At 42.8% G+C, this 288,358-nt stretch overlaps 3 protein-coding genes and 2 long non-coding RNA genes across 20 annotated transcripts in view; 1 reads left to right on the top strand and 4 right to left on the bottom strand.

Annotated features, from left to right (window-relative positions):
- Window positions 1-3,357: 3,357 nt before the first annotated feature.
- Window positions 3,358-59,530, bottom strand: UBL3 (ubiquitin like 3). The gene is made up of 5 exons (XM_032678759.1): window positions 58,529-59,530; window positions 13,485-13,593; window positions 9,853-9,939; window positions 5,506-5,583; window positions 3,358-5,115 (listed from the first exon to the last, which is right to left on the bottom strand). The coding sequence occupies exons 1-5, from the start codon at window positions 58,553-58,555 to the stop codon at window positions 5,063-5,065; spliced, it is 354 nt and encodes a 117-aa protein (XP_032534650.1). The 5' UTR covers window positions 58,556-59,530; the 3' UTR covers window positions 3,358-5,062.
- An 80,381-nt stretch (window positions 59,531-139,911) lies between these two features.
- On the bottom strand, window positions 139,912-183,500 carry KATNAL1 (katanin catalytic subunit A1 like 1). 2 transcript variants are annotated; one of them, XM_032678256.1, is made up of 12 exons: window positions 183,428-183,500; window positions 175,340-175,423; window positions 174,210-174,385; window positions 163,838-163,998; window positions 161,335-161,503; window positions 154,508-154,632; window positions 153,893-153,998; window positions 149,164-149,322; window positions 148,170-148,296; window positions 147,064-147,196; window positions 144,637-144,763; window positions 139,912-143,199 (listed from the first exon to the last, which is right to left on the bottom strand). In XM_032678256.1, exons 3-11 carry the CDS (start codon window positions 174,369-174,371, stop codon window positions 144,739-144,741), a joined length of 1,167 nt encoding a protein of 388 aa, XP_032534147.1. In that variant the 5' UTR covers window positions 174,372-174,385; window positions 175,340-175,423; window positions 183,428-183,500; the 3' UTR covers window positions 139,912-143,199; window positions 144,637-144,738. The 2 variants fall into 2 exon arrangements, with proteins under 2 accessions (XP_032534147.1, XP_032534146.1); XM_032678255.1 differs by lacking the exon at window positions 175,340-175,423 and having other exon boundaries at window positions 147,064-147,198; window positions 148,172-148,296; window positions 183,428-183,478.
- On the top strand, window positions 183,302-260,162 carry LOC116782122. 5 transcript variants are annotated; one of them, XR_004355140.1, is made up of 9 exons: window positions 183,302-183,442; window positions 198,606-198,886; window positions 212,864-212,931; window positions 225,762-225,854; window positions 237,568-239,453; window positions 239,722-239,861; window positions 240,717-240,890; window positions 251,687-251,939; window positions 257,116-260,162. It is a non-coding gene; the product is annotated as an uncharacterized LOC116782122 (long non-coding RNA). The 5 variants fall into 5 exon arrangements; XR_004355142.1 differs by lacking the exon at window positions 257,116-260,162 and having other exon boundaries at window positions 239,294-239,453; window positions 251,687-252,200; XR_004355138.1 differs by lacking the exons at window positions 239,722-239,861; window positions 257,116-260,162 and having other exon boundaries at window positions 251,687-252,200.
- Window positions 260,163-261,601: 1,439 nt separating this feature from the next.
- HMGB1 (high mobility group box 1) lies at window positions 261,602-270,395 on the bottom strand. The gene is made up of 5 exons (XM_032678257.1): window positions 270,196-270,395; window positions 267,193-267,355; window positions 266,768-266,913; window positions 265,613-265,787; window positions 261,602-263,577 (listed from the first exon to the last, which is right to left on the bottom strand). Exons 2-5 carry the CDS (start codon window positions 267,340-267,342, stop codon window positions 263,401-263,403), a joined length of 648 nt encoding a protein of 215 aa, XP_032534148.1. The 5' UTR covers window positions 267,343-267,355; window positions 270,196-270,395; the 3' UTR covers window positions 261,602-263,400.
- A 9,382-nt stretch (window positions 270,396-279,777) lies between these two features.
- LOC116782121 overlaps window positions 279,778-288,358 on the bottom strand; it is a 33,357-nt gene continuing 24,776 nt past the window's right edge. For 10 of the 11 annotated variants that reach the window (XR_004355137.1, XR_004355134.1, XR_004355128.1 and 7 more), the window contains 3 exons: window positions 285,853-285,958; window positions 285,129-285,174; window positions 279,778-280,622 (listed from right to left, as the gene is read on the bottom strand). This is a non-coding gene — a long non-coding RNA (uncharacterized LOC116782121). Of the gene's footprint in view, window positions 280,623-284,604; window positions 284,739-285,128; window positions 285,175-285,852; window positions 285,959-288,358 lie in introns of all 11 variants that reach the window. The other variant, XR_004355135.1, reaches the window with a different exon arrangement.

The raw sequence follows: 288,358 nt of genomic DNA, 5'->3' as shown, positions 1-288,358 counted from the left end.
CTGCAACTTCATTTGTCATTGTGATCCACTCCATGAGCTTGATAAGGTATCATTACATTTTCATTTTTTGTGAGCTTGACTTTAATAATCTTCACTATTTTCTGTCTCATTGGTCATTTCTTTTCCAGATTAATTTAAAAAACCAAAACCAAACCCTTATCAATTTTAAAAAAAACCAAACAGCAGAAGTCAATCATAACTACCGAAAAAACCCAGAGCATAATAAGAGTTTTTTAATTATACAGTCTAGTGCAATAAATTGGTAAGCAAATTAGCTATTACCTTTTAAACCTCTTCACAGGTATGTACATGTGGCACAGGACAAACATGCCTCTACTTTATTAGGATTGTTAACAGCTTATTATTATGAACCATATCTTATTGTCAGCCTCTTGAATAACAACAAACCTTTCATTGTGCAAATAAGCTTGAAACTGAGAAGCTTTGGCAAGACAGAATATCTAGGAAGACCCTAAGAACTTCAGAAGAAATAAAAGGGGTAGGAAATCTCCTTTAAGAATCTTAACAAATCTTGGCATCTTTGCTGATTTAAGCACAGAATTCTCCTCATTTTCAATAGTGCAACTGTTATTAATCATCTAAATGCCGATTTACACAGGACATATAACTCCAAATCTCCTTAAGCTGACCCACTTAATTAGCATAAAGTTAGCATGAGAGCTTTAGATGAAGTATATCCATCCCCCTATTTGCTTCTTGAAGCAAGATTTGTGTAACAAATCTTATGGGAGCACACACAGAACCATAAAATACACAAGCTTTACTTCCCCGGAGAGCAATGGCAGACACTCCTGATTTCTGGCTAGCCCTGGAAAACCTGCCTGCCTTCTTACCTGTGAGACAGGAAGGAAGTTTTTTCAGAGTGCTGCATGTTTCTCTTCTAAATTAAATCACCGTTCCTCCTGTTGCAAATGCAGTGTTCTAATGAAAGGTAGTCAGAAACTGCAGAGATCAGCACTAGATTAATATTGATGCAGCTCCTTAGCAAAGCCTTTAACATTACAGTGGCCACAAAATTTTATTTCTCCAGCAGCTGAGCTGATCTCCAAGACTGTTTCAACAGTTGTATTTCTGCTATCATTTAAGAAAAACAGAAGTTGCAGAGTACTTTCATTGCTACCAGATAATATGGAATCACAGAATGCGTAAGGCTGGAAGGAACCACAGTTTATCTGGTCCAACCTCCCTGCTCAAGAAGGATCATCCTAGAGTACATTGCACAGTATTTCATCCAATGATTCTTGAGTATCTCCAGTGAGGAAGACTCCACAACCTCTCCAGGCAACCTGCTCCAGTGCACAGTCACCTACACAGTAAGGAAGTTCTTCCTCATACTCAGGTGGAACTTCCTGTGCATCAGTTTCTGCCCGTTGCCTCTCGTCCTATTGCTCGGCCCCACTGTCAGGAGAGTCTGGCTCCTTCCTTTTGACACCCTTCCTTCAGATACTTATAGACATTGATGAGGTCCCCTCTAAGTTGTCTCTTCTCAAGGCTGAACAGGCCCAGATACCTCAGCCTTTCCTCGTAAGAGAAATGTTCCAGCATCTTAATTATCTTTGTCACCCTCCCCTAGACCTGCTCCAGGAGTGCCACGTTTCTCTTGTGCTGAGGAGCCCAGAACTGGACATAATCTTACAAAAACTGACAGCAATCCAGATGTGGCCTCACTAGGGCTGAGTAGAGGGGCAGAATCACCTCCCTTGACAAGCTGGTAATGCTCTTCCATCCTAAGGCATCCCAGCATACCACTGGCCTTCTTGGCCACAAGGAACCACTTGTTGTCCACCACAACCCCCAGGTCCTTCTCCACAGAGCTCCTTTCCAGCAGGTCAGCTCCCAGCCCGTACTGGTGCAGGGGGTTGTTCCTCCCCAGGTGCAGGACCTTGCATTTGCCTTTGTTGAATTACAGGCAGTTCCTCTCTGCCCATCTCTCCAACCTGTCAAGGTCCTTCTGAAGGGCTGCACAGCACTCTGGGTACTGGCCACAATATGTGTGATTATTAGTTTATGACTGATAACACACACACAATGATATGGGAAACAGATATAGTCCCTTCATATTTCAGAATAAGAAGGACTCCAATTCATCCTCTCCTTCCCTTTCTCCATGACATCTATTAACTCATCCAAAGGGAAAAGATTGTTTCTATCTAACAGTGAAAAATCAAATGTCAAACTCTTCAGTGTATTATCAGAGCACCCAACAGCCTGACTGATGCTGCAAAGACTAAGCTTTAATCATTTTGGGCTGCAAGTATCCACCTGACTCCAATCAAAACAGAAGAGAAGCATATGCATGAGCTTTAGCAAGGCTGAGAAATGTAGGATTAAGAGCTACTGCTTTTGTTTTGGCAAATAATCAATCCACAATACAAAGCATACAAGGAAAAAAGCACAAATCTTTTAGCGATCTCCCCCCAGTTTTCCACCTGCCTCACATCACAACAGAAATGCTCTTCCATGGGCAAAATTCTGACAATTTGTGGGAAAATTCAGGCAAGCAGTTCTATCCTCTTTCTGGAGGAGTTATTCTGGCAAGCTCATGTTTTAAGTGCCAGGCAGCATTTAAAGATTTGCTTGGACATGTGCATACATGCATCTTATTCATCTCACCAAAAGGGAACTCCAGTTTGCTACAGAACCTCACCAAATACTTTAACTAGAAGCCACTGGATTTTCATATATTTATTCTGTATTAAGTACCCGGCTACTTTTTCAAATCAGGATTACATCTCATACATTTGTTTTTCAAAATCAATGCATTTGAAAGACCTGTGTAACTAACAAAGCATGTCCCATCTCAGCCCATTTGTTTTCTTGTACTGTCATTTCTCATCTGACTCTGTATTACTTAGGTGGTCAGCTTTTTGGAAAAAAGAAGTCTATCATACCTTTTTCTTCTGAAATAAGTAGGTTTGCGTCCCTGTAGTTTCTTAGCAACTGCACGGCAGAGTACAAGGAAATGCCCTCATCTGAGAACATAACACTGTCGTCTCAGTTCCCAGCACCCTGAGAGGTGTGTGTGTGTGTATGCTCTTTGCATCAGTAAATGAAGACTACAAAAACTTACAGTACGAGCACATGGCTCCCGTGAGAGACACCACGGGCAACTGCCCATGCTCGCATTGCTCCCCGACAGAAAAAAGCTTCTAGGTCACTTGTGAGGTGAAAGAAAAACAAACCTGAAGTGATAAATCCCATTAGCAGCTTTCAGCAGGTTTTGTGCCTCCCCTTTTTTAAAATAAATAAAATGGAGCCCTTACCTAACTTGCAGATAAGGAGGTATTATTAAAAGCAGTTACAGACCCAATTACAACTCTAGAAACACCACCAAAATGCACTACAATATTCTTTTATTTAGTTTACAGAAGAGTCTATCAGTACAGGTTGCAGAAAGAAAATGTTTAGTGCTATTTACAATTTGTTTTAAAACTCTGCTCTATACAAATTTAATTCTGATCAGTATGAACAATATTTTTGTAAATCTACTGCATATAAAGCATTTCATCAAAGCAGTAACAATGAATAAAATAACCTGTTTACATTTGAATGATGCCAATCATTCGAAAAAACGATTACACAGAACATCTGTAAGAGTTGTGGACACGTAAGTACAGAACACAATGTCAACCTGTGACTCATTTTTTTAAAGGCTAAAGCTATTTATATGGAATATTGTTCTATTATACTACACGCCAATCTATATTTAACTTCTATAGTTATGTATTTTATAAGTTTTTTATTAAATATATTCTACATATATTTGTAATTTCACCCAGGAAGAGTTCCTCCCCAGTGAAAAAATATAAAATCTTTTATATTTTTTTTAATTTTTATTTTTTACAGGTTTAGATGAAACTAGCTCATGCTTTAGTGCTGTGCAAATTTCTTTAGCATATCAACATTTAAAGTATTGATATGAAATAAAAGAATGGCATCCTTTTGAATTATGTACGCCTTCAAAAACCAGCTTCTGATTTTAATACCCTTGCAAGCACTAATACCAAACGCAGATTACGTAAAGAAACAAAACTAGTATTATGGTAGAAGTTTTTCTTTTTGCTTTTTAAATTTTAATAATTCTTTTGAAGTCTCTAATGAGTAAGCATGACACCGGAGTCTAAGGTACAGATGAGAAAAATGACTGAAAAACACCCATTGCCAATATTCAAATACATAAAATTGATTAGTAAATTATGTTTTCTAACATTTATGCACAATAATAAAAGCCTATGAACTACAGGAAACTACCCCTCCCATATTAAGGCTAGGAAACGCACTCTCTGCACTTGTTTGTGCTGTCTCAATAAGCACTCAACTAACACACGAGATCCGAGCGCACGCAGTAACGAAAGAATCGGTTTCATCAGCCCTCTACAGAGTGCTTTTAAATTACAGGCACATAGTTTTTTTTGTTTGTTGCAGTGAAAATATATATAGTTAGACTTGGTTTAGTTAGTATTCTGTGCCAGTTTGGCCACCAAGGTTGACTTACGTAGAATTGACTTAACAGTTTTTCCTTTGATTTGGCCATAAGTGAGATTTGTTTTAATTATTAATATACTATTTTCCAGTGTTGCATTACACATTGCAGGTTATTACTAAATGTCTCAAATATCGTTAGAGATTGTTGATGAGAATTTACTGTCAACCATATTTAGTGCAAATTGCATCTAGAAAGCTTGACTGGTTAGATCCAGTTAATGGAGATTTTTGTGGTAGCAAAATGATTCCTGCTATGGAAAAGAACACAAACCTTCCTGGAGATTGAATTCTTTCAAAAAGTGATGTACTGTAAGATTATTCAACAAACAAAAGGGAGGAATTGAAAAAAAATAAACAATGAAAGTGTTCATAGATCTTTCATCTTTTTTCAAAAAAAAGACTAATGAGACAGTGTTCGTGTAATATTTCAGTTCCATGGATTTACAGACAGGCTCTTCCTATAGGTGTTTGAAGCAAGGTAGGGCCTCTTCTATTCCAGCAGCATGAAAGACAAAGACTATATTACATCACACTTAGCAGGTAAAGCTAACAGGGTTTACAGGATTACACAGCAATTGCTTTCTCCAGTTTTTTCACGGTTCCTTTGACCTGCAAAGCAAGAAGAAAGCTTTGCTTACATGCCATTTCTAAAGCAATTCTGTGTGAAAGTATGCTTAATACAAGTCTATTCTGTATTATTTTTAGTTAAAAAATTATTTATTATTATACACATGCATACTACATAACCGAAAAATAATTCAGGACTAGTTTTTCACAATTAAAAAAAAAAGAGCTTTTAAGATTTGAGTGAATTTTTGCAGTCTACAAAAATACAAAACCAGAAAGTTAATTTCTTAGTTTTCTACAAAGAAGTACAAAAGCATTCCATTACTTCCTTCACAAAAAGGCACAAGGACTTGACTTTTCTCTCTTATAAAACACTCAAAAAGCCTGTAAGAGATCTGACCACTTTGCCACTTACTCGAGTACACAGCCTACCTTGAGAGTTTGGCTCTGGCAATGTCTCTCTAGCCACCAAATGCATCACTGTTGTTTTGCCAAATGGAAGTTTTAATGCTGCAAAAGAAAAAAGGGAGAATTATTAACACATTACAGCAGCCTTTTTTTCTTCAAAATACCCAACTGAAACTAACTATAACTGGATTAGCATCTCTTCAAAAGTTCATACTGTTAGGTTTGAACAGCTTACTGGTTGAAGTTCTATAAATCAGGGCCTTGGGGCATTATAATAGTCACTTAAAACACTGCATTCTTAGAGATATGATATTCCTGCTAGGAAACTTAGCATTCCTCTTTTGAGTAAAAGCAGAAGTGGGCATTCATACCAAGACTTAGGTGTTAAGCATTCTTTAGTGATAAGGATGCAAAAAAGTGGCTAATTCAGCCACTAAATTGTTATTCCTGAGATATCAGAACACTGAGCTACTACTGTAAAAAAGATTTTCCCAAAACATACTTCGATCCGTGACACAGATTTTTCAAAATAGAAAGTGTTTACATCTTGCCTTTCAATATTAACCTGTAACATCAGCTGCATGGGAAAAACATCAAATTTAAAACACCTTAAATCAGATACAGTAATACTCACAATGCTGCCTTTGTGAGTTTAGCAACACAAAATAAAAAAAAATAGTGCTTTCCACAAAGCTTGTCTCTGAAACTGAAATGATAATTTTCACATTCTGATTTAACTATACGAACACAGTGTATACTTAAAGTATTTCCCTTGATTGTTTTTCTGAAAACTATAAGGTAAAGATGCTTTAAGTTTTGTCCTTCGTGGCTTATAGAGGAAAAAAGTTAGTGATAAATTTAACAAGAACTTAATCCTAAATACACAAATCATTCTGACTTGAGTAGAATTTGTCCTATCAAACTCTAGTTACATCTTTTATTTTCCCATATGGTGCATCATGGCATTTTAAGTGAATAAATGAATAATGAGTGGCAAACAAACCTGAAGGTAACAGAAGACAAAAATGTCTCTTTATTTTAATTACTATAGCATAGATTAAAGATTCACTAATGAAAAAATAAACCTAGTATTTGGTAATTAGATGTATTCAATACAAGCCTCACTAAAACATTGTTACTAAATCATGTTTATTGCCTACGTATTTGTGTGAAAAAATGCAAGTTATGATTGAAACACAGGTTAAAACACAGGTGTAAGCATACAAAGGGATGCAGAACTCCACTGCTTCTTTGAAGCAGCTGTACTTCGGGAAAAGCCATCTCCATAGAAAGGCAAATCTGAAAGTTGCTTAGTTTACTTGAAGCAGTGCTTGTGCCTGAAACTAGAAGCTATTGATAGCTTAAAGTCTGACAATGACATATTTTGGGTACTTGGTACAACCAAAAACTCTAACAGACTCTTAATATGCTCTTGGCAAACAAAACTATTGTCTTCATAACATAAACTCTTGAAAAGCTATTACAGAGAGCAAAATATTACAAACTAATCACATGAGGGACATCTTTCATTATATCAAGACACTTCAGGAGACTTCATTAGTGAGTTGTGGAGATTAACTGTTTGCAGTAATCAAGTAGAATATGCTAATATTTCAATTAACTCATTTTAGCTACTAGTTTGCATAGTTCTTGCTAGCAATTTCTAGCTTCTTTCTTGGAGCACCATGACAGCATCTGAGCACCCTAACCTATGCTCAATAATCCTTTCTTGCTGTTTTCTTTGTTCTCTCACTCCTTTCTCTCACTTAAACTAAAATCATATTTAATTCCTTTCCCATCTGTTCAATTCTACTGTTTTTTCATATTTTCTGTTCTCAGAATTAACTTCTCTCTGCCTTTTGCAATATGGATGGTACGTGGTGGGTTGACTTCCCTTCCACCCTTCCCTATAAATAAGCAAGCAGAATGCTGTCTATTACCATTTTCTACCAAGAAATGGAGAACTGTTGATTATGTATTACTTCCCTAATTAATATTATTTGAAATACAAACTGCAGAACAAATATTTAGCTAAAGGATGAAATTTCCTGTTGGAAGCTGAACAACAGACTCTGCCTTGCTAGCCAACTCCCCAACCCTTAGCACAGGCAGGACACTACCAAACAGTGTGGCTCAAGCGCTACAGGCAAGAGCAGCACAGCAAGCTTTACAGAGTGGTCCATTTTTCTTTATTGCTTCCAGTGCCATTAGCTCTACTGTTCTTGTAGTGACAGTCCATTCAAAGAAGGTAACAAAAGGGATGATTTCTTTAAAATAAAATTTTGCACTCAAAAGCATTTTTTCCCATCAATTTCTCACTGTTTGAGGCCTCTTAGTTTATAGGAGTCTCAAATTCAGAAGTCACTGCACAGATACGAGGTTACAATTAGAACATTAAAATGTAATTTTTAAATGTGAACAAAACCGGACTCCCATTAAAAAAGAAAACATCAAACTGTTTCCTTGGAAACTTTCACTGGATGATAAAGTGACTTTCAGAAGGTCCAAATTCCAGTCAATATTTCCTTATCACCTAAAGCAAATATAACACTAAGTGCTATAACTCAGTTATAGAGAACTGCAGCTAGAAAAGCTTCATGAAACTGTATTATAACAGCATAAGAAATTAAATATTGTGTTTAGCAAGAAACTTCCTCCCCCCTCCATCTCCCTTTTAAAGGTAACTAGTTCACTTAGGGTTACCTCTGATGAACACCACAAACTGAAGTAAGAGTCTTTTCAGGCTGCTTTATGAATTCCTGTTCCCCTTTTAGCTGTATAATCTTACTCCAGATAACTTCATTAGTACTGAAGTTAAGCCAATGGTTTAGGGATCCTTTTTCTTAAAACAATACAGCAACAAAAGGATTTTTGAAAAATACTAATATACATGTAAGATTCTTGGGATAAAAACATGATTAAATCACAACGCATGAATGATTAAGAATGAACTGAAATGCCCTGAGCCAAAGTAAATGTTCAAAATTCATAGACCTAAGGTAATGGAAGAGTCATCAGCATGAAGTTATTATTTTTCAGCTTAACTCATTAAATAATATGTTAAACATATTAAACAAATATTCAAAGTTGTTTCAGATTTAGACAGATGTCACTAAAGGAACAAATATTGGTGGTAAAAAGCAACACCTAGAGATGAATGGCAAAGAAAATCCCATTTAGCTATCCTTGCCTGGAAATGTAGGGTAAGACTAGCATCTTTAATTGCAGAGATGATCCAAGACTTAACATTTGTTTTTCAACTCTACTCCAACTGCTACTAGCTGCACTCATTGTCACCTGGTAAAAATACAAATTAAAGAGTGAATAAAAATTTCAGGTTCTTCCAGCTGAGCTGACAATGATCTCGTTTGTATATATAGCAGCATTAAAAATTTATATATGTGGAGAATAAATCTATTCTAAAAGTACATCCCTAGCCAACACTCGAAATGGTAGAAAGTGAATCAATGGTTATATCATCCCCATCACTTCTTCATGAAAAATCACCATAAGCAGTCCAGAAATATTATTTTCAGGTTCATCTTAACTTCAGAAACATTTCACTGGTGACTTTGTATTATATTCTTTTTTCTGTACTGCATTCGAGTACCAAATCATGAACAATCATATAGACGAAGTAGTATTACTATTTTTTTTTTAATTGGCACAGAAAAGAGAGTCTCATTTTGTTTAGTCATTGATACAGTTGATATTCACACTGGCAAATGTTACCTACAAAAGGAAAGCTTACTGTTACAAATGTGTGTCACACCTCTAGCAAAGATTTCCACCAAAATACGTAATTGTGAGGAAACACTTGCCACGAGGGGGCAGAGTTGAACAGCATTTCCTCAGCACAAGAACTGAAGCCATTTACTGTTGTTTTCGCATAACTATGCAATTGTGTCCCTGGGAGAGCACTGGACAGCAAGAATGCTTCCCTTCATTCTCATTCATAGGATGTCTTCCTGCGTTGCAGTTAGATTTAAAGTATTGTCTGACAAATTATTATAAAGTTTATCAAACACTTTAAAATACTTCAGATACTTATAAAGTATCTGAAGGTAAGCGCAGTGTAAGAGAGGTAGAACAAAATATTGCATTTAGAAAGACAACAAATAAAAGCAGCATTACAGTTTCTTTGTGCAAGAGAAGACTTGACTTAGCAGGTGGTACCTCCCAAAGTTTAACTAGCGGTAACAACATGGAAAAATACACAATAAGGTACAATGTCACTCTACACAGAGGAAAATAGTATAAAGCAAGCCATACTGTGATTTTGAACACAGTAGTAAAGTAGTATTCACTGCCCTGTAAATAAATATCCCTTTTGCCTGACTGTAACATGTATAATGAAAAGTATTTTCATACCTCCTAATGTCACATTGCCATGAAGAAACCTCCCTTGATAAATAAGCCGTAAGATATTTGGACTGCTGACTTGTTCTTCTTCCCAATCTGAAGAGAGAGAGAATTTACACAGTTACATTGTAATAAAAACATCTTTTGTTATTTCTGTCACCTTTACCAGGAAGAAAACTAAGAACAGGGTTCTTTTGCATGAAACACTAAAAAGAACATATAGGCTGAAGATACAGGAAGATGATTCAAGGGCAGCACACCTGAAGTCTATTCTTAAATTTATTATTTGACACTGGGCACTGAAACACACAACATTACTGACTTCACAGACTGCAGGATATATTTAGCCCATATACAAGTCCTAAACAAAATATTTCATATATGCAAGTTGCTTCCTGATTCTTAATATCCGGGCAAAAAGTGCCTTAATTTCTTCCCATTCAGAAGTTTCTCAAGCCATACTCCTCCTCATCAGCTAATTGACTAAGTGGAGGCGTTCTCCAGCAATGGGAAGCAGCCACACACAGAGCAAAAGCACATGTGATGGGTCATTTGAAACAGGACTCTGAAATCACAGCACTGAAAAAAAGCTCTGGAGGCAGCTCAGCACCATTCAATGATGGCCAGATCCAACCAGATACGTGTCCAGAGGGGGCAGTGATCTGAGCAGCCCCGAACAGCCATTGCGCAGAGCTGGAACAGAAGCTCTCTCAGAGCAGGCAGCCACCAGTATATTTTAAGGAATATCTCAATGGCCAATCTATGGATATTTTTATGTGGCAAAGAGTGGTTCTGGAAAAGAGAGCATGCATTTTCCTATAATGCTTAAGTTATCATGAATAAATTATAACCTTAAATGATCCTCTACCGTTCCCTGTCACAATGTGAAGAACAAATAAATATGCACTTTGCTTTCAGAACAAGTATCATAAAGCCTTGAAATGTTGAATTTAAATGGGCTCTCTGGGAATTCAGTGTCTTCTGTTTCTTAGCTGACCAGCTATCTGGCAACAGTTGTTCACAAATGTTCAGTATTTCTGCTTTGGTAGTGTTTATATACCAAAATGAATATTCAGCAAGGGATCCCAACAAGCCACAAAAACCAACCCGTTCACTGGGAACGTACAATTAACATATAGGCAGTATCAACTGGCACCACAAAAGAAGAAGAACTGAAAAGGGAGGAAGAGGAAGCATTTAAAACAAAAGCCATGGCTGCAGATTGTATGGAGAGGCATCTGGTACAAAAAGCAAGCAGGCAGAGATGCAGGCAGCAGGAGCCATCAGCCCCAGAATACAGAGGAGGCAAGGCTGGTACCAACAGCAGAGGCTGCAACATTCCCAGGTGCTGCCATGTGCCTAGTTCACAAGATTAGATCAAATTAGGGGGGGTAAAGCAATTTGAATTTCAAGTATTGCCACTCATTCAATTGTCTTGCAATTCAAGCACGTGCCCCTTCTGCTATGCTTTGGGCTATGTAAAGGATCTGAATTATCACACTGCTAGAATACCAGTTTTTATTTTTTGACTCCATACAGTCTGAACTCCACTATACCGTGGCTGTAAGGAGGAGAAATTCAGTCAGTTTACAGTGACATAATGATGTAAAATCACAACCAAAAGAAGACAGACTATATTTTGGCACAGGTATTTTCTCACTGTTAAAACTGCCAAGTTACCCATCCTTTCTTCTTGGCTGGCAGTCTGAAACATTTCTTTCTGACATCAATTCAAATTTTAATTTCCACGGATGACTAAATGAGCCAAGGACTCTCTGAATCTACTTTTTTTTTTTTAAGTTCAGATAATTGCTGTACAACAAAAAAAGTTATTATTTAGAAGAAAGGGGGAGGGGAAGAAGAGAATAGGTAACCTACCTAGATGATATGCATTAAAATAAATTCAGCATTTTCTATTAGAAGTCAAGAGATCTTTAATTAACAACTGTATTGCCAAAAGAGGTGTGGAGAGGTTTGCCTTAACCCTGCCAGCATGCGACTGAGGATATTTTGTGACTATTTTCCCCATGAGATCGTGACAAGTCAAAATGGTGGTAAAACAACCATATTATCTCAATTTCAAGGAAACTTTAGTCCTCATCAAGATTTCTCAGTTCTGTGGCAAAGAGGAGCCCTCTCAGTCTGAAAATAGGTAGTGGGCTAATGTTTGTGCAAATCTACATGCTATTCTGATACGGATTTTTTTCTGTCTTTTAAATTGAGAGTATTCTTTTTTGCAAAGGCAATTAAATATTCAAGATTTAGAGCACTCCCTCAGGACAGCAGGTATTTGAACTGAGGGTTCCATGTCTGGTTCTACTTTTTTTTTAAAGAAGAGACTTAAAAGTCTGGGTTTCTTCCCATCTCTAAAATCAGAATCTGCAACTTTCAAGCTCTTCACAAGACTGGGAACATGACATCACATGTTCAGGCATAAACTTGAGCAAAAAAAAAAATGCAGTTCTGCCTCTATTAATTCAGATAAAAGTACACAAAGAACGTTTGGTTATGACTACTATGTTGAAAGCACACATTAAAATATGAACAGCAGCTACACAGATGCTATGTCAACCATATTTCTTGGTGCTAAAGTGTTTTACATCTGTATTCAGTACTTCAGAGGACTTAAACCCTACTCCTTCATTACATATATACTAAATACATAATACTGCATCCCAGCAAATCAAACAACAAACAAGTCCCCTGGAACTCTGTTTTTCCTGACCTTAAAGACCAGTTTAAGGCCTAAAATACAGATTAGCAACACTAACTTTTTGGCATGAATTATCATTCACCATATGTCTTTGACAAAGGCACCACAAAAACAGATAGGGCAATGTTTTAGTTTGTCTAAATAGTAGTCTTTTTAACATCAAAACAGTAACCCAAATGAAGTCCTGTACCAAAAGAAGCATTTTCTTTCATCGTATGTAATGCTATGTCTGTGTTTTGGCTATTTTCCCATGAAATCATAGTCGGGCAAAACAGAAGCACTTTGTTTTGGGAAACTATTCACATACATGAATACACGTCTTAAGTTCTCAAGTCTATTTTCTGAAGCCAGTATTCCTGCATAACAGCAAATATATTCACACAACCAACCTCCAGTTTTTTAATGTTCCGTAAAATGTGCTTTTAGTTTTGGTTTTTTTCCTGGAAAAATATCAGTATTACCAATCCTTTCCAAGATAAGGGCAGTAAGGAAGAAGTACTTGGACTCAATTTTACTAATGTGTTCATGTGACATGCTATATGTTATCTTAGCTTATATTAGTCCTCATATAAGAGGTTTTATATCTCTAACATTTCCTCACACTTACTAGATCCTCTAACATGATTGACCAAGAAAAGTGTCTAAAGATAGGGGGAAAGAAGTATTTCAATTTGGGGAAGCAAATTTTAGAAAGCAGGAAACAGTGCAGACATCTAAAAATCTACCCAACCAAAGAAACTGGGAAAAAGAAGGCAAGACAACTGTATCTCTATATAAATCCATAGATTTATAACCAGTCCAGATACAGAGTAAACATACTTAAATTTGAATGTTGAGCACAGATATTAATTTATTGATCCTTTAGTCTGACAATACAGGGAAGCTTCTTGCTCACCAGTTAAAAAGCCAAAGCCACACGGCTACTCACCCATTGGCCAGTTGTCATACACATGTTTTGCAATATCTGCAGCAGAGTCATTCGGTGAAAATAGGAACTCTTTTGTTTTCCCACTTACCAAGATGAGGCGCAAATTTATCTGGTAAAAAAAAGACCAAACCAATATTAAGAAAGTCTACAGAGAAGACTTAAATTATTTAATTTTTTTATGGTTACTAAAAAGTTGTAATTGATTTTGGATGAAGACTGATCCAAATGATTTGAGAAAACAGTTTAAGACAGTGTTAAAAAGAGGGTCAAAGAGGTCAACAAAATTTTGTTTGCTTACACATAATCTAGGAACATTAAATTCTAATAGCTGGCATTTCTGATTATAAACACCAGAAGATTAGGATAGTTACTGATTGAATCAACTGCGCTATCAAAAAAAGCTTTCAACAGAGTAGAAAAAAATTCTAGCAAGAACATGCTGGCAACACGGCTTCTTGAATGAAGAGGTAAAATATAAACCTGAAAAATTCACTTAGAGAACATTAAAAATATCAAAATCTGCTCCTGAATAGCCTGTCAGCCGAAATAAAAGCTCTAGCATGCTCCCTCCAGCCCTAATCTCAGCCAGACATCTCCTACAAAACACCAGGGAGTCAGCACGCTTCCCTGGTCCCAACTGAGCTTGAATCCCTCTGCCAGTCTTCTGAATCCAAAACTTTGTCCCACCACTGTCTTTCACTACAAGCAAAGTGGTTGAGGTCCACATGCAACACAGTAATAACATCACATAGTCATTTTTCTTTCATTAATATCTTATATGAATATGATCAGCACCTTCGGCCATAATTTTCCTCTTTTCTATTTGCAAATTAGAGAATATTATTCCTTTCCCATATAGCATTAAAATAACACATATAATGAACTGACTGTGACATTATTTACAATGCAAACAAGATAAAATTTTGGCTCCTCAAGCAACTGCTAGCAGGGTCATAAAAGATGTTTGGGTAGCTAGCACTTACCAATGCCCATGGCAAGCAGGACTCTAGCTGCTATTGTGCTTTGACCCATAAGCCCACATTTCATCAACTTTTAGCCAGACTTTAGGTATGCTAACTGCTTGGATACTTCTTTCTAAGTCACACTCTCAAACTGTGCCTCGCACTTCAGGGTAAGTTGCAACAAAGCTTTCTTTGTTGGAATTCAGTAAACTGTTTTCTACATCAAATACGAAGGGAAAAATTTACAGTGATGCACAAGTTTTCAAGACTTTAAGGTCAAAAATCTCAGTGCATCATGTCCACTGAACATGACAGCCCAGCCGCAGTTACCTACTCTCCACTTGCTTTCAGAAACTCTCTGAAGAGGTTGTCTATTCCCTCTTGAATGCTTTGGCTTGGATTCATCTTTAAGTACCTAATGGAGGTATCAAAATTAAAATATCATCCAGAACACTTCAAGGTCAATGAAGAAAACGACCCCTCCTAAAAGCAATTCAGTCTCTGCTTCAAAGTGTAGCAAGTATAAAAGAGTGAGCACAAAAGGTCTAGGTTGCCTTCACTGTCCTCCTGCTAACACCCTTTGGAAAATATAAGTTCTACCATTAGACCAGGAAAGCAGCCAAGCAGTTGCTGTCTCTGAGAAAGCACCACAGCCACTGTAAGAGTATCGCTGTATACCAGGAAACAGAGAAAAAACTTAAAGGAGAGAAACTGCAGGAATGCTGTTTAGTCAAAGACAATTCTTCATAAAATTCAGAACATGTTTAGCTATACATATTAAAGTTTTGTTTTCTTTGATAGTTCCACAATGATTAGAGAATTACTTTCAAATCTCACCAACATTTAGCAAAAAGCAGACCAAGTTCCACTGTTCCTGTTTACTCCAAAAACCTGACTACTGTAATGAATTACAACTTAAACAAGTTGGACTATGTCCATTTATTATTTTGCTAATATTGTCTTTTAATTTAAGTATTTCCCCTCCCTTAATTGTCTCCACCTGTGTATGTATAGACAACACTTACATATACGATTTCTTTAGCTGGACTACCTCAGACAAACTCTTCAAGCTTTCTCTAGTAAGGTATCTATTTTCCCATTCATCCTAGGAGCCTGTCTTTGCACCTTTCAATTTCTTCAATTTTCTCCTCAAACAGATGACTATTTCTGAAGCATACTAAATGATGTCTCACCAGATGTTTGTATAACACCAGTAATTTCCTCTGTCTACTGGAAACACCTTCTGTGACTGTGTCCCAGCAGCACATATACCTTCTTCACCACACTGTTTGCTTGGTTACTTTGTACCCCTGTCTACTTTGATCCTTTCAATTATTCGGCTTCCAAGCTTTTAACTTGGCTGTATCACCCTAAAGCACATGGCTCCAAATTTCATTCCACTTCTAGTACTCCATCCCTCAGAGGGAAATGAGGCTAGGTATAAAGAAGTATTCTGCATCACAAAGACATTTCATATTTCCCCCATGTCTGGGCCCATGGCCTAAGAAATACCCCCCAAAATTCTGTATAAGACTTCTTTCTCTTTACATTACAAGCATTTTTTGAAGTTCATGTCATCAACAAATTCTAGCAGCAAGTCCTCTTTACACTTAGCTTTGTCATTAAATCAATCAGGAAACATTAAGATTGATCCAACAATTGTTTCATAATGATTCTAATAATGAGCTCTCTCTGAGCTGACTTCCCCCCTTTCAGCTAGGTCCTTTATGTTAGGCCCTTAGACACACACACAATTTCTCTAATACATTTTAATTTCTGCTATTTAACCAACAGTTTGCAATACAGCACCACATCCGTTAGTAAGTACATACTCAGATGTCACTATAAAAATATCTTTGTAGAAAATAAGTTCTTTTCATCAGCTTGCCATGCTCTAGCTTTTGGAGGTGGGATGTACTGCATTCGATTCCATTTTCTCTATACTTCATTATCTTTAATTATTTTTTAAGCATTAATGCGTCTCATTACAACACAAACATACTGCCAAAAATGTAGGAAGTTAAGACTGCATCACAAACTGTTACTGTACGTGAAACGGGCTGCCTGTTTAAAAGAACAAACAAACCAACCCCAAATTCTTGGTACCAGTGCCTGCTGTAGACACTAGAGGTGACGTGCTTTTTGACCAGCAGCCCTCCTGCCTCTCACTCCAATTCCCCATATCCATTTCCTATACTCTAAATCGCTCATGAGATACCCCCCTCCCTCTGGCCAAGCAGTCCCCAAACTCTGAATTTGTGCAGGTTATCTAAGGATTTTTTTTTTTTCATCTGTGTGTAGTTTAGCTGTGGTGGGGGTTACCTGTTTTGAAGATCATAGCACTTTCCTAGGCAGCAGGCATAACACCAAACCATCAGCTCCCTAGAACTCTCTGATTTGCATCCTACAAGGAGGTGACTAAAACAGCCTCAGAAGATTAGCCCTGCTTAGCACTTAAAATATGATTATAGCACAGCCTTAACATAGAACTGAAGCTATTTTTCAGCTAGCATAACATTAGGGACACACATTTCTTTTTATTCTTTTTACTGAGTTTTGAGATTACCAGGCACACTATACACTGAATACAGAGAAGAGATGAGTATCACTGAAAAATAAACAAAACCAACTTTGCTTCCTGGAAAATCATATTTTTGCAGTTAATAGGCAACATAAAATCAATACAAAGCAACAGGAGGGGGGAAAGAAAGAATGAAAAATGTTAGATCCTTATTTCTCCCCACCTCCCCAAGATGGATAAGTTTTTTGTTGCTGAAGAACAATTCTTATAGTCTTACTACGAAATAGAAAAGACACATCAAAATAAGCTAATAATTTTATAGGGTATATTACAAAGTAATGCAGGATATTTTCATTAAAAAAAAAATAATTCGCCAAATATCAGCAGAAGCCCAAAATAAATTCTTAAGTCAGTCAAGCAGATGTTGCATCAAGTGCAAGGAAACAGCTGTTCTAATGAAAGGTTAAAGTATTTTCTTATTTATAGTACGGCATGCCACTGACACATTTAGTTTGCATGTTTTTCTCTCTCTCTATATATATGTAAGATATATATATATTTATGTTTCTTAACCTTAGCTTGAAGGAATCTTAGCCTTGAGTTCCACATCACACTACCCCAAAGGGTTTGAGGCAAAGAACCCCAAAACTTGCCTTTAAATTTAGAGTCTAATCTCATTCCCCTCAAGAGCATTGGGAAATTTAACAGCTTGTAACTGCTGTGCTACTTAATCTTGCAAACAAAGTATAGGGGATCTGAAACAAATATTTTTGCCAAAATTCTACTAATGACAGCTCAGAACTAAAAGAAAAAGGAAGAAAAAATAAGAGCATATGTGTATACACATTTACTCAAAATGCAGAAAAAAATCTTGGTTAGGTAGAGAAGGTTTGACACAAAAGCAGCAAATTTTAATTTTTCAAGTTAAGAAAGGATTCTTAGTGGTCTTAGCTACCCTGTATCCTATTTCCTATGTTAAAAGTTAGCAAGGAGGTTGTATGGGTATCCCTTGTATGCTTGAAGCCCATCCACCCATTCTTCTCAAAAGTGCCTTGGTCCCAAGACACTCTTGCAATTCTTATGGCCCTGACAAGTTTGCTCTTCCACTGGGGAAGTAAAAACAACCATCCTGATTATGTGTTTTTTGGTTTTTTTTCTCAGGCTACCAATGGGAATTCCAGCCTTTTGCTACAGGAAAGTGATATAGATCATATCCTCACATTTCTGCATTATAGTACCAACTGCAACATTACTGGTGAAAGCAGCCAAGAACAGCCACAGCATCAGAAGTAGGATTAAATACAATTTGCAGACTATAACTCCTCTGCACAGTTATGTAATGGCACATTCTGTTTGTGATCTCAAGCATGCAAACCTTGCCCTCTCCCCTCCCCCAATCTCATAATCAGAGCTCCAGTGACTACTCCATCAGTTGCACTGCATACACAATAAAAATTTTCATTGTAGATTATATTCTGTAAACAACAACAATCCCCTCCAAATAAAAAAAAAAACACCAAAAGCAAATAAAAACACCAAACAGAATAAACGCATAAATTAAAATTATGTCTATGCAAAGATTGTAGTAACAACTGTGACCACAACTTCTGGAAGAGAAATTTGGGTCACATATATGCAGATGTAGAATGAGTTGTGTTTTCTTTGTTAAAGGCATCCGCAAAGTTTGTTCATTCTTTAAGGCATAACTACAAAATGTCTTAAGTGCCACAGTGCTAAATGGGAAGTCACTTAAACATCAAGACACACTGTGTAGGTTGTAAATCTCATTTCTTAATGTTTAAGTGACTTCCCATCTATTCAGTTAAACAATTTAGTTTGTTATCAATTTTATGCTCCAGTAGCAGGCTGAGATTGCTCCCATCTTACAACCGAAATGCAGAGGAGGAGAAGTGTCATATCACCACATGCTATACAGCCCCAAGTTTAAACTAACTGCTTTTCTTCAGCTGTTTTAAGATTAAAATATAGACACAAAATGATTTTATCCTCAACATCCAATACACTTACTTCCTAGTTCAAGTTCATAATTATAAGAAATAACTTTGTTCTCCAAAGACACATCAATGTTTCTTAATGGCTCTAGGCCAAAGAGAAACCTCCCAGCCCCACGCTGTAAACTTAGCTGACTGGATTCCACCAGACTCATGTACGGTTGAACCAGACCCAAATAACTAAGTGAAACAGCAGCATCAAACATAGGCCAGGTCAGCAGGGACCTGCAGGTTCTAGAAGCCAGGTCACTCCTGGAAATGCATCCAGCTAAACATAACGAAGAACTTCAGTTTTTACACTCCTGGGAAGGCTGCTGTAGAAGCTGAGAGTTCCACCGAGGGCTTTCTTCCCATTCCCAGTTTATGTTTATTCTTGGACAGGTTACACTCACCTACTTTGCACTGTAGCAAAAAAACCTTAGGGTTTCAAGGGCTTTCTTCCACATCTGCAGACAAGGACACACTTTGCTAAGATAAACAAGCAAAAGCTTTCCTCATTAAAAAGCTGACACTTGGTGGGATCACTGTCTTCAAAGTTCTGAAGCACATCAACAGAGATCAAAGAAACTGGGCTCAGGTAGGCCTGGAGGCCTAGTGGGCACCTATTAGCAGCCTTCCTATGCCTAAATTACCACAACAATGACCTCTTTGCTGAGGTCCAAGACAGAAATCTTGTTTCACATATGGAAACAAGAGGATTTGAACTGTGATAAGGTAAAAAGTTTTCACCCTGAAGACACCAAAACAGTAGTCTCCCAGAGATGCTTTGGAAGCTCTGCCCTAGTGGATTTTCAAGATCCAACCGACAAAGCCCCAAGCAATCAGTTCTGAATTCAGAGGTGACCCTGCTTCCAGCAGGAGGTTGGGCTACAAAATTTCTCAAGGTCCTTTCCAAAGTGAATGATTCTACAATTCACTTTAACCCATATCTGCTTTAGTCTTGACGGATCTTTCTTAAGTATGTATAATTAGAATTCTACATGGTATTTCAGGAATTTATAAAATTATACTAGAACCTCCTTAAATTGACTGCAAAAGCCTCTCTGTTTTCTGTATAAACATCACAACTGTTTCACATTTGCAATGCAGTAATCTTGCAATGCTCTGCTCTAGTCCAGTTGTTTCCATGACATAAGCCTTCAAAGTTTGCATTACAAAATATAGCATTTAACCACTCATGATGCACAAGATTTTTTATATTAATACAATTAATTTTGTTCCTATTAATTCAGTCTTTGAGATAATCCAGTCTTTTCTATACTACACCGTGATCATCTTCTGTACTACCGGTGGCTCTAAATTTTCATCATCCACAAATTTCATGGGCATACTGATTTTCCTTATGTCAGTGGCATAAAAGAAAATATCAGAAAGACAGCTGGTCCCAAAATTATCTTTAAAGAATTCCACTAAGCATAACAGTGCCAGCCTGACACTTCCACATTGAACACTGTACCTTACCATCTTCTCCAGCCAAGTCACATGCTTTATCAACCCCTGCCTTCCCAAATGGATCCCTTCCTACTCAACATCAACTACTCACTGAAGTCCAGGGAGAGCACACTTCTGCATTTCCCTCATCTGGAAAACACTTTCCTTCCAAAGAAAATCGGCTAATGAATCTGTCTGTCATAATCTAACTTGGGTAAATATATATTGTGAATTTTATTCCATTATTTCTGCTCTGCTCCTTCTCAACATCCTTCCTGAGATGGTTATACAACTGTCAAATTCAAAGTCTCTCTTCACATCTTTCCACTCATTTAGCATGCAGATGTTTTATAACTGTAATGTCTTTGATCTGAAGAAATACCAAACACGTAAATTCTTCATATACTCTCCCTATTACTATCCCAGTACATTTAGTTTAATCAGCATCTTCCTCCTTGACATCCAAGGCTTTATGTACACTCCTACTTTGTTTATTCTTCCATTTGATTTTAGCTGTATCAGCTCATGATCATTGAATCTAACTCATTTCCCCAAGCAGCCTTCTAAAGATTTCCAGAACTTTCTGGGAATTGAACATGTAGAATAATAACATTAGCTCCTTCTCGACCAAGAAACTAGCTGGTAGAGGGACTAAGGTGCATAAGGTAAGGAAGCAAGTGAGCAAAAGTATGAATTTGTAGCCCAACAGGGCAAGCATTCTCAATGAGAGAGATCTTTGATCCTGGACTCTTGTTCCAGAGTCACTTGGTAAAATAAATAAAACTATATTTCTTAAGAATCACACTTCTAGACACCTATTTTCACCAGATACTTTATAAGAAATACAGGTAAGTTAACCACACTTGCTCAACTGAACCCCTAAAATTTACACTTGGCAACAGTCAGAACTCCTGTATTTACCTTTAGATGCAAAAAGGGGCTTTACTCTACCCTTATAGTGCCTTGCATCCATTATAAATTTACTTTGTATCATGACAAAACAATTGTCATGGAACACGAGAAGAAACATAAATTGTCCCTGCGAATGAATACAAGTTCCACGCCCTGCTGGTTGGCAGAGCTGTGTCACTCATTCAAAGCCACATCACTTGTGAAAGCAGGGCAATCCCAACATGACACCAGGAAACTGTGACAGCACCTGCATCACTCTATTCAGGACTGAGGTGAACTTCATAGCCTGTTCTGAAGACACATTCACCTTTAGATTACTACCACATGAAACAAATGTGTTACTATATGCAACTGCTTTCTCAAACAAGGAACACCTAAGGCAACACTGCACTGCTAAAAATTAGGTTAGCAAATTTCAGAAGTTTGAAGTGAAGGAAAAGAGAAAACCAAAATAAAGCAAATTTTATTTAGAGGTGGAAAAAAGGCAAAATCCTATAAAGCATTTAACTCGGTAGCTATGATAGAACTAGCTGTTTCTATGGAAACCATGACATTCTTGAACTTAAAATCCTAGTGCTTGGTCACACTTCATCCATTTCCTCACTTCAGTTCAAAGAACACAGGAACAATGGCAATATCCTCCTATGAGTTCCAGGTTTATCTTTTAAGAAGAAATCTCTAGGAAGTACTGTTCTTCAAAATAAATTAATACAGATACTATGAAAAATAACCAGTAAAATACAATGGATTTCAGTGAAGTTTACATATCTTTTCCTTCACTATCCTGACTGTTTGTATTCCTGGAATGAGGCTGGGGTTTTTTTTAGTTGTTCAGTTTGGGTTTTTGGGGTTATTTTGAAGAGGAGAGAGGTGAATACAACATACCAAAGTGTTTGCTGGAGCTAATTAAGAACTAAGAATTTTTGCTGAAAATCAGTTCTAATATGACAGTAAAATCAGAATAATAACTTTTTTTTGAGGTTTTATCAGTAAAATATTTTTCCATGATTTAATGAAATAAATGTCCACCCAGGAATAATTTCTCTCCCAGCAGTACAAGAAAACAGATGCAATCCATTAACTGAAATAATGCAAGTACTCAAGTATCTGGTCTTCTCAGGTCAAATGGAATTTTGGCTACTGTATCCCAAGTACATCCTTTAATCATAGGGTACAGAATTAACTTGTCTCCTGCTGGCTCCCAGGAGAATCCACTCTGACAGGGAAGATTCAGAGAAAGACCTTCTCTGATTACTCATTAGCCACAGACAGGGCAGTTTCACCCTGTACAGGTTATAATTGTCTAAGTCCATCAGGATCATAATGTGCAAATTGCAACACACAGAAGACTATGTCTTCAACACATTCCAGAAGACCATGAAACTTAACACAAACAGGTAGCCAAAAAAAGCAGAAAGTAAACCACGTGGCATTCAAGCTTGCTATTTTCAAAGATCATCCTTTCATCCCAGTGCTGGAGTAAGTGTATTTTCACTGAGAACTAAAGTGAATAAAACACAGAGAAATTGATATACTTAGATTAACATAAAATTTTGGTACAGACCATTTTAGCAAGCAGCATACCATGCTGAGCCAGTTATTTCCAAACACAAGAGTGGAAATAATAGTAAAACTGCATCAAATGTCAATGCATACATGAGAAGTCTGTGCTTGCAGGCCAAACCAATTAGCTCCGCTGCAAATGGCCACACTGAGGTGGTTCAATAACTACGGAGCCTCTGCTCTCAGGAGGGACTCCCAGTAACACTGGAACCAGGCCATCCTGGTGCGATATATGCTGGGGGTCCCTGCCTGGCGTGTAGCACATGGAGTTAGTGGTGAAGCACCAACACAGGCTTTTGTATGACTTCTTTGGAACTTACATAAAATAATAGCAGAGAAGAGCATTCCACATTTTCTTTCTGAAGTGGGAAAGAGTGTGAGTAGGAGAGAGAAAAGAAAGTGTCTGTTTCTATATTTTTGATCTCTGTCTATCTAAAAATATCGTTTAATGACACATATCCCAACATTTGACTCCAGAATTTAAAAGGGAAATTAGCATGTACCATCTCTGTTACCATCCTGCCACCTCTTCTCAAGAACTGTCCCTGGATAAGCCCATCACCTTATTTTCACCCTCTCCTATCAGTTGGTATTTAAAGCTTAGAAGTTCATCACACAAACATGAATAATGATACTTTCAGGCACTTACTTAAATTTGGATTTAATTCTGATATAACTCAACATTTGTTCTAATGTATTCTGTAGAGACTATTTACATAGCGTTTAAAAATATTATTTAGGAGAGTTCAATGTCATCTTTGAAAAGACTGATGCAAGACCATCAAGAATACTTATTTTGTGAAATGCCTAAAATCTCCAATTTGAAAGTGAAGACTTACTGCTGCTGCTAACAAAGGAGAACATACAATTCCATATATATGGAACCAGTTCCATACATAGCTACTTTTTCCAAGTCCAAGGGGTAAGCAGATACCCTCCATCCCTTCATAATCCCCAATCAATTATTTCTTTTTACCTTTAACCAATTTTTGTAAGGCTCAATTTGATTTAACCCACATTCCTAGAATATTACCTAGACTGGGAGGTATTACAATTTTATAACCCAAACAGGTCAGTAAGACCGTATGTAAAGCTGAAAATAATCTTCCAGTTATAGGCTGGATGAAAACAAACATCACCTTTAATTTGACAAAAACTGAAGTTCACTGAAGAAAAAAAAATTGAAAACAAAGAAAACATTGAAAATACGTGGGAAAAAGAGGACATTTAAAGGGAGCTGCTATTTACTGGAACAATCAAAACAATTATAATTGCAAGCAGCATATGTTCATGGATATCATATAGTTTCACATACTAATTTTCAGGGGAAAAGTGGGATTTTGTTTTTGAATGTTGGGGGGTGTTAATGTTTTTGTTAGTTTTTAAATGGAGTTTTTAAAAAGTGATTTTTCATATTAAGTTACCTAAACATAATAAAAATGCATTGAGCTCTCTGCATTCCTGTGCTAATCTTTACTGCAGAAGTCCAACTGCCCTTCCCTCTGTTTCTGCTTTCTACCAGGTGAGACAGGAACAGCAATTAAGGATCACTCGAAAGTCAGTGTATATATTTATGTATATGAATGTGTAAGTGCCAAGACACAAGTAACTAGCCAATTCAGAAAACTTGGAAAATCTTTAAATAAGGAAAAAATGCATTTATATAAAAAGGGGAAAAAAACCCACAAAACAAAACAAACCCAATAAAACACAAACAAACAAAAAAACTCCACCAAAAAAATCACTCCACTGTCCTGGAAATAAAAGATCTAACCCTTAGTTAGGAGAGCATAAGGATTCATGAGATCTTACTCATGAAGAGTATAGCATGAAATTATACTTTTTCTCAGAAACAAATTAATCTCCAACGCAAAGCCTATTTTTAAAATGTGCTACTCCTCAGGCCCTCAGAAAGGGACAATGACAATCACGCATAAAAAGAGCCTGATTTGGAGCAGAAGAAAAATAATACAAGAGCAACGAAACAACCTTCTGAATACAATTTTGTCTTCTCTTTTCTCTTGCAGTAACTGTTGCATTATAAGGTTTTTAATACAGTTTACCATACAAAAAACATACTGTGACTAAGTAGAAGATTATAGCTAATATAAATACTGTTTGCCATTTAAACTAGACACAGCTTGAGAAGTTCTTAGGAAAAAAAGCCACTCCCTAAAAGCAAATAAAGAGTCACATGGTCCCCCTGGAAGTCCCCTCATATCAACTCTGAGCTACTAAGAACACCATATGAATAAAAAAAAACTTCCCTAAGATTTTTCAGGACCTATATCCCAATAGAAATACCAGCAATAGGAGGTTAAGTTTTCAGTGTCTCATTCTAGGACTCTGCTGACAGGTCCTTCATCTTATATGATTCTGTAACGTGGTCAGCACCAAAGTATTCAATTTTTAAGGCGTTGAGAATACATGTCAAAAACAAAATGGAAAAAAATCTTAATTATCTTTTAAAACATGAAAGAGGCAAAGAGTTGCACTTTGACTTAGAGATGTATTTTGCTTCACTTACGGTATTTAGGGAACACCATAAAATTAAATTTTTATTAATAGCTACCACTTCCTAGCTTCTCTGGGCTTACTGTGTATCATGGCAGTCAGCCAAAGTTTTGCCACTCCAAAATGCTATCTAAATCACTGAGCTGTGATAATTAAAGGCAAGAGACAGGGCATTATATATAAATATATATTTCTTTTTTGTCTCTGATGCAGAATATAGTTCACATTTTAATCAAAATGGATGTTTCAATGACCAGAGCTAATTTACTCTAGCAAAAGTAACCAACTCAGATATGAATGAGAATGCAACCTTTTCTAATTGTTTTCATCCTAAAATAGCCCAGAGAAAACACTGAATTATGTGATAAAAGATCAAGGATTTTGATGCTGATCCAATTTATTCAGAATACAACTCTTCAAGAGCAAACAGCTTGACCTATGCCTGTGCTTCTCAGTACACAATAATGAACACTCTTTACCTTCCATTTTTTCTTTCCTCAGTGAGTTACCCTTAATGTTCAACAAAAATGTAAGCCATGTTTACAGAAAGCTTACATGTTTTTCTTCTATTTAAACATTATGGCACTAATGCATCCCCAAGCTAAGCCTGCTGAAGTCAACTGACTGAAGTTAATGGAATGATATCACAAATAAGATCTGATCCAGTTATTTGCTATGCTTTACATTCACTGTTGAACACTAAAAGGCACAGCTTATTAACCTTTCTTTTACTGCATGCCAGCAAAGTGCTTGTGTTCTTCCAACCAGCTGGCAGCCTAATAGTAATTCTTATCCTATCTCCACCATGAAGAGCACTAGCACGTCCAGATTGCCTACTAATGACCAAAGGAGTTAAAGCTGCCTTTTCATTTTGGTCTCCTCCTTCTCCAGGATTGTTAAGCCTTCTACAGAGTCAGAAACATACAATGTAACAGTTGTTAACTTGCTGCTCACCTTCCTCGGATGATCTAGTTCCTGCTGCACTATCCCTGTATGATTACCGCACGGTTTTGTGAAGTACTTGCCACCAGAGTAGTCAAGTCCTTCCAAAACAGACTGTGTCTGCCTGGCAAGGTACCTTAACCTTTTTCATCCACAAAAGAGTTTTCTTCGAAGAAAATTAGATTATAGTGAAGAGGAAGTAAAAAAAATGAATTGGTAAGAAAAGCTTTTTTAGAGAACACACATTTAGTATCATTTTCCTATCTTATCTTGTACTCCCGGAGTCTACACAAAAAGCATTGAATTACATAAAAATGCTTCATTCCAGCCCTCTAGAAAAATCTATCTTCATACAAATACAAAAAGCACAGATTTAAGATCCAATTGATATTCAGGTATCTTCTAAGCATAAACATCCTCTTGGTCTAGGATGTCACTAAACCCTTACCAGGAGGAGAGAACAGTGTTGCCTTCTTGAAGGCAATACTGTCTTTTAATCAGTAGTGATTATAGGCAACACCAGTCATGGCTGTCAGTTCTTACTGCATCAACAACTACATGATAACAAGCCATCTGCTCTGTGTCCAAGTAGTGAGTAAGGCTGGTTTCTGTGAATCTGGGGCAACATGTGTGCTAGCTTGCACCTTAATTATGGTTTACAAAACACTATGTATGGACAACCACAGAGGTATGTCATTGAAAGCTCCCCAAAGTATCCACGATTCTTACCTTTAAAGCAAAAAGGAATTTGTATTACTTCCCTGAACTAATTTTTTTGAATCTACATACATAGGCAACAGGAGAATACATTATTTAACAGGCTTTTCTCCTCATACATTGGACTTTTGCCGGAATAAAATCATTTTAGACTTAAGTCATATTCCAAATCCTAAACTTTCCTGTCCTCATGTTTTCAGCACATGTGGTCAATACAGCAAGTAGTTACTACTCACCACCTTCACATGTCTGAGTTCTCCAAGACGTGGAGATGACCCGTCTCTTTTCTCCTCTTTGTTTCTTGTGTACTCAGACTGTCATTTTTTAGGATAGCTGCTTCTTATGCTTTACATATAATATTACTTCCAGGCTACAGTTCTTTTACAGGACAGATGTTGATTTAAAACTAAGAGTGCTTTATTAATAGTTCCACAAATATTAACAATGGGTTTTAAAGACCCTCTCATCCTATTTTCACTAATGAAAAAGGCACGACAGTCTAGAAAGATAGCATCAACTAACTGTGTTGTGAAAAATCTCACTGGTACCACTGGTTATAAATAACTATAGTTAAAGGACAATTATTTCACAGATGATTACTAAACCTTTGTATTTATCTCAATCGAAGCATTACTTTGGTGTTATGAGAAATGGCAACCTCTCAGAAAAACAAGCCAGAAGGTTGTCTTTCCTATTAGGATTCAACATGCTCAACTCAAGAGTTGCGGATAGATGTCCATGCCAGCTATGATGACCAAGTTATAACAAAAATCATTATGTAAAAACAAAGAAATCATCTTTTTGTTACAGAAAAGAAAGATGCCATAGCTTTGCATTTCCTGTCATGACATAATGAAAGTTAATGGAGCTATGCTTTTGGAGAGAAGAGGATAAGAACAGAATTTAGCAAGCTGCCAGGAGACACAACATTCCTTAGTATGAATCTTTTTTTGGGGAAATATGTATGCATATATTGATTGAATGACAGTTCTGTGCATACAACTTGATGTTAATGGTCGCATGGTTCAAAAGTTTCTAGTTTTCAGCCAACTCGTTTTCTAGCTAATTATCAATTCAAAATTACAGCACAGTAGTAGAACCGTAGATACATATAACCCTTTCTTACAAAGGGTCTAGCACTTATACACAAGACAGTATAGAAAAATACAGCTGCTCCATAGGAAGAGAATGAAAATCCACATAGTCTGATCTATTTCATTCTTCCCTAACAGTTTGGGAGACAAATAATTATGCAAAGTTGAAAGGGGAATGTGGCATTTAGAAAGAAGAGTGCGTTTGCCATACAAAACAGCTATCAAGAAAACTATTGTCTTAAGGTACCCACGGCTTGGGCGACTATTCAGCAGAGAGTCAATCAGCATCAACCTGCGAGTGATACTGTCCCTTAGTGGTGCCAGACACAACTATGGCATCATCTGCTTTTCATAGTAACATTCTCATTCAGAAATTACTTTTCAACAAACACAATGAATTCTCATGCGCATATTACTATTTCACTGATTACTTCAACAGACTGTTTACTTATAATAAACAGCCCACCAAATTATACAAAATAAGTGTTTCATGAACACTGTGTAGTGTTTACATGACAAATCAAGGATCTGAGTAGCTGGTTAAGTGTACACTGCCACATACTGTCTAGGATGTAAACATCACCACATTATGGGAACATTTAATCTTGTCCTCTGGGGAATACATGTAGAGTGTCAGCTATAACAGGTGAGTACCACCCGGGACAGTTCAGTTTTGCTTTAGTCTAAACTTTAAGTGATGCTCAAAAAACTTTTTTTTTTTTTTAAATTTAAGATTTTTTAATCAAGTTTGAAACCAACACAAAGCAACTAGACAAGGCAGTACAGAGAGGAACAACAAAGGAAATGCAGAAGTGGGACAAGATGACAGGCTACAAAAACTTACAGAACCCGGAAACTGTCTCCCTGGGGAAAAAACAAACAAATCCAAAGCAAAACGCAAACAGAAAAAAATAAAAACAAAAAACCCACAAAAAACTGAGTCTACCCCAGTTCCAGACTGCAAAGAACACAGGAATAACATCAGCAAAGGAAACAGACCAGCAGCAAAAGGAAGAAAATCAAGTACAACAGTGATGGACATGGCATGGAACGAAACTGATGGCCATTAGCTACAAACTTTGCAAAGCTACATGAAGCCTATGAGGCTCTAGGCCATGAAAAGTAACTGTCCACAAATATTCATTACACGAATATTCCATTAAAAATAAGTAAAATGGTATTAATCAACTGAGCCTCTTGCGTTGCAAACCTTTCACAGAAAGAGCAGTTAAATATACCTAACATGATATGTCCCCAATAAAAGCTTGCCCCAAGTACCTCTGAGCCAAAAACTTTAAATCAGAAACTTTAAAGCAAGTATCAAAGATTATATTCTATCCTGGTAAAAACTTGTTTCACATTTTAAAAACTGCAGCACAGAGAATTGTAACAGACTCCTCTTGTAAGAAGAACTCCTTTCTTCAAAACCCATGGTATTTTGGACCTCAAAGGTAGGATTAAAAAGTTTATTAGCTTTATATGCAAGCACTGAATCAGATGATCATATTCACCTTCCTCCCCAAGTGCGTCAGTAAAGTCATCAGGGTACTATTTGCTCTCTGAAGAAACCATTATCTTGATTACCTGCCAACAGTCAAATCTCAAAAGCCTTGGTGTCATCTTCTCAAAACAATGCAGGAAAGGTCACATGTATGCTCTGTGTTAAGCAGCACAGACCTCACAATCTTGTATCCATCCACACCCTGGAACTGAGAACACATCTGTTCTCCACAATCCATTTCTCTTTCTTTAAATGTGAAGAGAATAGACTTCATCTATAATAATAAACTAAAATCCTTACATTATTGAATGTAATATCACTTATCTTTTTACACACTTATATACATTATATTGGGAAATAGAACAGATTAACATAACAGAACCAACCTTCAACACACTAAATATCAAAACAATAATAAGTCTTCATAAAAAAAAGTCTCCATAAGGATATTCTATAAAAATCAGTGCAAGAGAAAGGTAAATTATCTGAAACTCCAAAACAGTGAACAAACAGAAGTGCATGTAAGAAAACAGATTAAGTAATAAAAAAGTGACTAGTGTTGCTAAAAACCAGGTTTTTTAAGCATCATACATATACATACATATGTTTTCCTGCCTTCTGTGACTGGTTTTGGCTCTTGAAAATTAACAGCTCTGTTTGACGTAAGTCATGTCAATAATTTTCACAATTATTCTTACTAAATTACATCTTTTGTGTCATTAAAACAAACTAGTAAATTCTACTGAAGGCTTACCTTGCACATCCTCTGTGCCCTTTAAATCTTACCATTAACCTGCCTCACTGTACATAGACAATGTATACAGTTATTAACTCCTACAGCATTTTCCCCATCCTTTTTCTTACCTCAAACAAACGATTAAGCGTGATTTTCAGGTCCAAAAAGGAAGTAATTCAGCACGTGGCCCACTCAACTTTGGTCTATTTTGAAACATCGTATTTCATCAAGAAAAAGTAATCCTTTATCCCCAAAACAGCATTTTTACCCTTGCATACACCTGAACTTCTCAAATCTTGAATTTAAGGGTTAATAACAATTCATAGCTACTTAGAACCCATTATTTTCTCAGTCAATGTTTAATAGTAAACATAGTTCATAATATGATATTTCTGTGTATGGATAAAATTTCAGTCAAATACAAGTGCACTAAGTCTAAGGTGCACTGGGAAGTTTAAAAGAGCATAACTTTGATCAATCTTTAAATACTGATAATCATTACTATAAAACACATGCACATACATACAGAGAAAACACATTTCTTCAGAACTTTGCAAATTGCAACACAAACCCAAATGTTTCTTGCCTTCTAATTATTTCTTTTGTGGTTTGGTAACAGCACTTGCACGGAGGGAAGGTGCTTGCAGTAGGCTAAATTACTATAGAGACATAAATCAAAAGTGTATTTCATCCTACTTCTCTGCTTCACAAGCTACATTCACAGACACTCATCAGTTAAAGACTTCCAAGCTTTCCAAAGGAAAATACAATGGTACTCCCTTGTTATTATACTGTTTGTTTCATCAAGGAAGGAAATATAACTGACATTAAAACCACATGAGACAAAGTCATAATTATTTTTAATTATTATTTTTTCCCCTCTCTCAACAAACTAAGCTCCGAATGGATGTTGAGTGTCCAACTAAAACTGATTCAATAGAAGAAGGTGCACGTGAGGCCTCTGTATCATTTCCATGTGCTTGTGAGGAGAATCTGGAAGTTTGACTTGCAGCTCCCCAGGCTGCTGGTTCTGCTGCTTCCTAACAACAGGCTGGAGCCAAACAGATTCTCCTAAAGAGCTATTATTGCTTTGTAGAAAAGCATTAAGAAGAAAACTAAAAAGATTAAAGATGACAAGGTGCTAAATGGATCCCCTTCCATCCCCTTCTGTCTCTCCAAAAACACACACATGCTGTCAATAAGATTGGTCTCCTGCACAAAAACCAGTGCAGACAGAAACACTGGGAAATACATATGGGGAAAAAATTATCCTGTAAGCAAAGCAGCAAGATTAACAGATGGAAGCATAAGTTCATGACAACAGGTCAAAGGCATAAGCCTCAACCTGAGAAAGCTTTCCATTTCCACTTTGAAAGCTGTGCTGTACCTATGCACACTTCAAACAGTTGTAGTTAGACATATTGTCCCTGGAAAGGGGTGTAAAAGCACTATCCTAAGTACATGCTCTGAGTTTGAGCTTAAGAAAAAGAACAAATATTTTTCAGCAGTGGCTTCCACAGGCAATGGTTCTCTGTGCAGAGAACAAAACTTCTGAACCACCAGTTTCCAAAATTAGCGTATTTTAAAGACCTTACAAGAACAAAACTTCTGAACCACCAGTTTCCAAAATTAGCGTATTTTAAAGACCTTACAACTTGTGATCTAGACTGCTTAGTAAGGAGAACAACTTTCAGTCATTCCAACAGTACCTCGGGAATTTTAATATATTTTTTATGCTAGCTTCTTTAGCTTTTTTTTTGGTAACACTTGAGGTATGCTCTAACATACAACTGTTTTACTAACCAAAATGTTTTCCCCTTTGCCCACATTCAAGTATGAAAGCAGCACAAAACACAGAACAAATATTTAACTTCTTGAAATAACACTGATTGCTTCTCCTTTCCATAAAAGCATTAAGTGCTTCTGAATTATAAATACATATCTTTTAAGAGATTAGATATTTGTATGTAAAATAAAGGGTTTGTAGAGTTGTTTGGGTTTTTAAACAGTCACAAGTATTTTAATTGCTCATGAAACCATACAATTACATTTTTGATGCATAAAACTGCAGGTTGTATATACAACTCAAATATGTCCAGAAAAACATTTTTAGAGAAAGATGGACCCATATTCACTTCATTATTAATACATAAAATTATGAGAAATAAAAATATGGGGTTTTTTATAAATAGGTGTATCGTGAAGTTGTAAGATATCCAAGTTCCAAGAGCTGAACTTGGGTATCAGGGTCTCTTTTGGTAGGATAAGGAAAATGAGAAAATTCTTAAAAATTAAATCTTTTAGGGCCATTTTTTACACGAGGTTCCTTTTCTCCTTGGGCTAAGAACAAAGGAAGATCCATCACCTTTGACAGGGAATGGCTTGCAGCCAACTGGGATAAAGGGAAAGCCCCTTTTCAGAGAAAAGAAACCTTTTTAGGTAAAACGGAATACATTAAAACTTATCTGAGAAGGGTGGGATTTTGGAAAACTATAAAAGGTATAAGTTGTACGCCCACAGGGTCTTTCTCCCCGAAAAACCTGGTGAGAGAAGGACCCAGTGCGCCAAATAAATTCTTTGTTTCTTTGTTCCCTGAATTATGCCATCTTTCTAAATTTAAAAGAGGGATATTACCCACACAATGTTAGCAGGAAAGAGATAGCTAATGTTGGCCCAGGTTTTCTATTGAAGCCTTCTACACTGATCACATTTAATATTCTGAGACTTACACTGTATGACACTGATATTTTTTACACTGGTTTTCACTTAAGAAAGGACTTGCTCTGTTTGTCCAAAAGGAGGGATAGAATGAAATGACTGCTTCTGAGAAAAATGAAGAGACAGGCAAAAAGGAGAAGCACTTCCATGTATTTTTTAAAAGCAACTTTTTAAATTTAAAGTTTGAAAGAATTGTATCAAGACAAATGGAAATAAATGTAAAGGTCCACTGGTAATGTTTGAGTGATGTACCATGTATTCGACATTAACTGATTATCTATACATAACTACCTTCTAACTTAAGAGAAGAAAATCCATCTATTTACACTTATCTTGGAAACTGTATGAGAACACAATACTTACTCTTTCCTGAAAGACTTAGCTCTTGAAGAGAAGGTTTGCAACAAGTCATTCTTTGCAGAAGTCATTTTAGCTGATAGCTTTCTGGTAATTAATTCATTGGCCCACATTACTGTCTCTAAGGTTCACTTCCTACTTCACACTGAACTAAATGCAACTACATGAGGAAGTAAATACAATTGAAGAAACCAACCATCCACAGCAATACATGTTAAATACACAACGCTGGGGAAATCTTGCTATAAGCATATCATATTCAGCTTCCCCCATGAATCATCCTACACAATTAACTTTACTCTTTCTAGGTGGGTGAGTTCTTGTTCCTAGGGGAAAAAATTCAAATCCCAAAAAAACACCTTTCCTGTTTGACTGCAACTTGTCAAGAAACCAAAAACCAATTTATTTTCAGAAGGTGAACAAAAACTGCAATAAACTACTCTGATGACTCTGTTTAATCCCTAGTCATCTATGAACTCCTGTGATCCTGGATGCTCTTTGCCCTTCCTGCCTCTTACAACATTCTGCTTCCTATCAATTTTCTTCTCTATTTTCCTAATTTTTCCTCCTTTCAGTAGTGTTTTCTAATTACCTGCACCCAGTCCAAGTGACTCATTTGTGTTCACACATTTATGTGACATTATACACTTTCTCCCAGTTTAGTCTCTTATATATCTGACCATTCATTTCACCTGCAGGTAGCTCAGTGTCTGCACAATCCAAAGTACACTTACATTTTGCCTTCAAACTTTTGTCTTACCTGTACTTGTTACTATTGCACCATTTTTCAGACTGCTGTGCCTAGCTGCTGGCCAGGACTTTTGTCACTCCAGGAGTGACACCTTACAACTTTCAGTTTGCCTTAAATCTTGTATTTCCCAGTTTATAAGCACACACTGTCGCCATCGTCCTTACTGATCTGTATGACAATATTGCCCAGAACTGAAGTCCGACACACTTAACTGTCACCAGAATAAAAAAGCTGTCCCTTATAACTCAAGGAAATACAAAAGCTCAACAAACAAACCACAAAGACAGCGCTGCGGACTATTATTATGGTCCCTAGCCTTAGAATATTACCTTTGTGTTGTCAAAATTCTTGCAGAAACTTACACAAGAAATTTAAGGGATGTAAAAAGAAGGAAAATGTTAAGTTTGCAATAGACATACACAACACTCTTTCTGGACAGAATGGACAGTATGGGATAAAGGTCAAGATGTACTCACTGGATCATTAAGTGCACATGCAGTTGCCACTGTGAGCCAAACAACCCAGCAGAAAACAGAAGTGTGTGATACAAAGATAAGTAACCTATTTTTCATGAACTAGGGAAGAAAGAGATAGTGAACAGATATAGTAAGAATGCAAACATAACATTTATATCTTTGCAGATCATTCTGGAAGTTCATAAAATGGGTCAGAGAAAAGAATACTGCAGTCACTGGAAAAAAAAAAAGACATGAGGAGAACCTGGACAGTACTAGCTGTAGGGACAAGACAACTTAAGTTACTTAGAGTTGTTATGAAACAAGAATCTGAAAGCTTTGGATAAAGATCCCATTAAGGCCTGTGAATCACACCATTCAAAAATGGCACCCAGATTATAGACCCAAGTGACGATCAGAAAGTCGATACTGCCCGTGTAACCAGAACAGAGCTAAAGCAGACAGCTTTAGGCCTAGTTCTGCTTGAGCTAATAAAAGATGTATCAGAGGGACAGATATTTTAGCTGGACCAGAACACAAGCCTGGACTAGAGGCTTTCATACAAATCTGGCATCAGATGGTTCTGCCTGTGAACAAGGAAGTGTTTGGGAAAGTCATAGCAGGGAGAGACTGAGCAAAAGACAAGTACACAAATGCAACTGAGCAAAGTACAGTCAGGAGTAAAAGAGAGTCAGGTCATATAAAGTAATAAAAACACTGCAGAAAAAAAAAATGTTACAGTATCCCTGTATTCCTGAGCGACAGATTACCTCAGATCCATTATCACCCCAAAGCTGTAATATACAAAGATACATACAAAGATATGTATATCTCTCACTATTATTGTTATTTGTGAGATACATACATATACACATATATCTCATTGAGATGTTAGTAACAAGTGTGTTGTTTAATGAATATTGGACAGAGATAGATGATGTAGTTGAAGATAACATTTCTTTCAAAGATTTATAAGCATTAGAGCAGGCACAGAAACTAGAGCAAGACCTTTCAAGCCTTTTTTAGTTGTTACTACCAAGACAAAAACAATTGAAAATTACACCAGACAAAACAAAACTGCAATTCCATCTTCAAGAAAGTAAGACAGTACTTGTGTTAGCACAGTGGAAGACATTCTCTGAAGTATAAATTAAGAAGTTTCAAGGAAGTGAGTCAAAGCATTCACAGCCTTTCAGGATTTAAAAGCCAGTGATGAAAAAAAAATAAAATAAAGAGGTTCCAGGAAAAGCAACTACCTATGGAACACAACACAAAAAGACAGAATCCCTGTCAAGGTGGGTTTCGAGAAATAAAATATGGCAAACTATCTGGAAACAAGAGGGAGGTATTCCAGATTCAATCTTAAAGTAAATCAATTAACTATAACCTCTCTTACATTTCTGTAGTTGTGTTTTTTATATCATTTATGTTTTCTGTTTGCAATATTGTATATAGAGTGTGTTTTTAAACTTTATCTTAACCTAGATTTAATCAAAAATCATTTCAAGGTAGTTTCCTAACAATAAAACTGCCATTTAACCTAAAGATTCGGGCAATTTATGAAGCATCTTCACTTCCAAGCATATTCTGCTGGCTATACAATAAAGATAAAAATATATACGCTCAGAAGTTGTGTGGGGTGGTCTGGTTCACCACAGATTAGGAAAAGAAGAAAGCTCTTTTACTAACTGCTATGACCAGAAGACTTCTCTAGCAAGCAGCAAGATAAAGAAAAGTAAACCTGAACACTAAAGATCCCCCTCCACAATGCAAAACCTCTCTTGTTCCCATTTGTGACCGCTGTCCTTCATTCTCCCACCTTTTTCAGTCAGTAAAGACCCTGGCTCCAGCTTTTAGACAGCCTCCTTGTAGATACTAGGAGGCTGGCGTTAGGTGCCCCCAAAGCCAGCTCTTCTCCAGGCTGAAGACTGTTCCCTCAGTCTTTCCTCACAGAAGTGCTCCACCTCAGTGCCCTCTGCTGAACATGCTGCAGCTCATCAACACATTTCCTCTTTCAGTGAGGTACAGGAAAAAATGTTCAAAGCTGGACACTGTATCCCTGATGCAGTCTACTGAGAGCCAAGTGAAAGTGAACAGTCACTTCCCCTAATTCCCAGGTTTGTGTTCTTCCTGGTATCAGCTGGGTGCTGTCAGCCTTCACTGCTGCCAAGACACACTAGCAGTTTGTGTTTGACTCCCCAGCCAGTCAGCCCCGAGCAAGCCTCATTTCTGGAGGTTAGTCCGTCCCAGGGGCAAGACATTTGTTCTTGCTGAATTTTCTGATTTTCCTGCTGGTCCCTTCCCTAGGCTGCCTGGGTCTGTCTGCATGGCAGCCTTGCCCTCACACAGGTCAACTGCACCTGCAGTTTGGTGTTCACAGGAGCGAGTTCACAAGACAAGTGTCTGTCTCCTCTTCCAGGTCACTGAAAGAAGATATTAAATAATCTGGTCCTACAACAGACCCCTGCAGGTCTGCTTGTAACCAACCTGCAGGTAGAAAACCAACTGTTAGGCACAACCTCCTTAAGCTTAATGATCCAACCATGAGCTCCTTGTTTAACCAAGCCAGTCTACTGGTTCATCCACTCATTTTGCCCATTTTGGGATGGACTGTCTCTGTGCTCAGAGGAACTGGAATTTGTAAAAAGCCCTGATGAAGAAAGCTCACACAAGGGAAGCATCAGCAGTTTGGCAAAGGGCATGGCACAGTTTCCAGCTGGCACAGTAAGATGCTGCAGTCTACAGTATCTCCACCATTATCTAATTAAAAAAAAAAAAAAATCCTTGTGTTTCTTCTCCTACCATATGGTTGACTACATAATACCTGAATTAACATAGTTTTTCCCACAACCATACCAGGGATTTTAGGACTTTCGGGTCAGACAGAAGTTCAGGAAAGAAAGGCATCTCTTACAATATTTTCAATTGTTGGTGTATAAACCTACTTAAAATTATTCTCATTTAACTCATAATCCTCTCCTGGCACAGAATTAAATATACCAACTATCGGATCTCTTTAGAAAGACAAACATATTGCAGGGCATAAATATCTGTTCAGAAAGTAATTTGGGAATTGAAATTATTTTCTGTTCTTTTTTATGATATCCTCCTGTAACTCCTAAGATTATGAAAAGGTCATTTTAAAATTCATTAAAACAGCATGAACTTTTCTCTTCATGGCTCATATTTGAAGGGAGGAAAAACATCCCACAGTGTCATTTTCATTAAAATTAAGATCTTCTGAAGCATCACTTGCCTGGAAAACTACCCAAACCCTTTACTGAGTCTAAAAAGCTTTATAGGTGATTTTGGCGCTTTCTTATGTCATAATTTTATTTCCAGTATTGAAATTCTTTCTTTGAGTGACAGGCATGGATATTTTTTTTCCTGTATCCAAAAGGATCAAAAAAGTCACCAAGTATAATCAGTCCCTTGATATGTAAATACTATAAACTCCTTCACTGAGTCATTGCCTGTTTACACCTGGTACTAGAATGAGATAGCAAAAGGGATACACATGAGCACTCACAGCACAAAAACCAGTATCCAAAATATTGTCACATCACCTAAAATACTACAAAACCTGCTGCAAGGATGACACTGCTTGACAGCATACAGAGGGAGGTATTGGTCACATTTAATGTGACATTATCCTGAGGCGCACAGGTCCCAGTGGCCTTGCAGGATTAAACTAAGAACATTAGTTGTGTTTTATCATGCTTCAGAAAATGGAAGGGGGTTTCATAAATAAAGCCAGGGGAACAGATATTCAAATAAAAGAGTTTTTGTTTTATAGGTACAGCGACAGTGTGAACATTCAAGTGAAATACAGGAGAGTGAAACACACATCACATTTGTCAAGACACGGACAAGATCATCACTAACTGAGGCCCCTTTCCTCTTTGATAACAAAAGCAAAGAGCAATATTCTGTTCCAGACCTTCCTCTTTTCCAGCACCAAATTCCAACAGGATGCATATTTCACAGATGAGAACTTCTCTTGCAATATCTCTTTTCAAAAATTTATGAAACATATGTAATGCAGCATTTCAGAGAACTACTTAAAACATAATTTCCACATCTTTTAGTATCACTGACACCATTCAGATTAAGTAAGATATTTGCTGGTTTCTTTTCCCCCTCTTTGTATTTATTTCTTTCAGTAGCCTGATGCAGATGTTAAAATAAAGTCTAAAACAAAAACCAATGAAACAAAAAAAACCCCAAACACATTAAACAAAGTATATAAGTGAACAAAACATGGGTTACTATACATGCAAGGAACAAAAGGTTAACTGCTGACCCAAAAAGATGGATGGGAGAACATAACATTGTTCAGACATTTTTAAAGCACTTTTTCCCATTACAAACAGCAAAGAAGAGAGTAAACTTTTCTCTGTTTATTGTCTTTTGCCTTACAAAAATCTGATCAACTGCTCCTCTCCAAAGCTTCACACACACAATGGCCTGTTTAGCATTTGGGAAGAATTTTTTTCTTTGCTCCTATTTAGCTATCTAGCTTCAATTGAAGTGTCTTGCTATTTTTAAGTCCCTCTTAACCCAAAATATAAATTTACTTTCCTACTTCCACCTAAGAAACTGAGATGGACCTTTTTGTTGATATTTCATGTAAGCCTGATTTTCAATACAAATCTATACAATCATAACCATTCTATCTATCGATAAGGGCAAACACCTCAATGTAGAGAAGTCAGTTATTTTGATAAAACCTTACAGGTGTCTCTTCAAACTCCTATGCACAGGCAAACTCCCTATTTGCTACAGATGCCAAATCAATCACTTACAGAGTTTAAAATACAAGGAATTCTGATGTAGGTTGGTTTCAAAGAGCTAAAGTATCTAACGGTATTCTGTAGCATTTTGATAGTCACAAGCTGCAGCAAGGAAAATTCCCACTGCACGTGCAGATACACCCTCCCAGTGAAGGTGGGTTAAGCTCTGGCCCTGAGAGGCAGCAGAATTGGCATCTTTGACACAGACAGAACTCAAATGAACAAGGCTCAAGCAGCGTGATCGAAGTGTGAGGTTAGCCCTGCTCTGAGCCACCATCACAGGTAGTTCTGCTTTGGGCAACACACCTTCAGAGGTCTTTTCTAACCTTAAGAGCCAACGATCTATAAATATGAATTTTCTTACTTTTAAATACCATTTGTATTAAACACATTCCATATACCAAAGTACTCGTAAAACTGAGTAGAGCTTCAAAGACCTTATTTTCCAGCCTCACCGACAGGTTTAAGCCCTACCAATAAGTTCTGGAAAAGTGATTTATTATGGGTCTAGGACTATATCCCTGCATAACAACCTCTGACTCACAAATTTTCTATGAGACTCCAAGACTTAAAAAGAAAAAATCTTCTACCCTACCTTAACAGTTTATACCATTACTTCACTACTACAACCTATAGCTGAAGGGCTAAACAAAACAAAAAAACATCTTACAGGAATAGATGAACACCTCCAATGCCTCCCACACACATGCATATTATAGCTTTATTAAAACTCATGTCCTCTGTCAGACCAACAGATTTTTATTGCTACAGATTTCTCACCATTCCTCTGATTTATTTTCCCACACGCAGAAAACACCATCAGTAGGGAGATTAATGTCTGATAAATACGGCACTCAGAATATGAGAAGGAAGTGAGTAAATAGTGTATCAAAAAGGCGTTAAAATGAAAGAAATTTATTTCCTTAATTCTCTTCTTGGTAATTCAATTCCATCAGAAGTTTATAACAGCAATAACTACTTAAAATGAAGACTATTTAGGTATTCATGTACCTTTCACTATTCAAACTCAGTTCACGAAATAAATAAAAAAAAAAATTAAAAGAGTGCTTCTGTTTTGCCTGACAAGCAACTAATCCTTTAAGCTATGTTCATTGCTATGATCCTGCTTGGAGATTGGCATTGTCTCAGTACAGTGGTGGTTACATAAATGTAAGCACGCTTGGATCTCTAACACTCAGCTAGCTGGTCTTTTCATAAGGAGTGTGCATTTCCTGTTACATCTGGACTTCTGTGAATGCAGGCTATGGATGAAAGGGATGGTCCCACTCTCCCCCCTCTGCTGGGGTTAGATCTAGTAAAACTACTATCATCAGAAGAGTGGTTTTAAGCTGGACATATGGAAAAGCTTTGGGGAAATTTCTGGTAGATTACTTCTCCCTCAAATCACCCAGTGGCCAATTCTTCTTTGGGCAGCAGGACCACTAACTAGATCCTACTATAAGGACATGGTGGAAGCATGGCCAGTGGAGGGCAAGTATTACATGGTTAATCCTGTCCAGACATAATGACTAGATGAGAAAGTAGAAGGAGACACCGAATTGCCAAAACAGAGCTTACAGCACTATTTTGTCTACTGGTTCAACAAAACATTTGAATGAAGGCATTTAGTGCTTGGTTCAGCTGTCCACTTGCCAGGAACACAGATAAATGAACTGTCTTGCGATCACCTTATATATTCTGGGTTTAGCTACAAAGCTTCCAGTGAGATTTTGAAGACAAGGGCTGGGGCAAAGGAGATTTTAAAAGCCTAGATTTGAGGCCCTTGATCTTCCTAGAATAAGCCTCTGATGAGCTGGGCCAATAAAGTTAAGCCAAAGCAAACTATGTACAAACGGCAGAGACTGGATGCAATTAATTCTCACGTTCAGTTTATCCAACTGACACATGCACATAAGGAAAGCAAACATTTCATGTATTTTGATACCATAGCTTGATTAGTAATCCAGATCTACTCCATACAATAGCAACAAATTCGTGTTTCTGTTTCATAGGCATATCTACACTTCAGAGACACAGCAAATGCTACTTCATCAAGCTGTACCAAAACAGTGCTGATGTTCTGAGAAGATCAGAAAATGTAGTTGGACAGGACAAGAATATACTGGGGTATTCATACACAACACTGAATTCAGAGGTTTCATGCTTTTAAGTGCTGCAGACACCTCTAGCTAACACAGTGATGAAGAACAGGCAAACACACGAAGTGAAGCCAAACCCTTTCCCAGCCCGACAGTCTCGACCTGACAGAATAGAGTGAGCCAACAAAATGAGCTCTGCTATTCTACGAGTGAGCGATCATACACAGAACACAATGTATTTCACAGAAATCCAAATCACAAAATACAGTGCGCTGCCTCAGGTAGCTTCTTCAACTGACTTCTCCTAGATTTTACTAAGGCATTATTTTACAATTTCAAAAAAAGCAAAATTCCCACAGAGGTCAGAAAATTAATTCCTAAAACTATGTTTTAAAATTAAAGCCAGTGCTAAATTGCAGTCAGCAAAGAGCTGGTTGCTGTATCATCTCACAGGGTCAGATAAAGCAAGGAGAGTGTCTGACAGATTAACTGAATGCCACGTGGGCTGGATGTCAATAGGATTAAATGGACTTTGGGTTGCCACTAGCAAATACATCCACATGCCTTGCAGAGGGTTCGCTGGGATGGCACATGTCTCGCCCTGTGGAGCAGCTCCAGACCTAAGTGGGAGAAGATGACAGCACAGACTACAGGAGTGCAACAGGGGAATGGTTTCAAATACATTCCTCAGCCAGAGACTAAATATAAGGAAGTGTCAGACAAGCTAAAGGAGTCTCAGATCAAAATAAAAAAGCTTTTTGTCAACTGACAGAAAGCCTACTGTGTTATTCTTAAATGCACGCCTCCATCCGGGCAACAGTGCAAAATGGACAGCTGGCTAAACCCATCCAGAAAAAAAAAATAAGCTTCTGGTGTATTTAGCAGATGGTCGTACAGGTTATGAAATTGGTCTTTGCTTCAGTCTCCAAATATAATTTTTTAATATAATTGAGATACAATATTTAAAACCCCTTAGAATCATTCTCAAATGAAACAAAACCAAGCATTTATTGGAGGGCACATACGTATGCTTAGAACAAAAACCACATTTCTGAAGATTATATCCCATTCTGTATTTTTGTTATCTGAAAAAAAAAAAATTCCATGCTCAGAGAAGTAAGGAGTTTTAAGGATACTTCCCTGTACCTTAAGCAAAAAAGTTAGAGGCATACCAAGCAAAAAAAGCTTAAATAATATATTCCTTAAGAAAAAAAACCTCCAAACAATAAAAAATTTCCCCATATTCACATAGCTACAAAGTTGCCTTCTACATATATGCTTTGGAATGTCAAGCCATGCAACCAAAGAAAAGAGTAATGCTGTTATCTCTGTTTTATATCAGGGTTTGAGGGAAAAAAAGATTTGTTTGTTATAAATAACAAGTATCATTCCCTACTATTATTTCATAAATCAAAGTCTTAACCTCTTCACATGGCACAGGAAGAAGTGAAGGTATCATCTAAAAAAACCATTGGTTTATATTAGAGACTTTTCTTAAACTTGGAAATAATAGTCTGTCAGTCCTGTGAACTCTTAAGCAGCAAGTTTAATGACACAAAAAAGCAAGCTCAGCATGGGCTCAAGCTAAAGTAGCATAGCGCTGTCTTTCATCAATTTAAAAAAGAAAGCGAAACACAAACACAACTACTTAACTGCAGTTCTTCATTCTAATTTTTAAAACCTATCATATTTCTACATGTCTGAATAATACATTTGCTCATTTACAGAGACTTGACCATTCCCAAAACAGAAATGTGAACACATATCAGGGGAGGTGTAGGCTGGATATTAGGAAGAAATTCTTCACAAACGGATTGTCAAACACTGGAACAGGTTGTCCAGGGATGTGGTTGAGTCACCATCCCTGGAGGTATTTAAAAGATGTGTACATGTTGTGCTTAGGGACATGGTTTAGATGGTGGACTTGGCAGTGCTGGGTTAACAGTTCGACTTGATGATCTCGCAGGTCTTTTCCAATCTAAACTATTCTATGATTCTATAATTATTAAACTTACAAAATTCAAATACCTATCACTACAGATTAGGCAGTCAATTCTCCCTAAATAAGTAGCATACTGATGCTACAAATGTGCATGTTACTTACTTCAGGGCCCACAAGAGTTATGTAGACTGACCTCTTTAATACATTACATTGGGTGGAAATTCTCTTCCTATCTAAATTAAACCCTAAAATTTAATATTTAATAGAATATTGTGCATGTTCTATTAATCGATATGTAATTTATTAACCATCAATCTTCAAAGGAAAGGAAATATAATTAAACAAAGACATGTGTGCAGATTTGGCAATGTAATGCTTTCCAAAGCATGGAAATCCAGAACTATGGTACAGCTTTATCCTACAGATCATTTTCAGCTTAGTTTGAACAATAAAAGTCTTCTGAACAAACTGCCTGCATTCAACAATCGTGATACACTCATCCACAAATAGAGGTTGCATTATAAAGTGTAACAGCCCATGTATCCACAGCAGAAAATGGAGTTGAACAAATATACTTGTGGACTGCTAGTTCTTTGCTTCTTTATACTTTAAAATGATTTTTAAAAAGAAAAATAATCTGACTCTTCAGGTCAAGTGTTACTTCCAAGGTTCCCAATACTTCTTTGTCAATTTTTCATTAATCCCTCAGTAATGGAATCTAGCCATCCAAAAGAAGTCTGCTAAAAGCAAAACTGCAAAGACTATTCTTGTCAAAGGAATGAAGACTATATTTAGATATAAATACCATATAAAGATTCCTCTACATGAAATTCTTCAACACATGAAGCAAAATAACTTGCACAACAATTTCACAACAATTTATGCTGGAAAGGTTTAATTTTATGACCATTAGATTTCTACCTTGAATTTAAAAAAACCCAAAAAAACCAAAACTAGCAACAACAAAGATCCAATAAAGAAGCACCATACACACAAAACTAATGTTTCAAAACTCAAGACAAAAGTGCTACTATGAAACACAGCACAAAGGCTTCATTCAATTCATAATTCAATTCATAACACAATACACAAGTATCAAAAGCTGCCCTCCAAACTATAAACATAAAATGTATTTATCAAAATACAGGCAAGAAATTTACTCCAGTATACAGCAGAAACCTTGCTAGGGCAATGATAACAAGCTTCTCTACATTTATACCTTATATAATACCAAAGAATCTTCATTATCTAATTATGTAAGCACAATTTTTCAACCCACTCATCCATTTCTTCTCTGTGGATATGAAATATCTTCAGGCCAAGATTTCAGGCAAAATTTCAGGCAAATATATCAGGCCAAATGTCAAGAGAAACCTGTCAAGCTTAAAGTAGTAAGCCTCTTTCTTTTAATCCAATATAAAAAAACCTCAAACCCAAACAATCCATATCTTTCTTTACAAGATTCTACTATAAAAATTCAGTATTATCAACATAGCATATGTACAGACAGTATTCTTTCTCTCCTGCTCCACAGATGTGATTACACACCTAGGTAAAAACACACCACCATTTCTGCTGTGATTTTTAAAACAGACCATTCAAATCCAACTTTACACAACAGATTATGATGAAGATGGATAGTGTGTTTAAAAATGTTCAAAATTAACTAAATTGTCATTTGTTTGATAACTTAAATTACTTTTAAATTTACAGTGATAATGTGCATAAACTTCCATTTTCTTCTTCTTAACAGGCTGTGTGCAACAGCTTGGACTGGGTCGTGCTTGGCAAAGATCTGCAATCACATTGTACCTACTTCACCACTACAAGCAGTTTTACACTGCTATTCCCATACAGTTGTAATTAGAAAATCTGGTACACTAAAATGACAGAAATGTATTTTGAATGCCAGAAAATTTTCTTTCCTTTGCAGTGTTCACAACTGCAGATGTGAGAGTGTTCTGTAGAAAATAACAAAGCTGTCAGAACCATGATTTACTGTAAATTAAATAATGTAATGATTTTTGAAGTACTACTTAATGAATTTCAGCTAAGAAACGACAACCTAACAAAAACCAGTATGAAAGGATAGGAAATGAGGTTTTACAAAACTCTTAACAGCTCAAAAGAATTACCTAAATATATATGTCTAGTGCTATTTTCAGGCACCGTGAAATATTCCCTTCATATAGAGTAGTTGCATCTCCTGTAGGGCGTGGTTCTCCTGTAACTCTTGTATTATTGCTGCCAGTCCTCTCTGGACATCCTGGACATGTTGGCATGTGCACACTGGCATTAGATGCCATGTTCAAGGCAACTGAATTAAGTGTTTGAAGCCTTACTGCTTTAAAGCCTGTATTTGGTAATGTAAGACTTACTTTTGCCAAAAGGTGAGATAATGTTTACACAGACACATCTCAATAGTTTTTCCACCCAGCAAAGCAACACACACTGCTTTTCTAACTACATTCTGCAGCAATACTGAAAATACAAATATTAAGAGATGGATTTGGATACGTTTGTGTCTGGCAGGCAGAGGAAGGGCAAGGGTGTCCATCAGAAATGTGTTATCAATTGACACATTAAAAACTTAATTAAATGACATTTAATCACTCCAAGTACAAAACCTATGCAAGGTAAGAGAAAATTATGATGAATTCTTGACTGTTTCTTGCAGCCCATTGTGCTTGTACAGCAAATTACTGTTCATAAATAAGCCTGATGGCTTTGACACTTGATATGTTCAGGATCTGTACCTTTTGACACTTGATATGTTCAGGATCTGTACCTTTGTCACTAGATGGTTGTGTAATCATTATTTGTCTTCTCCCTGTACTCCTTTCAGTTGCTACCACCACAAACTGCTGCAGTAGTCCAAAATGCCTACATTGGAAAGTTGATGTCATCTTTTTCAGCCACCCAGCAAGAACTACTTTGAAACAATTCAAAAGATTTCTCTTCCCTATCCCAACAGCTCCACAGACACCCTACAGTGAGGCAATACAGCTTCCAACAGAGCACCCCAAAAAAACAGCTGGCTTTACCCAAAAGTTAAAGACAGAGCAAAAATACAAGATTACTATATTTTTTGATTCTGAGTAAGTGATTTTTGTATAGGACATTTCAAACTCACAAGAAAGAGCTATGGTTCTTCCTAAAAACTGTATCCCATTTTTTGGAACATTACAATCTGATTTTACAAAAAAAACTATGATGTGACATAAGACGGGAAAAAATGCTTAGTCTATTCAAGTATAATTCTCCATCTTCCATTTCCTGAAAAAAAAGTCTAGTCAAAGAAAAAAAAAAGAAAACCAAATTCAAAACTGTACTAACTACACCAATTTTCATTACCTCTGGTATTCATTTCTATATGCTAAGAGCTACAAGATAAACCAAGAAGTTTCTTTTTTCTGCTTTCCCGAAGAAAGCAATTAAAGGGAACAAAATCACCTCCTAACCACACATTCATTATAAATAAAATTCATAACCTATGACACCTAAGCATCAAAGTCAGGCCTGACATGCAGCAGCAGAATCAACTATGAAAGGCAGGAAACTACCTACACTCTGCCTTATCTGGCACTCGTCAGCACTCTGAATTATTCACTTTGTTACTTGTCTGTTGAGTTGGGTTTTTTTCAAAGCTGACTTTGAAATTTACCAAGCAGCACATTTGCATTGACTGAAAATCATTCTGTGCTCTACGAATAGGACAAGTTGTCTTTCTTACATTTCATTTCCTAAAAAAAAAAAAAAAATTAAGACAGAATTTAAGCAAGATAATTTAAGAATAAAACTAAATCCCCACATCCTTGAACATGAGAAATTGCTGTGAATTTGTTCCCTTCTCATAAGATTGTTTCAGATTTAAACTGAGAGCATGCTATTTGAAAAGTAGGCAAATGAAAACTGACAGCTACATTAAGGCAATAATTTATAATAAAGTGCTCAGATTCTCAGGCTGTTTGCAAGATCAACAAAAGCACTTCGACAAAACCATGTGATTCTCAAACAATAATAAGAGTGGAAAGAAATACTAACATAACCCTAAATAAAGTGGGTATGAAAACCGGCTTCCCCTAAAGCATTAGCCTCAAAACTTGCTATTTACAACTCGTTAATATAGTTACAACCTTTCTCCAAATGTTCTTGGAGCACAGCTCAGTGTATAAATATTTTATTGACTTTTGCCTCATTATAATTAACTCACTGTCCACAAGAACTCTTTTGGAATAAACCCTTCAGATCAGCAAAGAGCACACTGGTTTAACAAATGCTAGTACAGTCATGCTCTGAACAATCTAGATTGACAGGCATAGAAGATGCACCAGAGCAGCACTGGCTTGAGAAATATCAACAAAATTTAGCTAAAATATAAAATGTCATTAAAAAACCAACCAACCAACCAAAACCACCACAAAAAAACCCCAAACCAAACCACCCACACCAAACAAAAATAAAAACAAACAAACAAAGCAAAACCCAAAACAACACAACAAGAAAGTCTTGATCTTGTTTGAATTTTGTTTGGCTAACTGCACTTGAAACTGTTGGATTTTATTCCCTGCAACTCTGCTGCAGAGTTATCTAGCATAAGGAGTATATTTAAGTGAAACTATATTTACACAATATCCACAATTTTTTATAAATAATAAACTCTTCTCCCACAGATTTTCCAAAAGTAATGGATTTTTATTAAATACTTATTAAGGAGACTAGTATCACGGGAAGGCTGAAGATTAAGACTCATCTTCCAAGAAACTTTTGAGCAGTACAGGAAGGTAAGACACTGATCCAGCCTCTGAACAATGAGGATGTGCTGAATAAGGTGAGGGGGAAGAGCACCTGGTTCTGGACGAAAAGACAATTAAGCATTTATACCATAGGATGGATAAATACTGTTGAACAGTCAGGTATTTAGGACTGGTTTTGTACTTCATTTTACAAGTGGAAGGAGTTCCCTCTTAATATGAGTTTTCCATGTATGACATACGTAGTGCTATGGCACATACACCATACTCACAATAGCAAAACATACAAGATAAACTGTATTTGCTTAAAAGCCACAAAATCTGTACTGAAAGACAAGTTCAGCTTAAAAATACCGCCAGGTTTGATAAAGAGAGATTTCCCATTCTTCACAGTTAATTCGAGGAAAGTTACAGCTGTGGCTCTGGAGTCCATCCACATCGAAACTTCCCCATCAAAAGCTTTCCAACTCCTACTTACCTCCTGCAGCTAAGTGCAAGGAGCACATAAGCTAGGATCATCAAGTGCCTGCCTGAGAATGCTCGAACAAGAAATAGGCTGCAACTGCACTGCATCCCTCCAGAGGGATTTCCCTGGCTAACCCCTGAACCACCTTCTCCCTTCCTAGTGAGAAGAAACAAGCCCAACATGACCTTCTCCAAACTAAGACAATTTGGCAATTACCCATGGCCACTTCCACCAGAGCCCTCATTACAACCCCACTTACAGTCTACCCAGCATTCCACCCACTACAGTGGTTATTTTGAAACTCCAAATAATTTTAAATATATGTAATTAAAAAAAAAAAAAAAATTACTCATTTTCAGGTTTGCACGAAATCCTGATTCTCATGGAAATATACTGGCCAGAGGCAGTAAGTAGACAGAAACCAAATCCAGTAGCGGTTCCTGTTTAATAAGAGCTCCTAGTCATCTTGCCATTAGTTATGAAAATGAGATGCTCAAGACAAAGTCAAATATCTCGGTAACAAGCTGTTCCCTTAGTGCCAGACCTAATACATTGTACCTTAAAACCCCAGTCTTCTGTCTAGACAACTAGAAATACTCACTAGCATATTTCTTTTTTTTTTTTGAGATAAAAGCTTTCCTTCCTTTGGATGTGAGCTTGAAGTGAACTAGCACAGAACTGACCTTGCATAAAATACTTAATGTATCTTTGAATTATACAGGTGGTCTTTAAAACAGCTTTTCTTGGAAATCCACAGCATAAAGAATAGACATTAGAGCATATTTTGGTACAAAACCCATGATGCTTTCCCATAACGAGTACTGCTAAGTATAGGACACTGCAGTCCAGCAGGTAAAATCCAGAAAATTAATGCAAGCAAAAACAAAGGAAGTTCTGATAAGAGAGAGTACACAACTCTATTGACAGAACAGCTTTTTAATTATTCTAATAAACATACACTACATCCTCATCTGGGTACTGGAATTCTGTGTGTGATTTCATGTTAACTTCATTATCACTGAATCATATGGAGTTAGCAAATGGGGATTTATTCCACATTCCTAAAACATTTTAATAAAGCTTTCTAAGAGTTTAGGGTTTATTGCCAAAAATAGCTATATAAGCTTGCAAAGTATAAATCAGTAAAACATGCAAGTCCAATCAAGTTTGTTTCCATCACAGATCAATAACCTGGATTCAGAAGTGACTGCACAGCTGTTATGATGTGTAACTCATTTGCACAGATTAAAAGCATATTCATTCACAGGAAAAATGCCATAAATATTCACATTTAATATGCCCTAAGTAATGTGTTGTGCATCAAACACAAACACACAACACTATTTCAAAAACTGACTTTATTTTGATGTTACTGCCCATAAAATATGAATTCTATAATTAAAAGAAAACACTGCAACTAGGTACTTCAGACTTTAAAAGCATACAAAGCCTTCTAGTTACTCTCTTACAGTATATAAAAGGTAAGCATGTCTAAAACGTGTAAGACAATATTTAATTTTAAAATAAATACTGAAAGGGACTGCTATTTTAGAAGAACTATTTTATAGTAATGTAACTCATAATAAGTTTCCTGAGACTTACTAGTATATGCCACATATATTCACATGCAGATTGGCACTAATCTACTTCTAAGAAGAGAATCCTCAATTTACAACTTCAGCTATGAAAGATATTTGATTAACACTGCACTTCACTATTTTATCACTATTCCATTATTTCTCTATATTAAAAACATATGTTAGATTCTGGGGACAGATTAAGTAGTACCATCTAGAGTATATGTTAAGTATCAGAAACAGATTATGGTGATGTGGATCTCTGCCAGACCACAAAGCATTACAATATCCTAACATAGCTGAGGAGATACGAACCAATACTACAGTATACGGCTTTGAAGTACTATTCTTTTTGAGATGAAACATACTCTTCTTTTCAATCTCAAAGAAAAACACATATAGCTTCCTTGTGTTTATTTTGAAATTGGTCTCCCACTTTTATCAAGTGCTTGAGATAACTTCTTATGCAACATGAAACAGTTAATATTGCATAATGAAGATCACAGAGCTTACAGAAGAGCTCAGGACCACCCTTAAAAAAAAAAAAAAAAAGGAGCTAAGCTTTCATTCCCATTCAAATGGCCAGTAGATTCACAGATCAAAATCCAGATCCTCAGCTGCAGCTAAAGAGCACTCCACAATAAGACCACCTTTGCTCCTCAGCAGTGGCCCAAGCTACTGACATAAATTAGACTGGCCTGAACAGTAACCTGTGCCCACCCTCAAGAGAGACTGAAAGCGTCACAGTAGGCAGACACCAACACAAACATCTCCAGATCCCTGCAGTTGAACAGGAAGTATCATTTTGGTACCTGCATCCCACTAAGGCACAGATTTCTTGTTCAGTAGCAGTAAAACAAACCTACCAAAGCCTTAGACAGAATCTCAAGTTTTACTTGGTTAGTCTGTATCAGATACATAAAACTCAAAAGAGTTTTTTGTTTATTTTTGTCTCCATAACAACAGTATCATGGAATAAAGTCTCAGCTAAACTGTGCCACAAGCTTTCCATTTAACTGCAAACTGAATCACCCAAATAATTTTAAGTGAGTAGCCAAACCAAAATAAACCCACAAATGTAATCCTGCCACTGGCAAACTATTTTCACATTTCTTTACAGAAAGTAGAAAAAAACCCCTATAAGACACCGACGGCAGTATCACAGTTGTGCAATCTGCCAAATCTTCATTTTATACACAGTTGCTATTTGTAGAAAATGTACACTATTTTTTAAATCAGATTTCTAATATACTTGCAGAGTTTTACTAGAAATTGAGAGCAGGCCTTCACTATGTATGGTTTACAAGTAGCAATAAACTCATCCTCTGTCAAGCAGCTAAACACATTTCCAGTTAGTGACCACAAAATACACTAAATTTCCACAAATATATGAGTTGTAACCTGCAACATTTAAGTATTTTTTCAGAACTATACTTTTGAGGCCCAGTAGACCTACAAATGAGAAGGTCTTAACTTTTTCTTTAAGTATTGCTCTCAAAAACAAACAGACCTCCTACATAATTTATCTACATTATTAGAAAGTTTGTTTAGCAACTTTTCTCCCCCTTTAAATTTCTTTTCAGATACAAAAAATCCCATAATATTGAAGTGCACAATGCTGTTTGCAGAACCTCAACTGATATCTCAGTAACCTCTTCTTCTACCAGTTCTTGCAGGGTCTTGATTATTCATGCTTTTCTTCTCTCAGTCTTTCCTCACCATCAGTGCTTGCAACACTTAGAGGTACATCTGTGACTTTCTATTTGTCTAGAGGTATACCAAGTGAAAAATGTTCCAGTCATTGCTTTAAGATGTTCTGCAACATATGTATAACAGAAGCTGTCAAAAATTAAAGGCTGTCCTTCTAGAAGAACTTACAGGATAATTTTTAACAGTAACTGAATATAAAAAGACAGATCTCTAAATTATGTCAAAACTGTTGAAGAGCTGGGGTCTCAAAGTTTAGATTTGACATGAGAATAATGACATTAAAATTTCTCATTGACATTCTGCTCATTTTCAACAACTTCTAAAATGAAATCAGCGTACTCAGTCATAATACCTTAATAATTATGATGAGCTAAAGTTTATGCATGCAAAATTGTGGTAGGGAAGGCTTGCTACTTCAGTAGGCTCAATTAATTGCTGTGAAAACAGACTTAATGTGAGAAAGAGTACTGCTCAGCAGCAACACCTTTCACCATACTTAGAATAACCAAGCCAGTGGATCCAATACTGTACTCAGAAGAGACTGAAAATAAGCTGTACTATCTCTTTTACATAAAACCACAAGAATGATTAGTCACTTTCCAGATATTTCTGGATTTCTGCAAGCTAGTGTAGCACTCACAGGCTGAGTCAGATCTGAGGTCTCCATTCTGCTCACTACTGTATATGCAGATATACAGACATCACCAAAAGTTTACATTCTGACTTCTACTGAGTAGCAAATCTGACCAGAAATATAAAACAAGTAAATCCCACTGACTGCAAATACCATGATCATGGCTTTCAACAGAAGTTGCACTTAGGAAGAACTCTCAAAAAAAAACCAGCAAAGCATGCCCATAGTCATTTTGTTTACAGTATCATGAAAGCATTGCTTACCAAGTCTGTTGCAAGTTAGCCAGGCTAACTTCCTACTACTGCCTTATGCCAAGCCAAGGAAGTGAGATGTGGGCCTTGAATGATCTAAAATTTAGGTTTATATATGCACAAACAGCAGTCACAAGCTCCAAGCTTGAAACACAGACTACACATACCTGAAGTTGTCCCTAATTCCACATCTAAGAAGTGCAATTTGTCCCCATTCAGGCCCTGACTGACCTGTCCATTTACCACAGATGATGTTTGTAAATTTTTTAACGTGCAGAATTGAGTTCCTGCTGTACATGTGATCGTTTTACCACACTCAGATATACTCAGCATTTGGTTTTTGTCTCTCAGTCCTGACGGAACCTGCCAGCAGCTACTGCTGGCTTCCCAGCATTCCCAACAAGGGAGGAGTTGAATGTCCTTCAGTATATGTGCCCTCCAGTATTTCATGGAGTGAGACAACAAAAGCAAAGAGAAACCAATTCAGGTAACAACAACAACAAGGGTGGGTGGCAGGAAGGAAGGAACAGTTTACACCACCAGCCTACGCTTCCATCTGAAGTATAGAGCTGCACCAAGGCCCAGCCTCTCATCCACAGGTTGCAGCTGCTCAGTCCCAAAGTAAATGAGATGAAGGACAAGCAAACACTGTTTCAGAGTACCTTTAATGTGTTAGTATGTTACAAAGTTTCTACTACAATACCATAAATAAAAAGTCAGTAGTTACTAAGATGTTTCTTTTTGGTTTTTAGATAAATAGGTATGACTTTTTTTAATCTGTGAAACAAAAACACGTGGGTGGGGGAAATGATAAAAACAAATCATTTTGGAGTATACCCAACTATATACACAAAACATCAGCTTTGCTAAGTTTATCCCTGGCCACTGCTGCAGATAAGAAGAAGGAGGTTCTTCATTTTGTTACAAGAAGCACTGCAATATGCTACACAACGGCTCAACTGGTTTATATATTGGCTCAATATACACGCAGTCAGGAAGAAGCTTCTTCAAGCTGTTCATTCTAACACAGATCCCACCAATTCCTTCTCCAAGAATAGGCAAACAACGCAAAACAAACACTTGAAAATGGCAAAAAATAGGCTACTCCTATCTGTTACAATCAGCAAACAATTGTGAAAAATCAAAAAGGGGAAGGAAAAAATATCCATACAGAAAAACTCGATAAGCTATTTTTATCATAGAATGTAATGAACTTTCAACATGTGGGGGTTTACAAAAATACAGAGAAATAATTAGACTTTTATTATTAAAAAAAGTAGGGGACTAACTTATGACTATTATGCACAGAGGCTACAGGAATACATTAATTTTCAAAACCAGAAAAAGGATCTACTGAAGGCAAAATGAAAAGCAGCTAAAACAGAAGAACAGAGATGTATGACTTCTCACATTTTGTTCCAATACATTAAAATGCTATCAGTGAACAAAGTACATGTATTATTCCTAAATGAGTGTTTAGACTGAATGGTGGACAACAAAATTCAGCTGCCATACAACCAGCTACTCCTTTGAATCTTTCCTGTCTCAGCCTTATTCTTGGATGCTAAGATTCCCCTACTGATGCAGCATCAGTTACAAGTCCAACCTTTTCCACCATTAGCCTCCATTAATATGGATGAAAAAGCAAGTCCCTATATATGTTAAACTATTCATCACCATTCTATATTAAATTTCCTAAAAAAGAACATGCACCTACACATTTCCATTAAAGATGCTGACACTAACAAGGAGTGAACTGAGCAGGGTTTCTATTTGTCGTTCTTCCACCTATTACCCCCCTTTAATATTGCCCAAACATATAAGTATTTTAGACCATTTTCATCCTCTTGTATGTCTGCAACTGTTTCGCACCAAACATTCAGTTTTCTTAAAAATAATCTCTCCCATACCACCTACATCTCTTAAGTATAGCATATGGATTCAATAGCTGTGCACATAAAAAATTAAAACTTTTCATTGTTTGACAGATTCTGGCACTCTGCTGTTTATCAAATGCAAAAAAAAAAAAACAAAACAAAACAAAAAAAAACAAACCTGACAGCAAAACAAACAAACAATAAAAACCCCACCACAAGCCAAAAGCATCACCCTCTGTTACTACTCACACAGAAAAAGAACTGGATATCTTAGACAGAATGCAAAGAACTGCCCAGAGAGCGCTGGCAGAGCCTTTTCATACCTACATAAAATGCACCAAATACAGGAAACAGTCGACACTGTTAATACTTTTCAGTCATGCAGACTTAAATTCTAAGACTGTGCAATTCTAAGATCTCTGAAGAATTGTAACTAGAAGGAGAAGTATCTTAGGCACACAGAATACAGAGATGCAGCTTGCCAGATTCTTGTGATGACTCCATTCAAATAACGGGGATTATTCAACTGAGGAATAACTTCTTGACTGAACTGAGTTTTTCATAGCTATAAATAGTCAGCTACAGTGTTTTAACAAATATCAAACCGTTTTCATTTGGTCCACTCAAAAAAACAGCGTGATTAATTTCACGAGTCCATAAACCACCTCATGTCTATGTATCATTACAAAAGAAATACAACTTGCAAACAACCCTGCTGTTATTCACAGTCAAATTCTAACTGCTACCAAATGGTAAAACTGATAAATTACCTGATGAAATTACTGAACATATCAAAGATGCCCTGCTGCCACTACAGTCACCAGTGAAAAATTGAACCAAATTAGGCTCTAAATATGCAGTATGATCTTCAAGTACTGCCCCATACATGTTTAGTCCTAATGAAGGTAATGAAACTACTCAGGTAGAGAGGTCAATATTAGCAGGTTTTATTTCAGGAGTGGAGTTTTAACCTGTAAGTAGCACACATTGCCAAGGAATAATGCACCACAAACTTACAATACCGGAATGTGGTGTGTCACTATCCAATTTATTAGTGGAATGCAAATTATAAAGTACTGTGTTAATTATTTAAGAAGTGATGTTGAAATGGTTAGCTGGTAAAATCTGCTGCAGTTCTGGAAAGAAGTCAACTAAATGTCAGAGAACAGGAGACTGGGTCAAATTATGCCTACTTACAAATACAAAGCTTGCTGAAGATCAGATAATTTACTACAAATTTATGTAGAGCACATCATTCTCAAAGGTGGGACAGGAAGACAAATGAACACATTTTTAAGAAGCAGCAATTACAATATTATTATTATGAGAGGGTTAGTTCATGAATCTGACATAAACAGTCAGATTACTAATAATATATATATATATAATATATATAATAATATATATATATAATATATATATATAATAATATAATTATTATAATACTTATGTAATTCACAGCAGATTTACTAAGTGTAATGGAGTCTTCATAACATGACACTCCATCACACTGATGCCAACTCCTGAAGAAATGGGAAATCAGTTTTTTGCAAATGCAAATTACACAGTGGGTGGATAAGAGAAATGCAAACTTCAAAATCCTACATTAAATAAAAACATATATAAACAACGTGACAGCCTGGTAAGTGCTCATCTCTAAAGAGCAAACAAACGGCAATTTCATTTTCTTTCTTGAACAAGCTCCTTTGAAATATGGAGGATGGTGACAAAAGGAGACCCAAAGTGAGTTTTCAAGCACTCTTTTTATAAAGTAATATTTGTTAGTTGTAATTAATAACTGGAATTTCCACAACACACATCAAACTTTCATAGAGAAAGTGCAGTTAATAATGCAGAAAATAAAGGACAAATGATCCCAAGACAGGGCAGAATACATCCAGAGCAGAATATATCTATTTATTCAGTTAAATTCTATCGTCATTGGTAACATCTTCATTCAAGTGTTTTTGTAGTGACTCAGTATTTAAACATCACTATGTATAACAAGCTTCTTCCTGATTTGAATAAACAGAGCAGCACTAGGCCCAGCTATTCCCGGCAGTGGTATTCTCATTACACTGTAACAACAGAAGGAAATAGTTTTCATAAAATCAAAATTGTATTTTACCTATTTTAACATCTGTATCTTTTGCAGAAAATGTAAAACATCACAGGCCTAGTGGCAGCCAGGACCTAGTAGGAGTGTGGAGGTGGCAGCTCAGCCCAGGGTGAGAGAGGAGTGCGCTTCATGTCACAGTCAAGGGACTCCTCCAGGCAACTTAAAAAGCAGCACTGAGATTTGCATCTAATCCTCCACAGCCAAGGCGAGGATTTCTGTGATATAACGCTAGACAGCCACGCGCAAGCAAGAAGGGGGTTCAGAAGGCTTTAACAGTCAGAGAGAGAGACCAAAAAGAAATATGCGAGAACTGACAGCTGAGGAGATTATTGCCTCTGACTTTAAATCCTTTGATCGCTCTTTTCGTCCAGGGGAAGCAAAATTTATTTACAGTATTTGAGAAAGGCAGGCGGAAGAAAAGAGAAAAAAAAGGTAAGCTTATAAAGGTGTTTGATCATCCCCAATATCTTACTGGTTTGGGTTTTTTTTGGTCAAAATTTACTCATTGTGACTGCTGTACAAAAGCTGCGAAGGAAACACTTAAAGTAAGCAACAAACAGGATACCATTATTTCAACAGCCCACTTGCCATAAGTATGACTGAAACAAGGGCTACTCGGTTTTACTGTTATCACTACCGGGGCAGGTTTACACTCAAAACAGAACTTCACCCTCAAAGGAAAAAAAAATACATAGACAAGTCTTCTGCTTTCGGGGGGGGGGGGGAAGTACCTTTAAATGTGAACAGTCATGTGGAGAAACATGAAAATATTCTGCCCTAAGAATAAAGAACTAACATACCTAACTGTAGCTACAAGTTTGGGGTTTTATTTTCCCCAATTAAGTGATTTGTGGAAATGTATCCTGATTCACGGAACTATATACAAACGGAGAAAGTCGTGCTGAACGGACGATTACCTAGCAGACCTGATTCACCCTACCTCCCCATGCCCAGCTATCCCTTCCTATTTTAAATGTACGGAGCCGAGTATCCAATACAAGCTGAAGTACAGTCCGCCATAAGAAGTACTAGGAGTGCCCTTGAAAAACGTCCAGATTGCAGCTAGTGCACAAAGAACCTCGCCATGAAAATAAAGCCCACGAGAATTTCTCTCTCGCTCTTGACCCGGCAGCAAGTGAACAGATTAACTTCCCACCAACATCAGACGACAAAGCGTCGGCAAGATACAAGTCAAGTTTAAGAAGTATTTAAAGAAAGAAAAAAAAAAAAAAAAAAAAGGACAAAACCGTGTCGAGCAATTCATCCCAAATGTTCTACTTCGATTTATCTTCCCCCAAAAAATGCTCAACGGTGTTGAAGAGCAGTGCTACACGAGACAAGCGTGAGCAGTCAGGTACTGACGGCCATAGGGAAGGGAGCGCTGGTATCCCCCTTTCCTTGCTACACAGGAGGCGACGCTGCAGATCTCCCACTCCGCTACCAAAAAGCGAAGCAGAACCAGCATCTGGGGCGGGAGGGGGGGTTATTAACTGGGAACTTAATGTTCCTTAAATACGCAACGGAGACTTTTTTGGTTTTTTCTTCCCACACCCTTCTTTCCATCTTCTCTGCCAAAAACAGGTCGAAATAAACGTTATTCTATAATAATACCACTAATAAAGAGTCCAAGACTCACCATATCAGCTGGAACACTGCTGGACATTTTGATGTTACCCTAAATGGCTTAAAATGAACTTTAAAAATAATAATAAAAAAAAAAAAAAAGGCAGCACCAAGAGCAGCCCGCCGGAGATCTTCAAGAAACAAAACCGGTGTCAGTGTCGGAGGCAGCAGCTTCCACGTCCCCTACGCGAAATAGGTGCCCGGCAAGCAGCGGGGAAGGCGGCTGGCTGAGGAGCAGGGATATCCAGGGGCAGCGGTGCCAGGCTGTACCGGAGGAGCCAGCGGGAGACCAGAGATGGCAGCAGATCCCTGTCAGCAGCAGCGGCGGCGGCGGCAGCAGCACCAGCGGTGCCAGGTAGACCAGGCAGCAGGACTACACCGCCACATGAGCTGCGTGCGGGCTTTTTCCCCCCTTCTCTCCCTCTGCCTTCTCTCCCAGCCTCGGCAAATGACGACGGGATGATTCACGCGGGATAATAGTGCGTCCAAGTCACCTCCTCAGCCGGCGCAGGCGACCCGGGCGTGCAGGCAGGACCTGGCTCCTGCCCTGGTCGGCAGAGCAGGGAGGCGGGAGGGCCGGGGTGGGCCCGGGGCCGCTGGGGAGGACGCCGGGCTGCGGCCCCCCCTAGGCGCTGTGCGGCATCCAACAGCGCCGGCGGGGACACGGGCCGGGGAGGGAGGGCGGCCGGAGGGGAGAGCCCTCCCCCGCGGCACTCGGAGGGGGGCCGGGGGGCGTTCGACGGCGGCCGCCTCCCGCAGCCTCAGCTCTCCGCTCGCATCGCCGCCGCCTCCTCAGCCCGCCCTCCCTCCCTCTCCCGCCTCGTCCGCCGGCCGCTCCGGGCGCCCCCCAAGAGCCGCGCTAGCCGCGCCACGAGCCGAAGGTGCCGCTCCTTCAGCGCGATCCTCGCCCGCAGCCGCCCCCTGTCATCTTCGGCTCAAGCCAACATGGCGCCCGCCGAGCCGAGCGAGGGGACGCGGCAGGGGAGACACGACCCTCCGCTGCCCGCCGCCGCCACCGCCCCCCTCTCCCGGCGCGTCAACACGCCGCCGCCCCGCGCGGCACCATGGGGCTTGTAGGCGGCCGGGCTCCGATCGCCGCCGGGGCGGGGCCGCCCGCCCTCCGCGGGGGCCCCGTCCCGCCCCGCCGGGCGCGCCCCCCCGACCCTCGCCGCGCTCCCTCAGTGTCGGCGGGGCGGCACTGCGGGGGCTCCGCGGCAGCGGCGACGGTTCCCCCGGCGGGCAGCGGGGACGCCCCGACCGCCACGGAAATCGGCGTTTTCCCAAGGGCGCTGCAGCTTCCTTGGGGGCGTTCACGGGTGCGCCCTTCGCAGTCCCCTTCTCCCGCAGCGGGTCCCGTTCCCAGCGCGTGACCCGCGCTGTCCTCTTGGACGGCTTCCAAAAAAAAAGAAAAGGAATTTCCGTAGAACCATTAAATGTTAAGGGGTTGGAATTTACCATAGAGATCATCTAGTCTGAATCCCCCCCACCGCCATGGGCCGGGACACCTTCCACTAGACTAGGTTGCTTTGTCCAACCTTACGTTGGTTCAGGCATCCAAAACTTCCCTGGGCAACATGTTCCATTGTCTAACCACCCTCACAGAAAAAAACTTCTTCCTAATATCTAACCTAAATTTCCCCTCTTTCAGTTTGTACTTGTTACTCCTTGTCCTATTGCTATGGTTCCTGACAAAGAGTCCTTCTCCATCCACCCTGTAGGCCTCCTTCAGGTCCTGGAAGTTTGCTATATTTCACGTCATTGGTTTGGGGTTTTTTGCATCCCAGATCTGCAAGTCTGGGTCTGTACATCACTTCTTTGTATTTCTCATTTCTCACATTATTCTTCAGGGTTTCTTGGGTGGTTTGTTTTTTTTTTTTTTTGGTGTTTGGTTCTTTTTTTCCCCCAAAATATGTAGTTTTAATAACGAAAAAAAGCTCCAGTAAGCTTCACAGTGCAAACAATGACGTCCAGCTTGGAAGCACCTGGAGAAAGAGCACTCCCTTCAGCATGTCAAACGCCCCTTCAAAAGCCAGCCCACTTCCTGAAGAGCTCCATGTTTTTAGGGATCCAAGTAACCTGAGCTGGTGTGTGCGTTAAGTGTTTTGTTCCTTATTCCATCCAGCTCCCGGAGACCAGCATTCAACAAAGAAAGGCAGTGCCTGATGAAAAGTACACTCCACCTCAAAGACACAAAAATCCACACAAGGTGCAAATCTATTGAAGAAACGAGTTGACCTTTTGAGAGGGGTGTGGAGAGGCACATTCACATACCAATACTGTGAAACTGTCCAAGAAAAAAAGATAAATCAAGAAAATCAAACAGACAGTGACAGATGGTTCCTTTGTGGACAAATCTCATGTAAAACCACAGGAAATTAAGGACAGAGTTGTTCCCTTTAATACTAAAAGTTTGAGTTTGCCTTTCTTCTTTAAGACTTCATGCTGCAAAGGCAACTCCTGGTGAGACACCGTCCCTTGTAGAGGTTATAATTCTTTATTTTGTACTCTGACCCAAAATAGCACAAAACCACTTACCTCAGAAGACAGATCGGACAGCAAGCAGCCCGGTCTGATGCCTGGGAGAAGATTTGGGGCCAGCAGAAGTGACCCTACATGTGTGATCTCTGTGAGGATTCTGTACTGTCATGCATCATATGACTTTAGTACGTCACTCCCTCTTTTGCCAGCCTAATTGCTTAGATGGTACATTTTTGGGAGTCAGTGACATCCCCAATGTCGGTCAGGCCTTGTAGACACCCTGCAGATCACGTCTGTCTCCTACCGTAAACTGAAATTGGTGGCAACTCAAAATTTGTCCTTGGCCACACTGTGACAGCTGAGGTACATGGCCCCTTCCCACCTGCTCTGCTGTGAGGAGGCAAGGCAGACCGTGTAATCCTTACAGTTCACAGGATGAATTGCCAAAGGTTATGTGGAAATACCCTTCAGCTGAACATCAAGAAGTCCATGTGCCCGAGCAAGTCAGGCAAGTAAGGACAGCAAACAAGCACAGGCAAACTGAATGAGCGGTCAGCAAGGCAAGAAGGCAGCAGCAGGGCACATCTGCTGCACTGGAGATGATTCTTTTTAATTATTTAGATGGAAGAACTCATCTGTGGTGCATAAAGACAAGTACATCCATAGGAATCACCATAGGAAAGAAACCAGCATGATTCTCCAGGTTTTGCTTTTTGCATCTGTTTTAGCAGTCCATCAAGAGGAAGGATCACACATTTGAGTTGATGAAGAAGTGGGGTACAGGAGAAGTCAGAAGTCCTGACAATTTCAGGTCCTTGATGCTTTGTGCATACAGTCGAGTTGGTCACTTTTCTGTCAAATGTTGCATAAATGAGAATCGGCTCCTCTCTTTGACATATAGCTGTACTGACCAAGAGATGTCAATTATCTTTTTGATTTATTATTTATTATTATCTCTAAACTAATCTACAGTTAAGACTGCTGACCAGAATTACACAGTATTAGGCACAGCATGGTCTACGTAATATCATGTTCTGTCCTAAATGGTTCATAGTATTTGGTCTACTCAACAGGTGATATTTATATCACATTTGAATGCTTTTTTTTCCTCCCCAGCTCTCACCCAGATGACCAAAACAAATGAATGGAGGATCTGGCACAATTGGTACATGCTAGAGATCATTTTAGGGTGATTGTGCTGGACAAATGAATAAAAAGAGGTGTTGCATGATGATCCTGGTAGAAGTTGTACTGCATATGATGATAGGGGTAAATCCCACCAGTTTTGTAATTTGAAATGCAGGATAGTCAAATATAAAACAGAAAAAAGACCTTTTCTCTTTGGCACATACTAAGAAAGGCTGTTATGATAGTATTCTTTCACATTTGCAGAGAGAGGAAATGAGAGTTGTGGTCAGCAGTAGTTGGCTGGAACAAGGGACCCTGCAAAAGTGTAAATGCGGGCTGAGTCTGGGATCAGCTTGCAGATAAACCCCTAAGCAAGTGTTACAGGCATACACATCAGAAAACAAATACTTTCTGCATCTGAGGATCAAGCAAAAAAGGGGAAATGCTGTTCAAGAGGAATGCTAGCAACATAGAGAGCTTAAAAGGCTATTCTGCTTTTGGAGCTTAATCCTGTAGTCAGATGCACAAATCTTATTTCTATTAAGTCTCCTTTGCAGAACCGTCATGTGAATTTAGCCCTCCAGGTACAAAATCATTCATCATCATTGCTTTTTCAATTTCTGGGAGAAAATTATAAAGTATACAACTTGTTTTTTACTTCTTGTTTGAAAATATGACATGGCGTAAGTTGAATTGGCCACGCTCTATTCCCTTTGAGAAGAATTGTACCAGGTGTCTACAAGTAGACTGGGCTGTGGATTTAGCATTTCATGGCCATCAGTACTAGTTTGAAACCTGACTCTGTACTGAGATGTGCTAATAGGAATAAAAGGTCTGGTTATACTAAATCAGATTAGTAGTCCAGCAATGTCTAGTCCAGATATCCTGTCTCCGGCAGTGGCCAGCATCGAATGCTTCAGAGAAAGACACCAAACCCCCACAATGGACAATCAAGTTATAATCATCTTATTTGCTAAGTTTCCACTGCTGCCAAGGCTGACAGAGAGGCTGGTTTATGCACGAAGCACAAAACTTCATATCCTTTATAGCCTTAATGACAGCATAACCCACTGTTAACATGTTAGACTGTCTGTCATTTTTCAGAAGAGCAGCATTCTCTCCCAACAGTTTTATTGGCGGGGTTGGTGACCCTTCGAACATACATCCCTAGACTGACACTGAAAGCTTCTAGTCCAAGTACTGTTCTCTAGTGTTTTCCCTTTGATGCAGCTGTGAACAGTATCATCTTCAGGAGAGGGAACACACCACCACAAAATTTCTTTCAAGGTAATTTCTGATTTGTCTCCAGATTTCAGAGCAGCCCAAGAAGGTGAAAGGCTCCTGAGAAAAAGGGTTTATTCTCCGGGGTTTGGCCGTGGGACAGATCAGGATTCTTTCCCTCTCTGGCAGCCACAGAGGCAACAAAGTATCCTCAACAGGATACTTTTAATACCTTTGCAGAAACATGTGACCTTTTTTTTTTTTTTAATTCTTACAGAGCCAAGTTTGCATTTAACTTGGTGTGACTCAGTTCAAACTGAATTCAGGCCCCTTACTAAGAAGCGTTTAGGCAAAAAGCTACCCTGGAAGCAAGGGCCAGCCACCCCCTGTCTGCTCCTATACACTATTGGTTTCTCATTCTGGCCTCTGGAAAAAAATCATATTTTGTGTTTCAGATTTTTCTTTTTTTTTTTTACTAAACTGATTCCTTTCACCTTGGAAGAACATTGATTTTTGCCTGTTTGCTGCTTCTGTGTCAGCCAAACCAGCATGTGGGTCCTATCAGCCTCTCTGTCTATGCCAGCAGGCTTCTGGGAATGGCATTCCTCAGGTCCTCACCTTTCTGCAAAGCCAGCAAGAAGGCAACAAAAGGACCTCTGAATTTTGTAGAGTTTATAATACACGCTGCCAGCAAGAATCATGATTTTTTACTTGTAAGTTACTCATCAGACTGATATTGCTGGAAAATAAAACCACGCAGCTGTTTAAAACTATTTGCATTGTTCCTCTGAATGCCCCAATATGCTTTAAGGATTTATTTTTGGCCCCTCACATTTGGCAGTAACTGAGTATAACACAAGACGATAGGAAACAGCCAAGTGATTACTGAGTGCCCGAGGTTATTCCTAACCTTCCTGATGCAGCTGAACCAGCAGGGTCCGTGCTCTGCCAATCTAATGGGTGTTGCAGAGATAGGACATAGTGGTGTCACAGTTACTGTGTCATATATTATGACAGTAACTCCTAAGAGCAAGGGTGAAGATTGATAGAAGAGGTACAAGGTGGAATAAGGAGAAGGAAAGAATAATGTGAATAAGGAGTCACGGAGCCTGTTTTAGAGAGTACTCAATCACCAGTGCTCTTGAGGTGGTTTAACTATCTGTACATCTAGGAATTAACAGATCTATCTATCCAGTTCATACAGAAAAATCACCCTGAAAACAATTAGACGAACTCCCTCATTTTATAATTGATAAGAAACAGGAAGAAGTTTTAGCAGAAAAGCATTCATCCTGGATCAGCTTCCTGACAACAAGGTGGAACTAGGGGAAGCACTGAAGTTATGCTCAAGATCTGAACTTGAAACTTGAATTTAACAAAACATAGCAGTAAAATACTCTTTACTATCAGGAAATCAAATATATGGAAATCAGGAAGTCCTATATAACTGATTGTAAGGGTTATGGTGGCAAAAATTATTAAAATTTGCCAGAGAAGAGGGAGAACAAAGGTCAGGAAAAGTGCCGTATCAAATTAAATAATAGCTCTTGCAGAAAAGGGAAACAAGAATCTGTGACTCTGGGGGATGACTGTTGGCAAAACTAAATGGTGCAAAAGAAATTGTCTGGAAGAAAAATGCATGGTTTATGTTCAAGAGAGGACAGTAGAAGAGCACCAGGTATCATTCTCAGACAGATCAAGGATGTAGACGAAAAATGGCTTTGCAAAACTGTGATACATTAGAGCTGAAGCTCAAGTTGCTTGTTGGTGCTACCAGAATCCCAGCTTTTTTTTGTGCCTTACAGGAAGCTGCTGCAGGCCCGAGGCTGAGTGTAAGCCTATTAGCTGCACAGAGCCAGGCTCTGCAGGGACCCTGGGGTACCGACTGTTTTAGCATCTCTCTGTCCTGCTGACTGCAGCAGGTTATTTTTTACATTATTTGACAGCTGAGTTCATTTATTATTATTTTTTTTTACTGTAAGGGTCTCTAGTGGGCAGCTAAACATTAGTGAGCTCCCATTATAGCTCACATTTACCATTTATAAAATTAGTACTAAAATACAAAATTGAAGTAGAAATCATTTTGCTTCTTTGATTTTCATGTCAGTTATGTTAGAACCCTTCAGGTTTTTTTTAGTTTAAGGACCTTCATATGCCTGTAATTAAGGCTGTTACTTACATTATAGGTACATGTATATATACTTAAACATATACTTATATAGGCTCTAATCTATATGCACACATGTGTATTAGTTCTCTGAACACTTTTAAAATTAGCTGAAGCTCTCAGATAGATTACACACAAATCTGATTGTATATTACTTGAAATGAAAACAAAAACCCATCTCATAATTTGCACTGAGGAGTTAATTGTTGTTTACATATGCTATGTCAATGTAATATAAGATTTATTTGCCTTATTTTCTATCATTCACTAGTCTTCAGACTAGAAACAATATCTGAATGAAGCAGTGTCTAGAAATGCTGGTTTTAATTGGCTAAAGAGATTGCTTGACCTCTGGTAACTGGCTACTGTTGTTGGGAGACGCTCTATGAGTGGTGGTGCAATTGTTTAAACATAACTGGACAATAGTCTCATGTCATCCATAGGATATGGAGACACTACAGTTTTGTGTTTCTTTTACTTTATTACTATACATGCGAGGCACAATCGACAAAGACTTCCTGAGGATGAATGTTGTCAGTATATGAAACACTGAATAACTGCTTTTGTTTTGGTGAATAGTCCTCTTTCTTTCAGTTTGACAGGGGAAAATACAGAATAAAAGTAGCTCTAGGGAATGGAGTCTTGCATATAGGAATTTTTTTAACAAACTTTAGGCTGCATTTTCTTAAAATAATTTTATATAAGTTTGGCTTCATTGACGTAATCTAAATGACTCCTGGTTTACTATACGATAAATGGAGGGATTGGACAAATTAATAGGAACCTGAATTCCATGTTACTTCGGAGCTATAGAGTCAGTCTGCTGGTTCTGAATGCTGCCAGTGTTGAGATTGATTTTTTCTCTGTGTTCACTTTCGCTCATCAATGAGCATGACCCAGGAGGGCCTGATTTCATTCTAGCCTCCCTTCCTCATTCGAGTCCAAGGCCTCTGTAGAGAGTAGTAGGTGTTTGGGCTGTAGAGAACAACTGCTCCCAGAACAGTCAGCATTAGAAAGTCTTCTACTTGTTTACGTTGGCAAGAGAGCAACAGAGTCTGAAAGACGGAGCGGACAGGTGTTTACCACGTTGCAGTTTGTTCTATATATGTGTACTTGCTGTTAAAGAGCTATATCAGTGTTTATTAAATTTGTTTTTATTAGTTTAGTTGCATATATTTATTAAAAGTCTTCTAGTTAAAAGTTAAATGAAAGGAGAATTTGTCAGACCTCACTGTCACTGCTCACATTATGTGTGTCATTGGCAATGGGCTGGTGTCTTTGGTGCAAGCTGCAGGCACAACAGCTGAATGAAGAGGCAGTAGTGCCAAATTTTGCCCATGTGCCAAAACTTATGCCACATTTTCAGATTCCTTTTATTGGAATCTAAGGATGGGATTCAACTCATCTGAATTTAGTCCTCTAAATATTGCATATCTTATCTAAGGTACTTGTCCAGCCTCCATCTTGTCATCGCTGGAGCAAGGCACATCCACCACCTTGACCTCTTAGATAAGATGCTTAACTTCCTTCATATTGAGCATTTAAAAAAGCCCACACAATTAGTTAGACTAGATGCTTAATTTTTGTGCATCTGAAGACAAACTTGTAAACTCCCCCCCACCTCTTCACTTCTCCCACTAGCACGGCGTTTTCAGCTCCTCTCACAACTTAGCTGAAAAGTTAACCGTGATTTGATACTCAGGACTGTTCTGCACCAACTCACCCAGACCTTGGCATTGCTCATATTCCAGAGTGCTGAGATCCAACCCCATGGAAGAGGTACCACCCTGGCTGGAGTCAGTGGGCACAGGCTGAAGGAATTACATAACAGCAAGCAGAACTAGCTACATACCTAAGCAAGTGAATAAACTTTAGCAGGATCAAGGCTTAAATAATAATCACCTCGAGGCATGAAAATGTTCTTCTTTTGCTTCCTTTATGGCACAAACCCCTCTATTGTCACTTAATTAACTCGGTTTTCAAACTGATGAATGATGAAGTAACTTAGGGAGTGTTACAATTATGGCATTACTTGAAATGCCTTGACGCTTTCCTGAGAGAGGTGAGAAGGTTATGGGTTGCCTGTTCTGCTAAATGAGGCTACTCAGTGATCACAGTATGTGCTCTGGAGTCTGCAACATCAGGTCCTTGGGGTGCAGCCTGGCTGCTATTAAACTGTGTGGGCAGAGTCCCATTACCCAGGTGAGAGTGGCATCAGGTCTGAAAACCTTTCATTTTTCCAAAAGGATCTTTATGTAGGACATGGAGGACACAGTGAGGGAGCTGTTCGTTAAAGGCTTGTTGGAAGAGAACAAGAAGAGGACATGAAAGCTTGGGGAAAACATGTCTAGATCTCTTTTTCTTCATAGTTCTAATATGACATGTAACTTGTGTATGCTTTCTAGTTCACTACTGCAGATTTCTTTGTAGATGCAGTAAGAGGTAGTTCTTAAAGAGAGACTGGTTACACAGAATATTATAGTATTTCAAGAGCATTAAAAATGCCACCAAACAAAGATCTTGTTCACTTTCCCTGTCCTTTCTGTGAGAAATGACTGCAGTAAAAGTGAACTCCTGCTTTTCCTTTTATGAAACACCTCTTCCCTTTTGTATGAAAAACTAATTTTCCTGTGCTTTAGAAAGTGTATAAGTGGCAGTTGAGAAAGCCAGTGAAAGCTGTACATTAAAGTAGTAGAACAAGGCAAGTACAGCAAAAGAAAAAGCTATTCGGATTTTTTTCCTTAAAAGAAAAGGAATGAAAACTCTCATCAGACTGAATTGTTCTATTCCTCATTACTGTGTGTAGCATGATGAAACAAAAAATGCATTTCCATTTTAGCTTTCGCAGGCAGTATATGCCTGCAAACCTTTTGATAAACAACTGATTTTCAAAGCAGCACATTTCTGTGTCAGTGATCCAGCAGAGGTCTCATGCTGCTTTGATTTTTCCACCCCCTAAGAGTATGAGACCTTTACAACTTTTCTAGGATCCTAACAAATTTAATAATATAGGCAAACTTCTCCACAGATTGATTTTGGATTTACAAGGCTCCTGGCTGTTTGCTTGCATAGATGTAACCAACAGGCAGAACCCACACATCAGTCTTAAAAAAAAACCAACTTCATCTACACAAAATAGATTTTACTCTTCAAATTCTTAACAACTGAGACTGGCAATGTATCACACTTGGCCATAAAAAATTCTTCAGGAAGGAACTGGTCTCAAATAAGGCAGTTTAAATAAGATAAGCAAAACCGTCTCCAGTAATACCATCTGGTGACTCTTAATCACATCCGAGCCTAGAATGCTGCAATATGAGTCAGGTTAAAAAAGACATGAAAAACAGTGTGAACAGGGAAGCGGAAGAGTATTAAGTTAGTAGTTCACAGCCTGTAGGATGGAGAAGAGCAATAAAGAGGAACATGTAGCTAAGCAATTCATAAACTCAGGAACTAAAGCAATATATTCTCATTAAAATGCAGGCATTTAACCATTCTTGTGTCTGGTTTTGGCTTAGTCCTCATGTACTGCACAGGTACTAATACAAATAGAGAGTTGAAAGATCAGTGCAGAGTTGAGCATTATGTCTTTGCCATAGACTCACCAGCACTAGACCATCCTGCCCCTGCCTGGTAAGGCGTGGCAGCAGTGTGTGCCCTCCTGAAAATACATAAGAACCCGTGAACCACTGTTGCATTTTCTGTATTTTCTAAGCCATCGGCAATATTTTGTAGAATTTGAATTTTTATATGAAAAGTGGTATTTTTTCTTTTCCATATTTGTTTTTCTTTCCTACAGTTGAACCTTTAAATAAACAACAGCCTGTAGTAACTTGTATCGAGAGTAACAAGGAGGTGTGTGACACCTGCACTTGTTTGAAGAAATAATTTAAACAGTTTGGTTAAATTCTTCTGAAAAGCAATTTTTTGGGGTTTTTTTTGCTGCTGACATGCATCATCGATTCAGTTTCATTTCACTGTCTGCAACACTATTCCTTCTCCACAATAAGAATCCAAGCATCACAGGATTGCTGTATCAGGGAATGCTGACAAATAAACGAGTGTGCTGATTTCTCTGGCGTTTAAACCTTTTATTTAATCCTCTAATCTAAAAACAGGTGATTTCTTAAAATGGGTTTACCTTCTTGTAAATATAAATAGACAACTATAGTGACAGGAGAGACAAGATCTCTGTAGACTTGGAAATTATTAGAAAAATTATATTAAAAAAGGTGAGAGTGGCTTCCCCATTTAAAAAATATTTTCCTATTAATCTAACAGGATTTGATGCAATGTTTTGCAAGCTGATGAACAAGTAGCTGAACAGTTTGGGCAGCATGTGTCTAATCTTGTTCTGAAAATTTTGTGTGCATTAAGCAGCTAGTAGAATGTACATCACTGATCTCCATTCTCATACTCTTTCTTTTCCTTCTTCTGACAAAGTATTTTTTGCACATGCTTAATCCCAAGAACATCACTAATCCCAGGCTATTTATGTGTGGAAACTAAGCACAGCCTGCAGCACTTCACTGGTCTATGTTGAGATACACAGGAACACATCCCATAGGAATTCATCAACTCCTGGGAAAGTCTATACTGTGTGCTCTGTGCATGGGGCTGACTTCTAATGGCCAGGGGTGAAGAGAAGACATCCTTTCCCTGTCGCCATGAAGCAGACATCAGGTCATACACACTGTGGCCTTGAAAATCAGGCTTAAGCACCTGCTCTGGCAACTAAATTCAGGACATCAGTGAACTACTCAGGTGCTCTGTTCTAAATGTCAAGATCAAGTGGTTTGCTTAAGTCCATTTTAGAAGTTTCAGCATGGTTTCTGCTTGTAATGTCCATAGTGTGGCACGTCTGGGTGAAGCTCTGTTTCTTTTCTCTCATTTTCAGACCGAATCCTGGCTTTGCAGCTCTGGAGAACAAGGACTCTGAAACACCTCTTGCCCTTTTCTCATACAGTAGGTGACCAGGTCTGTCAGCAGTCCTGTGGGGACAGTCTCTTCACATTTGTGACCTTGGCTCACCATCAAGGAATTTGTGTAAGAGGAAGCAATGTGTGATGGATGCTCTTGTCATGTACTGATCAGATAAATCCTCCTAAGAGAATCTGGGCATCCACTTCCTCCTACTAGGGAGCAGCAGCTATTGGAGAAGCCAACAAAAAGTACTGATCAGAGAGGTGAACATAGAAACATACATATATCGAAATATGTATTTATAAAAGTATATGTGTGTGCATGAGTAAAGCCAGTTGTTTCTTTTTCCCAAAATCCCTTGCTTTCTGTTACCCAGTGCTTGGGCCCCTGGGCGTTTCGCAGAAATGGGTGGTTGTAGAATTAATTGGCATATTTTGGGGGGTCTTCTAGTGAAGGGCATTTGGGGTGTTTTAGTTGAGTCCAAAGCACTCTCGGGCCCCAGGGAAGTTTTATGGATAATCTCACTCATTGTACAGAATCAGATATACATGTACAAATAAAGAACAGAAGGATACAATTACTGTTATTATTAATTCAACTTGAAAAGTATGGGAATAGAGAGTTTCTTTGTTCTTGTACAGGACAGGTTTGTTGTTCTTCAAGCACTTTTGTGAGCAAATAAATATGTTAAATTAGATCCTGTAGAGACTTGTTGGGAAGTGGCATAATGAAGCTTGTTTCCAGCTCTGCGGGGATTCTTTTGTTAATCTATCAAATTAAGTATTGGATAAACTTGTTTCATGGGCAAATGGAAGAGGACATGCCAAGAGCCCTATCCTTTTACCCTTCTGCTCTCAGCTCTGTGACCACCCTCTCTTCTCTGAGGGTGAAACAGAATTTTGTGTTCTGAGGGATCAGTGCATAGTTTTCTGACATCCAAGCCTGTCTCAGATCAAACGCCTCCCTTGGAAAATACTGACACACATAAGAAAAAAACAAACCAAGACAGAAGAAAACCCCATCTGTTAGTTTCTTAACAGGTTTCACATTTGTTTCAAGCGTGCGGGTTGAAAAAACCCACCCCAACAACATAATCGCATGGAAAAAATATCAGTCTTCTACAGCAGCTTTGAACACTTAGGAGTAGATTCCCCTCAAAGCCATTCAAAAGGCTGGTGTTTTTCTTAAGATTCAAATAAACTGCAAAGGCAGGAGCAGAGGGCAAATCTTCCCATCTACTCTGGCAGCTGTCTTGACAGGGGTGAACCATGTTTTGGCAACCCATCTCTCCTCTGACCAGACAGGTAGCCAATGTGACTGGCTTCTGACCACCAATGCCTGACTCCTGAAAAGTTAAATTTAGGTAATGGGAATCCCAGCCTTGAATTTTTAATCTTAAGACAAACTGAGTGGGTGTGGGTCCCCCAAGAGAGTTTGTTGTTCCCTTTCCAAAGGTCCAAGCACTTCATATCATGCCAGATCAATTTTAAAGAGTGGTTACCTCTCAGCTGAGATGTGGTACTGTGGTATTCCTGCTGTCAGAACATTCTAGCTCTGCTGATAACGCAAAAAAAGAAAAATGTCCCCTCCAGCTTCACGCTGAGCAGTGAGGAGCCTCGGGCTGAGAATAACAGAGTGCTCAAGGGATTTTGACCAGCACATCTGAATTACACAATCTTCATAATATTCAAAACAAAACACTTTACTACTCTTAGAACAACAAACCACCTTGCACACAGTAGTGAAGTGAGATATCCCTGTTACCAGAGCACAGTGATATCTCATCAAGGGATCCATGCCTAACCTTTCCAGCAGTAGTTACTGGAAACGCTCATGCTACCAATAAGCTTTTACTTGTACATTATGAAAATAACAGTCTCACTTACACATAGTGAAGTCAGGGGGAAGACAATGGCACAGAGTCCCAGGTAGCTTAAATATCCTGTATATTGAAAGCTGGCAGTGGCTCCACGTACAGGAACTAAAATACTTTACTTGAAAATAAAGACAATAAGAAACACTCAAAAGCCAATGTATTTACTGCTTCTCACTTTGAAACCAGAAAGTGCTTGTGCCTTTTAAAAATCTAAACACACAGAAAGCAGAAAATGCAATCACTTAGTTTTGTAATGAGACCCAGGAGCTGGAACCCATGAGGATTTTCTTCCTGATGTTGAATTCCACATCTGACACCCAGAGAAGCCACATGCTGGCTTTGGCTCCCAGCAATGCCCCTGAATGCCTTCCGACTTGGAGAGGAGGAAGCCTTCTCTGGTTACCTTCAGACTTGTCCTTGGAGTGCAGGAAGAGAGGGAAAGGACAAATTTGTGTTGACACCAGGAAAAGACTATTGTCTGAGCCCCTTGCTAGAGAGTGCACAGCACTACAGGCAATGTTGGAGTTTCCTTTAGCCAAAATGCAAGTGTCTGCAAAATGATTCCTCTCTCTGGAGATAGCAGCTGAAGGTCCATTGTGATTCCTACACTCCTTCAGGCATGCCCTATAACACAGAGAAGGTAATGTTGGATAGAGTAAATCTTACCAGTCCCATTCTGTTGCATGCTACTGTTGCATGTTACTGCTTTGCTTCATCTTTGAAAGCACAATGAAAAATCATCTGTTTCTACTTGTGGATGCAGCAGAAGTCATGGATTTGATGAAGAGTGAAGAAGAAAAAAAGTAGCAGTACCCAGAAACATATCCCTGTAGACACAATGCTTGCTGGAGGCGTGATCGCAAGTAGCTGTTCTCCTCCCTGGTTACTTCCATAGCACATGAAATTCTATTGCAGCCAGCTTGAAGCATGGTTATCTCTATCTGGATGAACTTACTATTGTACCAAGTTTCATACTCATAGTTATGAGCCCAGTACCGTCATCTTTCCCCTAATTCCTCCCAATACATCAGTGATAGGGGAGAAACAACTACTTTCGGAAGAATAATTGGGCTAAACCCAAAGGTGAATGAAGAGTATTTCACACAGAGTCAGGAATATTCTGAATTGGAAGGGACCCACAAGGATCACTGAGTCCAACTCTTAAATGAAAGGCCCCTACAGGGGTCAAACCTTGGTGTTATTAGCACCATGCTCTGATACTATAGGCCTACAAAATTCCTGGTGTGATAATCTCAGTTGCTGGAAGCATGTACATGTTTTGGAGTGATACCTTGCCTTTCTCAGAGCTGGACCTCATTTAGGAAAACAAAGTACTTTTTTGATTCCGGCAGTATCCCTCCCTGATACCAACACCTTTGAAGAAAAATGGTCCTCACTTTCTTTGTGGGTTGTACACCTTGTGCATAGAGCCAAAGGACATAGCCATGAGGCAGGAAAACATCAATGTACTGAGGTACCCAAATAGGTTCCAGGCTGTCCTGGCTTCAAGAGCCAGACAGGGTAGCCAGGCAGGGGAGTGAGGGTGTTCAGACCAAAGAAAGGATAAATGTAAGCTTCAGCCACACAAACAGAGACAAGAAACTCTTTGCTCAGAGTCATCCCCCGTCTTTCAGCATCGCCAGTTCCTGACATGTCACCATATGCCTTGTTTGCAACACTGAGAAAGGGAAGCTGGTGGAGGTGATTTCCTTACACTTCAGGATCCTTTAAAGCCTTAACAAAAGACTTATTACTTCTGATATTGGATTCCTGTTTCTGATGAACCCCTGACTTCTCTAACTTGAATAAGTAGTTTAATTCATAGTGGAGCTGATTTCAGATGATGTGTTGTCATCACAGATCATTTAACACAGGATAGAAAGGTAACCAGGAAAAACTGAAATTAATAGTGCTTTCATATGGTCTTTCTAGAAGAGTGTGAACAAAAAAAGCCATAACTGTAGAGGAAATATTGCAATGTCTGTATGGAAAGGATTCATGCTGCCATTTGCTCTCTGGTTTGTTATATTTGCTTTCCACCACCACCACCCCTTTACCATAAGATAGTAACTTTTCAGAAACCTCTTCTGCATTGATATTTCACCTCTATTTCATTGGTTCAGAGGCCACTTGCAGTGGCTTGGATAACATTTAGCCAAAGAAAACAGCCTGAATCAGATCAAATATTCTTTTATTTGACAGAACACATAAAAGCAAACCAACAAAAATATATATGAAATATATAGCTAGTATCATCATATGTTAATTTTGGTGGGCTACTAAATTACAGGGATTGTAAAAGGAGACATTGTATAAATCCTGTGTTAACATATGGCTTTTTTTTTTCCCTTCTGAGATTTCAGACTGAATCTAGGCAATCCTGTTAACAAAATGAGCCTTGTCGTTTGCAGAGTAGTACTTAATGACAGTTGTCAGTCATCACTAGGTATCACACTCAAGGGACATCTTGATATGCCTGTGACAGACAGATTAGATATTGTCTGGAGAGGGTTATGCGGCAGCTGTAAGAAAGCCTAGCTGAGAGGAAATGAGGATTTTAAAAAAGAACAAGGAAATCAGATACAGCTTTTTCAATCCCTGATCTCTGGAGCAGATGATTCTTCTGCTCAGGTATGAGCTGTGTGTGTCTGAAGCTAATGGCTGAATGGGAGATGGCCACTGCTGTGATGTAACTCCAGTGACCCAAAATTGCAGCCTTGTTGTGATCAGACCTGAGTGGATGGAAACCCTTTCTTCCCCTCAAATCGCTTGCCATTTAATAGGCTTTCCCTCCTATTCTTCGTAGGAAGAATTTTCCTTCCTATTCTTTTCCTTTTACACTAAGGGAAAATGTAATCAGCACAGCTATGCCTAAAGCAGAAAAAGGTTGAAACCATTAGACAATTGTGACTCTCATTGCCAGTAGCAAGAGGTAGTGGAGGGATGTTGTTACCTGTCCTTGTACCCTGAGGAGACCAATTCATTGCCAGCAGAGGTCAGGATCTGGCACAAGAGCTTGTTCCCACTGCCAGGCTCTTGCTGCCAGAGACCCTGGAGGCAGCCCCACAGCTCCAAGCTCAGGTATGCCCGCATGGAGCACCTCTCAAATAGCTCTTTGCCTCACTTGTCCTTGTAAATTGGCCATATGGAAAACAAAGAGATGCAGTGGTCAGCTCAGGAGTTTTCACACACACTGCTCTCACAAAGACGTGCTCTATATCCATGCGTGACCAGAGACTGAGCCTGCTGACCAGAGACTGAACCTGTCAACCAGAGAAAGGGCTTTTCATACCTTTCTAGTAACAGCCACAAAGTCATTCAACATAGGTATGGACAGCAGGAGATGGATTTTGGAGCCTCTGCTGCAAAAGTCCTTCATCTTTTTTCAGCCAAGGGTCAAATGAGACTGCAGAGACAGAAAGACAAATGGGACACCAGCCCCGGGAGACCCGATGCAGGAGGCCAGCGGAGGTTGTCGAGACAGCAGGTTGTAGCACACGTAATGCTGCTCACATAAAGCTGAGCAGTGAAACTGCAGCACTATATGGGGCCTAAAAAACTGCTCCCTGCTGCCTCACTGGGACAGCGATGGTGATGAATTACACTGGCTCCGCTCTGCAGGATGCCCAGCCCCAGGAACACTGTCTGCTCCCTGCTCCTGGATACTACTGATACCTCAGGAGGCTGTAGCCAGCATCTCCCACAGTGAGCTGCTCCCTGGGGACCAGCCCTCTGCTTACAGTAGCTTTCTTCTCTTGTGAAGTCAGGAAACTCCATGAGGGTTCATTAAGTGCAACACACCTGACTTAATACCTTCAGTCTTGATCTTCATGCCCAGGAAAGCAGATATGAATAAGATACACTAGAGAAAATAAAAATTGTATAAAAAGAAAATAAATAAGTGACCTTGAATTGTGGAGGAAGCAAGAGAAAATGTAAGGTTTAAAGTTAATTAGTCCTTGAACTGTCAGGCCCAATTACTTCCAGCAGGCTCTGACATTTCGAAGATTAATTAGGGAGTTCACTGTCACGTCTCACAAAGGACCACCATTATGCTGGAGAAAATCAACCTGCTTTCTGCACAAAATGTCTTGAAATTTTGTAAAAAACTAATTGGGGACCTTTGATAAAAGCTTTCTGATTATTATATTCATTTTGAGGAATGCACTCTATTTTTTGTGCTGAAATACATCTGGCTACTTTGAAGAGAGGATTTAAGTCACTGGATAATGATTTTAAATACTTGTAGTTCCTGGTCAAAAGGTCTTTATATTCCTCTGCTTCTTTCACAACACTCTTGTTGCATCCAGCATAGATTATGCTATAGTGCTGTGCTCAGGATATATCAGTTATTCAGCACGTTTGCTCTAAAACAGATCCATGTGTATTTCTGTGTATCTGTCACTGAAATCAGCCTCCTTAACTTTTCTGAGCAGCAGAAATGCAGCTTCCCAAATTTGAGTCAGCAGCAACCTCCTGCAGCAGCAGAAGCAAGCCTTCTCCTGGGGTGGACTAGCAACAGCATAGCTGGCAGAGAAGTGGATGAGACTCTTACACTCTTCTACAGAGTTCATGGACCTGGTCCGGTTTTGGCATCCCCAGTTCAAAAGACACATTGCAAAATGGGAGAGGACGCAATGAATGGCTTAGTGAGTTAGAAAATCTAATCTAAGACTCTGTTTTCAAGGGAAAGTCACACCACGTAATCTCCAGAAGCTCCTTCAAACCTGTGCTTTTTTGGGATGACACAATTTTTAACCCTTTGTCCTTCCCCAGGACAGGCCAGCTCCCTGCAGAGCTGGAGGGAGAGGCCATGCACCAAGTTTTCTGCTCACTGGTACAGAGAGCTCTGCAGCAGTGAACTGGAATTCTACCTGCAAATATGTCCATGTACCATTTGAAATGTTGCTGTAAGCATCTTAGCAGATAAAAAACCCTCCCTGACTCACAACAAATGAAGTGTAAAATACTGACGTAATGAATCATGGATAGGGTCCTTCAGAAAAATTGGAATAAGAAAAAAAAAAAAAAAACCAAAAGGAAGGAAAAGGACATGAAATCCCATTTTAGACACAAAATGGTTTCTGGCTTACATCCATATGGATTTTTAACATGTCCATCAATACAGTCTCTGTGCACAGCAACTGACTGATCTGTAACTCTCTATTCATGTTTCCATCTCTTCCTCAATGACCAGAGGGTGTCTTTAAAAAATAATTTAGTCATAACTATTTTTATTTTCCTTTATCATCAGGAGATACTTATTATGTGAAAGTTGAGCTGTGGAGAAGAGGGCTTGCCTACAGAGGTGGTAGATGTCCCATCTCTGGAAACATTTTGACTCGTTTGCGGGGGGGGGTTGGACTAGAGCTGCCCAGCTCCCCTGAGTCAGGCTGGCCTTCCCTGATCTGGTGTCTAGCTGGAAACAAGTTCCCTGACACTGTAGGAATCGGTCCTTTCTGTGAATATCTTAGTATACAAAGGAATAAAACAGCAGAAAGGATAGCTGTTCCCACTTCAAAGGCAAGGTTCTGAGGAGGTTAAGGCTTCTGCTCATCCTAATCACCTTCAGCCATCTCAAAATTAGGCCACTAAGCCAAGTTGAGAACTTCTTCTTTAAAATATTCTTTTTTAGTAGGTTCTCCGGAAGAGCACTTCTTCTCATCCCAAAATAGGTGGGATGATTCACCCTCCATCAGTTGCAAGGAGAACCTACACAACCACTTTCAGGGAAGCCTGTGATATTTGTAGGGCCTGGCCCCAGAGCTCAGGGGATGACACTGACCCAGAATTTCTGTCTCTGGGAGTTGGACTTAAACTTGTAAAACCCTAGAAACAGAAGTGTTTTCCTTTCCTAATGACCCATTCAAGGTCATGCAGAATTGGCGATCAGACCAGGAAATTATGTGCCCCAGCCACAAGCCTGTTTTTTTTTCTCTCACACTTTGCCAACCATTTTCAAACCTACCAGGAACAGATCAGGGAAAAAAAAGAAAAACACAAAGGAAAAAAACCCTGAGATACCTTCTAATCTTCTGCACCAACAATGCTGTGGTCACAAATACCCACTGGAATCAATCCAAGGCTGGTTTTCCATTTCATCTTTCAAGGTCTATTTTTTTAGAAGCCAAGAGAAAAACTAGTTCCTCTATAGACAACAGTTAATCATTAATGGTACGTGCAAAACATAACATACTTGACCCTTTGACATGGTAGAAGCAACATGTAAGTGGAGATGACAGGATATATTGGCTTATGCTTCTCTCAGACAAATCGGCCTTGCTGTGGGGAGGGGGCATTGAAATCTTTATCACCTGAGCTTAGTAAGGATGTTTCTTTTGGAGGGAAGTAGCTGGTTATTTTAAGGCTGCTAGCTTGTAGTCACTTCAGTAATTCTTCCTAATAAATGCAAAGTCATTGACGTTTTGTGCTTGATTTCCACAATGGGAAAGTGCTTAGTCAGCATTATTTTGCTGACTCATTGACTCAGCTTTTGGAGGCACAGCCTGTCTTCCCTGGTCAGTGCTTTGCAGGGTGAAATGTAGGACCTGGCAGGTGAACAGGCTGGGATCAGCACCCAGCATGGTTCTCTGTCACCTCACAAGACACTCTGAGATGCTGCATAAGAAATATGCTCCTGGGTCCTCCTGGAGTCAAATCCAGGAGGGCGCTAAGTACCCTCAGCTGCTCAGTTTAGGAGGACGTAAGGATACTTGGCATATTACACATCAAGCCCTTTATTTTCCAGGAATAAATGAGCCAGCATTCCTTCATTAGGTTTTGCACGAACAGACCTTTAGGAAAATCGATTTCTATAAATTTATTTTAAAATTTACCCATCAAATGCTTTGCAGCTCTGGGCTCACCCTCACCTAAAAATACTACTACTACTACTACTACTACTAATAATAATAATAATAATAATAATTAAACAAGGAAAAAAAAAGGAATAGAAAAGCAGACGTTTTTCTTGGTTTCCCTGGTCAGGGCATTGAGAGTGGCGATGCCACCTGCTGGTGACAGAAAGCCGGATCCCCTCCTATTCCCGCACCTTGTACCGCACAGCCTTCGGTGTCACTGTGATGATTTTTAGCACTGATGTGCGCAGCCGTGGCCCTGGGGGGGGGGGGGGGGTTGTCCCCGTGCCAGGCTGAGGAGTTGGATGCTTAGCCGGCTGTGTCGCGGGTCATCCCGATGGGAATGACTAATCCCTTGGGGAGCAGAGGTCTGTACACTTGCTGTCACAAGGTGTAAGAGGGTACACTGTGTGTCTGGGTTTTGGGAAAAAGGGGAGATGCTGGACAAGAGGATGCTCTCTCTTCTCAGGCAGTTCCACAGGCACTGTGGGGACATGTCGGCAATTTCTCCCTCTGTCACAGGCCCTCTGTGAGCCCCTAACATAAGGCTTTTCATCGGTAGCAGCGGAGGTCCTCCTTGGTAATGCAGGAGCTCACAAGGAATGATATGAAGAGAAACTCAGAAACAAGCCCAGAAGCAGGGACTAGGAATTATGACCCTCCTGCCCCACCAGGTCTCCTGCCACTCAGCAGCGTACTCACACTGCCCCTTCCCCCTGCCCTCCGTCTGGTTGTCTTAGCAGAGGGAAGCAGTTTCAACAGCCACACAGTCCCTTCCCTGACCTTACAAAACATGTCCAAGCAGATCAGAAACAACTTTGACATGTTCACAAGGCTGTAAACCCCCTTATTCCCGCAGAGCTGCATCAGCCTTACCGGGAAGGGAAGGCAGGCAACATGTCTGTGCCACGCCCCTCCTGTTCCACAGGTACCATGGGCACACCTCCTTCAGTCTCCCAAAGGCCACAGGAACCATATAATGTACTCTCTGGTCACCACATCATTTTGGCCAGAGGCAGCCGGTGCTGCCTAGGAGTTCATGTGCATCTACCTATGCATTATTTGCCCAGAGCCACACATGGAGTTGGGGTCAGAGCTGGCACTAAACACGTGCTTTCTCTCTCATCTTGCCCTGGAGGAGCTTGGTTGTGCCTCTCTCCCAAATATTTAATCAGGCTGTGCTGCTAAAAAGATGGGGGAGGTGGAGGAGGTGGGCTTGGGGAGGCAAATACAGTAATTTCAGAGTTAGGGAAGGTTTGACCCTATTCAGTTTGCAATGCAACTCGGCACCTAGAGTCCTCCCAGAGACTGTGCAATGAACTGTGAGCTGTAGCTGAGGGGTAAGGCATACTCTGGCACAGTAAAGGTGTCGCAGCTTCTTATTCAGAGCAAACAGTTCTGAAAGAAAAATTGGATGCTAAAGTGCATACAGAAAATCTGTAGCCAAGCTGCTGACCCTCAGGAAAGACTAGGAACTCTTGCGTGGGTGGTATAGGGGCCCACATCTATGGGGGATGCTGAAAAAAATCCTGGGTCTTTCTTCCAGACTTCTTGGAAGTGACCTTCACCTTGAAGGAGTGCTTTGCACTGAACAGCACAGAACTGAATGAGGGGGAAGGAAAGAGGAGGGTGACAGAGCTGGGGGAGGAGGCAGCCCTGTGCAGCCAGTGGCCACAGTGCCACCAGGTTTGTCCCCTGGGACCTAAGGCACCTGCATGTAACAGCAGAGGATCTGGAGCACAAGGCACCACCATGGGACTCCAGCACAGGACAGTCAGCAGGCACCCACCAACTGACTCCCACATGCTGTGCCTGGTGCCTGAGCCCTCACAGCAGAGCAGCGTGTGCCTTTGTCCACCAGCCTACTGCTTTTCACAATGGTGTTAAGAGAGCTTGAGTATCCCGAGCTCCTGGAGCCCCGGGAGCTGAGTGCCTGGTTCTGCCCTTGCTAGCACCCTCCTGGGATCAGAGTAGCACAAAGGAAATGGAAGAGAAAAGAGATGCTTTATTCCTGCACAGAGACTGATTGATCTCAAGAGGAAGCATAAAAAATAGTTTCTGATTTAAATATCCTCAAACAATTTTTTACTGCCCTTTCTCATTGGTATGGCTTTGATTAATGACAATAGGCTTCTGCCTGGCAGCTAGAATAGCTGCTCAGAAGAGTGAGAGGGAGTGTGTCTGGTGGAAACAGCTTCTTCCAGGGCAGCCAACTACAGCTTGGGCACTTGGTGAAGACAACCACTTCAGCTGCCTGTGAAACATCAGCATCTCGGCTGTGACTTCTGCAAAGAGCTGTGTTGAGGACTGCAGTGTGGTGACAGCCAAGCTGCTCCAGCACCATATATGCAGCATTGGAGCTAGGAGGGCAGATCAGCAGCTCCAGAGACCGCTATCAGTATGGCTGGCTATTAATTTTGACAAAAAGATGCCCTCCATAAAGTCACAAGATAGAAAATGGGGGCAGGAGGGGGAGCATAAACCATTTAATTCCTTGCATAACTCAGCTGAGGAAGCTGCAAAGAGGAACTTACCATTCTTGGCTGTTTGCCCCAAGGCTGTGTGCAGCTGGGGAAAGAAGAAGTGAAAGGAAGAACCTCCAGCTCGGGTATGAGAAAGAAGCATGGTGCTGCTAGAAGTCAAAGCTTAAGTCTGCAGTAACCAGGCCAAAAACATGCACAATATGTAATAGCCCTAAGGCAGCCCTGTCTAATTGTACATGCAATGCAGTGCCAAGGGGACCTGAGCTCGTTGCCCTTCTAAACTGCACTCTGACCCTGGGCAAGTCTCTTCACCTCTGTGCTCTGTGTTGGTCTGCTCAGATTTCAAAACCTCCAGGCTTTCCCCACGCATTTGACACGGTGCCTAGGACTGCTGTAATCCCGTCACTCCCATGGGCAGCAGTTCTTCACAAAGTGTTCCAGCCTGGATCCCTTCCATGAGGTGTAGTCCCTTAGGAGCAGACTGCTCCAACATGGGTCTCAAGTCCTGCCAGCAAACCTGTTCCAGTGTGGGCTCCTCATTCCATAAGTCCACAGCTCCTGCTAGAAGCCTACTCCAGCATGGGCTTTCCACAGGGTCACAGTCTCCTTCAGGCATCCACCTACTCTGGTGTGGCATCCTCCGTGGTCTGCAAATGGATATCTGCTCTCCCAGGGACCTTCATGGGCTTCAGGGGAACAGCTGCCTCACCATGGTCTTCACCACAGGCTGCAGGGGAATCTCTGCTCCAGCACCTCCCCCCTCTTTCTTCACTGACCTTGGTGTCTCCAGGGCTGTTCTCACATATTCTCACGCCTCTCTGCCCGCAATTGCTGTTGTACAGCTTTTTTCCACCAATTCTTCAATCTGTTACCACAGAGGCCCTACCACTCTCACTGATGGGCTTGGCCTTGGCCAGCAGCAGGTCCATCTTGGACATGGCTGGCATTCGCTCTCTCAGACATAGGGGAAGCTTCTGGAACTTTCTCAGAGAAGCCACCCCTGCAGCCCTTCCCTGTTACCATGCAAACCCAATGCACCATTTTATAAATGTATTTAGTAGTATTGTATAATCAGTCTGGATGCAAATAATGACTCTTGCATCCCTTCATGAACAGATGAAGCATTTTCTGCTGGCACACTGTACAAGGTGTTATCCAGTCTAACTCAGACCCTAGTGCCAGTGCACTGTGCATGGAGGAGGTACTGGCTGTCCCAAGACCTGGAGGCTCCTTCCACCTGGGCAGAACATGGTGGGCTCCAGCAGATGAATTCCTACAGCTCTGGCAGGCTCTTTCCCGGCAGACCTGCCTGTTTCCCTGCAGGTGTTGCCATGCCCTGCAGGCTAGAGCAGCCCTCAAAGGCCAGAGCAAATCTCAGCACTGCCATGCAGTCAGAAAACAACCAAATCCTGTCATGCAAACCAGATGGAGGGTGTGGAAAACCCTGGCATGGCCAACCTCCCTGGTACTCTTTCTTTCTAAACCAGAAATCATGCCATGGACGTCAGTGAGGCTATCCCAGCTGTAAGAAACCCCTCATAAGCGGAAAGGAGAAATGAATATTTATATTCCTCCAGAGAGAAAATTATCACCAGAGATGGATATAGCTAAATTGACGTGGGCATGCCATTCTTGCTAACGGTAACAGGGAATAAATGGGGGTCACTGCAGTCTCCTCCAAAAAGCTGTTATCTGGGGCCCCAGAAATCTAGGGCCAGGAATTGGACTGCAGGTACTGGATCTTTATACCAGTGTCAGTAAAGACTGGATTTAAATAGAGGAAAGTTAAGAGGAAAGATCTTGTGGGTGGGCAGGAGACTCCTCTCCCTGGGATTCTGCTGGCCTGCAGGTGACCACCAGTCCCAGCCAGGGCTCCGGGATGGTCTCTGGGGTCTCTGGGTCCTTGCTGCATCCCTGCTGCTGTTTCTCTACCAACACCCTAAACACCTTCAGGACCTGCTCTCTGGGGTTCGCCAGTTCAATGTCTCCGGTTGTTGCTTCTTCTGGGTTTTATCCCCGCTTGCTCCTCCTTGCTAATGAGACGAACGTGGCTTCCAATGTTGCAAACTGGGCCAGCCCTGACTGTGCTACATTATTTTCACCTGTGAGACTCATTTCTTCTTAGGGAGAGATGTGACCAGGGTGCAATTCCCAGGCTAATTCTTCTGTGCTTTTTCCCCCTCCATGAAAAGGAGATCAATTGATTTTATTGACTGATGGACATTGCAGGCATCATCAGCATCCAGGATCTGGTTTCAGCCAGCAGCTTATCTTAGGGATCCCCGTGGGCTGCCAACCCCAGGACAATGGCTGGTTGTTCGGTGCTGTAAGCAGACATTGCTCTGCTCCACAATTCCCTCACTGGAGGGAGCACTGCAGGATAACATGCCAGCCCCTACCCCACAATTCCAGGCTGCAGAGCATTGCAGGGCTTCCAGCCTCCACAACTGCCCTGGGGAGCTCATGGACTTCACAGGACCACACTTCAGTGGTGAAAGATCTCTCTGCAGCCTGAGTTGCTGTAGAGACAGGTTATAATTTTTTTCTGGTTACAGAATTTACCTTAAATAGCTTTTCCTACTCTCTCAGGCATTTGCAGAGAGCAGTAACAGCTCCTCTTGGTTTTTCTTTGGGTACACTATAAACATTTCTTCTTACAGCAGCCTCCGTTTCCTTGGTCAACTGGTTCGCCAAGTACTGGTTCTTTGTGAGGCACTTTGCTTTTGTGACTAACAACAGTGTTTGTGCAGTACTAGAGCACTGCCTCAACCTGAGCAGACATACAGAGAAGTGCTCTACAGTATTGCCTTCTTTGCTTGGTTTTCTCACGTGTTGGGCCTTGTAATGCTGTAACTTGATCATTATTATTGGCAAATGGGCTTCTAGACAGTCTTTCAGGTGAGGTGCTGACAACCATAACCACTAACCCTAAAATATTTATCTTTCCAGGACCAGCAAATAGAGCCTCCCTTGTTTCCAAAGCATTTCCTTGCACTTCTCCTAATATATGTAAAAATGGATTTTGTTGGCCTCCTCTTGAAAACATACTCAGCAAATTGTTCTACATCTTCTCCAGGATAAGCTCTGTTAAGTTATTCCAAGTATTTGTTTTGGTGTAAACACTGGCATGCTTATCTCCAGGTCTGGTGCCCTTTTATCCCCCAAGTTCAGTTCAATCTGCCTTGTGTCTTATGACCATTTGGAGAAACTGTTAAGGTACAACTTAGATTTTTGGCAAGTGTATTAAACTGCTGTGTCCCTAATGCACCACAAGGAACCAGATCAGCCGTGGACTGAGGGAGGTCTCTGGCACCTGCAACCCAGCCTGTTGGGAAAAAGCTATGAGACCAACCAAAGCACTTGTTATCCTTAGTGCTCATATAGTGCATCTAATGGAAACCCACTTCAACAGCCTCATCTATTGAGGAGGAAAAATAACTTCTCTTTTGTACTGCAGGGATTTTTTTGATTACTAGAAAAAAACCATGATTGCAGGTGAGAAGTGTCTTGGTCTGAGTGAAAGAGTATCAGATAGAGATGGAAAAACTTGATTGCTTGGGAAAATTAGCCCAGAATAGGCTCATGAGAGGAGATGAAAAAGATGTTAGAAAGAGTCAGTGGCTGTGTTTTCTTTTCTTTTTTTTTTTTTTTTTTACAGATAAGATCTGTTTCTCATCCCCAGTAGCTAAACTCAGAGGGTATTGCGAGAGGCCCTCTCCATGTCTGCCACACTGGCAGCTCTTAGAAAGATTTTGCTTAGTGCAAAGTGAGTCCAGGACCACCAGTGATCACTGGGCTCAGGGCAGGGGGGCTTCTGGGGGTGAAGGTGGAGCAAAGAGAACCCCTTCCCAGAACATGCTCAGCAGGCCACAGAAAGCAAGCTCTGCTGTCATCTTTGCAGACCAGGATGCTTGTGGGACTGTGGATCTGATGTTTGTGGGCTCAAATTCAGTAAGGTAAGGAGCTATCTTTTTGCATTCAGCCAAAGTATGTGTTTCAGGACATCATGAGGGAATGTCATTTTGGTTTTGGTTTTGGAGTAATAGTCAAGGACTGGTTTAGGTGTGATTCTTCTGGAACAAATGCATCTGTAAATTTTCACATTTGGGCAAGAATTACACCTCTGTAAATCTGTATCACCCCATTGAGCAGAAGAGAATAAAACTAGATTTTAGACTACATATTTAATAAGGAGGAGGACCTGGCTGGATGATGAGTGTCTTTGCTCAACTCAACATACTTCAAGGGCACCAGATTTGTTGCTGAGAACTCTCACACAGGCCAAGCACCTTGACCTCTCTCAACTTGAGCATCTGAAAATAGAGCAATCTCAGCTGGAATTTACCTCATGCAACATCATCTCTCCTCTGTAAGCTGTCTTATGTCTGTCCCCGGTTAGCACAGAAAAATGGGCATGGGGAGAGCGTTGCCTCACTGACTGGGCACTAATCCTGGCTACACAGGAAACACAGCTGAGGCTGAAGGAAGCTTTCACACTGTGCAAGCTAAAGAAACCCAACCCTAAGGCCAGAAGTCATGCTTGAAAATTGTGAATGTGGATTTTATTTCAGGTCCCATTGCTGTGGCCATTGGAGACTCTATGGAAAGCATATAGACTATGGGAAAATGGACATGAAACCTAAAGAAAAAGAAGCATAATAAAAAACTGAACATAACTGGCCTTTTCCTAGTGAAGGAGTCACCCTGATTACTCTTGGCCTGATGGTATTTTAATCAGAGGGTCCGACGAGCACGTTGCACTTAATGTGTATTAAACACCCCAGCCAGGAATGCAGGCAGCAGAGACAAGAACGCTCCAAGATGAAGTGCCTCTTGATATGTTTTCCTGTTTAAACAAAACCATGTACGCGCTAAGCACATCTACGGAAGGAGGCAGCAGCCCTTGGCAAGCAAGTCTACCTGTGGCACGCTCTCAGCGCACGTTGACTTGGTGGGTTTGAAAAGTGTAGTGAGTATATTGATGTTAGAATATCATGTTCGTTGTGTGTTGTGCAAAGCAAGAGGGAGGGCTGGTGATCTAATCACTGGCCCCAGAGCTACTCTAACCCAGGACATCATCATTTCTTTGCAAATAGCTGGTGCTTGGAGCAATTGGATTAATTCCCATGCAAATTTAGAACGAAATTAAGTTCTACCACCAATCAAAGATTCAATCACAAAGCAAACCCAAGCAAAAGTACTCGAAGGGGACAAGGACCTTGTGTGGCAGCTTGCAAGCCCTACCTGGTTGAAGAGAGACATCACTATCAAGGAGAGATCCTATGGTTGATACACAGCACCTGAAATAGCAGCTGGTTGTGGTGGAGTCACAAAGGTCTACCTGAGGCAGGACAAATGCCCCACTCCCTCTCTACCTGTATTGAGGTCAAACTTTATTCACAGGCTTGAGTCCCCTCCAGCACATTCACATCATCCTGCTTTTGGGACAAATATAGGTAAAGTTGGGATTGTCAGCTATCAGCATCTGTCCATTTCCTTCCCATTATGAAGTTGACATAAAATCCTGCTATTTGAAAAAAAAAAAAATCATGTACATGGCAATCTCTTTATTTTTCTTTTCAGTTACAGTGCGTGTCTCATACTGGCCAGGCCCAGAAGCTACCCCGGTTACACCGAAAATCTTCATTCTGCTTCTAAACACTGAGGCTTTAAAACCACAGACTCTAGACATCTTTCATAAGCTTTTGAAGGCTGATCTTCAGCACTTAGAGTTTCAAGCTTTCTTCCGCCACATATAAGAGAAAGAAGAAGCTGTAATGAAAAGTCACAGTACTGCTAAAGCTGCACAACTGCAGCATCATGGTCCTTAAAAAAAGCTCGAGATGCTGGAATTCAAGATGAAATAAATCAGATTGACATCTTTATATTAAAAGCATTAAATACATTTTCATTCTTATTATTCCATTTGTCTCTCTATGGCCGAACCTGTGATGACAAACCCTGCCGCTTAGATAAGGAATCACACTTTGAAGCCAGGACTTGAATTAGGTTTTGGTGTCTTCTCCTTTGGAGGGAACTCTGCCTGTTTGGTTTCTCTCTTTCCACATTAAAAAGAAATATTTTCAAACCAGGCAAGCTCTGCTTTTTCCTCAGTTCTCTTTCAATTCCAGCTCATTTTGGCTCGATGCCTCTTTATGCCATCCAAAGCATTGCCTGCAATACAAAGAACAGAAAAAGAGAAATCCATGCAATTAAAAATGACATGAAATAAAAAGCACTTTGGAGGGCAGGTGTCAGAGCTGGGCAGTGTTCTCACCCTCTGGCTCTTCTCAGTTTTTAACCTTAAGGATTATTAACAGAAAATTCATTTCCTGTTCTTACACAGATTTCATGTGCAATTTGTTGAGGGTTGGGGTGGTTTTTTTTTCTGTTCTGAAAATGTTTTCTCTTGTCTGTGTACATGGATAAATTCCCAGCTATATCTCCTGAGAAAAAGTAATATCACTATTAAAAGGCAAGCATGGTGCTCATGAAGTCCTCACTGTGCACCAGGGCAGAGGGACTCCTTCTCTGCTGCTCATTATCCATCACAAGGATTCTCTGGCTGCTCTGGAGCTCCTAATTTTTGCTAAACCAGGTAAAACTTCTATTGGAGGAATCAGCATGCATGTGGGCATTTCTTCAAAGCTGCCTTCTTCAGCATAGAGCAAATTAAATTCAATGTCAGTCCCAGGTCTGTTTCCCCTAGGGCCCTTTGAAAACCCCAGCTTTTATGCCATGCTTCAGCCTTGCAGCAGTTTACTGTAGAGCTTAACAAGCTTAATTTGTTTGGTTTTCTTTCTTTTTTCCCCCTGACTTAATTTGTCTCACGGAGCACAGTCTTCACCATATACCAAAAATCTCTTTTGAGCAAAAATATGGCAATATTATGTACACACATAACTCCCTAAAGTAGTTCTTCCATAAGGTCTCCTAAAAATTGTACATGTTTAACAAAGGGAGGTAGGGAAAGTTTCATCATGAGTTGACCTTTTAGAGATATCAGTGGGATTTGAGCAGGGGGGCGGATAATAAAAGTTTAGGTGTGGGGTCGTGGTTTTGGGGGTGTTAGGGTAGCCACTGAAAGATGGAGGAAGAGGAACTTGCACATCTCCAGCAAAAGAGACACAGTGAGCAAGGAGAGTGTGAAAGGGCATAAACCCTGGACACTGATGTGACCACTGCAGCAGAGGTGGGAGCAGCCAGGGGCTTGGGGATCAACACCTCACACTGAGCTTGCATGAAGCAGTGCACAAGAAGTTTATGTATAATTCCAGCGAGGATCTGTCTGAAGTGTAAACACAGGCAATTTCCCTAATTAGGGGAAGTTCATTTAAACGTGGAGATGAGCCAGAGCTAATCTCTGCATCCAGTTACCACTCTGCCTGGGAAATGCCAGCATCTCAAGGCTTGAACATTGTTCCAAACTGAGCAGCCATCTGTCACAGGCCCACACCACTGGACACAGAGGGTCAGAGAGAAGGGGAGAAGACGTGAGAAGCAGGGCAGTGCTTTCCCCTCTATCAGCTCTGAGTACACAGATACGATATGGAAACACGCACCCATTTCTCCAAAAAAAAAAAAGAAAATATAAGGGTGGCTTTGCTGTTTAAACATTGAAATGAGGGAAATGCAGGTGCTGGTAAAGAAGAACCTTTAATTTCAGACAGCTGAAAGACCAAGATACAGTACAGAGAAAGCCAGAAACAATTACAGATACAGGGGCTGCAGGCAAAGGCATGAGATACCACCAGCTCTCAGATATCGCAGCTGCAGAACTCTCTCCTCTCACAGAACAATAAAAAAGATGCAGAAAAAAGAGAAGAAGAGAGGAAAAAAACCCATGTTCCCTCTTGAATACTTCCTGAAGCATCAGCTGCTGGCTGTATTACCTGATACGAGCCCTCTCTGAACTTGCTCCCCCTCCATTCACTTCCAATCAGTAGCCATTGACCCAAGTTTAATTTTCTGTTGTTTCATGTTATTTTTATTTTAGTAGTGTGAGGTAGCAGTATTGACACTGTGCTGTGCAGTGAGGGACAGCCCATGAGCAGAGGACATTAGGGATCATGGTGGCAAAGAGGCTGAGTGTCCCCATTTCACAGACACAGACCACAATTCGTGTGCTGTAACAAAGTCTGGAAATGGACAAAAAGATGACATCAAGCTTCCCCCCACTTCTTTTGAATTTTTGCTCCCCGAGCCAGGGTAAAACTTTTTTTTCTCTCTTATTCCACATTAGCATCATTCCTAGTAGGAGTCTTTGAATCCTTTATATTTTTAAAAAGTCTTTGCACTTCAACTTTGGATTTGAAATCTATATAAGTATGTATATATACAAGTAGATGTGGTGTAGGCACGTACCTTAAGGAACCCTAAACTAAAAGATCTGACAAGATTAGGTGCTGAGTAAGCATTTTACTCCATCATCCCCATCCTGTTCCTCTTTCCTGGGGGCTGATCCTGTGCCTGGCATGGGAATGCACAGCACACTGTGCTGACTGCTGGCACCCGGGGCTCAGCCCAGGCCTGATGACGCATTCCAACTATGCAAGCCTTGCAGCTAGGGTAGGATCTCTACCAGACTGTTTCAGAAACACCAATGTTCTCTTGGTGTTTGAGTTAAAAATAGCAACTGCGGGGTTGCAAGACTCTATGGGCAATTCCCAGCTGAGGTCCAAGGAGGCCACACATTTCTTTAGTGTAGCCTCAAGCAGTCAGCTGCAGCAGGGAGCTCCAACATCCCCAGCCTCCTCATCCACCAGCTCTGGGACTCTTCAACACCTCACCCTCAGGCATCGTGCATTCTTCTCTGCTGCAGCTAGTCTAAGGGAAACCTTCACCCCAAAAGCACTGGCCATGCACAGCGGACACAGACTGCCTGGCTGCATCTGTGGTCAAGGGAAGAGTACAGATGTCATTTGCCTGGCCATTAACACGATCCCTCATGACACTCTTGCTGCTAAATAGGAGAGATATAGGATGGACTGTTAGATGGATAAGGAATTGGCTGGATGGCTGACTCCAACAAGTTATAGTTATGTCCAAATGGAAACCAGTAACGAGAGGTGTCCCTCAAAGGTCCATACGGGGACCAATACTATTTAGTATCTTCATCAATGACATAGACAGTAGGATCAAGTGCACCCTCAGTGAGTTTGCAGACCATCAAGCTGAGTGGTGCAGTTGATAATGCGGAAGGCAAGGGATGCAATCCAGAGGGATCAGGACAGGCTTGAGGAGCTGGCCTATGGGAACCTCATGAGGTTCAACAAGACCAAGTGCAAGGTGTTGCACCTGAGCTGGGGCACCCCATGTTGTCAATATAGGCTGGGGGATGAATGGATTGAGAGCAGCCCTGCTGAGGACTTGAGGACACTCGTGGATGAAAACTGGACACAACTAAGGAACGTATGCTAACAGCCCAGAAAGCCAACTATATCCTGGGTTCCATCAAAAGCAGCATGGCCAGCAGGATTCTCCCTTCTACTCCACTCTGGTGAGACCCCACCTGGATTTCTGCATCCAGCTCCGGGGCCCGCAGTACAAGAAATACATGGACCTATTTGAGTGGGTCCAGAGAAGAGCCATGAAAATGATCAGAAGGATGGAATAGGAGAAGAAAGGCTGAGAAAGTTAGGGTTGTTCAGTCTGGAGAAGAGGAGACTCCAGAGAGATCTAATTGTGGCCCTTCAGTACAGAAACTGGTTTTATAAGAATGATAGAGTTTTTTTACCAGGGACAGGATGAAGGGTAACAGGTTTAAACTGTTGAAGAGTGTAAGTTTAGATTGGACATGAGAAAGAAATTCTTTACTTGAGAGTGGTGAGATGCTGGTACAGGTCACCCAGAGAAGCTATTGATGCGCACACCTGGTAAAAGCAAGGGCTGTGTGGCACATGGACCTGGAGAGACTCCACTGTGACACAGAAAACCATCCCCACAGCACTGGGGAGCCTGAGCTGTGCTGAACACTCAGGGCTGCTCTGGCCCCTACAGGTTCAGAAAGTGGGTCCTGCCTTTAGCTTTATTAGGGAGATGTTGCTAATTTTATGCACTGTCAAGACAGACGTTTCTCTGACCATTTGTCAGAAGCACCACAGCAAAATAGTACCATTAAAAATGAATCTTACCTGTGACTTGAAACTCAAAGCCATTATGTGGGCTACCTCTAAAATTTATACGTTAATATTGTGAGACGGGTTTATAAGGGAGCTTCATTTCAGATTCCCATTTTCATCTCTTCATGCAGCCAGTGCTGAATGATTACAAGCACTTTTCTGACAGGTTCTTTCTTTACATCATCTCTTACTCATCCCTAAAAATCACCAAGTGAGTTTTCCAATCCCATTACTCACCTAAGAACACAATTCATGCTGAAGTTCATTGTTTTCAGTTTAAGAAAGATCTGTGGCCCTTGGTAATTAAAGTTTGATGAAAAATCCTTTATTTCCAAAGAAAAAATTCATCTCCCTAATAACTTATTAACAATTTTTAGTTATCACCCCAAAAATTCTTTTTATCAGCTGGGTACACTCACATACTCAAGTTCAGGTCACTCATACGCAAAATGAATTACAGCAGGCCATAGTCTGTACACTCATAACTTTACAAAGGCTCTGCATACACACCCAGGAAAAAACAGAGGTGTTTTTCCCAAAGATATCTCACCTGTACACGTAGTGCTTCCAGGCCCTCTGGAGAGGGAAGACAATCTGTCACCTCCTTTGGCAAGCCAGCAGGGAAAGCCAGGCAGTGAGAGCCCTTTGCCCTGCATCGGTGCCTGTCTCCTGCCTTGAGCTGTACTCACTGCAGAATCCTTATGACTCCTTCAATGCCTACATTTGACTATTCTTACATTCAACTGTTTTTAAATTATTAACATATCTAGTACTCTGTGCTGTGGCTTTGTCTGAAGCCTTTTCCTTTGATCTCCATTGCCTTTGAAACTGCCTGTGTGTGCAGGCAAGCCATGCTGCCTTTTCTGCAAAACATCACCCTGCAGTGTGATATTTCTCTTGTTGAAACCAGTGCAAAAGGTCCTGTAAACACTCTGAAATACAGGTCACAAATTGATGCATTGTTTTAATGTTGGTTTTGTGGGTTTTTTTTTAAGATCCTGGACATTTCCCTATGTCTCACAAGGCGTGAGGCATCTCCTGCAGTCACCAGCAGCAGGTGAGAGCATCAACGTCATCAGAAGCCCACAGCATCTCCAGTATTAGATCCATCTGTTGCTGCTGTTGGTTTATGCCCTTGAAGTATAAATTCAAGTTGGTTTATATCCTTCAAGTGCCATGCAAGAAAGCTTAAGCATCATTACTGCACACATTTGTATTGCAAAAAAATGCCCATACTGTGCCAGACCAGCAGCTGGGTTGCCCAGAATTCTGTCTGGGAAATCATGTCTCCTTCTGGAGGAGTGTCAGAAAAGGGATGTGCCAGAGCAATCTTCCACATGTTGTGTGCTTGAACCCTCCAACCCAAAGCCATTTCAAGACACTACGAGGCTGGAGTTTGAAGCTAGGCTTTGGTATGCAGGATGGGCAGATCATTGCTCCCCACCTTGACCCTAAATTCTGGAATGTGTCAAAGAACAAAACACAGGTAAAGGAAAGCATCAGCTATGACTCTTAGCAAATCCAGTGGACCAACTGATTACCCGTTGATGAGCAATTTGATTTGAGCTCAATTATATGCTCTGGAAGCCTGGCTCTCAGAGAGGCAACTACCCAAATTTCTGCCCTCTGATGGGGCCCAGTATGCTGGGTGTATGGATGGTGCCCATCCATGAGCATCCCACCAGCTGGAAGGTATCAGGCTGGCTGGCACAGCAGGCTGCTGCAGAAAACATCCTTACTGCTGTGCAGCAAGAAATACAGTCCTGATTGCTGAGCATGAGGAGGAGCCTTGCTGCTCATTTTCTTATGTCACAGTACCTTTAAAACACCAGTTAATAGGGAGAATCTTAAGAGTGCTTTTAATTCAGAAAACACCCTGTGTTTCAGCCATGGGCTGAATCTGATTGGAGGTGAAGTCAGGATAGCCGACACCCGCTGACATTAACATGAGCTGGCTGGGGCCCCAAGCTATCGCAATTATATTTACTGGACACCATCTTTTATGTCTGGTTTATGTTTAGGCCTGATTGTGCAAGGCTTTCCCGTGCTGTTGGGCATGCACTCATTTCCTCTGACATTAATGGCAGCATTCACATGAGGGAGGACTCGCTAAGGTGAGCAGAGGGTGGCTTCTGGGCTTCTGTGAGAAAAAGCAAAGTTTCCAAAAAGGCAAAAGCCTTCCTTGTCTTGGATGTTTTGGCTGCAGCTCACATTGCAGCAACCACCAGGTTTGGTGAGGGCTCCATTGTGGGAGTACATTGCGAAACCAAAGCAGGAGATAATCTGGCTGTGCTGGGAAGTCCCATTCCTTTAAACTCTTAACACTTCAACACTTTCTTAAATGCTTCTGTTATGGTCCCTGATAAAATATTTTAACAATTATTTCTTTGCTGTATGATCGTTTGTGACCTGATCTTGTTCTTTCAAAGCATGTTATAAACACAACCGCAGCAAGAGTAACACTAGCAAGATTGCTTAAAAATCAGAAGCGCTGGGGTATGTACCAAACAGTTGGTAATTCTGAAGGTGAATGAGGCTTTTTTTGGTTTTATCCAGGGTCTACAGGAGAAAAGCAAGTTTATATAGTTAAAGATCATATCATGTCATGCTGTACAGTGCAAACAGTATTTGTTGTGAAATAGCTGGCAGAGCTCTGTGGACACAAAAATGGATCATTATTTAAGAAAGAATACTTCTGTTGTGAGATCATGTATTTTGGGGGTGGAGGGATGGTACATAACAAAACTAGGGTCCACAATCACTTCCACCTTGTGCCACCACCAGCAGTATAAGGTAGTAGCTGAGTAGAAGCCTTCTCCAGCTTCTGTTCATCATCCATTCTGGACTAGGTCTCTTCCCTGAGCATTACCCTTGTCTGTCAGTAAACACATAGCTGCTTGCAGCTTCAGTATCTGAAACCACCACTTGGCTGCCCAGATGTCCCAATTCACTCCTCAAAGGCATGTCTAGCTGTGCAGTTTCCTTTACTTAATGCAAAAGAAAGGAAGGGAGGGACAAGAGATGATCATCAGTCAGATCTGTGTGTTCTACATCTCCATGGCAACCACATGCAGTTCAGCAATGACACCAATACATCCAGGAACTCTTTAACAGCATCCACCTTAAACCAGCAGCCTGCAAACCGTGCTGGAAATCTGCCCACTCTGAGAGTAAGGCACAGGAATTAGAGGGCCAGCACAGAAACCCTCCCCGGAGCATTTTGATGCCTGTACTAGAGGACAGTCAGGCATGAGTCACATGTGTCTTGAACAGCAGTGACATCAAGGTAGCCACGTTCATCCCTTTAGGTGAAGGAACACGCGGTCAGAAGGCACTCAAGTGACTTAGTGAGCAGCACTAGCAAGCATGCACCAGCTTTGGGGTGATGTGAGGGATCCAGAGAGCAAGGGAAGGTGGTGGCATGAGGTGTAGGTTTTGCCATACTCATGTTTCACGTAACCAAGCAGGTATCAAAATGTGCCCAACTTTTCCTGATTCCCTCTCCATAGTTTTGGTTTGAAGCTGTGGATGGGAGAGTACCGGTGCATGGGAGATCAGCCATCAGCAAGAAGTGACCATCAGTGGGCACGGGTTTGTTGTAGCTTGAGGAAGAAGCAAAGGACAAAAAGTCTGTGAACTGGCTGGGCGGGATATCCACTAACTGCTTGTAAAGGTTGTATTGCTCAGCCAGCACAAGCCACAGCCCAAGGCCCAGCCCAGGTTTCTAGCAGTCAGAGCAGGGAAGGTGGTGATAATAGAGTAGTTGAAGCAAGAAGAGGAAGTGCTTCAAAGGTGCTTTACACAACAGGACTTTAGGGGGCGTGTGTGTAGGGACGGTCTTAATGCTGCCTATGGGGGGACCCTAGTGCTGTTGTCCATTGCCTAAAGGGCATTTCAGGGAAGAGAGAGGCAGGTTCTTCCAGAGATGTATACTGAAATGACCAAGGACAATGGTCACAAGTTGCAACAAGTGAAATTCTGATTCATTATAAGGAAAGTATCTTGCCATGAGAGTGTTCAAACACTGGTAAGATTGCCCAGTGAGGAGCTGGGATCTCCATCCCTGGAGAAACTCATAACTGAAGGTCTGAGGACTGGTCTAGCTTTGGAGCTGGCCATGCCTTGAGTTTCTTTCCCATGGAATGATTCTGTAACTGCAATTCTATTATACACATAAAAAAAAGAGAGAAAATTAAAAAGAAGAGTAAAGAGAAACAGTTGTTTCTGTTTAAATTCCGACGGCAATAAAAAATAAAGCAGCAGGCTTACACACAGCTCTGAAATGATTCAGTCTGATGAGTCTGCTGCTGATTGGCCTGAGAATAACACAACTGCAAAACATAGCTAAACATTGTTTATTCTAAACCAACACAAGATTTCCCTCCTTTTTTTTCCCTTATGAGTTTTCAAAATTCACACGGGACTCTTCTGCCCCCCTAATGCACACATATCAAAAACAGATTTTGCTTTGCTGTGTGAAAGCAGAGAGCTGGAGCTGCCTGGTTTAAGGCTGCTAATGCTCCCTCAGGATGGCAGGGTGGCCATTTTATTTCCTTCTGCCTGGAGCTGAAATAAAGCCCTTTTTTGATTTTCACACTGGATCTTGTATATTCTCAAGATCTAGAGCCTTTATCACTACATAGTGCAGATAAAAGGCCTAATACCCACCTCCATGAGGTCTTTTTGCCAGGCGAGCCGGGCACAGCTCTCTGCAAAGAAGTTGTTTATTCCCACTGCTTTCCTATAAACTCTCTTGGTGCTTTTGTGTGCCCCAGGTCCTTTGGCTGCCTGCCTGCATAGGGTGGAAATTCCACTCACAACAGCCTTTAAAGTCCTTTTCTTTCTTGAAATCTCTCAGGTACGTAATTCAGATTAAAGTTTTCCTCTCCCCCCAAAGGTTATTGACCCCTGATTTCTCTAGGAAGTGATGTTTTCTGGCTGTTATTATATCTTTGAAACCCAAGGGTTTATCAAGCAGAGCACAGGCATAAGGTGCTCTCCCCCAGGGCAGGCAATTCCAGTCTGTGGTCCCATCATCATTAATTCAGCAAAAGCACCCATTTGGGCATGTCTGACCCAGGTTAGACAGAGGTACATACATGGGTTCATTTTAGCCATGGAGGGTGGCATAGGGTTGCACCAACCACCCAGGGACAGACAGTCCCTGATGGGACACAGAATTAACCTGTCAGCTTTCAAATGACAGGTTCCCACCGGCAGAGCATGTTATTCGAGATAAGCTTTTTTTATCACTGCACTGTGGCAGTTGTGATTTGCTGAAAGAAGTCCCAGAAGTCCACTCAGCCTCCTGCCATGCGCAAAACCCAGGGAGTCCTTTCTGTCCCACCGATCAGAGATTCTTCAAACACCACGTGCTCCAGCAGCCATGCTGAAGGTGTTGGCATTGGCATGGAGTGAATGCCTGCAGCTCTTTACCACCGTGTGAACGAGGCAGGCCTGGGAGTAAGCTGGTGTTTAAGGTGGTGAGGAGGTTGGGGTGACCGAACCTCAGCACCACCATCCTGAGAGATCCCACACCATGGAGCCCTATGGAAATTGCAGGTGGCAAGATGATGGCATGGTGAGCTCGGCTGTCCCATGACACGGGCACTTCACACAGAGCCCCTGGGACGGTGGTCACAGCCAAACAGTCCAGAGACTACCTGAAACAGCAGTTGGAGCCATGGACACTTAGACACACTCCTCTTCGTGCCTACAGCTCCTGTGAAATCTCGAACAGGTCTTGTAGTTCCCCTTGGCTGGTCTCTGCTTCTGGGATCTTTCCCTGCTTCTGCAAAGCAGTGCTCAGCTCCTGCAAGCTCCCGTGGGATTTTGTGCACGAAACCTCCTAAAGGGTAGCAGAGAAAACTAAAAGGGAACTTGGAAGTCTCTTCTGTGTGATGTCAGAGACACGAAACAGTGGGTTTAAGAAACATAGCATAGAAGAGGGTAACTCAGAGTGCCAAGATCAATCTCCCATGGGCTGCTTTGAAACTAATCCTTTAGGCATGGCACTTCTCTGTCACAGGAAAGGAGTCACTCTCTTGCATATGACCATCAAGGGTGATGAGAGATTAGGAAGGAAGAGAGCTATCATGGTGACAAGCTGGCATACTGCAGCACAGATCCAGATGAGACAAAAATAGCATCACGATTGTCTGACCTCTGACGGGTCAGAGGATGATCACAAATTTGGAAGGGTGGTTTCCAGGGCAATTAGAGAGGTATCTTTGCAACATCCGTGCCCTGTTTCTGTGCCTTACAGGTGGTGACAGCTCTCATAGCCAGTCACAGAGCATCCCCCTGAACTCAGAGCCAGCACAGGGCATAGGAAGAACATCACATGGTGCACAAACACTGTCCCACGCCAGGGAGGATGCCCTTCAGGGGTCATTGGAGCATGAGGGACCTGCCAGGAATGGGTCAGATGGCAGTGCATGTCAAAATGGTTACAACAGCTCAGGCAGAGCAGGTGCTCTGCGAGTCACAAAGGGGTGGGGAGCAATAAGTTTCTGCTCCTCACGTGTGTGATGACCCACCCTTAAGGGGAAGGAAGCACAACACAACAGCCCTGGCTGGGCACAGATGTGTGGGAGGAATGTATGGAACTGCCACCCGCAGATTGAAGGTGCTGGCAGCTCCCCCATGATGGTGTCTTGTTGCAAGGGGTCACCTTAGAGGTGACCTTCTGGGCTTTTCAGACTGTTGGGGTTTGCCTTCAGCCTCTGTGCTGAGGGAGATGTGCTGTGGAAAAGCAGATCATTCCCACATGCTCCCATTCTTTCTCTTTATTATTTTTACCCCTGTCAAATAGACACAAAGCCAGGGTCAAGGTAAGGCAATCCACATCTCTCCAAAGTGATGCTCTGGGGATAAACCAGAGAGGTATCCACACATTGCATTATATATATGTATCTATATATATAGTGTGTATGTATATAGAGAGATCCAACCCCAGGAGGTTTCTCTACAGTAGCTGGCAGCCTCTGGGACAAGATGACCACGTTTGTGTCCTGCTGCCACCAGTTGCAGCCTGAACTGCTGGTACAGTGCCTGGTTGGGCTGCTGGGACAGGGCAGGACTATTGGTTTCACAAGGCACAGGCTTTGCCTCACTCCAGGCTCAGCCCTACCATTATCAGGCCTTCACCCCAAATCCTCTGGGATACTGTGGCCTTTATAATCAAAAGGCCAGAGCAAGCCCTTGGCCCAGGGTCTCACCTGTGTGTTACAGGAGGCCTATTGAGCCCAGATGGCCAACTGCTCTCCAAAACTTTATTCACAGAAAAGCCACTCAGCCCAACTGCTTGGATGTTTGAGCATTGCCTCACCATCTGAGGAGACTTTATTGATTCCCAGGCAGGTAATCAGTGAATCTGCCCACCTTTTTTCCTGCCCCTGTTCTCTCCCCATTCCGCAGCGCTTGCCTTGCACATCTTATGCTCAGGGAACCAGTGTTACATTTCGATTTTTACCTGTTTTTCTTGGACATGTACACAGAGCAATTATGGCACACAGGAAAACAACAGTAAGATGTACACCTGCCATCTCCTTTTTGAACTGCAGAGCTGTATTTTAAGCTGAGTATTCAAGGCTTACTTACCACCTTACTGTTAATGGTAAAGAGAATGGAAGGGCCCAAATGACTCATCTCGTTGGCTACCAGAAAGCTGTACTGCTGCTCTTCCTCCCTCCTCAGCTCCAGCAGCCAGTGGAGGGTCCCTCGAGCATGATGCTGCTAAGGAATGATCACAAACTAATTTCTGTGGCAAAACAGGCAAGTCATGGATACCCAGGCCCAGTCCAGTGTCCAGCTTCCCGAGCGTGCAGCTTTCATGTAATCAGTCTATCTCCACTCAGCAAAAGAGAGATACTGGGAAGAAGGCAAACCCCCATTGACAGGGACAGACTCACCTGCCCTTGTCCCCTTGCCCCAGAGGGATGCCGGGGTGAGGGGTTTGCCCGAACTCACACCACAGCTGGAGGTAGGAACAATTCAAATTTACAAAGTACACCATTGTGCTTGTGCTAAGAGGGGTTTAAGCTGTAATCTTCCTTCGCCAGCTCTCATATACAGATCAAAGAGCAGATACTGTGCAGGCTCTTTGGATGAAAGATGCCTTAAAAAGTAGAGAACCTGACCCCTTTCCATCCTGATTGAGATGAAGGATAATGCCAAGCTCACTAGCAGCCAGGCTGGGAGGGCAACTTCTCCCAGAGGGAGATTTTACCATATGACCTGTGTCTGCAGGTATGGAGGAACAGTGATAGCATCAGCTAAGATAAGAAGAGAGAAGCCAAACTCTTATCCTGGCAGCCTGGAGGTCAGGAGAAGAGGCGGCTGAACAAACTGCAGCTCCAAGGGGCCCAAAACACCACAACTGGCATGCCACAGATTATTTTGGAATAAATATGCACATGCCACTCCCAGTACTCAATTGTTTTCCATCATCAAACTGAAAGAGAGCAGGTTTAGATCAGATATTATGAAAAAATTCTTTACTGTCAAGGTCGTGAGGCACAGGCAAAGGTTGCCCAGAGAAGTTATGGATGTCCTATCCCTGGAAGTGTTTAAGGCCAGATTGAATGGAGCTCTGAGCAACCTGGTCTAGTGGAAGGTGTCCTGCCCCAGGAGGGTTGGAACTAGATGATCTTAAGATCCCTTCCAACCCAAATCATTTTCTGATTTTATAATTCTATGATCCTTTCTGGAGCAGCTTAGGGGCCACTCTGGTCCTCCACAGCAGTGGAGCTGTGCTGGGGCTGTTCCATGTGCATCTATGAGTCAAATGTACACTATAAATCCTCGTGGAGACAAGCATAGCCCAGCCACTGCAGCATGCACAATGGCCTCCTCTGATAAAAAAAACAGTGCAGTCTCCCATGGGAAGAGTTACTCTATCTCTGCCTCATCCCAAAGTAACAGGAATAAGTATGACGCAAGGCAGGTGGGCTTCAGCAGTCTGAAAAGGCTCTGTGCTTGGATAAGCAGATTTGGAGCACTGTTAGGAACTGCTGAGGGTTAGGAACTGAGAGGGTTGCAGAAAGGGAGGTAAATTAGGTCCATGCCAAGTACATCCATCTGAAAGATTTATTGCTCTGCCTGGCAGCCAAGCCTGCATGAAGAAATAAGACACCATCACTGGAGAGATGACTGCCCACTTTAAGCATAAACTGTACCCAAATCATCCTCTCTGGGTTGTTCCAGATTTACCTGAGGAACTGTCAGGGGGAAAATACAAAAAGATTTTTCTGTCAAATGCACCCATAGATGCAATTTTTTCTAACCTGATTTGGCTGCGGAGTTCTGGATGCAAAACCAGGTGGGATGAGCTCTTTGCCCACACCTCAGTGGCCGCTGCTGCAGGGACCCCCTGGCCTAGCACTGCCTACACTGGCAGATGCACCCCAGCATCCTGGTACCCCTGCATCCTGTCACGCCATCACGCACCCTGAGCTTCCAGCCTTCTTCCTGCGGGCATGCACACGCGTGGGCATCTTTCTGCCTCTCTGCTCCTCTTTGGAGTAATTTCTTACCTTATTGGTCAACCTCAGCCAAAGGCAGCAGCAAGGGCAAAGGTAACCCAGGCAAACAGGTTTGTGCAAAATCCAGTAAAAACAGCCCCCCAGGTAAGGCAGGATGCCCTCTGTGCTCGGGAAAGCTGACAAAAAGCTGGTGTCAGTGGAACCTTAAGAAACCCGGGGTGAATATGATTAGTAATGCAAATATAATATGATGGGGGAGGCCGTGTGATGACCCAAATTTTCATGGAAAAGGCCTGGTTTTCCCTGATAAATGTGCTGAGAACTGTAACTCTCCATGCATGCTGTGTTCCCGGCCTGTTTCAAGGCCAGGAATTAAGCCAGATTTGCAGGCAAAGCCATGAAGACACTGGGGAGCTGTCAGCCTAGCTGATGATTTAATAAACCAGCAATACCACAAGAAAGGCAGAGCTGAGCTGGGACATACCGGCTAGTCCTGCAGCAGCACAGCATTCCCCTGCCTCTGTGCTAACCCTGGACCACTGCAGCCCACACAAAGCCATATGCCTGAACCACAGCAACAGACAGAGTATCTGCCACTGCACTGGCCAGCTTGTCAAGGACTGAGGGGCACGGGTCCAGTGGGAACTGTTTTATTTCCCGGTCTGGAGAGGTTTTTTCTCTATTTGGAAAAGGACTATCAGCCTTTCTGACCTTCTCCAAGGGACAGATGTTTTTGCTCTTTCACTCATTCATTGCTAAGGCTTCAGGCTGTAGCTACCGCTATTTCTTTAGCTTTTGGATTCAGTTCCACGACAGCAATCCTGGCTAAGTTAGGCTGTTTAATTAGGTATTAAAATGGAAGCCCTTTTTTTCATCACATCTCCTACCATTCTGGAAGAGGTCCACTAATAGTAGACACAACTCAGACAAGCATCTATTACTCTGCCTTGAACAGACTAAATAGTTTTGGCAAGTCAATCTTTCTTCTTTGAATTTGACAGGCATCTGATTCCTGCTCACATTCACTTTCAGGAGGGTAGAGCTGCCAAAGGCAGAGCAGCCGGGCCAGTCACAGTATTCTGTCACCCCGACAGCAGCATTCCCACCCAGCATTACAAGAGGATATAGAGTTGCTTCATCTCTTTGGGGTGAGGGTTCTCTCTGGAAGCCTGATTAAGTGTTGGAGGTGTCTCGTGGCGGGATTTCCTGTTTATGCTGCCCTACACCTTGTTATTAGCATCACACCTCTGCTAAATGCACGCCCTCACACTGCAGCTCTGTGCAAGTAGTGCTGGAGGAAGTGATCTGGGCAGGTGAGTCAGGAAAGTGCTGGGAGCAATGGCTCCAAGCTTGATCACAAGAGAGAGGAACCATGCAGAAGCAGCGGCACCATGCTATGTGGGGACAGACCACAGCATGCCTCCGCTTCCCCCAGTAAACCACCACTTACTTCCCAGAAACATCCTGGGTGGAAGTGAGAGCCCACCAGGCATTCATGTAGGGTTGTTTTGGCATGGGGTACCCTGTAGCTGGGTATGCCAGGGCACAGACAGATACTGAAGGGTTCCAGGTTGCTTTCCTTGGCTGCTTTTTGTCCTTGCATGCATTTTACCCTTCCAGCCGAAAGATTTTGCATTGCTCTGCATCATGCACCACAGCGTCAGTAGGGTAGGGTAACCCCGGGTAACACCATGCATTGTGTCGTCATGTCCCACATAAAATTAAACAGCGACTTATGAGTCAGCTAACACTGAAGAACCAGCTTGGATGCCTGACAGAAACAAGTCAGCATTTCAGTGGGGGATACCAGTGTCACATATGCTCCAAGGAGCCTGAGGGAAGCCAGAACAGACCCACAGGATGAATATTATGGTTTCTTGGCTTTATGGCAGGCTGGGGATTAACCTGGCCTTTGCATCGAACTAGTGAGATGTCTCTGTGCAGTGACCAGCACCTCCCATGTCCCCTCTCAGAATGCGTGGGGCAGTGCTCATATTGCCCATGCACAGCTTTAAGCTCTCCTTGTTTAGAGGAAGAGCGATGATTTCTGAGTCCTCAGCATCTATCTAACACGCCTTACTTGGCAAGAGGTGTTTCCTGGGTCTAGGATTCATCTTCTGGCAGGCAAAAAGTAGAAGGACAAGGGTATGAGCCACCCTCAACTATGCCAACCCATCACGACATATGTGGGGGGTGATTGGTGAAACGTAGGAGGTTAAGATCAGTTTTACCAAGGCCCTTGGGAAAAGCTGAGGGTTTGCTTCTAAAAAAGGGGAAAACTATCAAAAGAAAGATTTTCTTATCAGACATGATTGTTCACTTACTGCAAAGCAAATAAAGAATGCCTTGGGGCTACAACCAAGTACTCAAGATTGCCCAGTTTTAAACATGTGCGTGTGTGGCCCGGGAAGAGACAATCACACCAGCTCTGTCTCTGTGACCTGCCACACCACCCTGAAAGAAAAATTAGCAACTTATTAGACCTGAAGTAAGGCTGTGTCCCTGATAAATGGCTTACTTGGTGTCTCCATTGAGAGGGGCAGACACAGAGCACATAATCCCACCACTGCCACAGCCATTACCCATTGGAGGTGACATCATTTCACCAGGTAACAGAGCTGTGGACAGTGTTTAAAGGGGATGGTGGGGCTCAATACCTGCAAAAAATTGAAATTTTGGATTTGTCATGCACACCCTCAAAGTTGCAAAGGCAACTTGGGAAAAGGAGTCATCTGTCCCCTTGCTCCTTAAAATGCTCATGTCCATGGTGCTGGTGGGTATGCACCCCTGTGGGTGCTGGGATGACCTTCCCTTCCTGGCATGGAGCTAGGATGTGACCTGGACAAGCAGCTGGTTCTGGGAGATGGGAAGTTTTACTGGGCCCACACCACTGTCACATACCAGGGCTGAGCACTGCCTCTGCCCTGGCTGGGGTTGCAGGAATCTAATCTTGACATGTTTGGATGGTGTTTCCCCCAGGTACTGGCCCCCAGATCCCCTCCTCAGGGAGGGCAAAAGCCACTCCCAGCTGAAGCTCTGGGACTGGAGCTGCTGTAGGGGCAGGGAGGATGAGTGGGGAACACCCTAATGAGTGTTGATCATCACCAACCCCAAGAAAGGCACTGTTACATTCCAGATGTACTGTGGGATATGGGGCATGTGCTTCCTCAGCTGCCTTAGTAGCAGGGCAGGGGTCAGGTCCAAGCCCTGCATCAGGTTTGCACACCTGGCACATGGTATGTGCCCAGGCAGGGCAAGTCACAAAACCCAAGGCAGGAGGATGATTTCTCATCCACCACAATGGCCTCCACTCCTCCTTTACCTGCAAGCTGGACTGGAGACTCTCTGGTCCAGTTAAGCTGTGGCAGTGCGGCCAAAGTGGCTGCAGGCAGCTCCATGGATGGGCAGAACAGGGCCATCCCAAGATGCTCCTGCCAGGCAGCCCTGCAGCCCTGAAAAACACCCATTTGTCCTGCACAGCACACAGTGAAAGGCAGTCACACCCTGCAAAAACATAAAAATGAAAGAAGAAAATAAAAGATGCCCGTGCTTTACCATTACCCCATAGTTATTCTATCAGAAACAGGGCATTTAAGGTAACAGTGGGGTCTCTGGGCAGCTCGGCACTGCACAAAGAGCTGTGTACTAAGCTCCCCTCTCTCCAACTTCCAGGCCAGATGGAGCTCAGGTAGGATGCTATACACCAAGCATCCACTGCAAGATCTTTCCTGGCTCCGATTGGGGAGGGACTACCTGGCTGTGGCTGCGGGAAGAATAAGGAAATGGAGACCTGTGGCTGTACTATATGGGGCACCAGGCTCTGATGTCCTGCTCTCTGCAAGCCTAGAGCTGGCCACAGCTCCCTGCTAAGGATGGCTTTGCTGAACCTGCACCCAGCTGTGGTTACCCCAGTCCCTGCACCCCACGGATGGCCTCAGCTCACCCACAGTGCTGATCCCTGCCATAGGGAGCAGGTAAGGAAAGCAGCTTAGTGGAGGCGATGCTCCAGTGTCTCTGGAGCTGGGCCCTGGCACTGATCCTGGCTGACCTCACAAGGTGGGGTGGCAGCAACAGAGCAAGCAGCAGTGACATCTGCTCTCTTTGCTGGGGGATAGCGGCATCGCCCTGCCTTTGGGCTTGCCACACTCACTGTTTTTAAGGGATTAAGTCTATTTCCTTAAACTGAAGCCCTGGCTTCAGCACAAAGTGGGCTCCCCTTGGCCTGCTTCATCATGAGGAAGAGGATGGTCCATGAGTGGTGAACCGCCAAATCACCACACTCCAGGCATAGCAGTGCTCCTGTGGGTCACCAAGGCTTTCCACCACAGCAGCGAAAGTTATTTTTAAGCTTTTAATTTCAAGAAATAAAGTGTACATGGGAGCACACCAGGTCCCCTTGGTACACCCTCACCATGGCTTTTGCTGCATGGCAAAGGGCTGCGTCGCAGTGAACCACTGCCTCACTCTTCCTCACAACTCTGTCCTCTCAAGCCTCACAAGCCTCTCCAGGGAAGGGCTTCTTGCAGCAAGGAGGATGGTTAGGCTGCTCCTGCGAATTTCAGGGGTGCTTCACATGGGGATTGCTTGCAGCTGCTTCCTGGAGAGCGGTGGCAGAACTGGCAGCAACAGCAAACCTTGGCTGCTTCCCCTTTCAGCCTCTGCTTGGATACAGGGCAGAAAAAGCCCCCAGAATTTCATTTCTCATTTTGATCCTCATTTTCTTTGTCCTGAAATGTTTAAGATGTGCCAGCTCAGAGCAACAACAACAACAAAAAAAATCGTCATGCTGGTGAACTGAACCCAGGCCAGAGCTGTGGCTGGGGGATGTGCAGGTCCACCCCTGATGGCTGTGAGTGTACAGCCAGAGGGACGACTTTGCAACTCATTGAACGCTTGCATGCACAAGGCAGGGCTGGCTGCTCCAGTGTTTACAGCAAAAACCACAGGGGATAAATTTAAAAAACATTACAGGTGCTGACATGTCTGGCACAGGACACTCAGAGCATCCACAAGCTGCTTTGAACACCTGAATGAATCTTTTGCACATCTTAGGTAGGGTGAGTTGGATTCCCACAGCTTCCACTCTCCAAACAGGTGCACTGGCATCCCTCAAACCCTGGGATTGGAGGTCAGCCACCCCAATATTCCTGTCATACTGCAATTACTGTCATGACTGGGCTCATTCCAGCCCCAGCAATGTCTCAATGACTGCAATAGGGAACCGGTTGCCAGTTTACTCATTCATCCAAAAGCTGAATTTATGGAGAGACTCCAATCCATTGCTGCTAATGTCAGGTCAGCACGGTGCACGGTCACTTGGAGGGTATGGCAGGGCAGGTGAGGATGCCTGTCTGTCAATGCCTGCACCTAGCAGAGTCCCATCAGTGAGTTTATCCTGAATATTTTGCATCAGAGTGGTCACAGCATTTGATTCATGAAGATCCTTAACACTGGATTGCAGTATTGCTGCACTGAAGCTTTCAACATGGACACATTAAGAGGAGAGAGCAGCTCACAGGAGGTGTTTATTCCTTAGCTGAGCACTGCAGAAGTTGCTAACAGCACTGCTTGCTGTCAAGTCAGGGGATGACTGCACTCAACCTCTCTCCTTGAGGGAAGGAATGTTGCCAAAAAAGTGTTGCAGGAATACCAAAAACTGCTCCCTGAATAAACTGAGAATCAATAACTCTTGGAGAAGGGAAGGAGAGGGGATTTTCTTCTGAGAAAAAGGGGCAGGGTTGTTTCTAGGGGTAGAGTGAAGATCCAAGCAGCATTTCATCTACAACTGCAGAGCCAGGTCCACAGCAGAGGTTGACTGGACCACCAGAAGAAGCTGGAGTACCTTGAGTGATGGAGATTCCCTGGGACTGATCTAAGGGTAGGCAGATATCAACATAGTTTTCTCTAAATTCTATGCACTCGTCCCCACTACAAAGTAATTTCATATTTATCCTACATATATTTACAACCACACAGTGCCCATCTCCACCCAGGTTCACACCGGGTTCTCCAGGCATACACTAATAGGACTAAGGCTCTGGCAGACAGGATCTGCTGTCTTTCAGCAGACTCCAGAAACTCTGAAAAACTACATCCACATGACCTGTCTGTGGCTTTTATACCATTACAAGAAAGCTCAGAAATATTCCTGTCACCAGGCGGGAAGGTGTCATTACACAGTAGATAATTCTGCTAAATTGATAGTTTGCTGCAGTTGCCATGAAATCACCATCATGGAAGATCTGGGGATGGGGAAGATGGCTCAAATTTTCTCCTTGCTTTGGGAGGACTGATGAAGGTCAGCATCGTTGCTTGGAAGGAAACCTGTGGCCTGTCCTCCATAGTAGCAATGCTTTTGAAGAACATTTTAAAGGTTTGGATCTCCCTATAAGTGGGGCTTGTTTGCAGTTCTTGCTGTTTAACACCTGAGGGGAAGCTGAATTTAAATGATGCTGCGTAAACAGAAAATAAAGAGTAATCAAAGTACTCAGAAAAACTGATAGGTCAGCAGTTTAAACCATTAGTTTCATCCTTCAGAACATGTTTCTACCAACATGGTACATGATATAACAAATAGCTGGTTTAGGGTACACAAATAAAATATATAATCATTCTTGCTTAGTTGTGCTTCAGCAGCAAGTAAAATTGCTTGTGAAACTTTCACTTAACCTGTGCATTAGGAAAATTACTTGCATGGACACATACTGGAGATCAGCTGGGCCCCATGCTCCATCTGGGTCAGGAGAGACAATACTCTGGGAACGTGCCTGGGCTCTGCACAGGACAGGCTGCTGCCTGAAGGATCACTGCCCATGTTATGTAGTTGGGAAGAAATGAAGGGGACTGAAAGGGGAAGAGGGACAGTGACTTGCTGAAGTGACAAGCTGAAGAAGATGATGGCCCAGCCAGGGAATGGGGCTCTGCCCCTGCTGAATTTATGATATTTCTAAGTGATGCCACCAGCCCATCAACCCACAGGTGACCCGACGTCTCCAATTCCCAGATACCCAGGGAGCAGCAAGAGGGACGTGTGATGTTGAGGTGGGCTAGGCATGAACAGCTGTAAGGAAACATGTTCTACACACTGAAAATATCCTGTCCTGAGCATCACAGATGAGATGGGAAGACTGACCACAGCCCCCTTGCTGCAGAAGTGAAGAGGGAGGCTCGCCTGTTCCTGCAAGGGGACAGAGAAGACCGCATAAGTACTGGCTGCAGATTGCTGCCACACTGACAGAACTGAAGAAGCACCTGTGAGGAAATTAACCATTATAAAGCCTGTGCAGGGAATACCTAGGTGCACACAACCAAGCCACACACTGGATGTGGATAGTAAAAGCAGAAGGGGGTAAGCGAAGGAGGTGAAGGTTCCAGATATAGGCCCATGGTTGGTGCAGGAGAGGATGCCGGGCTGGACCTGGGATCTAGAGTTATCCGCACTGCCAGCCACGCTTAGCTTGATTCTCCTCTCCTGCCACCTCCCTTCTCCCAAAACCCTTCATCCTAGCCCTGTAAACAAAGTAGTGTGTCATGGTGCAATTACAGGCTGTCAACCTATGTCACCCAGAGGTAGGTGGGAATTAAGGCTCCACTGACATCTAGCATTTTTCTCATTTTTGACAGTCTGACTAATTTCAGTGTAATTTGGTGTCTTCTTGCATTCTTGTTGTTTGGTTTGGTTTTTATCATTATTACTATGATCACATTCCATTTATGTGCGTTTCTGTTTGATTAAATATCAAATAGCAAATACCCACATGTAGTAGTCCCAACAAGAAGAAATCCAGAGGTTTGCTTTTCTGACTCTAGATGGCCCTGGAAGAAACAGCACCTGACCCAGGACCTTCACCCTAGAGGAATGCATGAAATCTGGAAATGAAGATCAGAGAATTGCCTCTGGGCAAAGCCAGAAAAAACAGTTTGCTCCCTGACTCCACTGTCCTTTAGGTCCCTACAGGAATCAGGCATCTTCCTGTCTTTACTCACCTGCTGTCTGGTGCTTAACAGTTGTGTTAACATGTGAGGCATGAATATTGTCTAGAATATTTATTTATGCAACCTCTTAGGTATTTTAGGATGCTTAAAATTATCTTCAGAGTCACTAAGATACATGAGCACCACCATTAGCAATGCTTACTAAGGCACCTACAGCATCTCTTGACCATGGTCAAGATTTCTCTTTTTGGGCAAGCTGTAATTCTTCATCCTGGGGAAAGGTGACACTTCGATTTAGGAGGTTATTTGCAACAACTCTCTGTGATCGTGTTCACTAGACAGTTTAAATGGAAATGTTTTCTGGTGCAAGAAGGTAAGCCAAGGGTATATGTATATATCAGCGTTACCAGGTACAAGCTGGTGGCAATGGCACAGCTTTTTTGGTGGTGAGTGCCCAAATCTGGGTGCAGGGAGACAAAGAGGAAGGACACAAAGGTGAGAACGCAAAATCTACTCCATGCTGCAAATAGGTCATGAGAAAGCCCCTGATCCTGGGGAACACGCCCACCAATGCTGGGTGGGCCATGTGGGACAGGACGGGGGCAGCGAGGGAGGGCACAACGGAAGGAAGCAATTAAAGACAGAGGAGGTGCCTCACCGTAATTGCTGCCAGGGTGGAAGGCATTCTGAGAGACAGTGCACACCCATAAGCTGTCCCAGCATCGGCGGTTGGGCCCTGAGCACTGCTTCATTTTTTAGTTGGTTTGCATTTCTTCAAACCACTGTGGTGGCAGAACCAGACTTGAAAACGTCAGCTCACCTTTTAAGCACCCACAAGTTGGATCTCCAATGCAAGGCACCCCTGACCGGGGCTAGGGATGGATGTCACTATCAAGAGGCACCACAAGGGGAGGAGGTTTAGGCTGGACCCGGCTGCTTGTGAAAGGATGGGGCAGGTCTGAGGTCTTGCCGATGAGAGAAAACTGGCTTTGCCAGGCAGGGACAGTTCTGGCTTGACACAGTTTCAGCTCTTCCAGAACCACTCCCTGGAGGAGAAATATATTACTCTGCTTTGTGACTGCAGATGAGGCTTCCCTGGCCCCCAGAGCAGAGGCTTTGCAAGAGGACAGTCTCCAGACCCAAGACCCACAGGAGCTATTCCAGTCAGTTAAATGGGAGCTGCAGTATGCACTCATCCTGGGGTGGTTTTCTACTGCAGTTGCTGCCCCAGCACATCCCATGGCTGTTTTGTCTCCCAGGACTGTCAGGCATTTCCTCGGGATTTGACCCGGGAAGCACTTAACAGACATGCTAAATCTGAAACATAACAACAGGCTTGGTCAAACACTGAACTGCCTGGGTCAGAGCCTATTTGTGTGTGATACACACAACCTTCTTCCGTAGCTGTCATAGGAAGGGCATAATTTTGCATCACTCATTATTTGAACATCAACTTGTAACATAGCAGGAAGAGCCAAAGAGGGGTATCTCATGCCAGCTGCTCCGAGGAGGAATTTGAACCAAACATGCCCTTTTTGGACCAACATGATGGTTCAGGGGTGATGTGTTTCAGTGTGCAGCCACTGCTTGCAGGGCTCAGAGAGGACCGCTGGTGACCAACCATGTGCACACATGCAGGCAGCAAATATAGGAACTCGCCTACGAGAAAATATGCAGAGACTTTAAACCCAGGAGCTTTTCATCACCCCAGTCAGACCAGTTGCAGCCTGACTAACAGGAGGCCAAGCCTATATTTACTGCAATTTATATAAATCAAGAGAGATCCCATGAAAGACAAGCAACCAACCTAATTGCTCTAGGGACAAATTCCTTCTGACACACACATCTGATAACATCAATTACCTCCCATACAGACTGATTCAAATGCTGTGGGTGTTTTCAGAGGTGATAAACATTATGGGAGGAGGCTGGGCTGAGGCTGAAACACACAGGCAAAGGCCTGTAAAGGAACAACATCCGTAAGAGACTGTACACTTATGGGTGACAGAGACTCTGTTCACATCTCTCTGCACATCGCAGGCCAAAAAAAAACTTCCAGCATCTTATAATAAAATTCAGACTTATAGTAAAAAAAAAAAATTCAAAGTTGGACTGTGCTAAAGCACACTGCTGCATGAAAACCTCCTGCAATAGCAGGGAATATGTTGAATAATAAAAAATGCTTAATACTGTGTGGAGACAGCCGGGTGCTTGGTGCTCAGGTGACAGTAGGCTCCCTTTAGCTGGCAGGTCAGCAGGAGGCCAGGCACTGCCAGAGGAGAAGTGGATGAAACTCCACCCATTACTATTCATTGCTGCCCACAGAGCAAATCTCCCTGCTGCTATGCTACCAGACTGGCCCCTCCGCACACCCATGTGCCCAGAAGGAGCTGTGGCTACCTGGAGGGTATTTTGCTGGAGAAGCTGGTCCAGGTGAGCTCAGACAACTGGAGCAGCACATCTGAGCACCCTGCAGTCTCAGGTAACTCTGTGCCCGAGCTGCTCAAGCCCTTACTGCTGGTGTTGCTTAGCAGGACTGAGCTCTGTGGCTGTGCAATGCAGGTACCTCTCCATCTGATGGCAGCCATTTCAATCTCCTCCCTGCACCAGGGACAGCATCCCCATCCCTGTGGGCACACAGTGGCTTGTGCCCAGCCTGCTGGAAGGTGGTCTGGTCTCTCAGAGCTGGCCCAGGCTTGCTGTCCTGCACTGTGCCCCCACGGTCATTAAGCGTAATTGTTGTTTTTCCATGGTTTTCCAGTTCCGAAGGTCTGAAATAATAGGAGGACCACATCATAGCCTGCCAGAGTGGTGCCTTCTCACAGCAATGGGTGCCAAGGGTGTGTTTTGCGTGTCTTGGGGTGCAGCAGAAGAGCTTTGGGGAGCATCCGAGGGCAAAAAGGGCTGCAGGAACACAGCACTAGAGGACCATCAGGATAAGTGGGGGTTGTCTGCAGCAGGCTCAAAAGGCAAATTTCCCTGGATGAAACAGGAGACACTGGGATGTTATCCCTCATTTAGAGTTGCATTTTAGGGCTCAGAGCAGATTCCATTCTCTGTGGACCTTTGCAGCTGCTATCCCACTCCAGTGAGTGTCTCACTCCTGGGAGGGAAAAGAAGTGTGAAAGGGGAGGAGGAGGAGGAGCTGGGCAGGAGTTCAGAGAATTTAACTGCAAAGTAAGAGACAATGAGGCAGGACAAAAGTGAAAAGTAAATAAAGTCAGTTGAAAGTTGTAACTGCAGACCTCTTAAATGAATTTGTAAATCTTGCAAAGAAAGGGGAAAGAATTGCTCTTATAGCAGGAAGGAAGCACAAGTCCTACAAAAGCTCCTCCATGTCTGAAAAGTTGATGTCAAAGAGAATACAACATCAACCCTACTCCTACACTCGGAAATGTTGCAGGAAACCTCCTCACTGTGTGAAGTAGCTGTAACTGAGAATGGACAAATTTGCACTGGAAGGACCTATGGTCTCCAGTTTTTCCTAGCAGCAGAAGAACCTGCAGTCAGCCACAGGTGAAACACGGGAACAGACGGAGAGGCATATAAAGCTAATTCATCGTGATTTGAAAGAACTAAAAATAAATCCCGGGGGAAGACCTCAGCAAGCAGCATGTCTCCAGGGGACGCTGACTCAAGCAGAAGTGGCATGACGCAGATGAACGGGGAGGCAAAACCGTTCTGAGTAGAAATCTCATTACAGCTACTTAGCTATTCCTGCTAAACTGCCTCCTATTTACTGCCCCAAGGGCTTAAGCAAAGAACATTAAGAATGAGATTAAGAAAGCAGAAATGTAGGCTGAATGTCTGAAAAAATTTCCCTGACACAGCAGGATGAGCCAAGCATGTCCACAGAGATCTTTGCCCAAACCATCAGCTGGCTGGCACAGAGTGGGAGCAGACAGTGACTGCAGCAGTGACTCCTCCAGCCCCAAACAAAATTCCCTGGGAATGCTCCTTCCCTTCAGAGCACCTCCAGGTCCCTGGTGGATAGGGAAGTGGGGATACAGCTACCCCAGAACATCCTGTGGGCAGGGATGCTCCAGCCAGCTGGATTACCCCCACCAGGCTGGACCAGTTCTCCACTTGCCACTCGTCCTTGCTAGGGTTGAGGAGCTGCCCACACATCTTGGGGATCAGGGTGGGGATTCCATGGGAGGCAGAAGAACGTCTCTCTGCCCTGCCTCCCGCTGCCTGGCAGAAGAAGTGCAACATTTTACAAGTTTCTGAGCAAAGGGGTGAGCCTGGATCACTTTTATTTACTGTTGTAGCCCTTCAGCTGCTCCCACAGCCCCCAAAAGCATTGAGGCTCGCAGAGGACTAGCCATATGGTAGCAGTGAAACTTGAATGTGTGCTTACCCAGCCAGCAGTTCACCATTTCTCACCCAACTCTACTTTAGATTCTCTTCAAAACAAAAAAACTTACTAGAAAATGAAAAAAAAACCCTGGGGACCAAGCCCCACTGATGGACAGCAAAGCCTTCCTCACTCTCCTGTCCCCACTGACCCCCTCTCCAGCAGCGATATCTGCACTGACTGCAAAAACCCCTCTTTGCTGGTGCCCAGGCTGGAGGTGCAATTAGAGGCTGTCATGTTCTGTCTGTCTTGTCATTTGCTACGTTTGCACAGGCATCTGTGTTGGTAATTATGCACGTAGTGAAATCCATAGTGCTACCCACAGCCTCTAGGACCAGCAAAGAGCCGAAAGAGCAAGTCTTTGTGAGATTAGAGCTGAGTGAGAAATCTGGCACCCACAGAAAACATCTCGCAATGTGTGTCGGTGCCTCCCTGTGGAGGGCTGGTGGGAAATGACTACAAATATCGACTTTTGTAAACAAGAGCTGAGTAACAAATGCATAAATAACAGCAGCTTTGCTCAGCTTTCCATCCCTTCTGCTATTGCAGTGCTGCCATCCAGGCAGAAATGGTGTCACAAAGTTAAGTGCATTTAGGACTAGGTTTCTTTTCCAAAATCCATGGGAACAGAACAGCAGCCTCTGCCAGGTTTAGATGGATATACGGTCCCCTGCAGTCTGGATAATTCTAGGCTAGAAAAGATTGAGTGTCTGTGGGGTCTGAAGAGGCAAGCAAATCTCCAACTCTCATTTGGACAACCCTGCATTCAAGCTTTTAAGCAGATGTTCAGCTTCAATCACAAACTTGTGTCCCAGCAACAGCAAAAGCACAGGACCTATAGTTCACGATCATGGTAAAACCCGTGCCAGCTGCCAGAGGCTATTAGGAGTTGACGGAGGTTCATCAGGCAGGAGATAACAGTAATTCTTTCTTCTCAATAGGATTTTGTCCTGAAGACATGTTTTCAGCAGTGAAGGATGTTGATACATGTATCTTCTGACCACATCTGAGCCTTGGGGCTCAGACTTCCACTGCCAGGGATCTTCTAACACACAGCAGGGGCAAAATGCCTGGGCCATGGAATTCCTGGCTCTGTAGCATGTCTTGAAATTGGCAGACTGGGACACCCTGGCTTCAAAACCCTGGGGCTAGAGTGGGGACATCATTCTCTTCCAGGCTCCATGCTCAATTGCTGTCTCATCTTGGGTAAAACAATAATCCCACACATGTCTTTTTGCCATTGCAGAGCTAGAATAACACTAAAAATCTATAGAAAAAAAGACCATCCCTTAACAGCGTCTTGCTTTACAAAAGGGTGAGAACTTAATTTTTGGTTTGTGCTTGAACTGCTAAAATAATTAATTACTTCTAGGTACTTTTAATTAAAACTCTGCTGTATTGCTAGTTATGTTTAAAACACTTCACATTGAATCACTCTATCTACAATTTAGTGAAAGCAGCTCCACTGCTGCATTTAGTATTCCAATCTCAAACCATCCTGGAAGTGTTATTTTTGTTTGTACACTTCAGTGGCCACTGGTACTTCTGCAGCTCAAATCAACATAATGCTTTTCTCATTTCCCAAAATGACACCAAGGTATTTGTGAGAACTGTAGTTGTCCAACCAAATTATCATCAATCACATTCAATTAGAGGGGGACAGTTCCACTTAAAATCATGATTTTTGTTCCAAGTTGAGCAAGAGGAGTACAGTTTCTATTCTTCCCCCTTAGCATCCCCAGACTGCACCCCCCATCCCCTCTATTCACGCTGCCTTTGCTCTGCAGGCACCACTACCACATGTGGGGACTTTGCTTTGAGGATGACAAGAATTTGGAGGAGATGTCATGGCATTGCCCACCCAGCACCCAGTGGAGCAGGCTGGGACACCCAGGAAGCTTCAGCAGGAACTGAGCTCACTGGTGACTGCAACAGAGAGAAAACAGATGGAAATCAAAGTTCAGTAGAAGAAAGTTGCCCGCCCAGAGATGCATCACATGACACAGTTGGACTTGAGATGTTCATGAGAGGCTGTAGTTGAACACCTCACTCAGGCATCACAGGGGGCCCTGGCTCAGCAGTGCTTCTGCCCTTCCACTCCTCCATGGCCCACAGTCAGGTCCTTGCCTTTGTGCCTGGCCTTCCTGGTTTGACTCATCATTTTTTGATAAGCAAAAACTGCATTTCCAGAGCTCTCCCTGTATAGCCATTACCTGGCATTGTGCACAGCTGGAGATCATACCCATCTGGGCATTAAAAAGCCCATTATTTTTCACCTAGTATCTCATTCCAGCCCCTCTCTGACATTTGTACGGAAAGAAGCTTTACAGAAAATCTGGGGTAATGCTGCATCCTTGTGTCAGGTGAAGCTAAATAGCAATGCAACTTCAAAACTGTTTATGGTCACAGCTGTCCCCTCTGTTCCCCGTGTTCACACCTTGGCAAGGATGGATAGAGCACTGCCCACAGCATCCTTAAGAAATCCTTTGAGAAGACCTAGCGGTCTTCAGGAAGCTAGTCAAAACACAGGCAGAGCTGGGACTTTTCCTACTGCTTCTTGGTTGTAGGGAGTAAATAAACTCAGGTTCTGGAGCACCAAAGCAATATGTATGAGCTACCACAACCAGCTCTGCCAACTCAGCCAGCTGTTTTGAATGCTGACCACAGGAGTCAACAGCATTGTCATCTGTGTGGTCACACCTGGATGTTCTGCTACATGCCTGTAGTCAATGATGTTCTGTAGCACGGAGCCTCCAGACCCCAAAATGCCAACAGTGATGTGGGGTAAGTGTGAGGGAATTCATCCCTTCTGCTTTCTCTGCTGCTCACCTGCAATGCAACACTGACTGCTGATTGCACCAGCGTGACACCACCAGTTCTCCTCTGACAATAGAGGAGTTTTGCTTGCAAAACTAGTATTTAAATGTGCTTTTAAAATTCTATTCCAGGGACTTTGGACTTGTATCTGACTAAATCAGCACTCTGTCAGTTCTCCTCTGCCAGGAGCAGAAACAGCTGGGGATGACGTAGGAACATCGGAAAACGCAGAAACATAAGTAGCCTCCAGGGACATGGAAGCATCTGAAAATCAGCACCAAGCACCTCCATCCTCTCACCCTCTCCATGCAACACGTGCCCCAACACTCAAGAGCTCCGATTTCACTTTCTCGTTCATCATACAATGGATGATTGAGCCTGGGGAAACCCAGGCAGAAATACCTATTCCGAACACTTTCACGAGCAGATATGGCATCGCGTGGAAGCCCGCCTCGTTCCCAAAGAGCCCTTTTCACTGCAGAGCAGCACATCCACGCAATCCCTGTATTTTCCAGCCGCCAAGGGAGCGGGCAGCTGTGCGGCAGGAGGCCGGCAGAGGGCAGCTGCACCCTGCCTAACACTGGGAATACCGTGCAAGGAGCGGCTGGCCGCGCGCTGCGTGCCAAGGTGAGGCACAGGGCTTCGCACACTGGGATCAGCAAAGGAACAGGGATGATAGTGGCAGACACCGTCTTCTGCCCTCGCTCCCCACGCCTCTGTGCAGTTCGGAGCCCTCCTGTCCTCTCTGCGGGGTATCTTGCGATCTGAGTAACAAAAATGCTGCTGTCCATCGTACCTTCTGGGGCTGCTGGAGACTCGGCGTGGTCCAGATGCCCAGCAAAGGCTCAATTTTGCCCTTAGGATACCCCTGCTGAAGCTACTACCTTTCTGCAGGGAAGGATGTGTTGGGCTGATGTCACCCCCCATGTCTGTGTGGGGTCCCAGAACCAAGGGTGGGTGACAGGGAAGCAGGGATGCTGTCCTCATTCTGTCCCTGATGGGGATGGTTTGAACACTTCCTGGAAAAAGTCCATGCAGCCCATGCTAGAAATTGGGTGAACACCTTTCACCTTCCCTCATGTGCTGGGACTCAGCCCTGGGCAGGGGAGGCTGTCCCATTGTTCTCCCCTCCAAACACTCACTGACACATGTAAGTGAAGTGGTGAGCTGGGACACGATCACCCCATGCCTCACAGAGCCATAAGAAAGGGCACAACCTTGTTAGAGGTGCATTATCTGCAAATCATTCTACAGTAAATAGATCAGAGGAGGCCCAGCTCTTATATAAACTTTGGTAAAGAGTGTCAGTGCCAGAAATTTTAGCCCAGAAATAATTTATAGTTGCTCTTTCCCAATACCTGGGACCCAGACAATTTGTTAGGTGATCGGTGTCTGTGTGTGGCAAACAAACTTAGACTGGAAACTCCTGCTGGCTTCAGCAGTACCTTTGTTATCTTCCCAAAGGCAAAGATCTACCACTGGGTCCCAACTTCTGCCACAGGTGTTTTCTTTCTCCTCTTTCCTGAAGTCCATTTCAGGATTCACATCCTGGCTTTCACCACGCTTTATCTGCACATGGATGCTTCCCCAGAAGGTTTGACTCTAGAAGCAATCATACAGTAAACAGCAACCACAACCATCACATTTCCATCTGCAATATACAGTGCTGGTGAAGGCTGGTGGAGACAGCTCATGTTTTCAAACTGAAAAGTCAGCAGGAAAGAGGCCTCTTGAAGCACAAATAAACTGAGAAAAACAATTAACTGTGACAATTAATTAGGCAACCGGCATGGCAATTTTACACCTCAGGACAGAAAACACACCTGCAACTCATTGCATTGGTTCTCTACCACATTCCTAAGAAAATATGAGGGAAGGAAACACTGCCTGTCTCAGAGGTGTTGTGCACACCAGGGGGACCAGAGGCACATCACACACATGATCCTGGTCCAGGCTGTGGGAGAACATGGCCACAAGAAAGTCCAGGTGCAACACAGCACGAGGACCATGGTGCACTCCCCTCTTCAGCAGCAGAACCAGAGATTTGCTAACTTCTACAAGGACACTGACACCAAGTTAAACAATGAAAAGTGGCACCAGCTCTTGGCACCAACCTACTGATGTGCTGGCACTGCCAGAGTGAGCACTTGCCTGGTGATGGTCCATGACACCATGGGATGAGTGTCTTCTGGCTGCCAGGGAGATGTGGGTCTGACAGCCTGGGCCTGAGGCTGGGAAAACCTTGGGCAGGGGCTGGCCATGGTAAGCCAAGGTGGCTGCTTCCAATGAGTTTTGAAATTATCTTGCATTTTGAAGCCGCAGACCCAGACAGGGATGATACCACACCATGGCGCAATCTCTTGCCCTCAGCCACACAGACAGAGGTTCACTGCCTTCTACAAGGACACTGACACCAAGTTAAGGCATCAAGAATCTAGCATAGCCCTGGACAGGGGTTGCCTGTGGAGGCTGCTCCATTGTTTGTTCTCCTACCTTTTACAGTCACAGACCCAGACAGGGATGGGACCAGACCATGGTACACCCTCATCCCCTCCCTCCACAGCCACTTGGGCAGAGATTTCTGTAGATTTCAACAAAGCCCTTGACCTAAGGACAAAAAGGTACACAGAGCCCCAGTCTGCACTGCACCGTGGTCCTGCAGGCAGCTGGAGGCTCCCCACAGCCATAGACAAGGGGGAACCAGCCTTTGAAGTGTTCAAAAAATGTGTGTATGTGGCACTTGGGGACATGGTTTTGCAGTGAAGATGGCAGTGCTGGGTTAATGGCTGGACTTGATGTTCTTATAGGTCTTTTCCAACGTTAATGATTCTATTGTACTATGATTCAATACACAACATCCTCTGTCTTCATTTACCTGACACTATTTATGGACTGTGACAGAAATTCCTATTCAACTCAGGTTCTCTAAATTATATTCAATAAATAAACTATTAAGGAATAAAATGTAACCTATTGTATATACAATGAACTTTTCCTGGCACAAACACCTGGTTTTTAGTTCTCCCTTAAGCAAGCATTTCCCCAAATGACAACATGAAATTATGAAAAAAAAAAAAAATCAAAAATTTTACAGTGCAAATCACTACTGTAGCTGTAATGACTCTTGACCAACATAGGAACATCAGTAATATGTGATGTTTTCAGAGTAAAGTAATGCCCAAATCAAAGTAGCCACTTATGCTCCCTTGGCCACCACATGCACACCTAGCACCTCACCTGAGTACCTTCCCACTGTTTCCATCTAACACATTTTTATTTCACCATCCTTGAGCTTTTCTGTTCATGTAATTGCCCTAGGGCCCTGAATTAAAGATCTTTGTGGTTTTAGAGGGGCTCTACTACAAAGGAACCAAGCTGCTTCTGTATGGACATCACAGCCCATAGGCTGAGCAAAGAGCAAATCTCCATAAGTCATCAAGTTCTTCTCCCCTAGAGAAGCAGATGGCTCCTGGTTACATGCCAGAGGTGCTTTCGACTCCAGCAGAAGGTGAGAAAAAGAAGTTTTTAGCTCTCAAGTGTAAAACAAATTTTCAATAAATAGAATCACTTTTCAACCATGAAAAAGCAGCGTTCAAATCACCAGTGCCCCGGACCTATTTACTTGGCTACTTGGATGTAGAACATAACAGCTCCAGAGCTTTGTTATGCTCACTACAGGTTTTCACTTGAGCACTTTGGGTGCTCTTCTGGATTGCTTTTAAATAAGCATGAGGTGCAGGCCAATGCTGTGGGGACACCTTGAATGGGGCAGCCCTTCCCAGGCACTCAGAGAAAAAGATCTGCTGGTGACATAGGGCAGAGAGACCAGTAGTTTGTTGACAGTGTCACTTGTCAAGTGCAGTCTCCCTCATTTCCCTAAATAATTTGTCACAAATTAATTAACATGCTTGAAGCCTCAGGTCCTTCCAGTGCCCATCCCTTGCCACACTCTGGACCAGTGTGTTGCTGAGAAGGCAGCAGTCAGTAGTGCTTTCTGAGACAAAAATTGCATATGGAATTATAGGATCATTAGTGTTCCTCATGGTTTTCACAGAAGCAAGTCAAAATGCATCTATGCTGCACAGAAATTGGGAATATTCCTTCACATATTCTGTCGGCTGGATACTCGTTGGCTACATCCATGTTAGCATTGTGAGCAGTATGGTAGGCAGCATTCCCTGAGGCTAGACTTCAGTGCTCTACCATGGCTCATCCATGCTGACCACGATTCTTCCAAATCTTTCCAGGGCACGCTCAGGGAGTTAGCGCAGGACAAGGACCTTTCCCAGTAGGTAGTTTGAATACAATCACTCTGTTTTGGGAGATAAAGAGCTCAATCACACAGGTAGGGGATACCCAAATCTATCTGCCACAGAGCCAGAGAACAGCCCAGGGCACCTTCTAGTCACTATGCAGATACAATCTCCATGTCCTATATGCTGAAGACTTCAAAAACAAGCATGTGTGAGGTCTAGTATGTCATATTGCATCCTCATCTATGTCAAGGTTGTGGTTCTTCATCTGGACCTTTGCTCAGACAGCAGCCATGATATGACAAGCATCCGATGAGCAACCAGCCACAGGTTTTGGCTCTGCATGACAGCACTGCCCCTCAATGGGTTTGATGCCAGATCCTTGCTCAGAGACACAGAGATGTGTGTTTGGGTAGCATTTGCGCACAGGTCACCTTCCATCTCCATCTGGGGAATTCCCCACTTTCTTTTGGGTCCCTATAGGGTCTCTGCCCCAAGGCAGCAGAGCATCCACAACCTTTCCTACATGATCATGACAGTGCATGAGCTTTGGGCAAATGCCATGGCCAGACCTGGGCAGGGACAACTTTGATATATTCTGCATAAAATTTTGGTACATTTGTGTGGCTGTTTGGTACACAACCCTCTGCACAGCTGAGCATGGCCAACAGGACACACCTTCTTCCTCCCTTCCACTCCACACTGTGATGGTCTGTCCCATTTGAAAGTTTGTTAGCTTAATTTAAGAGGTTATTTTGCAAGAAAGACTGACCCATGCCAAAGGAAAAGAACTGTCATCTGTTTCCTCTTTATGAAGTGCTGTTGCTGTGCCAGAAGCAAGGCCCAAACTCCTAATGTTTGATCCAAGACAAAGATACTGTCCAGCAACAACAAAACCACTTGTATTTGCACTCCTAGCTCAGTTCAGTCAGAAGGTAGGGTCTCCCAAGCATCTAAGGCTTGGGAGACATTCTCTTGGGAGACATTCTTTTGGGATAGCCCATGTATGTGAATAATCTGTTGAGCAAAACCCAATTGTTCCAGAGGAGACCATTTCGTTTTGCCAGCATCATTATCCAGTACACTGCACATGTATACAGTATCTTCACGGAAAACCAGACTGAAATAAACACCTCTGAAGAAACCATTCCAGAGCAGCTGGCTGATTAGGTAAAGTAAAAACAGTTTTAGTCCAAAACTTATTTATTCAGAATTAAATCCTTTCACTTCAGAATCGAGAGTCCCTTTGGGAGTTGTTTGGGGACAGGTTATTCTGTTATAGGTGTGCCCAGCCCTCAGTGGGAGGGTGTCAACAATTTCAACATGTGATTAAAATAAAAAATAAACACTAAAAAGACCACACACAAACTTAAAAAAAAAAAATGAAAGAAACAACCAACCAAACAAAAAATACCCCAACTCAACCCAAACCAAAACCAACCAACCAACCACAAACCCCTAACACAACAACACCTGCAGCAGGTCCTGGAACTGTGATACTGAACCAGGGTCTCACAGCTGAGTCCCCAGCATCTAGTGCAGGGTGCTGTCCAATTTGGTGTGAGAACCCAGGGAGTGAATGGGGCAAAGATGATGGCTACATGCCAAGGCACTTGAGGGGTTTACTGCTTCTGACCACATGCTTGCAAGCAGACAGGATGGTACCTGCAAAGGGGAAAGATGGCACCTACAGTAAACTGTGACTCTCTCAAACGTGCCCAGGGTATGTGAATAATTCTCACCTGCCTGGGCCGTTCCACCCAAAACAGCCCTGTTCTGGTTTACAGTCTTTGGCAAAAAGACAGGACTCACACAAAGTGATGCCACTGCATTGGCAGGAGACACCCAGCTGAGCAAGTGGAGCGACTTCTTCAGCCAAATAAATGACAGTGCTTCATAAGGCAACAGACTCTGGATCCAGTCCATGCCTGCCTGGCCAAGCTCACTCAGGGCATGGCAGGGCAAACCTAGCAGAGGCAAACAGGAAAACTAAAAGGGCCAAACAGGGATGCTCAGAGCCCTACCCATGCCTAGCACAGCCACAGCCTCTGGGCTGTTCTGCAGGCTGTTATCAGTGCGCTGGGCTGCAGCAGTGCTCAGGGATGATGCCAGCCAGAGAGGTCATCCATCTCAGCCTCCAAAGGGCCACATGTGTCCAAGCCCTTAGCAGTGCCTGCTGCAGTCACAGCGGAGTGGGAAGAGACAGAGAGAAGGGTCTGGTGCCAGCAGAGCATGGTGGGAAGGTTTATTCCTGTAGGCTTTGCTGCAGGAAGCAGAGCATCTTCCCTGGTTATAAGAAAGATGTTTTGGGAGCAAAGAGTTCAACTCTCACCAGCATGTGCCACAGGGTTGCAAAATATCATTGGGAAGATGTCAGGGCTCATGGATAATATCTGGCTTTTTGAGCTTCACGACTAAATGCTGAGATCCTCATCTAATTTACTACCACATTAAACATATGAAACAACAACTTACTGTTTTATAATCTTCCCCAGGGGAAGTTAAGCTGTTGCAGGATCCTGCAAGAGCTGCAGTGAATGTTGGAGGTTAGTCCAGCATTGCCAGTGATCTCACTGTGAGAGCTCTTCCAGCCAAAAATACAGTAGTATCCATGATCTACAAACATTATGCTCATGCCAGCACCATGGTAGACCTTCTTCAAGCCATCCTCAGTGTGACAGGCACCTGCTCACACTGTGCTGGCAGGCAGCCTCCTCCCAGCATGGTCCTCACCAAGACCTGTAACCCCCAGGAGCACTCTAAGGCAAGTGTCACTGTTCCTTCTGTTCTTGAAGACTTCCCTTCCCTTCCCTTCCTCTTCCCTGACTCCTCAACTCTTCCAGCTTTTCTCTGGGAAGCTGAATCACAAAACCATCACAGCATCAGCTTACACCACAGCCGTCAGAGCATGGTGCAAAGGATGCATGAGTTCACTCATTTTCAGGACACATTCTCCCTTAGCACCTGGGATCTCACTCCATGATATTAGCTGGGATTCCCCCAGCTGTTTGGTGAGAGAAGAAAATGCTTCAGACACAAACTTCATGTGACACTTTCCTGTGATTGACTTGTACTTCATGGTAAAACTCTGGCGTTGCCACAGTTTTCTAAGTTTCAAGGGGTGTTTCTACTCAGTACTGTTCATTTTTCACAATCTGCCTGTCTTAACTCTTTACACAGGTTGATCAAAACTCATTAAAATGGGGCACATATTTGTAAAAATGCTCTAAAACCATTACCTGTGATATGCAGAGTGGTGGATGCTGTCAGGGGGACACCAAGAGCAGTAAAAAAGCATCTGAATGTTATCAGTAGGGCTGTGTCTTAATGTTACATTGGGTTATTCTGCACAGTGGTTGCATCTTCTAGAATTAAACTGGTCTCTCCCTGCCTGCAGAGAGAGGAGCCTGACAGAGCCTATTCCTCCTGCCTGCATCTCTGTTAATTTATAAAACTTGCTCTAGCCCCTGGCCAGTCTGAGAGCTCTGAAGATCCTTTGTAGGTCTCAGAGCTTTAAAAGCAACAGCAGACAGACTTTCTTTGTATTGGGCACTGCACTAATAAGAAAAAAATCACTAAACCCCCAAATTAATCTGTAGTTTCATTTTTTTCCCCTGAAAGCATAAGCAGCAGGGGGTTGAGCTGAATGACAGGACATTTCAGTTCGCAAAGCTGCCAACTCAGTGCAAAAGCCCTCCCTCACTGTGGATAGCCTGACCTTCTCACAGGTGTTGGGAGTGGTGGGGCTGGCTGGAGCAAGGGGAACCAAGGGCCCTCACATCCCACAGGTTCTTCGTGAGATGGGACTCCAGCAACAACCACTGCTACCCAGGAAACGCAGCTTCGCACTGGCATGACTATCTGGACAAGAAATGGAGTGCTGGATGGAAAATGCTGTCCAGAAGCAACATACCAATGAAGCCTACAGCTCTGCTGGTCCTGCAGCTTGCTGGGTCACAGCAAAGCTTGGAGACGCCTTGCTGAGTTTTTTCCATGTCCACAGTGAACTCTTCTTGGCCAACAATCTGTTCTTGGCCTCTCTGTTGCCTAGATTCTCATCCCAGAGAAGTGCCTCCACTTCTCAAAAGCTTCCCCTTTGCCCACTGGCTTTCAAAGGAGCTTTGGGACATTATTCTCTTTTTTCCTTCAATCCCATTTCTTCAACTATTGGGTGATACTTCATGTAAATATCTTCATAGGTCAAGTCACTTCAGATGCTGAGCTGTTGGAGATAAGAGAAGTAACAAGTTGTTATGCCTGTTCAGTTTCTATGGCAGCAAGAAGAGAGATTTTTCATTAGGCTCTGCTTTTGAGACTGCCTCCAGAGTAGTTCCCAGGCTCTGGCAATCAATGGTCCCTCTGTGACCTGTGGCTTCAGGACCTGCCAGACCCACAGACATACTGCTGATGGGGTTGGCTGGCAGTTTGCTGTCTGGAGTAAGACACATACAGTTCTCCAGTCTTGCATCTCAGTTAGGAGATCAGTATGGAGTAGAAGCCCTAAGGCTGAAATGCTGCTGCGTAGCAATTCAGGAGGAGCATGAAGGGGAATAGAAAACTTGATGAAGACAGTCTAGTAGCTGAACTAAATGAACTAACATCTGTCCTCCTTCAAGCAGTCTCACGGGCAGAGGACACTGGCTCCATCCCTATGACCTAAAAACAAAAGACTGACTTTTTGCAAAGATGTGAGAAACTGAACAAGAGATGAGATGCTGTCATTCTTCATGGCATTTTGCAGGGCTGAAAGCGCATAATCATAAATTTAAAATCCAGGAAGAGCTTTGCAATGGTGGAACAATTTCTCTGTGTAACATTTCATTTAAGGTACCCTGTGGAACAAACTCAAGTCTGCTTTTCCATCAATACCATTTACAATGAATGAAAGCCTGTTGGGTGTCAGGGTCACCAGCACTGCTGCTTTGCTAAGAGTCCTGAGGGAGACAGAGCCTTCCTTGGAAACAGCCTACTCCTGCACAGTGGTTTGCCTGTACACTCATAGGTATCCTCCAAAATGTTCTTTTGGGATTTCCACATATACAAAATGTATCTGTCATGTTTGTGCTGACAGAGCATGCCTTTTTTAGATGAGATCAACATTCTTGGCTTTCTTCTTGGTCTTATTGCACTGAAAGGCCAAATTAGTTGTTTTCTTGACCAAAACACAGACTGCTTTTGAGAATCAAGAAGCAATATGTTCTTCTCTCTTTGAATAGCAGAGAAAACCTTTCTGAAGTCTTGTGAGGCAGTCTCTGGAGTACATAACATGGTAGTTGGGCTTGGAGAGGGAGAAGGAGTCACTGCTAACACAGGAGGTAGAGTCAGCAAAGAAAATGATGAATGCTATTGTGATGGGTTGACCTTGGCTGGATGCCAGGTGCCCACCCAGCTGCTCTATCACTCCCCTTCCCAGCGGGACAGGGCAGAGAGTAAGGAGGAAAAACAACTCATGGGTTGGGATAAGGCAGTTTATTTAAAGCAAAAGCAAAGCGAAGAGAAAGATAACGCGGTTTATTCTCGACTTCCCATCAGCAGCGATGGTTGGCTACTCCCAAGCAGCAGGCCTTCAGCAGATGTAATGGTTCCGCAGCAGGCAGCCATTGGAGGCAATGAATGCCTGCCTTCCTGCTCCTTAGCTTTTATATCTGAGCTGACGTAATGTGGTATGGAATATCCCCTCAGTTAGTTTAGTTCAGCTGGCCTACTTGGATCTCCTCCCAGGATCTTGCCCTCGATTGAGGAAGGAATGTTACAGTGCTGATGCTGTGCTCAGCAGTAGCCAAAACTCCGGTGTGTTATCAATATCCTTCTGGCTACCAATGCAAAGCACAGCACTGTGAGGGTTACTATGGGGAAACGAACTCCAGCTCAGCCAGACCCAATACAGCCATTTTGGAGAGGTGTGAGGGCATTGGGGAGGCATCTGGGATCAGAGGATGGAAGAAGGAATGAGGAGAGAATGAGGCACATGGATGCTTTGGTAGCCTGGCCAGGGCAAATCAAGCTGAGGTTTCACTTTTCCACCAAAGGCGAATACATTTTTCCAGTAGCAAGCATAAGTCTTCAGCTCCCCAGCATGAGAAAACGGACTCTGAAAGAGCAGAAGTTGAGGATAGTGGCACATTGCATCAGGAATTGGACGTTCCTCTCTGGCTTTAGCCATATAAAACTCTGATTTGTGATCCCATGAAGGCAAGACATTGCCTTGGTGCTGAGCTTGGTGCTCACAGGGGCTTGGTCCCTTCCCAGAGATGTCGAGCCATGTGGCTTCTTAAAGTACACCTGTAATCAAACACCAAAATGGATAGTTTCCACTGGCCAAGTCTAAGCTGGTTATTCCTCTAATCTGTAGATTAGACTCCCCCGCCGTAACCGATAAAGAAAGACAGTAAACTCTGAATACTATCATCAACATTATCAATCCACAAATCTTAAATATACATCTTAGGATGAGCTGAATCCTCCAAGGGAAGCACACCTCCTACCACTGATGAGAGGGAGAGCCCAGTCAGCCAGCTGGGCTGGATGCCCTACCTCCAAGAGGTAAAGTAAGGTGAGATGACTCCCACCTCGTACAGCCTCTCATATCACCACAGTCTTGCCTAAGGATGCTCACTAGTCTTCTCTTCACCACTATCTATGACCTGAGCATTAACTAGAATCACAGGCCAAGAGGTTACAAATATGGAGTTCCCAGTGTCCACATCCATCTCCAAGGCCTTGGTGCAGCTGCTGCCTCTACAAGAGCTCCCAGCAGTGCTTGTAGGGCACCTGGGGCATCTCTGGTCAAAGAGACCCTACCAGCACAACTCTCCTTCAGCTCCTTTGTGCATTGACCTTGTCCAAGGTGAAATGTTTCTCAATGGGCTAAGATCACACTGCTTTCTTTAATAAAAGTGGTGCTGCAGGAAAATGAAAATTTGTCTCATTTCTATGCCAATAAGCCATCTTCATAGCCTGGATTTCAAGGGATAATAGCCGTTGTCACCTTGCTGCCATTGCCCTACAAGTTACTTCAAATGTATCAGAGAATGACAGAATAACTGAAGTTGGAAGGGATCTCTGGAAGTCATTAGGTACCAGCCCAGCTCTAAGTAGGTCCAGCTACAGCAAGCTGATCAGGGTCATGATTTGAACATCTCCAAGGACAGAGACACTACCACCTCTCGGGGCAACCTGTGCCAGTGTTTGACCACTCTCACGGTGCCAACCTGATGCCTTATATCTAAACAGAATTTCCTGTGCTGTCTCTCATTCTTTCACCACGCATGTTCTGGATTCATATTCCCTATTACCTCCCATAGGGTAGTTGTAGGCAAAAAACAAACCTCTCCTTTGCCTTCTCCTGTGACTGAATAAGCTCAGCTCTCCCCATCTCCTGGTACCTCAATATACTCCAGCCCTCTTGGTAACCCTCCACCAGGCTCTCTCCAGTCCATCATAATGTCCTAGTTAGAACAGCTGGGACCAGTTCATCACTGTATGGATGTAACCCAAAACTGTGTATTCTATGGCCTTTTCCCAGAAACTGCTATCAGTAGACCATTTACACCCTCTGCCCAGAAGCAGCCTGACTCCTCAGGCTATAAACTGGGTGTTAAGAGGCCTGTGAGATAGGAGGATACTCCTGTCCTCATGCCCATTGTGGAACTCCCCACCCTGAGGGAGGTACTGGGAATTCCTGCCTGAACTGAAGGATATATAATCTTGGGGTCTTGGGACTTTTTTAGCCACTCGTGGGATCCAGAGGAAGATTGCAGATCACCACTCTCAACCAGACTGCAACCACCACTCTCGACCGGACTGCAACAGCACTCTCACCGACAGGTTTTCCCCTCTCCTTTTACTTTGGACTCAGGGGGTCCAATGAACACCACTCTGTTCGTGCCCCAGGGTGCTGGGTTATACATTTGGGTTTGGTGGGTTAAAACCAATTGTTTGTCTGTATAATCGTACTTATTATTTTATTAAATTGTTATTCTGACTTATAATTTCTCTGTTGAGTTGGGTTCATTTCCCCTACCGGTTTACCTTTAAACCAGCACAAGTTCCATAACACTTGTCTCTCTACAAGAGTGCTCATCTCCCTGGCTTTCATTCCTCCCGTGAGGAAAGGACACCCTTCCATATGAGTCCAATGAGAAGTACACACAGTAAGCACAGGACTGAGAGTGCCCTCAGCTTCCAGGTTCCTGGAGCACCCCAGCACCAGTGGTCAAAACCCAAGACCAGCAAGGGAGAAGGAGACCCCTTGTCACCCTTGTTCTGAGAGCAGAAGCAGCCTAATAGGGTTTGCAGCAGCACAAACAAAAAAACTTAGGATGGGATCTGAGCATCTTATCAGTCTCCAGGACTCCAAACCAATTTTACAGATACAGAAATAAGGAAGAGGAAGACTAAGGAACTATCTAACAGAAAGCCTTCAAAGACCAGGAGACGTGACACTGGGCACAGGGCACACTACCCTTGAGCTGCCTTGGGGAATCTCTCAGAGATTTTAGAGCAGTTGGGATCAGGTCACTGTCTCTAACATAGGAAGATGAGACTTATGTTGAGGATGTGTACTGAAAATGTATCTGCAAATGACAAAGTGGTTCTGCATTCAGCAAGTGTCACTTGGCATGGGAATTAAGGAACTCAGGAAAACCCACCTGCCTGTGAACGATTTTGCATGCAGAAGACAGAGAGCATAGAAGGCTGTGGGTGCCTTCCTGTATGGGAAGCCCTGAGGGCACCAGAGAGTTTGCAGGGCTGATCTATCCATACCCAGCTGGGGGCTGACCCTGGAAAAGATCAGAGCTTGCCTCACATTTCAACAGAGCCTGGGGGCACACTTTAGCAGGGTTCTCCAAGTGCAGCCGTGCAATACCTGAGTCACTCACCCTCCCTGTGGCTGCTCTGGCACATTGCTGGGTGCCCGGTGCACAGGAGCCTTGACAGCAGCACAGGCTTGCAATAGGCTCTGAAGTGGAAGAAACTATTTTCTCAGCATTTTATTTCAACTAATGTGTTCAGGCTAGTATCACAGTGTGCTATTAATCCTGTCCCAGTTTGTAATTCAGCTTTCATGTTGGCTCCATTTTTCTCTTTTTAATACCACTATCTGGCCTTCTGGTTCTTAAATGTGGGACCTATTTTTTTTGTCTGCTGCAGCAGAATGAGCTCATTTGCTCCTTCACTGTATAAGCAACAGGACTGTGAAGTGGAATAGAAGGCGATTTTATCTCTATGTATGTCCTTGGTCAGACTGATACTAGAATACTGCATCCTGCTGAAGTGCCATATTTAAAAGAGGACATCAAAAGATTGGAGCGGGTGAAGAAAAGAGTCATAAAAAAATGGTTTGAGAGCTAAAGAAAACCACTTACACCGAGAGACTTCTAGAGGTCAGCCTCTGTAACTTGTCAGAAAGAAAACTGAGAAGTGATTTGATGATGTGTATAAGTATATATGTGGAGAGAAAATACCAGATGCTAAGGGGGTACTAAAAATTTAGTCTGAGACAGGCACATAGATAGACAGTGATGGGCACTGAGGAACACGTCGAGATGAATTAGAAATCAGGCACACTTTTTAACCATAAGGATGTTAACCTTCTGGAGAAAATTGCAAGGTGAGTGATGGATACTTCACTTCTGGACGTATTCAAGACAAGTTTGGACGCTAATTGAATGTGGACAGGATATTCCATAGGATAGAGGCAGGGATTCCTAGGGGATGGAAATCGAGGTGAGTTTATGCAAATACAAGCCAGGAGGCAATAGGTTACAGCTTCACAAATTTGTTTCATATTACCTTTTTTCTGTTGCCCAACATGTTCTTGGACAAAATCCTTGGGGGCAGGGAAACTCAGTCTCTAAGGTACTAATAAACTATAAGTAAGCTAAGTGGTCACTTTTAAGGCTGGGGGGGATTTAGGGAAGGAGAACTGAGGTATGAGGATGAATGCTGTGAGGCTGCACCTGAGATGGGACAATCCTGGATGGTCGTACAGACTGGGGAAGGAGATGTTGGAAAGCAGTGCCGCAGAAAGGGACCTGGGGGTCCTGGCTGATGGCAAGTTGAATATGAGTCAGCAGTGCCCTGGCAGCCAGGAGGGCCAACCGTGTCCTGGGGGCATCAGGCAAAGCATCACCAGCTGGTCAAGGGAGTGGATTATGCTGCCCTGCTCTGCACTGGTGTGGCCTCTCCTTGAATATTGTATGCAGTTTTGGGCACCACAACATAAGAAAGATATTGAGCTCATAGAGAGCATCCAAAGGAGGACAACAAAGATGGTGAAGGGCCTTGAGGAGAAGCTGTGTGAGGATTGGCTGAGGTCACTTGGCCTGTTCAGCCTGGAGAAGAGGGGAGACCTCATTGCAGTCTGCAACTTCCTTGTGAGGGGAAGAGGAGGGGCAGGCACTGATCTCTTCTCTGTGGTGACCAGTGACAGAACCCATGGGAATGGCCTGAAATCAGGGGAGGTTTAGGTTGGATATTAGAAAAAGGTTCTTCACCCAGAGGGTGGTTGGGCACTGGAACAGGCTCCCCAGGGAAGTGGTCATGGTACCAAACCTGACAGAGTTCAAGTAACATTTGGACAATGCTCTCGGGCACACGGTGTGACTCTTGGGGATGGTCCTGTGCAGGGCTAAGGGTCGGACTTGATGATCCTTGTGGGTCCCTTCCAACTCAGCATACTCTGTGATTCTGTGATTCTGAGGCTGCTCCCATGTGAACACCTTCAGGACTGTGGAGTATGGTGGTGAATGCCAGCACTCCAGCTGGCCCCAGTATCTCCACGCTGGCCAGCATGGTCCTACTCAGAGATGCTCATCCAGCTCTGTGAGAAAAAGTGTTATCAGGCTCCTGAAACTGAACTTTTCCCACTGCTTCTGCTGGTGGTTGCCAGCTCTGTGAAGCAGTACTTATAAACTCATGTCTTTGATATACAGGAGAAATGGATAAAGGCCATAAAGCCCAAATTGTGTGGCAGAGCTAATCAGAACTAGGTCTGGAGGATCACTTAGTCCACTCCCCTGCTCACAGGCAGAATGGCTCCTCCAGTGCTGTTAAGGGGGGTAGTCTGTAGTTCAGACACACCTCAGTGGGATGGGGCCTCCACAAGACTTTCAGTTTTTGTTGTGGGGATGTTTGTATTCTTTTCATATGTTAACTTGAGCCTGTTTTCCTCTGCCTTCCCCACAGTGGACACCAAAAATGGTATATCTCCTCCTCCTTTAAAAAATTTTAGTATATTTTTAGATTTTTAAAGATTTTTTTTAAAATATTTTTAAAAACATAGACTTTTTAAAAAACTGTCAAGTTAAACCCCCTTATAGTTTTCTTTTTAAAAAATTTAGTGACCCTCATTCTGAGCACCTTCCTTCACAGAGTGTGTTTCTTTGCACCACTTCACTTCTTACTGCCTCTCTGTGGAGGCTCTCAGACATCCTGTATTCTCTTAACAGCAATGCAGGACTGGGGACAGATGCCCAGGGGATGAGGACAAGCCCTTTCTTCCACCCAGAGAGCAGTATGCCAGTCCCTCATGATCAGCGGGTGATGCCCTGAGACACGCAGTTCCTTCCCTGCACTGCTTTTGCTGCTCAAGTCATTCCCCCATCCCGCACACGTACAGTTAATAAATATACCCCCAATTATGCAACTCCTCATTAGTTAACGTGGACCTTTTTAAAGGCTCCTACATGTCTGCATCACAAAAATAACACGTCAGAAAACCGCAAAGAGAAACTTCCAATTAAGCTCACTTTGTAAATCATCTGTGGTTTCCAAACAAGCCTGGCGCATCACATTCCTCTTGGTTTTCCTTGTGACGGATGCTTGCAGTCAGCACTTTGTGCACAAACTTTTGCAGTGGCTTTAAAGTTGAAGTTGCTCTGAGGAAAAACCACGTACCCTGGACCCAGCCCCAAAGCTGTGAACTGCATCCAGCCCCCAGCTATGGCTTCTAGATACACAAAGAGCAAGCTGCTGGGCATGTAAAGCAACTATTGAGCGGTTTTAGCTGTTAACACTTGGTCAAAGGGCTTATGAATCTTGAAAGCAGTTTGAAACCTTTCTTTCCCTGATAATTTCTTGCTCTCTTAAGGGATACATTTCTGCAGATGGCTGCATTCGAGAAGGTTTCTGTCAGCTCGAGGAGACAAGTGGTCTTCAAGAATTCAAAACTCAGAGGACACTGAATCCCTTCCAGCTGAGCTCTTGTGCTCTGCAGCCTCTGTGCTGCTTAAGAAATTTCAGTATTTATCAATCCAGCATGAGCGCCACACCCCAAGGAACCCTCCGTGTACATGGTGTATAGAACATTGAGGAACTTGTGCTGGCTGAGCAAGTGTGTTCTGCACATTCAATACCTGCATATTCCTCTCTGTACAGGAAAATTACATGGAAAGCTCTGAGACTTAAATAAAAACCAAGGCTTAAATGTAAATTCATAATGAGTGCTGAGAGACTGGAAGATTTTTCATGGCATGCTAAACTCATTCTTAAGGAAAAAATGACTTTGTGTCAAGGTAAAACTGAATGTGAAGAGCAGAGCTTCCTGGTGACACAAGCAGTCCAGCTTTGTGTCATGTAGCAACAGAAGCTGGAAATCCTGGTCAGAGCAGAAATACTTCAGAAAGCCAAGATAGGAGATGCACTCTCTTTGGGTGCAAATGGAAATGGTCTTAGCCCTATCTTCACAAAGAGCAGGCAAAGCTCTCCCAGCTGCCCATGTCCCACAGTGCCCCAGCTGGGTCTGGGAGCTGCCCGGCCAAACTATAAGCCATTCCACGGCAGTGATCTGGACAGCTTCCTTCAGAGAAGGCTGTGTTTGATCTCAGCCTCTTGGAAAGCACCATCTATAGGTCTCCTAACAAGCATCAGAGACAGCAACAAACCATCATTACACCCTGGCCGTCTCCATGACAGATCTCCCACTGCTGCCCTTGCCTCCTCCTTTGCCCATCTTGGATTGCCTCACTGGTGTCCCCGGTTTCTTTCTTAGGCTGGGGTTGTCATTCCTGCGTGCCGGTCCACTACCTCACACAACACAGTTCTCTGAAGAGATGCTGTGCCCACTGGAAGATCAATGTCCTTAGCAATGCCCCTGTAAAGGGATCCTCTGTCCCCCTCTCTTGAGAAGAGTGAGGTTGGTGGGCTTGTGCCTTCTCCCACTGGCAGGTGGATGGGAGCACGCAGCCTGTCAAGAGGCATGTAGTTCAGGAGGAGACTGAAAGATTTTTGATCCCCAGCAAGTGACATTTTTTCATTCGCCTCATACCTCCAACTGCCTGTTATCTGGCAGCGACAGCATTTCCTTTGTGTTCCCTTTCACCTCAAAGAGTGTCCCGTGTGGCAAGGAGCAGGTACAGCCCCTGTGCTGCACAGCAGGCAATGGATTCTTGGCCTCCTCATCCATGGCACTGGCTTGAGTAGACGTGGGATGGGCACTCCTCACTGAGGGCTCCCACTGCTTCAAGCTCTCTTCTGAATCAGCTTCAAACCTCTTCTAAAGACAAAAATCTGGTGTGCTGCCCTGAGAGATGAGGGGGCAACCAACACTGTAGCAGCAAGGTGAGATGAATTCCCTTAATGCAGTGAGGGATACTCACTTGGGAAGCTGCATCATCATCCCAGGACTAGCTCCAGCAGCAGGAATTCCTACCACCAGTCTCTTCCTCACCCTATCCCACAGTCCTTCCCTGATTGTGTTCCACACCATCTCAAGTAAGTGTGACTCCCATTTGGGAAGCTACGTGGTGGGCTCTGTCAAGTGGGTTCAGACACAATCTTGTTCCTCTCCTTTACTGAATCCGGCCAGGCATTTTCTTCTTAAGTGTGACAGAGTTTATTTGTCTTCTTAAAACTACTCTGCACCATTAGAGGAAAATACTGGCCAAGCAGCCTGCAGTCAACTTCTATCAGAACGACTGAAAGTTGAAACAAGGTATAAAATACCTCTAGTTGGAAGAAGTCTTTGAGAAGTAGAGTTGCTGGGTCTCTAATGGGAGACAAAGCCTTTGCATTCCCAGGGCCCCCAAACCCTCTGCAGAAAAGCTATGGTCCACACACAGCCACTGAGGGCTGCTGGCATACCCACACACAGCCCCAGCAGAGCAACACGACAGAAAAATCACAGAAGAGCCCCATCACCAAGGAGCAGAAATGCAATAGCTTTATTCCCACCTTGGCTGTAACAGCCACCACCAGCTACAAAGGAATTTCTTGAATAGACTCAGTCTAGGTGGATTCATTTTTTGCATAATTGGGTTTCTGGTGCCAGATACTTAACAGCTCCCTTTGGGAGGCTGCAGTTTTGTTTTGCTTCTGGACAGCTTCAGATCAAGGAGCATGCACTGGAGAATCCTGTACCAGCAGGGTCATGCACAGAGTGACTGGGTACCCCAGCAGTGGGGACCTGAGTGTGAGTGCCTGGGTTCTGTGCACACTCAGGAGAAAGGCAGAGGCAGGGAGACTGGCAGAAGGTCACTGCAATCCATCCTGTCACTCCACACTCACATTCATCCCTGGTTACTGGTGGCCTGGAGTGTATTTGCTGGTCCCAGATCTTTTCTTCCCTTTTGTCTGGGTAGCGTCCAAACATCCCCAGAAATGATGTGATCTCAAACTGTGTGGGTGCACCTGGCTGTATCACCTGCAAACAAAATACTCAAATCTTGTCTCTCACCACCCCTGGAGAACTCCTGCACCTTTCCCCACTTCCCTGTGTATCCCACTGCCTACCAGTTATCTAAGCCCCACTTGCTGTGCAATAATAATATAACGAAGTCTCCTGCCCTCCTGTAGGTCATAAAACCAAATACTCGGTGTATTTGCTTGATTATAGTAACATACCATGACAGCAATTCTTTTTTCTTTGCCTTACTGGGTAGCTTGCTGCATGCAGCTTATGGACCCACCATGGACACCTCTGATGATCTGTGTTAAATAAACAACAGGCTCAGTCGTAAAGAAAGGGTACTGATGAGGATCTGGCTTACTAAAGAGACTGAAGGAGCTTATACAATACAACAAAGCAGAAGGTGTTGCTTTATATGGTGATTCTATTCAGGGATGTAGGAGAAATATCATGGAGTAGGAAATATTTGTTAGACAATGACATTAGCACAAGATCAGATGGATACAAATCAAAGGTGAACTTAGATTGGAAACAAGTTTCAAATCATCTGTGAGAACACAAAACATCTGGATATGCCACAGAGCTGGAAAAGGCCTCCTGGGTCACTAGCTGCAGCAGGCTCCACTCCATCTTAAAACTGATTAGCTTTTCATTTTCAAATGAAAATCCTTTGTGCTAAAATATCCATACTGCATGCCTGGGGAAGTGCTGTCCCCTCTCTACACCACTGATTTCCCTTGCCTGGCATAGATAACCACACAGGGCCTCAGCCCAGAATCCCACAGTACTCCCCCTCCACAAGCCTCTCCCCACCCATTGTTTTTTGCTCCCACACTCTTTACTCAGGGTTGTGTTTTGCAAAAGCACAGCTGCCTTGGCAGGTGAAGGAGGTGATCCTGGACAGGGTGTGAAGCATTTGCTCAAGCTGGGCAGTTCCCAGTTTAAATTAATCTAAATTCCCATGGTCAAGAGAGGGAGGCTGACCCAGCAGTGCCGCCGGCGTGGCAGCCCCACCAGAGAAGGGGCCAACTGCCTGCCTCGCTTCCCCAGAGCTGAGGCATGTGGATCCATCAAGGGCAGGGAGCACATGAATCACAGCTCTTGGTTCCTCAGTGAGGGGGAAGGAGCCTGGTCCCCCAGCACCATGGTAGAAATGTCTAATTAGATACAATAGAGGGATAGATATGCATACGCAGGGACCTTTCCACACAAGCATAAATCAAAGAAAGTCAAATATTTATTTTAAATGGCTGTGCCATATGCTGATGAAACGCCAATCTGCACAGAAAAAGTAAACTCCCCAGAAGCACCTCACATCCACTGAGCTTCATCTTTCTGAGCAAACTAACAATAAGAAAATAAAATCAACAGCATCCATTATAGACTCTCTTCCATAACAAATTCAGGCAAGCTTAGGATGACATGGGCCAGTGCTTTTCAAACCACCATCTGCAGCCCAAAGGAGCACCTATTAAGGGTCTGCAGAGGTTATTTAAGGAAAACAAAGTTGCTCTGTTTAATTCACAATACTAGGATCTTCAGCCTCAGAACAAACAAATACTAGGGGGCTGCAAATTAAAAGCAACTGAAAACTACTACTGTCTGCTTTAGGGTCAGGAACTGGTAGTCAGAGGACCAGTTTTGTCTCCTCCACTGACTCCACAACCTTCCACCTCTCTCCTCATCTTTCTACCATCTCACTCCCCATAAGCATTTGCAGCATCTCTTCTTGCACACCCAATTGGTACCCAGCACAACAAAGCCCCAGGACCCTACAGAAACACGCCATTATTAACATTCCCTTATTCTTCTAGCCCTCCAAACACGCTCCAGTCCCAGCACATGCCAAAGTTTGAAGACATTTCAACTTAGGCAGCAAGCTATTACAAAGTCCAAATTGATCCTCCAAAAGGCAGCTTTTGGAGCAGCAGTAACAAACCAGTCTTGCACATTCCAATGTTTTTAAGCAGCAAGGCTGGGTAATGAAACCTGTTGGAAGTGCCTGCAGTTGGCTTCCTTTGTCCAGCAAGCCACTTCCACCCTCTTACACAGAAGATGCAAAGACCCCCATTTCTATCAACATGCACATTGCAGTGTTGTCAGCATCTCCCTAAGGTTACTCCCTTTTTCTTCTTGGTTGTATTTATAAGCTCTGTGTAGAGTTGCTATGGATTCTGTTCCTGCAAGTCCAATTGGTATTCAGTGCAGTTCCTCTTACCTTCACCATTTGGGTGACCTTTACTTCACAAGGAAGATCTCATGCCATCAGCCCATTCAATTAGATGTCACACAACATGCTGTGCATGAATACCAACCACTAAGCAAAAGAGGGCTCTGTGGAACCGAATCATCTGCAAAGGCTGTCTGAGAGATGGATAAACAATGGTAATTATTTCAAAACAAATTGGAACCAGAAAGCACAACCCAGCTGCACAATTGCTAGACAAAAAGGAAAGCCACAAAAAGAAGAAATTTCAGCTCTCAGTGTCTTGGGTACTCTGGTATCTTCCTCTAGGCAAATATTTTCCTACCTTTCTTTCCCTCCAAAGTCAAGTTCAAAAAACTCTTACTTCCAAGACAGTTTCTTTTACATCAGTTGAACAACATATGCAAGGGCTGCTTATAAATGAGAGCAACACAGTTGCAAACTGGCAGTAAGAATTTCTCTGTTTGTCAAATGAATATTCTAAATATTATATTTAAGTGACTTTTCACAAAGCTACACTGCTTACCGTACAGCCAGACAGTCAGGCAGAATGCGTGATGCTTTTCTCCAAAAGTAAGCATGCTGGGACTGGGCCCAGCATCTTCAGGTACCAACCCAATCATGGGATCTCGAAAATCCCAACCCAGATACTGAACAAATTACTCCATGGCTTCCCCCTAACTCAGAGAAAAATGTTTCTACTACAATAAAGAAATCACAAATACATAAAAGACAGAAAACAGAGCTTGGACACAACACAACCCTAAGTCTGCCTGTGCAGTAGGAATGGGAACGTACCCATACTTTGCCACTTCGTAACAAAGACAGAACTTTCCATGTGGCACCTCCTTGTCTGTTGAGGTAAGTTTTCTTGCATTGGGAAACCAGCCTAGCCAAGACATTTCATCCCACCTTTTAACACTAGTTGGGGCTTTCTAAAGAAGAGGAAAATTGCCTGAATCTTTCCCAGACATCTAGGTGCAGACGTGTAGAAGCATGGTGCTTTAGCTGATCAAAAGACAGCTCTGCACTGCACAAAAGAAGCTCCTCTATTACAGGTACTGAGCTACCGTGTATGAGGTAAGTGGGTCACAAGAACAGGTCACAAGCAGAGTACAAAACCAGACTGGCTTAGAAGGCGGAGAGGGTCCCACATCCCTGTACTGTGGGATACGTGAACATCACTTGCTGCTGCAGGACACGGCTTGTATGGTAGCTAGGCTTTGAACACAGGTGACTGAGGCATCCACAGCCACGTCCAAGCATTCACACAGCGCTCTCGTGAAACACTTAATGTGAACAGGGAAAAAAAATGTGTGCCACCTCTGAAATGCAGCATCTCTCTGCCTTTGCTATCACCAGCATGGGTGGCTTTACACAGTCTGCTTTATTCTATCAGAGGGCTACTGAGCTGGCTTGGCTCCACTCTGCACCTACAGCGCTGTTGGGTGGGCAGCTCACACAGAGTAGGCTCTGCTGCCACCACGGTGCTGACACTCACTATACACCAGCATGTAGCTCTGGCACTCCCAGGCTCCCTGCTTGCTCCCCGGCAGCACAGTGTCACCTGTATGTTCATCAGGTACTTATCTGTCACTACAGATCTGAAAACAATCTCAATCTCCAGTCTGACTCAGGGTGGCTTATTCTGACAACAGAATAAAAAAAAAAATCACTTATTTTTTCTGCTGCTTCCACCTTCTCGTGCCTGGATGGTATCATGAAGTCTTCGCACATTTGATGAAGGACTTCTTTACAGCACACAAGCTCTTTCATCTTTTCCGCAATCAGAACAAGTCAGTGCACTTTTGCTATTTCAGTCTCTTTTAAACTGGGGTGAGCTGAACTTTCTATGCAAAGATTTAACCTCTCCTGAAATCCCCTGATCAGCATTTCCCTTGCTTGCTCTTTCATGTTTGAGGCATTATGAAACACTGGAAACTACACATTCTTTCATAAGGAAGTTAGTGAGAAAATTCGAATAATCAACTCAGTCCTAGGAGATGCGGGATCTCTTTCCAAGTTTGAAAGCTTCTTCCTAATAGAAGTTTTGGTCTTGAAACTCTCCTGGTTAGCAGGCAGCTGATGATACTGCTTCTCTGGAGACTGATTATACTTCCAGCCCAGGGGCAAGTTATAAAAAAGCCTGCCTGGCTCTGGGAGGTCTGAATCAGGTGCTGGGGCCTCTGCTGGGGCCTCTGCTCCCCTCTCCCCCACCCTGCTTGCATGCGCTGGGCATTGGGGCATTCTGCATTTTAAAATTTGTGGCAACAAAAGGCCAATTTAAGAGAGAAAGCATTGCTGCCAGCATTAGCCAAAAAACCCAAACTCTGCTTTAACTGTTCTCCATCCAGGACTTCAGTGAGTCCACCAGCACCATGACATGCTGAAGAGATCTGCATTGTATGGCAGCATTTGGAAACAGTTATCACCAAAGCACTCGTAGCCCCACTCAAGTGAGACAGACAGACTCTGTACGTACATTTATTACTTCATACAAGCAGATTGCATATTGTACAAAAATTAACAGTGCCACGGAAGAGGGCCTTCACAGGTGTTTAGAAAACATGTAAATACAGCTTTAAAACGTTTTTTTATGTAATTTAGGTACAATTACTGAAGCACCACTCACTCTGTGTGTGTGTGTATATATATATATATATATATATATATATATGCATCCACACGTGTGCACATGATCTCCCCACAGAGATGCAGATCGAACACCTTGTCGCAGCAGGCTGTGATATGCTCGTACATTGTTCTCTGAGGAATCCAACATATTTACACAAGGGTCTCCACCAATGGGACATGAACTGGACTTGCACTGAATCAGAGACTCATCCTCTGGGCCTTGAGCTGCTGCCACCATTGACTGCCCTTCTTCCTCGGGTTGCTCCTTGCTGTACCCCACTGCTGGTTCCCCTCAAGTTAATAACCCAGTCTCCAAGCCCACCTAGGTGAGTGTGCCAGCACGACTTGGTAAAGGTGTAAGGGTCAGCACACAGGGCCAGATCCCTACCCTGGAAGGTCTTGGCAGAGAAAGGATGGTCTCGGCCTTCTGGGGTGCCTGATCTAGCAAGACCCAAGTAACAGGTATAATGCTGGGGCACAAACCATCATAAACATCTACTGCCTGAAAAATTTCAATTTTCTGTTCAGCAGCTGTAAAAGATGAATGGACTTGTTAAGTAAAAACATATCTGGGGTAGAAACCAAGACCTTTAGAGAAAAAGACTGCAGCACCTGAATAATTCCTACTAAAGGGAATGCCCAGTACAGTGAATTTTGCTTAACAGCCAAGAGGGAAGTTTAATGCCTTAAGGTAGAAGGTTCATCAAAAAGCTAAACACCAACATTTTTCCCAGGGGCTGTGCTTTCATCAGTAGGAAGGTCACTGCTGCTTGCAGTGGGAAACTGAGCAAACCTGTATTTAGACCCTACTAAGCAGCAACTGCTGAATCCCAGCACTGCTCTTGGGCAGCTGAATAGGGTTGGTTACTGGCATTCATGTCTACTCCCTTCCACATCTTGATTGTGTGGACTAAGCTCCTTGGGCAGCAACGGCCTCTCTAGTGAGAGACCCTGTAGTGCTAATCTGGCTTTGGCCACAGAAGATTTGTGTAGCTTTACTAATTTCTACTGCAGTAAAACAAACAAACAAAGAATAACTGCTTCAGTATACAGCTTCGATAAGGAAGAAATGACAGACAATATCAATGCTTTCAAAGCTTTCTCTCTATAAAGGTCCAGTTATTCCTTGGGAGGAATCATAGAATCATAAAGGTTGGAAAAGACCTTTAAGATCATTGAGTCTGACCGTTAACCCAGCACTGATGTGCTCACCACTAAACCATGTCCCCAAGTGCCAAATCTACATGTTTTTTAAACGCTTCCAGGGATGGTGATTCCACCACTTCCCTGAGCAAAATAGGTAAGTATGTAATCTAAGGCTTTTGCCTTAGTGGTTTACATGTCATCACCCAAGAGACCAGTGTGCTGAGTATATGATATTATTGGGAACTTCCAAGAACTACCAAAAAGGCGCAAATAAAGATATACTCCCATTCAAGAGGAGGTGCTATCTGTTTCTTACTCCAGTTTGTCACATCTGTCTATGCCACCAGGAGTCTCAGCAGAGAGCTGAAGGGTAGAATACCTACCAAACTGCACGGCAATTCACATCCACCAAGATGCTTCAGGCCTACCTCATGAATTCACCAAAAATTTGAGAGCTTGCATATTTCTCTGTAAATTTGGTCGTTTGACCACTCCTTCACATTCCTACCACAGGAAACCTTCATATGTCAGACTTGCAGTCTGAGTCTGTGAAAAGCTCTTATAAGTCAGTGTGACAGGACTCTAGAGACAATTTCTCATGCTAGAATTTATAACTCAACTCTTCTAATCCTGCACTTGTATGAGGGAAGGGAAAAAACAGACAAAAACATAAATGAGATCATACAGATTATTTTCTAAATATTACTAGATCAGTAATATTTATACATTTTTAAAAAATCTTCATTAAAAAAAATAAAGCATGAACAGTTCTACAACATAAATAGGTAAAAGTTCCATTGCCTGGTAAAGGTAGGAAAGAGTTCATACCTAATCAGAAGTGGAAATTCACAGCCATGTGTTTTAAGGATAGTCGAGTTTTAAATACAGCCTTGAAATTAGTGTCTTTACTGTATTAAACTCTTAGTATTAAAATAATAATAATAACATTCACATTTAGATAACACAGACAAAGCATAGAATAATATACAAGCATGGAAGTGCAAGTTATAACCTAAGTCAAAGTGCCCATTGGTCAAACTTCAAAATGTCTACTGGTCAAACAGGTTCAAACTATGTTCAGAGATCAAGTATAAACCGGACTGAGAGCAATCAATGCCTTTTTCTTTTCCTGTCATTTCCACCAGAAGTCATCACAGGTAAAACCAATACAGTTTGAAGTGACATCAGTTCCAAACGGGTGTACAAGAGAGGAGAGCCAAGCCCATGTCTTGATGGAAAACTTATCCTCATTTCCTCTGTGTAATACCAATTAATCCACAGGCTTTGCTCTGAATATCCAAGCACAGAAGGAGAGAATAGTAACTTGGATGCCACATTCAAGGGAGGCAGAAGCAGCTCAACAACAATGTAGCACTTAAGAGCAGGGGGTACAGCGAGCCCTTTTTTTTCTTTGTCTGGAGTCACATCCCCCAGGTGATTTATTGTTCCTGCCATGAAAGATGACTATGAGGAAATTAAGTAACACTAATCCTCATTTGAAAAATCAAAAGATTACCCTCACAGGTATAATTTTTCCCTTCCTGTTTGTCTTATTTAACTATTTCAGAGATAAAATGTATTTTACAATATCAGCTCATTATTGTATTCATTCCCTTTAAAGGCAAATAGTTTAAAAGATCCTGTCACCAGAAGGGAGTGGGAGGAGGGCAGAGGCAGACCTTTTATTAAACCTTTAAAAAGATTTCTAACTCATTTAGTGAGAACAACAAAAGCCATAAAACTCCAGCAAAGGAAAACTGTCACTGAGATTAAGCAGATCCAAACTCCGCCATCCATTTCTCATACTTCTCCAGGTCTGCAGCAGAAACAGATTTGGAGATTTTCTTCAGAGCCAGCTCAAAGTCCCCCTTGGTTACCGGCATCTGAAGCTCCTCTTTAGAAAGTGCACGAATCTCTTCTGGAGTTAAGCCATTAATACGTCGTCTCATTGCCATTAAAGATGCATCCCTGGAAATACAGGAGAAAGTATGGGAGCTAATTGCTAGCAGCATGTGCTGTAAGCCTATGAATTTTGATTGTATTCTCTTGCTAGAAACCACTGGTAGGAACACTTAAGACAGCATCTATTTACCACAGAAGATGTGGTTCACATCTTTCTTAGTTTCCATGTTCCCAGATCATTACATTAATTCAACATAAAGAATGCATTGGCACCAAAACCCATTTAACCATATGGTAAATGTGCAGAGATAATTAAAACTATAAAACTGAAAACCTTTTACAATGATTCATACAGATGAAATTTTACAACTTCAGAGCAGGAAAGGGCAGGGTGGGAGACAAACGGCACTCAAAGACTTTTTTTTTAAAGTAGTCTGAATTTTTACACACCATTCCTTTTAGATTTCAACCTTCTCTCTGCAGTCAGCAAGTGTTCAGAGTGCAGCCCAGTTCAGTTGCCTGCTCATCCATAGCACCTGAATCTGTGAAGGGTGGAGCAGGAGGCATCAGACACAGCATCACCTGCCCTTGCAGTGCTGAGGCTGTTGGTGTCTGTGCCTTCTCATGCCCTGCCTGCTCTGTGACTCCTCCCCAGCTCGGATGCTGCCAGTGCAGCTCACTGGCATGGAGAACACTGCTCATTTTCTCACACCACGGCCCACAGGCAGTCTGAAATTACATTTTCTCTTTCCCCAGGTTTTTCCCAGCATGGGATAATACACGCCTTAGGGAGAACAGGTAATTTCATTACTACGTGACACACACCAAGTTTTCAAAACCGGGGAGTGATTTCACATTTTCAGAAAAGCAGCAGGGGAAGAAAAAAAATTCCCAAGCCATGGTCTTACTGGATTAGTTTTTCTTGAGAGGGCTCTTAAGGGACATAGACTTCCTTCTGATAATTTTTTTCAAATACCTATCCTTCAATGCAAGACTCATTTGCCAAAAATTAAATAAATTGTGGGAACAGGATTAAATACTAATGCTATAAAGTATCTGTAGCACCCTTACACCTAGAAGATTCAGGCGGTCACCAAGACCATGCTGCACTGATGGCTGTCCAAACATACAACCCCAGAGAAGTATTCTGTCAAAGGAACTTTTTACTTTACAAAATTCCAGCTCTTAAACTAATGAGATTTAAAAAAAAAATAAAAATCCAAACCTGTTTTGCACTACATTAACAAATGCAGCCAACTACAGTAAATGCAGCCAACAGTAACATGGGATTTGCTCAGATAATTTTTTTCTCTTCAGATCCAAGAAAAACACATTTCACAGACTCAACATGACAGTAATACATGGTTCCAGTAAAAAGATTTGGGTCTCAAAAACAGACACTGTCAGCATGGCTTCAGTTGTAGTGAGTATTGCCTTTTATCATACAATGCAAATGATGACTTTCCATGCAGTTTTAGCTACAAATTAAGGAGAATGAGATACCTGCAAACATTAGTGATGTCAGCACCAGAATAGCCTTCAATTTTCTCAGCAATTTCTTCAAGGCTGATATCAGGATCCAGTTCTACTTCCCGAAGATTAATCTTAAGTAGTTCTGCTCTGCCTTTTGCTAGAACATAAAAATACTTGTTGCAAACTTGCAAGAGTTACATTTAAAAAAAGACATAAACACAAATTTTTCAGTGAAAAGTACAAAAAAAAGAGTTCAATGTAAGAAAAGAAAAGAGAGAGAACAAGACATACTAAAGTGTATAATCAAATACAGTAAAGTTAAGTGCAGTATATTAAAACAGTATAGTCTAGAGATATTTGTCAAAGTCATATGTCATTAAAAATGTCTGTTATGTCTCAGGTGATAAAGCACTTGGTTACATACTACCCAGAGGCACAAAAGAACAATCCTACAAATGTCTGCTTCTTCTCACATCCCTTTGAATTCACTTGCTGTTCAAGGGTTTAATTGCATATTATATTCACCCAGTTTCATTAGAACCACAAAGATTCTATTAACAGAGCTTCAGACAGCAAAACTCCTTAACAATAAGCTGAACTTTAGGCATATGTTTAAGCACTTTACTCTGTTGGGACCCAAGAAAGCCGCTGAAGCCCAGCAGAAGACAGATACATGAATACAGTAAACATATATTTATATATTTACAATACAAATATCCTGGTATCCCACTTTTACACCCGGACACAGTGTGTACAAAGTGATAACCAGCTCTGTAAATAAGCATTTATGCAGCCAATTAACCATTTTTCTTGAAGAAGGCATGTGCATATGTGCACATGCATATGTGCATGTACATATGTTAAGCAGCCTAAGCTTATAAGAGGGAATTCACATTTGACAGTTTAGGCCTCAGTGTTACTCTGCACAAGGGTGGTAAAAGAAGAGGATGAATGGTTTCCTGGCTTTTACTGTACAGAAAAAACACACCAGCTCAGCATCTTATTCCCCAAGTGACCAATTTTTATGACCTAGAAAAAAAGGACAACTGCAACAGAAGAAGTAGCATTAGGAAAGGCTAAAAGTCTTAAGGAAATGTCCAATAAAAGACATTATGTTTTATTTATTGATGTCTCTAATTTTTTTTTTTTATTTTGGGGCGGGGGAGGAATATAAAAGAAAACAGAACCTTGTCTGAAGCTGCTGCTTTGCAGAACTGTCCAGAGCATAGAGTTATCCATCACATAAACTGACATTAACTATAAAATGGGGATTTATTATTTACAAAGCACAATGTACATATGGCATACCTGCATCAGAGAACATTCTTCTAGTCGTTGCTATGGGGCTAAGCAAGTCTTTGCAGTATTGTGAAAATGAAACACTACAGAATAGATACTTGCATAAAATTCCACAATATACAGGTGTATCTATGACATATCACTTTTTCAATTAAAATGCCTGACCATGTCAAATCACACAGCACAGTTATAAAGGCATCGTTCAGACTTGCCCAGAACAGCACAACATTCTTATTTACAGAATAGAATGCAACAGAACCTAAGATTGGAAATAAAACCGGACCACATCTCCTATGTTATCCAGGGTGTGATACGCTGTGTCAAAAAACAATCTGGTTTAATTAGAAACAAGAGGAAGAGCAGATAGGATTTTAAACTAATTGGTCATAAAGACAGGCATCCTGTTAGGAGCTGTTACTGCCTGTAAGCTGCTAAGACAAGCTCTGCAACTATTAAGTGTCCTTAGACCTGCAAAACTCAATCAGAACCACTGTCACTACTAACACGCATCTTGTTATCTTGAGTGCTCATGCAGGGAGATGAGGCATTCACTGTACCAAGAGAAAAGAAGCTATGCAAACTTCAAGTGATAGGAATCTCAAATTAATAGGACAGGTGAATGACAGCTAGGAAAGACAATACAAGCCAAGACGTCTTAGGGCAGGAAAGCAGCCAGCCTGCTGCATTCTGAGTGACTCAAAGCACAGTAATAAAGGTGAGAAAGCAGTGATTTGCAATGAACTAAGCCTGTAAGTGAAAATTCATGGATCCACTTTTGTCTGCAAGGGCACAGAGTGCATTTGCAATATTTGTGAACATGTCCAAAGGCTGCCTTTGATGATCATTCAAGTACTGACTGTTAAACACTAAAATAATTCCAGGCTCATTAAAACTAACGCTTTTTCAAAATATAAGAACCCAACAATGACTTGCAATGAAATGCCACAGCTCTTTGTTTTTAAGCCCCCAAGCAAGTAGTATTTTTTCCTTTCTCTCACTCTCTTTAAAAATAAAGGAACCCAGACAAACGATTATCCCCTGAATTTCACTGCTCATCACAAAGCCATCAAGACTACTCACAAACCCATCAGTCCTGCAGTAATCCTAAATTTGTCTTGCAAAGACCATTTGAAAGGAAAATGGTCATATCAAACATACCTGTGGGCAAAGGTATATAATCCTCTTCTCCAGTCTCCGTCGGAGAGCTTCGTCGATATCCCAGGGAAAATTTGTAGCAGATAATACCATAACATCTTGGAAGGGTCATCATTTTCCAGAGCACCACCTACCCTGAAAGGTCAGAACAATTTCACTCCAAAGCTCTTATTGATTGAGATGCTTGCTGAGAAACACTGCACAAACATTGTATAAGCCTCCACAAAGCTAAGCAACAGCTCCATATAGTCCTAGTGTCCCTTTCCAGACTTCCTAGTGTTCCTTTCCAAACTTCCCATAGCTTAGGTGACACAAGACCATCATTGTCACAGAGAGAAGGAAACTTCATTCCTCTGCTGAGTCACGGGAGGGTTTTTCTTTGACATTACTAATAACACAGCCATATGTGAGTGCAGTCCTGTTAGTCCCACTGACAGCGCTATCTCTGTCAAACCTGGTCATAGAAGAAATAGGAATCACTACTCAGCTTACCAAATGAGGACTGCAAAGAAATTACCACTTTGGGGCAAAAAGTTTGTTACCGTGAGGTTACCACAATGAACATGCACATTTGAGAACATTTTAAATAGTAGTTAAACAATAGCTGCAATATAAAGGTGGTTATCAAACCTCTACACCATACAGTATTCCTCAGATGGTCATCCCTGTTGTGTGCACCTGCATAAAACAGGTATTAAATCTGACTTAAGAGGGTCATATTAGCTGCCACCACAGAACACAGCAAAATCAGATCTCACAATGGGATTCCACAGTTGGAGGCTCTAGCAAAAGGAAGAAATTTGTTTAAATTGAATACAAATAAAGTCCCTGCATTAACCTGCCCAAATCTCCATTATCTCCTTCTCCTAGAGTCTCTCTTTAATATGAGTTTTCAACTCACCATTAAAATAGCCATTTTAGAAAAAATAAAGCATAACACTCTTCTCTGTTATCTGTCTTTGAACACTCCAAAAATTCACTGGTCTCAAGTTCTGCCTTATTTTTCCCCTATCCATTAAGCTAGGTTTTCCAGATGGCTCAAGTTCTTACATTCCCACCTGTAAAGAAACAGCACCCCAGCCCCAAACCTGGATGTAAGGACTTGTTACCATCCATTTGCACAAGCAGCTCTGACTTGACTCTGCGACTGGCCTCGTGTTCGTCAGACGTGCCTCTGCGGCTGCAGATGGAATCTATCTCATCAATGAAGATTGTTGTTGGAGCATAAAACCGTGCCTTTGTTCAAATGAAAACATCACCATTAAGGCTGCAGCAGCAAGCACAGGCCCTTATCAGACCACAACCCAGTCCCACTACACATACTACATACATATCTTCCCTGCCTATCACAAGAAAAGAATTCAAGATCCTGATTTACAAACTGTCTGTCATATGCTGAAGTTTATACACCTTAAATTGTACTCTCTGGGTCAGGGGTCTTGCAGTGTTGGTTGGCTTTCCTCAGCAAATAGTTTTGCAAAAAGGAAAAGGAACACAATCACAAAACAGGCAGTTTTTATGTCCATGTTTTGTGCTGGTGAAGGGTAAGAATAAGAGACAGAAGGGGGCTCAGCTGATCTCAATAGAGGTTTTAATTGAGAGTATTACAGAAGTGCAGTGAGGATCCCAAAGAGGTGAATGACTCTTCAGTATAGGTCCACATGGGCATGTCCTTCACATACCCCACATGACAGACTGCACCCATAGCTTCACTGAGAGCCTTGAGACCATCATTCAGAACAGAAAGGAAACTAAAACATGTATTGCTTCTAAAACAACAGTTCCAAATCCCTTCCAATTTCAAATCTACTTTCTATAGGATTGTTATCCCATCACTGAATAAGTACTGAATTTCTGTCAAGGTCACAACTCTATATTTAGTCTGGAAAACACGATCCTCAATATGGGTGATGAACCACTTCCTTCTTAATCCTCAACAACATACCATTTGTGGAATCACTGAGATTGTGTTTTCCTGATTAGTTGAGGGGGTGTCAGTTCAATGAACTCCATGCTTCCAACATGCTACTGGAAGGGCAGGAAACCAAGAGTGATGTCCTTTCTCACCTTAGTGATCCCCAGATCACATCATCGAGGACGTACCATTTCAAACAAGAGGCGGACCAGCTTCTCAGACTCGCCTCTGTATTTAGATGTCAGTGTAGAGGAAGACACATTGAAGAATGTCGTTCCACATTCTGTAGCAACAGCTTTTGCTAGCATTGTTTTGCCAGTGCCAGGAGGACCAACCATCAGCACACCCTGAGAGGTGAGATCAAAGGTAATGAAAAACAAATAGAGAAACTTTGCTGTTGGTACACTACACTACTACATCTCAATATCTGAGTCAAGTTCTGGATTTGAATTGTTTAATATTATAATCATCATCAGTGGAAGACAAAAGGCAAGAATCCTGCTTTCAAGAACAGTGTGGAAGTGTTCTGTCACTTCCCTCTTACCACTTCACTGGAGTCAGAACCACAAACCCAGTAATTGTTGATGCACCTAGCACCTAGGAAGCGGACAAGAGATTTACAGCCTTGCTCTGAATCAGACAGAGCCCGGACTTGAACTTAGGCCTTTCCCAGCTCATGAGGGGTTGCACAGACAGATGAAGACAGTAAACTCTTTTTTGGAACAAGGTCCCTTCATGAAGAAAACTTCACAGAAATCAAAATACTTTTGCAATAAGTTGTGTTCCCTCAGTTGAGCATTTTTCTGCAGAAAAAAAATTTTCCCAAAAAATCCTGACAATGAATCTGATTGATTTTTATATTTAAGTATGCACAAGAGCATTTACTGAATACAACAGGTTTGTTATCTTGTTTAATCTCCCCATCTCAGTACTCCTGTGGCCATACTACTGCATCTTAGCAATTCCTGGATTAAACACCATCCTCATCACGCTGTTGGATGACTGGATTGCACTGCTATTTCTATGTTACAGATAAGCAACTGTGGCTCATGTGGACTATCGCTCAGTCCCACAAAAGCCTAATATGAACTTCAGTGATTATTCAGAAAGCTTTAAACTAGAAAACTGAACTCCAGTTGTTAAGTCCCAGGTTGGTATCCACGTCCTCAGACTGTCATTCCATCTGTGGTCTCTGAAAGAGAAAGGAGCACACATCTCTGCAGCTCAGCACATTTACCCATCATTACACAAGCAGGTTTTTGGCTAGACACAGAGTGCTCTCAGAACCCATGTTAAGACTGTAGCACTGAGATGTGTTAGTCACTCTGATAATATTTCTAAATACAGCCATATTTATGGGTATTCTTTCAACAAGCAGCAGTGCTTGAGAAGGACAACACATAGTTCTATGTCTGCACAGCATTAGAATAGGGCACTGTGATTTTAAGTAAATCAGTGAAAATATTGTGCTCAAGCAGCTTGGTTGGTTTTTTTCCCTCTGACCTGCAGATCTTATTAACAAGTTAACAAGAGTTTCCTAAATTGTACTGTATTGTAAGGGTAATCAAATTAGCTAGAGTTAGAATTGCACATCATAATGTGCTTTGCAATTATAACTTACATAAAATGCCACAGCAATAAATATCTGTTAAATGCAAGCCATATAGCAAATTAGATTTCATCTGTTCCTCACAAAAACTTACTTCAAAAAGCACAAAGAATAACACGGAAGAGATCTATAAAAACAAATCAACCGGGACATGCAATTATTCAAAAATGTACTATTCAAAGCAATAGCCTCTCTGTACTCCATTTTCCATTAACTGTTAATACCTTTATTGCCATTTAACACTTAGCTAATGCAAGTTCAACATGCATTCATCAGTAAATTAAGTTAGGAATGTTCCACATCATCTATACAGCTAACAGTCCAGTGCCATTCCTCAGGCTGCCCAAGGTTTCCTAAGGTCCAGAGCAGCAAGTATAAAAAGTAAATGGACACTTTTCCTCCTTCTGAACATTCAAACACTCAGATTTGAGATGCTGCACAGTTATACTGATATTATAATAATATTGCAAATACAACCTTTAGTGACGGAGTGAAAATTACTCAGCCTGTGATATGCAGGTCAGAGATGACTTACTGTTCTCTGTGAGTTTCAAATGTGTTTTAATATTTTAAAACAAGCTTCACCTCAATTCAAATCACACTCAACCCACGTGTTTGACAAACTGTGTTTACTGCAGGACCTGGTGTACAGAGGACTAACGACATTTTTTGGATATTGCTTCAGTCCTCCATTATTACGGAAGGTCAAATTCTGGCTTCAGTTACACATGCTGTTCACTGCCAAAATTGAAGCCCGTCGCTTTGCACCTCCTGTGTAAGTATTACAGGGAGCGTTACCTTGCACGAGATACTGGTGACATTACATATGTGCGTAACACAGGTGCAAAGCAGCCACACCAAGTGTAAAGCCAGGGGAAAACCAAGCTCCCTGGGGATAGAGACAATAGAAATATCGGTTAAAAAAAAAAATAAAAGAACTCGAGTTCTCAGCAAAACAAGACATGCATGGCTGCAAACAGAAACGCATAGGATCAAGTTGCTCGTTCTCTCTGCAAACTAGGAGGCTGCCACTTACTCACTATTTAAAATCCTTGACAAACACAAAGACTTCTTATTCTTCCTCTAAGGCTCTGTTAATCCAAAGTATTCCAATAAGAAGCTGAAATGCACCACAGGGAGTAAGTGTTTTGATGAAATCACTGCAGGGTTACTTCTTCTTGTTGTAACAATCACTAGCAGAGCAGTGGGAAGCACAGTGAGCAACCAGGCTTTCTTGGCACCAAACAGTTCGAAGAAAAGAAAGAGCAAACCACGGACACTCAGAAGCCCATGGCTACAACTACACAGAACCTGTGTTGAAACAGGGAAGACAGCTGGCTCCTTCAGACAGGCATCGTCCTCTGAATACACGCACAAACTGTGAGGGCTGTCTTGGGAATTGTTCTCAGGAGAGTCTGAACATCCAAAACCAGCTTTGGCTGCCTTTTTCCCCTGAATTATTGTCCTGAACTCCTAGGCTCAACAAATGCCTGCTGCTACACTGATTACTGCAAGAAACAGCCTTCACTTCAATACTTCTCATCCTTCTAGCACAGTCAGAGGTCAGCGGTAGGGAAAATGCATGCTGTTCTCTGTGAAAAATAAATTCATGAGAGCTACAGCTTCACAAGTCACCAGGGAAAAGGCTAACAGTGAAGACTCTTCATGGACTTGTCAGAAATAAATTTGCATTTCAGACTGAAGAGAGAAAATAATCTTAGATTTTTTTTCCATGTCTACAACCACCTGGTTTTCAGAAGTGACACTGCTCAGTAGGAAAAGATAATCTCACACAGAAATAGAGATTGTAACTCTTTAAAAGATCAGGCTGCTGTTCCTTTATCCACTGCCACAATACCTGAAGACAAGACCAGTGGCACTTTTCACATTTCCTGCAGTCTGCTGAGATACCTGCCTTAAAGACAGGTGGCCACTACATCCTCTAAGCGTGCTAAGAGGTGGAAATAAAAGCCTAGCAGCTCTTCTTTCCCCTAAAAGGTTTTGAAGAGTGGACAGATGGGGCACCCATAGTCTATAATAAGGGTATGGATCAACTTTCTCTAAGTCAAGAAGAAAAGAGGGAGATTCAACCGTTCAAAATATACTAAAATCTCACCCTACACATGTAATACACAATACCTAGGCTCTGCCCAAGATGATAGCCCAGTTAACCTACAGGTTAACCTCAAGGCCACTGGTACTGACCACAAGCACTCTAAATTCCAAAGGTCCTATAGCCTGGGGCTAGGTTTGCACTGAGTCTAGGTTTGGCTCCCTCTCTACAACTCACTAAAACCTCCATGAACAGCCCGCAAGCAGCAATGTCTCAGCTCCTACTGAGTCTGAGATAAGCATAAGCCAAGGAAGCACACAGACCAATCAGGAAAAGACAGGACAAGTGTTAGTAAATGCTGCTGAACCAGCATAAGGAAACCACAGAAACTACTCACACACATAGCGTTCCCTACACATGCCACTGCCTTGCAGACTCTGAATAACAATTTGCAACAGTCTCTTTTCCCCAGTAATCCTTCTCAGTAACCAAAAAGGTCTTGAGTGGTGACTAGTTATTCCCCAAATAAGTGTCAATCCATCCTACATCAGAAGCAAGCTAATTTTGTTTGCTCTTTACAGAAATGTTCAGCAGCCTCCTCCCTCCGATTTTAGCTCTAAGCAAGGCCCAGACTGAGCTCACACTTGTGGTCCACCAGCCTAGACCAGTTCAGTCCTATATCCTTCCTGTTGCCCGATTTGTAACTCGTTCTCCTCCTCTGACTTTCTCTCCAGCAGCAACTATGCTCAGCTGCAAATGCAACTGCAAAGCTAAATCAACAGATTAGCCCCTTCTTTCTTTCCTTCCTTGAACCATCCAGCCTGTAGTTTGCAGTCTGATCAAGAGATACTTGGCACATTTGGAACAAAACAGTCCAAGGACTGAGTTCTTCTGGGAAGTGGTAACAGCTGGTCACCATAATCCTATGTAGAGCTGTCTATTAATCATTTTTGCTTCAGTCAATATGCCCTACATGCTCACACATACAGGTCGACATATAGAAAGTATTATAACATCAACAAGCTATAACTGAGTAAACACAGAAAAAAATATTGTTTACTGTAAGGGCTACATATATTTCCAGGTGTTTCTTTCAGTGCATTTTACACGAATCATTATGAGACGATTTACTGAACAAATTCTTGATCTTTCCCGTTTACCTTTTTAGCCTTCTGTTACAGGCATCCACAAGTTACAGCAGCAGACATACATAGCTACAGCTTCCCATTTACTAAAACACCACATAAATTCCCACCTTCCAAGGTCTTCTGATCCCTTTGAAAAAATCAGGCATCCACATTGGAAGAACAACAGCTTCTCTTAACAATTTCTTGGCTTCTTCTAAATCTGCTATGTCATCCCTGTGCAAAATGAAGAAGCTTGTATAAGATTCTCATGCAACAATATTTCTTCTATTTTTATACAAGAAAAATAGAAAAGCTTTTCACTTAGTACCATCTCTTTCAGCATGCAACTTAGGCCTCATGAGAGCACTCCTGTAGTACTGCGACCTAAATTGAATTCACTTTTGGAAGACAGGAAAAAAATTTTTTTCAACTCAAGTTACCCAGAGCTGCTTAATTAAAAATTGGTTTGGATAATGTGAACTCCAGAGCAGTATCTTTAAAGACCTCTGGAGCATATGTTCATTTCAACAGTACCTGTAATGAATGTACTGCACATATTATCAATTAGCAACAAAATCTTAACTTAATTAATTAATTAAATTGATAAACTGTTTAAGCAAAAGACCTTGTTTTGCCTATCTTTAGAAGACTATATTGTCTCCCAGTTGTAAGAGTTAAAAGATGGCTATTTTCTCTCATTTTCCATACTAGCAAACCCACTTGAATTGAGAAAATCCTCATACCAATGAATGCTTGGATTCCTTGATACAATGTCTCTTTCAAGAGCTTCGATCAGGTCTTTGTCATAGCCTGCTCCATCAAATTTTGGAATTTCCCCATCACCAAATTCTTGGGATATTTTCTTTCCCTAGAAGTGAAAGTCATACAGAGGAATACATTATTCTTTCAACAGATCCTTTACTAGCAAGACTGTCTAGTTCATCTCTGTAGAAGCCACAGGAAAATATCAAGCTTTAACACTAGGATGTTGTGCTCTAGGATAACCCTGCTTGAGAAGGGAGGTTGGACCAGATGACCTACTGTGGTCCCTTCCAACCTGACCCATTCTGTGATTCTGTGAACACAGCTATCGCAGCACCACTATGGCCAGCAAAACCAGTGGGTTCACAACCTCTGCTCTGCAAAGTCCCCAAACACCTGTGGTTGCTACCACCACAACAGCGTCATGTTTCTTTCATAGATACAGCTCATAGTGACAAAACCCCACCAGATCTCATTACATATCATGGTGGGTAGGTTTGTTGGCTTTAAAGCATAAACTAGACTCTCTTAATGGTGCTAAACCACTCTTCAGACAACTGACACACTTCCCAGCCAGCCGAAGGCATGAATGCAGGAACAGCCTCACAATGGTGGTTATGTCACGACTTAATGCTACATTAAGTCCTAGCTGAAGATCAGAGCATCCAAAGCACATTTTGAAGATGCTGCACTTGCCGCATTACCTGCCAGAGTTAAAAAACTGGCACGATCATCACTCTTCATCACTGAAAAGGAACATGGAAACTTTTACACCATTGTCTTCGACAGAGGAAAACAGATTCAGTCCCCTCGCTTCATTAAAGCCCTCCTGCCCAGCAATATCTCCTTTCCTCAGCTACAAACTAGTCTTCCCTCTCAATTGCAGGCCAGCTCCATAAACAGTTAAAACGCTTTCAAAAGGTCATTTTTACTTAGGGGCTGCTTCAAAGGCCATAAAGAAGCTCCCAAGTCACTTCTTACACTAATTTCTGCAGCATGCTCATTCAGTGACCACGCCACACTTTGCATCTGCCCCAAATGGCCCAGAGTTCCTGGTTAATATTTCCACTGTGCTGTTAAGTTTATGGAGGTGAAGTAACATTTTCCCTTTGAAGCATTAGGGCTCATGCTCCTCCCCTCTCAGTTCCAAAGATAATCGCTTTCCCGTCCCAGCTCAACGGCAGTGTTCGGGGTGCCTGAAAGCAGCTGCGCTGTTTTAACAAAGGGGGCCGAGGAGAGAGCTACTTTAGGACTCTTAACTCAGCTTCTAAACACTATCAGCAGCAAGTTAAAGAATCCCAGCTGGTTGGACAAAGCATCCTAGGCGAGGAGGGCTGAGAGGCAGCTGGAGACACACAAATAACCTCGCAGTGGAAAAATAAAAAGGTTAGCAATTATATCCCTCCCAGTTGCCGTTTGCCCATGATGACTGTGAGGGAGTAGTTCATCTTCCCACTATTTTTATTTCTTTCTTCCAAGTGAACTCTTGTGTTGTTCAGTACTCCTAGATCAGCTTTTTGCAATGGAAACAAAGCTGAAAGTTGTGTTTAAACAAAAAGCTCATGTAAAAAATGTAATGGTCGGGTGTAAAAGGAATGGAGAGAGAAGTCTTGTAGAGTTTGCAAGATTTAAGGAGAGATAAAATGGAATTTAAGTGTAACCATTAAAAAAAAAAAAAAGAAAGGGTAAAAAACAGGACAATGAAATGAAAGGTATTTGCTGTCTGTTACATACTTCTCTTGCTCTGCAATGGACTGGTTTTCCTAGTAGAATTTTTTTGCACATCAAAAAACAATTGCCTGTTTTGGTCGTTTGGGTTTTTTTTCCCCTGGGTGAGCCGCGTTAGGGCAGGATTTACAGAGCCGAGCAGGCAGGGCGCTGGCTGCAGCACACCCCACCGGGCCGGAGGCAGCACTTCAAATCCCCGAGCCCGTGCCCGAGGCCCGGCCGGCAGATCGCGCCCCGCGCCTTCGCTGGGCCGGTGACGCAGCTCGGGCAGTGGAATAGAACAGGAATAAAAGGGGAAGGCCGGCCCGGGGCCAGGAGGGCGCTGGCAGTCCCGGCGCAGGCGCGGGGCGGCGGCACGGCCCCGATCCCAGTCCCGGCCCCGGCCCCGATGCCAGTCCCAGCCCCTCCGCGTCTCATCCCCGCACCCCGCTGCCCGCTCCCGGCGGACGCGCTGCTCCCGGGACCGCTGTTTTTCCTGCCCTTGCGGCATGTCTCGCCAGCGGAGGGCGGGGAGAAGGGCGGCCAGCGGGGAGAAGTGCTCTCAGCATCACCTCGGCTGTCATTGTAGTGACACTGGTTCCTTTTTTTTCTTTTTCCCAGTTCCGGAATTAAACCAAGATTTAAAGTCATTGCAGTTTTCACGTGTAATAAGATTATTAATGCCGGTCCCAAATCCATCCAATCTGCAATCCCCAGTCAGCAGGTAAGTGAGCACAGGCTAGAAATAATGTTTTTAAAAAAATGTCACCTGAATCCAGGCAGCAGGAGTAAGCATCATTTTTTCAGTCATATCCTCATCTCTTCTTCTGGTATTACTTTCCCAAAACAGCTTTAAATAAAGTTGCTGTGATGGCTTCTCTCTAACAAGGTATGCCAACAGACAGGTATACAGGCCTGCAAAAGACTACTCCCACCCAACTCCTTGGCAATCCATCACGTAATCTCAGGCAACCAATTCTGTCTTAAACATATTTAGAAATTTGCTGGGCTTTCCATCAGGAAGAGCTATCAGCCCTGCACTAACCCACTGGAAAAAAACCTTATTTCCAAAACTGATGTTATTTCTACTCTTGTACTAAGTTTGTGCATTAGTTCAGCAGATCTCTCTCAATGTGTCCACCACCTTGACATACTTGCATCATGGGTGCAAGTACGTGCTCTCCCTTAATTTACCAAACCAAATAAGTCTCATTTTGGAACACAAGCTGAACACATTACCTGTTCACTTTGGCAACTCTTTTTTTCCTCTTCCTTCTAACATTAACACATCTTTCTTGAGCATGGCTGTACACAACATACTCCAGCTGTTGTCTCACAAGAGCCTCCTATAAATGGTATGGGTACCTTCTCTCTGTTAGTAACACCTCAACAAACTGGGCCTAGGATTTGTTTACATTCATATCCATAGCAATATCATACTGCACCCTTACAGTCAACCTCAGACAGATCAAACACATAGGAAAACTCTGACGTTATTTGCAATGACCAGCATTAGGCCTTGAAGATGTCTTGCTTCCTGCAGGTTCTTCCCACTACACACAAATGCTGAACAACTGCCAGATGCACTGTCCACTGCTTGCTGCCAAAGCTAAAGGTGGCACCTGGCTGTTCCTTGCTCCAGCAGCCAGCCCTTCCCATCACCACAGGAAAAGGTGTGTGCCAAACGGAGGTTCAGCCTGATCCAATTTCTGCTGATACATCCAAATCTTTCTTCTCCTCTATGGCTGAGCTCCCAGCTTCTAGCAGAAATTCTTGTTATAGTCTCCAACTACACAGCCTGCTGCTCTGCACTGCTGAACATTATCCCATTTCCATGACTCCAACACAGAGTCATCCAGTTCTTCCAATACAACAGCCTCATTTGCCTCCTCTGCAAATGTTCTAAACTTAGTACACTGTTTAGATAAAATTAACAACTCCAATTGCCTGGATCACTTTTCCTTTGCCCTTCTCAATACAGGCACTGTCAACACAACTCACCATTCACGAGACAAGAGCAGATCAAATAAACTTTACTGTAAATCTGCAATTTCACCTACCAGTTCTTTCAACGTTTTCAGATGGAGATTATGCAGCCTTCCAGTCCCACTGCACGGAGGTCTATGTTTCCACATAAATGCAACTACCTCATCTCACTTCTGATGATGCACATGAGAATAAGCAAGCAAAAAAAATTAATTTTTTAATTCCTACCTTCTTTGATTTTAATATTCACTTCACTGATATGGCAGTGCAGCCCGTGGCTATTTCATATCCTTCACAATATTTACTGGTCCTATCCACTGACAATCTAAAGTAATCTAAAGAGTACTCCTAAAAAAGTGTTCTAGTACTTAGATACGGTATTGTGACATTTCTAGAAGACATACAGGTAGCATTCATGCTGTCTCTTTAAGCTGAACTACTAAACAGAAGCTAAAACTCTTGGTAATGCTCCAGCAGAGGGTTACCCTGAGAACAAGCCTAATCATTTCCAGTGGAACTAAGAAGAAGCACTTGAAAGAAGTATTTAAGAAAAAAGGACAAGTAAATATAAGGGTTTAGTGGATAGACACCATCTGGTGAATTGTAGTTCAACGCTGTTTTATATAGCACTACAAAAGTTCATTTTACTGGCATAGTCAGGTTAAAATTCCTTATCCCAAGATGGTTACCGTCAGAATGAAAAGATATTATGGTCTGAGGAGGAGAAACAGTGAAAGAAGGCATTTGCCTTAAGTGAGGCAAAACACTTCTAAAATGTACATGCTATAGCTATATATACCCAGGAAAAAAAAAAAAAAAAAGCATTACACTGTGATATTATAGCCAGGACACCATATAACCTATTATACCACAGCCAACGTCTTCAGAAATGGAGAGCTCATTACATGTTCTAAGTAGTCCTAGCCATGTACCCAAACCCAAAACCTACAGAACTGAAACATTAGTATGAGCCAAGATACCTGGTTACTTAATTTGAAGCTTCAGTTTGCCCTATTATTTTTAACTGAACATGAAGAGTTACCAAATCTCTTTGATTTGACATACCAGGCTACAAAGTAAGCTTCTTGATGCTTTAAATTCAGAAACTGAAGAACAAACGCTGTACTAAGAAAGGATAAAACTGAAAGTTAAACTTATTTCAAGCCTGTGTGTAAAATATAGAAAGCTGCATTAACTTCTTTCATTTCTCACATCCAGCTACTTCCTCTTTCATTCAGACTTTTCTTCAAAGGCAAATCATGGATTCCTTACAAGAATCATTATATAATACATGAGAATTGTAAGGTGAGGTGATTTTCTCTTACATACTTCAGACAAAGGAAGTAAAATAACCAAGTAGCTAGACAAAGGGGAATACAAGAGCACATGTATTGGAACTTTTTGAGGAGAAGACATATTTTACTTCTGCCACCTAGTGACCAACTTATTCAGATAAGAGCAGCGTTCAAAATGTGCCATATTAAAGGGAACACCTTTATGACTCTTCCTCCACCTCACAGCAGTAGTGTTGCTAATCATATTATTCCCAGAGATAAGTATTATACAAGTCATGTTGTAGGCTCCTTATAGTAAAGCCCTATAATGCTCATCACTGGAAAGCCTGGTGAGCAGAGTTCACCCTCATTAGAGCTAAGACTTTGAAGGCTGCCTTACACAAGCACAACTGGTGAACCTGTCACACACCATGACTCCAATCCCCATATAGCTGGCAAAACTTTAAATAATTTCCCAGATCTTCACAAGTTTTTTATAGCTTGTAGGATGCACACTTGTTATTTTATATCTTACTGATCTGTGGTAGAGAGATTTCAAAAATGCTTAATCTGTACAGTCACTCAGAGGCACTGCTGAAAATGGGCCTGGCCCTACTTACTGCTGGTGGTAAGGGCTGGGATTACTTAATAATTTTACAGTGTATCAGAAAACAATTCATGATAGAAAAAGCATATCTCGCTTGTGCTGTCAAGAAGCAACCTGTAATAGAAAGGTTGCAAAGGGACTAACCACATTAATTTGGAAGAAAACTGGCCTAAATATTTTCTTATTCATCTGACCTGTACAATACTGTATGCCCCCATAGGAAGGCCTGTCTTGTAACTTTGTCTGTCAGGAAAGTAATGTTACTTCAGTACACTCTCAACTTGTATAGCTCATACCACAGAGTCCTAGCACTAAATCCATAGCTGAATTTAAAAACACAAGTGTCTCAGAAACAGTGATTTGGACTCGGATATTTTTTCCAGCCAAAAAAACAGTCCTGTCTTGGACATCACTACTTCATAATGAATCTCTGTTTCTCCTTTTCTTTCACTTCAGCACTGCTTCTTTTTCATGCATCTTCAGAAGAAAGAATCTCAAACTTACTCTAATTTAATTAATTGTTTTTATTTTAAAACAAAGCCATTCCAAGAAGCTTCTTCCTAAACACTATAATAAATACAAAACCATTTTCATAAACCAAAGAAAATGAAAGCTGCTAAGAGTTTTCTCCTTCGTACATCTCCCTCATATAATTTTCAAATATATAACTTCAAATCATATGGCACAGATTTACCTAGCATCAATGCATTTACCGAACTGCCCTGGACTTCTAGGCTCACCTAAATTTTACTATGGTATGGCAGAGGCAATGGGACTGTGGAACTCCATTCATAATGCTTAAAGTCTAGAGAAGGGCACTGGCCTCACTTTTGCACTTTTTTGATAAGTATGTTTATAAAAGACCTGAAGTTGGGGAAAAGGAGGAGCAGGGACTTTATGCCCAATTGACACTTACAGATTAGAGTCAAGCCCATGGTCTAACCCAGAGGGTGAGAAACCCCTGGCAACAGGACACTATGCTTCCCCCCATCAAAAAAACTCACACCAAGACAGAGCAAACATGACAGAACTTTTCTTAATTTGGTGTCATTATTAATATATATCCCCATGACACATGCTTTGATCATGGGGAAAAATGAAAAGCACTGAGTTTTTCTGCATGGGATTATTGTAGCTTCTTATTATTATCTGTATTAAATGACTAAAAGAGTGCTTCCCTTTGCCACCTGCTGCATCATAATGCTTCCCTGCCAAGTTCTTTCCCACCTCTTACCTTGTCATCTCTTCCTCTAGCTCTGGATTCCCTTTCACGGCTGCCTGCAGACTTCTCACCCTTGGATACCACATGTGCTCTGCCTGCGGGCCCACGTGGCTGCAGTCCTGGGGAGTCCTTCCTCAAAGACTTTCCTTCTCGGTTGGGACGTTTTATCTGAGGTGGAGCTCTAACAAGCAAACACAATAAAATATGCTAAAAACAGCAAAAAAAAAAAAGGAAGAAGAGAGCAACATTAAGAAGGAAGGATTCTAGTATTTCATTAATTCCCTTGGGTATTATTACTAAAGCTGCTAGGTCCCTAAGTCTCATCTCACTATATATGTAAATCCAGCGATGCATTTCTGGTTCTGTCTGACACCCAAAGAAAAAAATATGAAAGGAAAAACTAACAACACTATTTGATCAGTAATCCTTACCAATCTTACAACAAACCAACACCCATGTAACAAAAGAAGAAATAATTTAGTAGAAGTCTTGAAATTGTAGTTTCTGCTGATTCCAAACCAGGAGACTATATTAGGCTACATTCATGTTCCCAAGTTCTACACAACCAGATGACTTTTCTGCTAAAAGGAAAAAACAAAAAAACAAAAAACCAAAGCTGTCTAATAGCATTGACAGGCCCCAAAACAAAGGAGTGAGGATTTTAAAACAATCCTCCTACCTCTGACTCCATTCCCCTGGGTGAAAATGTCAAAACATAAAAATTGCCTTGAAAGCAAAAGCAAACAGAGCCAAACTGCAACCACCTATATTTATGTACATCACCTACAATGTCAAAGAGAACTCAGCAGTAGCACAAGCAGAAAGAATTTGGTTTTAAGACAAGGTATCCCAGTCATTTTGCTCTGGGGACTGGATTTGAAAGACATAACTAAAATAAAAGGCCAGGAATGTCACCTAAATTTAGTAAGTGTTCACTATTAAATCTTGTTCTAACTCCTGTTTTGAGTAACTCAAAATTTGTTAACTCCAAAAACATTTTCCTGGAATATGGCTTAAAAATGTATGTATGGCCAGTCTTCGCGAACGAAGATTTGGGAAGGGTCTTTGCCCTTCGAGCCTGCGCAGTGGATTTTTTAGGTGAGACACAGTGTGCGCTGAGCTGAGCCCACCCTTTAATCCTAAGGTTCATCTGCCGGGGCCGAGCAAGCTTGGACGGTGGCAGTGAGGTCCTCAGGACGTAGGTTTTTGTTTAGAGTGACCTTCTCTTAGATGGATGGCCTTACAGGGCTAACGAGCTCCATCTACCCGGGGGACTCCTCTGACCGGGACCCGAACCCGGGCCGCGGCGGTGAAAGCGCCGCATCCTAACCACTGGACCACCAGAGGGCCCCCGGCTTAAAAATAGTACATTCTTAAACACACTGTTGCATGCAACTGCAACATTTTGCTTTGTATGCATTTTCTTCAAACTTAACAGCATAGAACAGTGGCTAATTTTCCTTTCTTATTTGCTCAAGATTTAAATTTCAGCTTTAAAAAAAAGCAGATGAACAATTGGACCTCTACCTCTAAGAAATGATACAACGATATTGTATCTAAGAAAGATACAAGAATAAATAAATACATCTTGAACTTTACATAACATTACTACAAAAATTCTGACAGGCATTTCTACCACTCACAAAAGTAATCAGCATTAATATTATTTTACACTTACATTCTTAGGGTTTTTTTTTTTTTTTGAAAATCAAAGATCTGTTTGATAATCATAAAGCACAGAAAACTATAAATAAACTTGGTAATTCTTTCCATTAACCAAAATCACTCATTTTACTCATTTACATTTGCTCCTTTGCTTATGTGAGTATGCGCACATTAAAATTCTCTGCTCTTATGTTAGAAACATGTTGGCATGATTAATGTCATTCTTGTCTGTAAACTGAATCTGTTGTTTCCAACAACCTGTGTCAAGCTCTATTAGGGTAAAAATAGGGATTTCAGAAAATGCACAAGCATCTATTTTAAGAAATCTATTAGCTAACTGAAGTTACCTTAAATATGGTTACAGAGAAGAAATACCATATATACTAGAACATGTTTAGCAATTAAACTAACCAATGGATTAAACACAGGTCATACTATCTGTAGCTAAGGAGTGATTTCTAACCACTATGTCCTTCAAGATCTTTAAGTTCCAACTCCTTACAGACTCCTCAGCCATCAATGAATTCACCTGCTTAAATAAACTGAAATGGAAAAGTTTTCTTCCTGCACATAAGAACTGTCACCAAAAGCCCAATAACCTCTGCAGCAGACTCTAGTTCCAGGCACTTAAGTCACTCCTACCAGAATAAAGGAGTGGCTCTAGAATGTCAGCAATAAATCTGATTGTAGTTTAAATACCTTTTTCCCAATGAGTTAGATTTATTCTTTATTACAAATGACTAAGGGGTAAATTAAATATGATTTTCATGTTACAAAAGCATTCAAAACAGAACATAAATTAATGGTGTTCCAACTTTATTCCACCCACTCTGCTTCAGCCTCTCATTACCTGTGTTCAGCTGGAACAGGAGGAGGCCAAACAGCTGGATCTCTAAAAGGCTCATCTTGACAGGATACAGAGATGTCTGGAGGTCTGTCCATTTTAAAACTCTCTAAGGTGTTGACAATGCCCTTAACTTGTTCATATTCTTCAACTAATTCTTGTCGGACCTTGAGAAATACATATGTTATTTAAAAATCGTTACAATTCAAACTTTAAAAAGAACCAAACAAACACAGAAAGTGCCTCAAAAACATATGCTGCCCTCAAAGGCAGGGACTCCCAAGCCTCTCTGTTCACAAGCCCTGGACCTATCAGGGTGACAGTACGTCTTTAACAACAGCATAAACAATTGAATCTCTGTTGAATTCATTTTCCTGTTTTTTAATGTCACAACCAGACATGAGTGCTAGTGCAGCGATCACTCTTTCATAACACATGCTGATGCTGAGATTTATGTTTGCATGTTGACATATATGTACACATATTTTTATACTAATAAGGGTGTTGCTGGCAGATCTATAGTATATTTGCTACTACTTTAGCATAAAAGATATTCTCTGATTATTCTCCAAGGTCCTAGTTATAAAACTGGCCAAATCATTAAAATATGATACTACAAAATTAATTCTGTGAGGGGCACCATACAGTCAAAGCACAAGCAAATTCTTTGGTGGATTGCAAAGATTAGAACAGAACATGGGAACTTTAACACTCTATAGCATAAGTTCAAATAATAAGTAAAGTAAGTAAAATAAAAATGAGAAGAAATTATGTTTCAGAAAGAAATCATGTTGCAGAATTCTTCAGCTGAATTTTATACTGGAAGTTTCTATTGGCACTAATCAGGGAGTTAGAAGTACTACAGTAATTTCAAGATTATTTACTTGATATTTGTTCATTTCAATTTTCTTCCATGAAGCCTAGGAAAAGTAAAATCTGTACAGAAATTTGCTCTGTTTTAAGTGGTATATCTTGTTATAAGCTCAAGTTTTGGATGCTGAGGTCACTGGTTCTTAGTATACACCAGTAGCCCAAAACTGCATTGTACATTCTTGCTCAGAAGCACAAGCTTTCAGAGCAGTCATTTAGGATGTGCTAGGATTCACCTGAGTGGACTTGTACTGCATCTTACCCATCTTCCACCTATCACTCAATGATGCCTTCTATCCTGTGGGGCCAACCTCCATGATTACTTTGTTTTTTCCCCACTTGAGGGTCTTAACACCCTGATGTTGCCTCTTTGCTGAAGTGTTGGTGCATAGCTAAAGTGAATTCATGCATTGCTGTGCACACTTGGAAATCAGTACTGGCACTCTGCAGCAAGGATTACCTTAGGCCAATATGAATCTTGCCTGTTATAGGCTCACAGGTGGAACTACAGAGACATCCTGAACATTTTCATTCACTGGAAAGGCACATAGGTTTTAAAAGCTCTCATGAAAAAACACTACAGAGAGGATATTTCCAGGCTGCCACCAGGCATACTACTGAGCTAGGATACCCTGCAAGGCTGAATCCAAAGCCAGGATCTGAAGTCAGCTTACAAGGAAGCCAAGGAAAGACACCAGACATCCAATTGTGCTCATATCATGCATCCACATGAAAAAGAGCTGGGAAAAATATTGCCTGGGAATCCTGCGACCAGACTTCACTTTGTGGCAAACAGAAGAAGGCAACTGAGAACAGTATCAACAGATGTCAACAACGTTGCTTGAAATCCAGACTCTCCCTACTGTGCAGATTCTTGGTAAGAGGATAAGGAGAATGGAGGTCTGCAAATCCAGCCTATCTGAGGTTATAACAGCAGCAACTCAGGGAACTCGTACTAAACAGCATCACACCTTATGTCTATTCTTCTTAATGGTGTGTACTGGTGAAAAGATATGGCCACTACCCTGAGATCTTCCCCTCTCCCTGTGTCCTCTGAAATGAACTACATTGGGCATGTGCAGGGTGCTCTGTCTAGTCAGCATACTTTTAGGAGCATGCCTCTTCCAGCCTGACTTTTACCTCCTCCTCTCATTTCTCTTACATTCTCATTTCCCCTTTCAGAATGGCATCTTTCTGCAAATCTCCCACTCTACATATTGAAAACAGCAGCAGCAGCCCCCCACTTTTTGTGGGACAACTTCAAGGCAAAAAGTGCTACCTGACTTACTGTTTGGTGCTGTGTGCTGTTACTGTGCTTATTGTTGGGTAAGGTAAGGTAAGGTGTACAAAAGAGCGAATGATTAAATTGACAGCACTCAGTAAAAAACACATATCACCTCTGTAAGCTACAGTTCTAAAATGCTACCAGGTACACCCCACAGTAATTTATTGTTCTGCTCTATAATATTTTCCAGGAATTTTCCCACTACAAGGACAATTAGATTGTTTAAATTAGCTGGTTTAAAGCACTATATCCAGGCTGGAAGTTTAGTCCTAATTGGCATCAATTTGAAAGTGAATTATTACATAGAGTATATAAAAGAACATGGATGGGGGATGTACTTAAAGGTTCAGTACAGAGACATGACAATATTCCTGAAAGATGTCTCCCCATTATGACATCAAACAATCAACGGGAATGCAAAAAGGCTCCTACCACCTACTTAAAGTAGAGGATGCATCTTTCTTGAAATGATTCTTTCTACTCACAGACTTTTATGATAGAATTTCTCAGCTGATCCATTTCTGATATGGATCTTCCTAAAGAAAATTTACCAATTTTATTGTCACATAGATGTTTTCTTTGTGGAGGCATGGTTGCCTGCTTCTCCTCTCCCACTTTTGCAACTCCAGCACCCACCTAGTTGACCAAGGAAAGCCAGTAGATGTGCTGGTTTGGGATTTTAGCAAAGCTTTTGATATTCTTCTAGACAAAATGTCCAGCACACCTAGACAAATCCCTAGTACAATGGGTGGGTGAGCAACTGGCTGATAGATTGAGTTCAAAGTGTTGTAGTAAATGTGGTCGCATCAGGCTGGTGGCCAGTCACCTGTGAGGTTCTCCAAGGCTTAATCTTAGGGTCAGATCTCTTCAATGTTTTTATAAAACATAGAATTGAATGTACATTAAGTAAGTTTGCTGATGGCAGTAAGTTGGAGAAGGTGTGGACTCCTTTGAGGGTAGAGAGGCCTTAAAGAAAGGTCTGTATTGACTAGAGGGCAACAATGCAGGTTCTCCTACAAGTGCAGGATCCTTCACGTGGGACAGGATCAACCAGTACAAACTGGGGGATGAGAGGCTGGAGAGCAGCTTCACAGAAAGAGATATGGGGATTTGGGTAGATGGCAACTTGAATAATGAGTCAGCAGTGCCCTGGCAGCCAGGAGGGCCAACTGTGTCCTGGGGGGCATCAGGCAAAGCATCGCCAGCCAGTCGAGGGAGGGGATTTTCCCGCTCTGCTCTGCACTGGGGCAGCCTCACCTTGAATATTGTGTGCAGTGTTGAGCACCACAATATAAGGACATCAGACTATCAGAGTGTGTCCAGAGGAGAGCAACTAAGATGGTGAAAGGTCTCAACGGCAAGACTCAGGAGGAGCAACTGAGGTCACTTGGCTTGCTCAGCTTGGAGAAGGCTGAATGACGTCACAGCAGTATACAGCTTCCTCAAGGGGGGCAGCAGAGAGGGAATTGCTGATCTCCTCTCTCTGGGGGCCAGAGATAGAACACACAGAGATGGAATGAAACTGCTTCAAGGGAAGTTCAGATTGGACATTAGGAAAAGGTTCTTCACTGAGAGGATGGTCATTCACTGGAACAGGCTCCGCAGGAAAGTAGTTGTGGAACCAAGTCTGCCAGAGTTCAAGGGGTGTCTAGACAATGCTCTTAGTCATGTTGCTTAGTTTTAGATAGTCCTGTGAGAAGCAGGGAGTTGGCTCGATGATCTTTATGAGTTCCTTCCAACTGGAGAGTTTCTATGATTCTATATATGATGGCCATCAGCAAGATACTAGTATCGATAGAGGCAAAGAGAAGGGTAAACTCCCAAGGCCCTGCACAGTTCTTGTAACACTGCATTTACTTTATCAGAAGCTCTACGTGCATCTGTACAAAAGGAGCCTCAGGTACAGGAAGAACTTGATCATTTTTCAGGGCAAAGCAGACTTCTTGCTCATTCCAGATGGGGTAACTATCTTTTCAAAGGCACGAGATATCCAGCTCAGGCAGGATTGCTCCTACCCTGTTTTGCTCTCTTTGCTTTCTCATCACACAATCAGCAGACACATTCCCCAGTGCGAGAGCTTCCCGCTGAGTTACAAATGTGATTGATTACTAACTCAGTTCCTTCAAACTGTCTAACACGCAATCCCCCCCATCCAAAAATAAATCCAGCCAAACAGCTGCTGTGAGGTACAAAGGAATGATACAGCATAAATCCTCCAGGGCACTGCTCCACAAGGGACAGCCACTTCCTACTCTAGGAGTACTGACAGGATTCCTTCTATCAGCCTTCCAACATATGCAGAAAATTTGGTGGAAAACAACTTTTTAGCATTGATGGCCAGAGTGCTGTCATGCAGCTCGCTGGACCAGCAAGGAGGATGGTATCTGAAAACTGAGGGAAAGTGACTCTTTGATGCCTTGGAAGACAAAAACGAACTAACATCTGCTATCCATCTCTTAGCCAGACCTGAGCAGATCAAACTCCAAAATAACCACTCTTTTGTTTAGTCAGTACCTGGCAAACCAACCAATAAATAAACTTCAGTGTGCTTAAACAACTGGACCACAAAGCAAAATAAGTGATAAACTCCTTAAAGAAACCGAGTCAGATGAAATAGGTGCAGAATGACATTCTTGCAGTTGAGAAACAACCCAAACATGAGCCAAGAAAGGCTGTGCTGTATTATGAAGTAAACTGAGCAGAGTCTGAGTGATCAGCGCTACTCTGAAGAAACCTAGGAAGGCTGCAATCAGGAAAATCATTTGTCTCGACTTACCTAGTCTCTTACCTACCCTCCATCACACACACCCTTGGGTGCCAGAACCCTCATGGGGCTCCAGCACAGGTTGTATAGAGCCTGAAGAAAGCTTTCAGGTTATTTATGTTTAAGCAGTTTCAGGACGTAGCATGGGCCAACTTAGCAGCTCACCACCGCCAAATAGGAAGAACTCACTTCACTTCTTCTCCCCAACCACACTCTGCAAAACCACAGAAGCTGCTCTCCTGGATCCAATTCTGGCATCTCAATACAGTAAGACAGCTTGGTAAAATAGCAAGAAGCTGGCCTAGGAGGGTGAAAGAAAATAAAGGACACTTCTGCTGGGTTAGCAAGCTGCACTTGCACACTATCCTGTGATCAGGTGAATTCCAGGGAAAAAAAAATGGCAGGAGGAAGAGGAGGGAGAGAAGCTGGTGCTGACTGCAGGGAAGACGAGATGGAGAAGAGCTTGGCCTCTCTGGGCATGGCAGGATGTTAGCTGGGTTCAGCTACCATGTGAAACTGTCTGCTCTCCACAGTCATGCTCTGGTACACCAGCCGCCCCTACCAGCCACATCGCCTCCTCCACTGAAGCAGCATTGTGGGCACTGCATGATGTTGGAAAGCCCAACAAAAAGTCTTTCAGCTCAGACGATGGCCCCACAGTTTTGTTTTGACATTCCAGCCACAAGGATTTACGGTAACCAAGCAGAAAACTCATCCTAATATATGGATATAAAACCAATGACCAAGCATTGAGTTCACTCTTTCTTAGCTGTAGTTCCAAAACCCATTTCAGGGAGAACCCCTGTATTTCACCATCTAGCAGCTGTTATAACTTTGACATCACCAGCTCTTACTTGCTATGCTAGAGCTTGTACTTCTACACAACTTCTCATAGCAGTGAGCATGGGTATTTGTATCTCGGTAAATATAAATAATGTGTGGGATTTTTTTTTAATTCTATTATGCTGAAACAAAATCAATCAAGTTTCTACAGAAATATTTTCCAAATCTGAAGTTACCACCCGCAATTAGTGTTAGTTGTTCAAGCTGTGTTTTTCAAAACGTGAAAATAACAATTCCCTAAACCATATCCAAAACGAATGCCCTGTAATGCAGACTGATTCCATGGAGTGAAGGTATAGCTCCTACAGTCACAAATATTCATTAGTTACCTGCAGAATATTCCTTAATTAATCATGAAATAACCTACTAAATGTTAACAAAACAGTCATGAAGCAAAAACAACATAAGCATAGATTGACTGAAATGTGCTTAAAATAATAAAAAGTAAAAATCATCCTTTATTCTTGAAGCAAGAGTACAGTGCACCTAATCACCTGCACCAGTGACCATTGTCAATAAGGGTGCTTTGCTGGCTGCTCCGAGTGTTCAGAAAATCGTTGAACTGCCTCGGCTCCGGCTGATGCTCCTGTGCTCTCAGCTATTGTGCAACACAGAGCACATGGTTGTAACACACAGCAGGTTTTGCTCGACAGCCGCTGGCCTTGTTGTAAGCCAGTACTATCTCCCGGGGGCATGCTCTGCTGTCATTCTGCAGCTGCTGAACTGTCACTGAAGCAGCTCTTTCCTACAAGCCAGCTGTCTAGTAAAAAGACTTCAACAGCCAAGAAACTCTCTCAGAATAAACAAGGAGAATGTCAACACAAGTAAAGTTCACAGTAGCGGTCATGAGAGTAAACCTACCTTTTGGTGTTGGTAAGAATGAGTTGCTTCTGGTTTTAAATCTTTCCAGTCCCAGTCTGCATTTACATGGATGAATATGCCCACCTGTCAGTCAAACCTCAAAGCACATCAAAGTGACTTTTTCTTTTTCAAATGAGCTAAGGAGGCCTAGGAGTGAGGATAAGAATGGAGCTACACTCAGCCCACCCAAGAACAAGCTGGGAACTCCTTGGATGCAAAACAAGTAAGGGTTTAAGAGCAGGTCACCCTTGATATCCCCAAGACAAGCTAGTCAACAGATGATCAACAGATGAATTTTCCAAGGGATCAGGGGAATTCTTATGCTGTCACATCTCTGCTTTGGTGGACCCTCCAAAGCATGCATCTTTTGCCCTATTGAAGTTCTGCAGGTTGTGCCAGACTAATAACAAAATCCCTCTCCCATGGTCAGCACTAATTTTGAATTCCTAGAGGCAGTATTGCATCAAGTGTAACTGAGCCAGCCAGTTGTTCCCAGGGGAGCAGATGTTAACATGTTCATATTTCTCTTCATCCTAACTATCAGCATCAAGCAACAGGAATCCTTGTAATCAAGGTGCCCGGTTGCAAAGTTGAAGCTGTCTGATTGTGCGACATGAAATACAACCCACCAAATATTTGCACAGAATATCATTCTGTCCAGACCAACCTGTTGAAATTTGAAAACAATGACACCTAAGCAAAGAGAGGTAGATCCATTAGGGTATCTGACTCAAAATCCCAACTACTTCTGGTTCACCTCTGCTTCTGCACTGCTCAATAAACTGCTGGAAAAATCCTCTGTAGTTCACAAGGCAACAAAACAGATCCACTAGGCATGAGATACCTACTCAGGATGGAGCACCCACTGTAGAGAAGAGACCAAATAGGAAGAACAATGGTGCATGTGAGAGGTGTGAGCTGGTAAGCTGCAGTCACAGCTCGTACTATTCTTTGAGATGTTCCTCATATGAAATTTCTGTTTTATGAGGGAAAACGTACACAAACATCTGAAACTTAGTTCACTGCCTCAGAAGTAGCAGTAGGACAAACACCCTGTTAGTGCTCTGCATACAAACATACAGAAAGGAAGGGCATGCTTCATACTGTCAGTTGGTGTCCCAGGAATCCTTCAGAAGGTTCAGGATTGTGAACGTGTGTGCAGAGAGTACATCCCACAGAATAACTGCTGTAAGTAAGAATCTTTGCCTTCAAGCACTTATCTACATGGACATTCATGCTGTGGAGCAGTCCCAACAGTAAAAGCTCTACCCACGCAGTGTCTGCTAGTGATTGCTAAATGCCACCTTCAAAAGGTACCAATGCTATTTGTATAATCCTCTTTGGATTCCTCAGATGATGGAGAAACTGAAGAACCTAAGGAACAAGCTAGTTTCATATGCTAGAGGAGACAGAATTTCAGGTAAAAATCAACTATGTTAATCCCCTTAACTATGACCTAAGAGTTGCTTTGCTTCTCTAGCCACTTGCACACAGCACACAGGTATGAGAATCTTTTCCTTCTGCACAAGTGGGTTAGACCTGAATTTTGCTAAACTTACATAATGTGTATGGCGTAACTCTTTAAGGAGAATGATCTAAAAATAATATTTTAATATTGTGAATGAATGCTTCTTGTGATCCAACTTTTGGGTTAAATTTTTTTCAGAACAGGTTGTCTGTCAAGACAGATACTGAATGTGACTGACCATTTGGATGTAGGTGCTGTTGGAGCTGGAAAGCAGCGCTAACATCCACATCATCAGACTCCCTCTTAATCTGTCTCAAGGAGTGAGAAAGCACAACAATTATTTATGAAGAGTGTTTAAGAAAGTAGGTCTACCTCTATAGGTGTCACCAAACCATTCAGGTGCAGGTATGGAGAAGTGGTTCCAGGGCTGCATCGTTTGCTCTCAGGGCTGTATCATTTTGTTCCTATAAATGAATGAGAAGGCAAACAGCCAAGGGATGAAGCCCTTCTTTTTTTTTTCAATCACACTTCTTGCTTTTTGGTGTTTGTCCCTGAGCCAAGACTGGCATCAGTAATGGCAAAGCAATATTCTGACAAAGCTCATCTGCCACCACTGTGTTGGGAAGTTTCAGAATTCACATGAGCGCACAGTGTGACAGATGCTACCCCACCTGCTGCTGATCTTTCTGGAGACACTTCTCTAAAGCATTTATGGGACATGGTCAGGGGCCATTCTTCTTTTACCTAAAATAGGATAATTTCTGAGAAGGTGCCAAGTTCAGATCCTCTGCTAGAGAGCCGGCTGCGTTCCCCAGGGAATAATCCCGGAAACTATGTTAATGGTTCTTTTGTACGTGAGGCTTGTCTCCAAAGTGCAGCACGAATTCCATGGTGCACAGGCTTCTCTGAAGCAGTTCAAACAACACACAATAGCACAAGATTTGAAGTGACCTTCACAAGATAAGAGCTGTTAAATGTTTAATGGAAGAACCAATCTGATCAGAGGAAACAGTAAATACCAGATGTGAAGACAAGGCAGTGATGGAGCTGCAGGATGAGGAAAGCCTCATGGTTTACCTTCACGTCAGCTACAAGTTTGGCAGGAACTAAGGACACGCATTGGGCATGAACACCTTGTATCAGCATGTACTGGGGTGGGGAAGAGCTTGAGTACAAGTACTTGAATGTGAGTATCTCCTGTACAACATTCAGCTTACTTCATCACCAGGAAAGGTAGGTACTATTGCTGATGCTTGTGCATGCACATGCTTTGCAGACAAGCTGCTAATAAACAGACTTCTAATAAACAGTTCTATGATAAACACCAATGAACAGTACTGTTATTACAATGTGATTGCTAACAGTGTTGTTGCTATCAGTACACAAAATACTCTACATTAGTGTCAGATGTTTCAAGCATAAACCCATGACCAAATCACCTGCTGCAATAAAAAGGAAAATTTGCTTGTTTTTAAGTGATATCACTTAAACATATAATATTTAGAAAAACTCTTCTTGAAACCATCTCTTCAGCTACCTCCTGCAAAATTTTATCCCTTATGGGAGCTATGTCGTTCTTTCAAAACATAGTATCTATGCCACATGAATTCTGTATTCTGGAAAACACTTTATATGGTTTTCCTCTTCTTTTTTTTTTTAATTGAACACATTTTCTACCATGAAAACTTAGACCAAAAATGTAAGACATACTTAAATACCGAAAGTGTTAAATGGGGGTGCTTGAAGTTCTTACATTTCACCTACAGATTACTTCCTTGGCTTCAACAGTACTCTGTTTAGTGGGGAGATGGATGTGTGCAAGACTCAGGCTAAAAGTATTAGTTGAAGTTTTAGAAACCTCATCCAAATTTGTGCACTGTAGCCTTATAGTAAACTGCTATTCTGACAACCATTCTGGCGATGCTAACCAACCCACTCACGTCTTAGTTTAGTGGACATTAGATGGCCAAAAGATAAAATGGTAAAAGGAAGTCCTCAGTTTTTCCAAAGTAAGCAGTCACAGACAGTATGCACACACAAACAGACTGGGAATCAGACAGACATCCTAAGTTAAAACAACAAAAAAATTGATTCAATTAGAACAACAAAGTTCCTTTTGAACATGCTATAAAAATTATTTTCCCATAAAAATAGACAAAATATTTGAAAAAAAAATGTTGCAAACTTCACTGAAATATAAGCCCTCTACATCTTAAAAGGTTTGGGAAGTATAGTGGGCTTTTCAAATATCAAGTAATAGAATAAAGGCAACCTTATTTCACCCTACCTGTTGCCATTTGCCCTTAATTGCTGGATCTCTGATTGACTGGCAATGTCTTTGGATTTGCTGGATGACACCCTGGTAATATACCATAGAAGAGTCATAATTCCCAAGGAGTGCATATTCTCTTCCTTTTTTGGCATTATCACAAATCTCCGCCAGGTTCATCTTCACTCAGAAATCTAAAAGAGAACATAATCGTCAGAAAAATGAATTTTATGTGCCACAGAACAATTCAGACCATGACAATTTAGTTTTGTTTTTATTCTCACAGCTGAATTGTGTCTTTCTGCCCCCCATTCACATCCAGTCCCACTCTTCTACAACCATTTAACTCTAGAGTTTCTCTTTACTAGCCTATGGATTCAAATCATGAATCATAACTCTTTTATGGTGATAAAAACCACAACTTCTTTAATGCCTTTGGTCCCAATTCTGTTAAATTAGTTCAAGAAAATTAAATGCCCTGCCCACACTGAACCCAACAAACCAAACTTTAATTTGCAGATCACTACAATATACTGGTAGCCATCAACCCATGAATCACAAATCACACGAGGCATTAAATTGCTTTTTATACTGGTGTATAACATATGTGCCTAAATGTGCCAACCAGCATCAGGGAAGTCTGTGCTTAGCACTTTCAAGAGCCCTCATCCTAATAAGATTATGATATGGTTGAATGACTGCTCTACTACAGACAAAGCTGAGAGCCTCATTCTGTTCAAATATTCCTTCAAAGTACTCTAACATCCACATCCTGACTTGAATTTTTTCATTAAATTTAACACGTCACTTTGGGATTTATGGCACAGTTAGCAAACCAAATTTACGATTCCTTAGAACAGTGATTCCCAAAGTACAGCCTTCCCTAGTCCTCAAAACAGTTTAAGATTTACAGATTATACTAACTTTTTTATACAAGTAGTAAATTGCAGCATGACTTTAAGGCAAACCTACAGCCCAGCTTCTCCCAGTAACCATTCAAGAAAGCAGTATAATGCACAAAAAAGCACTAACCCACACATTCAGAAGTAAGCTGTGTTGTACAGCTAGGTTTGTATTTAAGGTTGAAGATCAAAGCACTGCCCACCCTTTTATCTGAATCTCATGTGACCAAAATTCTAGGTCCTTACCACACAAAAAGAGCATCAGTTCCTTTCCCTTGTTCTCTGACTCAGGACGGGTGGGGTCCCTGACATTGACCCAGATATAAACCTCTGGAAATCAAAAATAAAAAAATTGCAATTCATAGCTATGCAATGCAGAGTTGCATTAATCAAGAGGGAGGAGGCCAGCTCAGGAGGGTTGTCCACCAGCTGCATCAAGGGTTTGGCAAGACCAAGGAGGTGAAGAAACAGGGAATGTGGGATACAATCAGATAGGGCCTGGCCTAGCACACAGTTCAGGCTGCACAGCTGAAGACAGCCTGTGGTGCAGGGGGTACACACAGAAGGAACAGGTGGTAGCAGACAGAAGCCAGAACAGGGAGAAACAATCTTTTACATCCTAGTGGGTTATAAAATTGTTAGTAGAGTTTATAAACTAACAAGATGAGATCAAGATGGATTAAGGAGGATGTGTCTTATGCCTTTGTATTCCCTTGTGCCTAATAGAATTCAAACCTATGACAATTTAAACCGATATCCCCATGACTTTCATTCTGCCCTCCCTGAATGCTGCCTCTAGCAAACACATGCTCCACCTCCCAACAGTGCCAAACTGATGATCCTCACTGCTGCCTGCAGCTGCACATCAGGTCTGCTCCACCACCTCGTCACTCCTGCTCCCTGCAAGTAAGCCATGGAAGCCTGTCACCCTCACTTAAACCCACAGCTCACACAGGTTCCACATGGTTGAAGATTTTGATGGCAAAAACACGCTGCTACCCCACAGTTGACACTCCACACAGCACAGCAGGACATACTGGGGCTTACTTGTCCTCGTGCTGTGCTGCACATTTCAGCTTGCACATCATTCCCATTGCCTGTTAAAAACTCGTGGGCAGGAGAAAGCTTAAGGTGGAAAGGGTGACAACCCTAAGTTGGTTTTCTCACTGCTGATATATCCTGATATAGGCAGGATACATCATTAGAGAGCTCTAGCTCTGAGGCAATTAAGACCATTTAATTTTAAATACAGAAGATGATAACTAATAGGAAAAAAACTGACGTCACTCGCATTGCAATGGAAATGGATAAAAGGATAGGAACTGAATATAGATTATAACCCATTCAGATCTGATGAGTCAACGTATAAATGAACAAAACACCACCTGGGGCAGAATCCATTGACCTGTCTTCAAACACGTCCAAGTGCTACACAACCAGCCTGTCACCATAAGGAAAACAGCCCTCAAATCTCTGGAGGTTTTCCCCACAGGTAGTGAAAAAGAGAGAATAAATAATTTCTAGGGAAAGGCTGCATTCAATTCCTAGAATTCCACTAAACAGAACATACTTACTTTTACAACCTCTTGGGTCTCTTTGGTACAGCTAGTTTCCACCCTATGGGCGTGTTTAACTTCCTTTTGCCTTAAGAAGGCTGACACTCGCATCCAAGTCGCCTTGATTCCAGAAGAGTCCCCTGCTCAGCAGAGAACACAACCTCCTTGTCTCTGTATCTGATGGAAGCTGGGTCAATCCATGGGCAGGAGGCAAGGCATAGGAGCCACGCAAACACATGCCCACTTCAGGAAAGAGGTTTCACAAGGGAGCTGGGAAGCAGGAGGCAGAAAAATTTACATGGTCTTAAAACTGCAGGAGCAAACCAAACAAGACTGTCCCATTTCCTCCAGCTACCAAGAGTTTGGGGGCTTCTAGCCTCATGCTGGTGACACTGAAGCTTAACCAAGAGCTTGATGCCCAGTGTCACACTGGTGAGCTTACAAACATCAACAGGCACTGCAACTCGGGAGTACACAGGGAGTCTGGTGGACTTAAACCTATGTACCTACTGAGTGGTCAATATTTCCAGAGCTAGGCTGACAAAAGCCTCTGGATCTTTCTCTTAGATTCAGACACTTCAGTTTTTACTTATCACCTACCCTAGACACAAAAGCCAGCCACATAGCTTGAGAAGGTGAATATAAAATCACCCATATTCCTGAGTCATGTTTGAAACAGCAGCTGTAGACCTCAGTCCTAAATCAGTGCTTCTCTGGGATCCTGGGCAGTTCTCTGAGATTCTACTGAAAAAAAGTATGGCTATTTTAAACTAATAGCTAAGAATGGTTTAGACAAAAAACAAACCTCTTATCCACACCAGTGATGGTAACATCACTTCAGAATAACTGAAGCAAATCAAAACAAACGTCCAAAATTAAGGAAAAAATTATTTTTAGGAAGGAATTCCCTTATGAGTTGTTTTCTGGACATCCTACACGTCGGGGGGAGGAGGAAGAAGTAGCTAGACATAGGTGGGGGCTTTTTCATGTCATGTACTCATTTTTTATTATCTGTTCTACATTATATTATAGAGTTCATACAACACCAGAAACATCCAAGGAACCAGACATATAGAAATCTTAAATAGTGCGTTTCATTGTTTGTTACTTGAAGTTTTGTTTCAATATTTGGTTTTCCTACCATATCATAGCCACATTTTTTAAGTAAATATGCAGCCAGGGACAACTGTTGTCAAGTACATTTACAACAGCTTACACATTACTTGTGACACCAGCTTTTCATTCTATCATTGCGTGCTTCTTTCCTGCACTAGACCGTAACAGCTCCACTGCACGTCAAGATATCCTTGGAGATTCCTTAGTTCACGGATCATTGACAAGAAGAGACATTACAGACATTCATGTTGGCATAGCTGCCACACATGGGGTCTTAAGCCCACTTGTTAAAAACCTTGCAGCAGCCAGGCTAAAAGGTCGCAGGGGATATTAATCTCTATTCTTTGGAGCATAAGCTGAGCTGATCCCTATCTGGGGTCAGAAAAGAATTTTTCTCCCAGAACTAAAGCAATGCACAATCGAGCAAGATCCAAAAGACAGTCTCTATTTTAACATTTAAGCATTATACACACAAGAGTATTTCCAGAGGCAGACACAGTGACTGTGTGAAGGATAGGAAAAGGGGGACAGCTTGCTTAGCAAACTTGTCTGCAACACCAGTGAGAATGAATACAGGATGACTGACCCACTTCAGCCCATGTTCCTCAGCACTACCTCACCACAGAGGTACCAAAGGCAGCAAATGCCCTCCCCTGTAGAGGGGTTCTGTAGCAGGGCTCATCCTATTGTTTGATCCCGAACATCACTCTGCAAGTGCCAAAACAGAAGGCATCTCTGCTATCTTTACATGTCTTTTTTATGCATGTGTTTTGACACAATCAGTAACACAACTGCATCCCATTTTCTCCACAGGCATTCAACTCTTGAACAGGATAGATGACTCATATAATGAGGTGTTACTCTTTTTTTGCTTTACTCTCATTGTTTCAATAGTCTCATCAAGCTTTATTTAATGTCTGCTAATCAGACTTTTCTCCAAATCAGATGTTAATTCCTCACTGATAGGGCTATACTATACCTGGATTTTTCTGGACATGTGTCTTTCTCTGATCAAAATTTTACCCAGGCAAAGTAAAAACGTTCCACAACTCCCTAAGATTGTTGGACACGTGCTCTCAGGTCATAGCAGTTCCGTAGTACTGCTGACTGGACAGCTGAACATCTGGAATGGCCTGAACATACACAGATGAAGACTGGTGACTAATTCTGTTTCTCATTTTCCGTAAATGAGCTGTGCAGCATGATGTCGGGCATCCCGAAATGCAATGTAAGAGACACGACTAATGTTACAAGACAGAGTCACTCTGTTAGGTACCATCTGCTGGAATACAATGCTGAGGTATGCCTATACATGTTCCACTTCTACAAGACAGACTCAGGATGATCCTCTGCCACTGCACAATCCCAGAACAGGTCAACGGCCACACAGAGCAAAGCAAGGAAGCAAATTCCAGTGTTAAGAGGTGTTGATTTTCAGATTTATCCACTTTTTGTGTGCATCCATTTCCATTACCAGAGTCTAAGCAATGAACTGAAGCCGTTCTTTCCACAAATTCCTCTTACTGCTTGGAATCTTTTCCTTGCAATTAACTGAAACCTGCACTTCTCAGGTTAAGGCCATATTGGTTTTGTAAGCCAGCTTTGACCAGTTTCAGCTTCCTCTCTCTCAATTATGTCTTTGCTTCAAATAGTACAGTGATCCTCTTTTCAGTTTCCTCTTCAAAGTTACAAGTTGTTAAAATAGAGACATGCAGCTATATGACAATGCCTTACCTGGAAAAGCATAAACAGCAATACTAACTGGACCGTTGTCAGAGGAAGAAAAAAGTACTTTTTCCCTGCATGATTTGCAGTTCCTACTAGAAGCCTATAGAAGTCTACTTCTGACTGAAATACAGACTGTATTTTTTTCATGTGCTTGATGTATTTAATTTGATTTTTAAGAATAAGTTATTAAAAATGCAATTGTTCAAAAAAATTTAAATAAGACTTTCCTGCTTTATTATAAACATTATTCCTTTTATTTTGGACTTGGGTGCAGAACAACTGATCTTCATTTCTCATAATTAATTGTCCCTGTTCAGATGCAATCACTGATGCTGCTGACAGTTATCAGACATTACGTTTGCACGACAAAACCAACATTTTAACTGATCACTGTCAGACAAAATACAAACAAACAAAAGGCTTGCCAAGTTCCACAGCCAAATCCATCTCTCCCTGTTAACATGGCTTTGTTTACACATGCAGCTGTGGTCCCAGGGACTGGTGTGGAAGCTAATGATAATGACCTCACAGGATCAGAACTCCTGTTAAAAATATACCTATAAGTAAGAATGTGGCTCAGTTCCAGCAGAATTGGATTTAAACTACATTTAAATGAGATGAGAAGTGTGCTGTGCCAGTGCTATTTTCTTCCTTTTGCTGTGTGCATCAGCAGTGACACGAACGGCTACAACTGCAGCGGTGGCCCTGGGGGTTGCCATTGGAGTGTTCGTGCCCTGGGCTTCTTCAAAGCAGCACACATGCCAATAAAACATACACACACATACTACAGCCCAGGAAACCTAGCACCGAGGGATCTCTCAAGTCAGCTGCTTTCTGCTGTTTTTTGGCTTCTTTGCACTGAAACTCTGTTTTGCAATAGCAGACGTGGAGTTAATGGGGAAATGTGTATGGAAGTGGGAAGAAGAAGAAGTATGCATGCAGGCCTCAAACTATTTTTGTGTGAAATCTTCTGAGAGCTAACTCAAAACAGAGAGTTACTTTAAATGCAAGTGAAAAAAAACCCATCTTCAAATGAAGTAAAGAAATTCACCACAAGTTAAAAGTAAACATATAAGAAACCACTAAACAGATGGTCATTGTTTTAATTAGAAATTAATTTAGAGATTTAAATTTGAGATTTAATTAGTTTGGTAAACCAAACAGAAAGTATCCTGGAGAATGAAATGGTCATTTGCAGAGCCTTTGTACTACAATTTTCTGAAGAACTAGAAAGAGAAGAATCAGAGATGGCCGTGCTATTCCTTAAACTGACTGCAAACCATATCCCTCTCCAGGCACCTCATGCACCAGTTTCAGGCACATCCATATGGTCACATCACCATTACTTGGGGTAATGAGGTGTTCATTGGCCAGGCTGGATAACATAAAGGGAAACAGCTAACACAAATGCTGTGGGGCACTCTGGGGACCGTACTCCATACATACACAGTTCAGGCAGTGAGAGGCTTGCTAGCTTATGCTCCGTCTTAGCCCTGCTGGACCCAGGCTGGCTCCATACATCTCTCTCCTCTCCAACACAGCCTCCAGGCGTTCTGGCATTAGTGCCACATCAAACCCAAGCCCGCGTTCAGGTGGGAGCAGCCCTGAGGTGACAGATCTTTCCTCTGACAGAATGCAGGGCCTAGATACCTGAAGGATTCCGCAGGGCCTGTCTGGAGCTCAACAAAGGGGAACTCTGCGCAAGTCAATAATCCCTCTGGTCCTTTGTGGAGCCACTTGCTTCTCTGCATATCGTGTGTAAGCACTTCTGGTAGAGCAAACATGCCACCAAAGACTCCTAAGATGGGTCTGTGCAGAGCCAGCTTGGGTTCAAAGTGTTTATCAGGTTGGGCTCTGTGCGAATAGAGTTAAACTGTTCCTGCACCCTGGTCCTGGACACAGCACACCCATGTTCCCCCCATGCTGCAGCTCAGGAGCCCTGACAAACCATAGTCAGCTCCACAAAAACTCAGTTCTGCTGCTGCTACATTCCCAGTGCAGCCAATCCACATCCCAGATAAACCTGCCACGAATAACTGCAAGTTTAATTGACTCACACATGTGTTTATAACCCTGACTCACAAGGTCAGAATTTTGGCCTGAATACTTTTCCACCTTTTGAACTCCTCTCTGAATTCCAAAGAATTGGGTTTTTAGGACTAAGAATGCGTATTTCTTAACTAGAATCTTGCTTTTTAGAATTGTTCTAAAGAGTAGTATATATTATTTTAAATATACAGTAATAAGCATATTGTTCTTAGTGCTACAGAGCTGCTTTTAGTCTTCAGATTTCTCAGCTCATCCACAGAAGAATGAGCTTTTTTTTTTTTTACACTTATTTACATAGAAAACCAGATAAAGGCCTGGTGATGCTTCCTTGTCTTCCATTTAGTTCTCTTTCTTGAGACTGAGATCAGCTCAGGGCAGGATCCATTTCTCTCTATTACCTGCTCAAAAGCCCAAGTCTCCAAGAGCAACGCATCCTGGAAGCATGCTGCAGCTGCGATGCTCACTTCTGCAGGCTGGCAAGTACCAGAAGCTGCAAGAAGCCTAAGCCTGCCTAGGGTGTAGCTGACATAGGAGTGGGGGAAAGGGCAAAAAAAAAGAAACCACTCAACAATCTGCAATTGCAATAAAAATCGAACACCCCTTGGAAAGAAACCTAGCTTTGTGACATGTGAAACTGTAGTAGGAGTAGACATTCAATATTCACATACAAGGGAGTACTAATGCACTGATGCTTTTAAGATACAGATTTTCAGAAAGGAAAAATAACACTATCTAACATGCCAAACATAAACATGTATATTTTAAGTATGATATTGACAGAATATCATATATATGAGTAAAACTGCAATTTTATTCCCCCTCATGGCTGTTGGAGAATACAAGATAAAGAATAACACTAGAACTGTCTTCAGAGAAAATGGAGAGAAGAAAGGGAAAAATGCCAGTACTGATATCATGACAATAATGGGGAGGGGGAATAGAAATGTAGCAAAATTATTTTTAAAAAAGTAACACTGTGGCTAGACTAACTACTGCAACAAAACCAACAGAGCCTAAGAGTGGTTGTAGGACACATGAAACTGCAAACTATAAACTCAACTATTTGGAGAAACTTTGCAGGCCTCACTCTGACCATTGCCTCCTCTGCACCCATCACCCGGCCTCCACTCTGCTCTGCCTTCTGCACATCCCTGCCCTCCCATCTGCTCTGTCACTCCTCCTCCGGCACATCTCTCCCATCCATCTATCCACCTACGTTCCCATGTGCCTCTTTCCTGGTATTCTTTCCGTCCTCAACCTCCAACGGAGTCCTCCACCGGCATTCACACACCACCCAACCCATCCTGCCCCCGCCGCACCCCCGAACCGCACTCCCCCACCCGGGTTTCTCGCGCATCCCCGCACCCCGCCTCGCGCATCCCCTCCGCAGCCGCAGAGCCCCCGCGTAACCCCCGCCTCCCTCCTGAGAGCCCCGCAACGCCCCGCGCCCACCCCCGCAGCCGGCCTTGCCGCGCCGCCCCTCCCTCCAGCCCCTCCCGCCCCGGCGGCGGCACAGGGGCTTTGCCCTCGCTGTTCCGGACTGATGAGCACCCTCAGCGCCCTCGTTCAGAGCGAGCCTCCCCCTCCCCACAGGGGTCTCCTCCGCAGCACCCATCTGCCCCCCTCCACCGAGGCCGCTGGGGGCTGTAGTTCTCCCCCGCGGCCTCTCCCGGCAGCCCCCAGCGCCCGGCGGGGGGGCGCGGACTACACTTCCCGGCACGCTCCGCGGGAGTGGGGGGGACCCCCACCCCACCCCTCTGCCAGCCTCTACCGCTGGTTCCCCCCCATCCCCGCCGCCTCCCGCAGCGCGGCGGGGTTCGAGCTGCCGCCCGCTGCAGGCAGCGCCGCCGTGAGGGGCTGCCCCGCCACCGGGCCCTGCCGTTACCTGGGAGAGCCAGGGGTGCGTGTCCGCGGGCGGGAGCGGCGCGGGGAGGGGGCGCAGCGCTGCTGCTCTGTCGGCCCGGGGCGGGGGGGCCGAGGCGCGGGGGGCGGGCGGGGAAGGGAAGGGGGTGCGCGCGCGCGGCGACGGGCGGTTGCCATGGCGGCGGCGGGCGCGGGGAGGGAGGGGACGGCACCGCCACCGCGGCTCCGGCCTCGGGAGCGCGCCCGCCGCATCCGGCCGGCGGAGGTGGCTGCGGGCGCCGCCGCCCAGCCCGCGTTCGGCAGCCCTCGAGAGGGCTCCGTGCCGAGCATCCCGGGCGGAGGCGGGCGGAGAGCGTCCCGATTGCTGCGCGAGGGGCGCAGTGCCCGTCCGGGGAGCAGAGGAGCGAGTGCCAGAGCTAAGCGCCCAGGCTCGCTGCTGAGCGCCGGCCCTGCGCTGCCCTGCGCCCGTGCTCGAGTCGGAGTGGCTGAACACACAGGATCACAGGATGGGTCAGGTTGGAAGTGACCACAGCGAGGCATCTGGTCCAGCCTCCCTGCTCAAGCAGGGTCATCCTAGAGCACATGGCACAGGACTGGTCCAGACGGTTCTTGAATATCTCCGGTGAGGGAGACTCCACAGCCTCTCTGTTCCAGTGCGCGGTCCCCTGCACAGTAAAGAAGTTCTTCCTGATGTTCAGGTGAAATTTCCTGTGCATCAGTTTCTGCCCGTTGCCTTGTGTTCTAGTGGTTAGCATCGCCGAGAAGAGCTCTGACTTCACATTCAGAGCTCATTCCCACTCTGAATGCAGACCTCGTCTGTCTCCACCTCGGCTGAGGGAACAGCTGGGAAAGGCAGAATGTGCATTTGTCTTGCATGGACACACAGAAGGGCACTGAACACTATCTTTGCTGTAGTGGTTTAATTGCTTTTATAGTACAGTAAAGGAACAGATTTGGGGATTTGCCCTATTTCTGGACCAAAGGGGTACCTGATGATTATAGGCAGCCTCACAGCGTGGGACCATCCAGTCTGTGTTGTCTGCTGAGAGTCAATGTACCTGGTGTTTCTGAAGTGTGCAGCTCATGGTTAATATGAGCAACCTGGTCTCCTGCAAGGGGAGCCGTGCAGTTATAAACCTTTCTAAGGATGTAATTTCACAGTTAATGCAAGCCAGCTTATGTCTGTATTGCCACCAAAAAGGGCAGTCCTGCATTCCTCTCTGATCATGACCGTGCCTTCCTGTTTGTTATTTACACTACAACAACACTGATGTTGCCATCTGGCAAGGCAAGCCTGGGATCCGATCTGGTGGAAAGGCAGTTATGCCCCTTCAAAAAAATTACCCGAATTCATCTGGATGAAGTTCGTTCATTAGCTGAGCCTGCAGAACTACTGCAGAGGAAGGCAGAGTAGATGTGAAGGCAGGAACAGCCAACTGAGATCCCAGCGGATCCGAGCTGTGTTTCTATGTGCAGCTGCACCACTGCAGCAAGTCCTTGCTGCTGGAACTGCTGTGTGACAGCTCTGAGAGTGTCCCAGTGATGATGACCTTGTGAACACTCCCTATAGTAGTACGTGATTTCTGCAAAAAATGTCTGTTGTAGTTACTTTAAGGTAGCAGCATGAGGTTGTATCTCACAATAAGGTTCTCAGAAATGTTAACTGACAGAAGTGAAAGAGCAGGGATTGAAACTAAAAGCTCAGTATGCCTCTTAAACAATACCGCATGTATGAATGTGTCACTCGTGTATCTACAGATCTTACTTCCCTCAAAATCATGTGGAGATTCTTATGTCTTTGTGACTATTTTAGAACTGGGGCCAAAATCGTGATGAATTCATAACAGCTGCAACTCTGGCTTCCCCCTTTTCCAGGTTTTTTCAAACTTGCCTGCCCATGACATCAATTCCTGCTGGTTTTTCACATACCCAAAAGCATAGATACTGTGCAGACCTTGCAGAGTTCAGTGTTTCTTAGGGAGAGCAGATGATAAGCAGCCTGTTCCCAACACTGCCATAATATCCCTTCCCACTAGACTATGTACCTCTTATCACATAAGGCAACACATTAACCACTTTGTGTGAGGATTGTATCCCCCAGCTAGGAAATCGTGACACAAAGAAGACTGGTTATTTGGTCATAATCTCTATTTGTTTGGTTGGTGATTTTTTTCCCCCATCCCTTTTTTAGTAATGCTGGAGTCAAGCAGGGCTGCTTCCTCATGGCAGAGGATACCCATACTACTGCTGACCTCCCTTTGAAAAGCAGTTACTCAACACCAGAGCAATACCAGTGTCAGCCTAGTTGGATCCCTCAGAGGGAAATTTTGGAATGCATGGGTCTACACAGTTTGCCAAGATATGCTAAGTAATTGGGTCGGGAGGAAGAGAACTGTATCTCCAGGTTCCTAGCCGTACACATTAGGATAATTCAAGTTGGAGGGGACCTCAGGAGGTTATCTAGTCCAGCCAGACAATTAGAAGTTCATAAACCTGTTAATAAGGCAGACGAATGACAGCTGTGAGCATGAAAATTTCATAGCCTTTCCTGCTGCCGTGGTTAGACTCCATCAAATCTGGCTGGAGTGATGCAAAAAACTGCTACCCTGACCATCTACTCCACCTGCTTACTGAAGGTTCCCGCCTCCACAATAGTCCCTGGATTGGAAAACACTAATGTTCCTAATCCATTTTATTAAAAAATATGGTATTAAAGTCATGTTTGGGAGCAGTTTAAGCGAATTTGCTGGACCTTGTATTGAAGCAGCTGGGACTAGTGCATGCGTTTCACTGCACTGACTCTGCTGTGAGGCAGTAATCTCAGGCAAAAAGAAGGTAAGAAATTGCTGGGAGGGGTGTGACACCTTAAGCACTGAAGCTTGTTCTACTATGAGTATATTCTCATGGCTTACAGCTTTTTATTTTTTGATAGAGGCTTTAAACCTAGCAGCTCTGGATAAGATGTGAGGTTGGTGGGTGTCAGCAACTGTGGTTAGGCAGGATCCAGCCATGGTGGTGTAGGAGAGCGTTACTCACAGCCAAACCCCAGGGATTTATCATGCCCCTTTCCAGCAATCTGTGAATCTGCCAGCAGAGCTGATTTTGTGCCCTCTCACTCTGATTTATTCTAGTCAGTTCAAACAGGAGCTGATATAAATTAATGTAACTCTTTTGCCATGAACATTAGGTTTGGTTCAGAAGTGTCTCTTCAGCTAGAGTAATTGCAGACACTGTCAGAGAAGTTTAAAGCTATCCACTCTTAGGGTCTGTGTCAGATTAACAAAACTGGTTTCTGAATTGATTTGGTTATCATTACATAAATTCCAGCAACTTGAGGGCTGGCACAGGCTTTTAGCACAAAGTAGCAGAGAGCTTCATTTGTAACCTCCTCCCACACACAAAGTTCTGCGGGAGAAGGTTGAAAACATGTGAGAAGTCTATGAATTATGAACTGCCCTTTGATTTTGTCTTGCCTTCCCCTTGCAATTATATTTAACCAGCCTACAGGAATTATTGTGCCTTCATAATAATCTTTAATGCTCACATGCAAACCTAACTCTTTACCAAAGGTCTTACAGGTTGTGTGGAGAAATATTGTAATAATGGAAAGTGAAAAACAATAGGGAAGCAATAGGGAAAAGAAGATGCATGTTACATATTCACAGGCATTAACTTTCCAAGGGAAGGTATGCACAAGTCAGTAGAGGCATCAATAGACTGTTAATTTTCATACACACAAAGTAATTGTTCTTCTGCATAGATATTTTTATGTTATGGTATTTATCAGTGTGACATATCCACCGATTTCTCTCCTAGGAAAGAACCTCAAAGTCTGAACCTTGAGAAATTGTGATGGAGTGGCAACACAGAAACATTTAGTCAACATCTTTCCCCTAAGGCACATCTCAAAATGATGTGAATTGTTAATAGAGAACAGTTTAAGGGAAAGCAGTTGATTCTCAAATGGGATTTCATTTAAGTTGGAAAGTGAGAGTAGGAATGGGCAAGGGTGTTTTTATTTATCTGGTCAATGTAGACATCTGTCTTCTAGGTCTCTGCCTCTGAGTTAGCTTTCTTCTTAAGTGAAAGAGGGAGAGAGTGATACTTTGAGGATACAATTCCTGTTTTAACCAACATGGACTGTGCCCTGAATGTGTTTAGTTTTTTTTCAGAGCTTATAGCTGACCTACCTGATCAGCATAAATATAAATGTTTGCACTGTAGATGCCTAAAGGTAGGTGAGAGGAGTCCTACCCAATATGTTTGTTGTATTGTTAAGCCATAGCAAGGGAAAGCTGTCAGGCAGCTTTGAGTTGGTTAATTAAAATGACAAAGAACAAGCTAGTGTCACGTTAATGGAAAACACAGGCAGAAGAGAAGACGGATCTTTGAAATGGATTGGAGCAAGCCCACAGTACATTAAAAAAAACCCACCTGTTCTGTTTTGAGTCTGCAGACAGAAATTAGAAGAATTAACAGGAACTAGGATATCGTGTTTCTTTTCTGTGTATACTCAACATGCAGAAGCATTTTGCTTATGTTAGAGTATTACACTTTGGAGAAGAAATAAGAAAGTAGCTTACAGTAGTCAAAACAAAGAGAGAGGAAGACTTGGACAGAAACGTCAGAGAAAGTAGAGTCAGGCCCAGGGAACTGTGTGTCAGCAACTGTTAAGTGAAAACCTGGACACAGAAAGAAAGTTTATTCACAGCATCTCAGTCCTGTGGCAGAGCACTAGACAGTATCAAGTGGCAAAGTTCCCTTAATCTGTCTGCTGGGGTTGACAACTGACAGAAGATCTCTCGTGATGTGCTTTTGTTTGGCAGTATAACTCTTTCAGGGTACAGTGTGAATTTTAAGCTGTTTTTCTAAAGATGTGACACTTCTGGAGTTGCACACTGTCTGTCCCATTGCAATCATTTTGAACTTCACTGGCCAGTTTCTACTGCATTTGCAAAAGGATGGTGGTCTAACTGAGTTCCTTCTAGTTTTGTAGTAAGTAGCACAGTAGAAAAAAATGGACACAGCTGGTGCCTCTGCTGAGCACAAGGCAAGCTGCCCAGTTCTGCTTGTGTGAAATGACCGACAGCTCCCCTTTTAGGGCTACCTGCAATACCTACTTCTGTGCACAGTTGCAATAACATGTATGATCCATAGGCAGCTTTATTGAAGGGATGAGAGCTAAGTGGAAATGGACACAAAACCAGAGGATTCTGGGCTTTGATAGTTTGAACCAGTTACATCAGATGAGCCTGTTAGGCATGGCCATTAATTTTAAGTCATGCTGGTATATATTATTCTCCTGTAGGTGTTTTTTTGACTTAACAGTGGCAGTTTCAAATAAGGGAGCTGTTGGACAGCTTTTTGCACACACTGTTTAGATGTCCAAACCACTAGAATAAACAAAGCACAGTCTAATACATATTAATGGCTTCCCCAGGATTTTTGATTTCTTAGGCATGTTAGTTCCAGCTCTGCAGTGTGAGATACTAGAAATTAAATTTGTATTAACAATCCACTGCTGCAAACATATTCATCCAGGACAGAAAAAAGACACATTTAAAGAGCATTCCATAATGGATCCGTAGTCCTTCCAGGACTATCTGAAATAGCCCTTTGAATAGTGCTGTGATCAATGGCAATGAGGGTGGTTACATTGGAGAAAGATGTGTTCTGGTGTGTGCCTAATTATTGGGATTTTACAGGACAAGAGGTAAGCCATGCATCTGCATTGAAAGAACAACTTCACAGCCTCTGCCATTTATCAATAACTTATTAAATCCCTATCACTGAATATGTAAAAATTCTGAATAGGTAGGAGCAATGTATATATGGCAAGATGTAATTACAGATCAAAGTTCCTAATTGAAAACTTAAAAATGTTTGAGGAGAGCAAGAAAGTTAAATATATGCTGGTGATCATTGTGAAGAATCTCTTTTCCCTTTCTGGTCCCCTACTACAGGGAACAAGCAGTGGTTTCCATGTGAACAACTTAATCTGGTTTGTATTTTGAGAGTAAAATTGGGAATCTTTTTTTAACTTCAAAATTTGGACTGTAGTTGAACAATGTGCATTTTGTTAGTGTTGTTCATTTACCTAATAAATGAGAAACATGATTGTGTCAGTAGAGGATCAGTGGCACAAAGAACAGTATCTCATAAAAAAACCCAGACATTGGTATCACAGCTTCAGTTAAACATGTTTTAAACTATTATAACATCCCATTCACATTCTCAGGGGGAACATTCACTGCCTACGTTTAAACATATAACTTAGATGCCTAAATTAGGAGGCTTGTCTCCTTAGATGCCTTGCATAGTTGAAGGAATGAGAGAGGCTCCTCCAGAGAGCAGTTCAGATTGTTAGTTAGGCTTCTACTCTGAATTATCATCTAGAGGAGGCTCTTCAACTTTGAATGCCATCCTGTGCTATTTCTGTGCATGTTTTCGTTGGCAACTAAACTGACTTAACTGGTTTTCACCCCTCAGCACTCGTTCTTGCCTTCTACTTTACGTATCTCTCTGTCGCTTGCGCGAGTACAGCTGTTGATGTGGTGGCCCTGCCAACTAGGTTGGTGAAATCATCTGGGTTAAAAGGAACCCTGTAAAAGAAGGTGTAACTTTTAACCTAGGTCATGTCTCTGATTTTGTTTACTGCGTGACCTTGTATACAAGCCAGGCATGTCTGAGGAAGGGATGAGCTTCAGCAAGGCACAGAAATGCGTTGTTGAACTCAAGAGATCTATTTGCCCACCTGTCAGCCAAGGGCTGCTAATGTTTCAACAGATATGCTAGGTGCAACATACCTAGCTTTAATGGTTTACAGTGCAGGCACCTGCTCATAAGCTGGTTGCCTTAAATTCAATTCAAAATCAAATGGAAATGCCTTCTGGATGCTTCATATGACTTGTAAGAGATACTCATATTAGATATGAAATACCTACATTTGACCAGCTGAATCGCACCTGCAGGCTGCGCGGCTGCTCCTTGTACATAGAACTCTGCTGGTTACAACAAGTGACGTTCAATTGCCTTGTGTGCTAACCTCTAAAACCATCCAGGCTCAGCAGTTAATATGTCACTAAAGCTTCATTTTCTGATTATTAAACATCATTCCAGTTCAGAGAAACTTGATGCCATTGGTGACCACCACCAGGACACTTTTCCAGTCCCTGGCAGTTAAGGTATTTCATGTAGCTACAGAATTAACTACCTGTTATAAAACAGTATTCTTTTAAAACAAGCATATATTAGGAATTTTAGCCACAAACCCAATAAGGTGAGAGAACTATTAGTAGCTTTTAATAGTTACTAAGTTTTGCATGGCATCTTGTGCTGCTTTTTAAAGTACAGTAGTGTCAGATAGGCATCTCAATAACCTGTGAAGAGATCATTTAATTATGTTTATCTGTGACCTTCCATAGCTTGACCTGTCTAATTGCTTCTTTTAGCTGAATTACTCACCTCTTTCTAGTCCTTCTCCATGAAAGTGAGAATGAAAACATTCCTAAAGAATCAAGTAAGGAAGAAGATAAAATCCACAAGGAAGCACAGCTGAAGCTAAACTAAATATGCTAAGCTGGAGTTAAATCTGCTGTTGTCTTCCTGCGTGCATTCCCTCATTCAAATAATTTTTCATATCGCCTTAAAAGAAAAAAAAGGAGAGGGGAAGCATTGCATTTAATTTTCACATTCAATGCATTTTTAAATGTAATGAAGTTAGAAATGAGTCTGTTGAGGTTTAACCCCAGTAGGCAGCTCAGACTCGCACAGCTACTCACTCCTTGCCCGGTGGGTTGGGAGAACCGGAAGAATAAAACTGAGAAAACTCATGGCTGAGATAAAGACAGTTTAATAGGTAATGCAAAAGCCACACAAGCAAGCAAAGAAAATTAAGGAATTCATCCACAACTTCCCACAGGCGGGCAGGTGTTCAGCCATCTCCCAGGAATGCCAGGTTCCATCACGCTTAATGATTACTTGGGAAAATAAATGTCATCCCTCTGAACATTGCCCATTCCTCCTTCTTCCTCCAGCTTTATATGCTGAGCATGACACCACATGGTATTGGATAACCTGTTTTGGTCAATTAGTGTCAGCTGTCACAGCTGTGTCCCCTCCCAACTCCACGTGTACCCCCAGCGCACTCGTGGGCAGGGCGGTGTGAGAGGCAGAAGAGAATTTGATGCTGTGTAAGCCCTGCTTGGCAGTAACAAAAACATCCCTGTGTTACTGCTGTTTCCAGCACAAATCCAAAACATTGCCCCATACCTGCTACTTTGAAGAAAATTAACTTTATGCCAGCCAAAATCAGTACAGAGCCTTAACTCTTCACATTCTTTTACAGTGGAGAAATACATGTATGTTGAGGGTACTTGTGCATAAGAATATATAAGATTGAGGTTTCCATAATTACAGGTTAGAAGAACAAAGGTTATTAAAAAAGCTGTTCCAAGAGCACAGGAGAATAATATTCTACAGATTTCTCAGGATGGGAAAGGTGATCCTGTGCTGTTTCTCCTTGTCCCTTTTACCATTTTTATTCTGGGTTTCTGTTTTGCTGATATACCAAAAAATTCCCCTCCTACTGAGACAGTCTTTGGGACCTTTCCACCTGATGAAAGCAGTCTCCAGCACCACTGTTCAGTGCAGTTCTTACTGGTATGGGCAGACAGCCTGCGACGTTATTTGCAAGTGTGTATCCACGCTCAAAAGTGCATATCCACAGAAGAGAGGGAGCAGTTTTCCATCCCAAGGCTCAGTGATGCATGCTGACTCACATCCAGGATTCTTAGGGCTACTACAGATTGCTCTGTCCACGCCACAGAGCCCTGTACCCTGGATTTCACATTTATGTACCTTGTGGTGTCCCTCTTCTGTACTCTGAAGAGTGTGGAGCCTGCGGGAATAGTGTTGAAAGACAATATGGGTCTGAGGGAGCTAAATATAATGTTCTTGACCTTGGTGTTTGAGGGGAATCCCAAGAGTGAACTATTCAAGATCCGTGCCTTATCTTGAATGCATAGGATGTACCTGGACAGATCCCCAAAGACAGAGCTAACAATTAAGCAGAGGGGACAGCTAGGTGCTCAAACTTCCTCCCATGACCTCAGTGTGGGAAATAGTGTAGACATAAAGTGCCCAGTTCTAGTCCTATGGGGGGATGAGCACAATATAAACACATAGATTCATACAGATTAGCTGAGCACATGTTATTGTATACAGACTATGAAAACAGAAGTGGTTGATATCATACATCAGAAGCATCTTATTCTTTCATACACACTGCTGAAATAAAACCACTTACATTCCTAGCTGGTATCTCTACCTGCAACTCAGCAGAGCTTTGGCTGGGTCTTAGATCTAAAAATAGAATTTTCCTTCCTGAGACCTTTTACTTCAATGATATTCTTAGTAGCAATGCAATGCAAAAGTGGAATAGATTATATTAATTGTTGTCTCGGAGCTTTCTATCCACTGCATAGGAAACATTCATTGCATTCTCCATCACACCATATGGCATCTAAATATAATGTGATAAAATTACTAATGCAGGGCAGTAAATAACATTATGATTATGTGTTATGGGTGCCACCTCATATGTGCAGAACAAGTAATTATAGTTGGAATGAGTAATGAAGATTTGAGTGTTATATCTAGAAATATATAAGAAAGGACAAAATTTGTCATTAAGGATGGTAATTGTCTCATCTGACTTTGTGGATTCAGTAAGTCAGTGTCCATACCAAGCCAGTCATCTGTGACTGCATCTGTGATCAGCAGAGAGAGGAACAGGGACGTACGAAGATGAATGGCCCCTCATCTCTCAAACAAATATTTTCAGAGGAATGCATCTCAAAATCTCACACAAACAGAAAATCTTCAACAACATCTTCCAGGCAGGAAAAAGAGAACACATCCAGAAAGACCTGGTCACACATCATAACCTTTCTCAGATGAATCTCCAAGTTTATTCTCTGCCTCAGTGAACAATCATCAGTAGTGAAACTTTTCATTACATTTATTTAAGCCATTTTTCACATGTTCCAGTGATAAAGTTTTACCATTTCTCTAGGAAGTCTCTACCAATGCTTACTTTTCCTTAATCCTGGACAGTTATTGAGTGGTTTAATGTAAATCTACTTTGCTGCAACTTACCCTAATTTCTTCTTGTTCTAATAGACACAAATTTACTTCATCCTTCTTTGCAAGTACTTTTCACATATTTAAAGATTCCTCTGCCCCCAGTTTTCTTTGTTCGTGGCATCATTTATGTCTTGACACTGAATTAAAGTACTAGTAAAGTGGTACTAGTAGGATTTATGTAGAGTTAAACCTTCTCTCACCTACCCCTTCATGGCCCACAGTAACCTCAGTGGTCCACTGACTCCATGATGGCAATGATATATCTTGTTGCACTCACAGCTGTGATACCATAATGGTGTTGATCTGTCACCCCTGTCTAATTTCAAGTGAGCATTCCCAGCTCATTTAGTCTTTCCTGGAGAGGGTTAAGTTTGATTGTTTCTGTCACTCTTTTATGGATACTTGCTGGTTCACAGCTTTCGAATGCATGATGTCCACACAATTGTAATAGTCTGGGGGCTCATTAGCCAATGTTTACAAGTGTAATGTAGTTTTTTACTCATATCTACCTTTTTTTTTCTTTACTTGCCAATTTCATTGCCGTTCTATGCTTTCTAATTTCTTCACAGTGATAACTTCATAATTTCCACAAAGCATTAAACAGAAATCCAACCATTTTTTTTGAGTGTACTGAAATATGTTTAAGGATCTTGTGGTTATGCTTAACACAGAACACTTCACAGAACTATATATTATACCACAAAATTGTTCTTAACATGCTAATTTAAAACATATTTTCTTTAGATTAGTTCATAAAGAGAGAGGAAAGAAGATATTTAGCTCCAGACAGCACTTGCAATAGAAATCAGTTATTTCTGTACAATATCTTTCCTTTGAAATATCACTAAATGATTTCCAGAGAGAGGAAGAATGTAATTTAATGATCACTTGCACAGCTCAAAAACCTTTCATCAGAGCATCTCAAAGCATTTCAGACAAGCCTGAAAGCTTGTCTGTTTTTCCCCAACTATTTCAGTTGGCCTAATAAAAGATACTGTGTCTTCCTACACACCTTGTATTGTTTAGCACTCAAAGCATTATCATACTTGTTTTACAGATAACTGAGGGGCACAAAGAATCCATGTAGTTTTATTTCTGCAGTGAATCTGAGATGAACTCTGTGGGGTCCCATTTTCACTGTGTCTCCTGGATTTGCAGAATACATGTTCTCAGATTACAAGCAGACATGGAGTGAAATCTTCATCTCACTGACATCAGTGGCAAAATTCCCATTGATCTGAATAAGGCTGAAATTGTGTCCTAGCTTTTCTAGCTGCTGCCTGCCAAAATCGACTTCAGACCTGTGCATCCTTCCTGTCTTCTGCATCACCATTAGTAATGAAGGTTCTGCGGTCCACGCCATGTCTGCCATTTCGCTCTCAGTAAATGATCAAGGCAAATATAAATGAGGAATGAGAGACCCCAGCAACAGGAGGAGGTCTGCACAGAGAGTGTGTGGTGTGTGGTTAGCAATCTCCTTGCAGTTACTGCAGATAGATGCATCTGCCTGCATCCACTCTGTGCTGACAAAAGGAGCCATACACGAAGAGCCATTTGGATCGTCTGTCCTTGCTCGTGAGTGTCCCAGGTTGCAAGTGTGCAACCAGAGACACCACCACAAAGACTATGTCAAGTCTCTGCTATCATGTCTGACCTTTTTAATTAAAGGACAGTCTAACCATTTTGAGACAATCTAGCAGTCTCTTCCAGCTTCATTTTTGCTTAGTTAATACTGTGGATTTGGGCCCACAGCACCAGATGCACCCAAAGAAATTAGAGTCTTAAAAGAATGATCAATAAGTCTTTTTACTATAATGTCCGTGGAGTATGCACTTTCATCAGAAGCCACATTGTACCACAGAAATATAAGCAGTTTAAAATACAGATTACAGAAAAGGAACACAAAGGGAGAAAATGCCATGTATGGATGTCTGCTTCTGCTGTTGAGGATAGCTGAATATGGTGCTGATGAGAGAAAGAGTATGTGTTCATTCTCACTCCCAGTATTGTCCATTTGTCCCTTGCTGCATGGGTCTTCTCAAGCTTGATGGGGGTGCAGCCATCCAGTTTTAGTATATTCTCGCTTATTTTCTAGCAAAATGCTTACTAAGTCCTCTCACTGTTGTGCTAGACTGAGAACAGAAAGCTCTTGCACATCTGGCATTTGTTATCTTCAGCTGCTTTTCCTCTTTCATAGGTATTTCAGGCTATGGATAAGCTAGAGGAAAGTTGTTGTGTTTTTCATACCACCAGTTTCAATTTGAAGGTAAAGAACACCAAACAGACAAGGCCTGAGAGTAACTTCTAGGCTCACAGAAACATTCTCATGTCTTTTTGGCTAAATTAAATGTTGGTCTTTCTATGTACATCTTGTATTACAAGCCACTTGCAAATCTGTATATCTGATCATTCTCTCATTGTGTTGGAAAACAATATGAGGGAGTTTCTTTCTATACTAGATCTTTGTGGGTAACTTGCTAGTAAACTAATTTTACATGACTCAGATTTAAATAATAAAAAGGCTTAACTTCAGTCTGAGAAGAGTTTATTGTCTACAACTGTAGCCTAGAGACAAACTCCAGCACCTTTGGGACTCAGCTGAGGCAGCAATTAGGCAGCATTTTATTGTGATGCAGTGAGTGCGCAAAAGATGAAGCTGGACTACTCTCAAGAGCTTAGAAACAAAATTGGCTTCCTGGAGAGAGAACATAAGAAATCTGGCAACGTAAAAATATTTAAAGAGCTTAGGGCTCCCAGGGGAGAATTTCAAGCTATTGAAGTGGAAAAGACTGAGCATTTGCTAAGATTGAAAAAAAAAAAAGGAGGGGGGGGTTACATGAAAAAACGACAAAGTGGGGTTTTTTACTGTAGCATGTTTCAAAGGGAAAAATATAATAAACCTGAAATCAATCAGTAGCACAGACTTCAATGCAGTGTTCCAAATCAAACAGCCCTGTCTTGAAAACAGGAGTCAAAAGAGAATTTTTTTTTCATTTCAGAATTGTAAGGGATTGAGGCCAAGAAACCATTAAATGAGGTGAAAGGTCTGGGCTAGAGGGCATCTTGAGCAAGTCTAATGAAGTCATGGTTGCTTCAGCAGCCACGTTCCCAAAGGGTTTTGCTGTGTCTGTCACTGTCTCTCTATTCCTCTGCATCTGGCTCCCTGGCCTCTGCAGTTACATGCCAGAGTGTGCCCCACCAGGCACCCTACGAAGCTCCCTTCTAGCAGCCCCATAATATGTAACATCCCTGTGTCAAAACTAAGTTGTACAAAATGTGATTGATCTCACCCATCATTTGGTGTGTGTCGTACAGGCATTTACCTGTGAGCTACTCGTGCTTGACTCCATATATTGTCAGCAGGGAGAAGCAGGAGCTCATGAGACACAATTTAGCTCAACTGAGCGTAAATTTCTATCATATGCCAAAAGTGTCTGTTTCTCTCTGACTTAAAATGGCATCCTAGGGTGACTAACTCCCAAATGGACACCTACCATTTAAGCATCTACATTTGTTCAATGAACTCTACCCACATAACTGGCATTGCCTGAGTGCACACTACGTATCACAGGTTTCTCTGCTGTGTTCAGGCCCTGCCTTCACACAACGTGTATCTAGGACTAAGATGAATTGGCTGGAACAGTTTAGCTCATGTCCCAACAGTAATAAGAGGGCTAGAGGGTGCAGAGTGTTTACCTTATTGTAAGGTAAACACTTCTTGCCACCGTTCCTCTGCATTATGCTGTCAGCCCTGTCTACATCACTGCTCCAGCCAGGTTTTGGGGCTGAGGGGCAGCTATTGGTAAGGAGGGAGGGGATGGATGGGGGACACTGCAGAATGGAAATGAAGGAGGCTGGTGGAGGGAAGGAAGCAACATGAGGAAGGGCCAGGATGCTTTATATGCAAAGTAATAGCCCAGTCTGTCTCTCGGGCATCCCCAGGGCAGTGCAGGCTGCAGTCCTGAGCTCTGCATGTGTAAGGTAGTTGAGGGATAGATACCCACGATCTCCACCTGGGTCCTGGATCAAGAGCACCTGGGGCTGAACTGCGGGTAGAGGGAGCATGCTGCATGTTATGGCCATGAAATAAACCCTGCCACACACATCCTACCTGCATCTGGTATTACTGCCCTACCTCAGCCATCTACTGACGTGATTTCATATGTCAGAGGCAAACCCATCAAATGACAAAAGAAACCCCAAGAGATCTCTGAAGGATTCCTGCCCCAAGGGTAGAGCCAAGTGACTTATCAGAAAGGAAAGTCTTGTTCTGCTCTTCTGTACCTGAGAAAACTTCATCTGTACAAACTTTTGATGTCTCTGTTGACTGACTAAACTAGTAGGCATAACTAGTCACTGATTTTTAAATAGTCCCCTGAGGATTACCCATTCTGTGCTGAAGGTACTCAAGTCCTTCTCATAGTCCCGAGGCGTTCCTTTCATGTATTTAATGTCATAAGCTTTCCATGTGGTTGTTGTGTTGCTAGTTTGGAAGTTTTATGATCTGTGGCTGCAATTTGCAGAACAGATAAGGTTTGTTGTTCTTATCACTGATGCATCAGTCTAAAGGCCTGGTGTGAATGAGCTGCCCAGTGTAGAAGGCTTTGTTGAGCCCTACACACAGCACTGTACATATTGTAAAGCCATCCCGCTTACCCTCCTCTTGATTGTTGGTAAATTTCCCAGAATTCATCTCTTTTGTTTGTCAGAAATTAGGATTACAATAAACAGCAGGGAAAAGGACAGCATTATCTTCTTTGAAATGCACCACTGTAGCAGCAAATTTCTGGACGCACCATTCATAGACCAGAAAGCAAAGCGCTGGCTTCTGTGTAAATATAACAGCAAACACAGCGTTCCCTGGAGAGGCTGAGCTGTAATGTGCAGAGACAATATGGGGCAGTTCTGGATAAGCAGAGGACATGCGTATCTCAGTGTGCTGCAGACAGCTGTGGCTCTGGTATTGCATGGTGCAAGGCCAGATACATATTTAAGGCATTTCCTGCTTCATCATTGTCTGCTAGGAACAGAATACACTTTTTCTATATGTCCAGAAGACCTAGAGGGGGGGGAATCGGACCCTGTGCCCAGGACCTGGGTGGAAGTGCTCCATGATCACTGCTGTGTCAGTGATAAGTATCAATGCACACTGCATGGCACCCTACAATGCTGAAGAGGAGACAGTGCTGAGGACCTGCCCAAATACACCTATCCCAGACCTGACCTGCTTTGTGCTGGAGATCCTGTCACTTTGCTGAAGTGATGCAGAGGACAAAAAACGTGGAGGTCAAGTTCAGCAATACGTGGCAATGCACAGCCTGGACTATGAAGGGAGGTGGGTATACCTTAAACAAGTTTTGTTGCTGACAGTGGCAATCTGCAGCCTCAGACTCAGGACCTTACAGTAGGAATTCAGAGCCTGTACCCTTCTACAGTACACCCTTTGTTACTGGATGAGCATTCACAGACAAAGCACATTTTGCAGCAAGACTTGAAAGAAGCAGATATAATCCATTGTCATATTGCTAGGTGGCAAAAAAATAAATGCTTTTATGCCTACCAAGATGTGACTAGCTCATCAGTTATGTAATGCACTTGTTCATGCTTTTGTCACGATCAAAAGACCTTACACAGATTCTAGGCCCTTGGAAGCCCTAAAGGTCTGGACTGCATTGGACTAACATGATGCATACCTAATAGAAAGGTTGGAGAATCTTCTATGAACTCTTCTTGTGGCCATAATTTGCTGTTCTTAGATTAACTCAAATCTGCAATATGCAGTGATTTAAAAACAAGCGGACTCTTTTGAAAGGCTTTTTTTAACTTCATTGTTGCATATTTAATAAACAGTTCACCCAAAACACAGCTTATTTTATGGTAGAGTTGTGGTAGGGGATCAGATGTGTAAAGTGTCAGATCAGAACAGATTAGTTTAGGAGACACATCACACTCTTTAGAAACACCCGTAGCACTTTGTACTCTTGTCGAGATGTGCTGTATCGTCTCAGAGTGTTCTACAAACAAGTAGTTGTGCCTCTGCCATAAGAGGTGTCAGTATTACTCCCATTACGGATAGGAAAAGGGACATGGATTTGTCTCTTGTCAGTGGCCAAGCTGGGATTGGATTCACTTGTCCTGATTTTTTGCTCTAAGCACCAGCATTGTTTCTCAGGTGTTACCTTACTGATGAACAGTAAGGCAGGAAGCAGAGTAAAGCCTTATGAGGCTAATGTTCATCTCAAAGTAGATTAATACTAATGGATCTTGAGTAGCTGCTTGGAAATTACTACAGGTTAACACCTCGATAATATCAGGAAGATCAAGATCATTTTGTTGAGGAAAGAGGTCCTCAGGGCAAAACTCACACAAACTAAAACCAGACTACAGGTGAAGGACTAACTTCTGATTACGGTTTCTGTTTATTTGTTCTTTGTGGTATAACTGAGTTTGATAAATGGCATTACTTTCCTTGGTTTACAGTTATTTTGTTTTGCATTTGGAAATCCCAGCTCAAGGAACCTGTTTTTGCTAGGTGCTCTGAACACACAGTTTATGGCCCAGGGCTCTGTGACCTTCCTGAGCAGCAGGGGAAATAAAGCTAGGCAAGAAGATGGCAGAGGCAAGGAGACTTGCCTCAAGATGCAGAAATGAGATGGCACTGCATGAAACACAGCCAGGGCTCTGGATCCTCACATGCCATCTGTGTCACTGTAGACACTGACTCACTTTTAGAATTACAGGTTCTAGGTTGAGGAGTAGAAGGATAAGAAACAAAATAAGATCCCTTCCCAAGCAGAGAAGAGCCCAGATGAAGTCCTTTGAGTGCTGTTCTGGTGAGGAATGCTTTTTTAGCTTCTGTCATGTGCATGAGCGACTTCCTTGGAATGTCCCTCTCTGCCGGTCTTCTCATCCTCTGCTACCCTCACTCCTGGGCAGAGGCCGATGCTGTCTGGATGTGCATTGTGGCAATGAGCTTCTCTCTTGGATGGAGGACTGCATGCTGCCTTTGGAGAAAGAGAGGGCCATGATTATTGCCCCCGGGAGAACTGGAATAGCTGTTTACCCACAGCAACAAAATGTTATTTTGGGGGCAAAAGGGAGCTGTAATGTTTTCCTGTTACAGTAGTTGGCAGCATTTCTCTATAGCCCAAACTGTTGTTTCTTAATGGGATCTTTACTCATAGCTGTAAGTTTACTAGAGGGAGAAACATATATGAACAATTCTGGAATTCAAACACAATATACTGGCAGACAGGTTTAAACCTTGGTAGCCTATTGGGACCAAGTGAAGAAATAGCAGAGTGGGACCCAGGACCAGGAGACTGAGCTGAGGGGATACTGGTGTTGCAGAGAAGTGTTTCATGTACTGTGATTTTCAAAGCATAGGCTATTTGGAATATGTACAGTAAGGACTCACAGCTTTTTATGGGTTCCTTCAGATATTTTGACTTACTAAATTTTAGTGATGGCATGGGGAAATGGTTAGCTAAGACAGCTGCACTTGGAGGCTGAGGTAGCTGAGTGAGCTGATCTAAGAAATCAAGGTTCATTTCATAGAAATACATAAGACAGTTGGGTAGCAACTCAGCTCTCCTTCAGAACTGATTATAAGCCATCCCAATGACCCTGGTTTTCCTCTCCCATTATCATCTTAAACCTCCTTTGCTTCAGGGGAGGGTTAGTGGAGAGGCTGCTGAGGCTTAACCCTGGCAGAACTTGTCTTACCACTTAGCTTCATTTTACAGGGGCCACACACTGACTCACAAGGGAAAAACGAGCTCTTGCTTCAGGGAATGCCAGGGGGCTTCTTGTTCAGGTGGTTGCCAGTGTTTGCCTGATTTCCCTAGTCAGTTGTGAGCACTAGATCCTTTTCTGCATATCTTGCCACGCACCTGCAGCACTGGCACTTCATGAGATGCTCTCCCCCAAGCCAGGCACCTACCAAATACACTTTGCCATCAGTAACAGCCATCAGCCATAAACAACAAAGGAAGACACTTGGTTTTGGACATAATTTTGTTCCTTGGAGAGAGCGTTGCTCATGTTGTGGCACTGGTGGCTGAGACAGCCAGGGTATAAGCTGCTGTTGTAACTATAGCCATGGTGTAGCAGGTGTTAAATCTGGTGCTTGTGTTGCACTGAATACATTTGTGGGTTGGGTGCATAGCTGGATGCTAAAACAGTAAACACCTCAGGCCTAAATACCACAGGAAACCCCCTCACTTACATGTGTATCAGATGTGTTTTCCTCATGGCACCATTCTTTAACAGATGGTTTTGAAACCCCTTTCTCCTGTGTTCAAAGGAGCAGAGGAATGTTTGCATCCCATCCTAAGGCAGTGGCCTGCCCCGACCTCCCACAGCATTTGGGGCAGTTTGCCAGGCACTGCAGAAGCCCACTGTGGTGCATAGCCCTCTGGCTCCTGGTGGCTCAGCCCACACTGCTGGCAGAAAGGCCAGTCTTGCACTTTCCAGCTTGGCACCCCTCACCATCTCCTTGTGCCAGCCCCAGTGCCCACCCAACCATTTGACCAGCCAGTTCAGCAAACCTAATCCTACCAAAAGGGAAAAAAACCAGGAGGGGAGGATTGTATCGAGACTAACCAGCCCCTGCTGCCACAGACCCTACAGCCAAAGGAGCACAAGAGTCACCGGAGGGGGAGAGCTGCCTTTTGGTAGGAGCCCAGCTGTAGGTCAGCTTAGGCCAGTGTGAAACCACACAGCCCCCAAGGTGCAGAGAGAGCCGATGTGCTCACCAACAAACCTCACCATGGGGAGCTTCACTGTTGGTGTTTGTGTTAGGGAGCCTGTAACCTCCTTAATGGATCCAGCTACTTCCGCAATTCATGTCTGAGACCTTGAAGATTTAATGCCTATATCCCCAAGCAAGAAAGGAGCAGATTCTTACTACTCCTGCACTTCGAACGCCTGAATGCCCGGCAAGGGTGATTTTGCATTATCCCAGGAGAGGAAGTGCCTCAGGGCAGAGCTCAGTCTTGTTCTTTTGCAAAGTGAGAGGCATAAATACTTAATAGAAGAACAAAAGAGGACAGCTATGCCACGGTATACACCAGGGAAAGTGAGAGCACAAATTAACCTTATGACTTGCCTTTTGAAGAACCACATGAAGTTTTGGATGTTTTTCCAGCAGTGTTGCAGCAGTAATGCTGTGAGGCTATAAGCATGGCAGAATTTATAGGAAGAGATAAGGTCTTTTACTAGACCAGCTGTCCACACTGTAGAAAGCAGACACATAAGCTCTTCTTTAGGCGTTTTTTAGATTTGAAGAACTTGGGTCTCTGAAAGCATATTTTGTCTAGGAAATAGACTGGTCTAATAAACCTCTTTTCCTCCGGTCTTGCCCCACTGCTGATTTAAGGGCACTCTTCAGGCAAAAGTTTCAGCTTTTTGGAATGAAGCTGTTTTCAGGACATCCTATTCCTCATGCTGGAAGTTCAGTTCTCACCCTTAAATGTTAACTCGTAGACCCACGTTGTTAAAAGGCACATCAGAGGCTGGAGAGCAGTGCAGCCAGTTGCACAGGGAATTAATTCTTCTCCCTTCTCTCCCCCCTGCCAGGCACGGCCACACGCCATCTAGTGAAGTAACAAAGAATGCTGCCAGACATATCATGCACATGTAGGCTACATTTATCGTATTAAACCATGAAACAATGCCTACTGGAGAGAGCAGGCTTTTTTTTTCAAACTCAAGTTACTTGTTTTAAGATAGGTACCTAAGGAAAGGGCCTTTTCCAGCCTTTGCTGTTACATAAACTGGGGTACTTATCAACCACACCTGTGATGGGATTGATATGAGCAAAAGACAAAATTTACAGAAAAATTGCTTAATACATGTTCAGTAACCTTGAAGGGGCCTGTAAGGTAGCTGTTGGCTAAAATACTTCCTGACTTAAAGGTAGATGCTGTTTAATCACTGTAACTTCGGCACAGAGTGAACTGGACTCCTTACCCCTTGAAAGCCAGATTCCTCCCGTTGGTGCAGCTGCAGCCTTCGCTGAGGAGCTGAGGAATCCCTGTGTCCTTCCTGCTTCGGGCTGTCAAGCTGTAACTGCAGCCAGTGCTACAGGAAGCAGTGCTGAGCACACACCCTCCCTTTGTGCTTTAGGAACCTTACAAAGGCAGCAAACACTTGTCTTTTGTCAGTGATTAAAGCAGAAAGCGTAAGACACAGAAGATTTATAGGTTTAACACCCCTGTACTGCGTGCTTGCATTTATCCTCTCTTAGATCCCATTTACTTTAATAGGGAAGTTTCTGCTAAAACCCAGCATGATGTTTAAAATATTTACCCCGTAGAGGGCAGATAATCTGAGAAGTGACAAGGTGCCATTTCCTACCAAATGTATTCTCTGACTATAACCACATGTAAATGGTACAATTTAGGGCCATGCTAGAGCGAAGCTTCAATTCACCACTTACCAGCACAGTTAAGCTGTGATGCCATGTGAACTGGGAGGGTTCCATTTGCTGTCACATTGATATTTGTCAGATAGGAAAAAGAAAAAAAAATTAAGATACCAAAAGTGGAGCATCAGGCTTCCTTGTGTGGCTTTGCTTTTCTTATTTTTTCTTTTAATCCTCAGAACAAAACAATTTTTTTCTTGGAGTCCAACTCCAAAGTTTATTAGATTTCTGTGAGCACTGCAATGGTGCTTGTCACAGGTGACCAACGCAAATGACACGGCAGTTCTAGATACCATATTAAGCATGGTAGAAGGATGCTTCATGTCAGGAATTCTGTCTTCCTTTCCCAGAATGTCAAAATGCTGCCTAGCCTTTCATTTTGCCAGGATTTTGCCCATTCTGGTGTGGACATCAGTAGATTTTATTCTGTCGTTTGCAACTTGAAGCAAAGACAGGAGCTGGGTTCTCTCACCATGTCACCTACCCCTTGCTCAGTTCTCAATAAAGGCACATCGGCATGGCACAGCACAGCTTAAAACCTCCAAAGAAGCCATAAAGCCCAGCAGTCCCCATGAAATTTTAGCCCCTCTCCTGCCCAGAATAAAGTGGTGCTTGATTGACTCTCCTTGCCGGTGGACAAGGAGACGCGTTTTGATATATATTATTGAGTGTGTTGGGAGGGATTAACCACAGCCCCTCACCTTGAAATGGCTTCAGTTTGATTTCTAATGGAAATGACAGCTGAATACATATATCTCAGTCTTTGCTTTTCTGCATATCTGCCCTTCCCCCAGTAACTTCTGAATTCGCTGACCAATATCAGCAATCTGTAACAGAGGAGTATCAGTCTTTAAGATAATTAAGTTGCTAAATATTCATTAAAGTTGGCCATGAACTACAGGAGAAAGAACCTATTGTCATTTAAAATAACAATGTGGCTCAACACTAACTTGTCCCAGAGAATCCCTACTGGCAAGGATATTATGCAAAACCTTTTTTTTCCTTCCTACACATGTGGTTTAGCAGAGCAGGATCCAGCCCTAAAAACTGCAATTTCTTTCTAGATTGTTTCTAAGGTGGGGATCCCAGATATGTTATTGCATAGATAATTAACCATCAAACACTAATGAATTCCATCAAATATGGTGCAAGGCTTCATGGACAATGTGCTGTAACATCCTGCCAAATTAAGCAGTTAATTCAAAACTGTAATGGGATCACTAGCAGTGTTACCCAAAACACTAGAAATAATCTAGTGGGATTAGAAAAATTCACTTTAATGTGGGATACGAGGTAGCATCCAAAGGGTTTTCATTAGGTCTTTGCATTGAGTTTAACATACATGTTGTTGTTCACGTTTTATACTCTAACCCCATGCATTTTGTGTGCGCTAGTGTGGCAGCAGCAGCAGCAGCTCTGTCTCACGGAGTTTGCAGGGAGGCATCACCTCACTTTGTAGGCCCACAAATATGAGAGAGCAGAGTCTTGAAGCACAGATTGAGCAAGTAGGTGACATCGCTTCATCAGGAGCCCAAACCCCCTTGTACTGTGACACAGAGAAGGGGTGGGAGTGACAGGCGTTCCCTGCTCACCCCCCAGCCCAGAGCTACCACTTAAAACAGATGTCTGTGTAAAAAAGGCCTCACACCTGCCAAACCACCAGCCTCAAGCTTCCTTCCTTGTTTTTTCAGTCCTCAGAATAATAACAGCATTTGTGCAATATGTACTGTGGCCTGTGGTTTTCTCTTTTCCCTGTAGACATGCTGTCAAATCTCCCCAGACCGAAAACTCAGACAGCAAAGCCTTACAAGATGGGAGAAAAGAGGTGAACAGTGAAGCAATATGCACTTTGCTTAGCTGAGTTCACTTTTTAACACCAAAAAATGAGGAACAGCATGAGCCAGTGTTGCAGACCTTGCCAGAGAGGCATTTGAATCTGATAAATAGTAGGAACACCTCATTTGCACGTATTCTGCAGAGCACTAAACTAGAAAAAAAAAATCCATTAACAGAGAAGTCATCTTGAATCAGAAACTTTCAAGATTTTATTTTAAACTATGGTGAGAATTTAGTGTTTTATTGCTGCTTTGCTTTTGGTTCCTGTTTTTGATAGCATTGAGAAATGAGGTGCCTTAGGAAGCCACATGGTGTGTAACAGGCAGGATCAGCCTGTATACAAAGGAAGGAAGATGATGTGGCAGGACATTGTTAAGGAAAGATCCTGTTTGTACAGGGAGCTGAAGAATAGTAAACCAGAACAGAACAGGGATGCAGAAAGAGCAGAAATGAAAGGAAATCAATCCAAAATGCTCATGAATCCTGTCTGTGTGCAGGAGCTCACTAGAGCCACCGAAACAATTTAAAAATCTGGTTTATTTGTCTTTTCTCAGATTTCTTATCCTGTAGTGGAGGAGAGAGAAGAGGACAGACACGCTCAGTTGAGTTCCCCTACCACTCTTTCCTCCCATGGCAATCCTGCAGCAGTGACTCCAGCAGCAGTCAGGTTTGCATCAAAACTGCCAAAGCCGACCAAAAGTTTCTTAACAGTAATTCCTAGCTGTGTTTTATCCCACGGACACTTGTTTTCAAGAACAACTTCTGAAAAGGTCCTGTCTATCTTTGTGATTTTTTGAGATGTATTAAAAAAATAAAATCTCTTAGTTTATTTTTGTGAAACAGTTAACTGATTCAATGAGCTTCAATTTCTGATAAGCATTTGCCTGTTCTGCAGATACTGTATGTGTAGCAGAGGGAAATGACTTCCCTGCAATGTATGCCTATTTTGGGTCACGTACTCTTTTGTTAGCCTTTTTAAAACACGACCACTTAAGGTCATTACACTCTCTAAATAAGTCTCTAACATGATTTTCGGTAAACCCATCTTTTCGAAGTCATATCAAACATCTTGATAACAGGGTATCTTGTCCCTGCAACAGGAGGATTAGCCTGTGAGTAATCTGGGTGGTGCTGCAGCAAGTGTGTTTTTTTTTTTTCTGAATTGATTCAAGCAGTTTATAGTCAAATTTAGAGACCAATATGCGCAAAGCAGCAAAATCCCACATCCAAAACAAAGCTCTTAAAGTTCCTCTTTGCTTGTATATAAGGTTCTTGCATTGGTGTGAACAACTTTGATCTTTGATACAGTAACCAGCTTCCTGCAGTAGGCGGAGAGACATTCTTAACTGTATCTGCAAGCTGTGTCAAGAGTTTATCATAAAGTTGCTGACTCCTAAAATTCAGGCAAGCAGTGCCACAGCACATACTATAAATGACTTTTTTCTCCTGTCCCGCTGGCTGTAAACAAGCTTGATGCAAATTTAGGCAAGGAAAGCACCATGCTAAGGTATTTATTGATTTCTCTGTTGTTGATCTGGTGCTTTGGGTGGACTCCCACTGAAGCCCTCTATAAAAAAGGCGATGCATGAAAATGCCTCTCCCATGAAATTTGGAATAATTTTAATTGTAACAAGCCAGAGATATTCTAGCACATATCAGAGCCGCCCTGGACCCAAGCAAAGAATAACATGATTCTTATCACAAGGCATGCAAATACAGTCAGCCAGTGCTGAGTGGAGAGTGAATCATGGATTCAGTGAGCTTCAGTTCTTGATAAAATGACTGGGAGAGAAGTAAACGGTCAGGGATATTCTTCTAGGCATTGAGACAAGCCTGTTTGCTCAGGTAATTTCCACGGGGAATTCACCTGTTTTGTGCTTTGCTATGGGTGATGAATGATATCACTGGATAATTTTGGTCATTCTAATGGCAGGTGCAATATGGGGGAGCAAAGGGAAAGCAAAGAGGGTTAAAATCCCTCACTTGTTTTAGGTACCTCATCTCCTGCTCCTTGTGATGTATCTGCTACCACTCACTTTCTGTGCTGGTGGGGTGGGGTGAGGAGCTACTGGAAACAACCAAAGCTCTTGTGTGGAGCTGCAGTAAGGTAGAACAGGGCACTGTTCTACCTGGCTCCACCAGCTCTCTGCCAGGCACGGTGAGGTGCTGTATGGCTTGGAGGTCCCCAGACATAGTTAGGTGCCATATGGCCAGCACATCTCAGGACTGTGAGGCTCGTGGGCAAGTATAGGCTCTAGGCAGCAAGTCCCGACTTCCCATGGGGTCTACCTATGAAATGGGAGTAGACCTCTCCTAGATGTTTCTTCCCATGCTGGGGACACATGAGATGTATGCCACCCCAGCACGTACACAGTCCTTTTCAGCACTTGCAGTAAATGACCCAACTCTCTTTGAGGCAGCAGTGGTGCTGCAAATTTTAAATTAAAAAAATGCCCCTGCATGCTTCCCAGTCCCTAAGTGCTGATGTCTGAGTATGCTGGGTGGCATTCCAGGAAGGATGGGAGCTCTGGACATGGACTTCAGGTAGCCATTGGCACGAAGGTATGTATCCTCAGGATGTGGTTATGGGCACCTGACAGGACATCAGGAAATGCCTGCCCAGGTCTGCCTCTGCTGCTTCAGTGTTGACTAGGCACATTAAAAGTTTCATTGTGGTAAGGAATGTCCTCTCTTTTCACCATTTTGGTAAACTTGTGCAGCCTCTCTGGGTTTGTATGATGCATGTCTGAAAAGGAAACAGGAAGGAGCTGCAAATGGAAATTTCAAGCTGTTGGCAACAGAGAAAACCCCAACCAACGTCCCATAGTATGGGTGGAAAACCCAGACTGTGCACTTCAGCTTCAAGTGACAAAAGACATTGAATTTTACATAGTCTTCTGAAATCAGCAAGTATTGGAGTTAGAGTGAAAGAAGTGACTTTGTCTTGGCTGTACCTGCTCCGGGAGAGGGCCTGGGTTCGAAAATTCCCTGACACACCTCTGCCCTTTGCCTCTGAGTGCTCCCTGAGATGCTGTTCCTCAGGCTGGCCACCCTTTTTTGTTTTGGGGTGGCTGTGGGAGAGGAGCTTACCATATATAAAAGCTCTGCTGTGCCACTTGCTGATGGGGAACAGAACACACCCTAGTCTGTTTTGTTCACAAGATAAATCACAGTGTCACATTTGTCTTTAGTGTCACAGAGATGTACCAGAGAAAGTTTTAGCCTGTAACTGTATAATGCACGTCCAGCTGCCATGAAAATGCATGTGAATAGAGCAGGGGAAAAGATCTATGATCTGAAAGCCTAATACTTGTATTGTCAAATATTTCTGTATGTACACCTTCACCCCAATCCAGAATGGATCTCCATGAGCAGATAGTTCATGGAGGAGTATTGTTATAGAATTTATGCTGATCTCTGCTTAATTAGTTTCTCACCCAAGGACTGATGAGTGTTTGATCTTGTCACGGAAAGAGCCACTCCCACCAGCTATATAATTTAACAAATCCACAAACCAAGCAAGTTGCCATCCTGCAAAACCTTCATACCTATGGGATTCTTATTCTCCACAAGGTGTGGTTTTCAGGTGGACACTATTGGATTTTTTGATTACTTTGCTAGGCTGAAGGAGATGTGTATCTGTAGAATGATATAAACCCACCCAAGAATAAAAAAAATTAGCGCTGAAAGTGTGCAAGTTTTGCAGACTTGCAGTGTTCCACAGAGGTGGTTGTTGTGCTAGTCTGCATTAATGCGGGTAAAGGCTTCTTTCTGTGCCTGTGTGAGGACAAGTGAAAACGTGATTGTCCCGTAGTGTTGATGGTTTGTAAATATAATTTTGTAGAGCCGTGTACTCCAACACTAGACTTGGTGAAATGGAGAGAGGATAATTTTCCTTGAAAAGACTGGATAGCTGAATAGGCGTTCTTTTAAACAGAATGAAAGCAAGAGCAAGGGGTGCTGATCATCAGAGTGCTTTGCAGCTAAAAGAGCACAAGAGAAAAGGAGAGAGAGGGCAAGTCCAGAATATGTGAAGGTAGGAGCGTCATATGGCCTTGCTGCCAGGCTTGTTTTCTGTGCTAGTGGCCCAGAGAACTGGTAAAACTCAACCAAGATAGTAAAGGCTGTAATCCCAATTCATCATTTATAGCCTCCTCGTAGACATGTCTACCCCAGCCTTCTCAGATACAGCGAGCTGCTGCATTTCATAATCATGGGAAGGGCTTCCCAGCTGCACGCTCTGAACGTTTTGAAGTGACACATGGTGCATTATATTAACTTGGTTCAGACAATCAGCTTTAAACATCTGAATCTGATTTCTTGATGCTAATTCCTCTTGCTCAATCTTTATTTCAGCTGTGTGGAATTCTCAGACCTTTCTGACCCTGACTTATTGTTTCCTGATGTTTTATTGCTAAGTCATTGAGGTTTCAGGGAGGCTGATGTTTCTGAAACGTGCACACCTTTGATTGTATGCATGGCTAGCATGTCAGACCAAACTTTTCATATGCTCTGTGTATATCATTGTCTCCACTGCTGTGTCCTCTGCAATTCCACCATTCAGGGCACTTATCTGCATGCCCCATTAGTGCAGTCCTCCTTAAAATGTGGTTATTATTTAAAGCTTTTCAAAAGCTCAGCCTCTACACAGTACAAAACTTGATCTGAGCCTACGTCCGCTCTTGTCACTCATGTACAGGTTCCATCTGTTCCCCTTTTCCTCTCTCGTTTCTGCTTGCCACATCCAGACCACATGCTGCTTATACATTGTACAATAGACATTTCTGCACACACACTTTTGAAAATGTGGCTCTCAGTGCTTTATTGTTCACATGTGTCTTGTTGCTTCAGGCAAGTTTTATCAGTAATAATTTTGTTGTTTACCGACACATAGAATAAAAGTGGAATACTGGAGGAGAGGAAAAGGACCTTTGATACACCAATTACACAAATTCTGCCAGCTTTCTGATCATTATCCCTTGCCACCACTTCCCCAAATTCTGTAGTTGCCGAAGGATAAAGTAAGATCCTAACATCACTTACAGCAATGTAAGGGCTGCTCCACTCTGCATGAGGCTGCTCCATGTTGGTAGCGATTCACCAGCACCTCCTAAACTCCTGTGTCTGGTGAGGAGAGAGGTTGGGACCTTTTAGCACTCCCTTCCAGTGAGGCAGCCCTAACTTCTGCTTTAGATCTCCTTTACAGGTCCCCAGTGTCACCTTTACAAAATGGTTGTATTCTTCCATTTGGGGGGAAAAGAATTCCCTACAGAAACTAGTTCTGGAAGTGGAATCAGTGCTAGGAAGGTCTAGGAAGACACTTCTCTTGCAGGAGCTGAGCTGAGCTCTAGCAGCTAACCCAGTGCGCAGACTGGAGCAAACTCAGAGGTATGCAATGACATAGGAATTAATGCATGCAGATTCCCTGAGAGCCATCTCAGGTCTTTCCTGTCACACCTTGCTCCATAGCTGTGGTGAGACTGGAGTATCTGCAAACAGATCACACTGGCTGCAACTCCCAGTAATGTTCGAGTGTCTGCAGCGGGGATGGCATAGAGCTCAATACACTGGATTATTGCCACCCAGGGATTTCCCACACCAGGAAAATCCCTAGTTGCCCAAAACCTCTGGTTTCCCACCTGGAGAAGCCCAAGGCCTGCCTATGGTGATGATAATACCTGTTACTGGGGAAACATACAAATGATAGGAATAGACACAGTTTCTATCAGAGACTTGTTCTGATGAAAGCTTTCTCTGCTAAGGACAGTGTCTGCTTCTGACTCAGAGACAGTCTGCTGCTCCCTTCCCAAGCAGAGGGGCAAGCAGCCACACAGCTCCAGTTGCATCCTGCATGTGCAACCAGACACTGCGTGCTTGGCACTCGGTCTCCTGGGCATGGCAGAGGTGCTGGAGAGGTGACGGCGACACTCTCAGGTGGGAGCACTGCTGAAAAGAAGGCATGAGAACAGGAATATAAAGACCCTTCCATTTCTGTCCATGGACTGCAGCGACAGCTCATAGGGTGCCTCATGACTCTCACACCCCTCTGTGACTCCCATTCTACCCAGTCCCCTCTGCAGGTCATCAAAAGTGACAAGGTCTCTTCCCTCTGCCAAGAGGTGGGGAGGAGCCAGCTTTTGTTTGCACTAAAATACTCATAATTTTCACATACAATTCGCTGAATATTTTGTGTACCACCCTGTAACAAAGTTGAGGCCATTCACTGGCCAGAGGAGAAGCATGAAGGATACAAAAGAAGAGAATGGAGGAGAGCTCATGGCAAGCTCTTATAGATTAGAAAGGAGGCAGGTAGGAACAGAGATTAAGCAAGTGCCTTAAAGAGTTATTCAGGAGAAATAAGGGCTTTAAGTGATATTTGGCTATGGGAAAGAAATCAGTATCCGTGGTTTCCACTGGTGTTTGGAGTGCTAAAAGCAGAAGTGGTTGCTGAAGTCTGAACAGGAATGTTAGGCTGAGCTCTCAGCTTCCTCCTAAATTGTATGATTTACTGTCTCACTTGAAGAAGAGATCTTATTTTATAGAATTTCAGGCTTTTTTGAAACTAATTGCTTTGTGAGCAGTGGAACTAATGGTTCTTGGTTTCCTGTGGGTCTGTGACCATTGCTTCATAGTCATCTCCCTTCTCTCCTCCTAAAATAAAATGACTGCAACAAGCCCAACTCTTGCCTTGCTATATGCTCTAAGATCCTTTACTGGGCTGCAGGCAAGTACATATATGCTGTCTGACCAGCTAATGCATACGTGGCCAGCCAGCATGCACATACTCACTAGCCAGGTGAGTGCTGGCTGCAATTCTTTAACTGAGGTCTCTATTCCTCACCCAGCCATCAGTTTGCACAAAATTTAGGAAAGAAATCAATAGCTTTTGAAACTTCTACCTTTCCCTTGTGAAATCAGGTAAAAATTATTGATGGAGCTGGACAGACAGATTGAATCTGAGCTAAAAAGGTTTTGTTGTATCAGCTTTGGATGTACATGTAGGACATTAGTCCAGGTTCTGGAATTCATTTGTCTCTCTCTCTTTTTCAGCTATTTTTAACCTGGATGTGTTCTGTGATTTGTTTCCCACACAGCATTGAAACTGGCACAGCTGAGGGGTGAGTGAGTGATGGGAGAGGGGAAAGGGGAATCAAGGGATGCTTATGTTGGTGCTGCTGCTGAAAGAAGTGCAGCATCAAACTATAGCCTCTCAGATCTGTATAATGTGGAGTTCCACACCACCCCATGGAAAAATTGTGACTATAAATATATTCACATCTTAAAGTGCTCAGATATAGGGCAAAAAGAGCTAGAAAAATTGAGACATATTGTAAAAACACTCAGCAGAAACAGTGGCTAGTTTTGAAATGTAATGTTTTCTGTCATAGTTCAACATCTCGGTACTGCCCATATTCCTGTGTGAATATCTCTAGACATCTCTCTATACAGGATCTCATAAGAGAAATCCTGTTTGTAGTAGCTCAGTCTGTACAGACTGCATATCAACTCAGAAACCCTTTATCTTAGTTACTGTACATACAAACCTTGAGCTCCCAAGAACAGAGGTTTGATCTGGAAAATACATAGGAAAAAGCTTCTTGAGCATTAATTTACAAAACGAGACCTCTAATTGTGAAGTGTTTCTTCAGTCAACTATAGATGATTATAATGTGTGAGATCTGCTTTTTCACCCTGTGTTCTGTTTAACACTGTTAGACATGAAAGGAAAAGAGGATTAAAAGGGAGAGATGGTATTATAAACAACCCTTCGGGGAGGTGGGAAAACAACAGTAACTCCCTCAGAAAGAACACGGGGATGCCCTTAGGAAAAGGTTTTCAAAGTGTCCTGCATTTGAAAGTTAATGAGTAAATTAATCTCAAATATTACTTTAAAGACTGACAGTGCCATCTTTAAGATCTCAAGCATGCACCACAACTGAGAAGAGACAAAGGGAATTTTTAATGGGCAATAAATGGACTAATATTTTTGGATGCAAAGCTACAGGCATGTTAGTTCTGATGGGATGTGGGTTTGTTCTGTACTTCCTGGCACTGTGACTTTATTGGGTTTTCTTGCTTTACACTGTCTTTTGATGAGGCACCGCTTTTTCCTTTAAAAAGTCAAAAAATGTGGTCTTAGTCAGTAATCCTCCTTTGAGTTACAGTAAGTCCATTGGGTATAGAGTTTGATGATGTGGGGATTTGTGTAGGTATGTGCCAGACCATCTCACAGCTATTCTGTGATGCCTCACTTCACACCTAGCTCAGGTGGCTTGGTCATTTCTGCCCCTGCAGTGTTGCAAGACCACCTTGTGTAGGTGCCTCCCACACAAGTGAGAGGCTGGCAGGCAGGCAGCAACACCCCTTTCCACCAGAAGATAACAGCACAGACACTCCTAACCCTGCTGCAGGCATGCCCCTGTCATCTCCCAGCCAACGTCCTAGACTTGACAACTTTCTTCGGAGCAGTCTCAAGGTGTCGCATACAGCTGCACTTAAAATGACCAACCTTGGTTACCATGTTGCTGGATGTCAGGCATTTTGGAGGAAAGCTGGTCTTATCTAGAGCTTTTGTACAGCTCCTGTCATGGCCTCCTGACCCTTGGGGTCCTCTGGGCATAGCTGTCATGAGCCTTCAGTAGCTACAGTGGCTTCCACAAGCGTGACTGTGCCTTTGTGGCCACAGAAGGAGCCATAGCAGGAATTCCCAAAGGCAGGTCTTCCTTTCCTTCACCCAGAGCTACCTGCCTAGAATCATTCAAAACCCCACTGATGTCCTCCAAACCCTTTACCCACTCAGGGTTCCCAAAAACCAAACACCTGTTCCCAGCTGACTCTTACTTTTCCTTATACCTCAGAAATGCATGAACCATTTCACAAACCTCCTTCCTATCCCCCATTTCTCCACAAACTCCTCTGCCATTAGCATAACATTGAGGCAGACCTGCTTACACCAGCGTAAGGTGACAGCCAAAAAAAAAGAAGAGAGAATCAGCTCCCTGAGTTTAGAGACAAGGACATGAGGAAGCACATGCCCAGCCTTGAGAGAGTGCATCAATAGCACTTCCACCCCGTAATCACAGCTGCTTTTTGGCTCACTAATCCTATTCCTAAGGGTCAGCCACCACCTTCCAGTACTTTCTCAGTGGATAAAAACCACTTAGTTTAACTTTTCTGCTCAGCTGTTATGTACTACCTCTTCCAGAGCAACTAACATCCCAGTCTGCTCACACTTTCATGCCAGACCCTGCCTCTCAGAGCTATGGGTTGTACTGCTCCTTGAAAACCTCCCATCCTTCTTTCAGTGCTCAGCCTCTCTCCATGAGACATCCTGACCTAGTGCACCATCTGCCCTCTCTGCAGGAGGGGTGCCTGTGGCCTGCACAGATCATATGACTTGCGTCCTTGCAAGCTTGAATACTTCAATACTTGGACAGAGAGACAAGCTTGGCTCCTCTATGTCCTCTGCCTCCCTTCTCAGGCATTTTTCAGTACATTCCCAGTCTCCCCCCTCTCATTAGCTTCTGGTTTAGTCTTGCTGGAGCTTATCCCTATCTAAATGACAGACTGCCAAACAGGCACATAACCGTTCATTTGCTAGGAGTATGAATGAAGCCAGTTCTCCTGCCCCATCAGTGACGACACCATGTGGGATCAGCTCTGCTGTGACTTCTCTTTACCCTTTGGAAGTTATCACCAGCAAAAATGCTAGCTTTATACTATTCAAAAGCAAGAACTGTGCTTAGTCCATTTTTCATACACAGGTATACACCTACCTACGTACGTATGCAGACGTATATATATTGGCTCTACTGAGTCCCATCCTGCTTCTGGCATCATTCTGAGCAACTGGAGCATGAAAATAGAGAAGCAAGAGAATGCTGAGCTGCAATATGTGTTTATGAGAGAGAGAGAGACTGCTTGCACCAGTGGCCGTGTTCTGGGCAGCCTCAGCCATGGGCGCTTGGAGGACACAGCTAACTGGCACAAGGCTCTAGCCAAGCTTGTTGTGACCCTCTGGAAAAACTCAGTAATTCAGCTTTCATCTGGCTGATAAAGTTGGTATTGTGAAGAAACCAGAAATACTAGTCCTGCTCAAGAGCTGTGCTGTGCCCCAGGCGAGAATACGAACACAGCCTTCTCCATCCAAATTACAGTGAAACAATCAGGTATTCTCAGCGCAGCCCCAGGTGGCAAAGCCCTACTCGCTGGGGGTGCATGCAGTGTGTGGCTCCAAGGGCAATAATGTGAGACTGAGGACAGGTGGAGCAAGGGAACACAAACCTATCCTATAAAGGATTTTCTCATGGTGCAGAACCAGAGGGGTGTCAGCACCATGCCTTCCTTAGGTGAAAGTCAGGTCACCTCGATGCCTCGTTGGATTTGACTCACCAAGAACAGCATTGCATTCAGCACAAGGTGAAGCACAGAGGAATTGCATGGGCAGGTGTATGCAGAGAAACAGATGGAAAAGGTGGATGATCCAATACTGTTATGACAAGCATTGAAGAAAGAGGAAGAGTTTGAAGAGGGCTAGAAAAAAACTCAAAATTCTCCTTACCATGCATGAGATCACATGTTGAGCAAGGTTAACTCTGGGACTTTTTAGTGGGAGGAGGAAGCCTCCCAAGCTAAAAACTGTTCCGATTTCCAGTTCTCATCCACTGCCCAAAGACTCATGGCAAGCATCAATATCAAGTGTGAAACACCATCCCTAGTAGATATCAATGTAGCAATCCTTAAATTCTAGAAAATGCCAAATTCCATCATAGCCCAGGGGATGTCCAGTTTCCCAGCTTGTTTCCTGCTCCTTCTGTGCCTTGACTTGTGCTACAGATGGATTTATTCTTCAGAAAAAGACACTTGGACTGAACAAAACAGTCCTGTTATCATTCCTGAAAAACCACACTTTGACATCCCTTTCCTCCAGTCCCCTCACTGCAAGCGTGGTGCCAGGCATAGGTCATCTCTCCAAGCGCAGGTGTCAAACTCAGACAAAAAGAAAAAAGGCTCAAGGACTCCAGTAAGTGTACCATCTGGATCTCCACTGACTGTAAAAGGCAAGCTACGTTCCAGGACTCCCTAAGACCTCCCAGAAACCCTGTGGATGCACAGTTTGACACCTAAAGCCAGACTTATAACGTGCTCCAGAAAAGTAACAGGTTTTTTGAGCGTCTCACGTCCTGCTAGGAAAGGGACTGTTTGACACATATTTGAGAGGGAACACATCTAGACCCCTAACTCTATTCCTGTCCAAAACTGGTGTGTATTTTAACTTGGACAGTGCCCAATCTGCAGAGTTAATGTTTTCCACATAAAAATGCCTGATTGGTAAACTTCCAAGAAGTTCTATTTTTGATTCAATGAAGAATGGCAGCTTTCCATGGAACTTACTTTCCTTCTTTCCTCCTTTCTTTCCCCACACCCCAAAATAAGATTCCTAAAAAAATCCATAAATTTTCATTTGGAAATTCCCCATGGATGTCAGAGTTCAATTGTCCTGTTCTGCAGGAGGTGGGATAGTTTCTTTAGAAGTCCTTTTGTACCTTGAAAAAATACTGAGGTTGGAGGCAGGGGGGTGTCCCATCCTTACCTTTTTGTTGAACTGTTTTTCCCTCCTCTTGAAAAGAGTGCAGAAGAGGGTCTGCTGTAGACTTCTGTAAACTCTCACGTTTTTTAACACTGTGCTGCTCTTCCTGAGGCCATATGGTCACTCGTGACCATGAAAGATGAGGGGCAGAATCACAGCTGTGGAGAAGCCACTGGGGTTCACCTCTCCATGATCAGAATACAAATCTGCTGATGTATGATTGCCTCCGAGTGGGAGATACACACAGATCTTAGAGAAAACCTCTTGTTCTCCTGCATCCAGGTTTACCCCCTTCTGCATACAACTTGTCCCACAGCCTGTGGGCCATGTCCTAAATAGCTGAAATTTACAGGAGTATACCATCTTCTTATCAGCTCCCACACTGTGATACATTTCTGTACTTGTTTTGTCCCATTCTATGTCTCCAGAGTTCTCAGCAAGCAAGAACTGAGCTCCTTCCAAGTCTTAACGACGCTCACTTGTTCACTCCCTCACAACCAGAAATCACTTTGGCCAACAGCCAGGACGGCAATAAGGGCCAGGCACATACCCCGGCAGCTTAAAAACACCTCAGCTTTGGGAAATCCTGCTGGGCTGTAAAAGCTGCCACAAACCCAAATCATATCAAGCAAGGCCTGTCTGATAATTCTTTGGCATAATCCCCAAACTGACTGAACTGCTTTTCCATACAGAGTATTTCCAGGTGGGTTATTAGATCTTGTATCCCTTCCATCTTGTATCCTCTCATGGTTGAAAAAGACACTCCTTAGAACAAGCTATTTTTAAAGGAAAAGCAAATATTCTCTTTTATATTTCTGGCTCCTCTAAACTAGAAGGATACTTTGCAAGACACAAACTGTTCCTACTGAGTAGCACAGGGGTCTTCCCATAGTGCCTGTGCCTGTGCAGGACTTTCAGCTAGGGAGATAATTTTTATTTTCATAAGGAGATTGATGCTGGTACAACTGTCAGTGTGAACAGTTATGCAGTATGAAGGGTCATACCCTGTTAAATTTAGTTTCCCTTCCTGTATTTTTATAGCAGCATCACTGCAGCCACATTTCAGTCTGTGCTGCTTTAATTGTACCAGAAGAGTTAAAAGGAAAGAGCTGAGCCAAGCATGTCCCACAGCTGGTTGCTGGCTGAGCACTGTGGGTTGCAATGTGAGGAGGCAGGAGCCTGGCTCTAAGCAGCTCTTCCAGCTTCAGGTATGCACAGTTGTGCTGTTTTACATGTGTGCACATGAGATTCATCAGTAAAGCTTAGCTTTGCCAAAATAGCTGCATCTACATGAAGACCTCATGGTGTAAGACAAGCTTTGATTGCTTTCTGTCTGGGAGGGCTGTTTTGCTGCACTCCCTGTGATGAATTGGGCAGGTAGACCATTTGCTGACCTTCTGTTATTTTGGCCCATTGCAATAATCTATGTCTAACGTGAACAGGATTGTTGAAAATAGACCACAAGTATTGAATGACAGAAGTAGGTAAAGAAAATAGACCACAAGTATTGAATGACAGAAATAGGTAAAGAAAAGAAAGAAAAGATAGGATTTTCATTTGAAAATTGTAAAAAAGGGGGCAAAAAAGTGTTTTGTTGGTTGATTTGAGTCTTTGGGGTCTCTGCAACCCCAGAAAACAAAGAGAGGTAGAGACAGAACAGTATGAAAGTCAGAGGTTTCTGTGAGTTAAAACGAACTGTTTCACTTTGAGACGGTTTCAGACAAGATGATTTTGACATGTGTCTTTGGAAAAACATAACCCACTGTGACCAGTAAAATGTGACCAGGCAGTGAGCAATCTGGGTTTGAGGCAGTGCTGCTGGTGCGACCCCTGTCTCCAGGGAGGCCTGCTTTGCAGCACGCGCCTGCCAGCCAGGATTTCTTCCATACCGCTGCTGGGAAGAGGCAGGTGTTGATGGGAGCGCTGTCAGCTGCGTGATGCCTCGGCAAGCCTGTGCTCCCGGCTGCGGTGAGGTTACGAGGGCTGCACTGCTACACAGGCGCTGTGCACCGGCATGACTCAGGTTCCCGGCAGCACAGATGCCCTGCACAGCCTTCATCCCCGTGTCCCTCTGCAGGCCGTGAGATTGACATCGCCCACTCTGGATACCGTCATCTTTTTCCAAAGACAGCCCTGCCAAGCACTGCTGCCAGCCGCTCATGGCTGTGCTAGGCACTGAGCCAAAGCTCCTGCCCTCAGCCCACTCCAGCTCAGATCAGTTGATGAGACCTAGTGAGAACACTATCAAAGCTCCTCTGAGCTGCAGAACAACCTGGGGGCTGTGAATCCTGGAAAAAGTGAGTTATTACGAGCCTGGCAGAGCCTGGAGAGCCCTGTGCTCTTGAGGGAGACCCAAACAAGGCAGGAGCTGTTGCAAAGCATTTTCATTTCCTCTCGGTGAATAGTAGAAAGCCCCACCCAAATTTCACTCCTCACTCCCACTTTATGTTAACAAAACAAACAAACTCAAAAAAAAAAAAAATCAACATTTGCTACTGAGTGTTGCCCTTGCTTCCATGTGACCCGGGCATGTGATTAAGTTGTTGATACTTGTTTTTTTATAGGATCAAATTCAAAGCTGCTGTAGAAGCCTGTGCAACTTGCCAGAACAACTCTTTACCCTGGCAACTTACACAAGCTGAGGAGATTCTCCCTGCCGGAGAGTATACTCCCTATCTCAGCCTTCTCCCTGCATGTGAGGCTCCTCCTCTCTGTCCTTTTGCAAAGGCACCAGCTGTATACATTTTTAGGAAAACAGGCAAAATTCCTCCTAGCTGCACTGCAGATCTTTGTGAGAAGCTCCTGTGATGAGGCAGGAGTTTGATCCAGCCTTTCTTCCTCTTGGAAGTGTTGCTTAAATAAAAGAAAAGGATAAGATTCCACCAAAAAAAAAAATTAAAGAAAAGAAAAAAGAAAAAAATAAAAGGAGAAAAGCCCAGCTTGCCAGCCCACCGCGTGCTCAGTGTTTGGTTTCCGCTCACAGCCTGCACAGCCCTGCCTGTGTGGATCTGTTGAGTCATGTTGCATGGCTGGATGGGATGGGGCTGTTTGCTTCAGGCCTGGTTTTTTTTCCCAACTCTCCTGAATGACCAAATGTTACCCATGCTGGGGAGCCACTGTGTTGTCATTGGTCCCCTTCCCTCCTTGGCAGGCAGGAGCTCTGGGAATTGAAGGGGGCCGTGCAGAGCCTGTGTAAGGAAAGCATGTCTTAGCATGGAGACACTCTTTTCCTGAGGCAGTAGAAATAACCATGGCTCTACTCATGGTGTCTCTCTGTGACCAGCGTGCACTGTGTTGGGCCAAATCCCAGCTGCTTCTCAGGTCTCAGTAGTTCCTGTGAATAATGGGGCAGCCTCTACTTCAGTGACTGCCTTTACTACAAGAGAAGGGACAAGCTTTTGAGATACCTTCACAATCCTCTGCCACTACAGTTGGCTGGGGACCAGGCCAGCACCTGATCTCAGGTGAAGTATTTACAAACCTGGAGTCCAGCCACAGGTCCATGGTTACAAAGAGTCATGAATGGGAACAGTGCCGCACTGTTGGCCCTCAGCACCCTGTCAAGGAAACACTGGGGGTTTTAGGTGCTGTGTCTACCTCTGTAGTAATTCCCAAGTACCACAGAATCACAGAATGGATCAGGTTGGAAGGGACTACAGTGGATCATTTGGTCCAACCTCCCTGCTCAAGCAGGGTGATCCTAGAGCACATTGACAGAATTGCATCTGAACACCTCTATGGCTTATTGAGGCAGGAGATAAAAGATACAGGGGTCAACATTGAAGAACTCCCCAGTGTGCCCCAAATCTGTGTGTGCTGCCAACTGATGCAACACACTCTTCTTGGGATTTGCTTTTAATTAAAAATGAGCTTTTTGTTCACAGTAGTAAGTACCAACCTTTCTTATGGGCTTTAACTGCTCCCAGCAGCCTGGGGTGTCCCCTCCACCCTTTCTCTAGACCTCACTTGCTGTTGATACCTGTACCTGCAACCATTACCATGCTATGGAAACACTACGTGGTTTTTGAAGTAGGGATCGGATGTAACAGTCACATAATCTCCGACATACAGAAAAAGTCTCTCTGCCCATCCAAGGGCACTCGGCAGAAAGCAAATGCTCACCTTGGCCATATGACAGGGATACATAGAGTTGTTGTACTCTCCACCCAGCTTTAGCTGGGATATTAATCTGTGTATTTCTCACTGGAAATAAGCATTCTACTTTCCTGTACATGGTTTGTTTTGTTTCTGTCAAACATAAAGCCTGGAGGCAACACTGCACACATGCTTTTCCTCTTTCCCAGTGTTTCCCTTCTTCTGTACTTTGCCACTCTATCTTCCCTCTTGTTAGAAAGGTAAATCTTTGAACATAACAGTTTATTGTGCCCTCTTTTCATACTATCTGGATTGGAATAAGAAAGTCACAGACTCTAAAACTCATCGCAAGCTCCTTGTGTTGCCCCATTTTGGGGAAGGGGGGGGAGAAGTTGGGAAGGAGAGAGGTGAGGTTAATGTTTTTCTGTTTGAAAAAAACCACACCATAGATGGTACTTGGAAAAGGCACATTGCTTTTAATGGTATTTCAGACTGTCAGAACCAACAAATTTTAGGCTTCTTACTTTAGTGCTGAAATAGGAAATTATAGAATGATAATTTTATTCGGGTTGGAAGAGACCTTCAAAGATCATCTAGTCCCCCCACTCTGCTGTGGGCAGGGACATCTGTCACTGGATCATCCAACCTGACTTCTAACATTTCCAGTGATGGGACATCCACTTTTCTGGGCAACCTGTTCCAGTTTTGGAGTCAGCATACATCACACACCCAAAATATATCTATTTCCAGATTGTTTAGTTTTTCTGTATTCTGGCCCTTTTGCTCATGACCTCTGTGAGCACCCAGTTGCTTGTCTGGGCTCTAGGGCTCTCTCCTATGGCACATTAGTCTGAAATTCCTTACTCTCTCCCAAGGATCTCAGGCAACTCATGATTGGTTTGCATCAGAGCTCTTGTGCCTCTGACATACATAGAATTCTCTGTGCCCCATTGGTTTCTTTTTGCTGAACAGGAACCTGTTATTATTTTTTTTTTTAATTTTATTCCCATGGCTGGGTAAGGTTCTCTTTTGCCAGATCACCAAACCGCCAGCATGGAGATGCCAAATATCCATATGTCCCTAAGCAATTAGTTGGATAGGGTTTGGTGTGTGGTATTCAGGAGTAGTCAGTATCATTTGGGTTTCTCGAATCAGTATAGCTTTCTGTTTCTTGTTGAAAATTACTTTCTGCTTTTAACAACTTCTCTTAAGCACTTCTCGAAACTCTTTTTTGAAGAAAACACATTTCTGATATAGGAATAATAGACCTTCAGTTTTCCAAATTTCAACTTAAATGTCTACTTTTCACATTTGAAAAAAAATTTAAAATGTTTAGAGAAAGTCTGTCATTTTTCTGAGAAACTCTCTTAAAAATAATTTTCAGTTCCTTCCTTTTCTCTCTGCCAGTATTCTCTGGCAGGTGGGTGATTTTCTGGCTGGGAGGCCTCATACACAGCTGTTTTCTTCTTAGCCTGGCAAGGCTTATAGGCCAGGGATTGCCCCTGTACTTGTACAGCTGCTGAAAGCAGAAAGCTGAACCTCTTCACAAAATCCAGTTCAGCTGATTTCATTCTCCCAACTCAACACCCGGTCACAAAAACAAAGACGTTTTCTTACCAGTCTCAGATCTCTCTTATTTCCCCATGAAAAGTTACACAGACTTCTATGGTAGCCAAGGGGGAAGCATCAAAGCTCTCCTCAGTGGTCATCATGATTAACCTGAAGCTGTGAGCCAGAGCTGCATTTCATGAGCCCAGAGTTTTGCCACGCAGGAGGCTTCGGCTGCAGTGAGGGGTGCCACATTAGAGAGGAGCTTCCAGACTCTCAACAGCAAGTCTTGCAATAACTGTTGATCAAATAAAGTTTCTGTTCACAGCGCAGAGCCAAAAACTGGTTTTGATTGCAGCCTTGAGGGGTATTTCTTGGCTTGTAGTCAATGTTTTAAGCAATGTGCAGCTCTATAAGTCATTAACAACGTTTGAAATCTCTTCCTTCTTACTATTATCCTCAGAGATGTGGAATGAAGACTGTTTACCTTCCCCTCATATTTCCTTATGATTATTAAGCCATAGGAATAAAGACGTACATGAGAGTTGAATATAGCAGGCCTGTTCTAGCTGTGTCAACATTATTTTCAGAAGAAGAGAGTATATTCAGAAATATGGCTAAGTTTTCCTTTTTTCTTCTTCTAACTGTATTTGTGTACAAAGATTTTAAGATTTCACAATATCATGTTATATATGCACTCTTTTTGAAGCAGTAATAACAAGGTTTCTCACTGCCACATTACCAAGAAACTTAATCAAGTCTCTTCATTAATAATCTGTTGCCTATACCTTCAGATTCCAGTGTCTGGTCTCACCACTATTTGCTCTCAGCTGCCTTCCTTCCCCTCACTGTATTTAAAGCTATTTTGGATGTCCCATCTGTGCCACTGGGTCCTACCAGCTCCTATAAAACAGATCCTCAGGCCATCTCTGAGAATTAAGGAGAGACTAAGGTCCCACACAGAGATGATGTGTAAGCGCTTGCAGATGTGTCCCCACTGCACCCCCGCAGCAGCTGTTTCCAGCTGGTACCACCACTTACTGCTGTGCAGTGCCAGGCAGAGGTGCTAGTGAGGGTAGGATGCAAGGATATCTGCATTAGCACTGGGTTACATGGCAGCAAAAAAGCAAAGCTTGTTCAGCCAGGCTTTGACCAATGTGGCTGTGCTGATCCTAATCCCGGGGGCACCTTGGGCCATGCAGCACCTTCACTTGGCACAGTGTAGGTACATCTTGAAGTCCTTCATGACTTTCTATGGTTGAGCCCTGTTTTCAAACATTTACTTGACGTGTCCACACATTTACTATCACAGTCAGGCTCCTCCATACCAAAATCTCTTCAGAAAATAAAAGTTGCTGTTATAAAACACTGCAGACAGTGGGGGGACTTATTGTCACATCTGAGGTGTACAAGTGTTAGTTCTTTTAGCCCCTTTTTCTGAGAACAGGAAGATTGCAGTGGTGAAGATGCTGCTATTGCTGGCAGTGGGAACAGACAGGGCAAGCTGCAATGGGTACAGAGCCTGAACTGTCCTCTCCTTCCCAAATCCATTTAAATTTTGGATTGGCATGTCGCTGTGGAGGAACATGGTCACCTGATACACTTGTTCCCTAGATGGAGGGGACTGAAATTTCTCAGGCTTTTAATCTGTCTCATTTTATGAGACAGAGCAGTACAGCTACCCTTAAATATAAATGAGATGTCTGCATAGCCCACGTGCATTTTCGTGTCGTACAATTTTTCTCCTAAAAGCAAGGTTTTGCCTGCTCTGAAGAATGTGCTTTTTTGCTGGACACATCAATTTGCAGATTCTCCTTATTGGCCATGTCCTTTATCCTCTGCTTCCAGGTCACCATGGCACTATGTTGGAGTCTGCAGGAGCAGGGTCTGTCTTATGACTTGTTCATGTAGCACCTACAAAAATGAGATTTTAATCTAAACACACATCCCTAGCACATAAATGCAATAAATTGGCATAATGAAAATGGATAAACTGGGAATGCAGCTCACTGTGGAAATAGTACCTAATATGGGAATAATTTCTAACTCTTAAGGGTTCTAGTGTTCCTTTCTGCTTTGCTTTGAGCGCTCAAAAGCATGCTCACTGCAAGATGGTTTGTGTTAGGAATGATGACGTTTGCTCAATTAAATTTCAAAAATATCTAAGTGGCAGCCCTCCTGGGCCAGAGTCAAGAACTTTTCTTTTTCAGGTTTTCTGGTGCTCAGGCAATATTAAAGGTTGGTGACTAGTGAGTTTTCAGTTCATGCTTTTAACAACACATTGCTGATGGTAAATATAATTTAATTCTTCAGTCTAGAAGCCTTATCAATACAAATCTGTCTTTATAACCTAGTTATGCTTCACTAGCCAAAGGCAGAGCAGCATTAACTAATAATTCTATAGATATGTGGATGGCTTTTATTAATAGTATAACCAGGCATTTTATCATAGAGATTCTGCAAACTTTGTTAATGTCACTGTTGTGGTCCCTAAGAGCCAGTGCTCATAAGCAGAATCATGCTACATTGGAGTTAGTGAGGAACAAGACACACATGCTCCAAAGCAGTTCACTGTAAGAAAAAATTGGATGGATATAGGAGGGGTCATGGCACCACGAGAAGGTAGAACCAAATGTAAAGTATAGCAGTCACTTGGGCTTTTTCCTAAGTAGCATCATACAGCCCTCAGATTATTATCCATTATTGTTTTTTCAGGTTGGCGGCAATGAAGTTGCACCAAGAAGTCCAAGAGCAATCAGGAGAGACTTCAGGGCTTCAGGATGGTTGTTTAAGGGGTCGGGAGCACAGGTACTGTTCTCCCTTATAATTCCAATTGCAGATCAATACCTGGCTCTGAGCCTGGTGTCACCACAAAATTTTGGCATTTTTGATTGTGGGTTGGTTTACATGACAGCATTGCTCCTGGTGACAGACAGAGCACTGAACACCTGTCTCAAAGTGGGAAAGTAATCTTTGCATTGGGTATTAGGAAATATTTTTTCACTGAAAGGGTTGTCAAGCATTGTAACAGGCTGACCAGGGAAGTGGTTGAGTCACCATCCCTGGAAGTATGTAAATGATGCGTAGATGTGGCACTGAGGGACATGGTTTAGCGGTGGACTTGGCAGTGATGTATTAATGGTTGGTCTTGAAGATCTTATAACTCTTTCCCAACATAAATGATTCTATGATTCCATTCTGACCTATCCATGTGCCTTTAAAAAAAAATACCCAAGATCCTTTCCGTAGGTAGGTCAGAACTTAGTTGTCTTGTAAGCAGTAGCAAACGTTCAGATACCGGTAAGACCATGTAAAGCTGTGTGTGTGTATAAAATGTTGTTAATTCCCAGCACTTGCTGGTACTCCTCGAGCTCCAAAGCATGCATACAATCCAGTATGTGTAGCAGCTCCCGCCAGGCCTTTTGACAGTATCCCTGACAGATGAAAATGTGTTTCATGTGGGCGGGCTTTCTAATTGCAGCACATTCCAGCAAGGTGCAGTGTTTGGTGCTAGTGCAGCTCTGAGGGAACTGTAGCTGCTCTGTGTGCATTTTTCCATGATGCCATCTTTGCTTTCCATTTTGTCTCGATTCAGTTGTAATTAGGATCATCATAGCTACCACAATACTGCTGCTGCAGAGCTCCCTAAAATGACTGGCCCTGTCAGGGTACCTGGGACAGTGAGCAAAGGTTGTGGGGCCGCTGTCTGCCAGCTGAGGAGAACAAACGGAGCTGCTGGGAACAAGTCATTGTGGACTGAATATAGTTTGGGGTGAAAAGGCTAGCACAGGCACTTGGCTGCCGGCGTGCTCTTGGGTGGAGAGAAGCCCTGAGTCAGGCAGCACTTTAGTGCCATGTCTTCACTTTGAGGTTTGGGTCTGGCCTTGAGGGCATCTCAGAGCCATGGGAGACATTGAGGGCATTATTGTGCTGTCAATTCATTATGGAATTCAGAAGGCAAAAGTAAAGCTTTTGGCCAAAGAAACAGCAATTAGTGAGGAGGTGCTTACAGCTGGAGAGAACAGACAGAACAAGTATCCAACTGGACAAAACAAGTTGTATATAAACAGTCTCTAAAACTGTTTACAAAGTCCAAAAGAAATCAAAATACAAAAGAATATTTTTCTGTCTGAGAGCAGAGGATACAGATGTTGGTTCTTTTTCCCTTCCATTAGTGTTGGGCAGCAGTGTTGGTGGTGACACTGTCTGTGCCTGTGGTGTTTTGGGGTGTGAGGCTCCCCATATTGCGCAAGTACTTCTGTTAGTCATATAGCCATTTCTGCAGTCTCTGCCATGTGCATCGGGAGAAGCATAACAACTACAGGCACCCCCTCATTTGACTTCTTTCTCTTCTGCCATTCTCCCTGTATCAGAGCACCAAATCATACATTGCGCTGCAGCAATCAGTCATTAATAAGAACCTTGCTACTGCAAGGGCACTTCTCAAGCCACTGCAGTCAAGGTTACTTCTGGGAAAGACAGAAAACAAGTTAGATTTTCAGCTGCTGCAAAAAGGAAAGAATACCATTTAAAAACCTATGTTTTTAATTTTACCTGCTACCCAGGGCAGCACTGTAGGGCTGCAGCACTGCAGAGGGATGCCTTGTTAGAAGCTTGTCTTGCCAGTGCTGCCATGATGAGTAAGTAAAAACTCAGCAAATAGGTCCCTTTTTCCCAAAAGAGGGGACACCCAGAGGATGAAAAGAACTAGCAAGCATTACAGAGTTTGGGGCGTGAAGTTGCCAATATCTGGCCAGAGAGAGAAATTGCTTCAGGTGGCCAGAGAACGCTTCATGATTCCTCTGTTTAGCAGAAAAGGAGCCTGCTGAAGTGTCTGTGTGGAAGCAGAAATAAAGGACTATCGCCAGGATCGTCAAGGGAACAGAACCTGCTGCAAGGAAGCATGGTCTGGGTTAGTTGACAAGAAGCAGAAATACCAGCAGCAATTGCCTCCTGCCCTGGGATATCCTTTCTTCTATCATTTAAATCTGAGTGAAGCAGCTGGACTGTCAACACTCATGGCAAGCCCACGTATGCAGGACCACAAGTCATGTTTCTGTGGCAGAGTGTGGGCTGGAGGAGAGCACAGCATGCTGCTGCTGGCTGAGGGAGGAGGAGGCAACATGGAGGAGAGGGGCTAGGATTTCTTAACCTTTACTGTTAGTTTCTCAGAAGGAAGACTGCAGGACCAGCTCATTAGCTAGCATAAAAAGACACATATTCATGGAGCTGAACAGTGTTCATTTGCTTCACTAGGAAAAGCACAGAAACACAGAAATGTTGGTTGGAAGGGTCCTCTGAAGGCCCAAGGTCCGCCAGGCTCCTGCTTAGCACAGGACTATCACACTACATCAGATCAGCTTTGGCATTGTCTAGCAAAGTCTTCAAAGCCTCCAAACATGGAAAATGGAGAGTCTCCCTCTTGGGAGATGTTTTCCCTAATGTCCATTCTTCTCTCCCAAGCTCCAGCCTGGACTTGTTGTCCCTCATTTGTCCGTTTGTTGCTTGCAGGAGGGATTAGGCTCTGTCAGTCCCCCATTGAGGGAGGCATGATTTGCAATAGGCTCCTGTTAGATCACCCTCCATCCCCCTGCCTATGGACTAAACCCACCCAGCTCCCCCAAGCTCCTCTCCTGCTGTGTACCCTCTGCCCCAGCCATCTCAGTACACCTCTTACTAGGCCTGCTTTCACTTAAGGGTCCAAAGCAACATGGTATGTTGCTGGTGGCCTCTGGAGAACAGCAGCTTCCATCTCCCTGCCAGCTAATGAGCCTCCTTCTGCAGCCTGCCAAGCACTTTGTCCCATTGGCGATGCCAGCACATGCTGGGCTCAAACAAGGTATGACCCGTAATTCATAGCAACGTGAATACCAGCAGAGATTTCATTCACTGCATTGGAGATAGTACAGTAAGCAAGCAGTTTCAAAAGCCAATTTCATAGACACAGAGATTACATTAATCTCTTCTAATAACTAAACAATTCAGTTTTCAAGATAGGACAAAGCATGGGATATTCTTGACAAAACTGGTGCTTCAAAGGTGCCTACACCAGATTTAAAATCCTAACTCTTAAGCTCCTAATGATAGAACCGATTGTATCTTTGCAGATAGTAGTGCTGCAAAACTTGCATTTAATCTCCTCTTTTTATAACACGGTAGCTGCCTGAGCTTGCCTGTGGGAAGCAAATGTAGATTGTCTTTGCCTTCAAATACCATATGAGGAAACTTACTCAGCCCTCACCAACTGATCTTGGGAGCCTGTGGAATGATAAAAGCTCAAGTTATCAAAGTGTCTGTAAACTGCCTTCTGATTTCTAGCTGGAGTACCTCCCTGAATCTCGACCCTTTGATTTAAGGTAGCTGCTTTCTTTCACCATGTCTCAACAGGCAGTAAAGGGCATAGCTTTAATTCCTGTTGGCTCAGTTGCATTAGCTCAACATGACTGAAAACCCCTCTTCACCTCCAGAAATACAGAAGTGAATGTGGATCTACATTGGAAGCTTCTGCCTGTGTACTAAGTACCTTGTAATATTCAGGGATGTTTCCATATTGCCAAAAATATTGGTGTGATTTGTTTTTCTTTTTGACACTGTTTTGCTTGGAGAACCCAAATTATCTGTCCCGGAGAAGGCACTATTTATTGAGCTAGACTGCACATTTTCAGAGAATTTTCAGGTCTTGTGGTCTAGCCATATCCATTTGGGGCTGATTTCTAGTGTTTGTGTTGTGATTTAGGCCTCTGACAAATAAGGTCTGGCAAATGATGGTGAGGTGACTGACCCACCCAGCTGTTTTTACTGCTCTGCTGGCAAAGATTACGGTCCCTGCAGCAGAATTGGCAGAAGACAACATGACGACATACGTCCAGGGCAGAGCTGCTCCAAATGGCATCTGAGTTGAAATCTCCAAGGACATGGGATTAGACTAGACAGAAGACTGTGAACTAGAGATATTCAGATGTAGTCTATAGTGGTTTATGCCCACCAAAAACAGCACTGCTTCTGTGCCTCAGGTCCTTACAGCTTCTACCCCGTGTTTCTGTCCCCTCTTTGCACCTGAACTGGCAATCATCTGATCATAATAGGAGATGATATAGACAATTCAAGCCAGCCAAATTATTCACCTAGAAGGTGTGGAAGGGACTAAAGCACCAATAATTTCTATCAGATTAATCATGATACCGCTCTCTCAGATAATAGTAAAAGTGTCCTTGTGCCTCAGCTGCACTCTAGCCTTTGGTGGTAGAGTGGTATCAAGCAACAGAGGGTGATAATGTCTTCATCTGCTCATTTGTTTTCCAACCAAACAATAATCTGAGGGCAGTCTCCCCCAGATGCTCCTGTATGACCGGCTAGCAAGGTCTCTGCTGCCAGGGATATTACCTCTTATCCTTTTGGGTAATCTCCATTCTGCCATGGGAGTAACCTGCCATAGTGATGGCCCAGCTGTCAAAAATGGAGCTGGCATTGGCCCTTGTCTCTTTCCTCTCATGAGTCAGAGAGTGGCTGGCCTGAGGCTGCCCTTACACCCTAGTGGAACAGCGAGCAGGAGCCACAGCAGAAGCAAGTTAGAACTGACTGACCTGAGCAATATTTCCAGGCTAAAACACACAAGAGTTTTCCTCTCCCTGGCCTGTTACTGACATGGCAAAATTCAGTGGGAAAACAACTGGGCTTTAAATATATAGTGAGCCTTTCCCCACCCATTACCACCTAACTGATAAGCTGCTCCAGGCTATCTTGTTTATGAGTGTTTAATACCTCTTAGCATTTGTGTTTGCCTTGAAGCTACAGGCAGCTATGTGCTGTACTGTGCTGAATATTCGTACCGTAAGTACAAACAGATGTTTGAAGATCTGCTTTGAAGCAAACTTGACCCTCTGCATTCTCTCTCAAGACTCCTCAGGAATATTATGCATCACTATATTCAGAGCAAAGCCTTGAAGGGCAGGGAGAGAGGATACACATAGGAATAGTTAGGAACAGGAACACATAGTCACGTATCTATCACATAAATGCTTCCAGCAGCACTTCGGACATCAGTTTGCATAAACGAATTTGCAGGACCTCATTCCTATAAAGCAGCTTCTGCTGCGTACAGATCTTTCAGGCTCGCTGATCTAAGATCAGGCTCACTATCCAGATACTTGTTGCCCTCAAGAGCTATCGCCTGCAACCCCAATAATTGTCTTGATACCAAAAATCTCAGAGTAAGCAGAGATAGTAAAACCTGAGCCATGTGCATGGATGGCTCTTGTGCACTCATATTCCTTCTGTCAGCTGCTTTTAGGGGTTGAAAACCGTCAGAAGGCAGATACAAGTGATATGAAATAACCTGAGTTAAAAACTCGACTCTGAGTCGAAAACTCAGCATCAAAAACTGTGAGATACCCCATGATACTGCATGCCACATGTAGAGTAATGGGGAAGCTTAAATGGCTTCTGCCTCAGGCAGAATGCAACAGAAAACCTGACAGGGAAAGGTAAGATGGTAGCGGTGAAAGCAGCCAGGATTGCATGGTGATTGCTGCATGGGAGGTTGCAGCCAAGACTCTAAAATGACTTAAACCACTGTTGTATACTTTTGGATTTGTTTCTTCTTTTCTTACGTTTTGGAGGAGAAGAGGGTGTGTCTGGAAGTTCAGATGGTAGCTTGGGACTTAGGCCATATTTATCCAGGTTTCTGCCTTGCCAGTGACTCCCTTCGGTAAGCTGCTCCCATCCTTCTGCCTTTTGCCCCTCATTCTCCAAGGAAAAATGGTGCTCCTGTACCCCTGAGATGTATGAAATTAATATTTGTGAGGCATTCAGGTACAGTGCGAGAGAGAGCCATATCAGGCCCTGAAGAGGTCTGCTCTGCATTACTTTTGACTGTAGACCGTGGACAGCCAAGGGGATCCTTTAGAGCACTCAATGTAGCTGACTTTCAAATGCAAAGCAGTGTTTGACCTGAGCTACACAGGAACTGATGTTGAGCTGTAAATCTCTCTCATTCACTCTGCAGAATGCTATCTCTTAATTCTGCTTCATTTCACACCTTTCACATTTCTTGTTTAAACATGAAAACTGTTCATATCTTTATTTATATAATTCATTTTCTTTTGCTAGTAACCACTCTTTTGTCTTGCCTAATTCCACTTCGTCTGAAACGTTCTTCCTCCTTTTCTCCTCCTCCTCATCTATGAGCTCAGGTGGGAACCACCCATCACTGGGACACCTGCTAGGACTGTGCGAGCAGGTAAATCTCAGGATTTATAGATCCTGTTTCCCAGCTCCTGCCTCCTGCTCAGCACCCAGGTGAGGCTGAGGTGAGAGGTTATTCCTTCCATCTGTGCTGTGGTTGCTGGTTACAGAATAGGTCAACGTGTTCTGAGCAAGGAGTTGGTGAGCAGCTTGGTTCCTCCATGGGCTAGGCCTCTGAGAAGCACTGTGGTCTGAAACTGGAGCTTGCTGGAGGGGTAGCTGGGGAGAGAAGGAGAGGCAGGGGCAATAGTATGGGATCACTGTGAATCCAAGCCTTTAAAGGTCCTGTCTCTGCCCTCTCCTTATTTTTTTTCCTTTCCCAATTTGTAAGAAAGGTCTAGCAGCTAAGAATCTAGGCTGGGACTCACGAGACTTACTTGATTTAGTTTGATTTCTTTGGTTTAGATATGTGAAACAGCATTTCACTCTAGGGGGTAGGAGTCAGCAAAGTCAGGAGTGGGAACACAGGACTAGAGCCAGTAAGGAGCTGACCACATCTTCGGCAAGAAGCTGTTAGACTGACTCAGCTGTAACATGCAACTGTATCTGCCAGCCAGTGGGGCCATCCATGTTGTCATCCCGTGGTCCTGTGCCCTCTTGTTAACAGTCTTTTCCTTCCCTTGTAGTGGTGAAGTTTGGGACAATGAAAGAGTCTAGTAAGGACTGTAGCCATGATCACAAAAGTATCTGTTTGGGAGCCTGGCAGCTGCTTGGTGTACCCCTCTTTACTCAGCACTCCCTAAAGTGACCTGAGCGGAGATAAGAGGCCATTTTGGGGGATAGCCAACCGCTGGGCCTTCTCTTGAGGATTTGTACATCAATAGTGTAGGTAACAAATCTTGTCAGAGATGGTGGTGCCTGCAAGTCATGTACAGCAGGTCTCCTTTAGGTAGCAAGGAAATTTATGATGTTTTTGTTTGACATCTGCAGCCTCTGTGGAAAGAAGACAGTGTGACTCTTGCCTTGCATTTGCAGCTAAAACCTTATCAAGGGCTGAAAAGAAAATGAACCCCCATTTTTTTAATCTTCTGCAGTTCAAAGAGTGTTTTTCTAGTGTAAACTGAGAGGTGTAGGACTCTGTGGGAGTGATTACCTACTAGAAATTTATTTTGCGTGGATGTGAGTGGCTCAGCAAGATAGAATGGGAATAAAGAAAGAGGCCAAACCTCCAGATAACTCTGCACGTGAGGACTCGTTTGCTAGGTTCTTTCACTCTTTTAGTCTCTTGTTCCTTCAAGACAAAGGAAACCTTTCCAAGGGAACTGACACCTACTGATACTGTTTTGTGTTTTGTTTTTTAAAGAAAACCCAAGTTATGCTGGGAACTATGACCTACCCAATTTTAAGTCAAACCAAATAAATATGCTTGGGGTTTGCCTTTTGTCTGTTCAGTACCAGCTTTTCTGTGCCCAACATGAGTCTTTTGAGAAGAATATGGAGGTCAGAAAAGCAGCTCCCAGGCCCTGTTGCCTTCACAGTGGCTGACAAAACACATAAGAGCTCAGGCACCCAACAACCCCACATCCCAACAGGTCAGCACTCCATTTTTCCCAGTGCTGACTGTTCTCTCTGCAGGGTTTCCTGGTCAATCTCATCTTTCAAGGAGGGACTGTGTCCAGTTCCCTTTTAGAAAAGACAATTTTTAAAGTTGTCCTTGTGTGAAAGAAAATACTGTATTAACCAGCAGTGAAAACAGGGGGCTAGGTGCAGTCTGGCCTGTGCTGTGCTGATGTGATGAGGCTGGGCCATGAGTCCAGCGAGTTCTGCTCATTTCTACACTGTGTTGTGGTAAGCCAGCATGTACAGTATTTTTCCTTTACCTTAGAGCTTCCTCCCAGGACTCTGGCAGTAATTTGATCCTGCTTTGATAAACCATCATGCAGACACAACATGGAACTGTAGTCCTAATGACCTGTGTTATTTGAAAATCAAATGACACTTTCTGAGGAGGAAGTTCTTTAGATACAGTGTTTTCCTGAGATAATTATATCAAGGCAGACGATTACCCTCCCCTGTAGTTTCATTTATTGCTCACTTTGTCTAAACTCTTGAATGCTATTGCACTGCATTCTTTTGTCCTGCTCCACCCCATCATTTCAAAATAGGTTGCCTGTTTGTTTAAAAGTACAGCAAAAACTTTAAAGTCTTGGAGAGAGATGCCATGTATTTACTGTTATGAGGTACAGTTTGCCAGTTCGATTTCAACTGCCTTGTTGCACCAAATTGAGAAACTCTTTGACTCTTCATCTCCCCTGTCTTCTAAACTAGCAAGATATAAACAGGAAAAGGGGTGACACCTTTTGTTTGATATTGTTTGACTCTCAAGTCAGTTTGGGCTCTGATACTAATAACTTCCTGTTTTGCTGTAAGTCTTCAAACAAGTGAAGAGCCTGCATGTGCATTCACTTTTCAACTGAACTTAAGCAACTACATGACTAGCATGTTCCCAGGCTCTGGGCTACAAATTCCAGTTTGCTGCTTACCTCCAGGCCAAATTTTTAGAACTGGGAGTCAAATCGCTGGAAATCGGGTGCCTAAAGCCACAGTTGGTTGCCAAAATGCAAATGACCTGACAGCCACAACAGCCGAACACCTGCTGACCCCTATAAGAAGCTTGGAACTTGAGAGGGCAGAATCTATAGAAATTAGACTAATTTCATGTTTGAACTCAAATAAGGATCCTAATTTGAAATGCTGGACTGCTAGGGATGTGCTCAGAAGCTAGAAACAGAAAAGAGGATCTGCAAAAATATGGAGAAAGATGCATTTGTGTAATATTGCTTGTGCAAGATGCTTGTGAAATGTAATATGTATTGCATTGCATTGTTTTTCACAGACGCTTAAAATACCAAGACTTTTTCTTTTCCAGCTATCTAAATAATTTTCCATGTGAACTGAACTGCTCCCTCTGGATAATACACTGTTTTTCTACCTGCTGGAGAGGTGGAGTCCCCCTGAATGTACTGCTGCTCTGCATAACCAGGAACTGCCTCCTGAACACAGAGTAAGATAGAACAGCTTGGACTTAGCAGTCCTGTGAGATTTACAAATCAAACCAGCTAATCAAGATTTAAAACAGCTCTGGATTGAAAAGACTAGCAAGTGGTCCAGCTGTGAGTTAATTCATTAGTTTCAGTAAATATCACTAGAAGAGCTTGTCAAAAGGAAATGTGAACCAACTGAAAAGAATCATCCTTAAAGTGAATGTCATAGGCTTTTGCAGCTGTCATCCAGTGGACTGGAGATTCCAGGCATTGGAGAGAAAATGAGGGTGAAAGAAATAAAAATTTGAGTACAGAGGATAAAGTACTAGTTCCCACTGAGTGATTATAAAGGAAGCAATCTTACCACTACAGGGACCTAATTAGAGACTGAATCTCACAACTGTCTAATGTCTCCTCCAGGACTCTGAGAAACCCGAACTAGCTAACGCAGTCCACTCAGACCAGCAGCACTAGGAGGCTCTGCTGCTTCAGGGCACACTGGAATGCCACATTTATGTAGCTGTGGGCATTTTCCAGTGTTCTTGTGTCCTGTTCAGCACTCGCTTAGAACCAAAGCAGCAACATTGTTTTCTTGCCTGGCCAGCACAGCATCATCTTGGTCCTACAGAAGGCAACAATGGGCTTCTACTGCCACATACCCGAGTATCCCTAGGGAAAGGCATCAGGACCCATTGTACCAGGCAAATATGAGTTAGTTGTCAGCATTAACAAAAGAGAATTTCACATTTCTATGACTGATCTAATGAATCACTACTTTTCTGCTCCCCAAAATGTGTAGATCAGGTGTGAGTCCTCAGGCCTTCCTGGAGTCGCCAGTGCTGTCAGTCAGGGCTTGCGTGTATCAATTCACTTAAGCCTGGGTGCAGGGCTCAGCTCTCCCACCTTGATCCACCTATTGCTTGTCTGAGACACTGTCACCCTTCTTTCCATCCTTGTGGAAATGTGGAAACACTGGCCATAGTTTGAGGCTAACCTTTGGCAGCAATGCCCACTGCTTTTCTAGCTGCTCCTTCCAGCTTCTGAGCTGCAGTGCATCACCTCATCATTGATGTGCCAAGCAGAGAACTCCCTGACTTAGGTTTTTTCTTTGTTGATTTCTTCTAAGCAGCAACAAGTTTTTGCTAGATTTTATTTATGACTGATCATTTCTGGCCCCTGGTCCTCGGTATTTCCCTCCTGGTGCAAGGAAGCGCTGTGACAGCAAGTAGCCATGCTCTGGGGTCAGCAGTGGGGTGAGCAAGGAGGAATCTTTTTGCCTGGTATTGCCATGAAAGGCACGTTTAATGTAACCCTGTCCCTACAGAGTGATTCTGTGCAGGTGAGGCTTCAGGGAAGTACAAGGATCTCTTCCAGTATTACTGCTACTAGCAGTCACATTTTTCTGTAGCAGGATTTTCCAGGCATGGGGAAGGTCTGTGCCTTCTGAAACCACTCAGGTAGTTCAGTGCTCCTGGGAAGAAGAAGGATAACTGCACAGATGCATCGTGTTTGCAGGGACAGTGGTTTAGAGGTCTCTTCTGAAGCTGGGAGGAGGTAAGTGACCAGCCCAGAGAGAGCTCAGCCAATATCTGACAAGGACATTTTCATAACCGAGATAAATAAACAGATGCCTTTTTTCTCTAGGGAAATAATTTCTTCTTTGCTACTAGCCTGAGACCATTCGCTTGGCTTAGCCTGTATCTTTACCATATGAAACAAGCCTGAACCATTTCATTTGAGGTTGTTATTTATTTGGGTCAATATGAAACATTTCTGGCATTTCTTTTCCATTTTCCTGCCTTTATATGTTGCTGTCTTCACTCCTGTGTATATGTTTTCTTCTCTAATATCTCAGTTCTCCTCTCTTGTAATATTTTAAATCCTTAATTGCCTGATGCTGCAAATGGAGAGTATTAGTTACTTTCCATGACCACTCTGACCACAATGACTTCCTTTGCTTGACAAGGTGATTAATTTGTCAAGTTGAATGTTTAAGTCTATCTGGAGTATCTCTGTGTATCTTGTGCAAGATTGCAGTTGCAGGTTTGTTCCTTATTGGACATGCTGTTTCTTCAGACACAGAATACCTCTGAGGGGCTTTTCTTCCCCCACTTCCCTACTGAGAGTGATGCTCCTGCAGTTTATACCAATGACCATATCCTGCATGTCCCCTAGAAGAGGGTAAACAGCAGGTGCAGCATGGAAGCCATAGCATCAGCAGTGCTTTCAGATTGTACAGTGGATATAATTGAGGGAAAATAGCAAAACTCAAGTAAATTAAATGCATTTTGTAGCAGTTCCTGAGGGAGAACAGACTGCATTGTTTGTGAGCTTCAATCCAGGTCAAGCAGGCCGGATCTTCCACAGAGAAGTTGCTGACTTTGGCCCCAAAATATCATTGTTAAGGTAAGAAAAATATCAAATTTCTCTTAATTTTTCCTAGTTGGTACATTGTAAAGGCATTCAGACCACTGTAGACATAAGCATTCAGGAAACAACACTAAGCAACACAAAGAACAAAAACCAGTAGGTACTTCCTGAGAAGTTTGGAAAACTGACTCTTATGCCACTGAGGGAGGGTAAGTCCTAATAGCTACAGTAGCCACATGTCACCTGGGACCAGAGTGTGAATGATTCTTTTGTAATATTACTTGGTGAATGTCTCAACATCTTGAGCTCATTGCAGAAGAGAAAAGAAAAAGCTGGACAGTGTTATTTTCTGATGGCACTGGAACATTAATTTCTCTGTGATGGTATCCAACTGTCTTGGATATCTGAGCAGGCAGGTCAAAGGAAAGCAATGTGTAGACTTGATTTTCGAAAGCACCTTTTTCCAGTAAGTGTGAACTTATTTTCTTTTAGGAATAATATTTTTTCCTGGCATATTGTAACAGAAATAATAAAATAAACAAAAGCATGGTATACTTGTAAGATGAACCTCAGAGCTATACCGGGCAAGAAGCTGTCTCAAGGCAGCCTTCGTTTCCCCAGGGACTTGCACTCCAGCCACTCCCTGCCCTGGGCTAGTGTGCTGTGATGCCCTGGCCTGTCCCATCCTGGGCTCCCCCCCGTTCTGTAGCTCTGAGCCCTGCCACTTCCTGTCCTCGGAAAGGCAGAGGTGGTGGAGCAGGCTCCCAGCAGCTACAGAGGAGCAGAGGGTCTCCTTGCAGGAGATGGAGAAGACACCTCTGCCATAGGGCTGCAACAGGGGCAGTCACAGGCTTCCCTCTACAGCTGGCAGCACTCTGCTTTTTCCCATCATTTATTATCTGATGTCTGGTTTTGTCTGTTTTGTGCTGGCTTGCTGGCTTTTGGGACACCTCCTCCTTGGGCTGCCAAGGATGGTGGCAGTGTCCTCACGCCGAGGGTATTGGCCCCGGCCCTGGGCACAAAGCATCCATCCCCACTGCTCGCCTGACCCTCCCCTTGAGACCTACTTTTGCTGGGAGAAACAAGGTAACCTCGCCACTGAAAATAGCTGGGACGGCAGCCAGTGGAGATTAATGGCATCATTAACGTTCTCAGTTTATTTATAGGCTTAAAAATGCCTCGGACCTGCAAACTGAGCAGAGTTGTTCTGTGTAACACAGGGACTGACGAGTCTCCTGCTTCTGCCTTTCCCCTATTTCATTCTGATTGCTGGGACTGCAAAACCTCCGGAGCAGGGACTGTCTCTCATTGTGAACCTACTCTGTAAACCTTCCTAACTGGGGGGATGCACACAGATACTTTTTTTTTTCCAAGAATGCTGTATTTGTCTGGTCTCCTTCCTCCACCAACTCCTTCTGTGCACACTGTGTCCCATGGCCTTCTTTGGGAAAATTATCTTTTTGATGAATTCCTGAGGCACGAGCTGAGCGGTTGTCACAGGAATTTTCTGTGATTTTCTGCCTTGGGTTTTAAATTATGCGCTCTGTAAGAGGAGGACTAAGATTCTCATAGCTGTGGAGAGCACCTAGGATACGTAGGGCCCTAGTGAGACTGTAGATGCAATTAATGATCATGGAGGTCTTTCAACAGGAGCCAGCAGAGACAACCCAGCTCCCAGGTCCCCCAGGAACCTCATGGGACTAGCGAGAAAAGAAAAAAACACCTCAGGTGTGTTGGCCCCAGAAGAGGAGTTTTCAGCATGTAATGTGTGGCCACATTGCCTGGCCTGTTTCCCAGCACTTAGTGAAAGGTAAGTGAGAAAGGAGACTTGTTGTCAGCAGGCACAAATCCAAGGGATTGGCTGTGTGACTGGTAGATGGCTTCATGGGTGGGGAAAAAAAAAGTAAAAATGCCAGTAGGGAGCCCTTCTACCCAGAAATATGGAGTGCCAGCATGGCAGCTCATGGAGGTGATGCCACTTCAGAGGACAGCTAACTCTGCAGTTTGCTGTTGGGTTTTTGTTGTATCAATCTGAGATAAACTCCTGTGTCAGTCTCTCCTTGGCCTTTTTCCTCTAGGGGGTGAAATAAAGAATGGGCAGAGAATCACTCAAACCACTGTTGTCTTTTTTTTCCCTCTGGGCAATGAGAATACTTCAGAGCAGAGTGAAGGAGCCTAAAATGGTAGAAGGAGGATTTCTCTGTCGTGGCCACAACAGGTGAAACCGCAACCCTGGGAGGCCCTGATCCACCAATATCTGGTGGGTTTGAGGTATCTCAGGGCCTTGCTTTCCCCTTCCTGCTTGGGTTCTTGGCTCCAGATCTCCTCCATCCCCCCTTGGCCATGCCCCAGCTCTCCCGTCTGGGGAGGACAGTGCCTGCTCAGAATCTCACTGTCCATGGCTGTTAAATGGGACCATGATGTGTTCAAGTGCTCAGGGCCAGGTTGGATGGGGCTCTGAGCAACCTGGTCTGGTAGAAGGTGTCCCTGCCCATGGCAAGGAGATTGGAACTACACGATCTTTAAGGTCTCTTCCAACCCAAACCATTCTGTGATTCTATATCGTGGGGTTTCTGGGGGGTCACTGCCGGCCGCTCTGAGAAGGTTTTCAGGGCTGGAGTCACCCCCCCGCTGCCCGTCCCTCATGGCAGGGACATGCGGCGGAGGCACTCAAGCCAGGAGACAAGAGACCACGCAGCACGCAGGAGTCCAGCAGCGAAGAAGAGAGTTTATTCAAATTTCCCACAGCTTATAAAGGCTGCTGGGCCAAAGCGAATTGGCCATTTGGCTAGCCAATGCAAGGAGACAGTATAATAACTATGGCAACACAGAAACCAGTGGTAGACAAGTGAATTAACAGCTTCCAAACCCAACACTATATAGTCCTTTGAAGGACAAAAGCATGAGTGCAGTTATTCAGCCGTCCGAAGATCCTAACTGGGAGAGTATTTTCATGTCTGATATACATGAGATCCTGTATCATTTTAAAGGATTCAAGGAAAAGTCAGGTCATGTGCAACATCTGAGACAAAGTGGGGAAAAGGTAATATCTAACTGTATTTATTTATTTTAGGAAAGAGATACATCTTATACAGTTGTTTCTCATCTAAACTTCTGAGCACCTAACCAGAAAAGTCAGCACAACTTTCTCACACTGATGTCAGACTAGGGGAGTGAGTCTTGTGGCAAAAGGGACCATCTGCATCTCAAACTAATTACCTGCTTTGAAAAGTGAATATACAAAGTGGTAGGTTTTTTTAACAAGGTGGCTAAGCCATTTCAGCTCTGGGACACGTATCTCTTGGACATCAGTGCTACACAGTTTCTGTGGAATTGCTCACCCCTGATACAGAAAGCAAGAGCTGGGATTTTTTTCCTGTTTCAATGGGCTACACCCAGTTGTAACCATATTTAACCTTCCTTTTTCTTTCTGCCAACACTGGGTGGCACTGAGTAACTCCTTCTGAAGTTTTACAAAATTGACTCTAAAAACTTGAATCACACTGACTTGGCTCCACTCTGTCCTGACAGCAAATGGTTTTGTGTGAGAAACTTTCGATCATATGGTTGTTGCATAGAAACGTCTGACTTGTATGGCACGTTTTGTACTTCCCTGGTTTGTTAAGTTGTTAAAGCCCCTCTGAATCTCTGGCCTCAGTCTGGTAAAGGTTCAATGTGCTGTTGGCCTTGAAAGCCACATTTCCTGTATTGAGTTGAGAATTGATGGAATACTTGAAAATAACTGTGCTTTATGCCAGAGGTTTAAATAAATCTCACTCAATGGTTGAGGTTGGAAAGCACCTCTGGAGATTGTCTAGGCCAAGATGTCCTCTGCTCAAACAGGGTCAGCCAAAGCAGGTTAAACCACGTGGTCCCCAAAGGGTTCCAGGAGTCCCTCACCAGCCCCAATGTCTTCTTGGCCTGGACACTACCATGTCTGCTGGCCACCACAGCCAGCTGCACACTGTAAAAGTCCTGCTAAAATAAATCAGATTTTAAAGAAGCACACCTACAAACGCCTGGCTTTCACCCCCACTGGCTGTGGTCGACCTACAAGTGCCAAGGCTGCCATTTTAGCAGCCTGTTATGGCTCCAGTGGGCTTTGGGGGACCCTGGTGACTGATGCTGGTACCTATGGTGATGGAGGGGGGAAAAAATCAGGGCCAAGTAGTTTGTCCTCAGAGGACATCTCAGGTCAAGTGGGTGGCATCTATGCCCATGATGGGGATTTGGAACTAGATGATCTTTAAGGTCCCTTCCAACTCAAACCATTCTATGATTCTGTGATTTGTGGCCATTCTCAGCTAAGCCACCTGTGAAGTCCCACTGACATGTCCTGGTAACAAACATTAGTGTTACTGTGTTTATATTTGTCCCTAGGAAGCTGTTTAAAATATAAAAGACAACAGATGGCATAACCTGATGGGGTCATAAAGATTTGTGTCCTGAAAGCAAGGATATAGTAGTTAAAAATCCTTGATATGGAAATTAAGTAACCAAATCTTGACTTGGCCATGCTGAGGGCAGTGGGAGAAGTGTGGCTGAGGAAGAACCTTCCCACAGTGAGAGATGAAGTCTGCTGATGATCCTTGGTGTCTCCAAGCAGAAGAGCAGGCAGAGAGTAAGACCAGCTGGTGGCTACATTAGAGCCAGAGCAGAGATGATCATACATGAAGCACTACCTACAACTTCCCTTCCCACTCCTGTTGCAGTGGGAAGGGAATCATGGCTAGGCTTCGCGAACGAAGACCTGGGAAGGGCTCTACTCACGTTTGTTACAATCGCGCTGGTGGCTAAAAAGGCCAATATGAGACAGGCACGTCTGGTTGCAAAAGGCACAGCAGAAAGACTCCTTAGGTGGTATGCAAATGTGGGTAAGGCCTTCGAGCCTGCACAATGGATTTCTTAGGTGAGATGCAGTATGCACGGAACTGAACCCACCCTTTAATCCTAAGGTTCATCTACCAGGGCCGAGCGAGCTTGGACAGTGGCAGCGAGGTCCTCAGGACGTAGGTTTGTTTAGAGTGACCTTCTCTTAGATGGATGGCCTTACAGGGCTAATCAAGCTCCATCTGCCCAGGTTTAGAGTTGTCCTTCTCTGTGTGCTCCGAGGCTCCCCCTCTCATCTCCCACAAGGGCACGGTCCACGCCGGCGAAGCTCCCCCTCTCTCTCTCCTTTCCACACCCGGGGCTGGGCCCGAGCACCCAGGGCCGGGGCCACGCCATGCGCCCGAGTTCCGGGCCAGGCCGGGGCCACTCCATCACAACAATGGCCCCGGTTATTCATTGTGGGAAGGTTATTCAGTGGGAAGGGAATACGAGTAGATCAAATGATTTCTGAAGAACAGTTTATTCATTGAAAAATACAGTTTCTGTTTGAGCAAAGCTATCTGATGATTGGTGCGCAATCCATTTATCAGAATTAGCCCAGAAAATTAAAAACATCAAAATTACTTGCTTTTTTTTAAAAAAACCTTTTTTGAAGCTGATCTCACAAGGAAGCCTCAGCTGGAGTGTAGCTGTGCTACATCTTCAGGCTGTGGGACAACCTGCAACAGGGCCCTTGTAATCCTCTTGCTTGGAGTATAATGTTGTCTAAATTACTTACACTGTTTATTGGACCAGGTAGAGCAGAAATATCTGTGGGGCTAAACTGCCTGAAACAGAGAGCTGCCCTGGGATCTGGGAGGTAGTGGATGAGAGTAGCTGTGTCAGAGTAGAGTTGGCTGCTCAGGGCCAGCCAACATGAAGTAGGTTGGCCCTGACTGCATGACATGGCACTTGACTCCAGCTTAGCTTGGCCCTGTGTGTTGTGCCTATGGACCTAAGAGAAAACTAATATTTTTTTAGGTTTGGTGTTTTCTTGTCCCAGCATAATATGCCCAGGATAATGAAGACAATGCTATAGCTCACCAGTGTTGGGATTCCATAGGGTGTGTTGCATGCCCTGAACTGAGGAATGAGAGCATTCAGGAGAGCTGGAGGATAGAAAGGCTGAAGGGACCATGCTGGAGGAGCATCATGAGGGAAGGGAGACAGAGCTTGTCCATGTCACTCTTGAAAGTTGTCCTTGGAGTAGCTATGCCCAGAGCAGTGCTGCTTGGCGGATGGAGGGAGCTGCTTGTCCAGGTCCAGAGGACAACACAGGTATGTGCTAACCAACATGATGGGAACAATCAAGGATGAGGGCCCACAAGTCAGATGGGGAGTTGTTTCTGACACTGTAGGTGCATCTGACAGGCATATCTACATCACCAGCAATGAAGAGATGGACTCCAGCCCTCGACTTATACTTATTCTCTGCTGAGCTCTTTGCTAACTCTAAGATCTGGTTTGGATCCCTACAAATAGCTGTTTCCAAGACAAATTCTATCCTCTGGAAGCAAGCTCTAGGCATGGTGCCTGTGAGCTCAGCAGTGCCATTCTGCCCTGGCCTGCTTGTATTGAGCAGCATAGGCACGGCTAGGCTAAGCCAGTCTCCTGCCTTGTTCTCCTCTCTCTCAACATGCCTCAGGTGCTGCCTGGCACACTGGGTGTGATACTGCTTCTAGGAAACTTTTTTTAAAATACTTTTCCATATGAGAAACTGAAGGGGGTTGAATTTTCATCCTGTGTGCTCTGAGCCTATGTTGTAGGCAGTGGGTTATAGTGGGTGATAGCTTCTCTTCATAGGCCTTGGGGCTGAGGACAAAGTCTCCTTGGGAATCTGCCCTTCCATTTCTGTGAGGAGTTTGGCGTTGACCTGTACCATGCATTTTTAGCTTTTAATTTGACTACCAAACAGAAAGTCAATTATTTGCAGATCTGCCTTGTCAAATAGACAAAGGCCTAGAGAGGCAGAAGGTCTTTGGAGAGAGGCCCTGGCTTTTCAGGGATCATGAGGCTTTGCACAGAATTCAGAGGATGAACCTCACTGTCCAAGAGGGTAACTTGAGGAAAGGGAGTTGCACAGGATTTTTCTGTTGCTGTAGGAACCTTTACTGTAATTCAGCTCATGTTGATTAACCCTGGATGCTAGATTCTTAAAAAGTGATTAGTGAGATCATACTGGAAATAGAAACAGATGTGCCATCTGTTATGCAGTGCATGGGGTTTAGAGGGAGGTTTTTCTGAAACATAGTTGATCGTGACACTGAAATGAGACTTCACTGCTGTCATCTTCCCATTATGTCCCCAGAAGCTAAGCATCCCTTTGAATGTATGAAAAGAACTGGTGGAATTTGCTGTCAGTGGACTGGTTCTGTAGTTCTGGCCAGTGAAGAGGTTGAGAGCTGAGCTCAGCCTTTAGAGAAAGCCACAATATAGGACTTTACATCAGAGACACTTTCCAAACACCTGAAATCCCAGATCAGGAAATCTGGGCTTCATTCTGAACTTGTGCTTTTGCCTCAGACAATCTTTTCCCTCAGTGAAATGTAAACACTGAAAGGTTAGAGGTGGGTTTTTTTCAATCCTTCTGCAGAGTTGTTCCTGTGCTCTTATCCCTGCCCCCAATACTCTCCCTTCAGATACTCTCCCTTCATACTGTAGGCACTCACTGCAGATCTCAAGGATTATCAGAAGCACTAAGCAGCTCTCAGACAGCAATTGCAATTATGCTTCTACAGCTGTGATTGTCCACAGCCGTGCTTTCTGTCTTCCTCCAGAGCAATGGAGGAAGGCTGAAGAAGGCAACACATCCATATGTGCTTTCCTAAATCTAATCTGGCATCCTTCTGGCTTTCCTAGCCTCTGAAGAGCAAAGTGCACATTTGTGCTGTTCATAGCACTGCTGCCTGATAACTAATATCTGCTCTAATAGGTGAAGCACTGCAGCACCTGGGGAGAACAGGAGCGGGTTCCCTTTGATCCGCAGGGCACCTCTTTCAGCACAGCTGTGCAGCCAGGTAAAAAGCTGTCAGGATTCTTGTTTTCCTCTTTTTTTCAAAGTAAATCTCAAGTCTCATACTCACGGCCTCTGGCAGGCCTCCATGTACAAATATAATTACTATTTATTATTTATACAGGAACAGAGAAAGGCCATTGCTTTACGACAGTGTAATAAAATGGGTCACTGCTCCCTGTAGGCTTTGAAGCCCAGGACATGATCCAGTGGAGGTAAAAAATAGGACTCCAGGCACTGAAAAGGGATTGCTATAGTGGATCCCTTCACAAAGACCAGACTGAAATGCACTGAAACATGCCTACAAAGCACAGGTATGACTTTACAGGGGAAAAGGAGTCCGACTGCCTCCCTCCAACAGTGGTGTTACAGGGGAAGCTGAGCACTGCTCCACCAACACCCATGGGGATCAACTGACTGGGAGACCTGCTGGTATTGCACTGGTTTTGCCTGAGTAAAGCCATCTGACCCTTAAAATAAATAACTTACCTACCCCCCTATTGCTCCTCTTGCCCCACCTCTACCCACTATTATCTGTCCTTGTCCCTGGAATCTCCATTGAGACCAAGGCAGGGCAGAAGGTGATGTGCCATGAGGAGGAGAGTGACAAGACGGATTCAGCACAAAGTTGTTCTTTACATTTCCAGAATGTCATCTCAGCCCCCACTGCTGTCCTCAGGTCCAGCACTTCATGGCCACCCCCGCAGCTTGTTCCCCAGGATGCTGGGAGGAGCTCAGTTTGGAATGCAGTAGGGGAGAGAGGACAGCCTGGAGAAGGCCACTGAGACCTCCTAGAGGCCAGAGAACATCTAGGGGCAGGTAGAGACTTCAACAGCTGAGCCACTATCTCAACACCCAACCTATGTGGCAAGGAACCTGGGTGCACCCCATCAGCTCCATTCACTCCAACAGAGATTTGGAGACATAAGCATATATGGTGAGCAAGAAGGGCTCATGTTTGCTCTTTGGTTCCCTATAGAGGCATTTTAACACCTTGCAGAGGGATTAGGGGACAGGCAAGCACAGCATGGGTGGAAAGCAAGGTGCTAACAAAGCCTGTGGAGCAGCCAGCAATGCCACCAACATCTCTTTTCCCCATGCAGTGGCAGCAACCATTTGTCTCCCATCCCAAATGGAGCAGCCCCTCAGCAAGCCCAGCTGTCCTTCAAGGATGACACGGCTCTTCTGGGCTCTCACTTGTTCATGCAAGGCTGATTCAAAAAACATGTTGGCAGAAGATGTTACGAACCTTTCAAAATCTCTGTTCGTACTCTGGCACTTCCTCCTCTCCATCTTCAGGCAGGAATCACACAGGTCTGGATCGCATTCCCCAGCCCTGGAGCCTCAGCAAGCAGAAGCTGGTGCCCAGCAGCAAGTCGTCCCAATTACTTCTTTTGAAAACACTTCCACCAAATAGTTGATTAATCCTACAAAGTGCTCACCCCAAGCACTGTGTGCTACGTACAAGGATCGTACACCCACCACCTCGGGAGAGGGTGAGGTCTGAGCTCCTCCCACAAGTCTTAATGGCTGAGGGGAGAAGGGATGTTATCAGGAAAGGCAATGCTTATACTGCGGAAAAAAGTCACATGATATAATTCTCGTCCATCTAGATTCCTCATACGCAAGACATGGAAACAAAAAGACATCCTTACGCTCTTTTTCCATGGAATTTTCATCAGAAAAATGGAAAGCATGTTAAAAAAAAAGAGGAAGGATGTGGGGAATCTTACCAAAGATACCTGAAATCTCTGAGCATGCCTTACCAGCTCTGTTAGCACACTGACTGCCTGGCCCCTGTGCCCTGGAGCTCAAGGGAAAAGGCAGCTGCACCCAGAGCAGGTTTTTCTCTAGTCAGCGTTCACACAGCTGAAGCAAAGACACAAGAGAAAGTGCTGGTGGTCCTGAATGCTCTTCTGAGCAGCTGCAAGAAGAAATGGTTTCTCCCACAGTTTTTTGGAGTAGCATCACAGTAGTGTGGCTGTGCTGGCACAGCCACAAGGTCCCCACTTGACAATGAAGGTCTGCATCCAAGGGCACACTGGAGCGCACTCTGACATGGCAACCCATCCTCCTCTGGGACAGAAACCACTCAGTGCTGAACCTACAACCACCCATGACAACCTTGACGCTTCCCCTCAGTCCCCCCTGCCCAAATAATTCAGTAGTAACTCTCCACCTCCACACACCCCACTACAACCATGTATTTTTCCCAAGTGTTTAGCAAATGTAACCTCTGTGTTTTATACTCTTCAGTCATTGATCAAGCTGATGTGTTTCTCTTTTGGACAAATAGTCATTACATCTGAAAGTTTATGGCTGGGCTTTGAAGTTAATGTTCTCTGAGATGAAGGAGAAAGTTCACACTTCTATTGCTTCCAGTCCCTCTGGCTGCAGACCAGATAAGACAGTGATGCCTTCAATTTAAAAGTGATGAGTATTTTTGCAGACAGAAAAGCCAAAAAACTTCTTAATGTAATAATGGCTTGAATAGTGCTATAGTGCTCAGCAAAATGCTGGAAAAGGAGGGAAATGAATCCAGGAAACCTATGGGTGCCTCAGACCTGTTATTTCTCTGTTTACTGTCTACGTTTCCTGTGAGATTGTGTTTTCTTTCCTCCACTTTTGCTGTTGTTGCAGCCACATTGACTCAGGTTGTTCACAAGTCACTATTTTCTGCCAACAACCTGTCGGGAAAAACAGCTTCTGCAGACAAAGAGTTTTTTCCTGAGTATTAGCGGGTCCCTCCCTCTAATTGTCCTTGAATAGGCAAAGAAAATGCTGTTTTACAGCATATTCCATTAACAGGCAAGAACAAGTGTTTAATCTGGAGAGTGTTAAGGCATCCAGTTCCTTCACACTGGTTTGGAAATTGCAGCCTCAGTGTGACCTTTTCAAACCTTCTTCTTATCCTTCTTCCTAGTGCAGTATCAGCTAAGCCCAAGTGAGCTGGATCCTCCAGCCTTCACTGGGAGAAGGCTTTTAGCATCTCTGCCTGAGAGGATTTCAAGAGGCACTCTGTACAGAATGCACAGAGCCAGAGTATCACTGCCTGCAAGCTCCAGTGGGAGTAAGCAAGGCTGAAAGGACTTTGGAGAGTTCCCAACGTTGGCTGGATGAGGCTCTGGAAAACCCCATCCCTCTCCAAAGATGGTTGAGCCACCACCTGAGTAGATGTGCCTGTGCATGCCTACATCCTGCTCCCCTGCCCACCATATCCCTCTGGGCCTCTTAACTCAGAAGTGGCTTTTCCATTTGACCCCACCAGTCATGAGACAGGCCAAAAAAAGAAATGCTAGGAAGATCTACATGTACATCTCAGTTGAGGTTATCTGAACCCGTGCTAGGGAGATGTGAATGTAGTTATGAAAGGAAATCCTGCAGAGCGTGCACAGGTATCACTAGCACTTTGATACTGCTAACAAGTGGATGCTTGTACAACTAAAATAGTTTCTGAAATGTGATTTACAAAATGCCGAGATTTTTAATAATTTGGAACTGAATTACATTCCTGGTGTAGTATGTTAAAGAAAGGATCAGTGTACTGCAGCTCACAGCTGGGCAGCTAAACCCACTTCTCCCATTCATTTAACTGTCTTTGATTTGTTTCTCCTAAATATTCAGCTGAAATTCAGCTGGCTGGCATCGGCCATGTTCAGATCAGTAAGGTATCATAGGATGAATGCAGTGCTCTTTGTAAAGTACAATTTGGTACCTGACTGGAGGGATCACAAGCCCCCACAGCAAACCCCGCTTTTTCCTCCTATTGCAGAGGACAAGCACTGCTGGGAACTGACAGCCAAGCAGCACAAGGCTCTCAAGCCTCCCTGGCACAACCACAAGGATCATTCAGAAAATCCCTCCAGGAGGTGATAAAAAACACCAGGGTGCCACCAGCATCCCCCAGACCAACTGAGAGTCCCTCTGTCACTACAGACCTGCAGCATCCTTTGCCAAAAGCAGTAGTTTCCTTTCATTGACATCTGTGCTGCTCATTTGCCTCTGTCAGAATAACCAAGTGACTGGATGGGCTCTGGGGGATTTCTGTTGATCCTCCTCCATGTCTTGGCAATGGGATCTGCCTCACTGAACACTCAAGAAATTACCCCCTCCTTTATTTTACTCCATTTAATCTTTTGCTAAATAAATTCGACTTACTGTTAACTGTGCCGCCCGACAGCAGTGGTTATGTTTGCTGCTGGTTTAGTTTCCAAGTAATTTAAATAAACAACTGAACCATAAGGAGAAACTATTAAACATCCTTTTCCCCTGAATATCATGATGTGCCAGGCCATTAATATTTCTTTATCACTGCAAATTTTGAGGCTCAAAATCCATGCCTTGGATTGTTGAACAGGATAATTATGAAACATTTTCAACTACTGAGCTAATGAGCACTAAATCCTGCATTGTGGTGAATGTGATGTTGTGCGAGTTTCCTCGAGAAATTTGGGCCTGCAATTAAGCAGGGAGGTATTTCATCTTCTAAGGTGACATCAGCCACTCTTGTCCTGACATTAAAAGGCAGCCAATGCCCCTTCCAGTTTTTCCAGGCAATCAGCAGACAGAAAATCAGTGCTGTGCTTGGGAACATCAGCATCAGGCGGTGCAAAGGTGGTTGTCCTGCTACAAGTGTTGAGGCTAACCTCTGGGAACAAGCCCCAGTATAACACCTCCTCTCTGTCAGTAAATACCCAGTCTTTCCTTCAGAAGCACCTATAAGCACTTGGCAGTGCAGTGCCACACTGGGGGCATGCTGGATTCATCTCCCCCCTCAGGGGAATTTGGGGATTGGAAGCCAGATTAGGGACTTTGATGATTTTCTCTCCTTCCTCTAGGGAAGGCAGGGCCAGCAGGAGGAGGGGGCTGAATACCAGAGGCACTGGAGCATCCCTTGGAGTATCAGTGGCACCAGGACATCCCATTGTGTGGCTTCTGCTTGGCTTGTGCTGCCTGCTCACTCTCATTTTCAGAGGGTGGCATATCTGAAAGCAAAGCTCTGTACTCCTCGGAGGAGACACTCTGGAGAACACTAGCCTGTTCCCCAACTCCAGTGCAAAGTAATTTTGTTTCACCATAAAAAAAAATCTTACTGCCCAACACGGAGCAGGTTTGGAACAGTCCCTGAGAAGTACAGGGCTCTGCATCCCATTAGCGCTGCTTGGAGGAAGCTGGACACAGTTTTTATTAAATCAAGTTCAGGCGATGCTTAAAGAAGGGCTTTTTTGAACTAGGAGCTGAACCTCATGTTTGGTGCCCTGCCAAGCTCAGGATAGTGTGAGGAGGAAAAGGAGATGTATTTTTGGACTGCATGTCTGCGAACAGGCTGTTAGATAAAATTAAAGAGGCTGTTTATAAAGAATCTGCTGGTGCTGAAGCAGATGTGGAGGCCCTAGTTTACGACAAGATATATTTCTGGAGTTGGCATGAACAATCAGTTTCATTCAGGACTTTCCTCATGCTGTAATGATTTGTTGGTTTGGGTTTGATTTTTTTTTTTTCATTTCATTATTTTAACTGAAGCTGGCACAATGCCCTCATTACTTGTGATAAACTTGTTTGTTTGCTTATGTCGTGGTAACTGGAGAGCTGGACTTAGGCTCTGCTTCCTTGGATGCTGTTCGCTTCCTACCAGAGCACTTGGAGTTGTTTGACACTGGCAGCAAAGCAGAAATACACCATTTCCTTATTTTCTTGCCATGTTGCATGTGGATGATGAACACTTTGGCTCCCCCAGGCTCCTGAGCGGGCAGCCATAAGACCTTCTCTTACTGAAACCCCACAGTACAAGGACCCCCAGCCCTGCTCATGCCTGGCAGGCACAAATGCAAAATACCTTTACAGAAGTCAACAGAGCTACTTCCTAGAATCACAGAATGGTTTGGGTTGGAAAGGACTTCTAAAGGCCATCTAGTCCAAACCCCCAGCAATTAGCAGGGGCCTTGAATGTCTCCAGGGATGGGGAGTCTACCACCTCCCTGGGCAGATCCCAGAGCAAACGTCTGAGTGTTCTTCTGAACTGATGTTATTCTTTACTAAGCTATGTTTACCATCCAAGAAAATGCTTTGGTTTGTGCTTAATTTTACATGAATACATGGAATGTGTTTAATAGTTACTCTTACACTCTTACAGTGTTTTAAAAACATTCTGCTTTCCTCAGCATTGCAGGCAGCAAAGGCATCGCTGTGCTTTTACGAGAAAAATCAAGAGCGCAAGAGCACATTTTGAAGTGAAGGCACATTGTCAATAATTATGCACGGTTTGGGTTTGTGCTGTCTTGCCACTCATCCTTGGATCCTACACTGAGTCCTGACTTTCTTATGGCACAGATAATAACTTAAAAGAAAGAAACCCAACAGAATTTCCACGATCTATATCTACAGCATCACACATGGAAGACATAACATTTGATGGTAAATTTTTGCTTTGACGTTATAGTGGAAGTTAAGGGAAAAGGTGTCATCCTTGGCCTAGAGTTTCATAAGTGCCACAGGCAGATGGGCTCTTTTAAACCTTCTTCTCCTCTTCCAAAAGGAGAAACTCACAATCTGGACTCAATTGAACCTTAAAGCCATAAAATTTCAGGTTCCAATAAATCTTCATTTTATAAAAACACATCCAGCATATATCATAACAGAAACCATAAAAGAAATTAAACATGTGTGGGTCACATACTCTGTTGGATGCTCCTTAATAGTTTTGCAAAATCAGTGGAATAACGAGGTGCAGTTTTGCTCTATGAAGTTATGGTATCTCCCTGCAGCACAGTTGGGCTGCCCAGGGTGCCCACCCAGAACATAAGCAAACACATGGGGAAGGAGCTGGCAGCTCCACTCCCACATCTTCTTCATCCTTTCCCAGTGCAGATAAGCTGGGCTGCAGCCAGCATCACCAAAGGCCCAAGGCCTGTGCTTGGCTTCAGATGCTGGAGCGATGGCCTGCTCCACACGGCCCAGTGGGCATCCCACACATCTTTCCTTTGGGGGGCCCCGCAAAGTGGGCATTTGCTCCACCAGCCCCAGGGAGTGCCAAGGCCATGGTGAACAAAAGCACTGTAAAATCAAAGGAAAGGAAAAGTAAAGCGATATCTGGGGGGAGGATATGCCTGCCTGTTCCCATGAAGTGGAAATGCAAAGCAAAACCAAAAGGAGCTGGGATCACACTGCAGAGACATGGACTTTAACAAGGTCTTTTTCAGGGCTTTAAAAAAATTATTCATATGATGTAATCTTGACATTTCCTGTCTCACTGGTGAGTTCCTCGGATCAAACACCCGGAATGCCGGCAGCTTGTCACCACCTCATGCAGCTCCTATTACCCGCGGCATCCCGTGGGACACAGGAGGAGAGAGGCACAGGGGTCTGGGACAGCAGGCAGCACCCTGCACCCCTCTGCCTGTGCTCCTCCTTGCCCTGGCTGGGTGATACACTGAGCACACACCTTCCTTTTTAGAAATTCCCCTTAATTTTGAGGGTTGAGGTTTAAGGCTCTCTGCCAGAGGTCCTGCACCCAGAAGCCTTGGCAAGGAGACTAAAGCCTGTGAGGACCCTGGCAAGGACAGACCCTCAAACTTTATAACAATATATAATCTATGTTTTTCAATCTATTGTATAATGGCAATTATACAGAATTCCAGGTGACTTGCTGGAGTAGTCATGACCAAGTCCAAAAGCAAGCAAAGCTCTATAAATTTTGGGAATCTTCTCATCATGAAGATTCATCAAGGTTCTGCTAGCAGAAGCTGAAACTAGAATGTTAGGGGGGAAAGGGAAAAAAAATCCAGCACACCTTATTAGCATTTTGTCAAGCATTGGAACAGGCTTCCCAGGGAAGTGGTGAAGTTGCCAACCCTGGAGGTATTTAAAGATGTGTGTTGTGGCACTTTAATGCTAGATTTGGCAGTTCTGGGTTAACAGTTGGACTCAATGGTCTTAAAGGTCCTTTCCAACCTAAGTGATTCTATGATCCTTTGATTTTATGGAAGTATTTCAGTTCATATTCAGAGCTCATTTAACATCTTCTTATTCTCCTGAATTCGAGGCCTCAGGGAAAATGCCTATAAGAGCAATGGGATGTCTGTCCAGGAGGTTCAAAACCGTGGGTCGGAGCAGCATTTCCTAGCAGTGGAATGTGACAAGACTGCCATGGAATCTCAATACCAGGATGAACAGTGGGCAGGTAGGTGGTGCATCCTGGGTTTCCAAAAGGAGCCCCAAGAGCCCCACTCAACACCTGCCACTCATGGGGAGGGGGGGACAATGGGGCCATGTGGATGATGGACCCGTTGGGCTGGCAGGGATGCAGTGGGGGAAAGTCCAGGAGCCAGGTCATCTTGTACCATTATCTCTTTGCAATTCTCTGAATATCCAGCACCACAAGCATCCCTGCATTTTCCATCAACCCCTGGAAATGGAATACATTAAATCTGGCAGCTCAGTTACAACAACAAAATATGAAAGCACAGTCTTACTTACGCCCCACTCTGACCACCGCCCCCAGCAGTGCCACTGGTATAGGTAACATTTTGCAGTTCCTGGTCTCAGAGTACCTGCTTCGAGTCACAGAATCACAGAACATGTTGAGCTGGAAGGGACCTACGAGGAATATTGAGTCCAACTCCTGGCCCTACACAGGACAATCCCCAAGAGTCACACCATGTGCCTGAGAGTATTGTCCAAACACTTCTTGAACTCTGTCAGGCTTGGTGCTGTGACCACTTCCCTGGGGAGCCTGTTCCAGTGCTCAACCACCCTCTGGGGGAAGAACCTTTTTCTAGTATCCAACCTAAACCTCCCCTGACACAACTTCAGGCCATTCCCACGAGTTCTGTCACTGGTCACCACAGAGAAGAGATCAGTGCCTGCCTCTCCTCTTTCCCTCACGAGGAAGTTGTAACTGCAATGAGGTCTCCCCTCAGTCTCCTCTTCTCCAGGTTGAACAGGCCAAGTGACCTCAGCCAATCCTCATACAGCTTCCCCTCAAGGCTGTTCACCATCTTTGTTGTCCTCCTTTGGATGCTCTCTATGAGCTCAATATCTTTCTTATATTGTGGTGCCCAAAACTATACACAATATTCAAGGTGAGGCCGCACCCATGCAGTCAGCTCCATCGTCATCACAGCTCCTCCCTCCCTCACAGCAACTCACTGGCACGTGATGAAAATCATCTGTGTAGAATGTAAGTCTTCTTGAAGGAGTGGAGGGTTTTTTTATAGGGATGAACTATTGAGTCAACCTCAGTATTTCACTGCCCTGAGGAACTGCAGCTTTTTGGAAAATCATTCTTTTAACCACGTTTGCTGTTGGCTGCATTGGCAGTGTGTGGTTGAGTCAGCCAGTGCCACACAGATTCCATGATCTCCCAAGGCTGTCAGTGTGCACATCCTCATGGGAAAATGCTGGGACAGAATCAGTCTCTCCAGCTCAGGGGATGCCACAACCACAGGGGACTCAGCAGGTCACACGGCAAACCCACATCCTGACTTGAGATCCTCCAACATCTGCTGTAGTGGGTAGAAGGATTAAAAACACAGACTCTTCCCAGAATTTGTTATCTGGATCTCCAAAGACTGTCCAAATTTGGTTTGCTCAGGAGCTCTCTATTATTAATTACCCTAAAATGAATAAAATCAAAGACAAGCAATGAAGGACCTGTCTGGGAAGCACTCATACCATGATGAGAGACTCCAGGCAGCTCTTTCCCACCTTCTCTTCCTCACCATGGAACCACTGGCAAATCAAACTTCTGGAGATGAGTCACCTGGAGGTTGCAAGTGCCAGGGGATTGGGTTGGCAGGGGTAACCCTTCTTGTCTCGGCCAGGATGGACCTGGCAGGCTCAGGCTGGCAGCACCTTTGCTGTGTGTAAACAGGGGAGTTGCAGTTTAGAGGTTAATGCAATTCCCCTCTTAGAAAGTATTTAGAAAGGGCATTTAAAAGGGTATCACTGACTAGTTTAATGCAGCATCAGCGTAGCTTTAGAGGTAATATTAAAAAATTTTAATTTTATTATTTAAAAGAATATATATTTTGATTTCCATGCAAACAGGGTAAGTAATTGATGGAGGATGTTGCAACCTGTCCAGTGCAGCCTTGCACAGCAGAAAGAGAAAGTGAAACAAATCCCTCAGTGCAAGCTGTAAAGCCTTCAGGCAAGCAGGGAGACAGCAAGGCCAGGAGCCTTTGGCAGTGCTCCTGCCTGCCTGCTGCCTGCTCCCTGCCCGCTGCCTGCCCCGGGCCGCCAAGGCTGGGTAGCGGAGTTATTAGCAGAGATTAGTTAAGCAGCACCACTGCTTTGGTTTCCTAGACTTGTATTCACATAATCCCCCAAGTCTTGTATTAACACACATTGGTTGGGTTTGGTTATTAGCTTAATTATATCACATGTTCTGGCTTTTTATATTCACTTAAGAGACGTAGTGTGGTATTTTCAGACTTGGGTCACTTCAATTTTATTATTACAGGTGGCTCAAATAAATTTTCACTAACTTGTTCATGTATCCTTTTTAAAGAGAACTGTAAAAAGAACAGTTTAGAGCTTTGTTGGAGTTTTTGAATAAGGATAAGGAGCAGCTTCCCTATCAGTTGCACAATTACGGTCTCCACTTCACTTCAACCCTCACATTAAATGCAGCATTCCAAGGCCAGAAAAATCAACTTACCTGACAGATGCAGATATTCGGATACACGAATCAACTATTTATTACAGATATTTCAGGCCATTTGAATTGTGTTACACATCCCCGTTTCCACATTTCTTTCCTGTCTTTTGCTTCATTGAAGTCCTTCACAAAGCTGTATGCATGTAATCTGCCTCACACAAACAACCTTCCAAGGTTAATTTATTACCAATTAATTTGAGGTGCTCAACACCTTTGCAAAGACTGGGGTGAATGCTCAAATTCTACAGCTGAAAATCAAATACAGGTTTTACTGTATTAATCAATACTCTGATTTAAAAAAATAAATAAGGAACATGATTAGTAATCTTTTGGTATTTGGATACCGACCCAAAAGCAAGTGGAAAAGGGAGCAAGCCTAATGACCACAACCCTTTTTAGGAGCAAAGTTACACAACATGCAGCACAGTAGGTTCTCTCTGAAGCATTTTTTAAAGTCTTCTGTGGGACAAAGGAGTTGTCCTGAACTTTTATTGTTTTAAAATTAATGTGAAAAAATGGGAAAATAGGGAGTTTCCTCTGCAAAAGTCATGGACCAGTGATTAAGCACAGGGGATATCAACTTGAATTCAACTTTTGAGAGCACTGAACAGAGAAAAGTCCATGTACAATTCCCAGTTTGCAAGTTTACCTTTGAAAAACCACCTGTGGAGCCTCCTCTGCCTTTTGCCCTTTTTCATTAAGTCCAGGTGGTCATGGTGCTGCAAGATTTTTGCACGCTGCAGGCACGAGCCATGGCTTGGAGCAGCGCTCTGGGATGTGTAGTCTCCTTGTTTATATTTCAGTGCTACGCATGATTAATCCTCCATTTCATTCATTGTCTTTTTACTTCTCTGCTACTGGGAACAGTAAATAAGAGGGAAGTTGTAACAAGAGCCTCCCTTTTATTCAGAGACCTTCTGTTTCCTGCAGGCTGGCGGCTTTGAAAAAAATCACAGCTCCATTGTGCTCCAAAGGCATATTGAATGATTCAGATGGAAAGAAAAGCCCACGTCAGTAGGAACAGGGGACTCAAATACGAGCGTTGAGGCCGACAGACCAGAGGCATCAATCCTAGGCAGTAGCATATCCTGGCAATGCTGCACCCTGTGACAGCACTGACATTATGGTTTCCCCCTCTCTGTTGTGGGTGTGTGGAAGGCAGGTGCTGCTCCCGGTATTAGGGGTGTTCCTGAGCACCCCTGGTACCACAGGAATGGCACTGATTGCCTGGGGGTGGTGGGGCAGCAGGACAACACTCCTGTCCTACCTGGGGAGCGCAGATCCAGCCTCCAGCAGCTGGTGGGGAGGTGAACTCACTGCTTCCTCCTGGAGCAGGGCTGGCAGCAGTGGATGTTAGGCAGGGCAGGAGGAAGGGGATAGGGTCACCACCGAGTGACCCCTAGCAGAGGCAGAACCTCAGTGCTCCTGCGTGGAATCAGAGCATGAAGTGCTAGACATGTTGTTGCTGTTACTGAACATCTGGTGCAAATGCTCCCCAAAAATAGATAATTTCCTTCTTCCACCTCAAAGGAAACAGTGTTGGAAGGAGTCTCAGTCATAGCTGGGCTGGTGCAAGGAAGGGTCCCTGCGATAGGCGGGTTTACTGGCAGCCTCCAACTTGGAGATTGTTACACCTCCTGGCATGTGACTCGGACCAGCCATCAGTCCCAGGCAGGATCCAAGGGGTTAGTCCTGTGAAATGCCCTGACACCCACATGGGTGCTGTGCCTCTCAGCCCCTGCCTCAGAGCACAAACCCACTAGCACTTTGCCACTGGTGGGTGACAAAGCAAACCCAAAGCCTTCAGTCCCAAAAACCTGCTATTAAAGCTGCTCCTGTGCCGAGGGGCTCAGACTGTGATCAGTCCTCACCTGCATTTCCCAGTTCCAGTTTTACATTACAGTGGTAGTTCACAGCACCTTCCTTATTGGCAGGCATCAGTAGAAATGCGTGTCAACAAAACCGAAGCGAGCGTAAGCGCCGCTGCAGACAAGTCTAATAAAATATGAGTCACTGTTATTCAATCATTTACCAGCGCACATTCTACAACAAAGTTCTCTCCTCTAGGATCACCACCACACAAATTTGAGAGTTTTTTTTTAAAGAGAACTGTGATTTTACTTTTAACTGCGTAGCTGAGTCTTCAGAGGGCTGGTGCCTGTTATCCCTGCTTGCAGCCCGGTGCTCTGCTCCCTGTGCATCTGACATTTTCAAGCCAGGTGTGCGGCACCAAGCCCTGGCACGACCCATGACTCGTGCTCAGCCTGGTGTGGCCATGGGCAAGAGCTCCACATCGTCCTTCCTCCTGGCAGTTTTCATGCCTCCCCAGCACCAGGAGCGAACTGGCAGCAAGGCAGGGGCTGCCAGGGAAACCCCCCACTCCAGTTGCCATCGATGGCCCTGCACTGCTGCACGCCTTCATCATCTGTAGCGCCACTGGCTGGTGTTTAGGGATAGGCATTTTCCCCCTGGGCTGGGATGGTTTTTAATTTTTGGTAACAAATGCACTTGACAAACATGGCAGCACACCCTCCGTAAGCCTAATTTTTTGAATGGCATCTTGCAAGAAGCATTTAAATGGTGACCTCTTGCTGCTGTAAGATATGTGGGGAGATGGTCCTTTCCAGGCATTCAAGCTGTAGTGCTTGGTCTTTCTTGTTTTTACCAGGGAACTTTTGGGAGGTCAGAAATATAGGAATCGAGGTTTTGCTGCCTTAGCGGGTGAAAGGCTGCTGGAAGCATGCAGATGAACTTCCTTTGTGCCAAGTGACTGTCATTTAAGTCAAACACTTTTTAACAATAGAAGCAAGATTTTAAAAGGGTGTAGCTAAAAACCCCCACATTCGCTTGTCCTCCTTGCTCTGTGCTGCTGTGCCGTCTTGCCGCTTAGCTTGATCTTGAGCACTCCCGCTGCAGGGAAGGCTTGAGCTTCTGATGTGGCAAACAGGTAGACTAAGCTAATTTAGCGCTTAAGTCTTTTATTCCGTCATAAAGTGGGAAAAGGGAAGGCTCTTCTCTCTTGCGGGTCACCTCTAATAGCAATTGCTTCAGCAAGATGGATTTCAAAATTAGGTGCTCTTGAAGCAGAAGCCACACTGTATTTTTCAGCAGCACAAAGCAGCCGTAAGAGCAATCTGACCTTCATTCTTCATAATAAATTCATTGGGGGAAAAAATCCATCTTTGTTTTTCAGCTTGAAGTACTGTCAAAAGAAAAGCCAGGGTACGACATATACAAAATAAAAAGTACAAGACAACTTCAGCAAAATGATAAAAAACTCTCAGAGATTTACTTTTCCTGTTTTTTCTTATTCCAGCATCGGAAGAAAGTCTGACAGCTTGTCTACAAGTACATTATTTTGGAATAAAGGCTGGTGTTAATTTGAAGTGAATCTATTCTAGACTAAATTAATACCATCTCAAAAGTGGTTTTCAGATGTAGGGTGCAATCCAGTAGCAAAGTCTGAGGAAAACACATACCCACACTTAGGTACCATGTTGGACTAACACATTTGTAAAACGTCCCTTAATGTATTTCAGGTGCTAAAATAATGTCTACTGCAGCCTGACAAAGGAAAATGGCACACACTGTTATTTTCTTCTAAAGCAGCCCCAAAAAGATGTGATCTGTAGTCAAGGGCAGACCCGTAAGCTAAAGAATATCATAAAGCAATGTTGTTTGACAGTATTTGGCATTTTTGTTATTAATGAAACAATTGGTACATTTGAGTCCTAAAAGCCTGTAACTAGTCAGTTGCTAATGGTACAGCATGGAAACAGCAAAAATTAATCATCTCTAGTATTAAATTCTATCTTTGTATTTTGCCATGTCTCTGTTACAGACACTGTATTGAATAACACATTATAACCCAACACAGCACACTGTCTTTATTCCTTTAATCTCCTGTCAGGCATAGCTGGGAAGGCAGAATGGGAATGTTTACTCTAACAGGTCTAACCCTTAGGCTAGCAAGAATTGGGAGAGGTTTTTTCCAAGCTGGGCTTGTCACCCATCTAGAGAACCTAATGCTGTGGCTGCAGTCTGCCTGGCTCCTCTTCTGGAGGAGTCACTCAAATCCATCTTGCCGCTTTCTAGCAAGCCTAAACCCAGCTATTACTCAGTCCTTCTCATCCTTCACGATGGGCTGGTTACACTGATAAAAGCAGCTGTGAAGAGACTCAGTGTCGGCAGTGCCAACAGCACCCTAATTAGGCTGCAGAAATCAGCCACTTTATACCAATTAGTTTAGCTTTGCAGGGGCCCATCTGCCTGGACAGAAACTTTTTGTGAAATTAGCTCAACTTTTTACTACGGCTGGTGTGATTGCTGAAAGCTCGGCAGAAGAGATGAACACTGCCTCTGTTTAGTTAAACCAGTTTAAAGTTACAGAGCGTACCTAGATGGCAGGTGGCTGCAGCTGTACCTCCTTTCAGGACCAACTTGAGATAAAAAGCCATAAAATCATTCTGGCTCCATTTGGCATTCAAGGTATCATTACTACCACTTATTAACATTCAAGTTCTCTCCAGACCAAAACATTTTTGTTGCTTAGAACAGGAAAAGCCTTTTTTCTCCTCTACATCAGGCATTTAGCATTTATGAGAAGGTTAAACATGTAAGGAAATGCTTTTTTACTGTTTTGACAGTGATGCCAGTGCTGTCTAATTCCCTTGTAGGCAACCACTGCCTAAACAATTGCAATTTCACTGCTCATTATTCCCCAGAAAGCAGCCACTTTTAAAGATCAAGGGGAGGCATATTCAAGCTCAAATGTCAGTAGTAACTGACCTCAGATCAAGGAATCTTGGAATGGTCAAGTCTGACCTATCTGTGTCAAGAATCAGAGTTTTGACCAAGAGGATTATTTAAGTGCTCATGCTGCTCCCACCCAACATCAGCCTCTGCAGCACAAAACAGGCAGTTCCAGCATTTATAGTTATTGTATTACCTACCCTCTTCAGCCTTGACACACTTTATCAATGTTCTAACCCCAAAGACAAGGCATAGGCCACGCCTGGCTGCCAGGTAAGCACTCGCTACTCTTTTAAGTTCAGCTGAATCCTCTACGTTACTTCTTGTCAGCATCAAGCACTGAGAAAAATGGCAAAAGATTATAGGGATCTCATTTACTATGTTTGTTCCATGAACAAGAAATGTGTCTACTTTCCTCTGATGACCTGGTGAAACAAAAAAACCCTTCAGCACAGAAAATTTATTTATCATCAGTTACGAGCATTTGAATGTGTAATATCTAGTTTAAGGAGGAAAAAAAGTCTGTCTGTCCTAAGCTTTCTATAGAGACCTTGCAAACAGCATTATTCTTCTGCTTGAAACAGAAAGCAGGAATGTACATATCTGAGAACACCAACACACAAAAAAACCCCAAATCCTTCGGATATTAAGTGAGCCATTTAACTTAAGTATTTAAAACCTCTGCAATTATTAGTTTATTAGTATCATCCAGGATTTCAGATGTTCAATATTTCTCCTGAAGTTATACATAAATGCAAATTGAAATAAGAATCTGAAAGTCAAAATTGTATAACAAAACAATACTCCATCACAAAAGCGTGTAAAATTACAAGAATGCTTTTTTTTTTTTTTAAACACTGGCACTTAAGAGAACCATAATTTTGTAACCACAAAATTGCCAAATTGTCCCCCAAACTGGTAAGCAGGTATATGTGAAAATAGTTACAGCTGCCAGCACTTGAAGTTTTACTAAATATGCAAAAAACCCCTTAGCTTTGGTTTTGGAAGAGAACTGTATTTGACCAAATTAGACATTGTTGGTATACCATAAACATTTAACTTTTTAATGCAAAATTTAATAAAATGTACTTTTCCATACAACTATATTTAACTTAAAAATGGGCAAACATCAAGAGTGCGGTATAAAACCTAACAGGAAAAATACATCTTATCTCATTTTCAATTTGAGACAATATACAACTTTTTTTAAAGGGCTAAAACTAGAATTTCAAGAATACAAATATGAATTTACATAGATTTAACAAATAATAATGGTATCATTTATAGAAATCTTAGAAAGAAAATTCATTTCTTGTGGGCCATTTGCTACCAGGAGTTTCGTGGTATAAAGCCCGTGGCCATCACCAGACCTGTCACCAAAAAATAATATGGTCATTTCATGCTTTTAACTTTACACATTTTAGGTACGCTCATCGCTCTCAGGTGTTCAGAGATTTACAAATATAACTTCCATTACATGGTAACAGAGTCACACATGTAAATTTCTCTACACCGGATGGACATACACTCTTCCTATGGGTCCTTCTAGGACGAAATTTAACATTCCCTCCCTCCCCACCCCCCAAAGTATTTAATTTCTGTAAAATTGAACTCTGTACTTCTCAACTCTCCAAGACTGGTAAATTCATGCAACTCGATAGAATATTACATTTCACAAAAATCAGAACAAGTATCAGTTTGCTGAGATTGAATTTTTTTGTTTTGTTTCCAGTTATGGAAGTATATTCTTTCATCATATGCCTATATATTTCTTTTCTTACCCTATCATGATAATGCAGGGTATGCAGATCAAAGCTTTGTTTATCAGCTGGTTATATGAAAGATGAAAACTGTAATATTCCCGTGATCCCATATGGGCATTCAATAAAGCAAAAGATGAGTTCCCCTCAAAAAAAAAAAAAAAAAAAAAAAAAAGAGAGAGAGAGAAAAGAAAAAGTGTGATTCTCAAGGGCACCTATTAAAAGGACAACAATACTAATAAAAAAAAATTGTATTTACTTAGAAGCATTCAGAATGTCAACAAAACAGCTGCAACTTTTTTTCTTCTTTTTTTGCAATTACAGAGTGGTATTCAGTTAACAGAACAACAATTATTTTTATGATGCATCAGAGACAACTGAAGATGGGAAATGAACTACATCCCCGAATATAACTAATTTGTGCTGTGCACCAACAAGAACCTGCTTTATAACTCCCATGCCAATTTACAACCCCCACACTGTACCAGGCAAGGTTAGTGGCCATTGAAATACCACTAAGGACAGGGCTATCTAAAGACACATTCGGTAGTGTGTTAACTATACAAAAAAAGAGACACTGTACAGTTTAAAAACAAATCTTACACAGCCTTACATTTCAATTTTGTTTTCTTTAAAAGGAGTGAATTGTGTACAGGGGGGTTAAATGCTTTATAGACAAGAAAGAAATTGCTCTAAAAGAGACTTATTCATCATCATCATCATCTTCATCCTCCTCTTCTTCCTCCTCTTCATCATCTTCATCCTCTTCATCTTCATCCTCATCTTCCTCCTCCTCCTTCTTCTTCTTGCTCTTCTCAGCCTTGGCAACTACTTTTTTGCCTCCATCAACCTTCCCTTTGGCCCGGTATGCAGCAATATCCTTGGAGAAAAAAAAGCAGGAAGAATCTCAAAGATTTAACCAGCCAAGTGGTCCGAGCCACTTCCAAACAGTACTTGTGAAACCAGACCAAGCCAAGTATCTGCCCTTTCTCCACATCCACTGGGGTTGGACTGGGAGCTGCAGCTTCAGTTACAAGGTGAACTGAGGCCCAATGCCAAAGAAAGGGGAACCCTCTAACACAAAAAGAATACTGGCACAAGACAACACACTGCTTATGACTGCTAAGGAATCTCCACTGTTAGGCTTCTGCAAACAGGCTGGAAAAGCTGCTGCCTCTTATGATAAAGGCACAGCTGAGTCCACTATCCCATACGGAAACAAAGTAAGGAGACCTCTTAAGGTCGCTTTCTAGCCCAACCTTCTACAATGCCTAAAGAAATGCACAGGAAAACCCTTGTTTGAGGCACAAAACTGGAATTACCCACCCAGAACACATGGAATGACCCAGCCTAACAGTTGCAATGTTATGCCTCAGCGAAGAGCAGTTACACAGAATTCTGCCTAACAGAAATTTACAAAATAAAAGGTACAAGAACTTGATTAAAGGGTAGACAGTGCCACCTTCTGCACACAGTAAATTTATTCCAGTAGTTTATAATGCACAAAACTCAGTTCCTGTTACAGGGAAGTCTGAACCATACCTGGAAGGCCAAGTCAGAAAAGCAGTTAAGACCTCCCAACTTTGTGCCAAAACAGTAAGAACAATTAGGTAAGAGAATTGATCTACAAGACTTAAACACACCAGCTACAAAACAACATCAACATGTTTATGCAGATCTTTAAATAGTTCCCACCTAATAAACACTACATCACTAATCTTACAGGTCCCTTGGACTCCCTTGAAGCTCAGCATGAAATTCTGAGAAGATACAATAGCCACTAACTGAAAGGTCAAGCAGTGAAATACTGAGATAACTCCACCTTAAAACCCATTTGTAAGTGTAAGAAATAAACACAATACTAGTGAAAACTAAAGTATCTCTGCATAAAAACTAATAATTCTACCATTTAAAGAAAATGTCTTATGAATTGCCTTGGCTGTATGTACAAACAATTACCATGATACTGTACACAAAGCATCACGTGGGAAAGCTTCTAGACCTGCAACTCCTCGCCAGTACGTAATTAGGGCTCAAAGGTTCCACCTTGCTCACTACAGTGCTAAGATTTTAAAATGGATTTGTTTGCCAGCAAAAGCAATACCCAGAGGAAGGTCATGGCACACAAACAGATGTATGTGCTATACATTAGCTATAGGTGGTCATTGACCCATTGTAAAGCATCATCAGGGGATCCTAATGTGCACCCTCCCCTTCTTTGGCTCCCGCATACTTTGGGATGGGAATTTGCCTCTAGAAATAAAACTATGAACAGCACAACCCCGTGTGCACAACAGAATTCTACAGCTCCAATTATGACAATGTGATTTAGCTTTAATAATTAAAAAAACTGTATGACAAGTTGCTTTATATGTATAATTAACTAAGTTAATTACTAGAAGAGATAGACACAAAGTAGGTCTAGGAAAAACACATGTCTAAAACTAGCATCTCCTTAGTGCTTTGTCATTATCCCAAGAATAAATTTTAAAACGCATCAATGTGTATCAATTATCCTAATGTTTAGGGATGCTCATCACTACGGCCAAAATTAGGGAGAACCAATTCATTCTTTACTAGTGTTACTTACTAGTCCCTTAACTCAGATACCACTGTGACCTATGGATTTAATAACAATACAAACACCATGGCGTCTATTGAGCCATCGGTGACAGCCAAAAATTACAGATGAATGCCAATAGTTCAAGACAAATGACTGCAATTTGATGTTACAGCAACAAACCATATGCCCCCTTATGTGGTATTTTTCAATAAATATAATGAAATCTGTAATTACGGATAATATTATAATTTGCAACATCAGGTATCAAGAGTTCATGAGAAGGAAAAAAAAAAAAAAACTGTCTAAACTGAGACTTGACCCCCCCAACTATCTCCATAGATATCAATGTTACCTTTTCATACTTCTCCTTCAGCTTAGCAGCCTTTTTTTCATAAGGCTGTTTATCGTCTGCAGCGGTGTTGTTCCACATCTCTCCCAGTTTCTTTGCGACATCTCCAATGGACAGACCAGGATGCTCTCCTTTGATTTTTGGACGAAACTCAGAGCAAAACAAGAAAAAAGCCGAACTACAGAGGAAAAATATGACAAGATTATTTTAATTTTAGACTTCACTATCACAGCAACTTTTGTGATCTTTGTTACTGTTCCTTAGGAGCATTTCGGAATAGCACCCAAAGTGAGACAAATGTTGATTACAATGGAAGGTATTAGAGCTAAATGACCTACTTTGTGAACTTATACACACTGCTGTCCCTTAAGTAATGCCATACATCTACTCCCGTTTCTGGCAGGACCCCCTGAAAAGCAAATTTTATATACCGCATGCAAGAAAATCTCAAAAAGAAGGAATGAGCGAATAATACCAAGGAGCAAATGTTATGTCAGAACTGCTAAAGGCCAAGGGGCTGCAATATGTGTTATGGAAGTTAAGATTTCCTGATGACAGCATTAGCCCAAATAAGAACATTAGCTTGTAAAGGAATTTCCCTGTTCCTTTCAGCATTAGCTCCATTTCAAACACACACACAAAAATGTATTTGTAGAAAGCATTGGTGTGTAGTAGGAGACAAACCTGAAGCCAGTTGTCATTATGTAGCAGCTGAGGTTTTAATTCTCCAAGTTGGTTTTGAGCAAGATCATCCCTCTAACCTGTTCAGTGTAAAAGTCTCTAATTTTAAACAGACTGCCAACCAAAAATTCTGCTCAAGCCAACAGGTGATGCCCACAATACTCTACTGCTATATTACACTAGAAATACTCTCTTAATAGAAATCAGAAAAATCAGTCAGCATCACACAACTTCAATTTTTGCATTTACCTTTAAAGGCTGCCATTACTCCAACTTCGATAGTGGGACAGCCTGCCTGAAAATAAAAGCCTAACATTCATAACTAATATCTCAACCTATTTTTAGGCCACCAATTCAGGAAAAACATGTAGTCTGGTATTTCTGAAGCTCCTAAACCTGGAAAAAATTATCATTTTATAGATACACACCAGTGTGATGGTCCTGAACAAGACAACCTAAAACTAGAAATCTACTTACGGAGGCCTCTTCGGTGCATTTGGGTCCTTGAACTTCTTTTTTGTTTCCCCCTTAGGTGGTACATAGTTTTTCATTTCTTTTTCATAACGAAGCTTGTCAGCCTTTGCCATATCTTCAAACTTCCCTTTCTCCTTAGAAGACATAGTCTGCAAGGTAATTAGAATCACAGAATATCTCAGAAGGGATACAGAAAGGTCAAAACAGTATTTTAAGATTCAAAATTCAAAAATGTATCGAAGTCCACTTCAAAATTTCAGCTGGGGGAGCTAAAGGTAAGACAAGGACAATGGATAGTTACCACTAATCCTTCAACTGCACTTCGTACTTACCTAAAACCTGAATTTCTAAATAAATCATTTACAACCTCAAATAGTATTTCACACAAAGCAGTCATTTAAAGCTTCTTTTTAAGAAACTATTCCTACCTTCCATCGTTCTGAGCATTTTTTTGAGAACTCTGAGAAGTTCACTGAAGCATCTGGATGTTTCTTCTTGTGCTCCTCCCGGCAGGTTTGCACAAAGAAGGCATATGAAGACATTTTACCTCTCGGCTTCTTAGGATCGCCTTTGCCCATTTTTGCTGATTTTCTGTAACAAAGCAAGAGAGACACCTTCAAAACTTGTACTTTCAACAAACTTAAGCGGGAAGTAAGTCACAATGAAGGATCACGCCAAACAAGGCCCACTAGACCAGTATTCCAAAACCATACAATAGGAAGAAGTTTGCCTTCTGGAAAATTTACTGAAGATTTCTGTCATCCCTGTCTGAGGCAACCTGGACGCAAGCAACCTGAAATCTCAAAGGCCCTTCAAAATGTCCAGTTCTGGTTTCCCGCAAACAAAAACTCTCCTTCTAAGAAATCTGAAGGCAAGTACTGCAGTGGAGACTGCACACTATGATTATTACTAGTGTATTAATCGTATGTTTGGGCAGAATAAATTCTATCAAGAGAAGGGAAAAAGTACTCAAGTATCCTGTCTCAGTTGGCCTTCCGGGTTACTAAATTCTTTCCTTCTACAGTCCATGTTTCTACACCCCTGTAGGCCTTGGGTGTTCACTTACAAAATATATGTATTTTTTATTATTTTCTATGTGTCATGTGACATATATTGTCACTCTCCTTTATGTGTACTGCAAAAACCTACTCTCTCTTTGTATATATACCTAGAAATACAGAAATGAAACACCGCACTTGGTCAAACTTGTTCTAACCTAGGCAGGGAAAGTATGACATTTACACACAGCCTGCAAAGCTCAGTATGAGGACTATCTGATTCTTTCAGGGACTGAAAAATACCTTCCTGGAACTTTCACACCCAAGTCAGACATCTAGACTATTTCTCCATAGCTCCCTGGAAAAAGTCACTTGCATCCTGACAAACTGTGCTCTTCAGCAGGAGTTAAAAGAAGAAGAAGAAAAAAAAGTGTGGAAGGAAAAAAAAAAATAAAGGGCATGCAGTGCTTGCCCGTACTGCCACAGAAGCTGCATTTCCTATCGGTTTGGCGGATAGACAGAAACAGATTTCTGCTCTGTGACTAAACACGTCCGGTTTGAAGTTTCTATCAAGTAAACAAGAAGGCTGAGGAACCAGGAGCCGCTCCTGCCTGCCATGGAGACGCTTCCAGCGCCAAACGGCACGGAGGCTCGGCCAGGCCGGGGCACTCCCAGCTGGCCGCGGGGTTGGGGGTGAGGGCAGGGGGGGGTCTCAAGGCACGGAGGGGCCGCGGGGAGCAATGGGCACCGCGGCCGAAGGGCTGGCGTTTAAAAGCCTCCTCCTTCCCGCCATTTTGGACGCTTCCCTGTGAGGGGGCAGAGGGAAACTTCAGAACTCCCTCAAGAGACCTGCTGGGGGTGAGAGGGGAAAAAGGGGTGAAAAAAAGAAATTGAAAAAAAAGAAAAAAAGAGTCCCGTTATTAGGGAAAAGCTGTGGAAGTTTTATTTCGCGTTCAGGCGAGGACTCGCAGCAGGCCGGCGGGCGGCGAGCACATGCCCGGGCGCCGGACACCCACCGGGGTGCGGCTGCCCGCAGGCGACGACCCCCGGCCCCGGCGGGACAAAGCGCTCTCCCGCCGTCGCCCCCGTCCCCCGAAGCGGGGGGGGGGGGACGTCCCCATGCCCGGCCCTGCCCGCTCCGGCCGCCATGAGGCGAGGCAGCCCCGGCCTGCGCTCCCTCCCTCCCTGCCGGCCGCGACGCCGCAGCGGCGGTGTCGGCGGGAGCGGCCGCCATGGCGCAGGCTCCTGGCGGAGGAGGTCACCCGCCGCCGAGCCTCCTTCCATTTTGTGCGCTGAGGAGCAGAGCCGGCCGCTCCCCACCCCCCCCCCCCGCCGCCACCACACCCCCCGCGGCCGGGCGGGGCGGCGAGCCCAGGCCGCGGGACCCCCGGCGAGAGGGGCCGCGGTGGGGCCGAGCGGCGACCCCCGCCCGCGAGGGCGACGGCAGCAGCGCAGCCCGGGCGGCGCGGAATGGCCGCTGTGGCGTCGCCAGCTGCCGCCGCCGCGCAGAGAACATGGCTCCTTCCTCCCTTCCCTTTGTGTGAGCGCGCCGCTACCCTGGCGCACACGCTCAGCCATTGCAGCCGGGGGAGGGCGGGCGGGAGACAGGGGGAGGTGGGTGGGAGCGGGGAGGGGGGGGGGAAAGGATGATTGGGGGGGCGGCCGGCGCGCTTCCAGCGCCTACCCGAACCCCGGCGGCGCGGGCGAAGCCCCACCGGGGACCCCCGGTTCTCTCCCGCGCCCCGCCGAGCTGTGCGGCCCCGGGGCTGCGGGCCCCGCGCCCGGGCGATCGGCGGCTGCTGGAGAAAAAAGTTCCCCCGAACTGCGCCCCCGCTCGCCCGAGCGCCTCCTCTGCTGCTCCGCCGCCGCTCGCCTTGTTTTCTCGCTCGCGGCTCCCGTCAGCCATGTTACAGCCGGGCGGCCGCGGGGCCAGCGGCGCCCCGGCCCGCGCCCCGCTCTCCCGCGCTCCCCGCAGCCCCGGCGGCGCGGCGCGGCTCGCCCAGAGCCCCCGCCGCCCTGCCGCCTGCCCCGCCGCCGCGGCGATGGCTACGGCGAGGCACCGTGTAAGCGGCTTACGGCGGGGCATGGCGCGGCCCTCGCCCCCCGCGGCGGGCGACCCCCGGTCACTCGCCCGGTTCCCTTCGCCCGTCTCTCTCTCCCTCTCGCTCCCTGCCTCTCGCCACCCCGCTCTCCCGAAGTCGCCCGCCGCCCCCGCCCCGCCCCGGCCGGGGGGCTCGCCGCCCCGGGAAAGGGTCTCCCGGGCACAGCCCCGCTCGCCTTTGTGTGCGGGCGCCCGAGCCGGCGCTGCCCCGCACTCCGCGGTCAGGCAGCGGCGACGGCGGCGGCACGACGGCCAGCGCCGGCTCATCGCCCGGCTGCGAGCGGGCAGGCGAGCGCGCCCGGCCGGCCCGGCGGCCCCCGGCGCGTACTCACCCGTGTCAGACAGAGTCGGCACGCAGCCCTAGCTCGGCCCCGAGCCCCAGAGACGCTCCCGCGGCCGCCCGCCCGGCCCCAGCGCTGGCTGGGTCGCTGTGCAGCCCGGTGCACCGCAATGGCTGAGCGCGGGATCGATACGCAGCCTCCTCACACTCGCGGCGCTGGTAACATTACTCTCAGCACAGCCCCGCGCCCATTGGCCGCCGCCAAGCCGAGCGCCGCGCCCATTGGCCGAGGCGCTCCCATTGTCCTGACCAGAAAGCGGCGCGGGTTGGGCGCGGCGCGGGACACGTCACCGAGCAGGGAAAGGGCGCGCAAATATAAAAGTGAGCGCAGGGAGCCGGGCGGCGGCGGGACTCGAGCGTGGCGGGGCCGGTCGGTGCTGCACTGCTAACTGCCAGGGCCGCGGGCCCCGCCGCCCCCGCGCACGCCCCCCGCCGCCCTGGGGGGACCCCCCGCCCGCCATGCCGGGGGGAGCGAGGCACCGCCGCCGTGGGCGCTCCCGCGTCGCCCCCCCGCCAACACCCTGTGCGGCCGCGCCGCCCCGCCGCACGGCCGCGGAAAACGGGGCACAGCCGGGGCTCGGGAGCCGGGCAGAGCCCGCGTGTTCCTGCTCCTCTCGCCCGGCTCCAGCCGGCGCACGGCGCCGTCCTGCGCTGCCGCGGCGGCGTCCGCGGCGCTGCCCCCTTCCCGACCTTGGTGGGGGGGCGTATGTTTTGTTCTGTTGTTTGGGGGTTTATCCGATTTTTTCTCTTTTTTTTTTTTTTCTAGAAATGAGTAAATCACTTGTAAGAACAAGAACCGGCAGGTACTGGGTTTGCTTTTTTACACCCCTGGGTGACAAGAAGCAGGCCGGAGTGGCCAGGTAGCGCCCCCCGCCTCCTCCCCCCAAGTTCTCAGCAATCCCGCAGCGATGGTTCCCGGGCATCCCGGTGCAGGGCCGGGCTGAGCCATATCTCACCTGTCCTTCACTGCCGCTCCTCTCCCTGCTTTTTTACTGTCACTTGCACCGCACAAGTCGTCTGTAGAGTACTAGCGAACAGGAGAAATATCCCTTTGCAGTTTACATCTGCTTTATTGATGCAGACAACTCAGGGAGGAGCGCTGCTGTGAAAAACCCAAACCCACTGCTCTACCCCAAAAGGCATTTTCAGCACCCTTACTGTAATAACAGAAACTTAAGTGAAAAGAGGTGTACCTTGGTCACAAATATTCACCTAAATATTCGATTTCAATAATTACTTATCACGCGCTCTCAAAATCTTCTTTTATCTGTTAAGTTTTGGAAGGGTCTGTGATCTGACACACAAGGATTTGTCCCATTTTCATGTTTAGGTGGCCTACAAGACTTAAGGATCATACAGACCACCTCTTACTGTCACCTGTTACTAATATTGGCAGTGTAAAAAGAGTTTCAAGGTAAGAATGGTTTTTAAGATGTATTCATCTGATCCCCTTATTTAACCTAAGTCCAGTAACTTCTGTTCCAGATCCAGTACCCAAGCCCACCTTTCTCCTCCATGAGCTGATACTTCTTTCAAGATATTGCTGGTGAGAAGGCAAACGAACACCAAATCTTCTATTGCAATTATCAATCATTTGGCAAGGCATGGTGCTTTATGGAATGGTGCACCAGTAATGGCCCTAATTCTAAACTCCCTCATTTGTGAAGAAGTGCCAATGGAGATAGGAAGACAGTATTTCTGCTATCTGAAATCAAGCAAAAATACGTGAACAGTAAGGAACACTAATGTTTGTCTAAAGGAAAGGTTTTAGGTGTTTCGGGTTTTGGTTTTTGTTTTTTGTTTTTTTTCTTTCTGATTTGTGTCTTAAAGTTCAAACCTTTATACTGAATATGGAGCAGAAGAAAATCGTAAAAATCACTAGCATTTATGTGGCCTAGTGTGCAGAAGCTCATAGCTTTGCACATACAGAACTTCTTTAAAGTTTCCTCTGTGAAAACCAAACCTGAAAGGAAGGCAAAGAAATGTTTTTATTCCCAGCTGGTCTAGAGCAAAAACTTCGGTAAAAGCCAAGATATGAGGAGGTTTTGATTACATGACACACTCCTGTAAAGGTTTTTCTTCATCTCTGCTAGTTATATGCTAAGGCCTGTACAGGTTTGCATATCCCAGTGGGTTTCTTCTGCAGCCCTTGATGACACACACACACACACAAAAGAATTTACTCATTGGTTGCAGACAGTAGCAGTTTTACGGAAGCAGTATATGTTTCTTCTCTTGTTCATGCTGTGCCACATCCCTTCTGATACTTTACAAACATGCCTTCTTCTGCAAATCTCACTGAAGTTCAAATCTGTTTCAAATTACACTTCACAAGACAGGAGCAGTCACTGAGATCACTTGAATAACACAAGACATCTTTGACTTCGTGCACAGAGGCTTTGCCCACAGAATATTTGGGTCATAACAGCCCAGTACAACTGCTTCAGGAAAAAAAAAGTACTTATCTGCACAGGAAGTTTCAAAACCTCTATTTAGTAATTTTTGTGTTTTGCAAACTAGAGTACACTTTGGGAAAAGTCACTCGGATTGGATGTCATATTGCAAAGCAAGAGTAAGACTATAATTTCAATTTAGACAAGTGTTTTAAAATACTTCAGGTTTTATGATATCTTTTGTAGCTACTCACTTAGAAAATAGTAGAAATATTGGTAAGGAGCCTTTTGGTTTAACTCATTTTCCATGCATGGCAAGCTGAACTTGGATGGAAACATCCTTTTCTTAAAGCATCTTTTTGTTTTCCATTTTTCTTTACAACTAACAGAGAAAGGCCTCTCCAAAGACAGAACTGTTCTTCTTGAACATGTATTGCTGAGTAGGAACAGAAAAGTTCCAACTGAATGATGAAAACAGTTTTATTTTATTAAAATTATCCTCTCACTTGAGATCACCCCCAATGATCTCTAGCAAAGACAAATGAGGATGGAGAATCCCAAGAAATACAGACTACCTGGCTGGCAGTAAAGCCTGATCCAGAGAGATGCAGAGCGGGGATCTCATTCTCCCCAGCTCCCAAAATAACCATGAAACACCTCGGTGAGACTACTCCAGCAGAATTTTTGAGGAAGTCACAGTATATAAAGAATCTTAGAAAGCTTCTGCCCGCTTTAGTGCTGTGATTGCTGACAGAAGTGGGGAAAGGCACTTGCATCAATTCAGGGAGACACAGGATGAGGGGTAGCACACCTCCCACGCCCCCACCTTCTCTTGCAAATTGTGCCTTCTGTGAGGGACACTGCTTACTCCCCAGTGGTTTTGGCTGGCAGGCAGATGATTTCATAACTTGCTTTGACAAGGAAGAGATTCAATGTCGTCATGGGACCTCCGGATTTTGTCACTCTGTCCTCCCTCCCAAGGAATGAAATCATTGTTTCTTTGGGTCAAAATTAAGAGACTATTACAGGTAAAATGGCACAATAACAACTAGCTTGTCAGTCAAATCCAAAGCTCCCATTAGGCTATTTTTAATGAGATCTGAAAGCCTTTTTCAACAAAAACATTACATTTTCAGCTTAAACTGGGAGCAAAACATCTGCAGAGACAGGGCACCTGGGCACATGTACTTATGATGGAGCTGCTGGTAATTTGGATTGTCACTGCTGCTTTCAAACACTTCCAGCCACGGAGTCGATAGGTTGTTCACAGCATATCTGAAGAAAAGCACTGGCCATATTTGCCCTTTTCCTGAGGCTGCCTGTATGCAGCCCAGATGAACACAGTTCTCAGCTGCTTATATTAGATGCAGACTTGCAACCGATCTTTTCCTCTGGTGTCTTATTTGAAATTTGCGGAAGATACTTTAAATATTTCCTTAAAATCATTTCTGGAAGAGAAAGACTCCAAAGAAATGAGACTTGGAGTGTCTGCAAACAGTAACAATGCATGCAATCTGCTTTGTTTTACCTTTCTGTCTGGAATTGCTCACATTGTGTCGGATAATCTGTACATATAGCTCTCTCTCCTCTATTAGCCAACAGGGTTTCAGAAGGACATTTGTCTGCCCACCGCAGATGAGTGACTGGCTAGTGGTGTCCGAGCGAGTGGTAACCGTGGAGGAGTGACAGACACACAAGGTAACCTCGGCTGACTAAAGGAAGTGGTCTGGGAGAGGCAGGCAGGGAGCAGGCATGGCACTGGTGCTGCTGCGGTGATTTCCTCACCAAGCTTCATGTGTGAACCAGTTGATTTTTGTTGACATGTGAGCCCTGCAGACAATTCCATCGTTTCTAGAGCTTATACATTCTTAAATCAGGGGCAGTAGTTACACAGCGCTTTTATCCAGAAAATGAGTAACACGAAAATTTGCACACTTCTTGAGGAATTAACAGATATACAGTAAAGTATCCAAGTAAACAGATTTTCATAGCAAAAGTGTATAGCCACACTGTTCTCCTCAGGAAGTGGGCAAAAATGATGAAGATACATCAGTATGGACTTTTCTTCTGATGATCAGTATTACCACAAACATTTTTTAGAGTGAATATGTGTATAGAAAGTAATGATTTCATGGTAAGGTTAAGAGCTTTACTACTATGAAATGTGATTCCTTTAGCATCTTATTGCTTATGCATAAGTACATAACTTCTTTAAGTGCTTCTGTGAAGCTCTTGATGCGGAGTTTCAGACAGATGGGAACTCTCTTCAGCTTCAACAGCAGAAAGGAGTTCAAAAAATGTTCTTTCAGGGCTGCACTATTTCTGAAATCGCTGACCTGCTGAGATGTTTGCTTTGCTGAGAGCACAACATGCAGTGCAACATTTACTTATCTCTTCAACTTTCTCGAAACACGGCATCAAATACTCAATTCCCTCCAAAATCTCCAGATCATTTATGTATTGTACACTCAAGCCTACCATTGAGATAAGAGTTAACAGCTGCTTCTAATAAACCCAAAATGCTACTGTCCACCTTCATAAACCCTCCTCTAAAGGTGTCAGTTGCCAGTCTCCCTCACTCCAATCTAGAGGCAATTAAGCTTCTGATGCTGATACCACTATTAGACTTCTACACCTGAATAGGCAGAATCCATCCAGGCCTAAGGTGATGAAAAATACCTGAGAATCCCTTCCTTCCTATTTTATTCAGCCCAAAAGATTCAAAAAGATATGTTCCCTCATATCCAGGACTCCTTTAGATAGACCTCAATGCTACATGTCAAATTGGAAAGATTTGTTGAGCCATGTATAGTGCTGGGACAGAGCTACTACTCCCTTATCTGTATGTTTTCTCAAAATACACAATATACAAACATCACCTGACCTCTACTTTGATCTTTATATGGGACTCTCTCTCTTTCTGCAACACAGGCTAAACCATCTGCTTCTGAATATGAAGATGACACCTCAACACCAACACGGTCCCTGATATTAGAAAGCCTACCACAGACTTATCTCCACAAAACGGGAAAATAATGTGAACTTATGGGATGTTGATATCCAAAGAAACAGGGGATGCACATCACTATTTAGTATCTACACAACATCTCCTGTGATGTAGACTGCACACAGTTACAGGAACTGCTGGAGGAAACAACCATTTGCTAACAGGTTCAAAAAAAGGAACTTGCATAGTTTGACAGGACAGTCTTACCCTTTTGCTGAGTACGGCCAAGTGTACATGGCTGTCATTAAGTAGTGTCCACCTCATCCCTCACAAGGCATACTACACAACAGAGTGTTTCTCATTCAGCCAAGGAATTGTCCACATACTCAAGAACTTCATGAACTTGCTAACTTCCCAATCAGATATGGTGGTCAAGGAAGATTACAAGTACTACAAGTTATCAGAGTAACCACTTAGGGAGGGCAAGGAACATATCCTGGAAGAGCACAAGAAGTCTCAAAAAGCTGTTATCCTTTCTCCATCTCCGTCCTTTCTCTCCCTCCATTCAGTCCTTATTCACCTTTACTTCTTTTCCAGGATTTTGAGAGGATTTTAAGTCTTTTACATTGTTTTAATTCTCATTTTTAACTCATTTACCATGTTTCCATGAACTTTCATTTTGCTGTACCAAATGAAGTCCTTTATTGAATACGCCCCAAGTTTCACAAAGGGAAGGAATGTTGCCATAACAGAAAGATGTACTCCCTTTGAAGTCAAAAAGCAAGTCAGTTCAGACAGAAAGACCTCAAATTTTTGTGAGACACAACATTAGACAAACTTGCATTAAACTGATGAGCAGCACTGAGAGTTTAAACAGTCTGTAGTTCAATATAATGAAAATCTGATAGTTTCCAGGGGGATAAGTGTGGGGCTGGGAGTGCAGATTCAATTCAGATGCTGATATGCATGATATGCATAAAAGTCATTGGGTAAGCTGAGATGCATTGACCAGGCAGGCATCTGATTAGTCTCCTTCATGTAAATTTAACTCAACCTTGTCTTCAAGTATGAATAAAGATAAAAATTAATAGCCACTCCTTTGGAAAGAAGTACTGAAGCAGTAAAACTTTCAAGAGCCTCTTTGAAGCTGTGAATTTTGATTGTTTGAACTCTTATATAACTTAATGGTGACAGCTTTTGTAACAAAAGAAATTCTCAATACTGTTATTTCTTCTATTACAGCGTAAACTGTTCTTGGGTTTCCAAATATAAGCAAGTAGCTACTTACGGGATTACGTGGATGTAAAGGATGTGTATATTCACATCCATTCAGTCTCTATTTCCAATGGCCTGCAACAGTCTGTTACTAAAAGAGGTTTTTCATTCAGTCCTATAAAATTTCAGCAAATACGTATCACTGTGTTAAACATAGCAATTAAGTTTTGATGAATTACTGTTGCTTTACAATTAAGATTATTATTTTTATTTCACTTCTATCTCCTTAAAAACCTCACACAAATATTTTGCAACCCCTTCTACACACCCACTCTTGCTGATTTTTGGATCATTTTAAAACATTGAAAAACATTTAAATGTTTTTAAAACAATAAATCGTTTTCTGTCTTCTAATAATTACACTCAGACATGCAGAAGTCATATCAGGTAGTTATTTTATCTAACCTTGCAAAACCATCAATTTCTAACCATACTAACACAAGAGTAACCAGAGAAGTAATTTTACTTTTGTATATGTGACTAGTAAAATACAGTTTTATGTCTCTTTTTTTAAAAGAAAAAATAGAGAATGGATAGAAAAGAGCCACAAAAATCATCTGTTTAGCTGTTTCTTAAAAAAAAAAAATAAAAAAAAATTGAGAAGTAACTTGATTACAGGGTAAAAGCACCTTCCTGGGGAGAAAATAGTGAGTCCTAAAGAGCTCTTTAATCCATCAGAGAAGAAATAACAAGAATCCATGACTGGAAGCTGAAGGCAAACAAATGCAAATGAAATAAGTTAGAAAATTTTTAGCAGCAGGCATGATTACTACTTGTATTATCCTAGTACCTGGAAGCCAAGTCATGGATCAGGGCTCAAGTAGCTCAACCCAACCCAACCCACCCACTCCTCTCCAAAAAAGACCCCCAATGCCAAAACCAAGAGGGAAAAAAAACAAAACAGAAGTAACATAATAAATCAATGATAATATTATCTGATATGACAGGCAGCAGTTTCAGGCCATGGTTTCACGATACAAAGTGTTGACTTGAGATACTGGCTTAAGGTGATTCTTTTGTATCAAGAGCGTTTCATCCTGATCCCACAATTTCTATACAGCTGTGAAATGATGAAAACTGACACTTATTAAAAAAAACACAGTGTTAAAAGCAGGGGCTTCATTTTTTCTTTGCAACAAAATGACAGTGGAACTGATACCCTTTTGCAAGCATTTTGATTTTCATGAATTTCAGTTAATGGGTTGAACAAATTTTCCCTAACAGGATCCCCACCTGAGCTGTTTACAGGACATCTGAATTTGCTGTGGGGAAAGACTGCATATCCTAGGGAAAAGCACGCAAAAGCAAAGTATGAGATTGTTCTGTTTTCCTCAGAGCAAATCACTAGCTTGGTGACCAAATCTCAAGTGCCATCGATAGATAAGGTAGACATTAACAAAAACTGAAACCGAACCCACAGTCTGGCAAGATTTCTCTGAAAAAAACTTATCCTCCTAATAAAGTCTAAGATAAAAGATAGAGACATAAGTTTGTGATTCCCAACAAGATTGCTCTGGCACTGGAGCCTACACACCTTGGTAGCTTAAAAACACAGCAGGCCACTACGTTTTGACTGGGAAGAAGACTAAAGGGGCAAGTCAAGAGCAGTATTTTCTATTATTTAAGTTTTTGCTACCTATTTGTGAAATCAAGGATCACACGGATCACCCCTGAAATTCATTGAGGAGAGAACTGGGAGACTCCGGGAGCATCTCCTCTTATCTTCCAACAGAAGAACACAGGAGAAAAGCCCACCTTTGATTTCTGTTTCTTCATTTAAATTATTAGCAGACTGCAGGAACACCCCCAATGTCTACAGCACTGAGTAATTCTGAAGGAGCCAGTTTCTTTGGCTGGAAATGCTGAAAAGAAAACAAAAGCTAAAAAGCTAGGGTCAATGCCACACAAATATTCCCTGAGACTCAAAAGCAAACTGGGTATACCCCTGGCATTTACTACTCAGCCTTCTTCCTTCCCTTCCTCCCCAGAGGTGGCCAGCCTCCTCCCACTGGCTGATGTTCTGTATTTCACTGAGCTGGATATTCATGTCCACATGCCAGACAGGGAAACTGTTAGAATCAGTTCTAAAAGCCTTCCTTTTTCTCTTGTTCCTTGTTAAAAATACTTCAAGCTATATCTATAATAAGCTACATTAAAGGAACGCCATTTCATTGCAAAGTTTAAATACTTAACAGCCTTAGTATTCGGCCTCATGCACCCTGCTTAATTTTTTTCCACAGGACCGCGGCCACCCTGTGTGTGCAGGACATGCAGCTCAGGAAATGAATCAGGGTTGTGTATCGAATTAGATTATTTATAGGTTGATATATGTGTTTGCTCTAGGAGTTATGAAAAGAACAAGACAGACAACTACAGGAAGAGAGCGATGGGCATGTGGTTAAGGCAGTTGAATGCCACACAGGAACACTCAGTTCTGCCTTCGCCATCGGCTTCTGTGAGCAAGGAGCAAGTCAGACCAAGCACCTTGGCAGATGGCCACCAACCCTGTCTTCCTCATTTACTGGGAGTCCAAACCGTAACACCTTGGGCCTTTCACACAGAAATGCAAAACAGATGATGATAATGGAAGGTTTGGCTCTTGAGGGAGAAATGGAGCCAGAGGCAAAAGGTTAAAAGGCAGGAGAACCCAATTAATATCATTGACTTTACTACTGACTGAACAAGTGGCTCAATTTTCTCCTTGGTCAAACAGGACAGTGGTGCTTTTCTGTTGTTCTGGGAATATGCAAAAATTCATCAAATACTGTGAAGATCTTAGCTTACAGTGCTTACAGAAGCACTGTAATAAACCAACAAAACAAAAAAGGTTTTTCTCATTCTCTATATACTGAGAAAGTTTTGATCTTTTAATACGTTAATTATCACATATTGCTACGTATTTGCTTTTTAAAAAATACACAAAATAAATACTAAGATGCATAGAGATGAAACAGATCTGTTTTCCCTCTTGAACTCTTTTAATGTGATTTTGCAAAGTCCTTTCCAGCTTCTATCAGGGCTATAACTTTAGTACTTGGTGAAACTGCAACATGGTCATACGGAATACATAGGGAACAGCAGTCAGTGTAATCAAAAGATATTCACCGGCTCACAAAAAAAATAAAAATATCCTCACTCTCAGCTGTATGTCATGTAATCACAGCCACAGAAATAGAAAAGCAACAGGAGATCTAGTAAAAGTTAATGCCTTTTCCTACTTATTTTATTGATCTGCATTAGAGTATCATCATATTGAAAGCTTTCAGTACTAGTAGGCTACTAAGTTTGCAAAATAAAATAGATATACTCCGTGTCCGCCGAGGAAAAAACAAATCTACCCACATCTTGAAAAAAGTTCTGAATAGTTTCAACAGTTACTCTGACTTAAAAATCTGAGTTAAGAGAAATACCACAATGACCGAAAACACAGGTGATGATCTCCATTTTAGATAGGAAGATAGTAAATGTAAAAATATAACACAATAATCAGAGCAATCATGAGACATTGGCACATGACAGAACACAAATATTTTAACAATGTCTGACAAAATCCCAAGCACACAGCTTCTGAATGCTACTAAAGTGATGTGCATAAGACTCAAAGAAAATACAGTTTTTTGGATAATTTTCATCAATCAGAAGCAGGTAGACAGGGGAAGGAGATAGAAATTTAGGTTCAGGCCTACAATCAGATCTTCAGAGTAGGAACTTGCAGTCATCCAGGAGTCCCATCAACTCAGTCAGGCCCCACAGCCATCATGGTCCATTTGAACAAATCCAGTGGCAGGATTAGGGTCTAAATATCTAAATAGAAAGAGAATGAAATCAGGTAACACTGTGCACAGGTCTAATTAAAGAGACACCAAACTAGTCACAGAAAAATAATCTGAGTGCCTAGACCATGACAAGATCTACATTTTTACCATAAAATCTGCAGCTACAGGAAAGGCTACAGTGATATCTTACAACAAGAGGCTTATACAGCATTAATTGGTCACAGTGTATTTCCCTTCAGGCAAACATGAGTACCTGCAGTGTGTTTGCTCACCTCCTGCATGCTGCTGCTTTTTCATAGTTATATATAATTTGTTTTATTATTTTTCATAAAAGAGAGTAGTCTAAAATCAATAGAGGTAATATATTTATCTTCATCAATTAATTTCCAGACAAGTAGATTTTCAGCCTCTTAGTAACATGGTGGCAAAAACTAACATGAGATAATCTCCCCATATTTTAAAACACTGTAGAACTGAGAGAAAGTAATAGTATTTCTATAGAAAGAGTGATTGTTATGCCTATCTGAAGGTTGTGAGAGGTTCTAGCTTGGCAGTGTTTCTCCCTAATGTTCCAACAAAACCCCATGGTAGCATCCATCTAGTATCATACAACTGTCAACGAAAAAATATACTGTTTCCAAAAATGCCTCCTTTATAATGAGGTTTGCCCACTGAAATATAGACTTTAGTACAACAGGAGTGTGTGACAGCAGCAGCAAAGACATTACAGGAACACCAGGTTTATGGTGCAACAAGCACACAGACTCACAGGCTGCACTGCGGAGCATCGTGTCATCCAAACTTCAACACCAGCTCTTTTCATCCACCTCAGGAAAGCGTCCATGCTTTCTCTCTAGCTGTGACCTTCCCGTGGGTATCTGTCAGCTCAGGAGGGTGTAACAGCCAATTCACCATGCCTGTAAATGTTGCTGCACCTTGTACCTTCACTGGTACAACCTCTTTGAGACAGCTAGACCAAAGACAGAATGAGGTCCAGGAGTATGATACCATTCTTCCCGTTACTATAGTAGAGTTATGCCTTCAGAGACCAGCATGTAACCAGATAACTCAGTATGAACGCACTTTCTACACAATAAAAATGTTCAAGACTATCAACTACCTCTGATTACTTTTGTATCTCCTACAGGATGGCTTAAGATGCAGCAAGATCCTTTGTATAAAATAAATTAAAAAGTGTAAAAATTATCTCAAGATACATGAGGACACGAACGCATGAAATTCAATGAGACGTTGGTTTGCCTGTAGTACTGATGGAGAGGTAAGGACTCAAACTGCTTTTATTTTTAATGGATGTTTAGAGCCCTTTTTGCCAAGATGAGAAACTGACTTTACTTAGACTACTTATATATAAGGAAATTCATAGATATGCAAGGCAGATGAGATTTCCAAAATTTGTGAAGAAAGGTAATGGTTTTGTCTTCTTAAGAGTCGGTGGTGCTGGCTCAGGATAGACATCAAAATCTTTATTTCCATTTTAATGTTGAATTCCCACTTCCATACCACATGCATGTCTGAAACTGGTACATGGAAAAGCACCTATAACACTGCACTAATGGTGTCACATTTTGGTTATTTTATCTCAAAAGAGTTACAGATTCAAACCTGGCTGTTGCTCTGTAAACATACCGTGTGGTTGGGGAGCTGAGCATGCAAGCAGGGCACGTTTGCTCACAAATTCATGATTTCACAAATTTTTAGCAGGTAAAGGGTCATTTACCTTCTTACCTGGCTATCACTACTCTTTCTCTGAATAACTTGAAATTGTTGATGGGCTATTAATATCAGATTCCTTCCCAGAGTCACATTTCTGAGGAAAGGCAATTTTTTAATGTCTCTTCCCTGAGCATACTACAAGTATAATCTGGACACCTAACTACTAGATGCCTAAGACAACCTTTCTTCTTGCTCTTGCAAAAATGCATTAACAGTTTAAATTTCCACACCTGGTAGAAATGTATCTATTATAAAAATAACAAGAAAGAAAATAAAAAGCTGTTTGATTTTTTTTTTTCAGATCATGCCTCCTTGATACTAAAGTTGCCTCATCTCTGGTTTAAGTGAGAAATACCTAGAAGCAATTCTAATTCATACCTGTTTGCTACCATGCCCATATGAATACATGCCAGTGGAAAATTAGCCAAGAGCAGATGTTATTTCCTCTGTCCTTTCTCCAGTATCCTTTCTCAACCTGTGACTTCTGGGACATGCTGAAGGGGGAAACAAAAGATGACTGGTGGTATGGAACCTGACTATAAAAGCTTCAAGGAAACTGAAAGCTTCCTCCTCTTGGGGAGAATTCTTACATCATCAGGCAGCATCAGGATGAGGAACAGAATCAATTACCTATTTCTGAAGTGCTACAGAGTATAGTTATTAGAAGACTTAACTTAATAATTTAATTGTAAAGAAATTACTGTATCCAGTGTTCACTATTACTATAAACCAAATGAAAAGATCAGTGGCTTCCCAGCAAATGCAAAACACATTTTTTCATTCTAGGCACCCCACCATGACATTGCAAATCAAACTCAACAATTAACGTCCAGCCCTTTGTGGCAGGTAGGGAAATATTCTAAGCAATATTATGTGGGAAGCAATTGTAGGAGTGAAGAACTTAATAATAAATAATACAGTTATATTTGAGGACAGATCTATACAGTTTCCATATGAATGACTTAATTGGTGGTGGCACTCACAAAGCTGCGTAGCCACACCATCATCCTGCCTATTGTGCAGACATATAACTCTAGCATCACCTTAGATCCCAAATATACTCCAAATCCCAAGATTCATATTCATAATTTGCAGATACTTTCAATGCAATGTTTTCAAGATGGTATTTTTCTTAACTCTTCCAAACAATCAGGTTAATCATCATCATCACGTTTTGATTCAGCAACATTTTTTCTCTCTGCCTTTGAGAGACACAGCTTAATATTGCATGCATTCACTCAGAAAACTGCTGCAAAGACCCTTTTCCTAGTTGATCACTTAGAGAACACATAAGTCTCCACAGCTCTCCCTGGCTACTTCTGCAATATCTATTACTTGTCTTCAGTTTCAAGGCCCATCCTTGCTTCTCACCACCACACCTATTGCTCCTTAATCACTGTCAGGAAGACAGTGTGGTTTGCTCCCATTTGAAGCTGGGACAATTTTCGTGAAACATAAAGCTTAGAAGACCATTAGATCATACTGTCTAATTTGATTTTTATTTTGTGTTTGGCTAACACATTTTCAAAACCCTCCACTTTTTACTGGTAAAAAAATAAAACTCAGAGATGCTTCTCGCATCGGGAGTCCAGTTTCCAGCTCCTCTCTCACCCACACGTTGTAATTTCACACAAATTTCTTGTGCCTTTTTCTGTTTTATACCTTACACTTTATGGTAACTCCCTTAAATATTTGAAAACACATCGCATTGCTGTTGTTCAAAGCTTTCTCTGAAATTCAGCTTACTAACATGACCCTACAGCCCCTCTGAGCAAAACGTGTGATAAGCAGTTATACACATATCACGTATTTTTAAGTGTCTAAAGTAATCAAGGGTGAGATGTAGGAGACATATCTTACTATACAGTAAGTGGAGAGGCTCCTGTTGAGAGTGATTTGGTTGAAAGAACTCCTGAAACATTCCAAACTGTTCCCTGAAGGAGTCTCTGTATAAGCTGTGGAAATAGCCTAGGCAGATCAGTCTTTTTATTTAGGTATCTGAGTTGGATCTCTAAAGTATGACTGTTCCCCCTAACTACTAGCATTTCCCTTCTCATCTATATTTTATATATTTTATTATTATATTTGTGTATATTTTCTATTTTCAACTGTATTATATTTACATTGCCAGCACTTAAAATTGCAGATCATCTTTTCAGCCTTTGTCTGTGTGGTGCCTAAAATCATAGGAACTAATAATTTACAATTACACAAACCAATATTTTATTAAACAGTACCTGATCATATAATTATCACAAAATTACACATACACATACCTGGTAGATGCACAGCTATGTGCATCAACTTCAACTTTGGTATTTCCTAAATTCCTCAATCCTATAACAAAGAGCTGGATTGTGTTCATGGCTGGCACCAGCTATTTTCTCCCCAGTGTGAATCATGGGCAAATCTTCAAGACAATTCGACACAGCAAATGAAGAGAAGGGAGAATCAGAGTGATGGGAAGGTATAGGGGGATCCAGGACACATACAGAATTTTTGGCAGAAAAAGCAGAGTGCAGGAAACAAACTATGGAAACCCTTGTCATGTGTATGACAGATGTCATAAGCTATTTTCTGAAATAATTGATGAGAAAGTGGTAAAATGTAGGACTGCTAAAAGCAAGAGTAAGAAATGGAAGGAATCCCTTCATATATGTGAAGAGTTCATGCCCCACAATGTACGCTTCTCCCTGTTAAACTTACTGAACTTGAAATCTACCCTATTAAAAAAGAGATTTCAGTAATATAAGGTGGTCCCTAAAACCCCAAAATTATGAAGCAAAACCCACTGACATACCTTAGATGCTAAGAAATTCTCAGGGTCTCCAAAAACATGCTTATTGCTGGGAAAAGGATAATAAAACATTATGAAGAAACAATGAACTTCAAGAAATCAGCTGAATAATCAAATAGGAGTCTCACACAGATTTAGAAATCTTATCCTAACACAAACAATAAGCAAAAGCCATACTAGGCATCATGTAAAAAAGAAACAGAATAGAACAACTACTACTGATGATAATCTAGTTCTTGCTCCAGATCTAATGATCTAGATAACAGAAAAATTCTTTCAAAGCCTAAAGTAGGAGAAAAATGCATCCTGAAGGAACAAAAAAATGAGGACACACGCAATCATAGATCAAAATCTGACCAAAATCTAAACAGGGTAAAATATTGGATTAAATGATTGATTTCATTATAATAATTTCTTTAATAGCAAATAGTTAACTACAAAGTGTATTAAAAAAATGTGTTTGGTCCTGTGTTATGGTACAGTGGTAGGATTGCATCTGTTTAATGGAAGTTGTTCATTAGGTCAGTTATGCCATAGTGGGAAAGTACACCAGTTGCTTTGGCCTCAGGAAGGAACCAGGGCCCACTTCAGCAGTTTAGTGAAAGTCTCTGCTCAACACCACACTACAATCAAAATAAGAATAATAAAACAGGCAGCTTAAACAATGGAAGAGAATTAGAAGAAAGCCAGTGTAATAGGATCATAAAAATCAATGCTCTGACCTTACCAGAAAAAGAAAATCCCATATGAGGTACAGGTCACCCCTTCTCCAAAAGGGTACTAAAAAAACTGGATAGGGTTCAAATGTGGACAATAATAAACATGGAAAATTCCTAGGAAGAGAAATTAGGAAGTTTAAAATGTAGAGTCTCATGCATGGACACATAAAATAATAATTGCTGTAAAGAGGTCAGATCAGACATTTCTATGCTTGCTATCTTACAACACAAGAAAATAACACAAAGAAAAATCCAAAGTATGGAAAATTCAAAACTGTAAGAAGAAATGTTTTTCACATCATCTGTAATCCATTCATATTGATTGCCAAGGAAATTCAGTTATTAATCTAAATACAATGTCATAACGATGAGAGTATATATCAAACCAGTTACTACATAAAGAAATCAAGAAGCAACTTATTTGGAGTTAATATCAACTGAAGCATTAGGATGTATTTACTAGTGAAAGAGGAAACTGTATTATAGTTTGAACAAATATAGTAATCCCTGTGTAAAAATATCAATTAAAGAAAAAGAATAGCAACGTGATTTCATTATTAAAATTTTATTCACATTACAGTAATGTTTCCTACAGTTTGCAATAAATGCTATAATAGCTCATTAACAACAGTATAGTCATAACTAGAAGATTTTGAAACAACTGAAGTTTGGACACATTAAGCTTTTATTTAAGCAATAAAGGCAAATACATGAAAAAATGAAAACCAGTACGACTATAAACTCATTTTCTCCTTCACTGCAGGCTCTACCTAAAATGCAATTTTCCCTGATTTACAATCACAGCCAGCTTCTTAGAAGTTTGTCTATTCTTCAAAGACATGACATTGAACAATTTTCCATTTACCACTTTTTTAAAGAATTATTTTAACAAGCATTCTCATTACAGATCTTGCTAACAAGCGCCCAAAATGTGACTACTAACTGATCACCCACTAACAAGGTAGCTAGAATTAGCTTAAGCACTAAATCCTTAGTATGCCACCACTCTACTGCCTGGTTATCTTGATTAGATCATCCTGGTTTAGTTTGAAACGCATATTGTCACTGCCCTGTTGTATTAGTCATTACAAAAACATACAGAAAATTTTAATTTTTTCTCAAAGAGCAGTGAGTCCTAATTTTACTAGGATAGGCATGGTAAAAACAAAAGAGAGTGTAAGGATCTGGCTTCATATATTTTATTTTATTTTTCCCATTGTATCTGAGAAGGCGAAGAGAATATTATATTTTCTGAAGGTGGTGGAACAGGAGAGGCTGCCAGCAATGTCAACGGGAGGTTGGCACTTCCTGGGGCTAGGGCAGGTAAACAGGGCAGAAGTAAATGGCTAAAGCATCATGCGGTACAGTAGAAGGTATAAATGAAGACTCAAAACATCAATAATACAGAGAATACAGAACCAGAAAGACTGCCTGGGAACTCTCTCTTGGACAGAGAGTATACAGCTTGTACTAGGACACGAGAAACTGAGAAATTTAAAGAGCTACATGAACTTCACGTGGTGATACTCAAATGTAGACATGGGTACTGGTTCTGGCAGAGAAGGGAATTTCAGTCAATGGACAGCTATGAGTCTAAGAAGACCTTGCTGCCTGTAATGACAGAAAAACTGCCTGAAATAAAAGCAAGCTAACAGGTTGCACAAAGGCAACATAAAATTTCTGAAACCCAAAAGGCAACATACCTTTCCATCTATGTTCTGAATGCGGCAGATCATTCACCACCAGGATATTGGAACATAAAATTATTCTCCTTGTGTAATTTACTCTGTTTTGCTGTTTTCATAGACTGCATATTTGAGTGAATGAACTGTTATGTGGCAGATTTCCCTTTCAGTTGCATAGCTTTTGCCTGCGATCATTTTAATAACACGTTTTCTAAAATAAAAGGAACATTTTCTTTTCTAAAGATATTATATGCTTGATAGGACATTTTGAATGCACATAACTTGAAATATACTTCACTGTACGTTTACCTGCAAAGTTGCCCCATGCTTTTTTTCCCCATTTTAAGTGAACAGTGGGTAATAGCAATAAACTAAATTCATGGGGGAGAAGGTGTAAACTAACTTCATTTAGGTGTGAAGGAATTTCTTGTTAAGGGCACTTCTTTGTTCACACTAACAGTATCAAAGCTATTTATTTGGTAATAAAAGTTTCTGGACTGAAACAGGCATTTCTGAAGTTGTTGATGATTAATGTGCAGTTTAACAGAGCCATTACTTTGTGACAGGCACTATAGAAGCCAAATGTCAGATAATATATCAGCTTCTGCTCCACTTTAACTCGATGGTCAGAACTCTTATTTTTAACGTCTTGTTTTAAATATTACACTGTAAAGAGTTCAGCAGGAGACGCAGTAGTTGGAGTGAAAGTAGAATACCTGCCTCGTAGTGTTAACATCATGTAGGCATTAGATGGGATGTATTTTAACATTAGCCAAGGCACGTTTTCGAATACGAACGCTTGCCACAATCCACTGTATAACCACTAAAG

This window comes from Chiroxiphia lanceolata, chromosome 2 (genome assembly GCF_009829145.1).
Source record: "Chiroxiphia lanceolata isolate bChiLan1 chromosome 2, bChiLan1.pri, whole genome shotgun sequence".
Taxonomy (NCBI): Eukaryota; Metazoa; Chordata; class Aves; order Passeriformes; family Pipridae; genus Chiroxiphia; species Chiroxiphia lanceolata.
This window is presented reverse-complemented; position numbering and strand designations above follow the sequence as displayed.

Excerpts from the sequence above, each read along its gene's own strand:
- KATNAL1 (XM_032678256.1), bottom strand. The coding sequence starts at position 174,371 with ATGAACCTGGCGGAGATTTGTGATAATGCCAAAAAAGGAAGAGAATAT. Across the intron at positions 147,197-148,169 it reads GCTGCTTGTGCAAATGGATG|GGGTAGGTGGTGCTCTGGAA; the intron begins GTAACAAGTCCT and ends TCTGACCTTTCA. Across the intron at positions 144,764-147,063 it reads TTATATACCTTTGCCCACAG|CAAAAGGCAGAGCAGAACTA; the intron begins GTATGTTTGATA and ends TTTATGTTCTAG.
- HMGB1 (XM_032678257.1), bottom strand. The coding sequence starts at position 267,342 with ATGGGCAAAGGCGATCCTAAGAAGCCGAGAGGTAAAATGTCTTCATAT. Across the intron at positions 265,788-266,767 it reads AATGCACCGAAGAGGCCTCC|TTCGGCTTTTTTCTTGTTTT; the intron begins GTAAGTAGATTT and ends TTTCCTCTGTAG. Across the intron at positions 263,578-265,612 it reads TGAAGGAGAAGTATGAAAAG|GATATTGCTGCATACCGGGC; the intron begins GTAACATTGATA and ends TTTTTCTCCAAG.
- UBL3 (XM_032678759.1), bottom strand. The coding sequence starts at position 58,555 with ATGTCCAGCAGTGTTCCAGCTGATATG. Across the intron at positions 9,940-13,484 it reads GTATGACAACTGGCCAATGG|ATTGGGAAGAAGAACAAGTC; the intron begins GTGAGTAGCCGT and ends CTCTCTCTTCAG. Across the intron at positions 5,116-5,505 it reads GCCAGAGCCAAACTCTCAAG|GTCAAAGGAACCGTGAAAAA; the intron begins GTAGGCTGTGTA and ends CTTGCTTTGCAG.